The following is a 252,375-nucleotide window of genomic DNA, read 5'->3' as shown; positions in this document are numbered from 1 at the left end:
GATCTTCTCAGTCTATCCTGCACATTCCATATCTTTTTTCATATTTTTTATGTCATATCATTCTTAGTTGATATATCTGACTAATTTCTCCAGAGATGTCTTCCTGATCAGTATACTTGGTTAATCATGACCTGTGAGAATACTGGGAGCTCTCTTATAGAGAGCATCCTTATTTGTGCTTGGAGTGAGGAAATGCTGCTCCCCCAAGGCTGCTCTAAGCATTCGAGGGTCCTGAGAAATGTGGGCTCTCAGGTGCCGCTTCTTCAATTTCGAGCTCAAGTATTAGTCTCCCAGTATTGTTTATGGATCTGCTGTACATATTTGGTCTGGGGACAACCATGTGTTTCACTTTTATTTACTGCTCTCTGCCCCCTACTCTTTAGTGTTTTGAGAAAGGTGCCTCAGAATAACTGGTCTACCATATGCTGAAATACCATTTGAATTTTAAAAGCCTAAAGATGGCACTGCAAAATTTCACCATGTTTTTGGCATATTCCTTATTATTGAAACAATTTTGAACCCTGATTTTCTTTCCTTTGATTTAAAATTAATGACAAGATTGGATTTCTATTTATCTAAATTTAAAAAATATATATATATCTAGGATGGAGAATTGGGGAATTTCCATTAGAAAACTGCTTCCAGTATGAAATTGTCAGATTAAAGAAAGTTGGGCCACTATTGTTTAACCTTCTACGAATCCACTGAGCTGTGATGTTATGCAGCCTTGATTGCTTCATCTTGCCCATAAACAGATGATAAAATGTTTTGTCCAAAGCCTAGCTAAAATGTTTTGTCCAAAGTCTGTAAACAATTCCCACCACAGTCTTCAGATCTACTCATGCTAGTAAGTGTTGAAATATCCTTCCTTTGTGATTATATGAGCTCTTAGTAGTTACCTCTTTTGTTTTAGTTTCATAATCAAGCGCAGAACTTTGCTAGAAATCAGCACCAAGCCTCTCGGTCTCTAGATTTCTGTATCACTCTTTCTATTTGAAGTAGGACCCCTTACTCTAATTAGAGTCTTCTGGCATGACTTACTGAAGATCACTGAATATGCTTCTGAGATCATATCTAAATATCCTTTTGGTTCCCTGGGCAATAATTTCATGACTGGGACTAATTTTTTAGGTTGTTGGGTGTTCTTCCCATGTCTTTTCTTCCTGTCCTGGGCTTGGTTTCCTTCTTTGTGATGTTCTAACCTGACCAAATGGAAGTATTCCGCTGTGATGAGGATTAAGTAAATAGGAACTGGTAGCTTCGCTTTCCCTTTGCCATCTGTTAGTATTACATGTGCTCAGTTCTTTTTTTAAATTCATCTTCTTGATCTAAATCTGCTTTTAAATGAAACTTTTCTTTGGCATTCCAGTCTCAACTATTTTGAGTATTAGTCTCTCTTGCTTTTTGTTAATCTTTTGGAAAATTTCTATCATTTTCTAACTTATACAGAGGTGCTTGGAAAATTTGGGCCAGAAGCTAGTTGTGTAGTGTTGGGGAGGAAGAAAATTTTCTCTACACTTCTAAGTTCTTCTTGCTGGTCTGATAATTAAATTGACATGAAATACATTAACAGAGTAAAATCAAACAAAGTTTAATAACATGTATATATGGGAGAGACTCAGGAGAACTGAATAACTTGCCAACATGGCCAAAACCCTCACCTTGAATATCATCTTTGGCTAAAGACAACAGAGAATATTTGGAGGTAGTGGTTTGGGACTTCAAAGGGGAGAAGGCAAGTCACATGAAGATGGGAAAGCAAGTGTTCAGTCAATAGGTATTTGTTGGGCCAGGCAGAGACAGTGGACACAGAGTGGAGTCTTAAGATATGTCTTATGATAACTCTATCCTGGGAACAGGCCTGTTACCTGAATTCTTTAGGGAGCTAAGGAGGAGGTAAAAAGAAAAATTTCCTGAGTCTTCTGTCTCTTAAAAGTAATCAACCTAAATTAATCCTCATGCCAAAGAGACATATTTTAGGGTGGCAAATTTTGCTCCCCTACAGCAGTCACACTGTTGTCTCAGAGGCTTCCCTTTCCTTCCCATCCAGGATCCTCTCTGACTTAGGGCTGTTCTCAACTGGCATTTTCAACAGATGAATCAATAGTTTAAGAACTGATAACCTCCTGATTACTGAGTCCTTCTTTCCAGGATCATATGTTACATTCTGACATATGTTGACTTGTCTCATGATATAATTTCCTCAACTCTTTCATTGATGTATAATAACTCATCCTGTAATTTATACCAGAGTCAAAATATATCCCCTACAACTTTGGTCCTGTGCATAAACAGATACTTGACCATTACTTAAGTTACAAATAAATGTATAAGTATTTTGAATTGTTTGTAAAGAAGTTTTTTGTTTTTTTTTTTTTGCCTAAAAATTTCATAGGTTTCTAGTTATAAGCTCTTTTAAGGTGAGACTTTGCCATATCTTTCATAACCAGTTCCATTACTAGTTATGGCAGTAGGCATCTTAGTGGTTAGAACATGGACTGCATTCAGACATACACAACTTGGTTTGGATTCTGGCAGTATCACTTATTAGCTGAGTAATTGTGGGTAGATTCACCTCTTTGAGCCTCAACTTCCTCAAATGAGGCTAATTTTCCTTTAAAATGAGGCCAATAATAGTACCCACCTCATAGGATTGTTGGGATGGTTCATTGAGATAATATATGTAGCACCTGAGGACAAAGTGAGACACTCAGGAAGAGCTCAACACATGATCGCTAATTATTATTTGCCTACTCTGTGCCAGTCATCATGCTGGCCCCTGGGGAGATGGAGATGGAAAAGGAATTCACAATCAGTGGAGTCAGGAGTCACTGAAATGAGTAAATGCAGCTTCATTTACAATGTGCTGCAGGGATATGCAGAGAAGGCAATGGCACCCCACTCCAATACTCTTGCCTGGCAAATCCCATGGACGGAGGAAACTGGTAGGCTGCAATCCATAGGGTTGCTAAGAGTCGGACACGACTGAGCGACTTCACTTTCACTTTCATGCATTGGAGAAGGAAATGGCAACCCACTCCAGTGTTCTTGCCTGGAGAATCCCAGGGACGGGGGAGCCTGGTGGGCTGCCGTCTATGGGGCCGCACAGAGTCGGACACGACTGAAGCGACTTAGCAGCAGCAGCAGGGATATGGGTGATGAACTAGTTCTTTTTTGCATAGGTAATCTGGGAAAACTGCTTTGAGGTGGTGACATATGAATAGCATATTGTGCAGGGGACTCAATGGTTGGCTTGCAGATGCCATGTGGTAAACTTTTGGAGACTGGATTGTGCACATTGGCCATAGACCCAGGAATGCTGTCTAGCTGGTATCCATATACATGTGGTATCATGTATTTCATTTTTATCCTATGTATATTTCCATATGATATAGCATGTAAGTCTCAACCATGTTGCATTTGTACTTGGCCCAGATTTGTACCTGTTGTTCCTCATAATTCCACCATGCTGCTGCTAAGTCGCTTCAGTCGTGTCCAACTCTGTGCGGCCCCATAGACGGCAACCCACCAAGCTCCGCTGTCCCTGGGATTCTCCAGGCAAGAACACTGGAGTGGGCTACTATTTCCTTCTCCAATGCATAAAAGTGAAAGTGAAGTCGTTCAGTCGTGCCCGACTCTTAGCGACCCCATGGACTGCAGCCTACCAGGCTCCTCCATCCATGGGATTTTCCAGGCAAGAGTACTGGAGTGGGGTGCCATTGCCTTCTCGGTAATTCCACCATAGCTTGTGTTTAATCCTTGATCGAACTGTTACTAATATTTCATCTTATTAAAAGACTCGTAAGTCCTTGGGGGCAGGAAGTGTTCACCCAGAGAGTACGCAGCATGTAGTAGGTCTTTTGTACTGTTTGATGAATGAATGAACTTCTTTGACTGCTGACCCCACCGCTGGCTATGGTATCTTGAGTGAGTCTGTTAACCCCTCAGAACTCTATCTGTAAAGTGGGTTGGCATATCTCCCAGGGTGATTGTAAGGACTAAGTGAGGTGATGCCCAGTGCCTGATCAGTAATAAGCGTGCATCAAACAGTGGTGACCATCAGTATCACTCCGTTCTGACTGGCATGCCACTGAGTCCAGGAGCTTTCCATAGACTGCATGGCAGGGTGAAGCCTGGGGCTGTTTGCTGCACCTGCTGGCAGAGGAGAGGTTTCTGAACTCTTTCCTAATGCTGGGATGAGACCTGTCAGGTAATAAGGAGTTTATACTGAACATGACTGAAGGCGCCTTTTGGAACCTGGATGGCCCCTTGGACTGCTCCCTGTCCTCCCACCCACCCTTGATTCCTCTGTGAGTGTTCAGGGGTGTTACTGACGCGGGGAGGGACCACACATGAGTCCCCTCCTCTCCTCCTGCCTCCTGAGTGTCACTGTGAAATGGAGCTATTTAAGGCTTCTCTCCTATCAGTCACCAGGTGGAGAGGAGTCACAGAGAAGGTGACTCCCATCTGGGGCTCAGTGTATCTAAATATAAAACTCTGGGGAAAAAAGCCTCTCTGAATATAGAAACTGCAGACCCTAGGAGGCCTCTGGGGCCACAAACTATGAATTATAAGAAAGATAACTTACCCATTTTTAGGTTTTGGAGAGGAAAAAAAAATAAATTTAAGCTATAAGTGTTTTTACGTGTTCAGACCCGCCAAGTGAAGCTTGTCGGTGGTTTTGTGGGAACTTCCAGGAAGTCATCCGTAAATTTTATTCCCTTATTTATTCATTCACCCCGTCAGCAGCTGTTTGGTGAATGCTCCCTGAGCCTGAGATTTGCTAAAAAATGGTAAGTGAGGATTAAAGGTCAGTTTTAGTCCTTGCTGCCTCTCTGGACCTGTTCTGAGGGTGTTGAAGGACTGCTAGCTTGGAAAGACTTTGGCAGTGAGGAGAAATAAGGCCAGAGAAGGTACATGGTCTTTGATGAGTAAATTGTCCCCAGAGCTCTGAGAACAGTTCCATGAAGCCGGTCAGATGTAACTCTTGACGTCTGAGTGATGAGATGTCCAACATGCTCCGGCCCCAGCCAGGGAGATTGCCCCATACTCTGGATGCATTCCAGCAGCCCTGACAGGCAGATTTTACAGGGCTTCCAGTGGCCTTGGAGATTCCTCTTTGCTACATTTCTGGTGCTTCTCATCTGTGTCCCATTCTTAGAACTCAAGACCTGCCCAACTCAGCCAGGTTTTGCCAGGTTGGCAGGCCTGAGGCTGCCTTTGTGGTGGATTTAAACGGCCGAGAAAGTCCTGCTAGGTACTGATTCCACCTAGGTCTGGAGCAAGAAGCAGGCAAGCCAGAGACTCAGTACAGTAGGAAGACACCTCTGCTGCTGCAGCCACCGCTGCCACTGCACATGTGCGCGCGCGCGCGCGCACACACACACACACACACACACACACACACACACACAGAAGCTCAGCACGTAGTAAGTGTTCGGTAAATATTTGTGAAATGAATGAATAAATACTTTGATGGAAGGAGCCCACAGTATAGTGTGGGTCCAAAGGGAATTTAAGGAAGGCTTCCTGGAGGAAGTAGCATTTAAATTGAGGTATGAAAAAGAGGTCCTGATGGGGGGAAAGACTGAGGGCAGAAGAAGAGGGCGTCAGAGGATAGATAGCTGGATGGCATCACAGATGCAATGGACAGGAACTTGGGCAAACTTTGGAAGTTGGTGAGGGACAGAGAGGCCTGGCATGCTACAGTCCATGGGGTCACAAAGAGTCAGGTACAACTTGGCAACTGAACAACAATATGGAAAAGAGGAAGGCGAAGCCAGGCCAAGTGGGAAAGGATGAGAGTTCTTGGCAAAGGCTGAGGTGGTAGAGTTCAGCCCCAGTGCCCCTGGGGTGCTAACACATGCTGCTGAGGGGGTAAACTGAGGCCAGATGTTCAAAAACCTAGGCTTGGTGGCAGATAAACTAGACAGAAACAGTATTTGAGTTTTAATGGGTGATGACTTTTATACACTCCTTCCTTTTTTTTTTTTTTTTTTTTTGCCTAGTGAGGTTTAATTGTCCTTGAAATGAAGAAATGGCCATAGTGGGGATTTAACCCATGGTGCTTGAAAAATTTATAAGATGGTGATTTTTGCACCCAAGAACTTTGGAGGTAGATGATCTAGGGTTGGGATTCCCAGTTCTGTGCTTTACAGGGCAAGTTCCTTGTCTCAGAAGAGCACAGTGCCCACCTGACAGCACCAAATGAGATGCCCCACATAGGGCAGGGGAACCTGTCTGCCCCTCCAAGCCCTTCCAAGGTAGAGATCTAGCCTGAGTCACTGGCGGGTGTGGTGCCCAACAATGCTAGGCACACAATAGGTGCTCAGATAGCATATTCAAAGGCAGAGACATTATTTTGCCAACAAAGGTTCGTCTAGTCAAGGCTATGGTTTTTCCTGTGGTCATGTATGGATGTGAGAGTTGGACTGTGAAAAAGGCTGAGCGCCGAAGAATTGATGCTTTTGAACTGTGGTGCTGGAGAAGACTCGTGAGAGTCCCTTAGACTGCAGGGAGATCCAACCAGTCCATTCTGAAGGAGATCAGCCCTGGGATTTCTTTGGAAGCAATGATGCTAAAGCTGAAACTCCAGTACTTTGGCCACCTCATGCGAAGAGTTGACTCATTGGAAAAGACTGATGCTGGGAGGGATTGGGGGCAGTAGGAGAAGGGGACGACAGAGGATGAGAGGGCTGGATGGCATCACTGACTCGATGGACGTGATTCTGAGTGAACTCCGGGATTTGATGATGGACAGGGAGGCCTGGCGTGCTGCGATTCATGAGGTCGCAAAGAGTCGGACATGACTGAGCGACTGAACTGACTGAACTGAAAACGGCTCGGCGGTAAAGAATCAGCCTACAAGGCAGGAGACAGGGGAGATGTAGGTTCGATCCCTGGGTTGGGAAGATCCTCTGGAGAAGGAAATGGCAACCCACTCCAGTATTCTTGCTTGGGAAGTCCCATGAACAAAGAAGCCTGGTGCGCTACAGTCCATAGAGTCGCAAAGAGTTGGACAAAACTGAGCGACTTACGTACGCAAAATAAACAGTGCCGCAAAGGATTTTGTCGTCGTATTGTGGAAGTGTGTGTGGCCCTTTGGGTTCCAGCCCTCCCCCAGGCCCCAGTCAAAGCTTTGGGGCCGAGGCGGGGGTGATTGGGTTCTGCCACCCCTTCCCCTTCCCCGGCACCTGGGGCTGCACAGGGAACACGGTAGGCGCTCTAGGATGTCTAAAGACAGGTTGGTGGGATCGGGTTGTGTCAAATACCAACTTTATCCTCCGGGCTTTACCCTACGACCTGGGAATGCCGAAGAGCTAGGAGTTCTCGCCCCTGAGCCTCCAAGACGGAACGCGGCAGCCTGGGAGCAGCGCGGGGGCGGAGCCAGCTTTTCTGTCGGGGGACGTAGGCCCGCGCACCGCGCCTTTAAGACGCCCAGCAGAGGCGGGCCTGGAGCTGAGAGCCGGTGTGCTCCCAGGCTTCGCGCAGCAGCCGGGTCCGAGCTGGGGGCCAGGACCAGGGACGGGCGTCTGGATAGCGCAGGGGTTCCAGACGGCTAAGGTCAGGTGAGGTGAGCGCCGGTCGGGGTGGGAGGCGATGGGGTTGGTGGTGCGCATTTAGGAGGGAATATTCCCGGGCTCCCCCAGTGGCCCCATGACCTACCCTACACTTCCGAGTCCGGACTGCCTGACCTCTCTCCAGAGGGCACGATGCGAAGAAGGGTTGGGGACCTGTACCTCCCTTTTTCCTCCGTTTCCCCGCCCCAGCACCAGCCCCTGCGCTCTCCCTTCCAGCGCCTGGATAGGTTTGACATTCCTGAATCCCTGGTCCCTACTTCCCTGGGGCCGGGCTGCCTGCTGCCCTAAGCATCCAGACAAGATGAGGACTGGTCGGGGACCTGCACGCTTCTATTCGGCCTCCCCGCTGCTTGCACCAGCCCGTAGGCGCCCCTCCCCAAGGGCCTCAATGGTTTGGAGGCTCCTGCACCCGCGTTCCTTCCAGTTTCTGGGGAAGGGCTTACAGCTCAGCTGCCCTGCCAGCTGCTGTCATCTGCCTCCATTCTGCCCCAGACATGTGCACCCCTCAAGACCTTTCCCAACCATAACTTACCTCCAGCAGCCTTTCAGCTCTTTCTCAACCCTGCCTCAGTTCCTTTGCATCCTCTCCTCCGCTCAACCTGCCAGTCAGGTTGCTGGTCCAACCACCCCGACTGCACCGCCCGGCAACCCCGGCATCCCCAGGACTTCCTGGCAGTTGGAAATGCGGATTGTGTAACGCTGGCTGCTCATGCGGGTTGTGCACCCCTGAACCCGCAGGGGAGTAGAGGAGGCCAGGCTGAAGGAGGGAGGAAGAGGTTGTAGACTGAAAGGCTGTGCCAGCAGGCCACTGTATGAATCCTTTTCTGTGCCCGCGGGCTGAGTGGTAAAGAAAAGATCTCACCTCTCACCTGCTCAGAAATCCCTAATGGCAGACTCCACCTGGCTGGGGTTAAAAATAGCTTCTTCTTAATAATAGGTGACATACAGTAAGCAAAAACAGGGTGTCAGGCCCTTTCCTAAGCACCTTTGAAAACCTTACCTGCCGAACTCCTGCCAATACCCCCATATGAGGTAGGTGCCTCCATTGTGCCCATTTCTCAGAGAAGAAATGAGAGGGATTCAGAGATGGGTCCCTCCCAGGACACACTGAGTCACCTCAAAGCCCCCATTCTGAACCACTGGGCTTACTTTATTGTAACTAATAAATTTTTATCAACATTTTTTAATATAGAAAGTTAAAAATTACAGAAGTTAATAACCTGTGTCCCTAGCATAAATTTATTTTTCTAAAATTAGGTTTTTGGACCAGCAAGGGATCCTTGGTACCCTTTTTAAGAATATTGAGGCCCAGAGAGGAGAAAGGACTTGCATGAGGCCACACAGCCTGAAAGTGCCAGGACTGGGGTGCAAAACAGGTCCTGGGATGGTTAATTGGTACTTGCTAGGTTCTCTGATGGCTGCCTCAGCCCTTCAGTCTGGGATCTTGGAGACCCTGCCCACCTCCCCTTCTGCATCGTGATGTCCTTCCTTTTCTGCTTCCTTTGCTCTAACCCAAGCTAGTGAACACACAATCTACCCTCTGCTGCCTTTCTTTAGGTTGTCACCTGCTCTGGGAATGCTCTTCATGGAATCTCTAATGTCTAAATTGTCAAAAGTTCAGAAATAAAACAAGTAAAACCAATAAATTACCAGAGTAGTAGTAATTAGTAAAAATTTATTGTGCACACTCCAAAAAGACAAAACCAGGAGCGTTAAAACCAAAACAGTGGAACGAGGCTCAGGGATAAACTGTTTTAAAGCAGCTTCAGTTCAGTTCAGTCGCTCAGTCGTGTCCGACTCTTTGCGACCCCATGAACTGCAGCACGCCAGGCCTCCCTGTCCATCACCAACTCCTGGAGTTTACCCAAACTCATGTCCATTGAGTCGGTGATGCCATCTAACCATCTTATCCCCTGTCGTCCCTTTTTCCTCCTGCCTTCAATCTTCCCCAACATCAGGGTCTTTTCAAATGAGTCAGCTCTTCGCATCAGGTGGTCAAAGTATTGGAGTTTCAGCTTCAACATCAGTCTTTCCAATGAACACCTAGGACTGATCTCCTTTAGGATGGGCTGGTTGAATCTCCTTGCCATCCAAGGGACCCTCAAGAGTTTTCTCCAGCACCACAGTTCAAAAGCATCAATTCTTTGGCGCTCAGCTTTCTTCATATATCCATACATGACTACCAGAAAAACCATAGCCTTGACTAGACAGACCTTTGTTGACAAAGTAATGTCTCTGCTTTTTAATATGGTGTCTAGATTGGTCATAGCTTTCCTTCCAAGGAGTAAGCATCTTTTAAATTTCATGACTGCAATCACCATCTGCAGTAAAGCAGCTTATATAGTGAGAAAGAAGTGGTGGCTTATTCTTTACAGTAGATGGTTGTAATATTAGAATTTTCTTAAATAATAGGGAATTAGTCAGTAGTTACCTCATGTCAACCTTGGGAAACAGTTCAGGTTTTGCGTATGATTTCTAGGGACATGAGCGAGAACTGACATAAGGAGTCTTCTAAAATAAGTTAAATTAAGCTTTGTGTGGCTACACTAGTATCATCTGCTCAGGGAATCTTCAAGGCTGGTCTCCATTTGTTTTTGATTTAACAAAACATTACCTACCCCTTAGAGTCTTAACTTGTCTGTCCCCTTGAAAACACTCCCCTGATTTCTCCCCTACTCCCACCTAAAATCTCTTTCTTTCTCCCTTGGGATGTGTAGCTGGGATCCTACCACCTTCTACTCCCATAATGGTGTTTGGAAAGTTCTGCAGCACATATCTGCCTTATCCTCTTGGGTGCAGTTGTGCTGTTAGGATTACTAGTGTTCCCCAAGACTCCTCTTCCCACCTGCCTGGTGAAGCCCCAGGACAGAGAGAGGCCCATGGGGGATGGGGTGGTTTCTGAAGTAAAGATAAGCTCAGAATTTCTGAAGCCTGCAGCCCCAAACTCCCTTCATTGAGCTGCAGCTGATCACAGGGAGAATGACTCAGTGAGGTACTGAATATTATAACTACATGTTTGTTCATAACGCTGAGGGGTCCCACCAGAAAAATCAGAGAGGCTCAGGTCCAAATCCCACTTCTACCACTGGGTAGCTTTGTGGCTGTGGACCAGTTACCTAACCTCTTTGAGCCTCAGCTTCTGGTAATAATACCTGCTTTAGAAGGCAGTGGTGAGATTTAGATAAAATAAAGCACAGGGCCCAGCACATGATAAGCACTCAGTAAATACCTATTAGTATGAAGAGTGACCACTACTTTGAATTATTGGAGAATTATTAACTCATTACTATATGGCTCATACTAATTTCGCTTAGCGATGGGTCAGGGGAGTTCAAGCCAAGAAGAGGTAAGCATTTTTTGTGCTTGGAAAGGCCTGCCTGTGAGAATGTCTTGAACTGCAACATATCATCCGTTGCCTTTACAATGCGATAAAATTGCCTATTTTTTAAGCTTTAAAAATATATGACCTTCTAGCTCTGTGAGAATCTGTGTTACCTAGAATGAATGCGTCAATGTGGTTTGTGCAGTTGTAAGTGATTATGAAACTTAATGATAGGAGGGAATAAAAAAAAAAACCTTAGAGATGACCTTGGTTTGCAGTGTGCGTGGTTGGTTCAGGCCTATCTTGGGAGTAAGAAGTTCTATTCAAAGGTTAAACTGGGTTTGGAGGAAAAGAAAGCAAACGAATGCTTTATCCTAGTAGGCTAGTAAACTGCTGAGACTGTGGAAATCCACTTTCATGTGCCATATACTTTTCCAACTCCTGGTTATTCTGACGACTAGATCAGTCATTACAGCGGTGAGTGTTCAGAAGAGGCCAGGAATGTCACCTTCAAAGCTAGTGTTTGGAATTTGATGGGAAGCTAGTTCTGCAAATTAAAAAAAATTTTTATTTAAAAATTTCTCCTAAGATTCTTTACTGGAATATGTTAGGATCCCATTTGATAATTTAAGGACTGTCGAGTTTAGATGTTATAAGACATAAAGTCAGCACAATATTGTAGAGCCATTATCCGCCCCCCCAAAAAGAAAAAGTTTTGTAAGTTTCACAGTTGTATGAAATTTAGCAGCTGTACAGCTTTTCTTTATTTCTATGACCCTGCAGGGATGTAAGCACTTTTCATACTGTCCTTTACAGTCAGACAGTAAAGCGTCTGCCTGCCGTACGGGAGACCTGGGTTCGATCCCTGGGTTGGGAAGATACCCTGGAGAAGGAAATGGCAACCCACTCCAGTACTCTTACCTGGAAAATTCCATGGACTGAGGAGCCTGGTAGGCTACAGTCCATGGGGTCCAAAGAGTCAGACATGACTGAGCGAGTTCACTTTCTTTCTAGCCACATATGGCTATTAAAGTTAAATTAATTCAAATTAAATAAAATGTACAATTCTGTTCTTCAGTCACACTAGTCACACGCATTTAGTCACACGCATTTCAAGTGCTCATGTGCCATGTGGCCAGCAGCTACCATATTAGGCAGAGCAAACAGAACATTTCTTTGTTCACAGAAAGTCCTATGGAAGGGACTTCCCTGGTGGTCCAGTGATTAAGACTGCGCTTCCTACGTAGGGGGCCCTAGTTCGATCCCTGATCGGGAAATTAAGATCCCACATGCCTCATGGTGTAGCCAAAAAAAAAAAAATAGTCCTATAGGAGAGCACTCTTTAGATCTATAAGGCTATGGGAAAGTCACGTGGTTATGGAGTTAAATTCCCTTCTTTTCTTGCAAGTCATCTGCAGGCCAAGTAATTGAGTATGCAGAGAATGTTTTATTGTTAAGAATGAAGGTGTTAACAAATTCCCTTAGCCTCATTTTGGCTGAATGGCTTGCTGGCTTTTAACAAAGCCAGATTCAAAGGATGGGGGAGAAGGGAGAATCAAACGAAATGTCTCTGAGCAGTGCTTCTGGCTGCCTTTTAGAACCTTCTCTGACCTCTGCCCCAGTCAGGCTGAATCTGAATCTCTGAAGGTGGGGCCTAGGAATTCCAGGAATCTGTTTTTGTTTCTTTTCGTAAAGCTCCCTGGGGGTATTGTGCAGCCAGGGTTGAAAGCCTGGCAAGGTATGTATATGGAATCTGGAAAGATGGTATGGATGATCCTATTTGCAGGGCAGCAGAGAAGACACTGACAGAAAGAATAGACTTGTGGTCAGGGAGAGGGTTAGATGACTTGAGAGAATAGTATTGCAACATACAGGGCTTCCATAATGGCTCAGACAGTCAAGAATCCACCTGCAATGCAAGAGACCTGGGTTTGATCCCTGGGTCAGGAAGATCCCTGGGTCAGGAAGATCTCCTGGAGAAGGGAACGGCTACCCACTCCAGTGTTCTGGCCTGGAGAATTCCATGGACAGAGGAGCATATACATTCAGTTCAGTTCAGTTCAGTCACTCGGTTGTGTTCGACTCTTTGCGACCCCATGGCAGCACACCAGGCCTCCCTGTCCATCACCAATTCCCGGAGTTCACTCAAACTCACGTCCATCGAGTCGGTGATGCCATCCAGCCATCTCATCCTCTGTCGTCCCCTTCTCCTCCTGCCCCCAATCCCTCCCAGCATCAGAGTCTTTTCCAATGAGTCAACTCTTCTCATGAGGTGGCCACAGTACTGGAGTTTCAGCTTTAGCAACATTACCATATGTACAATAGATAACCAGTGGGGATTTGCTGTATGATTCAGGGAATGCCTGTGCTCTGTGACAGCCTGGAGGGGTGGGATGGAGAGGGAAGTGGGAGGAAGGTTTACGAGGGAGGGGACATATGTATATCTGTGGCTGGTTCATGTTGATGTATGGAAGAAACCAACTCAATATTATAAAGTAATTATCCTCAAGTTAAAAATAAAATGCAGAAAAAAAAGAACAGCTTCAAGACTGTGCCCTTAAAAAAAAAAAAAAAAAAAACTCCTGAGCACTGAAAGAAAATGTTTCAAAGTAGATTTGGTGAGTGACTAAAAATGTTCCTCACTGATTAACTGGGGTAATAAAGATTGGAGTTGAGTGGGTTCACTTCCTGTAGAAATGGGTCTCCACTGAGGGCAGCTTTATGCCTAGGGAGTATTTGGCACCATCTGGAGACATTTTTGCTTATCAAAACTTGGGGGCCTCTCTCTACTGGTTAGAGGCAGGGGATACTGCTAATTACTCTCACAATGCTTAGGAAGTGGATAGGAAAGCCCCTCACAACAAAGAATTAATCTGGCCCCAAATGTCATTTGTGCTATGATTGAGAAACCCTAATTGAGACATAGGGTCCCCTAGGGGCTTCCCAGATGTCGCTAGTGGTGAAGAATTCACCTGCCAATGCGGGCATGCGCAAGAGATGCGGGTTGAAAGATCCCCTGGAGCTTTAAAATAGCTCCTCATTCCAGTATTCTTGCCTGGAAAATCTCATGGGCAGAGGAGCCTGGTGGGCTACAGTCCATGGGGTCACAAAGAGTTGGATACGACTGAGCACACACCATCTAGAAGTAAGTTTTGCAAACCAAAGTCTTCCTTAACCATGAAGATAGTCCCCGCTTCAAGAAAGATCACGATATTCTCCTACACTAGACCTTCGGAAACCCTCTTGATCATATGTTCAGTCCCAGCAGCCATGTAGCACGTTGTTGCCCGTCGTCGGATGCGTTTCCAGCTGTTCCAAGGAAACTGCTGATTCAGGAAAACAGAACTGCCTGCAGAAGGTGTGAGCAGAGGTGCTTACAGGGCTGCACGTTGAGATCCTCTTCTTGTAAAATGTTCACCCAGAGTGACAGCAGCCTTGCTCAGGTGGTTTTCCAGAAACTGTGGCTCTTGGCTGCTGGTGTTGGGTATCTGCCTCGTGATGCACCCGAAGAGGATTCAAGCCTGATATGTGATGAAGTTTGGGAACTGAGCTGTGGGCTAGACTCTGGGAATATAAAGATAGCGACAGAGAGCTGCTTACTGATGAAGCGTCTGAGCAGACCTGGCACAGCAGCAGTGCAGGGTGATGGAGGCGTATTCCTGAACACAAGTTCGTGTGGACGATAAGCAGTGCGGACAGACACCCCGAAATGGCGGAGTCTGGAGCAGAGTACATGTATTGCGGGGCCAAGCAAAGGGTACAGGTTACTCCCCCAGTGGGTTGAGGGGAGACGTTTTTAAAAGGCAAATTAGGGCTGAGGGCTGCAGGGTTTGTGGCTTTCTTCTGCTTGGTTGGTGGTGAGGTCAAAGCTGTGCTCCAGGAATCTTACACTCAGCCTGAAGTTACCATCCTCAATCTGGGTGGGAGCCTTAGTTCCTACAGAAGAGATCGAAGATAGTGTTCTGTGTGTTCCTTGAGGAGGAACCAGGACCCTGCCCCAAGGCTGAACTTTTCTTTCTCAACTACTCCTCTGTTTCTACAGCCCCTCTCTTCCCTGATTAGCAACTGTTTGAATCTGCCCTGTGGAACTCAGGGAAAGTCAAGGTGGCTGAATGAAACCTATTTCCTACAGATAAGGAGGGAGCACAGAAAGGCTTTTGTGCCCAGGAGGGCCCCATAGGGTCCTGCTTGGTTTCAGTGGCATGGCTGTGTAGCTCTTCTCAGGAGAGCAGGCCAGTGCTTCCCAGCTGTGCAGCGAGTGCTCATCACCGTCCACTCCCTGCTTTGAGCAGTCTCCATGCATCATTTGATTTTCTCCCCACACTGAGGCTCCAAGAGGTTCTGTGACTTGCCGAGGTCCCAAAGCTGGTAGTGACAGAGCAGAGATGTGAACGTAGGTTATGGAACTGCACAGCTGACCCTCAGAGAAGCATTTACAGGTGGGGTGGTCCCAGGTGGCCCAGTGGTAAAGAATCCACCTGCCAAGTAGGAAATGCGAGTTCGATCCCTGGGTTGGGAAGATGCCCTGCAGGAGGAAATGGCAGCTCATGCCAGTATTCTTGCCTGAGAAATCCATGGACCGAGGAGCCCGGTGAGCTGCGGTCCATGAGGTCACAAAAGAGTCAGACACGACTGAGCAACTGAACAACAACACAATGTTTTCCTAGCCGAGACTTGAAGGATGTAACCTCAAGTCCCCCAAGCAGGGCTGTGCTGGGGGTAGGGGAGCCACTGTGTGGAAGCCCTGGGGGTGTGAAGGAGTATGCCATGTCAGGATTGTAGATCTTTCAGGAAAATAGGGGGCAGGATACAAGAGGATGACATGTGAAGGGTGGGCAGGCTCCAACTTGTCCATGGCCTTCCATGTCACGCTGTGGGCCACTGTGAGCCGCCAGTGGAGTGGGGCAGAAGAAGAGAAGAGCTGTGTGCCATTGGGCAGCTTACTTAAGCTCTCTGGGTCTCAGCTGCCCCTCTGGAGTCTCTAAAGCTACTCTGGTGAGGAATGCTCATTTTGTTAGTGACCATAATGAACAGAGTGAAGGAATGGCCCGCAGTGGCGCTGGTGGGGCAGCACTGTGATTCATGGCTTGCCTGTTTGTCATTTGGTGTTATACTAAATGCCCACCAAGGGAAGGCGTGGTGATGCTAAAGTGCCATGGCACCTACAGAGATGTAGTCAGACTTGTCTTCACGGAGCTTGCAGCCTAGTGCAGGGTGCTGCCAGTGTTCTCATATTACAGCAGAAGACACAGATCACAAATACTTGTTGGCATGCAGAAGGAAGTCAAGGTTACTGACGGCTGGGGGACTGCGGGAAGGTTCACTGAAGGAGATAACGCCTAGTTCTGCCAGAATGATTTGTTAGAAGATGGGGGTAGATAGAGTGTATAGTTCAGATCAACAGAAAATGGGGAAGTGGAGAAAAATACAAAGCTAGTTCAGGTGCCCCCACCAGAAGGTCAGATTATCAGCCTATCTGGTAACGAATTCCCCGGAGTTTCCAGGTTTTAGGGGGAATGTGGCAGTTATAACAGGAATATATCCATTGATGGACTTGCCACTTACGCACTTGGGTCCCACCCCATCATGCCTCCTCTCTTTTTAACCCTGGTGTCCAGCCAGGCTCCTGGAGCATCCATGTCTTGGTTATCTGTCCCTCCCAAGACATAAGGACATTTTACAAATATGAGACCTACCTTAGAAAGTGAAATTATAACTCTTGACAGAGACAGAATTTCATGAAATCACAGCAAGGGATGTTGGGGGGCTGGTTGACTGACGTGTGGAGATTGTAATGGGTGGGAGTCTGGCAATGTGAGACCTGTTACCTGATGAAGAGAAGGGAGGGACTTGAAGCTCAAAGGATTGGGAGGCCTTTGGGAAAGCTGTAAGTAAAATATTTTTGCAAAAATGTCCCCTGAATGATAGCATTGTGACAACCAGATGTTAAGTGGAAGGATTTAGCATACTCTTAAGGCAATCCACATGAGATTCATTCTTTGTTCTGAGAATTAGCATAGGCGGCAGTTATTTTGTTCATATTTGCTTTTGATCTTAGAACTGACAGCTTTTGATTTTTACTTATTTGGATAGAGTTCCAAACAAAAGTGTGTTTTATTCTTAATTATGAAGTTTTTTTTCTGATGCTGATTTTCCCGAGTTACAGAGATCTCTGGGGAAGAGCTTCTGGTTAAAGAAGGTAGGGACCAGCTCACAAGGGGCTCTGAATGCTGGACCTCGTGCTGGAAGCCAGAAATCTTACCCTGATCAAAGTACTGGCTGTTTATAAGAGAGCTCCTTTTGGTCTCACACTAGCTAGAAAATACTGTAGACCAACTTCCCTTCTTTAGAAACGTCAGAACCCTCTGTAATCTCCTTGCTTTTCCTCTTTTTAAACAATAGTCTTTTCAGCTTGCTTTTTGATTGGAGGATGGTTGTTTTACAGTGTTGTGTTGGTTTCTGACATACAACAACTCAAATCAGTCATAACTTTAGAGCACAGCTTCCAGAGATGGGAGAGTGTTTTGGGGCTCTGAGGTTCTATTTCAGGCCTCTGCCACTGCATGCCCATACAGAGGGCTATTTTAATTTCTTTTAGTCATGTGAAAGATAGTCACTTCTGTGATGCTCTAGCACTTTACCTTTGAGAACTGACCTCAGCCAATGACAGTGCATACACTGGCACTCATTCGTAGAGAAGTGTTCGAATGAAAGCTTGTTCCAGGCTCCCCAAGAGTCTGAAGACTTGGGTCCTTAGAGGTAAAGGATCAAGTGGCCTTTGGCTTCTCTTTTATCCAGTGGGAGACTGGCTTGTATCCCTGTAGGGTTGCCTGGCTTAAAGCATGGTTTCAGGCAGGTGGTTATTTCAGACTGTCGCCACAGCTGCATCTTGACCCCAGAGGCTGATGCTTTGAAGGTGCTGGGCTAGCTCAGGGCACATGGCGCATGTTTCATTGCCGTCTCTTTGCCAGTACGATTTTTTAGAAGATACACCGCAGGGTATATAAGCTACCTGCCTTCCAGCTGAGCCCCTGATTGATCTGCCAGCCTCTCCTCTGGCTGTGCCCCTTCTCCCGAGGATTGAGTAGCAGGATTTTCCAGTTCTCTGATCCTCTGTCCACAGGCCCTGCCCGGCTCGGTCAAGTTTCCTTGGCCACAGTGCTGCCCTAGGTGGTAGAAGCAGGGGAGGGGGCCATGGGCTTGGATGGTTCTTAAAGCAAAAGCCCCCATGGGGAATCAGGTGCTAGTGATTTGGTATAAAGCAAGACAGAGTGAATCCTCTTATCAGTACCTTTCCCAGAACTATAAAGGAGATAGAATTTCTGTGACTGTTGAACATGTGAAATGTGACTAGTGCAGCTGAAGAACTGATTTTTACATTTTACTCACTTTTGATCAGTTTAAATTTAAACAGCTACCACGTGGCTAATTGCTACTGTATAGGATAGACCATTGCATTTGAGGAGTTTATATTTTTTATTTTATTTTTTAAAAGTTAATTATTCTTGGCTGTGCCGGGTCTTTGTTGCTGTGCGGGCTTTTCTCTAGTTGGAGTGAGCACTACTTTTTAGTTGGGGTGTGCAGTCTTATTGTGGTGGCTTCTCTTGTTGCACACAAGCTCTAGGGGAGCAGGCTTCAGTAGTTGCTGCACATGGAATTAGTAGCTGTGGCTCCTGGGTTCTGGAGCACACTCAGTAGTTGTGGTGCATGGGCTTAGTTGATCCATGGCCTGCAGGGATCTTCCCAGACCAGGGATCAAACCTGAGATTCCTGCAGGGATGTCCTGCATTGGCAGGGGGATTCTTTACCACAGAGCCACCACAGAAGCCCTATGTTGTATTTTTTAATTAAAGAGGGAAAACCTTTTACACACACATGGTAGCAACTCAAGAGGTATGGTTCATGTCAGTGAACAGCCTCACTCATCTCTGCCCCTAGCCTCTCAGCTCCCTTCCCAGCCCGACTCTATGGTTCTCAGCTGCTTCTGCATCCATTCAGAAACATTTTACACATACGTAAGCAATAACATGCATATTTTTCTCTCTTTCTCACAATGCAAGAGATGTTATCCTACCCATTCTCTTCTGTTCTTGCTTTTTAAAGTTAGCAATGTACCTTAGGGGTCATTACCCACTGAGACAAATAGAACAGACAGCTTCCCTGGTGCCTCAGGCAGTAAAGCGCCTGCCTGCAATGCAGGAGACCTGGGTTCAATCCCTGGGTTGGGAAGATCCCCTGGAAAAGGAAATGGCAACCCATTCCAGTATTCTTACCTAGAAAATCCCAAGGATGGAGGAGCCCAGTAGGCTATAGTCCATGGGGTCGCAAAGAGTTGGACACGACTGAGCGACTTCACTTTCACTTTTCACTTCCATGCATTGGAGAAGGAAATGGCAACCCACTCCAGTGTTCTTGCCTGGAGAATCCCAGGGACAGGGGAGCCTTGTGGGCTGCCATCTATGGGGTTGCACAGAGTCGGACACGACTGAAGCGACTTAGCAGCAGCATATATAATTATTTTTTGGAAGTGCTCAGCCTATTTATTTCACTTTATGCCCAACCTATAATACGTAATGGCTTATATTAATTTTATTTGCATTTAATGGCTGTACACTATAACTTGTTTATAAAGTTGTACCATCGCTTACTTAACATGTCCCTTATGAGTGGGCATGCAAGTTCCAGGTTTTTTTTGACATGATAAGTAATACTATAACAAATAACCCTGCACAAACTTATTCTCACATATGTTCAGGTTTGAGCATAAATAAATTGCTGGAAATTAGAGACAATTTGATCAAAGGTGTGTGTATTTTACATTGCTGCAGGTTTTGCCAAAATGCCATCTGTAGATTTTGTTAATGGGAATGTAAAATTATGTTGCTGAGGGCAACCCCACAGCCCCAGCTACACTGTCTGTTGTTACACTTTTTGTTGTTCACCAGTATGGTGAACAGAGATCACCATCACCTTGGAGGTTTAATTTGTGTTTCTCTTGTAAATGAGGTTAAGATTGAGCATCTTTTTAGCTAAGACTCATTTGTATTTCCTTCCTGTTCAATTATCTGTTCAAATCTTTTGCCCATTTTTGTATTGGATTTTGTTGTTTTTATTGATTTGTAGGAACCCTTTGTTAGTCTGTTGCCTGATATATATCAACAGATTTTAATCTTGTTCATGCTATCCCTTTCCGTGTGTCATTTAAAAAGATTTTTATGCAGTCAGCTTATTAATCGTTATGTTATGGCCTCTAGGTTTTATATCTTACTGAGGAAGATTTTTTCCAGAGTTCTCATGTTTTCTTCTAGAACTTTCGTACTTTTTCCCCCCTTATGTTTAACTCTTTGATCCCTCTGGAATAATTCAGGGGTTTTGTGGATTTAACCCATCTGCCCATCTCATTTTTCTGCTGTGGTGTCTTGGCCAGCATCTCTGTACTGTCCAGCCCTGCTTATGAGCTTTGTAGTCCCCTCTTGTTAGCCACTCTAGTAGAAATATTGTATTCATTTGCCCATTGGTTTGCCAGCTTCCTCTCTTTTCTTTCTGAGTAGAGCTTTTAGGTAACCGTAACCCCAGATAGTTTTCCGACAAAGGTCTGTCTAGTCAAAGCTATGGTTTTTCCAGTAGTCATGTATGGATATGAGAGTTGGACTGTTAAAGACAGCTGAGCGCCGAAGAAATGATGCTTTTTAACTGTGGTGTTGGAGAAGACTCTTGAGAGTCCCTTGGACTGCAAGGAGATCCAACCAGTCCATCCTAAAGGAAATCAGTCCTGAATATTCACTGGAAGGACTGATGCTGAAGCTGACACTTCAATAGTCTGGCCACCTGATGTGAAGAACTGACTCATTTGAAAAGAGCCTGATGCTGGGAAAGATTGAAGGCAGGAGAAGGGGACGACAGAGGATGAGATAGTTGAATGGCATCACCGACTCGATGGACATGAGTTTGAGCAAGCTCCGGGAGTTGGTGATGAACAGGGAAGCCTAGTGTGCTGCAGTCCATGGGGTTGCAAAGAGCTGGACATGACTGAGCAACTGAACTGAACTGAACTCCCAGACAGAGAAGGGAGTTTTAACCTTTATTTGAAGGTCTTAGTTAAGTTTGAAGCCTCCGGAAGCCCCTCTCACCCAAGCATGCCTGTTTCCCTTATTGCCTCTCTCATTTGTGCAGCATAGTAATCACCAGCTCAGTCCTATACTTCGTTTGCATCACAGAATACTTCTTCAGCTTGCATGCCTTCCTAGTCAGGCTTTTTATCTCACATGCCCTACGTGCCCTTTGTGCACGTTGCTTAACTGGGGAAAGTGACCCGAACCAGAGGCAACTTTAAAACTATAGGATGTTTGCACTTTGCCTTGGCAAAGGAGGAAAGGCTCCGCCTCAAGCGAGGCTGGCATTATTGCCGACTGTTAGCACTTAATTCGTATTCTCTGATATGATTTAATGCTTTGTCATTTTCTTGTGATTCCAGAGTCTCCTTTTCAGCTTCTGCCAGAGCCAGTAGCAGTTGGGAAAGAAGGCTGTGCTCTTTGAAGAGTGAGTATGGATTTTTCACATCATAGATTGCAAAAAAAAAAGGAAAGAAACAGCCCTTAATGTGATGGGAGCTACTCTGTAAGCTCCCTGGCAACCTTCTGTAGGCCAGCCTGTTAGCAGGTCGGGTGTTCGCTGGTTGAGTAGGTCTGGTGGGAGTGGACTGGAACCAAAAATTTTTTGTTTCTCTTTTTCTGGCTGAGCTGTGTCTTCATTGCTGTGTACAGGCTTAGTTGCCTCACAGCATGTGAAATCCTCCCAGACCAGGGATCGAATCTGTGTCCTCTGCATTGGCAGGCAGATTCTTATCCACTGTACCCACAAGGAAGTTCCACCCTGAATATTTTTAAAGCTCAAGATATGTATCCAAACCCCACCCCCAACTCCTTTCTCAGATACTGTGCAGGGAGCAGGGCTCTGAGTCTGAAGGGAGTCAGAAGACCTGGGCCTCTGGGCAGCGGGATGCTTTCCTGGGGAGTGTAACACTTGAATCAGTCCTGAAGGCAGACAGGAGTTCATCAGGTGGGCAGGACAGGAGAGTGCTTGCCCCACACGAAGTGGGCAGCATGAGAAAGACGAGGCCTGAGGCTCTGTGGTTGCAAACAGAGGTGTGAGGCCAGGAAGTTGAGTTGGGATCATAAAGGTGATCAGCGTTTACACTAGACAAGAGGCCCCAGTCCCTGGTGTGGACTACGAAGATTCTTCTGGCAGCTGGTAACAACTGAATGGGGTATGACAGAGCAGCCTTCACAGAAACGGGAGCAAGGAGAGATGACCCAGGCCTGGTCGGGTAGTTGAGGGAGCTGGGATCTGACTCATGAACTCTCATATCTGGTGGGAATATTTCCTCCCTTGAGACATTCCTAGTAAATGTTAAGCCAAGGGAATTGGTTGTAAGGGGCTTTTGGGGCTGTAACCCCCGTAAAACTGTGCTGTGCAACACACTAGCTGTTATTCATACATGACTCTCAAGGATTTAAGGACGTGATGGACGTGACTGAAGGACTGAATTTTGAATTTTGTTTACCTAATTTAAATGTAAATAGCCACATATAAACTGCATTTTGTCTAGACTCAGATGAGTTGGCTTCAGTGCTGACACCTCCTGGCCATCAAGTGACAGGAGTGATGAGCAAGGAGGAAGAGTGAAAGATACATCAGTCTGGGAGGCCAGACTGGTGGGGACACTGTTGGCAGAAATCAGCAAGTCAGGAGAAGGAGAGGAGATGCCCCTGAGACATTGTAGGACTTTTGCATCGTGGAGATAGTCAAGCAGGCTTTTGGAAAAGTCTGGAAGGAGGTCCTGGCCAGAAGTGTTGACTTTTGCATTTCCTGGTAGTAGTAGAGGGTGTAGAAATGTGAGTTCTTCAAGGAAGACAATGAAGAGTGTATCGTGGGACTATTCAGCACGGAGAGTAAGGAGAGCATGGAGAGCATCATGGGAATATCCAGGGGAGAGAGGGAGCAGAGAATTTTAGGAACCAGGCCAGGCGTGCTCATAGCCATGGCTTGTTTATACATCAGGGCTGTCAGGGCTGCAGAGTACAGAGGAAGAGTGGGCTTAGCCAGAGTGAAGGGGAGACGAGGCCAGGAGGAGAAAGGTGAGCATCTCATGGCAATAATCCTAGGGTCATGCCACGCTTTCCGTGATGGACCAGACAAGCTTAACTGCTTCCTTGGAATGTTCGGTGTGGTTTTCCTCCATAATGGAAGGGATAGATGTGACAAGGAGTGTGAACTGTTCGTGTCTCTAATTATTTTCTCTCTTCAATCCTGGGACTTCCACACAAGAGAGTCTTAGTGCCTTTGTGTTTTTTTTTTTTAGCTATTGATCATTACTGATAGTTTTGAGAAACTGGTTTATCTTTACAAGAGTCTAGTTTCAGAAATTAGTGTTGGGTAGATGCAATAATGTTTAACAGCTGGGATTTTATACTCAGATTTCAAGAGTATATTCTTTGGAAAGAATTTTCATATTGCAGAATTAAAAAAAATTATAAGCAGCACTGGTTAGTTTTTAAAAGACACCAGCAAGAATAAGGTGATAACTTGTTAACTTGTAAAGTTAGCATGTTACTTGCTCTCAAAATACTTCTGGAGAAGTACAAAGAATGTTGAAGGGGACAGTGAAGTCTGTGCCTTTTGTGTAACTGATGCTCAATAAATATCTGCTTAGTAAGTGCTGAGAGAAGGCAGAGAACCAGACACACCTACAGGACTGGATTGAAATGCAGCCCATGCCGCATACCAGTCAAGTGACCTTGGGGGCACTCGTTAACTTCTTTAGTCTTTATTCCTCCATCTTTAAGGTGGAAGAAGTGCTTCCTACTCCCAGCATTGTGGGGGATAAAATGAGAGGCTATATATAAACCATCTACGCAGAACCTGGCATGCAAAAGTCACTCAGTACATGGAGGCTGTTGCTCTTCTGTCTTTGGCTACGGTGGTAGTGGCCATGGTCATTATTTTTGCTACTTTGTTGTTGTTCAATCACTCAGTCATGTTCCAACTCTTTGCGACCCTATGGACTGCCGCAAGCCAGGCTTCCGCGTCCATCACCAACTCCCGGAGCTTGCGCAAACTCATGTCCAATGAGTCAGTGATGCCCTCCAACCCTGTCATCCTGTTTCAGGGGACTTCTCTTCCTGCCTTCAATCTTTCCCAGCATCAGGGTCTTTTCCAGTGAGTCAGTGCTTCGCATCTGGTGGCTAAAGTATTTTTGCTATAGTTTTAAAAAAATATTCCTATTTTTGAAGAGACCAGGACGTTAGTGTGTCAAGTCTGATGGACTATGAGTAGATGTCTAGGAGAAGCCAAGATTCCGTGAAAGTGTTTTATATTCTGTTTGGAATTTTGCTTTATATCTTGATTTAACGTGTCAGTCCTCAGAAGGACGGGTTTTAAAGGTCAGAGAGTATGTTAAAAGACAACTGTGACGCATTACACCTAACCTCTCACCCCAGACTAAACTTGGGGACTTGAGTCCACATGTTGATTGGAGCCTGATTAATCTTTGTCCCTGCATTCAGAGATAAAGGCCCAAATGCACAGCTTAGATGATACCCGGGGAAGGCCATGTGGCAGGTCCGGGTCTCTGGGTGAGAGTCTCTGCCATAAAGGCGGGCTCTCCTTCCTGATGTCCCTCATTTCAGACTGTGCTGCAGAGCCGCTAAAGTCACTGTCTTTAAGTGTTGGGAGCCTCACCTGATGCACCAGATATGTAAAACGGGTGCGTTTTTCTTTTTCAATCTATTCAAACATTATCAAACACTCAAACATTACCAAGCACCAAGTATTAATATTTCCCAGATACTGTTTTAGGTCCCAGGGAAAATGTAACAGGCAGGAAGATTCTCCTGCTGGGCAAGCCAGATCCTAGTCTTCAGTTATCTGGCATAATTTCAGAAATGTTTTAAGCCACCAGAGTAGGAAAAGACAGAAAAGGTGTTTTGGATGAATGTTCTCATTACTATGGATAGAATGTTCTCATTATTAGAGGAGGAAACCAAGGTCTCACAGTCAAAGTGTGGAAGGGCCAGCCTGAGCGCCCCGCCCCCAACCTGGGGCCTGTCCATCACGCACATCTACCCTGGCAGCCATTCATGTCACCACCAAGATGTTCACCAGATCCATGGATCACCTAGTTAGCATTTTCTTTAAATTAGTTCCTCCTTTTAAATTAATTTGCATCACTACCATAAATGGAAAATATCCATAACAATCAACACAAAGAAACAGTGCTATTAAATACCTAGGTACTGTTCCCTGCAGGAGGCTCAGGGGTTAGATAGCTATTTAATAACCACCCTCAGAGTTTCTCTTTGACCTAAGCAAGGCAGGAAAAGAACTGAAAAAAAAAAGATGACTTTCTCAGGTTGTATGGGAGTGTCACCTGGTGTCAGATAGCCCGAGTGTTCTGCTGCCTGAAGTCATCTTGAAGACGTCTGCTGTGTGGGCCCTGTGCTTAGGGGCGCCCCGTGTTCTACCCCTTAGTTGATGTTCAGTCATTGGTGATTCCAGGCTCATAAGGCTTCAGTTTTTCTGTGCCCAGCTTCCCCCTTGGGCACATAGAGCTTCCTGTGAACAAACCCCAGCAGGGTAGGCAGCTGCCTTTTTTTTGTTAATTTTTTTTCCTAGGCAGCTGCCTTTTTAAAGACAAGTCCTTTGTCAGAAGAAGGATGTCATAGAGGTAGGAATAATGGCCAGACCTATATAGACACCTCAGAAAACATTAGTGGCTTCACTCAGGGCCTGGCTGTATTTGACCTCATCAGGGAAAGTGCGCAGGAGTCTCTGTAACAAGTCCAAGACTTGCTAAATTGATGCTGCTCTGCAAAATCTCCTTAGCAAAGACTTTATTCTATCATTGAATGCAGAATGGAGCCAGATCGAACCTTCCCCCAAACTGACTGTGACGTCTATAGCAGGCACTGATGAAGCCATGAGGTTTTGTTTTTTTTTTAATGAGGTTTCTTTTTGATGATCATGCCTTCAAGCTGGAGTTCCCATCTCCACTGTCAGAGTCGGTGACATACTATGGCTTTGGGCATAAAATGTTCTAATTCCTAGTCTAAAAGAACATCATGTAATTAACTTCCTGCGGCTCAGGAATCAGAATTCATGGTGACCCTCAGCACTCTTTATGTGATGAAGAAAAGTCCTCTTGAATCTGACAGCCCCCATCTTCATCAACTGTTTTGTGACCCACAGTCTTCAAACAGATCTGTAAAATTCCCTTCACTGTGCCATGAATTTGCTTACCCCTTGACAGTGAGGCCTTTTTAGCATCATAAATTGTACCCAGCATTAAGTAGGTGACTCCTCTTGGGAGTTTTGTAATTATTGAAAGAGAAAATAGTCAACATCATTGGGGATGGCTGTCCCTAAAACAAACAGGATTGAACCCACATTGTAACTTTGACTGTTATTAATTCATTTGTATGTTATTTGTATCCTGTGCTATTCTACTCACTGAGAACACCCATGTAGCATTATTCCTATCCTCAAGGAGCTCTGGTTCTAGGAAGAGAAAGAGGCCAGTGAGTGATATAAGTGGGCTGGAAAAAAGCTGTTTACAGTGGCTGAGAAACGGAGGGAAGAGTTAAGTCAGAAGCACAGACAGTGCTTGTGCCACTGAGAAGGCAGCAGCTTTCATTGCTGTAGACTCAGGGCTGTCCCCAGATAGAGTGTGTATGGAACTGAAAGGACCATCTACAGATGCCTCTGCCTCCCTCTCTGGACGAAGGAGCTTGTTTCACCAAGCCTCTCAAGAGACCAAACATCTAAATGGAGACATCACATCTTCGTGAAGAAATTTGGGGCGATGAATTATTTAACAGCAAAGATGTTATAAAATCTGAGGAAAGGCCATTTGAAAAAAAAAAGGTCAGAGGATGTGGAGTTAGGAGCAAAGAGAGTGGGTCCAAGTCAGTAATCTGTTACTCAGCCTCTCTGTGCTTTTGTTGCCTCAGCCTGTTCAGTTCAGTTCAGGTCAGTCACTCAGTCGTGTCCGGCTCTTTGCGACCCCATGAATTGCAGCACGCCAGGCCTCCCTATCCATCACCAACTCCCGGAGTTTACCCAAACTCATGTCCATTGAGTCGGTGATGCCATCCAGCCATCTCATCCTCTGTCGTCCCCTTCTCCTCCTGCCCCCAATCAGAGGGGCATCAGAGTCTTTTCCAATGAGTCAACTCTTCGCATGAGGTGGCCAAAGTATTGGAGTTTCAGCTTCAACATCAGTCCTTCCAATGAACACCCAGGACCAATTTCCCTTAGGATGGACTGGTTGGATCTCCTTGCAGTCCAAGGGACTCTCAAGAGTCTTCTCCAACATCAGAGTTCAAAAGCATCAATTCTTTGGCGTTTAGCTTTCTTCACAGTCCAACTCTCACATCCATACATGACCACTGGAAAAACCATAGCCTTGACTAGATGGACTTTGGTTGGCAAAGTAATGTCTCTGCTTTTTAATATGCTGTCTAGGTTGGTCATAACTTTCCTTCCAAGGAGTAAGCGTCTTTTAATTTCATGGCTGCAGTCACCATCTGCAGTGATTTTTAATAGTGGATAAAGCTCTTACCATGCCTGTTTGATGAGGTTGGTGTACTGTGTCAAGGGTTAGCAAATTACAACCTGAAGCCTGTTTTTTACAGTAAAGTCTTACTGGGATATGGTCACACCCATTCATTTCATGATGTACAGCTGCTGTCTCACTGCAGAGGCAGCTTGAGTAGTTATGACAGAGACCTATGACCCACAATGCTGAACTATGTATCATCTGCCCTTTGCAGAGGAAGTGGGCTGACCCCCACTCAGTGGTCCTGAGGTCATACTGTGCTATCATGAAATCATTATACAGTTGAAGTACACATCAGTTGATAGAGGTGTATGGGGCAGAGCTCTCTGTTTCACAGGAAATATAAAGAAGACCATGATTTGCTAGATGTGTGCTTTTTCTTGAAGAAGAGTCCTTTTTATGTTAGTGAGATGCACACTTAACACAAGTGACGGAGTCCTCAGATGACAAAGGGCCTCACCTGACCAACAGATCCTAGCAGGCGTTGTCTTCTCTACTGGGGAGGATGATGGAACTTGAAATACTTTTTAAATTCTATGGAAAATAAACCATGTTGTTCATGAGACAGAACTGGGTGGGGGCCTCTAATTGACGGGTGACTTCCAGAGCCCTTGGAAATGGGTCAGGCCCCAGTCTGGGTGCTGGGGATACAGTCCCTGCCCTCCTGGGGCTCCCATTCTAGCCTGCACATGTGTCCTCCAAGTCTTTGGGAGGACATCAGAAAGTGCACTGGAACCTCGGATGTTGACGTGTTCCCTCCTAAATTTTTATTGTGTTACTTATTTTTGAATAGCTCATATATGAATAGGGCTTCCCTGGTGGCTCAGACAATAAAAAATCTGCATGCAGTGCAGGAGACCCAGGTTTGATCCCTGGGTTTTAGGAAGATCCCCTGGAGAAAGTATTGGCACCCCACTCCAGTAATCTTGCCTGAAGAATCCCATGGGCAGAGGAGCTTGGCGGGCACAGTCCATGGGGTCACAAAGAGTCGGACGCAACTGAGCAACTAACACTTCATTTCATGCATGTGCATGATAAATAACCAAAAGATTTTAAAAGGTAGACTGTGAAAAGCAAGTTTCGCTCTGTCCCTGACTCCCAGCTACCTGATTGCCCACCTCAGATGCAACTGCTATTACTGGTTTCATGTCTACCTTCCAGTGATATTCTGTATATATATAGGCACTCATATGCACGTGTGTTATTTTTCTTTCTTTCTCTCTTCCTCTGTCTTTCAGGTCTTCTATCCTTCTCTAACTTTTAATTTTTTAAAAATTGCAAGCCTAATAGGAAAGTTGAAGGTTACAGTTGGGTTCATCAGTACATTTCACCACCTTTACTTTATTTCTCCCTTCTCTACACACACACATATGCACAAACACATATATACAGACATATGCACAAACACATATATACATTTTTTCTTCCTCAACTTTTAAAAGTGAGTAGCAGATATTACTATATTTTATCCCTTAATATTTACTTCAGCAAATGCTATGAACAAGGATGTTTTCTTACGTATAAACATAACCACAACTTCATCACTGCAGTCACTGATCTAATAATATTGTCTAATAACCAGTCCTTACTCAAATTTCCCCAATTGTTCTTAAAATTTCCTTTATAGCTTAAAAAAATATCATCTCAAGGATTCCTCATTACCTACACTTTTTTCTCTTCATTCTGGGTTGTTCACTTCTCACTTCCACTTTGCTTCTTCACCTTGTCTCCTGAGACAGAGTTTCAGTGCTGTCTCTCTTTTCAGCCCCTCTAGGTATAAGCCAGACCTAAAGAGCAGGATGGATCTTGACGTGGTTAACATGTTTGTGATCGCGGGCGGGACGCTGGCCCTTCCGATCCTGGCATTCGTAGCCTCTTTTCTCCTGTGGCCTTCAGCCCTGATAAGAATCTATTACTGGTAAGTTCATTTTACAGTTCAAAATTTTCAAGGGTATCATGATCATACCGCTTTCTTTGCTTTGTGGTTGTGGCTGTTCGACATTTATCATGAAATATTCCGGAGGTGGGGGCTTCCCAGGTGGCGCTAGTGGTAAGGACCCTCCCTGCCAATGCAGGAGACATAAGAGACATGGGTTTGACTCCTGGGTTGGAAAGATCCCCTGGAGGAGAAAATGGCAACCTACTCCAGTATTCTTGCCTGGAAAATCCCATAGACAGAGGAGCCTGATGGGCTACAATCTATGGGGTTGCAGAGTTGGAGATGACCGAGTGACTGAGCACTCATTTCAGACTTACAGAAAAGTTGAAAGGTGTCCTTTTTGTCCTTGGGAATGTTGGGAATGTTCCTGAAGAATTGGTACTGGTAGCTTCTCACCAGGTAAATTCTTCCAGGTTTCCAATGGTGTCTTTGCTCAGGAGACCACTCTCTCTCCCAAAGTCACTGATTCTGTGTGCATTCGTAGGAAGGCATTTGGTTTTTCTTGGTCATTGGATTCTGATCCAGTGATGTTTTGACAGGTATGGTGATAATCACTGAAAAATGAGTTAGAAACACCAGAATCATGGACATGGCATGGATAGGACAGAATGTTTTTTGATTTGTCTAAAAGTGTTCATTAGTAAAGTGACAGGAAAAAAAAGTTTCCAAAACTTCTGTCATTCTTAAATGATTTTCATGCTTCTTTCCTTGTTTGCACACCACCTCTAGTTTTCTTTTGTGTTTTCTTTAGAGTAAATGACTTTAAAACAAAATCTTACATTAATTTCGGAGTGACATAAATATCACTACCTTTAGTGGAAAGCTTGCCATCCTTGCCACAAACAATAAATTAATATAAAAAGTAAAAATGAGCACAATGCTTTACACTCTGTTCATGAATTCTAGCCTAGATACCATTGCCTGCCAAGGATTGACTCCTTTCTCTTTGTTACAAAAGCTGAGAGGTGTGAGAGTTGCAGAGCTTTTCTCCTTTGATGAAAGCAGGTTTATGGTTGAAAAGAGAGAGGATTTCTCATGATGTACTTCAGTAACTTTTCATACCACAGTCCATTTACCAGAGAAAATCACCCCTCACACACCCATGAATTTATCCCATGAAGACGGAAGTACTGAAATCAACCTGGTTCCTTTCTGTGCCATAGGGAAGCGAACTGAGATTTAACCAGGACTTCTGGAACATAGGACTACCTTCTGAGCCCCCCAAGGAAGAATGCAGGGAAACTGTGCTTGTGCCCTTTATCCACCCTCCCTTCTGGCTCCCTTTTGTTTCATTAGAGTGTGGAATTTTCCGCCTGCCAGCCAGGCTCTGATCCTTGAAAAGAAGCTAATTGAACAGAAGGGAGCTTTCATCTTTCACTCTCTTTTGTGGGGAGGTGATGACCCCTTTAGTGGGTCACCCAACACCCACCTCTGTGTTGATGAAGCTAAGACTCTGGCTGCTTAGAGGCCATTGCCTTGCAGCACTCCAGCACAGCAGGAGTGCTGTGGGGCCAAGCTTGCCTATGGGACTCCTGACGTGGAGAGACCAGAGTGGTGTGCCCCCCTCAGTCCTGCAGAGGCACTGTGGACCTGCACACACAAATTCCATGTTTCTTAAGTCAAAGTGAAGCAGAGGGTGCAGCTCCACGATGTGTCCCATAACCGTGGATGTGGCTGCAAACAGAGGTGTGACTGTTCCACCCAAAGGCTGTTTCTACCAACCACACGTGGAAACCAGCCTCTGTGCTGCACAGTCCCCACCCCCAAGTTCCTCGGGCCATCATGGAGAAAGCTTTAGGACTGTTAGAATAATTTTGATGCTTGATTTTTCAAGAGAAGATTAATGTCATTGCAAATAATTGACTTTTTTGAGTTAAAACTAATGTGGTTTGGACTTCACCATTTTAAAGCATACATTTAATTGGTTTTAACATATTCACAGTATTGTGAATTGCCACCATCTAATTGAGAATATTCTCATCTCCCCTCAAAAGAACCCCCATACCTGTTAACAGGTACTCCCTGTTTTCTTTCTTCATCCCCTGGCAACTAGTAATCTGTCTCTTTGGATTTTCCTGTTGGTGACATTTTTGTGTCTGGCTTCTTGCACTTTTCAAGGCTCACCTGTGCTGCAGCATGTATCTGTACTTCATTCATTGTGATGACTGAATAGTGGTCCATGGTATGGTTTATACCACATGTGATTCATCCAAATGGACATTTGTGTTAGTTCCACTTTTTGGCTATTATGAAGAATGCCTCATCGCATAGAATTCACTTTTATTAACAAGTGAAGTTCAGTGAAGTGGAAGTCACTCAGTCGTGTCTGACTCTTTGTGACCCCATGGACTATACAGTCCATGGAACTCTACAGGCCAGAATACTGGAGTGGGTAGCCTTTCCCTTCTCCAGGGGATCTTCCCAACCCAGGGATCAAATCTGGGTTTGATTCTATTAACAAGTAATACCAGCGAAATTCAGAGAGGCCCCACAGAGAACACTCAGCCCTTTATTTTACCCCACAGACGCATGTGACTGTAAAGCCTGCCCCGTCCTGTCACTCCGCTCAGAGCTGTAGCTGGAGGATGAACACAATGCTCTTTATTTCATGAACTCGGCCACACAGGCCAAGAAGCAACCCCAGTTGGCTGTTGGATGAAAATCCTGGAAATCCTTGCGGATTATGCCGGGTAGTGTTGTGGCATGAGGGCTGTGATTATAGTATTAGAACCCGTAATACCACAGCAGAGAGCTGCCCAAAGTCCTGTGAGCAGCTCCCCCCACCCCACCGAGACGCACAGCCTGTTTCCTTCAAATCACCTCAGCGTGAGTGACGCTGACACAGTGGTTGTCATAGGATGAGCAGCTTTACGTCAGTCCCCATGTCCCTTAACCACAGCTACTCCTCCAAAGGCCTTCAGTCACTCAGCTGCCCGTGACGACCGCCTGTAGGTTCCCCCTGCAGACTTGGCTTAGTTTAGTTAATTTTCAGGATCGCGACATGAACAGGAACAGCAGGCGGCACGGGTAACTGCTGTTGCCTCTGCTTAGTCACTCAGTCGTGTCCGAGTCTTTGTGACCCCCTGGACTGTAGCCTGCCAGGCTCCTCTGTGTGTGTGATTCTCCAGGCAAGAATACTGCAGTGGGTTGCCATGCCCTCCTCCAGGGGATCTTCCCCACCCATGGATCGAACACACGTCTCCTGTGGCTCCTTCATTGCAGGTGGACTCTTTACTGCTGAGCCACGAGAGGAGCCCGCAGAGGTAGCTGGGCATCCCAAAGACGCTGAGCCTCCCTGCTGAGCGAGCACGCAGGTGTGCGGAGGGCCTCTCAGGTTCCCTCTGTCCCCGGACTTCCCTGTGGGTCTCCTGAGCTCCTCAGGGCTCAGCAGCAGTGTCCCCATTGGGCCACAGCCAGTCTTGGCAACAGCTCTCTCTGGGTCTAAGTGTCCCTGGAGCATGGCCGGCACAGTCCCACAGTGGTGGGGACCGTGGTTGCTCCTGCAGGAGGCACCATGTGCTTGGCCGAGAGAGTCCACAGAGAGCCATGCTGAGGATGCCGTTGCCACTGTGGGTGACATCAGGGGCCACTCTGGTTTTCATTGTATAAGCTGTCAATACTGTTCACAGGATGAAAAAAACTGACATTTTAAAAGATTTTTGTTTTCCCAAAGAAACTCAGTTGTGCAATCAAGAAATCATATAAGTAAGAAAGAAGCAGATAAGAATTAGAAAAAAAGAAATAAACTGATGTTTCAGATGGTTTGATTGTGTACATAGAAAGTCTGAAATAATAATGATATCTGTCGATTATTTATTAGAATTAAAAAGTGAATTTGGCAAGATTGCTAAATACAAGATAAGTTAGTAGGGACTTCCCTGGCAGTCCAGTGGTTAAAACTCTGTGCTTCCACTGCAGAGGACATGGGCTTGTGGTCTGGGAACTAAAATTCCACATGCTACACAGTGGAATTAAAAATAAATAAATTTAAAAATGAATAAATAAATAAAGATAGTTCAGGAATGTTGGCTTGAGATAAAGAAAGTCCGAAACCTTGCATTAGTCAACATGGCAATGTATTAAAAAAAAAAATCAGTTTTATTCTTATTTCATAGCAACAAACAAATAGAACATTTAAAGTCTTTTACTGATACCATTTACCATAAGGAAAGAAATAGTGCTATCTTTTACAACATGAATGATCCTTACAAACATAATATCAAGTGGAAGTAGTCGAATACAAATAAGAACTTACTGTATGATAAAGTCCTATACATGTAAAACCCTCTTGTTTGAAGGGGAGCCAGTGGTCACCTTTAGGAGGTAAAGCATCTGTGATGCTGCTCATAGTCTAGACCCTGATCTGGGTGGCAGGTGGTGGGCTCATTCACTCTGTGCAGATTCATTGGGCTGTACACTTATAATATGTGTGCCTTTCTATATTCTTTATACTTCCGTGGAAAGTTACTCTAAAAAACAAAAGTGAAGGATGTAGAGCAATTGGGTCCCTCATATTTTGCTAGTGGGAATGTGAAATGATGCGGGCATTTTGGAATACAATCTGGGAATTCCTCAAAAGGTTAAAAAAGGTTAAAAAAAAAAAAAAAAAGCTGCTATATGACCCAGAAATTCTACTCTTAGGTGAAATAAGAACACTCAAGAGAATAGAAAACATATATCCACAGGAAAACTGGTATATGTATGTTCATAGTGGCATTATCCCTAAGAGCTGAGAGGTGGAAACAACTCAAATGTCCATCAACAGATAAGTGGATAAACAAATGTGACCTATCCATACAATGGAATATTATTTAGCCTGAGAAAGGAATGAAATACTTTTGATTTCTCCATCAAATACAAATGAGAGTCTTGGTGGGTAGAATATTCGTGGTTGTATGTTCTTCCCTTTGATCACTTTAAATATATCACACGATTCCCTTCTGGCTTGTAGAGTTTCTGTTGAGAAATCAAAAACTTTCCAGAAAAGCAATAGTTAAGAGAATTCAGCGCCACCAAACCAGCTTTATTAAAAATGCTAAAGGAACTTCTCTAGGCAGGAAACATAAGAGAAGGAAAAGACCTACACAAAATAAACCCAGAACAATTAAGAAAATGGTAATAAGATCATATGCATTGATAATTACCTTATCGGTTCAGTTTAGTTCAGTCGTTCAGTCGTGTCTCACTCTTTGTGACTCCATGAACCACAGCATGCCAGGCCTCCCTGTCCATCACCAACTCCTGGAGCCTACCCAAACTCATGTCCTTTGAGTCGGTGATGCCATCCAACCATCTCATCCTCTGTCGTCCCCTTCTCCTCCTGCCCTCAATCTTTCCCGGCATCAGGGTCTTTTCAAATGAATCAGCTCTTTGCATCAGGTGGCCAAAGTATTGGAGTTTCAGCTTTAGCATCAGTCCTTCCAATGAACACCTAGGACTGATCTCCTATAGGATGGACTGGTTGGATCTCCTTGCAGTCCAAGGGACTCTCAAGAGTATTCTCCAACACCACAGTTCAAAAATATCAATTTTTTGGTGCTCAGCTTTCTTTATAGTCCAACTCTCACATCCATACATGACTACTGGGAAAACCATGGCCTTGACTAGATGGACCTTTTTTGGCAAAGTAATGTCTCTGCTTTTGAATATGCTGTCTAGGTTGGTCATAACTTTCCTTCCAAGAAGTAAGCTTATATGTAAACACATTAAATGTACCAAGTAAAAGATGTAGACTGGCTGGGCAGGTGAAAACCTGTGTACATATGCACTTCTACTTAACACATCACTCTACTTAACCCCCCCAAATTGTATGTATGTATTTTATATAGTTAGGTTAACCATGTTTCCATTATGGCTTGCAACTGTAATTATCTTTTATTTTTTGTCTGGCTATTGACTGTGAAAACTGAGCATCTTTTACTATTGTGGATATATAACTGTTATTTGCTTAATCCTATTGTATCATGATGGGTCAACCGAAAATGATAGAATTCTGTATCACTTAACTACCATTTAATAGAAAATCCTGTAATCATTTTTTAAAATCCAAAAAAAAAAAAAAAAAAGAGGAATGAAGTACTGATACATTCTATAATGAATGAACTTGAAAACATGTTAAGTAAAATATATCAGACACAAAAGGCCACATATTGAATAGACCCACTTATAGAAAATGTGTAGAATCCATAGAGACTTGAAGTGAACTAGTGGATGCCAGGAGGTGCAAGGGGAGGGAGATGGGAAGTGAGTGATAATGGGTATGGATTTCTTTCTCTTTTTTATCAGGTAAAATATACACAATACAAAATTTACCTTTTTAACTGCTTTTTAAGTGGGTAGTTGAGTTTCTTTTTGATGGAAATGTTCCAGGATTAATGGTGATGGTTGTATAACTTTATGAACACTAAAAACTCATCAGTTGTACTATTTAAAAGGGTGAATTTTAGGGTATATAAACTGCATTTCTATAAAAAGAAATGAATATTCAACATCCTTATTATTAGGGAACATGCAAATCAAAACCTCAGTGATATACTATACACACATTAGGATAGGTGTTAGTTTTTAAAAAAAATGAAAAATAGCAAGTTTTGGTGAGTATGTAGAGAAGTTGGAACCCTTGCGCTTTGCTGGTAGAAATGTAAAGTGGTATAACTACCATGCAAAAGTTTAGGGGTTCCTCAGAAAGTTTAACACAGAATTACTCTGTGTGCGTGTGTGTGCACGTGTGTGCACTCAGTCATGTCCAATTGTTTGCGACCTCATGGACTGCAGCCCGCCAGGCTCCTCTGTCCTTGCCTTTCCCAGGCAAGAATACTGGACACGGTTGCCATTTCCTCCTCTAGGAGATGATCCCAACCCAGGGATCGAACCTGCATCTCCTGGCTTGCGGGCAGATTCTCCAACACCGCTGAGCCACTGGGGGAGCACCATCAGGATTACTATATGATCCAACTCTTCTACTTCTGGGTATATACATAAAAGTATTGAAAGCAAGGACTCAAACAGATCCTTATTTACCAATGTACATAGCAGTGTTATTCATAATTGCCAACAGAATGGAAATAATTCAAATGTCCATCAACCCATGAATGATAAACAAAATGTGGTATATACATACAGTGGGATATTATTCAACCTTACAAAGGAAAAAAATTCTGATGTAGTATAGAAAATGGATGAACTTTGAAAGCATTATGCTAAGTGGAATAATCCGATCACCAAAGAACAGATACTGTATGATTCCACTTATATGGCTGTCATATGTGTTACAAAATTTTCCACGTTTCTCCCTTGAATTTTGGCAAATGATATATTTGAAGGACAGAATCTTTTTTATATAATACTGAAACTGCCATTTATTGGCTACTTCCTGTGTGTTGGGCGTTGAACAAAAGTGTAATGGCTCATCTCATTAAAAAAAAATTTTTATTTTTGGATTATCTCTTTTAGTCTTAACTATATCCTCAGTAGAATGCAATAGTTTTCCATATTGTAGATGAGGAAATTGAGTTTCATGATCATATAGCCAAAAAATGAATGCACTGAGATATAAATGAGTGAACAAATTCATGTTACTATGTCATGACTTAGAACTTTGAAATATGCATATTTTGTCATAAATAGAGCTGTTAAGCTAGCCAATTTTATTGTATCTTTAATGTTTTGAATAGGGAATATATTCATTGAAACAGTACTAGAAAGAACACGATAAATCTCCCTCCCACCATTGTTCCTTCTCCATCTACCTTCTTCTCAAAAGTATTTCATACCTCCGCTCCAGATACTCATATTAATAGCATCTTGTATATGATCCCATGCTTTTTGTATGCAAGTACAAGTAAATATAAATATTTATCTTCCTCTCCCTCTCCCCTTTTTTTTTATACAAAGGGTTTAAAGTTGATCCACTTAGGCTATTTGCTATTGCATGTCTTGGCTACCTCTTTGGTACAAAGTATACCACAAAGTCAATCTCTGATTGAATTAATTATCTTCCATCTTGGAGGGATTCTTCATGCAGAGTGTTCAATTTGTTTAGATGGTAATTTCATACTGAAATCATTTTCAGGCCAAACTCCAGCACTGAGTCTTATGTAACCAACAGAAGCTGAGCTTTCAACCAACTGCCATATGTTGTAAGGAGTAAAACCAGAGAACAGATGAGATAATTCTTAAGAAACAAGTTCTTACTCCCAAAGTCTGTAGGAAAAATATATTTGGAGTGGAAGGCAGAGGAGGGCATATGACTTATATTGAGCTTATGTACCATAGTGGAAATAATGTCTCTGCAAAATCAAGTGTGTATTACCATAAATTCTGCATCACAATTAAAATCCACACTATTTTGTGGTTTAATTTTTTGTCAATTAAAATCCAATTCTTGAGAACAATCAGCTTCTTTGAAACCACAGTATCACTAAGTATGAGAAAGATTCTGTTTGGCCAGCCCTGGTCTGTAAGTGATTCCCTGGACCCAGGAAAGGGACCAGGTTTCCAGAGCCCTGAAGACAAGGGATAACACCCCAAAATATGGCCTCATTTCCCCTCCAGTTCATTAGCCAGGCAACCATCAAAAGCAAAGGCCACATCTCCCAATTCCTGGCAAACAAATACTGTATCACCTTATAAACTGATTGCTTCTCTGAGGTACCCTCATCTGTATTTGTGGAGAAACTTGAAGAGCAAGTCGAGGAACAGCTGTCCTTCTATGAGACTGAAAAGGTGCCCTGTAGGAATCTGGATGTTGCGATAGAGATAATTGTTCAGGCAGAGGAAGCCGATGCTGAGACTACTAGGAAGCTGGAGAAACAGGAGAAGAAATGCTTGAAGAAGAAAAAGAAAGGCTGGTTGCAGTTCCCTTCACATCTTTGGAAAACTACAGCAGTGCTCAGGAGGAGTGCCAGGAGACGAGTGCAAAACCGAAAAGAAGAAAGTGGAAGCCTCAGGAGGCCCATCGGGAGGATAGAATGGAAGAGTCATCTGTATCTTTCTCCAAACCCAAGAAAAAGAAATCCTCTTCCAAGGAGGAGCTGGTTAGTAGTGATCTTAAAGAGACAGCTGGCGGTGGAAGTCTTCCCAGAGGAAGAGATCTTTCCCAATACAGGAACCAGTTAGTGACCGTGAAGAGTCAGGAAACAAGAGTGTCCCCAAGAAAAAGGGGGAGATTCTCCCCCAGGGAGGAACTGTAACCAGTGGACCTGAAGAGGTTGCTGCCAGCAAGAGCATCAGCTCCAAGGGATGAGAAAGTTCCTAAAAGCTGTCCCAGGAAGACTAGAATGGATGTTTCACTGACAGATCAGGCCCATGGAGATGTTTCACAACCCATCCCCTGTGTCCCAGTGAAAACAAATTTCCAAGAATAGATAAATAAATAAGGCTAAGACTCAAATGCAGAGATTTTGTTGGTTGAAACCAGCTTGCTCAGATAGAATCACAAACAGGCAAATGTGTTTCTCACAGAGAGGCAGTCACTGGAATCACTCAAGACGACAGCTGTGAGCTGTGTGGAGTCCTGAGACAACAAGGAATTCAGACATCGCCGGTCAGTCTCCGGTTGTCCTCTCTTCCCATGCAGGGATGTGTGTGTGTGGAGTAACCTCTCCACCAGCAATGGCAGCCTTGATGACAGAGTCTGATTCCTCATCTTCACAAATAAACAGCAAGTTGCAGGTGATAGGAGAGAACACACTTTATCTTTAAGTCTTTTGATGCATTTCCTGCCAGTTAAAGTGCCTCTGTGGTAAGGTCTTCCAGGTCAGCTGCACTGCGCCCTGCGGCACTCAGGCCCGCGAGTCCACGGCTGCTCGGCCCAGATTTCAGGCGTCAGTGAACATGGCCCACCAGGAGCTGCCAGCCAGCTCTCCACAAGGGAAGCCACTCTTGTCTTGGCCTCTCCAGAGTCCTTCCCAGCCTTACCACCAGCCGTTTTGAATTCTCCTGAAACTCAACTGAGCAAGGCACATACCCGTGAGGTCCCACAGCCTTCTTTGCCCTGTGATTCAAACTACTAGAAATATGTATTAACAGAGGATTATTGTGTGTCATGCTTCTTTTTTTTTTTTTTTAGTTCTACCAGTTTATTGCTACCAACCCATCACCCTCTACCCTCATGCACACATGCTCAGTCATGTAATCCCATGGACTGCAGCCCGCCAGGCTCCTCTGTCCATGGACTTTTCCAGGCAAGAATACTGGAGTGGGTTGCCATTTCCTTCTCCATGTGTCATGCTTCTTAAGAAAATGTCCCCTTTTCCCTTCCTGATAGCGTGCTTAGGAACATTTATACCAGAATATTCATGTAAGGTACTTTCTGGAATGGCCTGACTTAGTGGTCCTCGAGGGTGACTGTGTAGAGGACGAGGGCTGGGAGAATTGTTGCTCTTGCTTCGAAGTAAAGCTGTACAGAGTCCGCCTCCCGAAGCTGCTTCTCTGGCGCTCGCTGACTTTGATTTTGCCTGTATTTCCGTCCCCAGGTACTGGCGGAGGACGCTGGGCATGCAGGTCCGCTATGTGCGCCACGAGGACTATCAGTTCTGCTACTCCTTCCGCGGCAGGCCTGGCCACAAACCTTCCATCCTCATGCTCCATGGGTTCTCTGCCCACAAGGACATGTGGCTCAGCATGGTCAAGGTGGGGTGCCAGAGCCTTCCCTCCTCAGAGGGTGTCACTCAGCAAAAAAATAGAGGGGGTTCTACTTAAATATGATGTCATCAGCAGTGGTAGAGAGCAGAGGGAACCCGGTATAATGGCTCAAAGCACCCTAAACTAGTGTAGTATATTATTCAGATCCTTTTATCAGACAGAACTTACTGAGCTGAATGTTATTTATAAAATCAGTACCTCACCAATGATTTCACCTTATGACTATTTCTTTGGAAAGTTTCTGATACTCTGCTTCATATTTGGACTGTCATGACTATCAAAGGCCAGGTTTTGAAAAGTCATTTCTGTATATTCCAAGATTCCCCTCTTCTTCCCTTCTCTGCTTCTCCTTCTCTCTCCCCGTCTCCTCCTCCTCTCTTCCTTCCATTTCTGCTTTCTCTTTTCCTTAGCCCTTTGGAGAAGCAGTCTTGATCTGACAGCTTTCTGGGATGGTTTCTCAAATCACTCACTTTCTCTTCTGGTTGATTTGGTTGTGTCAGTTTGCTTTAGTTGGTAAAAGTGAACAGCTAGTGAAGATGGGGGCTGGGAGAGGTCTGGCAGAGAAGGACCCCAGGCTCCCACCTCAAGCAGGACCTGACTAATCCCAAGCATGCTCTACATTAGGACGAAAAGGCTCACACATCCCCTAGTTTCTTATTTCCAAAGTTCAGTATCAGGACAGTCATCGTGCTTTAATGAACCTCTGACTTCCTCTTCATCTTTCATATAACTGGTTAGTTGTTTATTGATAGCTGATCTATCTCAAATTCCTGGTTAAATGTGGCATATATTTAAATGGAAGAAGGTGTTTAGGATAAAAATACCTAGGGAATTAGATCGTAATGTAAAAAAAAAAAAAAAAAGAGAGTTGAGACCAGAACTAGGGCGATCAGACATGGTTCTTAGGAGAAGTGTTGCTCCTGTGGGCTCTGGAACTGGCTGGGGCTCTGGGAGAACAGAATCACCCTGTATTAATAGTGGCAAGTTGGTGGCTGCGAGACTGGGATAAGCATAGAGGGGATGAGGGAAAGGAGAAGGAGGCAGGGCCTGCCAGCTGGTGTCAGGAAGGAGCAAAGGACGCAAGCTGCTCCCCGACCTCTGCTCTCCCCTTTCCAGTCATCCTGAGGCCTCTCCCATTGTGTATTAGACTGTGGGGGCTTCTGCTCTCTGTAAGGCTCCTGGCAGTGTTTATTCATGTCAGATGTTACTAGGGGAAGACACGGGGCGGTTTAGGTTCCTCCCTCCCCAGCGGGGAGGCTGTCCATGTCACTTGGTAAGTGGGGGGAGCCTCCCCAGAAACATGGGCAGACATGCTCCGCACACCACATTCTGACTCTCTGTCATGTGTGTCCCCAGTTCCTCCCGAAGAACCTGCACCTGGTCTGTGTGGACATGCCAGGGCATGAGGGCACCACCCGCTCCTCACTGGATGACCTGTCCATAGATGGGCAAGTCAAGAGGATACACCAGGTAAGCAGGGAGGCTCCACCAAAAAACTGCCCAGGTGGGTCTTGGCCACCGTTGCATCCCCAAGTCTGAAGAACAGTCAACGTGGGTTCCGTTTTGACTCATAATTGCAAACAAAATGGCAGCAGCCCAGGGTATCCTCGGTCAGCTGTAGAGGGCCAGGGCTTATTGCTGACTTCTTTCAACCTATTATAACTGTTTCTGGAGAAATACAATCTCATTTTCTCAACTCTTCAAAAAGGGAGTTTAGAATTCCTCAAGACTGTTTATTTTTTTAGAGTGTATTTTTTTGGTTACCAGCTGCTTGGTGACGGTAACAGCATGTCTGCCTAGTTATGGAGGATGGGGAGGGTGATCTTTTCATTTTGTTCTGATTTAGTATCTTTCTTCAGCCCTGTCTGACTGAGCTTTCAAAGTCATGGGGCTCATGAACCATTTCAAAATTTAATGGTTCATACTCTTCAGGTTGACATTAAATATTTTCTCCATTCAAGGATGTTTATTTAATGTCTGCCCCTCTCCTCTCTTTAAACTGTGTATTATTTGGAAGCAAGGAACCTTGTTTCTTTGACTTTCGCTGTATCCTGAGCAGCTGACCGTGGTTGCTTGTATGTAATAGATATCCAATAAATATTTTTTGGATGAATGGGTAGATGTAGGGGATAGTTGGTTGAATGGTTGGAAAGAGGGAAAGTTGGTTGGATGGTTGGATGAATGGTCAAATGGTTGAATAGATGAATGGATAGATAGTTATATGAATGGATGTTTGGATGGTTGAATAGATGGATGGGTGGATAGCTGTATGAATGGATGGGTGAATGGTTGGTTAGACAGGTGGGTAGATAGTTACATTAATGGATGTTTAGATGGAGGAGAAGCGCTGTAAATTATAGCCAGTCAGCAAACTATGGCCTGTGGGCTTCATTTGATGTGCCACTGAGTTTTGTAAGCTGTTTATTGGAAGACAGCCACAGTCACCCGTTTACATGTTGCCTTTGGAAGACCTCCACATTCACCCATTTACATGTTGTCTTTAGCTGCTTTTGTGCTACGGCAGGAGAGTTGAATAGTTGCAGCAGAGATAATAGGCACGCAGAGCAGAAAATATTTACTCTTGGGATCTTTATTTTTAAAATTTGCTGGCTCATGAATTTGAGGGATCTTTGTTGATTTTACACTTAACAAACGACCCCTCAATAACCCATGTCAGGTAAAGAAGAGTACATGCATGTAACAGGGCTCATCTGGATAATCTAGTAGATTTCAGATCCCCTTTCATCAATAGCCCTTTTCTGCTTGTCCCCATGGGAAGTACAAAAGTTTTCAACTCTGGAATCCCCATTGTCATTGTCCACAGTTGTATAACCAAGCCCCTTTCTCATTTCCCTTCCTAGTTTGTAGAATGCCTCAAGCTGAACAAAAAGCCCTTCCACCTGGTAGGCACCTCCATGGGCGGCCACGTGGCTGGGGTGTATGCTGCTTACCACCCGTCAGATGTCTGCAGCCTGTCCCTTGTGTGTCCTGCTGGTGAGTTGTAAGACTCACATCACCCTGTGAGTGACGTGGACGCAGCGGGAGCTGAATCTCTGAAGAAGTCAATGGTGGTTTCTGCTGTGACTGTCTTTTTAGAATCATCTTTTTGAAAATATTGTAGAGATACTAAAAAAGTTTGCCTTAGTGGTACAATCAAGCAGTAGTTGCATACCCATAATTGTAACTATATTGAGCTTTAAAATACAGAGCCAGCTTTGTCCCACAAAGAATTGGAGGTGGTTATTTTAAAAGTGTATAAAACTTCACAGCATGTAAATACTTTGAAGTATAATGATAATATTAACATCTAACATTTATTGAATTTCTATGAGCTAAACTCTTTATATGGATTTAATCCTTGCCATAACCTTGTGAGGTGAAAGTACTGTTATGCGTCTTTCTTTTTTGGCTGAAAACTCAGAGATCTTTTGTCATTGCGAGCTTTTTTTTTAAATCAACAAACTTTGGTGTCTGATCTTAAATGTGTTCATGTCTACTTGAGCTATAACATGTCCTCAGAAATTATGATCTGAAGTTGGATTTTTTTTTTTAATTTTTAAAATATGGAACACTTCATGAATTTGCATGTCATTCTTGCACAAGAGCTTTGCTGATCTGAATCTGTATTGTTCCAGTTTTAGCATATATGCTACTGAGACGAACACTAAAATTGGATTTAAAATTTATATACATATATATGTATATAAATCTTCATACTTGAATTTATAGTATGTTAGTAAGAAAAATGTTTCTCTCTTTTTCCTTCTCTTGCTTCCCTCTTCATCGCTGGTAATTTACTGGAGTATGGTTTACACATAGTAAATTGTCCAGATTTTCAGTACCTATCTCAGTGGCTTTTTACCTATGTAATTATTACCCAGATAAGGATAGTATGCCCATTTTATAGGCACACATTGTGTTAGTGCTGGAGCCAGGATAGGAACTGGCCCTAAGCTATCTGACTCCAGAACCCATGCTGTGGTTTTTGGAGAAGTCCTTTCGTATTTACTACCTCTTTTATATGACTCATATCCATTACCTTCTTTACCCACTAGAACCCAACCATGAACTGAACTGGTGCACCTTCTACTGAAACATAACTAAATTTATCTTTGAAACCTTTCAACTCATTCAGAAAGTTAAGTTTTCAGGTCTAAGGCAATGGCACCCCACTCCAGTACTCTTGCCTGGAAAATCCCATGGACAGAGGAGCCTGGTAGGCTGCAGTCCATGGGGTCGCCAAGAGTCGGACACGACTGAGCGACTTCACTTTAACCTCTCACTTTCATGCATTGGAGAAGGAAATGGCAACCCACTCCAGTGTTCTTGCCTGGAGAATCCCAGGGACGGGGGAGCCTGGTGAGCTGCTGTCTATGGGGTCGCACAGAGTCGGACACGACTGAAGCGACTTAGCAGCAGCAGCAGCAAGCTCGTTGAAATTGAAGGCAAGTTCCCAAAGGGTTTTCCTTTTCCCAAGCACTGTGTCTGAAGTCGTTTGATCTTATAATGATACAGTCTGAGAATTGGAGGGGACTTACCAGGTGGTCCAGTGATTAAGACTCTGTGCTCCCAAAGCACTGGGCGTGGGTTCAATCCCTGGTTGGGAAACTAAGATCCCGTATGTTGCACAACTCAGGCAAGAAAAAATGAAGAATTGGAGCCCTCTGGAATGTTATTAGATTTTAAATCACTTATGGAAGGTCAACTCTAACTGACTAACTGACTTTTTTGAGTGTATATTGATTTGCCCAGAGAAGAGTTTTATACCTGAGTTTCCATTAGAAAGTTAGAATTGAATTTGTTTGTATGTAAAAATGAAAAGATACACTTTTTTTTTTACTTTGAAATAATTTTAAATTTATAGAAATGTTGCAAAGATAGTACCCTTCACCCAGTTCTCTCCTTTAACAGCTTACATAGCACAGCAAATTTGTCACAACCAGGAAACCAACATGGGTGTATTACTATTAACTAAAATCAGGCTTTATTTAGATTTCATTAGTTTTTCTACAATTGTCCTTTTCTCTTCCAGGATCCAATTCAGGATATACCACATGACATTTAGTTTAGGATTATTTTTAAAGCAAAAAGAAATAGATCATGTAATCTGCCCATGGCATCATGAGAGCTGCACGATACGCATGTTAGATTTAGAGGAGTTGCTGAATATAGATTTATGAAATGTAGATTTCTGTAGCACAGTGTGGCTTCCACTGCCTGTCTTTCTAAGCTCTAGCTCTTCAGCTAAGCTAAACACCTAGAAACTTGTTCAGTGTTTGAAATGAAATTAATTTTACGCCCCTTCATAGACCAGCTTGTGTGAACTCTCATGTCCTGTGTCAGGTGATAGAAAATAATGGTCAGTCTCTAGGCTCTTCCAGCTCAGGATTGCCTAATGGTCCCCTGGAGGAAGAGGGACTGTGTAGAGGCACTCCTGCCCTCCTGCTCCAACATGTGGGACAGCTCCAAAGGGGACTCACTCTCACTGCATTTTATGTGCTGACCCCAAATAAGAGATTATTAAGTGGGTCCAGGCTGAAGGAAGGAGTACTCAGTCAGTCCACTCTAGTCATGCATTTCACCAGGTCTCCTCTCAACCCTTACAGATGTGTGAGAGGGGCTCAGGCAAGTTGTCTTCTAGACTCTCAAACTCTTCTTAATTTCGGTCCTACCGGTGAATCCCCTGGCAACTTAAGTGCAGATTCTGATGTAAGAGACTTAGGGGAGGGGCTGAGGTGCTTATGGGCTCCCAGTTTGCATAGCCAGCCCTTAAGATGTTCTGAAGAAAAAAATTTTTTTCCTATGTTTCTCAAATTGTGGTTTTGACTTTGAGCAAGGATGCCAGTACCAATTAAAAAGAAATCTACCAGTGGAAAGCACCTAAGATACATTAGGTCTGGGCTGATTTTGGAAGTTCTCTATATACAATGGGGTTTGGTAAGAAGGTAGATATATTGCCAAGCTTTTTTGGTTTGAATCCCCCAGGTCTGCAGTACTCAACTGATAATAAATTTGTGCAACGGCTCAAAGAACTGCAGGAGTCGGCCGCCGTAGAGAAGATTCCCTTGATCCCAACCACCCCGAAGGAGATGAGTGAGATGCTGCAGCTCTGCTCCTATGTGCGCTTCAAGGTGCCCCAGCAGGTACCGTGGCCTCCACGGCAGTGTGCCTGCCTCTGCCCAGTGCTCAGGTGGCCAGGGCCAGCATCCCCCCAACGTTCCCTTCTTGTCCTCAGCTTCCATTCATTCAGCAAGTGCCATGTCTGCGATGTATCCAACACTGTGCTTGGGCACCCTGGGGAAGAAATGAGACAGAAAGCCAGGGGGAGAAGCAGTCAATTAACAAGACAGATAATTTCACACTGTAGTAAGTTTTCTAGAGGAAATGAAAATAGTGCTGTGCTTGAAAACAGAGAGGCAGGAGAAACTTTGATAAGCCTCTGTAAGAAAACAGCCTGAGCAGGGATGCATAAAACAGTCAAGTTCAAGATGCTGGAAGGAGAGACCAGGGTGACTGGAGCCCAGAGTGTGAGGGAAAGAATGGGTTGAGGTGAGGTTGGAATAGTACTCAAGGGCTGAATCAAAGATTCTCATTAAAATAAAAAAAAGTTTCAGGGCCCTTTTAACACCCTTAAGAATTATTGAGAACCCCAAAGAGCTTCTTTTTATGAAAGCTGTAACTATTGATGTGTACCATATTAGAAATTAAACCCCAGGAGAACTTAAAATATAAGAATACACAAGTACTCATTTCATTAGTTATCAGAATGGTGACATTATCCATCATTCTATAGACTCTGAAAATCAGCATGCTTTTGAGAGAATCAAAGTGAAAAAGGCAAGCAACATTTAGTGTTATTATGAAAATAGTGTGATGTCTTATAATCCCAAGAACCGCTTTGAGAACCACTAGGCTGGATCATGTAGAACTTTTAAGAGATTATGGAAAGGAGACTGGAGTTCTTCTAAATACAGTAGGAGAAGCACTCAAGAGCTGTAGGGGAACACAGACAGAAACGGAGAAGCCCATTAGCTGCTGTATTACTCCAGGATGAGGGTGTAGACGGCGTAGTAGTAGTGGAGAATGAGACCTGAGAAGCTTTGGAAGGAAGGAGGTAGGACTTACTGGCCAGTGGGAAGTGGAGGATGAGAGAATGTGAGTCACAGGTGACTTCTGATACTTTAGTTGGATAAAGGTAGTGTTTTCTTCCTCTTTTAAAAAATTTTTATTATTTTCCAGCCACGCCACGTGGCACCGGGATTCTCGTTCCCCAGCTAGGGATCGGACTTGTGTTCCGTGCAGTGGAGACATGGAGTCTTAACCACTGGACTGCTAGGGAAGTCCCAAGGTAGTGTTTTCTGAGTAGGGGAAGGGGAGGGAGGGTGGGATGGGGCATCAGCTAAGAGCTCCATTTTGCGTGTGTGAAGTTCAAGTTCCCTGAGACGCCATCCCGTGCAGGTGTCATGTAGACAGTTAGAAATACAAGTGGAGCTGAGGGAAGTCTGGCCTGCGCTGTGGAATGAGAGCCATCAGCCAAGGATGGTATTAAAAGTCATGGGTCTAAATGAGGTTGTGCAGGAGATGGTGTGGGGAACCGAGAGTCCATGAGTGAGACCTCACAACAGCACATTCTCTCACTCTGTCTCAGGAGCTGGATGCTGCCTGGGGTGGGGTGGGTCCTCCTGGGAGCTGAGAGAATGGGCTCTGTGCAGAGGTCGTGAACATGACTCATTAATGGATGTGGCCCATCTCTGAGGAAGCATCACAGAATCAGATTCTGTGGCATGTTCTGTCCATGAAGTTCTCTTTTCAGTCATGACTTGACACTGGTCCTCTCTCAGCACTGATCTCTTTCCAGAATACAGTAACCAAGTAGGGTTTTAGAAAATTCCATGTTTTGAGTTGTCAGAGAAATGAAGACACTGGGAGAAAGGAAATGCAGACCCCAAAGTCTTCCCCTTGTAGGCAGGGAGGAGCCCCTAGGCACTCAGCCTACCGTGTCACGTGGTGTAATGACTGTGTTGACTGGTTTGCGTCTTCCGTTCCAACCTCTGTAAGAGCAAGGACTGTGTCTTTGGTTGTTCTGTTCCCAGCCTGCAGCAAAGTGCTTGCATGAAATAGGTCCTAGGTATAGAGTGGATGGATCAGTGGACGGGAGGAAGCCCGAACAATGCAGGGATGGAGAATGGATGTGTGGGGAGATGCAGGGTACAGGGGTGCATGAACGGATGCGTGTGCATACATCACTGATTTAGGGGTGCAGAGAGATGGATGGCCGAGCACATGGATGGATGGGAGGGTGTCTGGAAATGGCAGAGACGAAGGATGATGGGTTGGTGGATGCAGGACAGATGGATACATGGGTAGATGTATGCATATGTGATTCAGAGGTGCTGTGTGGGTGGGTGATGGATAGGTGAATGTCTGCATGAAGCAGGGATGGAGGATGGATGGATAGCTGCAGGCTAAGTGGACGCACGGATGGACATGTGCATGTCTGAGTCAGTGATGCAGGATGGATGGGTAGGCAGGGGTGTGGAGCAGAGGTGGAGGATGGATGGGTGAATGCAAGATGGAGAAATGCATGGGTACAGGATGGATAGTAGAACAAAGGAAATACCTGATGCTGAGCACCGTGTGTTGGACAGTTTGCCATTGGTCTCACCTCTGGGCTTCCACTTCCAGAATAGTCAGATGCTCCAGCGGGTGGGTTTCATCCAGAGCAGTTATGACTGGGTCTTCCCACTTCAGTCAGTGCGCAGGACTCCTGAGAGTGTATTGAAGGGGTTCAGTCCATTCCTAGGGAAATGAGAGGAGTGACGGCTGCTAATGTGACCCTGGGACCCTGCCTCAAGAACCCTGAGGTGAGGGAAGAGGTGGGCCGTGTTCCCTGGCCCCAGCACCTCTCTGGGTCGGTCTCCCAGGTCCAGGAGCCCTGGCCGTCAGCATGTGCTGCAGCCCCACAGCCCGCCGTGTCACACAGTGAGCTCAGGACATCGAAAGCCTTCCCAGAGCTTCCCCAGTGGTTGATTTCACTGCTTAAGAGGCCCATCATCTCCAATAGTTAATTTTTTTTTAATAGACCTTGTTTTATATTGGGTATCACTGAGTAATTATTTGATATTATTTTCATTCTGATTATGTCTCAGGATAAGCAGAGAATTCCTCATAGGTGAAGCAGCTTACATGCCACCGGGGTCCTTTGGCTTCACAGTTATTCCCAGAGTTCCTTCCTTATGAGAAAGAAAAAGCCCCTTATGAACCTAAGTCCCCATTACATTGCATGGCCATCAAGGGAATTTGGAGACCAGGCCTTACAAACCTTGACAACTCCCGAAACTGCTGGCCTTTGATTTCCCCTCTTTGTCCCAGACCCTTCTGAGGCCTGAGAATACGAATCCTCCCTCACCTTCTGAATTTGGGTTATTTATTCCTAGATCCTGCAGGGCCTTGTCGACGTCCGCATCCCTCACAACACCTTCTACCGAAAGCGTAAGTAGCCCTGTGTTGACCTCTGAGCCTGTGACACATCTTATGGGTGGCCTGCTCGTCTTCCTTACATTTCTGAGACCTTGAGAGTTTTCTGAGACCCCTCAAGAAAGACGCAGTGCCTTAGACTCAAAGACTATATACCCTGTATATATCCTATATATACATACACACTATATATTTCCTGTACTTGGTGGTGTCCACAGCACAGCCCACACTCACTTTATTTTCTTTCCCTACAAAGTGTTTTTGGAAATCGTCAGTGAGAAGTCGAGATACTCCCTCCATCAGAACATGGACAAGATTAAGGTCCCTACGCAGATCATCTGGGGGAAACAAGACCAGGTATGTGGCGTGTCCCTGGGTCTGCCTGTGCCAGTTACACCAGCCTCCAAGGACAAACTCGTGGTCCTTTATGAAGGGAGCCTGGCTGCTCTCTGATACCAGGGAGAGGTGGCGCACACCTGGTGCCAAGTGCCGGTGTTCACAGGGAGTTGAGGGCAGTAACTCTGACCTCTTAAAATGTAAGACAATTTGAAAGCATTTTCGTAAATTATCTTTCTCAAAGCCATGGTCACATGGTACAGAAACGTTAAAAGAGTACAGAAAGATGGATAAGAGTACACAGAGTACACTCGGTCTCTTTGACATTCTAGATCCCAGTTCCCATTTCTTCAAGGCAGCACTTACAGTTCATGTGTGTTTCTTTTAAATTTTCTAAGGCAGCGGTTGGCACACGCTTTCTCTAAAAGGGCCAGATAGTAAATATTTGCAGCTCTGCTGGTGATAAGTTCCTGTTTCATCTATTCAGCTCTTCTGTTGTGATGGTGACATGCAGAGCAAATGGCAGCAGAGCTCCCGGGAGCCCGCAGTCACAAAGCAGGAGGCGCTGTTGTTTGCCTGTTTCTATTCGAAGCATCTATCAGTGTGCATAAAGAAGTGTTATGTATAAGGTTTTCAAACATGCAGTCTATACAGTTTCGCACCTTAATTGCTTCATATATATGAGAAATATGTACCTTGGAAATAATTTAATATCAGCTTGAAGAGATCTACACAGTCTAGTGCTTTAAATATTTTATTTTGAAATAACCTCAAATTTACAGGATAATTGTAGAAGTAGTACAGAGTACTCCTGTATCTACTTTACCTAGTTTCATCAGTTTTAACTGCTTGTTCAAAAATTCACGTGTTATAAAATTTACCTTGCTGCCCACCCCACTGCGGCCCCTGTGTAGAACGCTTCTGTCATCCTGTAAGTTCTCTCTTGCCCATTTGCAGTTCATCTCCATTCCTGCCCCAGCACTGTTCAACCACTGACCTGCTTTCTGTTTCTGAAGTCTTGTCTAGGATTTAGTTATCTAAAATTTTCATAAAATGATATTTTACAGTGGTAGTCTTTTGCATCTGGCTTCTTCCACTCAAGCGTGATGTTTCTGAGGTTCATCCATATCGTCGCCTATGCCAACAGTTTGTTCCTTTCTATTGCTGAGTGTCATTCCATGATATGTATGTGCCACATCTTACTTATTACCAACTTTTTAACATTTACCGCCTCATCTAGGCAGATCTAGAAATACGTGTTTTGGGGCCATTTGGAGTGAGCTGCTTGCGTCATGTCCCTTTACCCCCAGTGCTTCAAGGGGTATTTACTGCAACCCAGAATATTATCTCACATGATCGCAGGACATTGTCACACCTGGGACACGTAACATTGATGACATAGCTTTTAACTAACGTACAGTCCATATTTCAAATGGATTCCTTGTTTCAGTGACGTCCTTCATAGAGTGCTCCTCCTCCTGCCCCTGTAGCCAGGATCACATACTGCTTATCGTGTCTTTTTAGTTTCCTTTTATATAAAATGATGCCCTCTTTCTGCCTTATCTTTTGTAACACTGAGATATTTGAAGAGTGTGGGCAAGTTTTTTTTTTTTGGTGGGGGGCCAGTTATTTTACAAAATGTTCCTCAGTTTGAGTTGGTTGGCTGTTTCCTCATGATTAAATTCGGGATACATATCCCTGGCCAGAATATCTCATGGGTAGTAAGACTTCACATCCTCAGAAGGAGAATGTCTTTCCTTCAGTGGTGGGAATTTTTTAAACTATTATTTATTTTGGGGGCTGCACCGTATGGCATGAGGGATCTTAGTTCCTCAACCAGGGATTGAAACGGTGCCCTAGGCAGTGGAAGCCTCTTAACCTCTGGCCTGCCTGGGACATCGATGGGAATTTTGATTGATCGTGACATCTGATTTCTTCATTATAGACATTATTTCTCCACTTGCAACTAATAAGCAGTCTGCGGGGAGGCACTTTGAGACCATGTGGGTATCCTGGTCCTCATCAAACATTTCCCTCTAGATTTACCATCCGTGAATGGTTGTTGCCCAAAACAAAATTTTGTGTTCTTTTTGGGAGCTGCATAGTACTCCATTACCTGCTGCATTAGTGCCCTGTTGATGGTCACTTTCAGTTTTTTGCTGTTAAACCACACCTTGATGTGCACCGTTATACATGTGTGTTTGCAGTGTGAGAGCGTATCTGAGGGCCAGTTCTTAGATGTGGAATAGCTTGATCAAAGCTTTGTGCATTTTAAAATGCTGACAGGCTTTTTGACAGGCTTTGTCAGATGGCTCTGTTAGTTTGCTAGGCCTGCTGTAACCAAGTACCACAAATTGGGAGGCTTAAACAACAGAGTTACGCTGGCTGCCAGTTCTGGCATGCAGATACACTGGGGGCTTTCCTGGGGGCTCAGATGGTATAGAATCTGCCTGTAATGCAGGAGAGCTGGGTTCAACCCCTGGTTCAACCCCTAGATCCCCTGGAGAAGGAAATGGCAACCTACTCCAGTATTCTTGCCTGGAGAACTCCAGGGACAGAGGAGCCTGGTGGGCTACAGTCCGTGGGGTCGCAAAGAGTTGGACGTGACTGAGCGACTAACACTGTGACACCAGTTCTGGAGACCATGATCCAAGACCCAGGCCGCAGCAGACTGGCTCCTTGTGGGAGCTGGGAAGCAGAGCCTGTTCCCTGGCTTTGCCTGAGCGCCTGGGGGTTTGCTGGTGAGCTTTGGTGTCCCGTGCCTTGTAGACGCCTCACCCTGGCCTCTGCCTCCATCTTCGCATGATGTCGTCCCGGTGCCTGTGCATCTCTGTGTTGAAACCTCTCATTTTTGTAAGACGCCAGTTATGATAGATTAGGGGTCCACATGCTAGATTAGGAGTTCAGCCTGCTCCAGAATGACGTCATCCTAACTAATTATGTCCACAATGACCCTGTTTCCCAGTAAAGTCACATTTTGTTAGAACTTGAACATATGAATTTGGGGAGGGGGCACAATCCATCCATAATAAACCTGCCAATGAAATACTGACTTATACTTCGGAAACTCCCTTTTTGTTTGCAGCCATTCTTTAGAAATCATATCTTACTGAATGTTCTTGAAAAGTTTAAAACAAGAGGTGGTGGTGGGAAATGGAGCCTTTATAAGGCCTGCAGGCAGACAGAATTACAGCGTCTGTCAAAGGGTATCTGGTTGTCTCACGCTGTTGACCGTCGTGAGAAGGGAAATGGGAGCAAAGCTGTCCCTGTTGAGAGAGTGCCCCTGTGGACGCTGAGGTGAAAGCCACCACTGTGAGCCCTGGGCAGACTGCACATGCCCACCGCGTGTGTGGTGTGAGCACAGGCAGGAAGTCAGGCTGCACCTCAACTGCCCTTGACTGTGGGAGGCCCAGGAGAGGAGACCGGGGAGAAGCCAGGTCTGTGCCCCCGGCGCAGGGGGCAGGAGGGGCGGAGGCGCCGGTGTGCAGCCATCTCAACATCAGCCAGGCACCCGAGAATGCCCAGCGCGGGAACCAGGGCATCAGGAGCAGGGAGGACTCATGTGCCCCCTTCACAGCAACCAAGGGACTGAAAGCAGCTCTGGACGCCTGAGCAGAGACGCAGGACCCAGGCGGGGCCAGCAGGCAGTCAGTCAGTCAGAAACCAGAGCTGCGACAGTGACGGCCTTGCTTTATCTCAGATCCCCAAGGTGACCTGGGCTCTCAGGGACCAGCAGGGAGAGGCGAGACCGCGTCATGCTCCCCGTCAGCTGTTCCTTCCTGTGTTTTCTCAGCCCGGGGTGCCCTGCGCTCTGCTCACCCTACTTCCTGGTGGGCAGAAAATCTTGGTATTACCAGTCTGGGTTGAGGAGAATAAACCTCAAAAGCAGACAGTGCTCGAATTTGTTGGGATTTTGCTTTCGGCATTAAGGCCAGAGCGGAGGGGCCGCCTTGTCTGGTCTGGGGGGTGGTGAGGTGAAGGTGAATGCGGTGAAGCGAAGGGGGCAAATATAAATCTGACCCTGAAGGAGGAGAAAGTCAGTTAACTGAGTTGGGGTAATAGCAAGGTGTAACCCAGGTGAAAATGAAAGGGAGTTTGAAAACCTGGGAAAGTGGTGGGCTTCACGTGGGAAAAACACTGGCTGTTATTCACACACTTCAGGGTCTGACGTCACACAGCTCGGGGATCCCCTGAGGGCCTTCAGGACCTAGTCCTCTGGCTTGTGATAATTCGTGTCCGCCTCTTGCATCTCTCCTGTGTGGCCTCCTCACAGCTTGGCCTCCCCTGGACCAGCTGCAGGGTGCATTCTCCTGGCCCAGCCTGATCACGTCCCTGTCCTTAATACAGCCCCAAGGCTCCCCACTGCCCTCAGACTGAGACCCGACTCCCAGCACGGCCAGATGTACTCCACGCTCACACGGCTGTCCCTTGCACGCACCATCCTCCCACCCTTGTGCTGGTCCCTCTTCCACGATCGCCCTCCCTTGTGGCTTCTCAGCTCCCAGGATCCTCCCCCATCAGAGTCTTCACCACCTTGCGCTGCACTTGTCTGCTTTCTGGTCTGGCTTCCCCACCATACCAGGGCATCCTCAGGGCAGGGCCTGTGTTTCCAGCACAGTAACCCTGCAGCAGCATACCTCCTGCCACTGAGCTGCAGAGTAAAACATGAGGCACGTGGTTACTTCCATCAGAGAGCTACAGGCCCCAACACCGGAGTGACTTGGTTCTAAAAATCACCCCTGCCAGGCCTGGACGGGAGTTCTGTCCATGGAGTGCGTTCTGGCACCTGAATCCTTTCCATGTAGTTTCCTCTCTTGTCCCGCAGGTGCTTGATGTGTCCGGGGCAGACATGTTGGCCAAGTCAATCGCCAACTCCCAGGTGGAGCTCCTGGAAAACTGTGGGCACTCAGTGGTGATGGAGAGGCCCAGGAAGACAGCCAAGCTCCTTGTCGACTTCTTAGCTTCTGTACACAGCACAGACAACAGCAAGAAGCTGGACTGAGGCCCTGGCCACAGCCTGAGCTCCACACCCAGCCTCCACTCCTGTCTCTAGAACCTGATGCGGCCACCATTTCTCAGGGACCCTGCCCTAAATGCAGAGGGAGCACCCCAGTCCCTGAGGAAGCCAGCCCCCGCTCCAGCCCTGGTCTCTATAGATCTACAGAGCCTCGGGCCATGAAGAAATCTCCAAGATGTTTTTTCACAAAATGCAAATTCACATGGAACAACAAAAGAAAACCCATCCATGAAATCTACCCAGAAGTCTTCACGTTCCTGCTGCAAAGCGGCCACATTGGACCACTGAGGACATTTCCTTTAAGATGTTCCTCACAGACTGAGATTCCAGGTGTTTCTGTTGCTTCCGACATTCTCCCGTGCATAGTCAGTAGCTGTTTTAGGAGCATTAGCCCCCCTTCACCAAGCCCCTTGTTTATGTCTGATTTAAGTTTTGCGTCCCATGTGTGACTGCCACCTGTCAACTGCAGGACCATGGAGGAGCACGGCAGGCTGGAGGAAATACACGCGCAGAAGACACGGTCTGCCTCAGCCAGCTTGCAGAGCAGCAGGAACACAGGTGGCTGATTTGACCGGCACCCTGTGTCAGGTGATGGCCCCCTGATCCTGGGTGGTGCAGTACAAAGAACCCTGGCAGGGTGGGTTTTCTGGGAATAATTTATTATTAAAAAAAACAAGACTAATAAAGCAATAATATTCTAGACATCTATCTAAATAATCAGACTCGGGTTCCACTCCAAAGCACCTCTTTTCTATCTTGCTGTGCTACTGAAAAACCTTTGGATGTTTGTTAATGAATTCTGTGAATTCTGTGAACAATAATGTAATTGAAAATAAATCTAAACTGCTGTAAAAGTGACCACAATGACATGAAATAAATGTAATAAGTCTAGATCAGCAACATGCAAGTGGTTTCTGTTGCTAAGCTCTTAATGAAGTGTAGTGTTGGCAGATTTTCTGTAAACTTTAAAATGTGTTTCTTGTTTGCTTTCTTAAAATTACTTATTTATCTATTTTCGAAGTGTTTTTACTTTTTGTTTAGCTGCTTCAGGTCTTAGTTTCAGCACGCAGAATCTTTTTGCTTGTGGCATGTGAGCTCCTGGTTGTAGCATGTGGGGCTAGTTCCCTGGCCAGGGACAGAACACAGGCCCCCTGTGTTGGAATCCAGGAGGCTTAGCCACTGGACCACTGGGGGAATCCCCAAAACGGGTTTTTTAAAGTAAGGTTGTTCTACAGGCATTGGAAGACCTTATTTGCATGATTTACTGGTTTCATTTCCAGAAATCATGCTTGCAGTTTTTTTATTCTAATATTTATGTATTTGGCTATGCCAGGTCTCAGTTGTGGCATATCGAATCTTAGTTGCAGCGTGCAAACTCTTAGTTGCGGCCTATGGCATCTAGCTCCCTGACCAGGGAGCCAGCGTAGGCCCCCTACGGTCGGAGCGCGGAGTCTTAGCCACTTGACCACCAGGGAAGTCCCACGTTTGCAGTTTTCATTCAGTTGAAATTATACATCCAAAACAAAAGGTGAGGGTCATCAAACTGTTCTTCTGACTCTTCTGTGGCATTTGGAAACCTAAACTCCTCAGAATATTCACTCTTTCAAATCTTTTTACAGAGTCTGAAACCCAGTAGTTCTGGAAATAGAGTGAGAACTTTCTGTGGTGAACATTGTGGTTTAAATTGAAATTCAGGGCTTGGTCTGATTATTTTAATATATCAAAGAAGAGCAGAATATAGATCTTAAAAATAAGAGATGTGAAAATGTGACATCAAACTTGCAGAATGCAGCTAAGCAGTGCTCACAAGGAAATTTATAGGCTGAAATACAAATACTAGAAAAGAAGAAAGGCTAAACATTAAATAATTTAAGCTTCTATCTTAAGAAGCTAGAAAAAAAGTAAATCAAACCCAGTGGGGAGAAAATAGAAGGAAACAGTACAGTGAGAGCAGAAATCAATGAAGCAGAAAAGAATGTATATATTTGTCATGTTGCTTGTTCCAGTCTCTCATATTCACCAAGAGCTCTGAGCTTAATGAGGTTCCCAGAGGAGTCAGTCACAACAATCACGACAGATACGACTGGGGACAGATGAAGAAGCCCCAGACTTGGGATAAGATTCCCAGATTATTAGCCCTGGGTGAGGACAGATGCTTTCCTCCTGGGATAAGGATCCCAGATTATTAGCCCTATTAGATGGGTTGAACTAAGCATCATGTCCAGAAGCCACTGCACTGCACCCTCAGTAAAGCCATCCAGAAAGGGGCACGTGCTGGCCATCCCCCTGGAAGGAGAGTGGGCAAGATCTTCAGGACAAGGCTCCCGCCTCCTCCTGTCACTGGAAAGCATCACTGGAACCCACTCCCCCTGTAGTAGAATCGAGGAGTCCTGACTACTGGACTGCCAGTAGTCCCTGGAGAGTTCTTTTGTTTGCTTGTTTATTGAATTATTTTTGGCTGTGCTGGGTCTTCGTTGCTGTGAGCGGGCTTTCTCTAGTTGCGGTGCATGGGCTTCTTGCGGTGGCTTCTCTTGTTGCAGAGCACAGGCTCTAAAGCACAGGCTCTAAAGCACAGGCTCGGTGGTTGTGGCACATCAGTTTCGGTGCCCCACAGCATGAGGAATCTTCCTGGACCAGGGATTGAACCCATGTCCCCTGCAGTGGCAGGCAGATTCTTAACCACTTGACCACTAGGGAAGTCCCATGAGAGCTGCTTTTGATAGACCTGCAAAGTGGATTTTCAAGCTTCTCTCTTGACCCTGTAATTGTGGTCCTGTGGTGCTAGGAAAACAAAAAGCAGGAAAGCATGTCTCCCTCTTGAGCCCCACTTCCTGCCTTTGTGATTAGAAAGAGCCTGCAGGTTCCTGTGGAGTGTCTTTATTGATGGGTCCGGTGGAGCGTCTTTAATGACAGTCTTAGAAAGAAGGAAGGGGTCACTTATCACAGCCCTGCCTGAAAGACTTCTGGAAGCTTCTGAAATAGCAGTGGAAAGCCCCAGGAATCACACGTGGGCTCTTGCCTCACTGCCTGGAGCTGGGTTGTTAATACTGCTGAGGATGGACCCTCCAGGCAGACGTTGAAGAGGCTGAGGGACCAGCAATGTTTAGAACTCAGTCCGCCATTAGTCTGGGCTCCTTGTTCTGGGAAGAAGCAACACCAGGAGTGACTGGTGCAAGACACTGGATGGGCTGCCTGCCAGTGTCAGTCTTGTCTTCTCTTTGAGCCCCTGAGATCCTCCTCCTTCCCAGGGAAGCTTACTTGTTGCTTTGTCCAAAGCAAGTTCCTGGAAATTACTGGGAGATCGTAATGTGTGTCAGGCTAGGCTGAATCTTGTAAATTACACGACTGAATCAGGTGAGCGTGCCAGCTGCTACTCTGTGTTTTCCGTGCATCACCTTGTCAGACTCGCACGTAGCCCTATAAGAGACAAGGGGACACTGTGCCCATTTTACAGCCAAGGAGACCAAGGCTTGGAAGGGTAAAGTGCCTTGCCCAAGGTCACACAGATAACAAGTAAAGGGAAGCCTCTTGGTTTGTGACTGAAGGTGACTTGCAAAAGCAGTGCTTTCACCGGTTCAGACAGGAGTGCTACTGCTTGATTTCCAGGGGAGCCTGGAGCCCTGTTGGCTCACCTGGACCAGGCCATTGTGTGGCTGCTTCAGCTGCAGATCGCTGAGGTCACACCTTGGGGCCCCTGCTGAGGAAGGTGACCTGCCTGTTTATTCAGATAAGTTCGGGATCTGCCATTGCTGAGCCGCCTGTGAGGCTGGAAACCAGCTCACCTTGATTCCAGGATCCTGTTGCTAAAGGGCACATCAAGGTGCCTGCCCTCCTCATTCTAGCCTCTTCATAATTGGAACTTGTGTTATTCGGTTCCTGCAAGGCTCATTTACCTTGCTGGTACCCTCATCCCTCCTCCACACTCTGGAGATAATCGGGGTTGTTTGTCCAAAGCAGGTTTCTGGGGTGGGGGAGGGATGTTTCTGGTTGCCGCAGAGGTCAGTCCGCTGCTCTTGACTGGTGATCATCTGAGGAGCCGAGGGACTAGACCCCACACTGGTTGGAACTGGAAGGCTGGTTACTGGGGTTCCCGAAACATCACCTGTCCCCTCAGCACCACACAATCAGAAAATCACCCACCCTGTAGTCTCCACCCCAAATGTTGCCTTTAAAAACTTCCCTGGGAGCCGTGGGAGAGTTTGGGTTTTCTGAGCATGAGCACCCTCCTCCTTGCTTGCCCTTTCCGTAAACCCTTCTCTGTTCCACACTCTGACCTTTCAGTGGGTGTGGCTTCACTGTGCCTCAGGCACACCAACTAGGGTGGACGACAGTACTAAACCAAGACTTTTATTAAAAGCAGTAGTTTATTGGATCTTCAGAAATGTTTGCTAAAATACTCTTTGGCCAGGTTTGGGACCATTTTTAAAGAATCTCTTGGACTCTGTCTGTTTCCCAAGTTTTTCTGTCTCTCTCTCTTCCCCACCCCTTGTCCCATCTCTTTTTCATTGTTTATCTCTTATCTGTCTGCTCCATCACCCACACAAACACTCTCTTAACAGTTGGAAACCTGACTCTTCTGATTCTTCATCTTTCCAATCTTCCAAGGTCACTCCTTGAACCATACAGACTAGGACTTTCTCATCAGCCACTTTTCCCTCCCTGACTCTCATCCCTCCCAAATTGGATGATGTTCATATAGCCTCTCCATTCCCTGAAAGGAGGTTAAAAAAGAGCAGAGGGGGTGGTCACAGATGGGGCAGTGGGAAAGTCCTCAAATTACCTGCCCTGGTCTGGGCCAGAGGGCAGCCCTGCTGGGGCTGCGGTCCTGGTGTCTCCAGCTTCCTCGGGACCCAGCGTTGCTGCTGTCTGGGCTGGAAATCATCATCAGGTTGTGGGCCTGGGGTTGCCAGTGCCTGTGATAGGCTGAGGGTCTCGTGGGACCTTATGCCGGGGGGTGGGGGGAGGGAAGGATGTCCTTTGAGCAACAGGACAGCCCTGTCTGTTGGCTCCTGGAGGAATCTTCCTTTTCCTTGTTTCTGGATCTTTGGTCTCTAAGCCCTCAAGACAACGAACAGGAACCTCAGGGCACACCTAGACGTCTCCCGAGCTCCAGTAAGGACGAGAGGAGAAGAGATTCTTAGCGGCAGAAAGTGGCAGGAGGGACTTCTCTGGCAGTCCAGTGGTTAAGACTCCACTGCAGGGGGTGAGAGTTTGATCCCTGGTTGGGGGACCAAGACCCCACATGCCAAGTGATGCGGCCAAAAAAGAAAAAAAAAAAGTGGCACAAAGATGACAATCCCAGTGACCCAAGTCAAAACTGACTGGGATTAATTAACTAGCTAGAGGGCAACTCTGAGTGTCAGACTACAGTCCCCCACCACACCTCACAGAACCAGATGTGGCACTGAATACAGAAATTTTCAGATTGTACAGAGGTATTACTGCATGTACACCATACATTGTGCAGCACGCCGGGTGAGGTCCGGGGCTGCCTTCTGTGGTCTAATGCATTCGTATTTCTTCTGTATGCTCTGCATATCTGCAGCAAACGGGACAAAAGCTATAAAAAGCTTCATCTCAGTTCAGATTAAGCATTATGCCAAATGAAGAAAGATTTGGTTTCCAGATTTTTCTTGGATTCCAGGGTGGCAGTTAAGGGACAGTGAACCTGCCTTCCCTGTCCCTTCTCTCCTGCTTTGGGGAGTCGGGTGGGAGGTGACATCTTGAGGAAAATCTGTTCTTCCAAGTTGGAAAGAGGGGCATGCAGATGGCTATGGTCCAAGGCTCCCTCTGGTGACTCTAAGGGGCAAGTCCTGAATTTTATTTAACAGGTTTTAACAGTGTTATAAAAACGATGCCTCCTCAGCTTAAAATAAACAAACTGGATGCTAAAACATTGTGAGCATCTCCTCCACCTTCTACACAGCCCCACCCTTCTTCCATCAGTCCACTTGGAACCCTTCTAGACATCACACTTATGTATATATGTATCCATGTGTACACTAGATGCCGAGGCCAGTAGGAACCCAAGTTTGGCTGCTTGCTGCTCAAAAAGTCAATACTCAGAGATGAGTGTTGGTGAAAAAAAGTTGCTTTATTCAGGCGCTATTGCATGGCGCCTGGCACAAAGTAAGCCCTTGATTAATATTAGCTATGATGGACTACGTCTGAGACCATCTCCTAGTTGTGGGTTAGAGGAAAAAGGTTTTAAAGGGGAGTTTCAGGAGTGCACAAGCAAGGGGCTACATGCAGAACAGCACAGTCAGTTCCAGTAATTATCTCCAGACTGACTGTGCAGCGGTGTGGTCAGCATCATCTTGAAGGTTTTATGTGTAATCAATCAGTAACTCTACTCCAAGGTTGGGCTGTTTGCATCTCCTTAAGGCCAGCCCCTGGAATTCTCAAGTGAGCAAGATGAATTCTCTTCTAGTTACACATGGAAGGACTTCTGTACCCAAGAAGGGCTCACAGGGTCCTGCTTGGTTTCACTCTTCCTTTTTTTTTTTTTGGCTGCTTTTCAATCCTGAGGGGAACAGGGGCAGGACAAGAAAGGGAATAAAGTTTTGGATCGAGAGACTAATCATAAACTTGTCAAGGGAACTCATTTTAGGGGTACTTGGTAGGAGTTGAGAGCTGGGCACCGGATGGCAGTGGTGGAGCCAATACTGACAAGGCCCCAACCTCACGGGCTTTACATTCAAGTTTTGGCAGCCCCAGGCCCTCTCCTATAAATACCCCTGACATATCACGTAAGTGGTGGTAATACGGTGTAGTGTGGAAAGAACTGTCTAGAGTCAGATGTACTTATAACTGTGTGCTCTTGATCTTAGCCTGTTGTGCCTCAGTTTCCGTCTCTGTAAAATGGATCATAATAATAGTGTCCTTAGGATTGTGTGAGAGTTCAATGAGATAATGTAGTTTTTTGCATAGTGCCTGGCCACAAAGTAAGCACTTGATTAATATTAGCTATCATTATTGAATACACATGGTATGTTTCATGAGTACAGGGGCCATATCATCTTGTTCCCAGTACCTATCACATAATAGGGGCTCAGCAAGTACTTATTCAGTTCACGAATAGATGATGCTTGGTTTACATTTGGAAAGAGAACCATCTGGGCTTTTTATGTTAACCCAGACAGAATACCTACTATGCGCTGGGAGCCACAAGAGACACCGAGAAAGGGTCTTGCCCTTGGTGAGTGCTTTACATAGGAGATGCTCACCAGAAGAGATGCCAGATACAAATTTTTTTGAACGAATGAAGGCATGAGTGAGTGAATGACTGCGAAACAAGCTCCTGGGCAGAGTCCCTTACCCTGCGCAGACATCTGCACACACAGCTTTCTGCAGAGTGGGCACTAGAGGGCACTAAGCATGGCGAGTCTCAGATTCAGAGTTATTCCTGGGTCCTTAGGAGAACTCCGCGCGGTGGCGTCACATCCGCTCTCCATGTCACGCATCCGGGGGCGGGGCAGAGGAGCCAAACGTAAACACCCCGGAGTTTCCCCAGGCCGCAAGCTGCGCGGTAGCTCCACGTCTTGGTGGATTTTTGCAGTGAGTAAGAGTCCGGGAGGCGTCAGGCTAGTCCGACGGAGAGCGGGTAGGCGGAAGCCCACATCGGGGAGACTGTTTTCCGGGAGTGGGCCCAGTTGGCCGCACTGGTGACGTATGGACGTGCGCGCCAGGGGAGCGTGCGTAAGGCGGAGGGACCGCGGGCAGCGAGGAGGGGCCTCGGGTATCTCCCGCTCCGGCCGCGGACGCCACGGGCTAAGGCGAGGCTGGGCCGCGGACCATCCCGGGCTTCTCTGCAACGCGGTCTCAGCCGCACCGGACGGCTGAGAGGACTGAGCGAGACCACGTGTGCAGAACTCATGCGCCTGGCCAGGCGGGCGCGAAATCAGTGGCGGAAGTTAGAAAAAGTTGAAAACGACTTCACCTGCCCAACAGTAGGGAATCGAGAGCTTTTTTTAAAAAAAATCATTTCGTCTCAAAATTATATATTGAATTCCTGTCGTATGCGATGTATTGCTTTAGGTTTTTGGGAAACAACCGAGAACACAACAGAAAACCCCGTTTCTTTTGGAGCGTATATTCTAGTAGGGCTGGGGAGGGAAATTGAAATAAAGAACAAATGAACTTGACAGTTAATATTGGAAGGTGGTGAATGCCTTGAGGAAAAAGTAGAGCAGGGGCACGGGGCAGTGACATAAGAGAAAAATGCCACTGGAACAGATCGGGGGCTGAAATTGAACAAAGTCATGAAAGAGGCAAGGGAGTGAGCCACGTGGCTCTCTGGAGGAAGATTATTTCTAGCATGTGGAAAAGCTAGGAGAGACGTCCAGAGACCGGAGGGGAAAAGCTGGAGCTGGGGAGGCCGGCGTGGTGGAAGGAGCTGAGCAGGGGAGAGTGGTAAGACACGAGGTCAAGGCGTTGGAAGTAGCGGGTATCGATCAGGTTGGACCTTACAGGGCTGTAAAGACTTTGGCTTTACTCTGAAAGGGGAACCTTTACAAGGCTTCGAGAAGAGGAATGATGTGGCCTGATTAGTTTTTAACAGGGTCACGCAGGCTGCTGTAGAGACGAGACTGGGGGGGGAAGCAGGGACACCTGTTACTAATAAGTCAGGTTATGAGTATCCCTGCAGCTACCAAAAAGGCTGACTTGAGAGATGGTGATGACAGCCACCGTGAAAGTGCTCACATTTTCCCGGTGAGGCTGGTGACTGAGCCAGGCTGCAGGGAGAGCTTCCCAGCCATCGTCTCCTTTACTCTGAGGACAACCTGCAGAGGGCAGTGCTGTTAGTGACGCTGTGGCTCAGGCCTGTCCAAGGCCAGTCCAGAAGTGACTGCTCAATAAACACCTGCTCCTTAAGTGTTTTGTGGGTTGTTTTTTTTTTTTTTTTTGTAAAATAAACATAACATAACATGTGCCATTTTAAAATGTACAGTTTGTTGGCATTAAGTACATTTATATTGTTGTACAGCTATCACCATTATCCATTTCCAGAATACTGTGTGCGCCTTTGTTATTGGTATCCTAAGCCCCATCCCCCATCTCACTCATCTGCCTCAGGCAGCCAACTCTTCTAAAGTACTCAGTAACACTTCAAAAACAGCTGTTGTGTGCTGGGCAATAAGTGGAATGACTGAGAGTCCTGTTCTCCTTGCCCTTTTAGTTAGGGGAGACTGTGGTGGTGGGGAAAGAAGCAGTAGGTACAGTCTGAAATCAGAGATACTCTTGAATATACAGGGCTCACACTACTACCAATTGATCCGTTGTGTATTTTAGTAAGTGTTGGTTAAATATTCTGTGCCAGACTCAGTTAATATTGATGATTGTTGAATGGATGGTTGGATGTAGCTGCTTGACCCTGACTTCTTTTCTCTTGCGGTCATCATCTGGGAGTGTTTGGAACTGGGCCCAGAGATGTGTTTGTAAATGCTGGTTTATAGTTATGTGACTTTGAAAAAGTCCCTTTCCGTGGTTGGGCCTCAGTTTCCTGGTCCCTTTAGTTGGGGGAGCAGATATTAAATAAATAGACAATATTGAAAGACTCCATAACAAGATAACTTAAAACAGGGTGTCAGAGGAGACCTCCTTGAAGACATGATATTCCTGGAAGAGGTGAACTTTAAGTTAAAATGTGAAGGCTGAGTAGGAGAGGTCCAGAGTGAGAGTGAGGTGGGAGTGGAGCCAAGGACAGGGATTCTATACAGGGGGACCAGTGTGTTCTGAGTTCTTGAAAGTCCCATATCTGTTAGAAATGGCTTGAGTGTCCATTCCAGACATTCCTCTGCAGACCTTTGCTGTTGAAGCTCAGTCGTTCAGGAGGCTGCCAAATAACCCTGTGCAGGCCTGGCCTCCAGACAGAGAACAGGCAGGTCCAGCGTTGGGGGAGTCCAGCAGAGGTGCCACCCCTCATTCTCCTCTTCATGTTCTTTGTTGACTGAGAGTAAAGAAGAAGAGGTCCCAGATTGTACTCCTGGATGCTTTTATTATTTGCATTAAGAGGCATCATGCCTGGGTGGTCTTGAGGGGACTCAGCAGCAGTTAGAATCTCTTTGTGCCTTTGGGCAGGTAGTAGCCATCTGTGCCAGCGCTCAATGTTCTCATCTCAAAAATGAGGTTACTAATAGCATTTACCTGCTGGGATCATTTTGAAGATGTGACCTAAAGTATGTGAAGTATTTAGCACAGAGCTGGGTACTCAGTAAGGGAAAATGTTTGCTGGGATTTAAATAAGAATACAGTGGTCTGGCATATGTAAAATATAGAAATTTCCTTTGTGTCTGTACAGGTAACATCAGCTTGACCAGAATTAGATGAGGTATTGTACTAGGAGTTCTTTTAAAAAAATCAGATAGCTCAAATTATCTTTAAAAAAAAAAGTGAAAAATAGCTTATATCTTTCTAATTTTTAGCCTTCTTGACTCAAGGTAGATGTGATCAGCACTGGAAAAAGATGCCAGCCCCAGCTACCACATATGAAAGAATTGTTTACAAAAATCCCTCTGAGTACCACTACATGAAAGTCCGCCTGTAAGTTCCGTCCCTTAAGTTTCTTATTTTTTTTTTTTAATTGATTTACTTAAGTTTTATTTTGATTACTTTTTTATGAATCTGAGTAGTATGAAATTTAACACAGTGCATTTAAAATTTTTTTCTTACAGAGAATTTCAAGATGGTGGTGTTGGACTGAATGCTGCGCAGTTCAAACAGCTGCTTATTTCAGCCCTGAAGGACCTGTTTGGTGAGGTATGGAGTCACTTGGTAGTTTGAACACCACTAAGATTTTGTAGGGGTTTCCCAGGTGACGCTAGTGGTAAAGAACCCGCCTGCCAATGCAGGAGACATAAGAGACGCGGGTTTGATCCCTAGGTTGGGAAGATCCCCTGGAGTAGGGTGTGGCAACCCACTCCAGTCTTCTTGCCTGGAGAATCTCATGGACAGAGGAGCCTGGCAGGCTGCAGTCCATAGGGTTGCACAAAATCGGACCTGACTGTAGCGATTTAGCCTGAAGATTTTGTAAGACATACTGGAAGGAAGGACATTTTTCCAAAAATGAGTTTAAAACCACATTTGAAACTGCAGAAGCAGAGTTTTAGAAGTGATGAGTTTTGAGTAGGTTTTTTCTAATATGGCTTTTGGTTGACAAGAAACTTGTGTAGTGCTACTCAAACTATGGTGCAGACTGGCAACCTGCAAACCGTTTGTTTTCTTTTTCTTTTTCTTGCCCACTGTGAGGATTAGTGGCTTGTACCAGAATGTCAGTCAGCACAGCATTTCCTTTACTGAGAGTCTTCAGTGAGAAAATCGGACCTGAGCTAAGCACTATGTCCACTGATACTGTCAATTTCCACTCTTGTGTGGCTCCTTATCACAGACTAGTGCTTGTGAGTAGTACTGTTTTAGCATTCACTTGAAAACAAGTAGAGTTTTGAAGAGAAAACAAAGACAGATGATTCTCAGGAAATTATTTCCTGGTACATATGTTTTATTAAATTAAAATCTGTCAAGCACTCATCAAAATGAAAACCTTTTACTTTGCAACAGCCTTGGTTCAGAGGCTGAAAAAACAAATTACAGACTGAGGGGAATATATTTGCAAACCACATAAGGACTGATATCTGGAATATATAAAGATCTCTTCAAACTCAATAGTAAAAGAAACACAAACAGTCTGATGAGAAAATTGGCAGAAGTGGGCATTTCCTGGAGGCCTAGTGGTTAGGATTGACACTTTGACTGCAGAGGCTAGGATTCGCTCTCTGGGGAACCATCCCACATGCCATGTGGCTTGGTGCAGCCAGAATACAAAAGCCAATCCCCAAAAGTGGCTTGCTATGTTGAGTGATTCCATTTATATAATGTTCCCCAAATACTGTAATTATCATACATAACTATATAGTCTGGAGACAGATGAGTGTTTGCATGTGAGGGCTGAGGACAAGTTGAAAGAGAGCCTTGTGATGGTATAGCTCTTTATCTTGATTATGGTAATGGTTCCCTTAAACAATCTATATGACAGTGTTGCACAGAACTACACATATGCACATGTAAACAAATGAGTGCATGTATCACTGGCAAAGTCAGAATAAGCTCTGATTTATTAACTTTGGTTTTCCAGTGTTGATGTTATACTGTAGTTATGCAAGATGCTGACGGTGCGGGAGGCTGAGTGAAGGGCACATGGAACCTTCCTTTACATTTCTTTGCAATGTAATATGACTTTAGTTTTTCAAAGTAAAAAGTGTGAGGGAAAAAAAAAATCCATGCACCTTCTATATGTCAAGTATGAAACCTTATTCCTGGGGATGTAGCTGTAAACAAACAGACATAGCTTCTGCCTCATGGGCTGTCGGGGTTGGTTATGTTAGTAGGAAACCATGTTGAACAATTAATGGCAAGAATGCTGAGTATTGTGAAAGGAGTGGTGGGTCCTGTATGGGAAAGAGTGTAGCAAGCTACTGTACTTAATCTTGGGCATCAGGGAAGGAACAATGTAAACAAAGACTTGAGAAAAGTAAAGAGGTCTTAGCAACATGGAAAGGTATAGGAAGAATAATCCAGGCAGAGGGAGCTGTAAAAAAGCGGGCCTCGTGCTCCAGCACCATTAAATAAAATGCAGATTTTTTGGAGGAGAAAAGCAATTAGAGTTCAAGAGTAAGGATGATACTCATCTGCTAACGGCATCATTCTCTACTTAGGTCGATGCTGCCTTACCTCTGGACGTTCTGACCTATGAAGAGAAGACCCTGTCAGCTATCCTGAGGATATGCAGCAGGTATGACTGATGGTGGAACCCTTCTAGTGTAACAGAGCAGAGACGGATGATAAAAAACAGCAGAAGTGCTCCCTTCCGAGAATGAGGAGAGTTTTGCCCTTGTGAACTCCAAGCAGCTTTTGAAAGGTTAAATGGGAGAGAATGTGAACACTTACCCACCAGGAACTTACAGTCCAGAGAGCCAGACTTGGGATTTACTTACCGTTGTAGTGTTTCCCAGTTGATAGTCATGGTTGCAGACTCAGAAGTGGGAATTTTACAAACATGCCTGATTGAGGTTCATTCTGTCCTCTGCCTTGACATGGTATGCTTTTATTTGTAAAGTTTTCTTATTTAAATCAGGTTTCTGGTAGAAACTACTTTCTGGACCATCACAGAAAAAAGTATGAGTGAGATGCTGCAGGAATGAATCTTTACTGATGCTTTCTTGATCTTTCCATAGTGGTCTTGTCAAATTGTGGAGCTCTCTGACCCTGTTAGGATCCTATAAAGGCAAGAACTGTGCTTTCAGAGTGATTCAGGTAAAAACACCTTCACATACTCCAGTTGAAGCTGAGTAGTAGACCAAATTGCTTATTAATACGTGTCCCATTTTTGCTTGCATAAACCTAGTGTGGTTAATGCCATCCAGCTGGGAGGGGGAAACCCAGGGTGTCAGTAGTTATGAAAACGTGAGACAGAATGCTTAGGTTTTAGGTGTATGGGAGAGGTTTGGGGATAAAACTTGGAACACCTGTGGAAAAGTCTTATTGCTTAATGCCTCGTGCCTAATGTATTGAAATGTTCTCTCTGAGCTTGTCATGCCCATTTATTTATCTCAGGCTAGCTCTCAAGATGCTCTTTAAAATGCTACTGCATCGATTTGGCTTATCCTATAAAACAGGGCATATTTCTACACTGTCCTGGATTTCCAGGCAATTTTCTCCTGATACTGCCTTAAAATTTTTTTTCCTCTCTTACAGGTTTCTCCATTTCTCCTTGCATTATCTGGCAATAGTAGGGAACTAGTATTGAATTGAGTAGTCTTCAATTTGAGAAAATATTCCTCACTCTCAAAAGTACTTTTTGGTGCCAGCATAATGTTTGGAGACCAAAGCAGCCCAAAAGCTCCTGTCGATGAGATTTGAGAGTGCTGAAGATGTTCCCAGTAATGTCCAGCCATCGCCTTTGGTGGGGTAGGCTTCACAGGAGAATCTGCCTGAGCCAAACAGTGCTGAACAGGCAGCCCTTAGGGCACATGCACCTCAGAGTTGGAGACCGGGCTGAACTCAGGAGGGCCTTCACACAGAGGGATGTGGCCACCTTCTCAGAATTAACAGGGGATGTCAATCCTTTGCACTTAGACGAAGATTTTGCAAAACACACCAGATTTGGAAAGACAATTGTCCATGGAGTTTTGATCAATGGACTTATTTCAGCTCTCCTCGGTACTAAAATGCCAGGGCCAGGCTGTGTGTTTCTTTCCCAGGAAATTAACTTTCCAGCCCCTTTATATGTTGGGGAAGTTGTTTTAGCTTCTGCAGAAGTGAAAAAGCTGAAGCGGTTCATTGCCATTATTGCAGTATCATGTTCTGTACTAGAAAGTAAAAAGACCGTTATGGAAGGCTGGGTTAAAGTTATGGTCCCAGAAGCTCCCAAATCCTGAAATACGTCTTTAGAGGTACAAGTTCAGGCATCATTGTTGTTATTGAAAGCCTCTGGGGAAAACAGGGATTGCTGTTCTTCAGCAAGTGCAGGCTCATAAACCTGTACTGGGGGAAGGGAGCAGGTAGAGAGATGTTCCAGTGTCCACTTAGGCTTCACTCCAGCTTAAGTATATTCATCATCTATCTAGGTTTTCAACACTGAAAAAAATTGGCAATTCCCTGGTGGTCCAGTGGTTAGGACTCTAGGCTTTCACTGCCAGGGGCATGGATCCAATCCCTAGTCAGGAAAGTAGGATGCCACAAGCCGTGTGGCACAGCATGCCCGTGCGCGCACAGACACACACACACACAAGTGAACAGAGGAGATCAGAGGTGATTCTAAGGTTGCATACTGTTAACCAGGCTCCCATAAGGTGCCATTAAAAAAGAAAAAAAAAAGTGTTAGGAAAGTTATCATTTAGCTTAATGTTCTATTTTTAGGATTTCAAACCTAATTAGATTTGTATTCAGATAACACAAACCTACCTATATCTGTGTAGAATAAGAATTTACTAAAGTCACTGCGTTTATAAGTAGCAAGCATTTAATTATTAAAGGCAATGATGGAAGATAGGTTATCTTTGAACACCTATCTTTTAACAGTAAATATTGTTAGATCTTGTTCTTCAGCAGTTTCTGAATCAGAGTTTATTATAATTTGTTACTGTTTACACCAACATGGTGATTTATTGACCCTTCAGTGTCACTTGCCCTTCAGATGGTTTTCCTGTCACTGGGGGAGGGCTTGTGTGCATCTTTGGACTCGGTTCTGTAAGCTCTCTTGGTTTCCTCTATAAAGCAGTGATAACGACTCCATACAGGAGTGCTGGAGATGACAGATGCAAATAGGTGAGCACAAGGCCCAGCCTCTGAACAGCAGCTGCTGCTGTTGTCATTCTCATCTATGAGCAAGGCTACAGGTTTCCTGAGTTTGGAGCTATCTGGCCAAAAATTAAAGAACAGATGAATCTTTCAGGATGTCAGCCAGTCTCCATTGGTTTTCTAAACCTGGAATTGATCTTGAGTGCAGAGTTTCTGTTTTAGCAATCCAGGTGATTTTTCTCTCTCCCTTGAAAATATTTTGGGGGTCCCCACCCATTATATAAATAATACATGCTTTTATTAAAATAATTATAAGATTAAAAAAATTGAAGGAACACTGTGGTGGCCAAGTTCTTAAGCGTTGAGGGGTGTTAGAGAGGAAACGTGCCTAATGTGTTGTTATTGGTCATCCTGTACACAGCCAGCACTTAGGATAAGACTCGATGGTAGAACATACAGGTAGTCCATCTGTGCTCTGTGGCTTTAGATGGTGGCTCAGACCACAGCTGGTTGCTTTGATCAGGAAGATAAGATCAAATTAATTGGTTGCATCCACCCACATTTCCTGGAAAAAAATTTTCCTGCTGCTGGATGGGTTAACTAGATTTTTGTTGTTGTTTACATCAAGGGGATCCTTAAAACAGACTACTAGAAAGAATTGTTCTCATCACTAGAGGGCAGTGTTGTGTATAAATGAGTAGTTTAATATTGTACCATACTCCAGTTTGTGTTGGTAACGTGGAAAATACCAAAATCAGGGTGCAGAGCAAGGATGCTGTTACCATGAGTCTCAGAAGGGGAAGCTTATACGGCTTCAGGTTCACCTGAAGAAGGTGTATGTGTAGGTGAAACACTATACATGCAGATAATTGGATGTGACACTGGAAAACAAAACGGAGAACTTGAGTCACAAAATAAACACTTGATGCTGAGACCATCTGTTCCTGCAGAACTCATTCTCTGGGACTTAATGGGAATCTTGAAGGATGGGTTTGCAAGTGGAGTGTGGTGTGATCATTGATACTATAGGTTACCATTCTTTCAATGATAAGCCAGGTTTCTACAGTAATTCTAATCCTTTAAACAGTTTTATGAATTTACTGTTCCATTTTATGGGCTCTATGACTTGCCCAGGGTTGTCAGCTAGTATGCAGTGGAGCTGGGATTCACATGGGCCTGCCTGGCTCCAGAGCATTTCTTTTTTCCATTACCCTGTGGGTCTTAAAATGTTCCCATACTGGAACTCTATCAGTTTCTATAATAGTATCTTATGTTGCATTTGTATTTGGAACTACCATCATACGTAATTTTTTTTCTATTTAGAATATTCTAGATCTTATTTCCTGTTACAGTTTTAATGTTTTCCTCGCTGTTACTTGATGGCTTCTACCAATACCTATCACCTGCACTTTTTCTAAGTTGATGTTCAGTGAGTGTCTTCAGAGCAGAATTACTGAAAGAGTTATTCTAAAGATGAAAGTGCAAGTCAGGCGTGGTGGGGACTTGTGTATATGAGATCTGATGGATAGCTGATTAATAGTGTGTAACTTAAAGTAGCTTCTCAGTAGGAATGTTTCCTTTTTTTTTTAATTCTCCATGGATGTCATGGTCTTTGATCTTTATAAACTGAAAAAAGATGGAACAGAGAAGTAGGCAAGGATTTAGGGAGACTCTGTAAATGATGACTTGTTATTTTTACGCTGAGCCAGGATTCTCAGACCACTTACGCTTTATTGAAGCTGACTATAACACATACTAGCTGGCTGGCTTTTTCATTTTGAGCTCTCTACAAGTTGCCAGAAAGAGTGACTCTTCTAACGAAAGCACGAGTAACTCTCATATAGGAAATCCTCTTCCAAGTAATTGAGAGTGGCCTTGACTGTCCAGGGTCACAAAGAGAAGTGAGTACCCAAGTACCGACTGAAAGAGCAGGGCAGATTGTCCCAGTGCTTGCCATGTAGGGGCAAGACTGCAGTTTATAGGATGTTTGATCACCACAGAAATACACACCCATCGTAAGCAATTTCAGCCTAATGTACTGGAAAATTGCTTAACAGATTTTTGTATTTGGTTAGAAACATTTCCATATTGGTGAAATGCCACTCATTTCTTTTTCTGAGCAGTGAGTCTTAAGTAGCAACAGGGAGAAGGCCTCCCCACAGCCACCATTCATCTTGCGTATTCAGCTAGAAAAAAAGAACTGCTAAAGGCCCACTGGTACCTCTTAGGTAACCACAGGTTTTCATTTTGTGCTGAATTATTAGACATTTTTCTTTTTACATTCTTAGAGCATGATTAAGAGACCAATTTACTCCCAAAGAAAATTGCTACTAAATTACATCTATTAAGTTTTTATATTAAAACATACTCAACCAAAGGTTGACAGTCACTGAGCAGCTGTGCCACTCTGAATGCGTCATGTGCTGGCATAATTTATTAACTGACTCTATGCAAGTGCCGTGAAATTACTCTGGGGCTGCATTTGAGTATCTCCAGGGTCCCAGATGTTTCACTCCCTTTGTCCTTGGATTTTCTTCCTATGGATTACACACAGAGACCAGAATCCTCAACATCTTCAGAGAAATTTTGGTTTGCAGAAAAATCATAAGAAAACCCAAGATGAATGTGGACACTACATAAATAGAAAAGAATTAATAGAAGGCTCCACAAACAGTCGATTTCTAGGCCACAGTGAATTTCTTGGGTGGCTCTTAGGCCACAGTTCACATGACCTTATAAACCGTGAGCAAAATTCCTCTGCGATGTGATGAAAAATTCCAGTATGTAAGGGAAGTAAGAATGATCACAAGTGACTTGAATTTTTTTTTTTTTTTTTAATCCAGATCATGAATATTTAAACAAAGAAAATAATTCTGAGTGGGGAGGCGATGCTGCTTAGGAACCACTGAGTTTTTCACTAGGTTCTATGAGGATTTGTAGAACAGTTGCCAGGTCCAGAAGCATCTTCACTAAAAATCATTATTTTCAGTCAGTCTGGCCAAATGTCAAGCTGTTAAACAACCTGTGGACTATCTAAACATTTGGCAGCATACAAGAATATAAATCTTTCTTTATTTTCCCTTGCAGCCCTGAGTAGTTATGTATATGGCAACAGAAGTACTGCATATCTCATTTGCTTTACCCAGTATGAGACTGGAAGCAAAGTAGATTTGATTCACATCAGCTCTGGACTAGGGAGTTTCTTCACATTCACTGTGAGCCACTTCAAAAGCCAAATGGCTTTTCAGACTATCATAGCCTAGTCTCCAGAGGATCCAGGGATCCAGTTAAGTCTAGGCTCTTTAGGGCACTGATTTGGGTAGATGAGATTATAAGGCTGCTATAGTATTTTATTCTCAGAGGCTTCAGGCAAGAAGAACAGGAAAGCCTAGATTGAGAGTTGTTAGTCCCTGGCTTCATTCCATCAAATACCTGATTTCTGACTTTCAGTTTCATTTCCTTAGTAAGGAAGAGGACAGGCTGTCATTTGATGACCTTTGCAACTCAGTTGTATAATATTGTTATGTTTTTTCCTACACGTACAAGTAAAATATTTTTAGAGACATTTTGAAAAGTGCAGAAAAACAAAATAGCATCATGATTCTGTTTACTGAAGACCCTCAGCTAATATTTTGGTGGGCTTCCTTCTGATGTTTTTCCTATGAACATTTTAAAATCTTGAAATCATAAAATGCATATATTGGGTTTTTTTCCTACTTACTGTTGTATCTAGGGCATTCCCCAACATCATTAAATATCCTTTGATCTAATTTTCAATCTTTGTAAAATATTTATGATTGTATCACGATTTGTCCAGTCTTCTGTTGTTAGATATATACCTTTGAGTGCTATGTATTTGCACTGATCTCTGAGTATTTCCTTAGGATAATCTCTTACAGGTAGGATTACTGGGTGAGGACATTTTGATGTGTGTGGTCAAATCCCAGCTGCCAGTGCCAGACCTCTTACATGGTTAAGTACTCAGTAAATAATTGTTGAGTGCATAAATGCCCCAATTTATATTCCCCCAGCAGTATGCAAGAGCCTTGTCTCCGGTCAGCCCACATGATACGAATAATGATTAAAGTCAAATTTTGGTTTCTGTGAATCTGTTAATGAAATAATGCATTTGCCTTAAACAGAAGTAAAAAGTGAACCCTCCCTAAGTGATACATAGTTTTAATAGGCTGCTGCTTTATTATCTCGGTGTTACAGATGGGGAGATGGGACTCAGAGGGGTTGGGTAACTAATTCAAGGTCACACAGCTGTTAATTCCAGCTCTCTCTCTTGTCCTGGGATGCTGCCTTGGGAGACAGCACTGTGGGTGGGTCAGAATCATGGCCTTGGGTTCAGGCAGATTCGGGCAGATTTGGGTCTGAGTTGATCGAAGTTCTCTGGCTCTGGGTTTTGAAGTTGGAGCCAGTACAGTGGGATGGAGCACCCCAGGTCTGAGGTTGAAAGTTTGAAGGCCTTGTGTGCTGAGCTTAGAATTGGGCCAGAGGGTAGAGACTAGGAGTTCTGGACCAATGCCCAGGTTTTAGGGGCTTCGGTTCAAAGAGCTTTGGGTCTGAGTGTACTAGAGTCTTAGGGCTTCAATTCTGAGGGCCCAGCTCTTAGGTTTTTGAGTCTGAAGAGCCAAGTTCGAGAGTTCCTCACAAAATCTGAACCTGATGGGCTTGTAGAAAGTTTGTGGGTCTGCAAGGCACAGCATGAGAGTCCCATCCTGAAGGTCCATTTCTCTGGGTCTTAGGGTTCTTTGGCCTAGGAGGCCTGATGGGAAAGGGTCAGTTGTAAGTCAGGGTGTACAGTTTTGAGGGCCTAATATGAGAAATCCATCAAGGAAATGTTTGGGATTGTTTGGGCCTGAGCGTTCCGGGAGCCTTGAGCCTTGAGCCCAAGACGCCGTCTCTTCGGCTCTGAGGACCTCTGGGGGTGATGGCTTAGGGTGAACTGTCCCGAGATCTGAGGCCGGTGCTGAGGGTACCGAGCTCGCAGTGCGGCTACGTGGAGCTTGGAGGCGCAGATCCAGGACAGCTGTGACTGCGACGGTTTGGCCCTAGGACCCCGCGGGAGGTGGCAGCGCGAAAAGGTTGCCTGTGCCGACAGCCAAGGCGGAGGGGGCGGGTCGGCGCTAGGACCCCGCGGGCTCGGCGGGCGGCGGCGGCGGCGCGTGGGGCGGCGCGTGTTGACAGCGGCGGCGGCAGCAGAGCCCGGCGGGCGGCAGGAGTCGGCGCCCCCGGTTCCTGCCCCTGGTCCCGAGGCGGTGGCGGACCGGAGTCCCGGGATGGCCTTCATGGAGAAGCCGCCGGCCGGCAAGGTGCTGCTGGACGACACGGTGCCGCTGACAGCGGCCATCGAGGCGAGCCAGAGCCTGCAGTCTCACACGGTGCGCGGCCCGCCGGTCGGGGCAGGCGGCGCGGGGCGGCCCCGGGCCTTGAGAGGGCGGCGGGCGGCCGGGCAGGGTCGCCCGGGAGGGCCCGGGGCAGCGGTCGGCGGTCCGGGCCGAGAGGGCTCGGGCGTGGCGTCGCTTCTGAGCCAGGGTCCCCGGGGCCCAGGCGGCAGCCGAAGTCCTGAGGGGACGAGGGTGGTAACCGCAGCCCCTTGGGCCAAGCGAGTGGGAGGGGCTCGGCGGTGCCCTGGGAAGGGACCCCGAGTCGGGGGAGGTGAGAGACCCCCGGGCCCACCTCGGGCCGACTGAGGAAAGGGACCACTCAGGACCCTCTCCATTTCTCCTCTTCGGGGCGGCTGAGTTTCCCTCCTTTCAGCCGGGCATCCGAGTGGTGGGGATGAGGATGTGCCGGGTCAAATGGAAGGATGACTTTATAGAGCCTACTTGTTGGGATGGCAGAGTGGCCGGTGTCTAAAGCTCCCTTTCCAGGTCAGCTGCTTGCCTGAGGCACGGGGAGATGGTGAGGGAGGCAGTTTGGGCTCCTGCTGAGGCAGGTGTTTGAAATTGCTCCTTCTCTCCTCTAACTTGTTCTTCAGCAGGCAGTGGTAGCATTCAATTTAGTTTAAAACCCACTGGAGTAGCATAAAGGAGTAATAGGTCCTCATAGTAAACACAGACAGAGTTCATTTCTGTTACATAGTGTCTTTTATGGGTCTTTAAAACCGTGGTTGTTTTCATGTGCCTGTACCTTTTTTTTCTTCTTGAAAAGCACACTGTGCATTATAATTTACCAGCAATAAACCAGTAAAAAACCCCCAAAAAACCCAGGAGCTGCTAGCCAGTGGGACTTTGTTTGGGAAATAATGAATGAGGAGAGAGAGATTCCTTAGATTGTAATGTTTTGTTGGGTCACCAAATCAGATTCCGGCTCAGAGGCTTGTTTGTTTACCATTGCAGGGTGTTTGGGGTTCATCATCTGGAGCCTAAAGCCCCACAATAGCCTTCTGTTTCTCTTCTTGCTCAAGCTGTTCTGGCGACTTCAAAGACATCTTTTATTCTGTTGTTGAACCTCAGTTTCCTCTTCCGACAGTCATGCTTTGTAGGGCTTGGATCGTTCAAAGTGTTCACTTCCAGTTTAGGAAAATGATCATGTATTTTTTAAAGTGCATTTTATTTCACCGTGCATGTCTTTAATTCTGTTCTACAGACTTGTGAGAACGCACTGTGTGGGACAGAATTTGTTAACCCCTCTGTAATTTGTGCTAAGGGAATAGGGGTTAGGAGTTGAAATTTAGTGCTGGGAATCAAGAATAAATTCTGCTTTTTAAATTAGATTATTATTTTAACTTAGCTGTTGACCAGTACATCTTATAACCTTTCAGGGAGTGGGGTTGGGTCTTAGGCTTATTTTGTACTGAAAGTCCAGAGAGAGTTGGTTATAAATGCTCACAGACTACTTCTTCCAGAAAGCATTTCATGATGGATGGCCATTGCCCCACGCCCTGTGCTCACCTCCACCTTAACCTTGATCAGTTTATTCTGTATTTACTACTTTAGTTTTCCACTCTACTGGGCTGTGAGAGGAGCCCAGTTCATTTTTGGGCCCCATTTCCAGGCATCTGATAGGATTTCATGTGTCTGTTGAATGACTAAATGAATGAATTGTAACCGTCCTTCGTCTTTTTTTCTGTTTGTGTTAAAGTGTAGTGATAAAAAATTGGAACAGCATGACATCTGAGGCTCTACATTGAGGGATCAGTGCTTCAGGAAAGTGGTGAAAGATGTCATGGGATTCTGTTTTTGCAGAGGTTTTCTTTAAGAAATAAAATAATTTAGGGTAGAGAATGGGAGTTCCTATAATGATGACTGAACACCAAAGACAGTGACTCACAGGAGACACATAGAGGCAGATGTGGTGGAGTAAAAAAAAAATGCAGCATTGTCTTGTGTAATTTTTGACTGTTCAGTGTTCTTGTCATTTTAGCTGTAAAATATGAGACTGAAAATTATTGCATCAGCCCTGAACTTTATTGAGAAAATCCTATGCTGATGCAAACTTTTTGGACTAGTAGACTCTTAAGGGTAAGTCTCTTTAAAACAGGACTGTTGGAAATTGTTTTGAAAAGCAGTAGTTGTTAAAAGTGGTATACAGAAGAAAAAGGCATTGTTTTCTGTTGGGAAGTTGGAAGATGGTTTTCTGGCTTGTTAACTGAAGGGAGACGGTATCCCCAAAGTCAGAGGATCATCCTCCCTTTCAAATGCCAAATCTCTGTGAAGTTACTCCTTGACTGTATGTAGGACAGAAAGCTATGGAGAGGGTACATGGTAGACATCCTTTGGGTTGGACGAGGCAGGGCCCTAATATGGGTTTGGGGTGACATGTCATGTGATGACATTGGTTGGGCAAGGCACTTAAGCCTCCCCCCCCTCCTCCCCCCGCTTAAGCTTTTTGATGTTTAGTTTTGTCACCTGTAAATGGGGTAATAAAATGCCTGCCCTGCCTGCTTCCCAAGGTTGTTAAGAAGATCAGATGAAAAAGTCTTTACGAAGTATTTGTAAAGTACATTCCTTCCTCCTTCCACTTATTCATTGTATGGCCACATATATGCAAAGGGTTAAATACATTAACATGTTTTGATTGCAAGTAAGCTAATTTCTGTCCATGGTTGCCTTTTTTTTTTAATCAAGGTTTTATAGCAGAAAATGTTTTGTTCCATATGATTTAGAATTTATGGACTTGGGAAGGGAAAATTGTGTGGATTGGAAAATAGAGATGCCAGAAGGATGAAGGGAACACAAGGTCACCACCAGAAAGGCGTGTTGGGATGAAAAACCGGCAGAAGGTGCAGGTTGGTAGGTGGTTCTCTGCCTGAATGTGGTTTGAATGATTTTATTTTCACATTTATGCAGCACGATGAATTTAGCTTCAGGAAATAGAGCAGGCTTCTGCTGCAAGGAAATGAAACTTCCATAAAATCAGAAAGGACAGTATTTAGAGATGCTTTCAGCAAGGGGAGTAGGGGAGTGGAAAGGGAAGAATTTTCCAGACAAAAGAGATTCTGATAAAAGAAGCCACCCAGGTAAATTGTGGGAAACTTTGGGAGCATTATGAATGAGATATGTAAGTTCTCGACTACATGAAAGGGAAAACTTTGGAAGTCAATAGACTGAAGAAAAATGCTTACCCAGCTGAAATAGAAACCAGAGGAGAACCTCCAGTTTTGGAGAAGGTTGTTGTCAAATGTCTGTATCCAATTTTTGCTGGTCACTATGCTGTAGTTTGATGGGTCTTAATCTCCATTTCCTCCCTTTTTAACTGTTCTTCCTTGAGGTCCATCAGAATTAGGGTCCATTGACTCTGCATTTGGTGCATTTTGTTCTTGAGAAACAAAAGATGATTTAGTGGTATTTGAGGCATAACAGTATTTTACAAGTCGGTGGAAAAGATAATATTTCATGTTAAAATCTTTACTGAAAACGGATCTTACCTTGAACTTTGATTTTGGAAAGTGCATTCCTGCACAGCTTGTTTATTCAACAATACACGTTCCCTTAACAGAGATGTGCTGAGCGCCTAGCATGTGCCAGACACCTGCTGGAGGTGAACTTCACAGCTCCTGCTCACATGGAACTTTGTTCTGTCAGATTCTGAGGTCTTCTGTTTTCTAGGGTGTTTGCAAGTCGACCTGAATCTTTACCTGTCATAACAAAGAGTTTTGAAGTTCCTTTTGTGGCTTGGTTTATTGAGCTTCAACCTCTTCTCATCTTTTGTTTTTTAAATAGTCTTTTAAACTCTATTCCCATATCACCAGAATACCTTTTCAAATGTGATGCCAAAACAGGAGACATGGTTGCTTGAAGGCCTTGGCAGTTTAAATAGTCCAGTGCTCAATATCAGAATCCATCTGTCTGGGCTTCCTTTGGAGATGTTATTTGGAAACTTATTTTGATTACCAAGTTATATTGAATATTAAAAAAAATTTTTTCCAGGGTGTTTGCATAGACAAGTGGAAGCAGAATGATCATTACCTTGCAGCACTTGCACACATTATAATAAGATAATAATAGTGATTTTCTGGGAACTGAATCACTCATCTTCTACTTGGTTATATATTTTTCTGTGCTTGTCCTTGAAACCCCTGATGGATGCAGTCAGAAAACTGAGCTGGATGCTTAGAGATGTGTAATTAGTTAATTCATAGATTCAGTCTCTTCTTCACTCTCTTTCTACTAAAGAATCAATTGTTTTGTACCTTGATATAGGGGCTGAGGACTCATAATTCTCATACATCACCTCTTTTGAGGATTATCCCACTAGAAAGCTTTCTTGTTGTAGGAATACAGATAATAACCTGGCTGGAGTTACTGGGAGGAAACAAGGATTCTGGGGCTGAGGTTTATTTTAAGTGAAAAGATACTTACCTGCTTTGCTCCCCTGGGGGAATAATGAAAACAGCCGCCCACATGTACATAGCTTCCATGTATATTGTGATCTTGAGATTGTTCAAAATACAGGTTGTTGATTGAGCACCTCACTGGGTGCGTCTGGGGCAAGTTAAACAAACCCTCTATTCTCCACGGCAAGCAGGTGGCGTGAGCAGTTTCCAAGCAGCTTCCTATGAAATGAAGCTCCTTTCTGTTCCATCCTGAAAATGGGCAAGCTAGACACAGGCATTGTTTCAGAACTCGTAAGTGATTAAGTGTAGGGGGGGTATTGTGGCAGGAAGAGCAGGAGGCTTTTCCTATTGTTTTTCCCCCTTAAACTGGCATTTGTCCTTGTCAGTGACTTCTTTCACGGATAACGTGCCCACGGTTTCGGGAAATTAAGACATAGCTCCTCTTCAGAGGTGATGAGGGGGGCCCTGTGTTTTCAGCTTGAAACTTTTAACGAAGAGCTAAGAAACAATTACTTGACCTTGGATAAGTACTTGGACCTGAGTCCCTGCAGGTTGGCCACTTAATCTCCGGCTGACTTTCTGACCACCAAATTTGAGGTAAATCTGGCCATTTCTGGCTCAGGATCACGACATCATGCATTTCCCTCAAAAGAGGACAGTTGAAAGCAAAAAAGAATTCCATTGTCATTATTGTCTTCAAATAATCCAGTAGTTATTTTTTTAGTGGCTAACAGGGTATTCATTAACATAATGTTAGCTTGGGAAACGCAGTGCAGAGTAACAGGCGTCTTCCCCGGAAGCTGTTTGCTGTGTCACAGCTTTATGTAATTCACTACCATACAGTTTACCCATTTAAGGTGTATGCTGCTGCTGCTGCTAAGTCACTTCAGTCGTGTCCGACTCTGTGTGACCCCATAGACGGCAGCCCACCAGGCTCCCCCGTCCCTGGGATTCTCCAGGCAAGAACACTGGGGTGGGTTGCCATTTCCTTCTCCAATGGCACTTTTTATTATCTTGAAAATAAGCCCCTGACCCCTTAGTCCTCACCCTGGAAAGTTTTATGACATTGCCAGATGCTAACCCCAGGATGTATTCTGAGTCTTTTATCTCTTTGGGTCCAGCTCCTTCCAGGTATCTGATTCATCAGAGGGACAGATTCTCTGTAAACACGTGTAAATGTGTAAACGTGTTTATATGACTTCTCAGCACCTTACTGACCTGAAACCTGCTCATGGGCTCTGGATCTTCAGGCTGGAATCACTGGAAGAATTTTGAAAACTGTAAACTTGGGGAGTTACTTATTTAAATTGGTGAGAGATGTGCATTTTTAAAAATGCACTGCACTGTCACATATATTACCACTTAAAGAAAATCCTCTAAAAATGACTTTTGACCAACACAGGGGTTTGGGCACTGGCCCTCCTTACACTGGGAAATCTGCATATGACCTTATAACCTGCCCTTTGTATTGGTGGACTCAACCAATCTCACGTGGTGTAGTACCGCAGTACATATTTATTGGGGAAAAAAAAATTCTCGTGTAAGTGGACCCACACAGTTCAAACCCATGCTGTTCAAGAGACAGCTGTGTTGAAAACAGTAGATGAATTATGTCCTGTGAGTGTGAAGAATTGCTCTGGGTCGCAGCCTGCCTGGTGCATGTAGGTGTGAGTGCCAGGTGACTTAGTGATCAGAGTACACAGGGGAAGGGCAAAGGGCTCTGGGCCAAAAAGCCCTGGCCTCAGACCCGCCTCTTACCACAGCACCTCTGTTTATGATATTCAAACAAGGCTGCCCACATTTCTTTGACATGGCTCATCAGAAAGAAGCCATTTCTCCTCCTCTTTCAGCTGAGGCTTTTTCAGGGGGCCGGGGAGAAGTGGGGCTGTGCTTAGACAGCTCACCTCTTCCCCTTCCCACTCCCTAAATGGAGAGGGCCACATGGGCCACTGTTCAGCCACTGTGGGTGTTTTTCTTTCTTTTTTTTTTTTTAACTTGAAATCCAGCCTTTCATGTCTATCTATGTATTACTATTTTGATTCAAACTAGCACAGTCTCTGCCACAGACAGGAAGCATTCAGTAAGTATTGCTGAACCCATGAGTTTGTTGAATGAATGCATTTATTCAGGGCTCAGCTCAGGAAGCCCTGCCTGTAGACGGCTACCTACTGTCTTACCTACCAAACTACATGTCATTTCCTTCCTCTGTCATTCCCACTCGGTTTTATTTGTGTGAAAGTCGCAAGCATTTTACACACAGATTATTTCTTATTCCCTGTTCTCTGTTTATGGCCTCTCTCTCCAACACAGGGGAAACTGTAAATAGCTGGAGGAGTGGGGCAGTGCCTTAGTGATCTTGCTTAATCTCTCCAGCCTCAGTTTCTTCTTTTAAATTTATTTGGCTGCATTGGGTCTTAGTTGCAGCATGAGAGGTCTTAGTTGCAGCATGGTACAGGGATTCTCTAGTCGTGCTCGTGGGCTCAGTAGTAGGGCCTCAAGGGCTTAGTTACCCCTTGGCATGCGGGATCTTAGTTCCCCAGCCAGGGATTGAATCCATGTCCCCAGCATACAGGGTGGATTCTTAACCACTGGATCACCAGGGAAGTCCCAGCCTCAGTTTCTTCATCTGTGAGGTGGGGTTAGTACGAAGATGCTCGGGCTCTGACGATTAACTGAACTCAGACACATGGGTCATTCTGAACAGAACTCAGCACATGATGTCACTGTCTTGGTTGTAGTTTACCCTCTGTATTTGTTAGCACCTAGTAACTTTTTAGGTACTTGTACTTTTTTAGGCACTGAATGGAAAAAGGAAAATTATTTCTTTAAAAGTTCGTCTCACTGTCATCTGTGACTGCTAGAAAATAGCAAAAAAGACCAGTGACATTTCAAAGACCCCCCCCAGCCCCACCCCCTTCCCCGACTCCTTGTTTTTCTCTTTTACCCTGGAGGGACACGTTCTGGCAGCCAGGCTCAGAGATAGAGCACAGGGTCTCCTTACCAGGCCAGCCTGGCAGCAGAGCTGGCTGTTGGTGTTCAGAGACGGCAGGGGAAGTGGAAGAGGCAAGTGGGCAGGCCACGGGCTCAGCCACCAGACCAGCAGAGGAGTTCCCGGAGGCCAGGCCCGCAGGGAGATCCCTGGCCAATGCCCACTTCAGCTCCTCACATCCCAGCTTTTGTTCATCATCAAAGGAATCCCAACATCAGTTCACACACACTTGACCTCTGGTAGCAGGGTGAAAAAATAAAATAGAAAGCCCTCTGCTTTGTTCTTTTTCCTGCTACTTTCCCTGACAAGTGACCATGCTCATCGCCATTCGTAGGGGTGGAGGGGGAACAGGGAGCTGAAAATCTTCTGAATGCTTCCTCCTGAGAAACGCATGAACATTCTGTGGCCTGACCGCCTTCCTTTCCCCTAAGACGAGCACAGTCAGGCTGTGGGCTTGTGTCCCAGGCTTGGACGCAGCCTGCTCGATGAAGCGCACCGTTTCTGCCCTGTCGGAAAGCCTTGAAGATGTTGGGAACATTAGCAAGCACTTAGTTTTCTGTGTGCCAACCACTGTGTTGAGTATTCAGCTAAAAAGATGAATGAAATAGTGAGCTTACAACCCTGGTAGAGGTGGTAGACCCATAAACCAAAGGAGAAGTAGGTATTGAAAGTGCCAGTCTGCCTGGGAGCAGGGAGGGCAGGTGGGTGTGGCCCCACCCAGTTCTCCTGGGGGAACTAGGAAAGGCTTAACAGAGCCTTCCAGAGAGCTTGTTGTAAATCAGCATTCCACAGGCCTTTTTTTCCCCTTGCAGACTCTTTTCATAATAATACTGAACTGTAAAAACCACCTCTGGAAGTGATGTTTAAATTTAAACAATATTCTATTCAGATTAGCATGCTTTCAAAAATTATAATATTTTATCTTTGGGATCTGAATTACACTGGCTTCTGAAATCTTACAGTAAGAACTGTGATAAGGTAAATACACCTGCTGCTTCAGGCAGTTTTCAGAATAACCATTTTTAGAATGATTCCCATTTCTTGTCTTACTAACTCATATTTTGCCATTGGCTTTTCCTTAAATCTGCCTTTAGTCACAGTCCATTATGGGTGTAAATGAAACCCTATATGACTAAGAAGAAAATAATTTTAAAAGCTACATAATGGTCAAAACCATCTTAAACCAACTGGAACTATGAGCACTTGGAGACCCTTTGTTTTGAGTTAAAGGGAAAAAAATACTTCAATAAATATTGACAGATTTTTTTTTTAAATAGAAATAGAAGCCTTATAAGCTTCAACACATAAATTTTGAAACACTTTCCAGAACCCCTAGTTGTTTATCTTGTTCCAAACTATTACTAACCCACCAAAAGGATCTCAGTTAAAAAAAAAAGAATGAGAGAATGAGCAGCTGTGTTCTCTGAGGTCAGGATGCATTTTCAGGGTGCAGAAGGTCTTTAGTTCATTCATCAGATGCTGCTGAGTATACCCCTGTGTTCCTGGCACCATGCTAGGCACTTGGGATGCGGGTCTAAGCAAGGCAGACTCAGTCCCTGCCTTCATTGGTTCATTCATCGCACAAAGATTTATTGTAGAGGATTCTGGTGTAGATGAAAAGATGGAAAAGGAGACTAGAGCCAATTGTGGGGTCCTTCGGATGCCACACTAAAGGATCTGAATAGCAGGGAGGGGCTCAAAGCACACATGTGGCAGAAGGTGGTATTTTAGGAGCTTCATTTGTTAGCAGTGTGCAAGGCTCAGTAAGAAAGTGGAAGGAAGAGGAGAAGAGTCCAGAGTGATCATGAAGCGGTGAAGTCAGAAAAGCCACATCTCAAGTCGGTGGCAGGAGGGAAACAGGGACACTAGAAATGATTACAAAAAGAGTATAAGGTAAGCAGTGGTTAGCTGGTCTTCCCAGAAGGATGGTGAATCTGAATTTGGTTTTAGACAACACTTGTCATGAGAACAGTTAACATTGTTAAAGCACTTTTTATATGCCCTGTGCTAGTTTGGTAAGTTTTAATCCATGCAATTCATGGGGTCGCAAAGGGTCAGACACGACTGAGCGGCTGAACTGAACTGAACCCACGTAAATGTAACCACTGTGTAACATTTTCATTACTTGAAATACTTTCTTGGTCCTCTTTGCAGTCAGTACCTGGCAACTACTGATGTGCTTTCCGGCTACTGTTTCACATTTTCTGGAATGTCACAGATAAATGGAATTTTGTAGGATATAGTCTTTGGCATCTGGCTTTTTTCACTTAGTTCAGAGCTTTGCGCTTCCTCCATACTGTTGCATGCTTGTTGTTTTTAAGGGGAAGCAGGTTTATTAAGAAAGATACTCCACAGGTATAATGCGGCTCTTCTGTTGCCTGTTTTGTTGTTGTTGCGTGTTTTTCATTACTGAGTAATGTTCCACTGTTTGAAGGTTCCACAACTTGTTATCTGTTGACCAGTTGGTAGACTCTGGGGTTGTTTCCAGGTTGGGGCTAATCACGAATAGAGATGCTGTGAACATACAAGTCTTTGTGTAGATGTGTTTCCATTTCTCCTGGGTAAGTACCTAGGGATGGAATTGCTTAGTCACGTGCTAAGTGAATATTTAACTTTATAAAAAATTGCCAGACTTTTCTAGATTCTCATCTGATCCTCATAACCCCTCTGAATTGTGTCTGTTATCATCACCATTTTTTCAGTTGGAAAAAAGTCAAGTGCAGGAAAGTTGGAGGAAAGTAAAGTACGTAACTTGCTCCAGGCCATAAGGCTGCGGGGCAGCAGAATGAAGGTTTGTCTGATGCCTTTGGGCGATGTTGGGAGCCATTCCCAGCCTGATCTGTTGTTAGGGCCACACCTGTTTGGCGGCTCCCCTACCCCTAGGCCTAGCCAAGGACAAACCAGTGGGCCTTCCCCAATCTACAGAACCAGACACTAGCTTGAGTGACTATTTTCTCAGTTCCTCTATTCGAGCTGCTAGGAGTGGAAGTATAAAGAAACAGGTGAAATGAAATAGTATATTCTGCCTAACCCACTCTCTCTGAAATACTGTCATTGGTTATATGCAGTCAATGTAAGGATTGTTAATGTATTTTACATTGTTTGTCATATGAAGCTTTTGAAATCTGGTATGTATTTCCCAGTTACAACATATCTCAGTTAGGACTAGCCTCATTTCAGGTGTTCAACAGCCACACATTTTTTGTGGCTACTGTACAGGACAGCACAAATATAGATATTAAAAATAATATCCAGAGGTACAGTTACTGAAATGGAAAAAAATTCATGTTATATTAAGGGAAAAAAAGCAAGTCGTAACACTGTATTTAGTATGCTTATATTTTTATAAATACATGTTTATATCTGCAAATATGTCATCTATAAGCATATTGGCCAGTACTGTAGCCACTGGACTCCTTAATTTTTTAAAAAATAATTTTTCTTTATTTTTGGCTGTGCTCCTTCTTCGTTGTTGCTTGGGGTTTTCTCTCATCGTGGTGAGCGGAAGCTGTTCTCAGATGCGATGCACGGGCTTCTCAGTGCGGTGGCTTCCCTTGCTGTGGGGCACAGGCTCTAGGTGCGTGGGCCACAGTAGTTGTGGCCCCGGGCTCTAGAGCACAGGCTCAGAAGTTGTGGTGCGCGGGCTTAGTTGCACGTGGGATCTCGGATCAGGGCTAACACGTGCCTCCTGCATCAGCAGGTGGATTCTTTACCACTGAGCCACCAGGGAAGCCCTGGACTACTTAAATTTAATAAAGTTAAATAAAAGTTAAAATTCTGTCCTTAAGTCAAACGTGGGGCATGTGTGCCGGTGGCCGCCACATTCAGCCTCACATCCTTGGGTCATTACTCTCTCCAGTCTGCCAACCCGACTGAGAAAGACTGAGTGAGACAGTGGGGTCTGCCAGCCCTGCCTCCAGCAGGGCGTGGTGACCTTTGAGATCCAGAGCCTCCACAGGCTTTAACAGTGAAACACAAGAAAGAGGTTCACTTATCCTGCAGCCGCTGTTAGCGTTTAATGGGAGCAGCGTGTGGAAACACGGCAGTCCAATCAAAGACCATGTTCTGCTTTGGTACGACTGCCATTCAGATTGCCGAGTATTCAGAGCATCCACTTCAGGCACGTTCACATAAAAGTGTTCCTTTCTGCTTAAGAACATGCCTAGTATTCATGGTGGGCCTTGTTTAAAATCGTTTTCTTATTTATACACACTTTCTATGCAGTGCCCAGATGACATCCATTCTGGAAGTGCATAGACAAGTTTGTGTACATGTAGCAGGAAGTGGGTTGCAAAGTGCGGGGTATTAGTGTCTGGGGGGTGTTGTGAGAGCTCCACAGCCGCGTTAACTCAGATCCCCCAGGCCCCAGGTACCCTCCTCGCTTGGCCCTCACTCTGTCCCAACCTCTTCCCAACTTGATGGACTGGTTCTGCTCATTCAGCCAACCTCAGAATGAGAGGTAGATGGTATGAAAGCATTCTGCCCAAGGCCATAGAACCGGGGAACTCCTGTGCCCGTGGGTCAGACAGGCCTGGGGTAGAGGCCGTTCTCAGCACTTACTAGCTGAGTGCCCTTGTTTAGGGCATCTACCCTCTCTGAGCCCCGGGATTGTTGTAAAAGAGTGACATCTGTCTCCAGGCATTGCTGGGAGATGGACTAAGCTGAGGAACAGAAGGCGTAGAGTAAGCGCTCCATGAACAGCAGTTATTACCTTCAGCTCTGAAGACAGAAGTGGCAGCATGGTGTGCATAGTCACATACGTGGTTGGTTTGAATTGAAAGTAGTGTCTCAGGAGAACACAGTGACATTTTTAGGTCAGGTAGAATGAATTTCTGTGTAGTCAGCTCTCTGTTATCCTTAATAATGGTGACCAGTTCTACTGTAAATTATTGAAAGCAGTAGGGACTCCCCTAGCTTGACTTCTACTTTCAAGCTTTTTTTTTTTTTCCTCCCACCAAATGTTTTACCGCCCCTGATACAAGGAGAAGAGTTCATTTGTTTGACTTTCATCTTCTGTTTTTCCAGTCTTCCCAGCATAGTAAAAGTGCTGATGAATTGTAAATTGACCAAAAGTTCCCTTGCCAAAGGAAAAAAGATGCTAGTTTGCTTTTATCATTGATAACATACTATACTCTTAACCAAGCTTGGATAATTTTGATCCTTATCTTACTACTTGAGATTCTTTACAGTACCATATTTTAAATGATATATATGACAAACCAAGGAACTTAAAAAAATGGTTTTTCCTAATTTGAAATGTAATATATACTCATTGAGGATAAAGTGAAAAACAAAAAACAGAAAATAGCTATGAGAATTTTAATCACAGATAATTTCACCTCCGGAGACAACAGATGTTAACGTTTGGTGTAGTTCCCTCTTTCTATGTCATCCCAGAATTTTTTATCCTTTTTTTAATAATTAACATCAGAGCACATACCTTTTCCCAGGTAATGAAAATCATTTCAGTACATCCTTTTAAAGTCTTGCACGTTCTTCCACTATGTACATAAACCATAAATAACTTGCCCATCCTCTTATTGCTGATATCCAGGTTATCCTGGGCTGCCCTTGTGGCTCAGCTGGTAAAGAATCCGCCTGCAATGCCGGAGACCCGGGTTCAATCCCTGGGTTGGGAAGATCCCCTGGAGAAGGGAAAGGCTCCCCACTCCGGTATCCTGGCCTTGAGAATTCCATGGACTGTATGGTCCATGAAGTTGCAAAGAGTCAGACACGACTGAGTGACTTTCACTTTCAGGTTATCTTAGGGAGGAGGCTTTTTAATTAGCCTGCTTTAAAACTGGGTGTAGAAGCAGGGACGATTGAGGCTGGGGGAATGCTATTCCTTGTTAGCAGTCGGAGACTGATAAAAATTGTTTTCCGTGTTCCTAGGGAATGGCTGTTCCTTCTTCCCTCGGTGTTCTTGGTGCTGCTGCTGCCTCCTGTGCTTGCAGGTTAAAGCCGTGACAGATTCCCCCTTGAACGCCTTGCCTTTGCTATTTTTTCTTTTAACATTTATTTTGCGGAGCTTCCCAGGTGGCTCAGTGCTAAACAATCTGCCTACCAAGCAGGAGACTCAGGTTCGATCCCTGGGTCGGGAAGATCCCCTGGAGTAGGAAATGGCAACCCATTCCAATATTCTTGCCTGGAGAATCCCATGGGCAGAGGATCCCAGCCAGCTACAGTCCAGGGGGTCGCCAAGAGTTGGACACGATTGAGGAACTGAGCCTGCACGCACACCGGGTCTTAGTTGTGAGATGTAAACTCTTGGTTGTGTCATGTGGGATCTAGTTGCCTCACTTGGGATTGAACCGGTGCCCCCTGCATCAGGAGCCTCAGCCACTGAGCCACCCAGGCAAGTCCTTCGCTATTTTTTTAGCAGGAAAGAAAACGAAGTTACAAAGCTGGCCTTTGTGCTGGCTGCTTTTAAGTATGTGATGTCACTGAATATTTGCCACAGCCCTTTTGGAAAGGTATGATCTTGCAGATGAGGAAACAGAGGCTCAGAGGAGTTGGGTCACAAAACTGGTAAGTGGCAGAGAGCCGCTGTGCCTTCCCCTGAGGCCCTGTGGTCGTGGCTGATCACCACACAGTGACTGGCTAGAAGGACTTGGGGTGGCCTGGCTTCCAGGCAGTGGCAAACGAGGATAGAGCAAGAAGCAGCCCGAGGGAGATGAGTGCTTCTGCCTTGGTACTTAGGTTGGTAGCAGCTGAGAGTGTGAGGGGTGAGAAGTTGGCCATCTGAGACACCAGAACCCACATAAAATTCACGATCGCCAGCCAGATCAGAATTTGTGTGTTTGTGTTTTCTAGCCAATTAAATATGTTGTGTGTGATTCTGAGTTCATGTTCTCTGCATCTGTTTCTACCCTTTTAGGGCATTGGCCTAAGAGATGTGAGGGCTATTGAACAAGCAAAGGTCATATTTCATTTTTAATTACTATTTAATTGAGTCTCCAGATTTTCTAGGGTTTATTTTCTTTGCTCTGATGTAAGATGGAATTCATGAGTTTCCATCCTAGCAAATTATGTAATGGTTTTGGTATCATTTAGGGGTCTCTGTACTAGAGAGCAGCTACAGGAACTGCTGATTAAAACACCACATCCATCCTGTAGTCGTGTCTGAGGTCAAAAGCATTTTTGAATGCTGCTTTGCAGTATCTCTCCTGGCTGGAACATGGGCTGTCTTTGAAGTCGGTGTGGAGACCAGCTCCCCCGGCAGAGCAGCAGACCATCTGGAAGGGGAGAGCATGGGCTTCAAAAGGCCTAAGAGAATGATGCATGCGCAGTCGTTCTTTTAAGGATGCTGACTCTTAATTCCGGGATCAAAGCATGTTTGTGACGTGGTCCTTGTCCCTTCTGTGACCGCTGAGTGGAAACTGGAGACTTTGTTTTGCATAAAGTTAAAGCACAAGGTTCTATGATTCAGTCAGTTAGGTGTTTTTTTTTTTTTTTTTTCCAGTTAGGTTTTAAATGAAATTTATTTCATGTGGTTGAAAAGGAGATACACTTGACTTCACTCAGTTGCCAAAACTTAGGTGAACATAGCAGTGATTCTTCAGATGCCTTTTTTTTTTTTTTGGCCTTTATTTATTTTACTATATTTGTTTCTTTAATTGGAGAATAATTGCTTTACAATATTGGGTTGGTTTCTGCCATATCAATATGAATCAGCCACAGGTATACATATGTCCCCCCCATTTTGAACCTCCCTCCCATCTCCCACCCCACCTCACCCCTCTAGGTTGTCTTGAGCACTGGGTTGAGCTCCCTGCCTTATACAGCAAATTCCTACTGGCTCTCTGTTTTACATATGGTAATCTGTGTGTTTCCACGCTGCTCTCTCCTACACTGAGTCCACAAGTCTGTTCACTGCGTCTGCATCTTCACTGCTGCCCTGCAGATGGGTTCATCAGTACTGTCTTTCTGGATTCCATACATATGCACTATTGACAACAGCTAGGACATGGAAGTATCCTACATGCCCATTGACGGATGAAAGGACAAAAAAGCTGTGGTACACAAATACCATGGAATATTAGTCATAAAGAAGAACTCACAGTCAGTCCTAATGAGGTGGGTGAACCTAGAGCCTGTTATACAGAGTGAAGTAAGTCAGAAAGAGAAAAACAAGTATTGTATATTAATGCATGTATATGGAATGTAGGAAGATGGTACTGATGAGCCGATCTGCAGGGCAGCAGTCAGGATGCAGACATAGACAACAGATGCCTTATTAAAACCGTAATGCTTTCATTTGTTTGGGGGCAGGTTTTGTACATTATTGGCTTGCACAGCAGTTAAAGCACAGGCACATTCTAGCTCTGAAATCTGCAAGTGAAACGATGATAATGACTAGTAGAGCAAGGAGTAATCATTTGTTCTCAGTGAAATGTTAAGGATTGTAAACAGCCCGGCAGGTGGCCTGCACGCTGAGCAGAAGTCCTGCAACTGTGAGAGTTTCTACTGGAAGCTTGCTGTCCTGCAGGGTCGTGCCACCCACTGCCCTGCTATCACTGTGTGATGGCACAGGTCTGTGTGTTGATTTCCGTGAAGTCTGAGGGCCTGGGAGATGGTGGGGATTTTCTGGAGAGCGTGTTTAGACTTTACCTGGATGCACACCTCATGTGCACATGAGGGTGGCGATACGCTACCTGTTCCCCGAAGGGGCACGTGATCAGTTAACAGACGCCCTTCACCGAGCACCGCTGGGCTCCTGCCCCTTGGCCTGACCTTGTGTTGAGTGCTGTTTGGAATACAGAGAAATATGTGATTTACAATATTGGGTTGGTTTCTGCCATATCAATATGAATCAATATGTGTGATTTTAGCCTTTGAAGAACTCAGTCCGGTTGGAGAGAGACTCCCTCCCCAAATGTAGACAGACGTGGAACAAAGATAACCCTGATATGGTTAAAATGCTGGACGTCCCAAGTTTTGGCTAGGCAGAACAGCAAAGGGAGAGAAATAAATAATGGATGTTCAGGCTGTGCGGCATCTGATTAGGTAGAGGAGGGATCAAATAAAAAGAAAGGGTTAGGACAGTTTGGGCAGGCGATAGAAGAGCATGGACGCCAGGCTGCGGAGTTTGGGTTTTATCCCGTGGCCAGTGGGAGCCCCTGCAGGCTCCTGCCCAGGGAAGTAGCACAGTGTTGGCTGTCCAGCAGGGTCACTTGTGCTCAGCATTCCCTGGGGGGTCTGGCAGTGAACTGGGAGTGCTGTGGTGCCTGGTCGCTGGAGACCCAGACCTGGCCTCCTACCCCAAATCTCCTGTTTTCTAGTCAAGGTATTGATCATTTCGGAGACTCTGCCCCTGGCTGTAAATGAAGCTTCCTGGTTCTTCCTTGCTCTCCTGAAGGGACACTGGTGAATCCCGTGAGTGGGGCCACCACCGCGGGACTGTGCGGGGAGTGCTAGAGAGCTCAGGTTAGGCACCTCCCATACCCAAGAAGCGGAGAAGGCAATGGCACCCCACTCTAGTACCCTTGCCTGGAAAATCCCATGGACGGAGGAGCCTGGTAGACTGCAGTCCATGGGGTCACTAGGAGTCAGACAAGACTGTGTAACTTTCAAGTAGACAACCTGACTGACTTCACTTTCACTTTTTACTTTCATGCATTAGAGAAGGAAATGGCAAGCCACTCCAGTGTTTTTGCCTGGAGAATCCCAGAGACAGGGGAGCCTGGTGGGCTGCCATCTCTGGGGTCGCACAGAGTTGGACACGACTGAAATGACTTAGCAGCAGCAGCATACCCAAGAAGAAAGGAGAGTCCCTGCGAAGAGGCGGGGAGGGCTGGGGATAGGGGGCAGAGGGCACTGTGGATTGTGGCAGGTGCTTGGTTCACTGGTTCCCTTCCTCTCAGGAGAGGGTTTTTATATTTGTAGCATGAAGCTGCTTCCTATCTACAAGGTTTAGAACAGTGATTCTCGCCTCTGGCAGCACATTGGAATCACTGGGGAACTTTTAAGACCTACTAATGCCTGTGCCTCTGTAATGAAAGGACATCTTTTTTTGGGTGTTAATTCTAGAAGGTCTTGTAGATCTTCATAGAACTGTTCAACTTCAGCTTCTTCAGAGTTACTGGTTGGGGCATAGACTTGGATTACTGTGATATTGAATGGTTTGCCTTGGGAATGAACAGAGATCATTCTGTCATTTTTGAGACTGCATCCAAGTACTGCATTTCGGACTCTTATGTTGACTATGATGGCTACTCCATTTCTTCTAAGGGATTCCTGCCTGCAGTAGTAGATATAATGGTCATCTGAGTTAAATTCACCCATTCCAGTCCATCTTAGTTCACTGATTCCTAGAACGTCAATATTCACTCTTGTCATCTCCTGTTTGACCACTTCCAATTTGCCTTGATTCATGGACCTAACATTCCATGTTCCTATGCAACATTGCTCTTTACAGCATCGAACCCTGCTTCCATCACCAGTCCCATTCACAGCTGGGTGTTGTTTTTGCTTTGGCTCCATCCCTTCATTCTTTCTGGAGTTATTTCTCTGCTGATCTCTAGTAACATATTGGGCACCTACCGACCTGGGGAGTTTATCTTTCAGTGTCCTATCATTTTGCCTTTTCATACTGTTCATGGAGTTCTCAAGGCAAGAATACTGAAGTGGTTTGCCATTCCCTTCTCCAGTAGACCACATTCTGCCAGACCTCTCCACCATGACCCGCCCATCTTGGGTGGCCCCACATGGCATGGCTTAGTTTCATTGAGTTAGACAGGGCTGTGGTCTGTGTGATCATATTGGCTAGTTGTCTGTGATTGTAGTTTCAGTTTGTCTGCCCTCTGATCCCCTCTCTCAGCGCCTACCATCTTACTTGGGTTTCTCTTACCTTGGACGTAGGGGTCTCTCTTCAAGGCTGCTCCAGCAAAGCACAGCAGCTGCTCCTTACCTCGGGATGAGCAGGGTAGCTCCTCTTGGCTGCCGCCCCTGCCCTCGTCGCAGCCACCCTGCTCGAGCACCGTTGCAGCCACCCAAGTAGGAAGTTAAGAAACACCTGGAGTAACAGGCAAATTTGGCCATGGAGTATAGAATGAAGCAGGGCAAAGTCTAATAGAGTTCTGCCAAGAGAACGCACTGGTCATAGCAAACGCCCTCTTTCAACGACACAAGAGAAGACTCTACACATGGACATCACCAGATGGTCGACACCAAAATCAGATTGATTATATTCTTTGCAGCCAAAGATGGAGAGGCTCTATACAGTCAGCAAAAACAAGACCAGGAGCTGACTGTGGCTCGGATCATGAACTTCTTATTGCCAAATACAGACTGAAATTGAAGAAAGTGGAGAAAACCACTAGACCATTTGGGTATGACCTAAATCAAATCCCTTAAGACTATACAGTGGAAGTGACAAATAGATTTAAGAGACTACATCTGATAGACAGAGTGCCTGATGAACTATAGATGGAGGTTTGTGACATTGTACAGGAGACAGGAATCAAGACCATCCCCAAGAAAAAGAAATTCAAAAAAGCAAAATGGCTGTCTGGGGAGGCCTTACAAATAGCTGTGAAAAGAAGAGAAGTGAAAAGCAAAGAAGAAAAGGAAAGATATACCCATTTGAATGCAGAGTTCCAAAGAATAGCAAGGAGAGATAAGAAAGCCTTCCTCAGTGATCAATGCAAAGAAACAGAGGAAAACAACAGAATGGGAAAGACTAGAGAGCTCTTCAAGAAAATCAGAGATACCAAGGGAACATTTCATGCAAAGATGGGCTCAATAAAGGACAGGAATGGAATGGACCTAACAGAAGCAGAAGATATTAAGAAGAGGTGGCAAGAATACACAGAAGAACTGTACAAAAAAGATCTTCACGACCAAGATAATCATGATGGTGTGATCACTCATCTAGAGCCAGACATCCTGGAATGTGAAGTCAAGTGGGCCTTAAAAAGCATCACTACGAACAAAGCTAGTGGAGGTGATGGAATTCCAGTTGAACTGCTATTTCAAATCCTGAAAGATGATGCTGTGAAAGTGCTGCACTCAATATGCCAGCAAATGTGGAAAACTCAGCAGTGGCCACAGGACTGGAAAAGGTCAGTTTTCATTCCAATCCCAAAGAAAGGCAATGCCAAACAATGCTCAAACTACCGCACAATTGCACTCATCTCACACGCTAGTAAAGTAATGCTCAAAATTCTCCAAGCCAGGCTTCAGCAATATGTGAACCGTGAACTTCCTGATGTTTAAGCTGGTTTTAGAAAAGGCAGAGGAACCAGAGATCAAATTGCCAACATCTGCTGGATCATGGGAAAAGCAAGAGAGTTCCAGAAAAACATCTATTTCTGCTTTATTGACTATGCCAAAGCCTTTGACTGTGTGGATCACAATAAACTGTGGACAGTTCTTCAAGAGATGGGAATACCAGACCACCTGACCTGCCTCTTGAGAAACCTATATGCAGGTCAGGAAGCAACAGTTGGAACTGGACATGGAACAACAGACTGGTTCCAAATAGGAAAAGGAGTATGTCAAGGCTGTATATTGTCACTCTGCTTATTTAACTTCTATGCAGGGTACATCATGAGAAACGCTGGACTGGAAGAAACACAAGCTGGAATCAAGATTGCCGGGAGAAATAGCAATAATCTCAGATATGCAGATGACACCACCCTTATGGCAGAAAGTGAAGAGGAACTAAAAAGCCTCTTGATGAAAGTGAAAGAGGAGAGTGGAAAAGTTGGCTTAAAGCTCAACATTCAGAAAACTAAGATCATGGCATCCGGTCCCATCAGTTCATGGCAAGTAGATGGGGAAACAGTGGAAACAGTGTCAGACTTTATTTTGGGGGGCTCCAAAATCACTGCAAATGGTGATTGCAGCCATGAAATTAAAAGACGCTTACTCCTTGGAAAGTAAGAACCAACCTAGACAGCATATTAAAAAGCAGAGACATTACTTTGCCAACAAAGGTCCGTCTAGTCAAGGCTATGGTTTTTAGGTGGTCATGTATGGATATGAGAGTTGGACTATAAAGAAAGCTGAGCGCCGAAGAACTGATGCTTTTGAACTGTGGTGTTGGAGAAGACTCTTGAGTCCCTTGGACTGCAAGGAGATCCAACCAGTCCGTCCTAAAGGAGATCAGTCCTGGGTGTTCATTGGAAAGACTGATGTTGAAGCTGAAACTCCAATACTTTGGCTACCTGATGTGAACAGCTGACTCATTTGAAAAGACCCTGATGCTGGGAAAGATTGAGGGCAAGAAGAGAAGGGGACAACAGAGGATGAGATGGTTGGATGGTGTCACTGACTCGATAGACATGGGTTTGGGTGGACTCCGGGAGTTGGTGATGGACAGGGAGGCCTGGCGTGCTGCGGTTCATGGGGTTGCAAAGAATCAGACACAACTGAGCAGCTGAACTGACTGAAGTGAATGCCTGTGCTTTGGCCCAAACAAGTTAAATCAGAATCTCTGGGAGGTAGGGTCAAAGCATGGGTATCTTTTTTTTTTTTAAGTTCTCTGGGTGATTCTAGAATGTAGCAGGGTTGGGACCCTTTGCATAGATGTGGAGAAGTAGGAACACCGACAAGTGAAATACCTTCAAACAGCTGCCCGTTCTCTCTGTGCTCTGAGTCTCAGTGAATGTGATTGTTGTGCCTAAGGGGAAGAGAAGAATGCTGTCGATTCAGTGGATTTGAAATTTGGCTTTAAGTTTTGACTTTAGCTTCTTTTACACACTTCTTTCAAAGTGGTCTGTGTTTGTAGCCTCACTAAAGTAATTTGGGGCCAAAGTAAGTTTTCCTCCCTAGTTTTTCCTGAAATCTCATCACACCGATGCAACTTTGAATAGCAGCTACAGTGCAGTAAAATCTTGAGTATCTTTTTGGAAACTCAGGAAATACAAAATGTCAGTGAGAATGCTTATTGGGGAAATGCCTACACTGAGGGCATTGATCAACTCTTGTGGAAATGACAGCTTCTACCCCTGCCCCCTCAGAATGAGTCCATCTGAGTTCCCCAGACTGGTGAGGACCCCCGTCATTCAGAACTGCAAAACAGCCAGGCTCAGGGCATCCCCAGGGCCCTGGGGGTTGTCAGCCATGCCTGGTAGGTTGGAAAGTCCAAGGAATCAATGATGTGGGTTCCAGCTCCCAATCAGCTGCTTCCTGGCTGTGCAACCTTGGACAGCTCACTTAATTTTGCCCATCCTGTTTTATCAGAGCTCCTGCCACAAGATCAGTGCTTATCTGTGGCAATTCTATCTTCTGTCCCCTGGCTTAAGTCAGAAGTCATGTGGTCCCAGTGCCTTTCCAGATTGAAAAACTTCAGCCCCCACCACACTGACTTGCTGCGATGCCCACATGCTAGGGCTCTCTGCAGGGCAGCTGCCCCACCCCCGGCCAAGATAAAGGGATGTGGTGTCCTGAAGAGGAGCAGGAAGGAGGCCCTTTGGGGAAGTGGCCGCAGATGGCAGCCCGGGCAGCCGGCATAGATCTGTGTGATGCAGAGCCGCCCCGCGGGGCCCTTAGCTCTCCCTTCTGTGCCAGTGCTCTGCCATCTTTTATAGAGCCTGCAGGTTCTGTTCCACATCAGAGAGGGCGGCAGAGATGGAGGTGATGCACTGAGAGATTCTGGGCTGCTGACTGCGGCTCTGGAGGTGGAAGCCTGCCTTCGAATGTTGGGTTTCTACTGGTCTCCAGGGCTCTCTTCTCTCGGTTTTCATCAGAGCTTCAGCCTGGTAGCAGTAGTAGAACAGCTGTGTTCTGTTTGCTCTACAAATCAGGGATTTGAGGTGAAGGTATTTCCTTTTAGTAAGGCTTGGTGGTGACATTCAGGCGCTCTGAAAAAAAAAATTTTTTTTTTTTAATATTTAGGGATGAACTTGCTCCTTTCAAGTGGAATGAACATATTTCTGAGCAAAATCACCCTACACTATCCCACTGTCTTTCTATATCTGTAACCACATGGCAGATGGGACCTGAGGGCAACACTGGGGCCTTAAGGTGTCTTCACGTGTCTTTACAGGGGAAGCACAGTGAGGTTTCTGAGGCCACCAGTGATTAAGTGAGCCCTCTGGTGGGTGTGCACGTATCACCCACAGTGTTGGTATGGAGCAGGCTGCAGGAGAGGACAGGTGATGACAGGTGATGACTCTTCCACCCGCTGCGTCCCCAGCCTCCATGGACTGGACTGATCTGTTTCACTTGATGACTCTGGACCTGGGGTTCTCTGTCAGCGCTGTCGACATGTAGGGCCAGGGTGTCTTTTGTTGTGAGGCTGTCCCGTGTGCCTTGTACATGTTTAGCAGCATCTCTGGCCTCTAGCTTTCAGGTTCCCATAGCATTTCTTCATCCTATGACAACCAGACATGTCTCCAGGCATTGCCAGATCTCTGGGGCAGATCCACCTTCTTTGGGAAAAAGCACTGATGTCAACATAAAGAGTGTCTTGGCAGAAACATTAATTAGGATGTCCTTTGGGGACATCCCAGTCTGACTATTTGTGACCCCATGGACTATACGGTCCGTGGATTTCTCCAGGCCAGAATCCTGGAGTGAGTAGCCATTCCCCTCTCCAGGGGGTCTTCCCAATCCAGGGATCGAACCCAGGTCTCCTGCATTGCAGGCAGATTCTTTACCAGCTGAGCCACCAGGGAAGCCCAAGAATACTGGAGTGGGTAGCCTATCTCTTCTCTAGGGGATCCTCCTGATCCAGAAATCGAACTGGGGTCTCCTGCATTACAGGTGGATTTTTTTTTTTACCAACTGAGCTACCAGGGAGACCCCTCTGACCTCAGGATCCCAGCCCCATCTTGTAGTTATTGACTTTCCTTTTGCTAAATGCTTCCCTCAACATTATTGCATGCCATTTTATAGCCAAATTACAAAACAAAACTCCCCTAAACTGTGTATCTACAGAGGGAAGATTGGAGTCAAACTGTGGGAGTTATACCCCTAGCATGAACAAAAGTGCAGGAATTGGGACGTGATAACTGTTTAATTGATGTTTATCATTTGCAGCAACATCTTTGTACAACACAGGTCTAAAGTTTAAACTCAAAGTATATCAAGCAGGACAGCAGTGTTTATTTCGCATCTACCAAGTGCTCAGCATTGAACTGCACTTTATTTATTTACTTTTGACTGTGCTGGGTCTTCGCTGCTGCAGGGCTTTGCTCTAGTTGTGGAGAGTGGGCTGCTCTGCGGTCGCGATGCACGGGCTTGTCATTGCAGAGCATTGCTCTTGTGGCAGAGCATGGGCTCTAGGGCGGGAACCAGTAGTCGTGGCACGTGGGCTCAGCAGTTGCGGCTCCTGGGCTCCAGCACGCAGGCTGAATACTTGTGGTGCATGGGCTTAGTTGCTCTGTAGCATGTGGAATCTTCCCCAATCAGGGATAGAATCTGTGTCTCCTGCATTGGCAGGCGAATTTTTTACCACTGAGCCACCAGGGAAGCCCTTGAACCAGAATTTTGAAAGTTAGTATTATTCCTCTGACAGATCATAGTGAAGCAATGGATGCTTGAAGTGATTTTTGAGAAATAACAGTTCCCCCTGATTTGAACATCAAAACTTGTTTGTGTGTAGTTGTTTGGAAGTACTCAATTATATGTACTGATTTTAGCTTTACTATAAGACTATAAAAGCCCAGACAATCTGCCAGTAAGAGAACCCTGAGAAAAAAGAAAATGTCAGAGCTAACAGACTGATCTCCAAATACAAGAAAGCCAGGTATTTTTAGCATTTTATCTTTATGTATTCAGAAATAATTGCATTGGCATATTGCTTAAGGGATTTGCCATACTACACAAGCCAGTTTTGAAATATTCATATTATAACCTGACATGAAACCGGCTAAGCAGGATGCCAGCCACGTAGTTGATTCACTGATAATTGAGTGGATATTGTTGAATGTACCATTCTTAACGTAGTCCAGAGTAGGCAGAAATTTCTGCTTATGTGAACTTTATCAACCTTTGCAAACTAAACAGAGTGGAAATGAATGATAGTGTAATAAGATCTATTTTAAAATTCAGCTGCCAAGTTAACAATGCTTATTTGGCTTTATTTTCTCCATAACCTATTTAATTCAGAATTAATTCAGTAGAAAGGATTTGTTGAATTCTGTGTTGATTAAGCATTTGTTGAGTAGTTACTGTGAGTAATACCTGAATCATACCATCCCAAAATGTTAAAACAATTCTGAGCATTTGAGGAAAAAATCGTTTCTGTTTTTTTTCTGTGCTTCATCCCTGTGTGTGTAAGCAGAAGGCTGAGCAAGGTCTCTTGTTTCCTGCTTATTTGATTACCTGGGGAAGCTATGAAAACTTCTGATTCCTAATTTCTATCTTGTAGATTCTGATTTAGCAAGTCTTGGGAATGGTATTTTTAACTCGCTTGCTTCTCCTCGCTCCCCAGGATCGGGCAGCTTCCAATGATGAGGCAGCTTGGGAGGAGGGGGAGGTGTCACTGAATTTGGTTTCTTTGGAAAATGCTATCACTGCATACCTATTACTACCTTTTTACCTGTTTTCTTAACCATAGCCTTTTCTAACCGAAAAGCTTATATGCAAACTTTGAGCAGGAAAAATCATTGATCTTAGTCCTCTGACTCTATTAAACTAATTTTGAATGCTAAGATTAATTTTTAAATTTGAGATAATTGCAGATTCACATACAGTTGTAAGAAACATTGAAGAGATCCCATATCTCTGTTATCCAGTTTGTGTCATTGGTAGTGTCTTGCTAAACTTGATATGATATCACAACCAAAATATTAACATTGACCAGTCAAGATACAGCACCTTTCCATCGGCCCAGACATGCTCATGTCTTAGTCCATTCAGACTGCTCTAACAAAATACCATAAACTGAGTGGCCTATCCACAATGGATTTGTTTCTCACAGTTCAGGAGGCTGAAAGCCCAAGACTGAGGTGTGAGCATGGTTGCCTTCTGATGCTCCTCTTCCTGGTTCAGAGCTAGCACCTTCTCAAACGAGCCCATGTGGCAGAAGGAGGGAGGGACCCCTCTGGAGCCTCTCTTGTAAGGGTGCTGATCCCATTCTTGAGGGCTTTGCTCTCATGACCTAAGTAACTCCCAAAGGTCCTCCCACTTTCTAATACCATCATTTTGGGGAGTTAGTATTTCAGTATGTGAACCTTGTGGGGACTGAGACATTCAAACCATAGCACATCACCTTGCCCTTCTGTAGTCACACCTGATTCCCTTCCACACACACCCTGCTACCCCAGCCGTAACCGTTGACAACCAACAGACTGTTCTCCATATCTGTGATTCTGTCATTTCATAAATATTGTATAAATGGAGACATGTAGTTTATAATCTTTGGGGATTGTCTTTTTCACTCTGTATAATCCTCCAGAGGGGCTTCCCTGGTGGCTCCAATGGTAAAGAATTTGCCTGCAATGGGCGAGACCTGAGTTTGATCCCTGGGTTGGGAAGATCCCCTGGAGGAGGGCATGGTAACCTACTCCAGTATGCTTGCCTGTATAATCCCCTTGGACAGAAGAGTCTGGTGGGCTACAGTCCATCGGGTCGAAAAGAGTCTGACATGACTGAGCGACTAAGCACTGACACACAGGATCCTCCAGAGATTCATCTAGTTTGTTGCATGTATCAATAGTTTATTCATTTTCGTTGCTGAGTAGCATTCCCTGGTATGGAAGTAGCAAAGTTTAAACATACACCTGTTGAAAGACATTTGGCTTTTCTACTTTGGGGGTATTACCAATAAAATAGCTGTGAACATTCATGTAAAAGTTACTGTATAGACAGAAGTTTTTGTTTCTCTGGAATGAATGTCCAGGAGTGTAGTTTCTGGGTCATAATAATGGCTGCATGTTTTAATTAAAAAAAAAAAAAAAGTTGCCAAACCATATTATAGAGTTTCAGTGCCATTTAAAATTCCCACCATTAATTTATGTGATCCAGTTTCCCTATTTGGCTATTTCCCTAGCCAACATTTGGTGTTATCATTATTTTTTTGTTTGAGCTATTCTGATGGAAATACAGTGATATCTCATTGTAGTCTTACTTTGCATTTGATTGATGACTGGTAATGTTGAATATCTTTTTCTGTGCTTATTTGCCTTCTGTATATCCTCTTGAAAGGAATGTGTATTCTGCTGTTGTCGAATGGCGTGTTCTATAAATGCTGATTATATTTGTTGGTTGATGATGATGACATGAAGTTCATATTTTATGACAGGACAAGAAAAAACTGAGATGTAAAATTTTTTTTGCCCATTTGGGCCTCCCAGAGCACTCTCCTGTAGTATGTATTCTGCTTCTGCATTAACTAGACCTGTTTAGGAAACAACATTCCTTCTTCTTCTTGTAAGAAGTCACCATAATCACGACTTGTTTTGTGTGACTTGTTTCTTACCTGCAGATCTGGGTTGTGTAAACAGTTGATATGTCATTTGGTGAATAACTGTCCACAAAACTTGTGGAACTGTGCCTTGACCTCTAACAGGCCCAACAGTCCTCAAGAGCTTTCTGAAAGAATGTCTCCTGGGTTATAGTCCCCAGGTCTTCAATAAAAATTTTCATGGTTTGCTTAGGTCAACTGTTGATTAATTTTTCATCAGCAGTGGTTTTGTTGACTTCTTCTCTACCCTTATGGGTTTCTGTTGTTCTATCAGTTGCTGCGCGAGGGGTGTTGAAATCTCCGACTCTAATGGTGTATTCGTCTATTTCTTCTTGCAGTCCTTGTCAGTTTTTGTTTCACGTGTTTTACAGCTCTGGTGTTTGAATGTGCATACACATTCAAGATTGCTGTGTCTTGGGGACTTCCCTGGTGGTCCAGTGGTTAAGACTCCATGCTTTTAATGCAGGGGGCACGGGTTCATCTCTGGCTGGGGAACTGGGATCCCACATGCCCCAAGACTGCTGTGTCCTGCTATGACATTACCCTTTTATCTTTATGCCCCTGTCTGTCTCTAGTAATCTTTTCTGAAGTTTACTCTATCTGATGCTTTCACATCATATTTTTGATCCCCTGATTTGGGTTTTATAATAGAGACATTTTTGTCCTTCTTTTTTAGGAATATATCATTCGGGTACAAAGAGGAATTTCCGTAGAAAATAGCTGGCAGGTAAGTTGTTTTTTTTTTTTTTTTTTGGTCATAGGAAAAATATTTAAACAAAATTCTGGCCTGGAATCATCTAAAAATCTGCAAAAACTAAAACACACAAAAATATACATCATATTTCTTTTATAAACTTTAGATCTAAGACATCTCTTACAAAAGGCTTTTCTGTTCTCAGTTGTTTGGTTTAATTCATGTAAGATGTTACCACAGAGAGTAGGAATGTGTTCCCCAGTTGGACACAGAGTAAGCAGAGTAGGCAACTGACTTGTTTTGTTCCTCGTGTTGATTAATTCAGGCCTCCTCCCCTGAAGCCATGGTGTGGGTAGGGCAGGTTAGTAGTCAGTCCACCAGTTTGAAAGATGAGATAGTGCCCTAGTCATTGTGCAGTTCGGATGCTGCATTTCATGGACTCTTAAATCTAGTCATGGGCAGTTTCTAGTTCTAGGTCCCGCACTGACCACAGGTGATGTCTGTTCACAGCTCCAAGGCCTGCTTTCCTGATGGATTGCCTCAGAGAAAGAGAACTTACTATAGATCTAGAGGTCCTTTCCAACCCAGTTGACTTGCAGAGAGTGGCTGAATTCTATACAGGAGCCATTTCTTTCCTGTTGTAGTAATTATAATGACCTTTGTATTCTGTCTTCCAAAAATCTTACCTTGTCCTTCACAGCCCGGCTTGAACCTTACCTCTCATCTTAAGAAGTCTTTGACTTCAAAGGCCCGTACTTAGTCTTGTATTTGCCTGAAAATTCTAACTACTTTTAGTTGGAATAATTATAACATCACAGACTTGATGGACATGAGTTTGAACAAGCTCCTGGAGTTGGTGATGGACAGGGAAGCCTGGTGTGTTGCAGTCCATGGGGTCGCAAAGAGTCAGACATGACTGAGCGACTGAACTGAACTGAGCATTTATTGTTAGGCAGTGGCTCAAGCACATTAATTCACTTAGCCCATTAAAGCCAGTTCTGTGCCATCACATTAGCCTCATTTTGCATTCAAAAGGCAAGTAACTAGTCCAAGATCACACTGAAGTCTGTGACGGAACAAGGTTAGAATTCAAGTATTCTCTGTGCCACCTTTTGCTCCCTTGCACTTATTAGGTATGGCCCCATGTTTAACTTTTTGATATATATGTATGCCAAGCAGGCCCAAGGACAGTGTCCTACGAGAAAAATCAACCTTATATGTAGTCTTGTAAATCCAGTGCTTTAGAGGCCTGGGGAATACTTAATAAAAATGTAGATACTTAACCTCCTGAATTTGTTTCCCTTTGGGTGGGTAGGGTCCTCGATGATCTCCAAGTAATTCTTCTGCACACTAATATTTGAAAATCATCAGTAAACATTAGAAAAGCTATTTGAAAGCCAAATAGCTTCCTTCCCCTCTGACTGAAGAGCTAGTGTAATTTGAGGTGGCATAATCAGTGGCATCAACATAGCTAAGAGAAAACGTGTGGACAGTGGGTGTGGACTGTTAGCCAGGAGGGGAATTGGTGAAGGGTGGTGCCAGCAGGTGCATCCAGTCTCTAAACTGGTGTGGTCTCAAAGAGGGGCAGTTTTATTCAGGGCAAAGATGGAATAGCTTCAAAACTGTCTACATCCATTTACTTTGTTTTCATGTTCAGTTAAACTTTCTTTTTTTTTTTTTGGTAAATTATTAACTCATCTTTCTAGTTAACTAGGTGCCTAGGTAATTGAAAAAAAAAAAAAAAATTAAAGGGCTATTCACCCTCAAAACATCATCCTTCTCTCTTACCTGTTGGTATCTTGCGAGTTTGGCTGTCATTAACCAGTTTCCCACAGCCCAGCCAACTCAGGGACACTGCTTGGTCTGTTTTCTGGGGCTGCCAAGTGAAACAAGTTAGGCTCCAGGTATAAGCCCTGCTACCCTTAATGCAAGTGCCTTGACTCCCTTGATGCAAGTGCCTTGACTCTAGAATGCCAATAAGTATTAAATAAGGAAATGAAAATTGATGGTTTGTGCTGAATCAAAACACCACTGTTTTCTTTCTTACAGATTGTTAGGAGATACAGTGACTTTGATTTGCTGAACAACAGCTTGCAGGTAATTATTCCAAAACACCAATGACACACATTTATTGCTTGGGGTATCTTAGAAATGGGTTGGAAATGGCAACGTCAGGAACAAGAAGTTATTAGATTTCCCTAGCAAAGGAGATAAGCTCATACTTCAAACAGATGATGTGTGACTCTAAAAATAAACTTGGGGAATAAATGTCATTTATAATAGTCGGCTACCTTTGTGCCAGACTGCGTCCTTAACCTCAATCATGGGATGCTGTGTGTTACCACCTCTTCACAGGTTAGAAATGCCTAGATGGATAATAGAATTGTTCACTGAGAGCGGGGACTCGCAGACTCTCTTAAACTCGGCCACATAGTCAGCAGTACAGATCAGCACTCAGCAGTAACTAGAGACGCAGCCTTTTTTAGCATTAACTTTTTTCCCTTAAATATGTATTTCTAGATCTCTTTGGTTAAACGTTTGTAACTTGGTGGCCATAATGGAAAGAGGGGTGAGCTGGAAACACATCTGGCACTGCTAGTGTCCTAGAGAAGTGTGGCCCCGGGGCAGTGCTGGCGGCCCTACCACACCCTCACCTGGCAGACGGGTCTTCAAGCGCCAGGATTATTGAAGCCCACTGGGGCTTCCCTGGTGGCTAAGGCCATGATTCAAGAAAGATCTGCCTGTAATGCAGGAGACCCGGGTTCCATGCCTGGGTCGGGAAGTTCCCCTGGAGAAGGAAGTGGCAACTCACTCCAGTATTCTTGCCTGGAGAATTCCATCGACAGAGGAGCCTGGTGGGCTACAGTCCATGGGGTCGCAAAGAGTCAGACATGACTGAGGGACTAACAGTTCCACTGTCACTTTCATTGGGCCTTTATTGTATCTCAACTTTGAATGGTGGCATAAACCCTTGAACCGGCGTGCTAGCTCATGACTAGCTTACCCGGGAGGTGCACTGTCTCATCACTGATTCTGAGTGATCTCTGATCCTGTCCACAGAGGGCAGGAGGATGGAGGGCTGGGAGGGAGTGTCATGCTGCCTTTCCATCAAAAGGCCGTTTTTTACTGACCAGCCTTTGGAAAAAGAGCATTTGTAGAGTCCAGACTTTCACATTATTTACAACACTGCTGAATGCCATGGTCTCCATCCAGTAGAACTGGCCTGAGTGTCTGCAGACCTCTATGTCATTGACGTATGGTCTTCTTCACACATGTTGTCTGTCTCCATTTTAATTGTAGTGTGACCAGTTTAAATATTCAGATCAAATATCGGCAGAGATCAGATTCTCAGAGATGGCTTTAATTGGTTTCACTTGTGGATTTTAAGAGCATAGTCTTTCCACTCAGACAAAAACTGGGCATCTGATGACTATTGTAGGTAAGCCACTGACTGACATGCTGTTTATTCTAGCAGTGGATCTTCCCCACAAGGCTCTCCAGACATTTCCATGTGCTCAAAGTGGCATGAACATCTGGGAGCTAATGTTGGGCCTACTATGTGCTTTCATCTTTATGCACAAGTGAACACTTGCCTGGTTTTAAAAGAAACGGTTGTGATTTTGTACAGTGCTATTCAGCCAGGGCTGAGTAAGAATCCTGAGAGAGATCCTTCTGAAATGGAAACTGCCTGGGCCTAGACCTCACGAATATGGGGTGGGAAGGAAAGTCTTATCTCCTGTTTGTTCTTACTTTGGGCATATAAAGTTGAATCTCCATGACTATTCAGTTACAGCCTTATTTAATATAATAGAAATTTATTTTTACATCAGTGTAATTTTCCCTTATAAAATGGGCACTTTCAATGTGCATCTTATTTCAAATGCAAATATTCACATGTATTGATGTTGGCTTGTGTTGGGCAGGATATGGCCAGACAGCACTTCAGTGGGAGGTTTTCCTGGATCCAAGTAAACAGACAGAAGAAAGTACATACAACTTTTTGGCAGCAAAATAATTTCAAAACAACCTCCATAAAACAGACCCAAAAGACTCCAAAACCACAAAATAAAACTGTGACTATGAATTTCAGTTTCTGATTACCCTTCTGACAGATAAATGAGTTCCTGCTGAAGGAAGAGAAATATAATACACATATGCAGGGTTGTTTGAATCCAATAGAAAAAATATCTAAGTGAAATAAAGCACCGTGTAAAAGTATACATGCAATATAATAATTACATGAAATGTTTAGGAAAAATGGTTGGGAGGAAGTATGCCAGAATGTTAACAATGAGGACCTCCAGGTGGCAGGATTATGGGTTCTGTTGTTTTTTTTTTTCCCCTGGTCCTTTGTACCATTCTGTACTTTCCAGGTTCAGTACAAATAAGCACGGGCAAGTTATATAAGTGGAAAAACAGAAGAAGAGCTGTATTTTCCCAATTTTTTATAGTGAATATATCTTGTGATAACAGTGAAGAGAAACCACTACCTTATTTTAAAGGCACCATCAAATCAATGACCATACAGGGAGATAGAATGAGACACAGGAAAAGACAGCAGCAGGAGCTACAGTGATGAGAACTGTCAGGCTTGAGACGGGGACCCAGTCTCTGCCTGGGCTCTGGTACTTCCTCTCTGTCCTCACTGTCTCCATATGAAGCTAAGAGGCTGAACCAGATGACTTTTCAGGTCTCTTATAGCACAAATGTTTTGTGATTTGGTTTCACTGCCCATTTTTCACATGGGAGAGACTCTACTGAACACTGGAGGGAAATGGGGACAAATTAGGGTCTGATGAGCACTTAGCACTCCTTGGAATACTTGCTGGAATGGAGTCCAAGGCAATTTGCAGATCATTAACGGAAGTGAGACATTAGCTGATTCAGAGGTAGAAGATTTTTTCCTCCAGACAAAAAAGCTAGTTTTCTTGAAACTGATAGAGTTTGCCATGGAGTTTAGAAGTTTTGGCTAGGCTAGCAAGAGTTAGGTTATGGGCTCGAGACCCCACTTTGCCTGTCAATCCCACTTTGCTTTGTCACTCTGCAGGTGTTGCGAGTAGAGGAACTCTGGGGATGTCTCTGCTGGCTTTACTGTTCTCTTTCCTTTATACAGGGAACTCAAGAATGGAATCCAAAGGGCACTTTAAAAAGGGAACAGTTTTTTAAAAAATGTCATGATGAGGTGCCTTTGCTTGAAGCCGTCCCTGTGGAGGTGTCTAGGAAGTCAGTGGCTGAGGGGCTTCATCATATATGTGCTAGTATTCTCTCACCCTCCTTTCTAACAAGTCACAGGAGTTCTAAACTTTATATTCTGTGATGGGTAAGCATTTGAGAAATTCTGGGAGAAGCTGAAAGAGAAAGTTAACTTCTCTTGAATGCTAGCCTCCTGTCAAAGGCAAGACTTTAAAATCACACTCAGATTGCAAAGTTTCAACACTTGGAGAAAAATTTCTTGTGAGAACCCAAACCAGGGCAGAAAAACACCTGCCATGTGCCTAGCAGACTGACATGGCAGAGACACTCTACTCACAGCTGTTGGCGAAGAAGTCTTTGTTTTACCTGCTGATTTGGAAGAGCTGATGAGGTATCTGGGCAGAGCAGTACATTTCAGTTCAGTTCAGTTCAGTCGCTCAGTCATGTCTGATTCTTTGTGACCCCATGGACTGCAGCATGCCAGGCTTCCCTGTCCATCACCAACTCCTGGAGCTTGCTCAAACTCATGTCCATCGAGTCAGTGTGCCATCCAACTATCTCATCCTCTGTCGTCCCCTTCTCCTCCTGCCTTCAGTCTTTCCCAGCATCAGGGTCTTTTCCAATGAGTCAGTTCTTCACATCAGGTGGCCAGAGTATTGGAGCTTCAGCTTCAGCATCAATCCTTCCAATGAACACCCAGGACTGATCTCCTTTAGGATGGACTGGTTGGATCTCGCAGTTCAAGGGACTCTCAAGAGTCTTCTCCAATACCACAGTTCAAAAGCATCAATTCTTGGGCACTCAGCTTTCTTTATAGTCCAGCTCTCATGTCCATACATGACTACTGGAAAAACCATAGGTTTGACTAGATGGACCTTTGTTGGCAGAGTAATGTCTCTGCTTGTTAATATGCTGTCTAGTTTACCTAAAGAGAAATGATGCTTGACTTAAAAAATAATAATAATTTTTTTTTAAGCTTGTAGGCCACAAAGTTTGAAACAGATAGCTTGTCTAATTCATTCTGACATCCCCACTGTGAGTGAAAAAAATAGCCCTTTTGGGGTTTAAATCTGATCTTGTCAGATGTGACTTTCCATTCTGAGTAACCCGGGCTTCAGCTAGGTCTGCTCTCGAGTGAGTAATGCAGGCAGATGTGCTGATATTGGCTGATGGTACCCACTCTTTAGAGGTAGCTGATCTAAAGCAGGTAGATAAGTCCTTTTAGACATTTTTCGTGTATATGTAACTGTATGCCTGGGCTTACACATAAGTGCACACAGACACGCAAATGAGATTATATCTTGCAACTTATTAAAAGAGTTTTTAAAAGAAATAAATCAATTATATTTTCGGTAACACATTAGCATTGATTCCCTTATATTACGCAGTGCTCCTGAACAAAAATAATAATAAAACAATTGACTTGGATGTGTACCAGAGGAGTGATGTGCTTTCTTCATAACTTTGCTTTTCTATTTAGTTAATAAAGAAACTGCTATTCCATAAAGCGTAATTGTATGAGAGAGGAAAACAGCCTGAAATTGAGTGTCTTATCTGGCAGTGAATTTGGCCATGGTTGAAAATTCACTCTAAGTGTGTTCTGACATATTTTCATAAGTATGTTGTAGAAACAGGCAGTTCAGAATTATCAGCCAACCTTTTCATCTTGCCTAATTCAAGTTCAAGGCCTAATTGAAGTCCAAGATCTTCATTGTTTGAAAAAATGGAGTGAAGCAGGCTCAGTTAGGTTTGCTCACATGGATGATTTAGACGACATGCTTGTCTGAATTCAAGATGCCTTTCTGTTTTAGACCTTTCCCTCGATCCGTACACATGCCACTTGGACCACTCTCAGCACAAGGGTAGACTAGTACCGCTCTTTGAAAGCAGTTTTTTGCTCATTAAATTATGATACCAATCTGATACTTTGTTTTTTACGTTTAAAAAATAGACTTAAAGTTTTAAATGATCTGGAAAATGGTAGTAGATTGCACACCTGCATTTATTTTTCTTTTCTCCCCAAGCCACTCTAAAACAACAGTAAATTTGATCTTGTGTATGTACACACACACACACACACCCCTTCAAGGACAAATAGGAGAGGAGAAAATTATAACAAAAACATTAAAAACTAAAAATCCAGTGGATGAGAGCTAACTAATTAAGCAGATATGGGAAGGCAGAATTACGAGATGGCAGTAAGGGTGGATAAACCCACTGGGTCCCAGTTTTCACCACAGAACCTCCAAAAGGTTGACAGCAACAAGTGCTACCTCCAACGTGGGGTGAGGTCAAGCTAAAATCAGGAGTTAAAAGTATGTTTAAACAGTTGGATTCCCAGAGCTCCCCATCTGAGCAACTTATGCCTGCTCTTCTCCAGTGGAGAAACTGGGTTTTTTTCCTCTGCAGAGGGTTGAGCATTCTTTGGACTGGAGAATGCAGGCACAGTTGGAAATATTTACATAATAAAGAGGAGACCTGTCCAAATAAAGACATTTTTTATTAACGTGCAAGGTTTCAAACAATTCTCCCTTTCTAGGAAGCTGACAGAGGGTATCTCCACCAAAAGTGAGGGGATTACCTAAGATAAAGGCAGGCATGGATATGGAAATGGGGTTTAGCAGGAGAAAGGACAGAGGCTTCTCTAGCATGGTGGTGAAGGGAGGTCCTGGGATGCCAGTCTTGCCGCAGGTCTAGGGACCACCTGTCCTGCGTGGAACAGGTTGCTGGGTTCTGGAAAGTGCTCTTCAAGAAGATGACTGATTCATCTTTATATCTCAGTGTGTTGAAGAAAGGCTTAGATGGAGAGTTTGGAGTTGAAGAGAAAACTAGAAAAAAAGAAGTTGACAGAAAGGAGTAGTAAGCATGCTCTTTGGCTCAGTTGTGAGTATCATTTACCTAATGTAAGCGTGCATGCTGCACTTATTTAAATGATAGCATCATGATGGTGGAAGAATTAGGTCTAGAATGTGTGTGGATGAGATCAGGTTGTGAAAGAGAACTTAACCCTCATCTCCTATAATGAGAAACTTGCAGATAATGCCTAAAAGTGAAAAATCGAGGCATAACAATGTAAACCGTCACTTCTTCCAAAAGATCAGCTGAAAGAGTTAGATGTGGCCACCGTTGGGGAGTGGGGAATTGATATGTCACCTTTCGGTTGGGGTGGTAGGGGGCGAGCATCATGGGACTGCCAGCAGTAATAAACAAAAGTATTTGACTCTCAGAAAATATGTTCATGTGTAAATTTCATTTAAAAAATTAAGTCTTAAAGTGCTACAGTTAGTATTTTATCAGTTCTAAGATGCACAGGTTTTCACATTTTTACAATACAACTGATTAGGATGTATCCTGAAATGTTTTAGACCTAACGAAACCTATTGGCACAGGGATTCTGCTATTCGGTCTTATTTGGGGATGACGTGAGTATAATACTTTTCTTTTTTCTTTTTAATTAAAGATTGCAGGCCTAAGTCTACCTCTTCCTCCCAAAAAATTGATTGGTAACATGGATCGTGAATTCATAGCTGAGAGGCAGAAAGGTCTTCAGAATTATCTCAACGTTATCACCACAAATCATATCTTGTCTAACTGTGAGCTGGTTAAGAAGTTTCTAGATCCAAACAACTATTCTGCAAACTACACTGGTAAGTAGAAAGATCTATCAGCTACATTCCTGGGACAAAAGAGGCACTTTTCTTTGCCGTAGAAAATATATGTGGGACAAACTCTCCTTCCAGGTGGGGAGATGTGTTCTAGGACATTATTCATCTGCTAATACTTACCTGATTGTAATTTACTGTAGATATCTAAGAAGAACATATTTTTAAACTGGAAGATAATTGCTTTACAATGTTGTGTTAATTTCTGCTGTACCATAAAGTGAATTGGCTGTATGTATACGTATATCCCCTCCCTCCTCAGCTGCTGACCACCACCCCAACCCACCCTCTAAGTCACCACGGAGCGCTGAGCTGAGCCTGCTGGATTTTATTGCAGTTTCCTACTACCTCTCTGTTTTCCTTATGGTAGTGCATATATGTCAGTCCTAATCTCCCAACTCATCTCACCCTCTCCTTCCCCCACTGTGTCCACATATCCATTCTCTTTGTCTGCATCTCTGTTCCTGCCTTGGAAATAGGTTCATCTGTACCATTTTTCTAGACACACTTATATGTGTTAACACACGATATTTATTTTTCTCTTTCTGACTTACTTCACTTGGTATGACACACTCTATGTCCATCCATGTCTCTATAAGACAGAAATTATTCTAAAATGTTTTTAATGCCTGTTTAGAAAAATACAGAAGGGAACTTGTCTGTGTACAAAGTCTTGTCATTATTTTATTCCCTGACAAAACTGAGAGTAAATAGTCCACAATGATCTGTACAGTAATGTCAGTTTGATTTATATTTGCCTGTTTTTGTGTTTACAATATATATTATGCCTGGCTCTTCTGGGAATTACTTTAAACACAATAGTGATTCAGAAGGGGCCTTTCTGTGTCTTCCCAGTTGCTTGCTGAAACCTGCTGTGAGCAAAGCCTAGGGAGCAGGTGGTTCCTTTCCAAACCTTCCCTGGACAGAGCAGCAGCCAGAGGCCTGAGTGGGAAAGGGTGCCAGTCACACACACGGCCAGCAGCAGTTCTGTAAGCCCATTGTCAGCAGAATGAGTGATTAAATGTTTAATACACTCTGGCATGGTCTTGAACAGGCCAATAGAAGCTGTTGTAAAACCAAACCAGTGACTAGAATTCAGCCAATTTGTTAAAGCTAAACCATGCTGAGAGTCTAAGTGGAACACTGGGTATCATTAATAAGCTGATTTCCTTGCTAAGAGAATAGACTGTTTAGAGACTACATTTTGGGTCCTTAGAACACTCCTTTTGAAGTAATTAGAAGGAGACACTTTTATTCTTGTGTCAGTTAGAGGGAAACAGAGGACTGCTTATCAGGCACGAAACTTTTCTTTATCTTATTTTTAATTAATTAATTAATTAATTAATTTTTGGCCATGCTGGGTCTTCGTTGTTCTAGTTGTGATGTGTGGGCTTCTCACTGTGGTAACATCTCTTGTTTCCGGGCATGGGTTCTAGGGCATGAGGGCTTCAGTAGTTGTAGTACGTGGACTCAGTAATTGCAGCTCCCAGGCTCTAGAGCACAGGCTTAATAGTTACGGTGCATGGACTTTGTTGCTCCTAGGCATGTGGAATCTTCCCGGATCAGGGATCGAACCGGTGTCTACTGCAGTCTACCAGGGAAGCCTGAAACTTTTCTGCATAATGGAATCACCTGGGGAGCTTTAAAAAAAATTCCAATGCCCAGACTGCATTCATGCCAGTCAAATCAGAATCTCTGTGGATGGGGTTCATAGTTTGTAAGCCCGCCCTCCCCAGAGATTCTAATATGCAGCTGAGTTTGAACACCACAGTTGGAAATTGCTACTCACATCATGGGTCCTCTGACCAGCCGCACTGGCATCATCGGGAGCTTGTTAGGGATGTAGCATTCATGCCCCACCCCAAACCTAGAATCAGGATGTGGTTTTTAACAAGGTCCCCAGGTTATGTGCATGCATATTAAAGTTTGAGAAGCCTTGCAGGAGAACATGCCTGTCATCTTCTAGGGAAAGTGCCTGCAGGGGTAAGAAAGTGCCTTTATAGAAAGCAACCCACTAAGGGGAAGTTTATTTCAAACTCATATTTGCTGTAAGTTATGAAACTGAACAAGGCTTGCATTTTTACCCCACTTGTTTCTTGGAGCTCATTGGAAAAAAAGCATCACCGGCCTGGGGCTCCCAGGACAACTCGTGTTCTTTCAGAGCAGGTCTCCCTTGGCTTTCATTTCACCTTACTTCACCTCACTTGTTCCAGGACTGTCACACCATGGACTCTGGGTTGACTTTTATCGAGTCCCTTGCAGCTCAGCCCTGTTCACTGGTTTGTTTGTCCACGTCGTTTCCTGACAGTGTCTGCTAGTGTCCTCCTGAGGTCACGCGTCACGGTGTGCTGTACATGTGATGATGCTGTCCATTCCGTACGCTTAACTCTCTGCCCTGCCATCCATGTGCTAGGTGTGGGGCTGGGAGTTGGGGTACAGGTGTGAGGAAAATGTGCTCCTTGTTCTCGGGGAGCTTGTACTAGAAATACCTTGAGTTGCCAGGGGATCAGAGCTAGCAGGGACCTTGCAGCAGATGCATTTAGACTAACCCTCTTGTTTTATTTTTTAATGTAAGTTTTTTGTTGTTTTCCTTCCAGTTTTATTGAGATATAATTAACATACAGCACTGGATATGTTTAGGTGTACAGCATAGTGATTTGACTTACATACATTGTGACATGAGGATCACAGTAAGTTTAGTGACCATCCGTCATCTCATAGAGATGCAGATTAAAGTAGGAGAGAAAAATTCTTTCTGTGTGATAAGAACTCTTAGAATTTACTCTCTTAGTAACTTTCATGCATAAGGTACAACAGAGTTAGTTACATTTATCATGCTGTGTATTGCATTCCTAGTACTTATTTATCTTATAGCTGAAGTTTATACCTTTTGGCCACCTTCATTCAATTCCCCATCCTCCTACCTCCAGCCCCCACCTCTGGTAACCACAAATCTGATCTCTTTTTCTGTGCGTTTTTGAAGAATAATTGACCTGCACTACTGTGCTGGTTCCTGTTACACAACATTATGATTTGATGTTTCTATACCTGTCAAAATAGTCATCATGATGAGTCTACTTACATATGTCACCATAAAAAGATATTACATAGTTATCAGCTGTATCCCTCCATGTTGTTGCAAATGGCAAGCTTTCATTCTTTTTTGTGACTGATTAATATGCCACTGTGATACTTAGGTTGCTTCCACATCTCAGCTTCTGTAAATAATGCCACAGTGAACACGGTGGTGCGTATATTTTTTTCTAGGTAGAGTTTTCCTTTCCTTCTGGTAAATACCGCGGAGTGAAATTGAACAACCGCGTGGTAATTCTGCTTCTAAAGGTTTTGAGGGCTCTCGTATGGTTTGCTGTAGTGGCTGTTTCAAGTCACCTTCTCATCAGTAATGCACAAGGGTTCTTTTTCTCCGCATCTTCACCAAAACTTGTTATTTATTCGTGGTCCTTTTGATGATAGCCATCATGATGGGTGTGAGGTGATACTTCATTGTGCTTTTGATTTGCATTTCCCTGATGAGTACTGATGTGGAGCATCTTTTCATGTACCTGTTGGCGATCTGTCTGTCTTCTTTGGAAAAATGTCTATTCAAGTATTCTGCCCATTTTTTAATACTGTTTTTTGATATTTAGTTGTATGAGTTCTTTGTATATTTTGGATATTAACCACTTGTCAGATACATTGTTTGCAAATCTGTTCTCCGATTCAGTAGCTGGTCTTTTTGTTTTGTTGATGGTTTTCTTTGCTGTGCAAAAGCTTTTAAGTTTGATTAGGTTCCATTGGTTGGTTTTTGCTTCTTGTGTTTCCCAAGGGGACATATCCAAAAAAACATTGGTAAGACCAATGTCAAAGAGTTTGCCACCTGTGTTTTCTTCTAGGAATTTTATGGTTTTAGGTCTTCCATTTATGTCTTTAATCCATTTTTAGTTTATTTTTGTATATGATGTGAGAGAGTAGTCCAGTTTGGTTCTATTGCGTTTAGCTGTCTAATTTTCCGGAATTTATTGAAGAGGTTGTCTTTTCTCCATTGTATATTCTTACCTCCTTTGTCGTATTGATAGATTAATTGCTGATGAAAGTGCGGGCTCATTTCTGGGCGCTCTATTCTGTTTCTTCATGCTCTGTGTGTGTGCTTGTGCACGTCCTAGTACCATGCTGTTTCGATTATTGTACCTTTGTAGTGTGCTTTGAAATCAGAAGCATGATACTTTCAGCTTTTCTTTTTCAAGATTGTTTTGACTATTCAAGATCTTTTCTGTTTCCATAAAAATTTAGAATTATTTGTTCTAGCTCTGTGAAAAAAGCTAGTGATAGGGATTGCACCGAATCCGTAGATTGCCTTGGGCTGTACAGTCATTTTAGCCATATTAATTCTTCCAGTCCATGAACACAGTATATCTTTCCATCTGTTTGTGTCCTCTTCAATTTCTTTCATTAGTGTCTTAGAGTTTTTAGAGTACAGATCTTTTACCTTTTTAGTTGGATTTATTCTTCTTGATATGATTGTAAATGGAATTGTTTTCTTACTTTCATTTCTTTCTGATAGTTTCTTATTAGTATACAGAAATGTAACCAGTTTCTGCATATTAATTTTGTATCCTGCAACTGTGCCAAACTCATTGAGTTCCAGGAGAACCCTCTCATTTTATACATGAGCAGTCTCCCAAGAAGGGCCTTACCTAGGGTTGCACATTTGTATGATTGTACAAGTGTCTAGTGTCTGAATGTTTCCCAATTAAAATGCTGCTCAGCCCCTGGAACATTGTCTGATCCCTATATCTCCTCCTCATGTGCCTCTCTACATGCTGCTCTTGTCCTGATCTTTCCCTGCTCTTGTCCTGATCTTTCCCCTCTCTCCCAGGATGCCAGACAATCAGGAATCCAAAGGAGATGAGCATGGGAGTGTGAGAAAACTGTCAGAGACTCCTGCCAGAACCCAAACACTCAAGTAGCTGCCGCTATTTAGAGGGCACAGTGCTGATGAAACAATAAGGGTTGGGTGCTGTTTTCAGAGAAGTGCTGATTAATTTCCCCCTTTGCATGAAATTTAGAACTTTGTCTTTTCTCTGCGCTGACTCACCAAATGTCTCAGGAAAGGGAAGCCCAGGCCACCTCCTCCACATCAGCTTAACTGAGCTGTTCCCCAAAGAGCAGGGCAGTCTTGTCTAGGTTTCCCAAAACTTACAGTGTGGCCCATGGCCCCCAAGGGCGCCCTGTGCAGCTCCAGCTGCCGGCATTTCCCCTGTAATGTGGATACTGTCTGCACCTCTCCTTAGTTTCTGTGGTCACTGTCCAGCTTCCCTTCAGCAGGATCTGAGTTCTGTGTTCAGGTGTGGCTGAAACCACCGAGGCCACATTTCCTGCCTGTTGCTCTGACTGAGCCTGTGGGTGTTTCGTCAGAGGAGACTCGTTGACGCCACCCATTCCCCAGGGGGTGGGTGACCAGCAGCTCTCAGGACATCAGCAGCTCCCTGCTCTCCTCTCTGGGACCCCAGCCTGGGATTGCTGGTCCTTTTCTTCCTTTCCTTCCGTTTTTGTTGTTGTTCAGTCGTTCAGTTGTGTCCGACTCTTTGTGATCCCATGAACTGCAGTACGCCAGGCTTCCCTGTCCTTCACTATCTCCTGGAGTTTGCTCAGACTCATGTCTATTGAATCCATGATGCCATCCAACCATCTCATCCTCTGTCATCCCCTTCTCCTCCTGCCCTCAGTCTTTCCCAGCATCAGGGTCTTTTCCAGTGAGTCAGCTCTTCTCATCAGGTGGCCAAAGTATTGGAGCTCAAGCTTCAGCATCAGTCTTTCTAATGGATATTCAGGATTGATTTAATTTAGGATTGACTGGATTGATCTCCTTGCTGTCCAAGGCACTCTCAAGAGTCTTCTCCAGCACTACATTTTGAAAGCATCAGTTCTTTGGCTTTCAGCCTTCTTTATGGTCCAACTCTCACATCTGTATGTGACTGCTGGAAAAACCATAGCTTTGACTGTGTGAACCTGTGTGGGCAAAGTGGTACCTGTGCTTTTTAATATGCTGTTTGGGTTTGTCATAGCTTTCTTTCCAAGGCACAATCATCTTTTAACTTCATGGCTGCAGTCACCATCTGCAGTGATTTTGGAGCCCAAGAAAATAAAATCTGTCACTGTTTCCATGTTTTCCCCATGTATTTGTCATGAACTTATGGGTCTGGATGTCATGATCTTCGTTTTTTGAATGTTGAGTTTTCAGCCAGCTTTTTCATTCTCGTCTTTCACCATTATCAAGAGGCTTTTCAGCTCCTCTTCACTTTCTGCCGTTAGGGTGGTATCATCTGCAGTTGGTATATCTGAGGTTGATACTTCTGCCAGCAGTCTTGATTCCACCTTGTGATTCATCCAGCCTGGCATTTCACATGATGTACTCTGCATAGAAGTTTAATAAACAGGGTGACAATCTACAGCCTTGATGTACTCCTTTCCTAATTTTGAACCAGTCTGTTGTTCCATGTCTGGTTCTGACTGTTGCTTCTTGACCTGCGTACAGGTTTCTGAGGAGGCAGATAAGATGATCTGGTATTCTAATCTCTTTTTACTACCAAATATCACTGAAAGGAAATATGGGTCCTTGGTGCTTTGTTGAGGGTTGGTTTGGGGTTGTTCATTTGAATTAAAAAGTCTAATTGAGGGCCAGCTGTTGTACAGGGAAATCAGTTGTCTCCTGGCCAGTCATGCGGGGTTTATGTTGAGAAACACATACACACACATCGCCTTATTCATCTTGTTAGCAAGGTATAGCCATCACTGCACTGTAACCATCTTCCCGCCTTAAACCACTCTGTAAATAAGCTTTTTAATGTCCATGCAGAAGTCACTTGGACCAGAAATCAAGAGGCCTGCATCCTGGCCCCAGCTTTCTTATTAGCAGCAGCATCTCCACTCTGTAGGCCTCAGGGTCCTGACTGATAACATAAGAGATGGAGGTGGGGAGAGTGGACCACATAGCATCCAAAGCTCTCTTCTAGCTCTAAAATTCCAAGAGTCCTGTGAACAGGTCAGATAGTAGTGGGCTCCAGGATGGAGTGGAAGAGAGAGGGAGGGTTTGGGTAGGAGGGGAGGGTGGGAGGGAAGGTGAGATTATATTCAGAACAAGAGCAAGGTGCTTCAGAAAGGCTGCAGTTTGCTGTAACATACCAGCTGGTCTGTATTGCCTGCAGTCACTTCACGGGGCTGAGATCTAGGGGGTCAAAGGGTGCACACAGTGGGGGCAGCTGGTACTTTCTGAGCTGAGAAGCCTGAGGTCTGTGGGAAGCATAAGGTAGACTTGAAGGCGTCACTCTGCGTTTCCTGTCTGGGGCTTGTTTGTCAGCGTCTAGAGAGCATGAGCAATAGCACCCCACTCCAGTACTCTTGCCTGGAAAATTCCATGGATGGAGGAGTCTGGTAGGCTGCAGTCCATGGGGTCGCTAAGAGTCAGACATGACTGAGCGACTTCACTTTCACTTTTCACTTTCATGCATTGGAGAAGGCAATGGCAACCCACTCCAGTGTTCTTGCCTGGAGAATCCCAGGGATGGGGGAGCCTGGTGGGCTTCCGTCTATGGGGTCGCACAGAGTCGGACACGACTGAAGTGACTTAGCAGTAGCAGAGAGCATAAGAGTCAGACACGACTGAGTGTCTTCACTTTTACTTTTCACTTTCATGCATTGGAGAAGGAAATGGCAACCCACTCCAGTGTTCTTGCCTGGAGAATCCCAGGGACGGGGGAGCCTGGTGGGCTGCCATCCATGGGGTCGCACAGTCGGACACGAGTAAAGTGACTTAGCAGCAGCAGCAGCACAGAGCATGCAGTTTCCCCCTGGGTCAGTCAGTGCTAATGAAATGGAGGGCAGATGCCTTCCTTTTCATGGATTTCATGTGCTCATGAGTGAGTGTGCACACCCGTTGCGCATGAATTCAACCCTTGCTACTGTGGTGTGGTCGCTTAGTCATGTCTGACTCTTTGCGACCCCATGGACTGTAGCCCGCCAGGCTCCTCTGTCTATGGGATTTCCCAGGCAAGAAAACTGGAGTGGGTTGCCATTTCCTTTTCCAGGGGAATCTTCTCAAGCCAGGATCGAACCCACGTCTCCGGGTTGACAGGCAGATTGTTTACTGCTAAGCTACTTGGGAAGCCCATTGAACCCTTGGTTAGTTCTTACTTCATCAGATATTTATTGAGCACCTGCTGTGTGACGGGTACTGTGACTGCAGCACGAAACAGGGCACAGGCTCCTAACCCAGCTCCTGCCCCAGGGCACTTCTGTAGGGAGATCGACGGGTAAAGACTGTGCCAGCTTAAAGATGTGATAGCACCTCGAGGGTGGGGGTCCAGGTGGGGATGACCCAGCTCTGAAGGTGGAGGAAGGCTTCCCAGAAGAGTTGACACCTGCATGGAGCCCTGAGGTGAGTAGAAGTTAGCTAGGCCAAGAGGCAAGGGCCAGTACTCCAGGAGAGAAAGAAGTAAATATTTCTGTATGGCTGTGGGCTCTGCCATGTCTAAGATATTTCCTTCTAAAGCCAATGATCACAGTCTCGTGGAAGACTAGTAGGACAGATTGCCATAGGAGAGGGCCATGTGGAGCACTGGAGAGTACAGAGGAGGGAAGGAGGAAGCCCTGGCTAGGGGAGCAGCAAGTTTGGGTTGAGCCTCAAAGGTTGGATGGGCAGGAATAGAGAATGCTGAGGATTAGGGTAGGCCAGTCTTCAGGGGCCATGGTAGGTACACTCTCAGTGACAAGAGTGTGAGGCTCACACATTATTGGTCGGTGTGGGTAGGGGGGCTAAAGACAGAAGGTGTGAGGTTTAGAAGCTTGGTCCTAATTGGTAAGGACACAGGGCGCCAACAAAGACTTCTAAACAGAAGACGTTTAGGATTGAAATGTGTTACCTGAATCTGGGGAGGGAAGGGATTAATATTGGGAGCATGGTGGTCGTGTGGCTTACTTGAGAATAAATCATAGTTCAGAGGAGAGAAAATATCCTGTCTATAATTTCCTGATCCCAAAGATAAAAAAGAAGAAAAAAAAAAAAGCTATTTTCTAATCCTTAATTTGTCAGTAACAAATCTAAACATGTTCCATTTGCTCACAGCTGCTTCCCCCACTTCAAAAACAATGTACAATGCACAGTAGCAGACAGTAAACATGGTGGAATAATGAGATTGTAGGGGATTATGAGTCACTGTTAGTTCTGAAGCAACTGTCCTTTAAAGTCTCTGAGAATGACAGTGTATCGCATTTAGAAGATTATTTTTCATAATCCTTCTCAATGTTGTGATTTTCACGTAAAAGAATATCTTTTGAAGTAGATTACATTCAGGTTATTTTGGAAATTCTGAAAGCCTTTTATATCAGCATTACTTACACAGAAAAAGTTCAGAGCTTCCAGTGTTGGTTATGAAAATTCGTCTGCTGCCACCACACCCAAACTCTCCAAATGGTTGTCACAATGGAGTAGTTAAAGCAAATGTAAATGGAGTCTGTTCTGTATCTGTCATCTCATGTTCAAAATTTAGGTGCAGACAGCACTGACACTTTACATATTGAGTCAATAAGATTGTTTTCTTCCCCAAATCTCTTAATTGATAATGTACTCTAAAATATATCAAAATAATATTGTCTGCCAAGCTCTAGGCATAGTAGTTCCAGACTAGGTCATTTCAACACATGGAAAGCGTTTCTGCTGAATCCCTGGTGCCTGGGATGTAACTGATGCTTTGGCAGCAGGGCAGTTCCACAATGGATTTGCAGGATTGCTGTTTGCTTTCAGGGATCCAGTGTGGCTTTCATTCACTCACTACACTGAGGGGGAAAACAGCAAATTACAGATGTTGCTTTTCGCAGGAAATGTAAAAGCACAGTTATTCTGATGATTTTTTTATACTGTAAACTTTAAAGAACTTCCTCTTTTCATTGTCTTCGTAGAAGGGGGAAACATTCTCATGATAAACACAAAGAGAAGGATGGATTTTTTTTTTTCCAGTAAGCAGATGTACAGTGGTTTCCCACAACAGAACCATGTTGTTGCTGTGCATGGATGTTTTTCTAAAACACTGGCTTTTATTTCCAATATATATATTTAAGGCTAATCGCTTCTTTGTTGGTGAAAGCTATAATTTCATGAGGAATGAAGATGGGATAAATACCACTTGAAGCAATGTTTAATGCTATTCCAGGGTGACCTTAGGACACATTTTGAGTTTTGTGCTCCAACTGTTGTCTGGTACATATATTGAATTCTTGGCTTAAGACAACTAGTTTGCATATTTTAGATCTTCCAGTTTAATTATTCTGTTACTAATTACTTTCTTTAATAAACTTTTGATTTTAGAATAATTTTAGATATACAGAAAAAATAACAGCAGTGATAGTATAGAATTTCCGTATATGCCCTCACCCAATTTCCCCTAATGTTAACATTTTATATAAGCATGATACATTTATATCAAAACTAAGACATTAGCATTCACACATTACTATTAATTATAGTTTTATTCAGATTTCATTAGATGTTTCATTAATGTTGTTATTCTGTTCCAGGATCCAATCTAGAGTCCCATGTTTTATTTACTCTGTGTTCATTTTTTTATTATTAAATTTTTAAAGAAGGTCATAGACCATAAGAATTTCACTTGCAAGAATAACATCTTAAGCGTATGGCACTTTCCTGATATGTTTGTCTAATAAATACGTTTCCAAAATATCTTTGCAGAGATTGCCTTACAACATGTTTCCATGTTCTTCCGATCAGAGCCAAAGTGGGAGGTGGTAGAACCATTGAAAGACATAGGTGAGAAACTGGTGTGCCCATTGTGTTAAAAAAGGATCACAGACAGAACTGGGTTTTTTGTCATGCTTTCTTATAAGTATCCCAGAAAAGCTTTTATGCAGGTGAAATGCATAAGGAATGCAGGTGATGTCTTTTTTTTTGTCTGTTTCCATACTATTTGAGGATTCAGTCCTTAACTTTTATTAGTGAATGAATCTTTGTTACAGACGCATCTGGGGATTTGGATGGTGGTAACTAAGTTTCAGAACCATCATTCATTCCTCTTATCTTTTCCATTAAATCTAAACTGAAGTGCTGTTTTCCTTTTTCCATGAGTAATTTCTTTTATTTTTTTATTTATTTTAGTACAGCTTTTACTATTTCAGTATTGCCAAATGGTTGCTTACAAGTTCCTATATACCTATGAATCATATTTCTGAACCTAATTTTTATTAATTATTTGGTCAGTAAAACAGAATCAGTTGGTGTTAGATCATATAGCTATAAACACATCTCCTTTTATGACAGGTTGGAGGATAAGGAAGAAATATTTCTTGATGAAGATTAAAAATCAGCCAAAGGAACGGCTAGTGTTAAGCTGGGTAAGCTCATTTTGTTTTGTTTTGCTTTAGACTAATTTCAGGGACTTCATGTGGGTTTATGAAAAAGCAAGAGAACTGACAAGACAAAATTGTACTGTGCTGCCGAGAGATGTAAAGGGCCCCTTGCTGCTGCTGCTGCTAAGTCGCTTCAGTCGAGTCCAACTCTGTGCGACCCTATAGACGGGCAGCCTACCAGGCTCCTCCGTCCCTGGGATTCTCCAGGCAAGAATACTGGAGTGGCCCCTTAGTCATACATCAAAGAGTAATTTTCAGTCACTTTGTTTATGCATGTGGTAATACCAGTGTGACTACATTTCATCAGCTAGTAAACGTTTGGAAAGAAATACGAACAGCTTAAAATAGTTTTCTTGGACCTCTTTAGGACTGACACTTTTTTTAAATGCTTGAGCATTATTTTTGTTTTATCTATCACTTTGAGAGCTCTAGTGATACACTTGGTTAATAAAATTAGGTAACATTACAGTTAGGTGCTAGTATTTGTATGTTTATGTACTCCAGAAAGGCCATGAGGCAACACAGAGTACTGTGGTTTTCATCTTCGGTTTATAGTCATGTATTTGGACAGATTTTTTTTTAAAAGGAAAGGCTTGTAAGGAATTTTTCTTTTGATGACCAAAACAGCACCCTGATATTTCCTTCCATGTTTGCAGGCTGACCTTGGCCCAGACAAGTATCTCTCAGATAAAGATTTTCAGTGTCTAATCAAACTTCTGCCTTCCTGTTTGGTGAGTACAAGTCCTTCTGTTATTCTTGATGCCGGTGACAGATTCACAATGTTTTCTTGTGGGTGGGTGGAGCTGGAAACACTCTCCAGGCTTGAGAATGGAGAGGTAGAGTGGATTTCTCTTCAGACTGGAAGTGCTCAGGGCTACTCCCACAGACCATTGGCCATTTAAATGACATTCATGACTTCCAGACCACCCACAAAATGTAATTTATTTAATTTTTTTTATTCATTTGGCCACACCAAGTGGTATGCAGGATCCCTACCAGGGATCTAATCCGCACCCCTTGCAGTACAAACATAGAGTCTTAACCACTGGATTGTCAGGGAATCCCAAAATAGTATTTTTGTGTTTTAAGCAAATATCAGAGTAGGAAAGCACCCACTTCTCTGAGCCTCTTGTTCCTGGTGAGGATGTTTATTATCAATGAGTTGAGAGATCTGTTTCCAGCCTGAGAAAGCAGAACTGATGCAGATTTAGATTAACTGGAAAAGGGATTCTAATCCAAGGCTTTCAGTGGTAAGAACCTCATGAATGTCTTTCAAAAGATATGCAGATATTCTTAAGGAAAAGACTAACCTGGCCAGAGAAAATTGAGTTAGTGTTTTTGAAGAGAATGTCTTGTCAAGCTAGCAAGACCAAGTGTTTAATGAGGTGTGCTACCTGGCGGAGAGAAAGACTGTGGTCTTTGAGTGTGATAGGTTGTGTCACACAGGCTGTGAGCGCTCAATCCTAAATTTCTTTTCTTGGATATGCTTTTTTAAAAAAGAAGATAATGCAAGGCTAGTGGTGCATATTAATTGCAGAAAGTCAGAAAGCACAGATAGGGAAAAATAAAATAAAATTTGCCCATAATTCCAAGTAACCTGAAGTATGGGCCAAAGTGTCATGTTCAATTGTTACTTCTCTAGAATTTTATTTTATTTTTGGCTGTGCCTTGTGTCTTGTGGGCTCTTAGTTCCCCAAACAGGAATTGAATCAAGGCCACAGTAATGAAAGCCCAGAATCCTAATGACTAGGCCCACCAAGGAACTCTCTTACATGATTATTTTTGAAAAAAATCATATAGGTACTGTTCTAAAGCTTGATTTTTGTTGTTGTTAGTGGTATACCCATGAACATCTTTTGTTGTTAATAAATTCAGTATAATACATCATTATTACTGACTGCATAAAATTATCATTGGCCATACCTCATTCACTCAGCTAATCCACTAGACATGTGGATCACTTCTAGTTTTTTGCTCTTATTTTTTTAAAAAACGCCATGGTGAACAATTTTAGCTGAACATTTTTACCCATCCTTAGTTATTTTTATAAGATAATTAGAACTAATTAATAAGCAATTGTAGGGAGTTTTTTTTTTTGAGACTATATAAGTAGCATGCTGCTGCTGCTGCTGCTGCTAAGTCACTTCAGTCGTGTCCAACTCTGTGTGACCCCATAGACGGCAGCCCACCAGGCTCCCCCGTCCCTGGGATTCTCCAGGCAAGAACACTGGAGTGGGTTGCCGTTTGCTTCTCCAATGCATGAAAGTGAAAAGTGAAAGAAGTCGCTCAATCGTGTCCTACTCCTAGTGACCCCATGGACTGCAGCCCACCAGGCTCCTCCGTCCATGGGATTTTCCAGGCAAGAGTGCTGGAGTGGGGTGCCGTTGCCTTTTCCGTCTTTATCAAACCCGCTAGCTGTAGCATTCATAGAGATTTTCTTTTATTTTTTTTTTTGAGATTTTCTGACTCCATCATTTCTCTTATATTTACTGGTTGTCATTCTACTATAAGGAAGAGCTTTATGTTCTCTTTTCTTTATCTATTTATATCAGTATGAATTCCAAGGATTTTTATTTTATTCATTGGGTTTTTTTTTGAGGTGATGAAAATGTTCTAAAATTAGACTGTGTGATAGTCACACAGCTCTGAATATATTGAAAACCATTGAGTTGTATACTTTAAACAGGTGAATTATATTGGGATGTGAATTGTATTTCAGTAAAACCATGAAAATATCCACAACAATTGCTTTGTTGTGATGATCAGGAGGAACTTCATGATCAATTTTCTGTATTTCCCTGGGCATCCCCTTCCATCCCATTCCCATCCAATCCTCACACAATCCAGCTCCCAAGGGTTTAAATCTTCCTGGTACTCCTTTGAGCTCAAGGCCATTGTAATACTTGAAGTCAGTTGGTCCATGTATCCACAATTCCAGGTCACATAAGGACTTTTCTTTTAATCATTAAATAATTTGTCTTACTCCCCACCCTGCTTTGTTGACATCCATGTCCGCCTCTCAGGAGGGCAGTGTCACTCATACTGCACACTCCAGCAGGGGGACAGGAAGATGCATGCTCACTGCCCTGGAAAAGGGCCAAGGTGCTGAAAGATGCTGCCATTGCTTGTTTTCTGGCTGTCATGCTCCCTGGCTTATCCCTAGACAGCAGTGTGGAGTGTTAGGCAGCACTGTGAGAGGAGACACATTTGTCCTGGTTCCCACTTGGCTGCTCTAGAATTTGGCTGTTTTTCTTTTTATTTATTTATTTTGTTTACCAATTTACAGAGGGAGAATATTAAAACCACCTTTCCCAAAACTCAGACATTCCCTCTCTTGCACCACACTGTCACCTGAACTGTGAGACCACGTTAAAGCAGATACCTTCCCTTGGAGACCTTAACTTCTAGCCACTTTGCTTAGTCACTGTAGTTTACCTTACTTTTCTCATCTAAAAAATGAGTTAGTAATTGATCATCTGGTAACTTGAAAATATCATGTGTTCAGGGAACATTCTGCGTTTATGTGCAATTAAACTATCAAGCTGGCACTTGATTCTGTATAACCAGATCCTGGATCTAAAAGGAACCTAGATGCTGATGCAGATTAAATGTGAATTTCTTTTTTTGTTGTTTTGGCAGCACCCTTACGTCTATCGTGTTACCTTTGCCACAGCTAACGAATCCTCAGCATTGCTAATTAGAATGTTTAATGAAAAAGGAACCTTGAAGGACCTGATCTACAAGGTACTGCTGGTGCAAGTTCCTGGTCATCAAGAAGTTCTCAGCTCCCCTAAGAGCCTGTTACTGATCCTTGAACCCTAAGCTTCTAGAAGCTAGGCCCCGAGGATTTAATTTTAATTTTATTTGGAATTTATATTTATTTTAGCAAATAAAACTACCCAGTTTGGCTAAAGAGCATTCCTTTACGCACACGAGGAAAGGTTGAGCATTTCATGATTATATTCATTAGATTGTAGGCTGCTCTTAGGTCAGTTTTAAAGTTTAAATTTTTTTTTAAAGGAATAGTGAGAAGCTTTACAAACTCGTAGGAAAAGAGATCAGATTTGTGGTTAATAGAGGCAGGAGAGGATATTTAAGGGAAATTAGATGAAGACAGTTAAAACGGTAAGATGAATAAATACTAGAGGTGTAAAACACAACATAATAAATATCATTAACACTGCATGCTTGCTAAGTCACTTCAGTTGTGTCTGTTTCTGTGCTACCTTGTGGACTGTAGCCCACCAGGCTCTTTTGTGCATGAGATTCTCTAGGCAGGAATACTGGAGTGGGTTGCCATGCCTTCCTCCAGGGGATCTTCCCAACCCAGGGATCAAACCCATGTTTCTTATGTCTCCTGCAATGGCATGCAGGTTCTTTACCACTAGTTCCACCTGGGAAACTCATAATTAACACTGCTATGTGGTTGTTGTTTTTTTTTTTTTTTAAAAAGCAATACTGAAGAATTCTAACAGTATACAAGACTTTGGGGTCTGCTACAGTGAAGACCAGGCACATCTTCACTGGACTAGAAAAAGGCTGGAACCCTGGTCAGCCTCTTTCTATTAACTGTGCTACTGCTGCTGCTAAGTCACTTCAGTCGTGTCCAACTCTGTGCGACCCCATAGACAGCAGCCCACCAGGCCCCACCGTCCCTGGGATTCTCCAGGCAAGAACACTGGAGTGGGTTGCCATTTCCTTCTCCAACGCATGAAAGTGAAAAGTGAAAGGGAAGTCGCTCAGTCGTGTCCAACTCTTAGCGACCCAATGGACTGCAGCCTACGAGGCTCCTCCATCCATGGGATTTTCCAGGCAAGAGTACTGGAGTGGGGTGCCATTGCCTTCAGGCTGCTGTATTTAACAGCCCACGTCCTGCCAGCTGGACTCATCTGATGCCCCCAGCCCCTTAGTGTGTCCTGTCTGTTCAAGGAGGCCATGTGCGTGTAGAGTTCAACGTCTATACTGCCTTCTTATGTGCTCTTTGTTCCTTTCCAAAGGCAAAACCGAAAGACCCATTCCTGAAGAAGTACTGCAACCCTAAGAAGGTTCAAGGCCTTGAACTCCAGCAAATAAAAACATATGGGCGGCAAGTATTAGAGGTAAGAGGTATCTGACTTTTGTTTAAGTTGCATTGGAATTTCACCGAGCATCACAGTATTCTTTTGGGAAAGTTTTCAGGCAATATCTAAAATAGTTGAAATTATCTGGTCACATACAAACTGGTGGCATTGTCATATTTTACCCGCAAAAGCAAATATTTGAGACTAAAGCAGTAATCTAGACCAACACAGTTCCAAAAGCTTAGCTATTGGAAATTCCTAAATTAGTGTGTGATTTTTAAGAACTTTATTGTTTGAATACCAAGTTTTGTGTTATTTCTGGTTGATTTATCTTTGTGCCAAGATTCTTGCTTTTGTTATATCCTATACGTAACCATTGGCTCCCTTATAGAAGTAAAGCTAACGTGAAAAAGCCTTTCCCACATCACTCTCTAGAGCAGCATTCACCAAACTTCTTGGATTATGCAACCGTATCAGTGAAAACAATTTAAGCATAAACACTCCCATGTTATATATGTTTAATTTATATACATATATATTATATATATTCTATTAGTAATGTATTTTGTCCAGTATAAGTTAAGAAAGAATGAGATTAAAATCAAAACAGGGGACTTCTTAGGTGGTTCAGTGGTTAAGACTGTACTTCCAACTCAAAGGGTGGCAGGTTCAATCTCTGGTCCGGGAACTAAGATCCCACATGCTACATGGCATGGTCAAAAAGTTAAAAAATAAATAAATGAAAAACAAAAAACAGAAAAGCTGTAATACTTTTCTTCTGGTTCTCAACAGATCGTCCTGGGCACCTGCTTCCGCAGGGCACTGCTGTGGTTCCCAAGTCTTTTGCAGGGCTGCATCCAGGTGTCTCTGTCACTGGCTGAGCCACTGTTTATGAAATGGCAACTGAAAAGTTTGCTTCTTTTTGTGGGAGGCTGTCATGTGTTTCTATTAATAAACAGCCAAATATATTCTGAGGTGAGACAGGACTAGAGATGTTTTCAGCTCAACCCCTCTTCCTGAATAATTGGCAGAAGCCCTGGCAGGATATCTTGATTCATCTGTGCGGGAGGATCTTTGCCCTGAAGAGAGCTGGGATGTGGTGCTTAGGTAGAGAAAGTGCTTACAGTAGAGGCTTTTGGCATCAGAGCTGTTAACCCGAGCAGATACAGGCTGCTTCTCTGTTCTTTGGAAATGAGGGAGCTTGGTTTGGATTGGCTTGGCGTGTCCACAGCTGGAAAGCACTCAGCGTCCGTCTCTTTTCCAGAGAAATGCACAGACATGTACTCTTTCTTTAGGAATCTCCCCGGTGACTGGTTTGGTCTTGTTTCAAAATATATTGACTGAAAAAGGAAAGTTTAAGCTTGTCTTGTGTCGGATGAGTTGGAGGGGAGTGTAACCACTACGTACTTTTCCATAGGTCCTAAAGTTTCTACATGACAAGGGATTTCCTTATGGGCATCTTCATGCTTCCAACGTGATGCTGGATGGGGATACCTGCCGGCTGCTGGACCTGGAGAATTCTTTGTTGGGCCTTCCTTCCTTCTACCGATCGTATTTCTCACAGTTCAGGAAGATCAATGTAAGTTGATGAAAGTGATGAAACAGCAGGCTTATTTTTAGGTGTAAGTTATCCCTGTGGCAGGATGCATGATCTGTCCCTGTAAGAAATGTGTGCTAAGCAGGGTTGAGTATGGCTGGGGCAGGCAGGCCTGTTGGCCCTGTCTCTCCCACGGCACTGCTGTATCTGAGAGGCTGGCTGGGCAGGGCCAAGGAAGGGTAGAACCTCTGAGTGCACCATCTTGAAGGGTAGGACCAAGACTTTTGCTCAAAACGATGCTTTGTGAGCTTTTACAAAAGGCCTCGAGTGGTCACTACCAGTTGTGGGTGGGGTTGCCCCTGGGCCATGTTTCTTAGTGGAAGCCCAGGGCTAGGGATTCACAAAGCCAAAGCCCTCTGCTGTCTTTTCTTCTGCAGACATTGGAGAGTGTGGACGTCCACTGCTTTGGCCACTTACTATATGAAATGACTTACGGACGACCGCCCGACTCAGTGCCTGTAGACTCCTTCCCTCCTGCACCGTCCATGGCTGTGGGTCAGTATGGGGTTTGTAAGGGTCTCTGGGCCCTGGTCATGCTCGGAGCTTCTCATCCCCTTTTCCAGAGTCCAGGGAAGGTCCAGAGGAAGTTACCGTGCTCCATAGCCAGGAAGTCTTACCAGGAAGTAGAAGTTACGGAAGTAACTTCCTTAAATGTATTTCACTGAAAATTCAGATCGCTCATCTGTTTGTCAGGCTGTCTGAAATCTCAGGAGTCCTTCTGTAACATGCATCAGAATTTTGGAAGCAAGAGGATGTGAAGTATGGCTAGTGAGAGGTCGAAGCAGAAGCTAGGAGCAGACAACTTGCATCCAGTCTTGTGGACTCAGGCAGAGTCGGGAGGTATCCCAAGGCTGGAGGGTGACCTGCGAGGACAACCACAGGCTGGACACCCGGCAGAGGACAGCCCGCCAGGCCCAGATTAGGAAAGGTGGGCAGGAAACCCTGGATCCAGGAGTTCTCCCAGCATCACTGAGGGGCTCCTGTAGGAAGGAGGGATGTCAGGGCTGATGCAGAGTCACCCAGGGACCCTTTCCTCCCCCCGAGAGCCAGCTCACAATCCCCTGGGGCGGGGGTGGCAGGGGGCAGGGCAGCTCTTGGAACATCACACCTTCCACGCGTTCGGGTCAACCTCCACCAGCGTCTTTTTTGTGTCGTGAGATGGTTCTGAGAACAGGCCCCGAGACTACTTTGGGTTGAGTTTGAACAGCTGAAATGGAACAGTGACCTGCAAGTAAAAAAAAAAAAAAAACTGGCTGTTTTTGTAAATAAAGTATATGGGAGGATGTATATAGTTTGTATGCAAATATTATATACCAATTTGTATAAGAGACTTGAGCATCTGCAGATTTGGGTATATTTAGGGATGGAGAGGTTCCTGAACCAGTGTCCCAGGGAGACTGAGGGATGACTGTATGTAATAAACAATAGTTGTGAAAACTTGCTCCGTATGAAATGTCTTTTTCATTTGTGATAATTTTTTTTTCCTGGTATAACCAAGTATTATATTAAGTTTAGAAGTTTGCCTCAGTTTCCTTGAATGTATCTCTTTACATAAAGTAAGAATTCATTTGGATATGTGAAGAATTAAATGTGCGTATTTGTGTGGGTAAAAAGCATAATGTTAATAATAGTTATTTCTGAGTGGTCAAATTATGAATGGAAAAGAAAATCTGGCTGCTTTTGTTTACACCGTCCAAGGTGTTGAATGGTGAGATACCAACAGTTGGCACTTGGTATGTTGGTTTTGACTAAAAGCAGGCAAGCAGAGACGTGTCTTTCAAGTTCAGAATTTTACTCATGTGTGGTGTTTACTTCTCTTTTAAGAGAGCAAACACATTTATGAATGATATCTTGAGTCCTTCCTCCAATTATCTGTGCAATATACTTAGCTTTCTGTCAGCATGTGGTTCCTAAATCTTTTTTTTTTTGCGTCATCGGGAGTTGTCAGCATTGCCAGCAGCCCCCCTTCCCCCTCCGCCCCCTGCCACCACGTATGCCATCTGTCTGTGCGTGAAGAGTTTTGACACTGTCCTGATGAGCCTGCAGACAGTTGTTGAGAAGTGGTGTCAAACTTTTCATCACCAAGTGGGTTTGCCAGCATGTTCTGTGGAACTAAAACGTGTATCTGTTCATTTTAAGTGGCCGTGTTGGAGTCCACGCTGTCTTGTGAAGCCTGTAAAAATGGCATGCCCACCGTCTCCCGGCTCTTGCAGATGCCGTAAGTCAATCCCACGCCTTGGCTGTAACCTTCCTAACCGTGTCGAGCCCAAGTGTCCAGGCCCAGTAGAGACTCATCTGCGGTTCCCACAGAGTCTGTGTGGCCTGCTTGCCAGTGGTCACTTGCCACATGACATCCTGACCTTCCCTCGTGGCCCCTGCGCACCATAGTCTGACTGCTCTGTCTTTACACCCATGTCATCTTCACATGTGTCTTCATGTGTGTCTCTCCCTGTCCACGCAGGCATTGTGTGCGTGGACACATGGCAGCCCCCACTTGGGAAGTACTGAAGAGGGGCAGCCCTGTTTCCGTTCATCGCGTGGCCCACAGCGGTGGCTGCTTCACTCGGCGCTGGTCGGGCAGGGTCTGGCCTCCAGGAGGAGGGCTGCCTGGCTTCGGCCTCGCCTGCACGTGTTTATTCATTTTTCCACTGGGTAGCGTATGTCTGACATGTGCCAGGCCCTGTGCTGGGGCTTAGAGATGAATGGTCAACTGAGGCGGGTCAGATAGTGCTTTGGGGTCTTTTTTAAGGTGCATGTTCCGCTCCTTCACAGAAAGGCAGCAGGATGGTTCAGAAGCATGTGTCTGAGTTTAGACAGAACTGGGTGTGGGCACAGCTTTAGTGCTTTCCCCGGGTGACCTTGGGCAGGTTTCCTAACCTCTGGAAGCTGAGTTTCCTCATCTATAAATGGGGATAATAATGGTCTCCACCTCAGAATGCTGGTGGGAGGATTTATTGAGATGATTCCTTGTACAGGCCCACTTACTTAAGAAGTGCTTATTAAAGGATAGTTACGCAGAGTCTATTTCGTGCTCTGAGATGTACCCAGTGCTCTGTGAGCAGATGTATTCGGGAAACAATTACATGAGGAAATGAGGCAGGACAAAAAAAAAGTACATACCACCCGAGTTCAGGGGAGGCGGTGATAACTTCAGATTCCTGTGTCCCAGTGGGTCTGTTCCAGTCCGAGGCCCTAGGGAGGATGCGCTGTACAGAGCAGCCCAAGCCCCTGCCCTGGAATGTGACTTTTCAATGTTTCACTGACACTGGGGCATGCCTCTGTGAACCAGGCAAAATCAGCAATAGTGCAAACGTGGGAAAATTATTCTTGTCATTTTCACCATTCACTTGTAGAACACATGCCTTTGTAGTTAGGAAACGGCCTCTATCCACGTCAGTTTACTTGGGTTTGTATTTGCACCCCCTGCTCCAAAGCGCTTACATTTTCCTCCCAGCCTTCCAGTTCTAAAGTGAATCCAATTTTTTTTTTTTCTTCACTTAAGTCTTTCTACCCTGTGGGCTTCAGCCTGGGATAGCATTTGGCGAGGTGTGAATTCTGCTCAGTTAAAAATGTGTTGTCTGGGAAGTAAGTGGACCCCTTGGCCTTGAAGGGGAGAGTTTTGTTTCTACCTCTAGGCTGCCCAGGGAGTGCTGTGGGGAAACGTTAACCCTGTCTCTTCTACTTGAGATGTAGTTACCCTTTTGCAAAAGTGGGGGCAGTTCAAGGAAAGACTTACACGCCGAACCATTTGGGCAGTGCCCAAACAACCATTTAGTCAGAACTGTTTAGAATTCCTCACACTATTCTTTTTAATAGCATACTTTCAAGGAGAGAATTGATATTCTCCAAAAGCTGCTATTTCTTCTTAAGAGAGCATAAGAAGCACTACTTATTATTTTCTCTTGTTGGATTCCAATCAAAACAATTCCTTTTTACTTACTCACACATTTTTATTATATTGAGCTCTAGAATAAATTTTATCCTCCTCTGGGACCAAAAAAAAAAAAAAGGAAAATCAATCATTCTGTTTAGAAATATCTGCTGCATATATTAATTGCAGTATAATATAAATAATGGGTTCTGTGGTGGGTGGCTCAGGGGTAAAAAATCTGCCTGCAGTCCTGGGGCCCCAGGTTTGGAAGGAAATGGCAACCCACTCCAGTATTTTTGCCTGGGAAATCTCATGGACAGAGGAGCCTGTTGGGCTACAGTCCATGAGGCCACAGAGTTGGGACAAGTCTGAGTGACTAACACTTTGACTTTTCATAACCATAATAAGTAACTTGCAAATTTCTTTTCAAAATGTGAATTAATTTACATGAGAAGACTGTTGCCACTCAGTGGGGAAGTCACCTTCCCTACAAAACTGACCCAGCCCTCCTGCTGAGCTCGGAAATAATGGGGAGTTGGGGTTTCTGGAGGTCACTGTGGGTGGCCTGGAAACTCCTTTGAGTTTATTGATAAACCTGAGGTGGTAGGTTGGACCGGGGCTGGGGGACAACGTGGGGGTTCAGGGGGACTTGATGGGCTAAAAATGTCTCATTCTGCTGTGGTTCTGTTCTGAAAGTACACCTTGTTTAAGAAAGATATTTCTGTGTCTTTTCTTTACAGATTATTCAGTGATGTTCTGCTTACAACTTCCGAAAAGCCACAGTTTAAGGTAAAACAAATTATATCATTTCTTGGTTTGTGTCATGAATGTTTTCTTAGAAAGTTAGTTTTTTATTCAATAAAGAGAAGATACAATATTTATAATAGATGTAGAGTGGGAAAACACATGCTTAAGAGTGTTTTTATTGATTTTGGGGGACCTAAGTGAGGACAGTAGCTGGGGGACAGCCTCTCTCACAGCTCTAAGGAACGACTGTGAAGAGGCATGGGAGCAGCCAGGATATGTATGAACTTTTTGCTGGAAAAACCACTTGTAGTCAAGCATAAAAAGATTGCTGCTAATCACAAAAGACAAACATCTCCAGTTAATGATTTTAATCGCTTTTTTTTGGTATGAAAGATGCAGGAATCTGGGGTCATTGAAAATTTTCCTTAGGTGTGCATCTTAACTCTCTAGGGTCTGCTTTCCTGTTTTTCTCCACCCTGAGTTCTTATACCCCCAACCCCCAGGGGTGGGCAGTTGCAGTGGGTTGCAGCTTAATCCTTGAGGAAGAGGAATGGCCAGCAACATTTTTCATTTTACATAAAGAAAAATTGAAAATAATCTAAATGTTTTACAATCTTGAAGTAGTTTAATAATTTACAGTTCATGGATTGAGTGTGTTTTATCTAATGAAAGTGAAATTTACGAAGACATTCCAGTAGCATGGAAAGTGATTATTATTTGGGCTAAGGGAGGAAAGCAGAATATAAAATACAGTGTGTAGGGACTTCCCTGACAGTCCATCGGTTATGGGTCTGCACTTCCAATTCAGGGGCACAGGTTCGATCCCTGGCTGGGAAATTAAGATCCCGCATGCTGTGTGGTATGGCCAAAACAAAAATAGTGTGAAAAAATACTTCCGTCTAGAATAAGGGCTGGAAGCAAGTATCCTGGGAAGTAGCCATGCTATGCAGTGTTGTGGAAACAGCAGGAGATTTAGAGCTCCCCAAAACCAAGTTGATGCCTTACTTTGCTTTGGTGATAGCCTCTAATCACCTCCCAAAGGTTCCATGACATTTGACTCTTTGGACCAGGTCGTTTTTTTACTGCTGGGGCTACGCTGTGCATTGTGGGATGTTGAGCAGCACCCTGGCCTGTGACCCCACTAGAGGGGAGTGGTATTCCTTTTCCACCTCCACATTGTGTGGCAATAAAAACTGCCTCCAGACGTTACCAGCTGTCCCCTAGAGAGGGGAGGAGGGCAAGATCACCCCATTTGAAAGCCGCTGATGTATGGGCAAAGACCTGTTCTGTGGGTCTATGTTTACTCGTGTAGAGTTGGTGAGTAAAACCAGACTGCTGTCAGTGGACAACTGAGGTGATCCGGAACACCCAGTACAGGGCTGGGCCCCTCAGCGCTCACTTTTAGCATTGTTTTGGATAGTAGTGTGTTGCGAGTATGCTCAGTCATGTCCGACTCTTTGCAGCCATTTGGACTGGAGCTCTCTAGACCCCTTTGTCCATGGGATTTCCAAGGCAAGAATACTGGAATGGGTTGCCGCTCCCTTCTCCAGGGGATCTTCCTGACCCAGGAATTGAGGCTGCGTCTCCTGCATTTCAGGCAGATTCTTTACCACTGAGCCAAAGGAAAACCTTTGGGTGGTAGAATGAAGGGTAATTCTCTTTCTCCTTTCTACAGTCCCCCCAAACCCATAATCTTACAATGAAATTAAATTTACTGGGAAAAAAGAAAGAAAACACCAAACAAGGTGGTGTCTGAAGATTTTATAGGCAAGGGAGAGGCTTTCTGCTGTCCTGTTTTGCCAGTTAGAAGGGGCTTCCCTGGTGGCTCAGATGGTAAAGAATCCACCTACAGTGCAGGAGACCTGGATTTGATCCCTGAGTTGGGAAGATCCCCTGGAGGAGGGCATGGCTACCCACTCTAGTATTCTTGCCTGAAGAATCCCCATGGACAGAGGAGCCTGGTGGGCTAGTCCATAGGATTGCAGATAGTCAGACATGACTGAGTGACTACGAACAGCACACAGCAGAAAGAATAGCTTCTTTGGATCTGAAGTTGGAGCGAAGGAAAAACTTTGGAATTCATGTCTTTTTTACAGAAGCTCTTTAGGAAATGCATTCAGCCTTGTAAATATACTCTCCTCAAGTCTAGTAGTCCAGCCCAGGGGTTATCATTAGCCCTTCTTCTTCCCCCAAGCCAGCGAGTCTGTGGCAAAGATACTGTGATCTTAAAAACCATGTTAATCTCTTGTGTGTCTGTTTTCTTTCTGGAAATATATACAAGAGACTGGTGATGTTGGTTGTCTCCATGGAGGGGGACTAGGTGGGATGCTTTTTTCTGTGGATATACCCTTTTTATGCCTACTGAGTTTTGAACCATATCACTGCATAGTACCTACTCAAAGCTTTTTTAAAGTTAAATTTTTAGAAGAATTTTTTGTTCTTGTTCAGTAGCTAAGTCATGTCTGACTCTTTTGCAACCCCATGGACTGCAGTATGCCAGGTTCCTCTGTCCTTCACTATCTCCTGGAGTTTGCTCAAATTCATGTTCACTGAGTTGGTGGTGCCAACCAACCATCTTATCCTCTGTTGCCCACTTTTCCTCCTGACCTCAATCTTTCCCAGCGTCAGGGTCTTTTCCAGTAAATCACCTCTTTGCATCAGGTGGCCAAAGTATTGGGAGCTTCAGCTTCAACATCAGTCCTTCCAATGAATATTCAGGTTTGACTTCTTTTAGGATTGACTGGTTTGATCTTGCAGTCCAAACGACTCTCAAGGTCTTCAGCACTGCAATTTGAAAGCATCAGTTCTCTGGCACTCAGCCGTCTGTATGGTCCAACTCTCATATCCGTACATGACTACTGGAAAAACCATGGCTTTGACTATATAGACCTTTGTTGGCAAAGTGATGTCTCTGCTTTTTAATATACTGTCTAGGTTTGTCGTAGCTTTCCTTCCAAAGAGCAGGTGTCTTTTAATTTCCTGGCTGCAGTCACCATCCACAGTGCTTTGGAGCCCAAGAAAAAAAATCTGTCACTGCTTTAAACTTTTCCTCTTGTATTTACCATAAAGTGATGGGACAGGATGCCAAGATATTAGTTTTTTGAATGTTGAATTTTAAGCCAGCTTTTTCATTCTCCTTTTTCACTGTCATCAAGAGGCTCTTTAGTTCCTCTTCATTTTTGCCATTGGAGTGGTATCATCCACATATCTGAGATTGTTGATATTTCTTTTGGCAATCTTGATTCCAGCTTGTGTTTCATCCAGCCTGGCATTTCACATGATGTACTCTGCATGTAAGTTAAAATAAGCAGGGTAACACTGTACAGCTTTGTTGTACTCCTTTCCCAATTTTGAACCAGTCCATTGTTTTGTGTCTGGTTCTAACTCTTGCTCCTTGACCCCCATATAGGTTTCTCAGGATTCAGGTAAGATGGACTGGTATTCTCATCTCTTTAAGAATTTTCCACATTTTTTGTGATCCACACAGTCAAAGGCTTTAATGTAGTCAATGAAGCAGAAGCAGATGTTTTTCTGGCATTCCCTTGCTTTTTCTATAATCTAACAAATGTTGGCAATTTGATCTCTGGTTCCCTTGCCTTTTCTAAATGCAGCTTGTACATCTGGAAGTTCTCGGTTCATGTACTGCTAACACCTAGCTTGAAGGATTTGAGAATAACCTTACTGGCATGTGAAATGAGCACAATTGTGCAGTACTTTGAACATTCTTGGGCATTGCCCTCCTTTGGGATTCGAATGAAAACTGACCTTTTCCAGTCCTGTAGCCAACGCTGAGTTTTCCAAATTTGCTTGCATATTGAGTGCAGCACTTTCACAGCACCACCTTCTAGGTTGTCTCTTCGTTCCATAGGTCTGTGTGTCTTTATGCCAGTATCACACTCTTTTCTGTAGCTTTGCAATAGGTTTTTGATATAAATTTATTTATTTGCAATAGATTTTTGAAATCAGGGAGTGTGAGGCCTTAGGTTCTAACCTTCAAGATCGTTTAGGTAATTTGGGATCCCTTGAGAATTGACACACTTGAAATATCCATCATGTTTATATGTTCATTTAGTAATATACTTCTTGCTGAAAAATGCCAATGAGATGAGTGGGTTGGGATAGCAAGAGTGGGCAGGATAGGAGTGAAGTGGACAGCTTGTAAGTGATTTCCTTCCAGGAATCCTCCTTGATGAGCAGCCATTTCTTCGTTCAAACCACGACTCGAGAGAATCTCCGGCCAGTTTCCTCTGTAGATTATGTACTTTCTCTTTTTTCAGATCCCCACAAAGTTAAAAGAGGCATTGAGAATTGCCAAAGAATGTATAGAAAAGAGACTGATTGAAGAACAGAAACAGGTAAACTGCTAATAGTTCCTCTTTGCCTTTTGGTGTTTTAGCATCCCCATCCTCTGCTGTGGTGATCACAGTGATTTACTTTTAACTGATCGTTCATTCCATAAACATGTCTTGCGTACTTGATCTGGACCGGGCTCTGTGTTCAGTGCTGTGAGACAACTGAACACTTCACAGTCCTACCTGCAGAGAGCTCAGCCTATGGCAGAAACAAACGTGTTCACAAAGGATGGTCGCTCTTTATGACAGGGCAGACTGGGTGGTTGGGGGGGTCATACATGTTTCATACTCTGATGGTTCTGGGGGCCACACTCATTTTCTCTGAGAGGAAAAGGCATGTAAGGACCTGGGGGTGCAGAGGGAACAGTCTTCATCTGCTGGCATACTCTTCTCCCCGGCATCCAGACCCAGTGTGGAGGCAGACAGGCTGAGCACGGAAAGCATTTTCATCCAGATAATTTGATTTGGCGAAACATGGTAGAAATTTTCATTAGCGTAGGATATGCTTACATTTGTGGTGACCTGTGGTCTCTTAAAGATCCACCAGCATCGAAGACTGACGAGAGCTCAGTGTCACCATGGATCTGAAGAAGAAAGGAAAAGGAGGAAGATTTTAGCTCGAAAGGTAAGCCTGATGTCTGTGTGAATTCTTTGTTGTGAATGCTTGACTCCACGTGAAGAAAGTTCTAGGTCAGTGATGTGCATTTAGTTCATGACAGATCTCTGTGCTATATCTTTCTGAAAGCTTAAACTTTACAGATGGCTGGTTAGCTGCTTCTCAACAAAAACCATATAGTAGTGTCAGCAGAGAAATGGACCATAGAATTTCCTGGCTTGCTGGGCTGATGATGGCCTTACTGTAATTGTGGGGAAGGGTTGGCCTGAGATTGTAAACTCAGCATTCTTGGTTTTTATTTCTCTCTTTAGTTTTGGCTTGTGGCTTCTTCACTGTTATGAGGCCCAATATGACCTTGTGTGTAGCTAGTTTATAACTCTGTGCCTAGAAAATGTTTTTATTCTGGTATGTTCATTCTTTGCTTCCTCCCCCCTTTCTTTTATTTTTTTAAAGAAGTCAAAACGATCTGCTGTTGAAAATAATGAAGAGCATTCAGCAAAATACAGCAACTCCAATAATTCAGGTAACTGATTATAGGTTATAGTGGGGCCTGGGTCCCAAAGATTAGGACCAGGAGTCTAGGTTCTTGGGTTCTTCTTACTGTATATAGCACAGGGAACTGTGCTGAATGCTTTGTAGCAGCCTGGATGAGAGGGGAAATTGGGGGAGAATGGTGTATGTATGGCTGAGTCACTTTGCTGTCCACCTGAAGCTTTTATAACATTGTTAATTTGGCTATACCCCAATATAAAATAAAAAGTAAAAAAAAAAATAAAGTTCCTAGGTTCTACTAGGCGGTGTGGTGACAAATGCAGAAAACAAAAGAACTCTGTTCCCAGGGAAGAGTTGCCATAGCATTGAAAGTCTCACAGGACTCATGTACTAGAAGGGACTTCAGAGCTTAACGGGCAACGAGCCTCTTCACCAATCACAGGACTCGATCTATCAAAATGAGCATCAGCCCTGGAATAAAACCCCACCCAGTAATGCAGTGCAAGGCCTCCTGCTTATCAGGAGGGGCTACACTAACTGAAATGGCCCTAACCCTGCCCTCCGCTCTTTCCTCACATGGCAGAAGGGCACGCCCTCCTCCATTAAGGAAAGGTCTCCCCAGTGTGCGGGGATCGCAAAAGGAACATTCCAGAAGGGCGAGCAAGGCACAGAGAGCACTGTCCCTGCCCCACCCAGCTGGCTTTGGGCCTTCATGTCCCCATCTCTGGAGATCAGATCAAGGGACCCCCTGGGACCTTGCAGTTCTTCTGCCTTTTGAGTCTGTGAAGTGGAGTTCCACATAGAGAAGGGAAGGTTTCATCCTCATAGGTGCAGCTTTGGCTCAGCCCTGGAGGCCAAAGGAAGGGGATTTTTTTTTGTTTTTTTTAGGTTGAGGGATAGTTGCACATACTTCCAGTCAGGATAAGGACCCAGTAGAGACAGAGAACCTGAATATGCAAAAGAGAGAATGATTGTTGAGGGAGGCAAGGTGAGAGGGTGCTGGTAGGCCACGGAGTTAGGATCAAGAGCCCAGCTCTCAGTCTCAGCCTTGGAGAAAACCCATGCATCCTTTCCTGGTGTCAGGAGTAAGTGGAGTAGGTGAAGAGGCAGAGGCATTTGAAGTGGAAGGGAAAGAGGAAATTGAGGGTGTTCACAGACCATGCCTTCTCAGACCTTTTCAGGGAAGTCAGTGAGGAAGACATCTGCCAGGGGCAAGAGAAGAAGTGAGGGGTGTGCTAGACCTAAAGGCTGGGCTGGCCACCGCCAGAGGATGCAGGCTGTGTAGGTAGAGCTGGAAGAGTTGGGGTGGGAGAAGATTCTAGGCTCCGGGAGGGTGGAAACTATGCTAGCACCACTGCTTGGAGAGTCAAGCCAGAAAAGGGCTCAGGGGGAGCTAGCAGGGAAGAGAAGGAGCCCCTGGAGGTCTGTGTGAGGACCAGGGCTGGCTTCCTGGGGATGGAGGCTGGGAGAGGAGGAAGGGGCTGGAGGCTATTGTGGCTGGTGCATAATTTCAGAGTTGGAGGTCTGTTTTCTCATGGCTGATGGAATGGACATGGGCCAGTCATTTTCATCATTAGCCTGAGACTTGAGTCTTCAGTCAGCCTGTCACACTGGCAGACACTCTGTCCGATGTCTGCTTCTTTATAAAGTGGAGAAAGCCTGGCTCAGTGTCTCCACCTGCCTGCTTGCAGGGCTCTATGCCAGATGCATAGGGGCTTCCCTCATAGCTCAGTTGGTAAAGAATCCACCTGCAATGCAGGAGACCCCGGTTCGATTCCTGGGTCGGGAAGATCCGCTGGAGAAGGGCTAGGCTACCCACTCCGGTATTCTTGGGCTTCCCTTGTGGCTTAGCTGGTAAAGAATCTGCCTGCAATGTGGGAGACCTGGGTTCGATCCCTGGGTTGGGAAGATCCCCTAGAAAAGGGAAAGGCTACCCAGCCCAGTATTCTGGCCTGGGGAATCCCATGGGCTGTATAGTCCTTGGGGTCACAAAGAGTCGGACACGACTGAGTGACTTTCACTTCACTTCACTTATGCCAGATGCAGCCAGGTGGGAGGCTAAGGACTCCAAGACACCACCTCAAGGAGTTTAGGAAAGCCAGGAAGCTGTTGATAGAAATGTATAGATCATCTCCAGACCCCACTGAGTCACAAATGCAAACCTCCCCTTTAAAACCCATGTTTGCACTATAAGCAGTGTCATATCACAGTGGGCTGGATTTTGCCATCTTTTTCAGTAAAACGCCTCCCATGTTTTATAGGAGGTGAGAGAATATTGCAAATAGTGGAAAGGGATTCAGCCGGGGGGAGGGATGGTTTAATTAGGACGTTTCTCCTTGTGCTCAGTGTCTGTGATGTGGATGACGGGAGAGCTGGTGGTAGGAGGCGCCCCCAGGGCAGGTGGTGGCCTCAAAGGGGCGCGGTCTCAGTTACCTGCAGGGAGCTCTGGTAGTCCTTCGCTAGGACGTCCATGTGAGGGAAGGGGCTTGTGTGGGCTATTCTATTTGTTCACTGGGCTACTTCCAGGTTAAGTCAGAAGGGTGTATTCTGGGGATTTCTGAGCAGTGGAAGTGATGCTGGGGAATTTGGGAATATTTGAAATATAACAATGTTACTAGGTCCAGGAAAAGCATACAACCTATGGGAATATGCACCTTATTTTGTAATAAATGCACCTTATTTTGTAAAAAAAATGTATTTGCTGAACTTCAGGTAAGAAAAAGCCTGGGAAATCCACACACTGAGGAGGCTGATCCTATCCAGTTCCGTGTGCCTGCTGGTAAAACGGCACTCCACAGGGAGCATTGCTGGGTGGGTGCGCTGGAGAACTCTCGCTTCCTTTGAAGAGGCCTCCACCAGAGTGCCCTGTGCCCCTCCGTCACCTGTTCTGCTGTGGCTCTCTCATTTGTCGTTCATTACCCCAGGATAGGGGTTGGGTCCACAAGAGAGGCTGTAGCTAATTGCATAAACTGTTGGATGGCACAAAGCTGATTTCAAACCAGGCAGGCTGTGGGGAGCAGTGGGAGGCAGCGAGGCCTGGGGAAGGAGACGTGCCCTGCACTGCGGTGGACGCCTGCAGTCGTGAGTCCAGTCCCTGCACTCTTTCCCGCCTGCCTTTTCCCACCAGTCCACACGTGAGCCAAGTGCAGAGGCTCAGACAGTGGTGGGTCCCAGCTCAGGCCACATTCCAGATGTCTTTCTTTGGTCCCCATGAGGGTTTTCTCTGTTTTCTCTCTTAGCAGGATCTGGGGCCAGCTCACCTCTCACATCCCCGTCCTCGCCAACTCCACCCTCCACAGCAGGTCAGTGACAAGGCAGAGTGACCTGCCTGCCTCCCTTTCTGCACCAGTGGGGAGAAGAGTGGGGCTCTTGCTCTTCGTGCCTTGGCTCAGACGTTTGAGGTGTTAGAAGGGACCATCCTCCTCCAGAGAAACCAGTGGGGGTGCAGATCAGCAGTGTCACTTGGGAGAAACGAGGGTCTCGATTTCCAAACTCAGATTTCAAGGGAAACGGAATAGTTGGTTTTAGGGCCACTCACCCACCCCCTACCTCCAGCTTGCTCTCTTTGCTGTAAAGCCTCATGCAGGCTCCTTAGATCAGACCCTGTCTTGGTATAGGCTCAGGCTGAACAAAACAACTGCGCTGCTGCCCAGAGGCCCTGTCCTGCCAGGACTCTCTCCTCAGGGAGCCCAGCCACACTGCTGGCTTTGTCACAGAGCGCAACTGGTGAAATGCCCGCCTAGGAGTGAAATACCCATGGAGCTTCTGATTTCCTGATAACCATCTGTGCTCTGTTCTGCTCTGCATTTCATCATCTGACTACTTTTCTGTGGCTAGCCAACCTTTGTTTCACTTTTCTGACTTAAATCAGGTTTCTTGGAGTCTTTTGAAAAAAATTGTAGAGAGTTCCCCCCCCTCCCCCCCCAACCCGGGAATAACCTCTAAATGTGTGCAGTGGCCTCATAACGCTATCTTTTTTCTTTTTTTTGGAACTAATATCTCTCTCCTAACCACTTTGCAAGCCCCATAAAAATGCTTTGGGGTACCAGGATCTCCTTTCACTCCTTAACTGAACCAGATGTTCTAGATGTCAGAGGAACTGGTTCTACCACTCAGAGCTTGCCGGCTGTGTTTGGAGGAGTCTCTGCAGCCATTGGAAGGGAGAGTGGGCTGGGGTTGATTTATGAGTTGACAATACCATACTCATTAAGGCTTAAAGTGGTGCCCACCAGCTACCAAGAGCATTACCCAACCCCTCTCAAATGCTTCTAACAGACCTTCCAAAAAGAAAAAAATAAAAAGATGACCATCAAATGTAAGGGGGCTGGTTTGAAGGGCTTACATCTGGCTGTCAGGTGTCTTGACCATGGAGGCTGGTTACTTGTGGTTTGCTGTGGAGTGTTCTGGGGCCAGGGTTTATTTTAATAAAAGTGCCTGTCTCATGGAGACATAATATCCTATTTCCTATCTGACTTTGTCAGCAGATTTTACAAGAAGGCCCCCACGTATTGATCCATACAGAAAGTAGACTTCTTCTCTGTCTTTTGTAGAGGTGACCTCTATAGGCTGATCAGAAATTTTTGGAGAGCCACTGCCCACGATCATGTTGAGCCATTTTCTAGATGAGAGGATGGATATTGATTTCACACTGCTTAGACATATTAAGGAAATAGGAGAGAACTAATAGTGAGAATCCATGAAGCCTCCTTTGAGAAGTGAGGTGTCTGCTTAGAAGTGCAGACCACCTTGCTGTGTGCATTCGAGGTGGGCAGTTACCTGCCAGTTCTCATTTTTAAATACCTTGGAGAATTCAGTCCGTTTGGATTATTTTCGATGAATCCTCTAATCTGAGTTCTCAGTTCTGATACAGTAGCTGGTTTGCATGAAATGAGGCAACTTTTAGAATGAGAAGAAAAAGAGGAATCTTTTGTAATTAGAATCAATGTTGGAATAAACTTCATCTGAGGTGAGAGGGAACAGTCGGGAATATAGTTCCATGTCCTGAAGGGTAGTCACAAGTATTCAGAGGGAAACACATGTGAGGCCCCAAGCACAATGCCTGGCAGAGATGAGAGGTGCCCAGCAGGTGTTGGCGCTCTCTTTTCCTCTATGTTCTTTAATGTTTTATTGATGAAATGATTGACTCAGCCCCAGAGACTATACTCTGACCTCTGCTGGGCATTTATCGTTAATGCGACTCATAAAAATAATAACTGGCATTTGCCTATCAACCTAGCATTTAAGGCCCCAAGCAAGCCACCCACAGGGAGTTTATTCATTCAGCTACTTTTGATGCATTTATCCAGAGCCTGAAGTATGCTTGGCACTGTGCTAATAAGTCCTGGGTCACAGAGATGAGCACGCAGACAAGGCCCAACTGAGTGGCCTGGCATTGCCAGCACCTCTCAGGAGCTCCAGAATGATAGATACTGATCAAGCAAATGCTTTCCTCAGGTCCCGCCCATGGTAACTTCCTCCCCCAATAGTTCTTCTTAAATAGAGAATCTCCTCCTGAAAAAAACTACCAACAAAGCAGCATCTCGAACTTCTGTACTGCACAAGGCCGCATAGGTGGTACCGTCATGCTACCGTTCCCAAGGGAAATGCTCCACAAATGCTGGGGAAGATGGAGAAACTCTATACGCAAAAACAAGACTGGGAGCTGACTGTGGCTCAGATCGTGAACTCCTTACTGCGAAATTCAGACAGATTGAAGAAAGTAGGGAAACTAGACCATTCAGGTATGACCTAAATCAAGTCCTTTACAATTTTACAGTGGAAGTGAGAAATAGATGCAAGGGATTAGATCTGATAGACAGGGTGCCTGAAAAACTATGGACGGAGGTTCGTGACATTATACAGGCGGCAGTGATCAAGACCATCCCCAACAAAAAGAAATGCAAAAAGGCAAAATGGTTGTCTGAGGAGGCCTTACAAATAGCTGAGAAAAGGAGAAAAGCTAAAGGCAAAGGATAAAAAGGAAAGATATATCCATCTGAATGCAGACTTCCAAAGAATAGCAGAAAAAGATAAGAAAGCCTTCCTAAGTGATCAATGCAAAAAATAGAGGAAAACAATAGAATGGGAAAGACTAGAGATCTCTTCAAGAAAATGAGAGATACCAAGGGAACATTTCAGGCAAAGATGGGCTGTATATTGTCACCCTGCTTATTTAACTTATACGCAGAGTACATCATGCGAAATGCTGGGCTGGATGAAACACACTGGGATCAAGATTCCTGGGAGAAATATCAATAACCTCAGATATGCAGATGATACCACCCTTATGGCAGAAAGTGAAGAGGAACTAAAGAGCCTCTTGATGAAAGTGAAAGAGGAGAGTGAAAAAGCTGGGTTAAAACTCAACATTTAAAAAACTAAAATCATGGCATCTGGTCCCATCACTTCATGACAAATAGATGGGGAAACAGTGGAAACAGTGAACAGACTTTATTTTCTTGGGCTCCAAAATCACTGCAGATGGTGATTGCAGCCATGAAATTAAAAGACACTTGCTCCTTGGAAGAAACGCTATGACCAATGTAGACAGCGTATTAAAAAGCAGGCACTTTGTTACTTTGCTGACAAAGATCTGTCTAGTCAAAGCTATGGTTTTTCCAGTAGTCATGTATGGATGTGAGAGTTGGACCATAAAAAAGCTGATCATCGAAGAATTGATGCTTTTGAACTGTGGTGTTGGAGAAGAGTCTTGAGAGTCCTTTGCAAGGAGATTTAACCTGTCCATCCTAAAGGAAATCAGTCCTGAATATTCATTGGAAGGGCTGATGCTGAAGCTGAAGCTCCAATACTTTGGCCACCTGATGTGAAGAACTGACTCATTGGAAAAGACCCTGATGCTGGGCAAGATTGAAGGTGGGAGGAGAAGGGGACAACAGAAGATGAGATGGTTGGATGGCATCACCGACCCGATGGACATGTGTTTGAGCAAGCTCTGGGAGTTGGTGATGGACAGGGAAGCCTGCAGTCCATGGGGTCACAGAGAGTCGGACATGACTGAGCGAGTGAACTGAACTGGACTGGGTGAGGGCAAGGCTTTCAGCCTACTCGCCGCCTGGGCAGCCCTTACTTAGACTGGTCCTTTCCCTTTCAGGACAGGCGGCCAGGCTTCTCACTGGGCTCATCTCTCTTGCCGCCTCTCTGCACTCCACCTGTCTTATTGCTGGAATCACAATGTACTCCAATTTATGTCTTTACTTCTAGGCCACATTTATGCTGTATCTGGGAACTAAGTCAAGCATATCTTCTGGCTTTATAATATGCGATTTTCTCAAGAAATGAAGGAAGAGTCTTCATTTTCAAGGGCTAGCTTTGAAAAGGAATTCCTGCTGAAGGTAGCATCTCAAACACAGCTCCATCTGGGAGCCCTTGAGATCTACATCTTGGCCTGCAGAACGTAAACTTGAGGGTCACCACTCTGTAGTTCTAGATAGAACCTTGGAGAAGACACTTGACCTCCCTGGGCTTCAGATTTCAAAATCAAGTGAGGCCCCACAGGGCTCCTGGGCATGGAGCCCCTGTTGTCCCTTGTTTCTTGTAGGCAGGACACCAGCCTGCATGAGTTTCAAAGGGTAGAGTTGCTAATCAAGGGAGGAGCATCCAGAAACCTGCTGAGACGAGATTAAGCCCTGCACACACCTAAATCTTGTCAGGGACCCCACCCTTAGACTCTTGTTACAAACCCCCTCACCAAATCCCCCTGGGGGTAGAGATACATAGTTTTTCAAGGCAGGAGCCCTCTGTGTTACCTGTGCCTGGCAAATTAATAAGGCTGTCCTTTTCTGCTTTCACCCAGAGAGGTTTGATTTACTTTGATTTAGCCCGGGCGTACAGAGAGGCAGAGCTTTCACATCAGCTTTCCGTTTGTAAACAAAGATAGCAACAGTGCCTCTCTAGTGGATTTACTCTGAGGATCCAGAGAGTCCCGGGCCTAAGAGGTTAGAACAGCACCTGATACACAGTCCGTCCTCAGGGCACTGTGAGTTACTGGGAGACCTTGAATAAGTCGATTTCTGGGTTTGGGTTGTTGTTTATTTGCTCAGGCACGTCTGACTTTTTTTTGACCCCATGGACTACAGCCCGCCAGGCTTCTCTGTGCGGGGGATTTCTCAGGCAAAAATAATGGAGTTGGTAGCCATTTCCTTCTCCAGGGGATCTTCCCGACCCAGGGATTGAACCCTAGTCTCCTTCTTGACAGGAGGATTCTTTTGGGTTAAAAAGGCAAAAGGGAGAGGGTTAGAGGAGCCCATCTCAGTTCTTTCTAATCAAGTATCCTCTAAACCCACTGTTTGCTGGAAAATAACATCATTTGTACCAGTGGCTCAGCGGGTAAACAATCCTCCTGTAATGAAGGAGATACAGGAGACATGGGTTGGATCCCTGGGTCAGGAAGATCCCCTGAAGACGGAAATGGCAACCCACTCCAGTATTCTTGCCTGGGGAATTCCATGCACAGAGGAGCCTGGCAGGCTACAGTCCGTGGGTTCATAAAGACACAGCTGAGCACACACACACCTACATAAACCCACTGTGGACCCACCCCTGGCAGTTTGCTCAGCAATAGATCAGTTGAGGCAAGATCAGTTTGACAGCATTGACTTTCTTCCTGAAATCATCAGTTTTAAAAGCATTTGTGGTAACTAAGGGTGGTTTTAAGCTCAGTTACTTTCAGGACAGGGCAGGAGAGACAGGTGTTTCTAAGCAAAGGAGTCTTACTCTCCTGAGTCCTTTCCAGCATTTGTGTAAGGACTGGGGCCTCTCCTGTTTCTCTCTGAACCTCCCTGCCCAGGGCCTTTTCTTGAAATCCTTACCAGACTGATGGGAGAAAGAGTAGAAAGATTTCCTTAAGTTTGTTGGTAGTTCTATTGGGTAGGGTGGAATTCTCTAAAGCCTTTTTTTTTTCCTCCCCAGTGAGAACATTCCTGCACTTTCTTTTTTCTAAAGGATAGGTTTCCTGCCTCTGGAAGGCCATTCTTTCAAGAACTTTGAGATGCTTTATTCTGGCTGGTTTCTGGGTCAGTGTCACCAGCTAGTGTTTACACTCTGTTCATGGAGCTGAGTGGTTTAGAAGGTCCTGATTTACATGCAGATATTTGCTCCTACTTTCCCTTTGGGAGGAGACAGGCCTGCTGTCTTGCTCTTGTGTGTGTGTGTTTTTAAAAAGATTTGCCAAAAAAACCCAAAAGATTTGCAATAGAGTATAAAGAGTATTTGGGGAAATCTTAAGTAAGCAGGAAACCCAAATTATTATTGTTGTTAATAATCATATTTCACATGTTTTGAGTGCTTATTTTGTCATAGGCATGTTCTAGGAGATTTATAGTTACTGTTTTATTTAATCCTCATGAATACCTTCCTATCCAAGGAGCAGGGATTATACTTACAGCTCCATTTCACAGACAAAGACATTGAGGCTCTAGTGGACCTTGACTCAAGTCACACAAGTGGGAGATACTGGAGCCAGGATTCAGTCTTGGTTTCTGTCCCTGTTCATCTCCCTGATTTCTCCTGAGCACCTGCTCTCTTGGTGCACTGCAGGGCCTGTGCTGCTAAAAGCTGTGCTTGGCTGGTTTGGTAAGAGCTCTGAAAGTAGCCCCAGGCTTGGGACGTAGCTCCACCACTTGCTGGGTGACCTTGCACAAGTAATTTCCATTCTTTGAAGCTGTCTTTTAAGAGAATTCCTGGTCTTTATGAGGTAGATAATGTACACAGGGCTTGATAAGCAAGAAAGTACTGTGAAGTTAAGCTGTGAATACCTTGCAAGAGAATTTAGCCCTTCTTGCTTGCAGTTTATCATTTTTAAGCAATAATTTTGAAGAGGGAGAGCTGGCAGTTCGTAGAAGGCTGGTCTGTGAGAGTGACTGAAAAGAGGGAAGTTTCATGTGTGCAGGACTGGAGGAGGAGGCAAAGTGGGGCCTTGTGGGCACAGAAAGACTGAGAACTTGAGTAACAGGAAGGAAGGTTTAGGATAAATAAGACACAAGCTATGATGTGTAAAATAAGCTGCCAGGATATACTGTACAACACAGGGCATATAGCCAAAATTTTATAATAACTGTAAGTGGAGTATAGCCTTTAAAAATTCTGAATCACTATATTGTACTCCTGTAACTTATATAATATTGTACATCAACTATACTTCAGTAAAACAAATAAATAAGGTACAAAAAAAGGGAGAAATTCTTTTAGAATGTTGCAGCTCCCAGGATTTATCTAGCCACATCAAAGTCTGAAACCCACTCCAGGCTCAAAATAGACATCTGTGGCCCTAAAAATTGCCTTTTTCTCAAAACCACATAAAGCAGTTTCCATCTGGGGGATGACCAGGTCTGTCTGTGGTGCTTCTCTACACAATGTGTTGGTTCTGCTTTGCTGCCTGCCTGAGCCCTCCTCCCTGCCTCCAAGCCCAGTGTATGAGCTCCTTTCCTGGGACCTCAGTTGCTGGAGTGTGGTGGGCAGGCAGTGGCCCCAGCATCCTCCTGAGCTGCCCCAGGTCAGTGGTCAGCCTGCTGCACTCCACATGGGCCTCTGACCGGCCCCTTCTCAGAGGAAGGGATTCTCCTTCAGGCGGAGGAGCAGGTTGGTTCATTCAGAACTCAGGGATTCACTGTCAGGCAAAAGGCTATCTTTCACAATTAACCTGGAATCTAGTCAGTTAAAAGGAGACAGGAAAAAAAATGTGTCCTGTTTTTTTTTTTTTTGGCATGATATTTGGTCCCCTGGCAGTGAAAGTGTCAAGTCTTAATGCCTGGACTGCCAGGGAATTCTTCCCCAACCCCCTTTATAAAAATAGTTTTCTAGTCTTAAGTAGATGCTGATGCTGAAGCCAAAACTCCGGCCACCTGATGCAAAGAACTGACTTACTGGAAAAGACCCTGATGCTGGGGAAGACTAAGGGCAAGAGGAGAAGGGGGCAGCAGAGGATAAGATGGTTAGATAACGTCACCGACTCAGTGGACATGAATTTGAGCAAACTCAAGAGGATGGTGAAGGACAGGAAAGCCTGGTGTGCTGCAGTCCATGGGGTCACAAAGAGTTGGACATGACTTAGTAACTGAACCACGAGCAAGTCTTAAGTAAGCTACTTCTGCTCACTGCCCTGTTTAGCCTCTGGATCTAAGCACCTTCAGGGAAGGGGCCCCATGTTCCTGCCTAGGTTAGACTTCCCCATGCTTTTGCTCTTTCCAGCTTTAAAAAGACACATCTCTATTTTAGACTGTAGAAGACTTGTGTGGAAAAGTGATCAGTTCTCATTGTTCTCCCTTCTTCATAAACTGGTCTTATTTAGTAATAGAACTAGGTTCACTCCCAGGACCCATTCCACTTTTCAGGGGAGATAAAACCATGATGGGTCTTCTGAATAGCACCTAACTGGTTCAGGAGAAAGAAAAAGAATGAAGAGGAAAGTGACTCATCGGTTACTCTGTTAGTATTAATATGTTTGCCATGTTCTTAAGAGGATCACTGTCGTATTTACAAACCGTGCTTCTTGTGATTCACTTAAATATACCCTAGTTTGCAATGAGAATAATCAGCATGTGATTCAGACTAATATTTTATTGTCTCTATTTGATTAAATGACACTAAATAATGACACTGAATAATGACTTGTGTCCCCCCCCCTCTCTCTCTTTGCTATTTTCAGTAGAGCATGCACCATTTTGAACGTGAATTTTCGGTAAAGTAAGCTATACTGATTTTTCTAACTTTAAAGATGCTCTGTTTCTGTCTGTGAAATGGGACAGTGTGTCTAGATCACTGAAGTGGTGAACAAACAGGAAAGCTGATTGGAGACGATTTCCTTGTCTGGATATTTAAATGAAATACAGCATCTTTAAAAGGCGCCCCAGTGACTTCATTTACATTCATTTCACTTTCATCATGACCTTCAAAATTTTCATTTTCCACTCTGATTTTAGTTTTAAAATACAGCCCTAAAACCTACACATCAACTGCATGGCATTTTGGTATTTTAATTTTGGAAGCCAGCATCTCACAGTCCTGACGAAAGGGAAAGGACGTTGGGCAATTGCATTCCTGGTCACAGGGGAAACCACTTACTGGCTTTATAACTGATATTAGGGAAAACAGTTCTTTTTTAAGCATCCTTAATAATAATTGTGACATGAATACAGCCTCCCCATCTTTCTGAGGCAAAAGCAAAGGCAGTTTCAAACAGCTGGGGGCTGCCTGCCTCGGGGGTCGCTGGCCTCCAATTCCCTCTGAGGGTCGCTGGTAGGTCTGGTGTTGGTCTGAAGGCCAGGTGGTCTCCCCTCCTGAGTGTGGGGACCACGAAGGAACCCAGACCCGCAGGCAGGAGTTGACTGCCCACTGTCAAAGTTGGCCCAGGGAAAGGGACTCTCAGAGCTCCTTTTGACACGGCTGGGGAAGGTGTTTCTACCTGGATCTGACCTATGATCTTGCTGCAACAGTCTGGCCTGTTTCAGGGCCACTGCCGGGCTGCCAGGCTCCCGTTGGGGTACTGGGGAGGGTGGAACAGTTAACTCTCGGGGTTTTTGTCTAAGAGAAGGTGAGATTGGACAGATCATGACTGACCTGGTTATCACTGTAGATAAGCTGTTTTTGAGCGTTCCTCCACCTTGAGTGTTGGAGGCCAACATTTTTGAAAGCTAGATCCAGTTGGCAGTCAGTCTACTTTGGAATATGGTGGTGTCCGCTACCTGGGGATGGGGCTTTAGGGGAAGCCTCTGGAGGGGCACTCACTCACATCTGGGGAGTAGGGGAGCTCAGGCATCAGGCAGTTGTCCCAGATTCGTCACAGGCCCAAGAGTCAACTCTGAATTTGGATGCTGGTAACATTCCCCCCCCGCTCCCACATTATTAGCCGTGTGTTACAGCTTAAGTTCCAGTGAACCTTTAAAGGAATTTTGTGGACCATAGAAGAGGCAAAAAAAGAAAAACTAAAAAAGGACAAAAAAAATCGATGGGACCTGTAATTAGACTGAGAGTCCCTGTGGTGTGTGTTTTTGCCTCCTCCAAGGTCAAGTGTTGACCTTGACCTTCAGACCTGGATCTCCCTGCCCCCCGTCCCCAACCTTCCTGAGGCTTCTGAGCTGCTCCTGGGCCTGATCCTATGTATAGAGATCTGCCCTGGTTGTTGCAGGCCCAGTGAGGAGAGGCGGACCTCATGGGACACAGAGCCCTTTACGATTGGTCTGGCCCTCTGTGAGAGCACCTCTGGTGACCTTATTTTTTTCCCTTTGGATGAGCAGACTCTCCTTGCACAGCCCCCAGCAGCACAGGTTACCCTGTGGCACTTTGGACAGTGGATTTATTTATGCTACCTACATATTCAAAGCAACTCATTTAGACAGTTTTAGCCTTTACTTGGGAGAAGGCAATGGCAACCCACTCCAGTACTCTTGCCTGGAAAATCCCATGGGCGGAGGAGCCTGGTGGGCTGCAGTCCATGGGGTCGCTAAGAGTCGGACACGACTGAGCGACTTCACTTTCACTTTTCACTTTCATGCACTGGAGAAGGGAATGGCAACCCACCCCAGTATTCTTGCCTGGAGAATCCCAGGGACAAGGGAGCCTGGTGGGCTGCCATCTATGGAGTCGCACAGAGTCAGACACGACTGAAGTGACTTAGCAGCAGCAGCAGCAGCAGCAGCCTTTACTTGGACAATGAGGGTCCGTTTCCTGAGCACCACCCTGTCCCCAAACTGTGGTAGTGAATGTGCACTTCTGAGTGCCAGGTAGTATTGAGGCCACAGTCGAGGGTTGGTTCCGCATGAGGGCCGAGCAGGTTAGTTCTGTGCCAAGATGGCAGCCTGTACCAAGTCTAGTCCCTGAGGCCCATCTCTAGCCTCCCAGAGTCCTGGGCTGGAAGGGTAGCTGGTCTCTGGATAGTCAGTTCCATGCCTTTAGTGGGACCAAGTGCTGTTGCAGCCCTGTCTTCTGGTCTGTAACCCATCCTGACTCTTCTGCCGGGGTCAAAGCCCAGAGCTGGGAGGCAGAAATGCTGGCGCTCATTCCGGTACATGTTGGGCCCTCCAGGTCAAGTCCAATTCCACTGCCCTTTTCTGGCCATTGGCTCAGAGTGCTGGGGAGGGGCACTGGGAGGGTATTGTTGGCATCCACTCAGTCCTCTGGGCTCTGCAGTTGAGTTCCAAGAGGCTTCAGAGGCCATCTCCCCTCCTGGTATTTCAACGGTCACTTTCCAGGAACACCCTTCAGAGGAACGCTTATATGACACACCAGTTTTCCCTGCTCTTCTCATCTCCACAGCCATGTCAGGTTGCAAGTCCTTTTTTATCTCTGTAACCCTGTAACACCAGGCGGGGAGCATCTTCCCATAATCCACCCTGGCATACAACATAATAGAACTTCATTAGTTGTCATTGTCTAGAACCAGTGAAAATGATGTTTTGTTCATCTGTCTGTGTTCACTCTTTATTTGTATTGCCATATTATTATTTGAGAATTTCAAGAACTCCAGAGCATGAGTGTGTGTATCTGTGTGATTCTTTAATTTCAGCTGCCTTTAGGTTTGGGTAAAAGATGTAAAGGAAGGTAAGTGGTTTTCTATGAAATACTTTAACCATGGCCTCTCACAGTTGGTAAACAAAGGTTGCTCTTGCTGCAGTATGTTATTGACGGTCCTGAACACCCATCCATATAAAGTCAAGTTGTGGTGGGTATGTTCTCCTGTTGCCACCACAGCTGGGGAGGCGGTGGGGGAGCCATCCAGCAGACTGTCTTGCTGGGGTGGCCCTAGGATAGGGCCGAGGGTGAGGCTAGGAACAGAGAGGTGCGGCCACAGGGAGCTGCCGGTTCACAGGGAATGGGGCAACTCGCTGTAGCACAGGCAAGTTCTTTGAAGCAAGGCCTTTTTTGATCCGAGTGTTTATTTTGTTCGAAGAGGACGAAATTCATTTGTTGATTTAAAAGTATACAATTCAAGTGCACAATGTCTGTGTGCCTGGAAGGAAGCTAAGAGAAGTTTCAGATACCTGTTCAGTTTCCTTTTCCTTGCCCACCAGGGTAGAGCCCGCCATTCCAGTATCCCCCAACACTTCAGCAAAGATGTAGGGTTAGTGCATTTCTGTCTTGTAGGGTTGGCTCCCAGTGGATACAAGGGTGTTTGAGGAAGATGCCTCCTTGAGAGTGCCATTGTGGGAGAAAGTCCTCTCTCCCTTGCTGAGCATTGCTGACAATTATCAGCATTTTATATTTCTTTCAGGCAACCTAGTATATTCAAGACAGATGGGAAAAAAAAAAAAAAAGACCCTGAGGAGCCCATAACCCAGCAGACAGTGGTTCCTTGCTGAGAATCCTCATTTGTCATTTCATGTTAAATCACATCCTTCAAATACTGTGTGTTTTGCAGCAGCTGAAGAACTGTTCATCCCTTTCTAGTAATCGATATTTTAGGTAGCCCAGCTGTGCATACAGATGTCTGTCTTTCATTGCTAGGTCAGGAGTAGGTGGAGCTGCCTGGAACCTGGAAAATGTAGGGAAGGGAACCTTTCTTTTGGGATCCTTTTTAAAATCTGGAAATTCATCTATGCAGAGAATGTTACTGTGTAGTTTTATGTAATCTGTGATATTTGTTTAGTCTTTTCTCACATGAGTGTTAACTTGGGAGAAATGGCAACTTCAAAAAAATCACACAGTACAAAGTATCTCGGCCCCTCCGGGGGAAAATGTTTGCAGTCTTCCCCAAGTCCTTTCTGCCAAGGACTGAGCAGTAGCACGTGTGCAGGGTGCGTGCAGAAATACCGACTGTCCCTTCTCCTCCACAGGGATGTCCGCGTTACCTCCACCTCCTCCACCTCCGCCTCCACCAGCAGCAGCTCCCTCACCTCCTGCGAGCACAGAGGCGCCCTCACAGTTTCCACCCCAGGCTGTGAATGGCGTGAGCCGAGGGGCCTTACTCAGCTCCATCCAGAATTTCCAAAAAGGAACTTTGAGGAAAGCCGAAACCTGTGATCATAGCGCTCCTAAGATTGGCTAAAGCATCGTGTTTACACTCGGAGGGAAAAGTTCTTTTTTTTTTTTTTTTTTCCTTTCACCTCCACCCCCTGAAGTACCCTCCTTCTGGATGAATAATTGCTGAGCCAGTACAGCCACATATGGCTTTGCAGATGCTCACATAAGGGGCTTTTCAAGAGAGAAACACAGTCTTCAAATAGAATGAAGTCAGGCTGGCATTGCTGCCTTAAGAAATATTTTGCTCCTTGGTTACTATTGGAATCTGGTTCACCCTCTTTTGGTGGGCAGCAGCATATCAGAATCAGTTATTTCCACCAACTGAAGGAAATGGACAAAAAACAAAAACGATGACAATATTCAGTCACCAAGGTGAATGGCCTTGGTGTTACAATCCCTCCCATCCCACCAGACAGCTCCTAGAACTGTTCCTCTCATAATTTCTCTATTCTAAAGCATTTTCTGGTTATTTCTTAGATAAAACTGTTTTTTGCTACCTTTAATTACATCTTAGACATTAACACCATAGCCCAAAGCATAGTGATGTCGCTGAGAGTCAGAGAAGCAACCGAGTTCTTCATTTCCCCCTCAAGTAGAAGGTGAAAGTTCGCAACATCCTCTCAAGTTCAATCAGGAACTCCACTGTGGTTACAGAACTCAGGGCTGCTACAGGAACTACTCTAGGCTCTTCATTCCTTTTAGTTAGTACGTGTTGAACAGACAAAAAAATGTTAACATCAGGAAAAGCTCTTGCCAATTCAAGGATCTTCTTAATCCTTAGCATTTAAGTCAAGTTTGGGGTTTGTGGGGGGTCATTATTACAAGTAAATTTGGCATCTATAGAAATCAGTTCTGATTTTTAAAGATTTATCCAAATATACCATCTTTTTAACATTACTCATTTATTAGAAAGATCCTTTATCCTATGATTTGCTTAAACCCTTAAATAAATTGCACTTTAAAGGATTATAAGTAATCCATCTAAAAAAATCAAGTTATACCCATCAGTGTTGGTTACTATGCAGAGAGAATGTCATTGTGTATAGTTTCATGTGATCTGTGATAAATGTTCAGCTGTATTTTTTATTAAAATAAACTGTGTCAAGAAAATGTGTTGTTTTAGCTTGGCTAGATATTTTAATGGGAAGTTTTTGTACCACTTATGTGCTTCTGTAACTAACTTACATCTATCTTTTCCATCTCAACTTCTGAGGAGAGCAGTGTATGGCAGAATATTATGTTTTTCGGCAGTGGGAAAAACACCTGACATGGATCTTGGTTTAACTTTGAAGAGAACCTACTGGAATTAGGCATCTGAAGAGTCGGTGGGCAAGTTCCTGTTGTAAGTAAGTGATGCAGGTTTAGGAGATTAGCATTTAGTTCCCGATGGCACTAATTTCTTAACAGAATTCTAGGACTTCTATGCCACATTTATTATCTCAAGAATATAAAAATACCATTAGTCATAGTTAGGAATTCCTTTATTCCTTATCAAAACAATCTTAACAGTAAATGTAGATTAAATGCTTTTATTTTTTACATATAAGTTATCCTTTTTTGGATATATCTTTCATCAGGACTCTGCCACATTTACACCATGTTCTTCCAGTGAGAGGGTAAAATTGCACATGAATCTTATTCAAAGAACATGGTACTGTAACAGACCACAAAAATATGGAACTTAGGAGAGTGGAAAGTTTTACCACAAACACATTTAAACTTCTTCCCAGTAAAAAAAATCTGTTGTTGCTTCAGAGATAACTTTATGAATTAAAAGGTCTTATGGGATAATCCAGATGAAGAGTCAGCAAGTATCTTAAGTGAATCCCAATGACCTGAACTTCAAGTCCAAACTAGATATTTAGTGTTTTCTTTATTGCAAATATGATGTCCTTAACCTGAGGTACAGAGTTGTCTTCTAGAATCTTTGCATAAGGCATAGGCACATCGGCACCAGTGACACGAACTGCAGGAGCATCCAGGAAATTGAACGCGGGGCCTAAGAAGGAAGGAGGTGCAAGTCAGAGAGGCAAGGAAAACCAGCTGAGCACCACCACCTCAGCACAGAAGGTATGGCTGCCCCCAGAAGGGAAGTCTGAAATCTATGCTAATTACAAAGAATTGTTTATGGTTTTGCTTTTTTTAATTACCCAAAGGAAAAATAGCAAGCTGACAAGTTGAAAATTTCAAGTCATTTGATCATCCCTAGCTTTTGCTTGTTTTGTCCTGTAATAAACAGTGTTTATTACAGCTTAACTCTTCTGGAATCAGTGTCTCTGAAATACCTTCCATGATCCTGGCACAGATTTCAGCTCCTACTCCGAACTGTGGCCAGCCTCCTTCCACGGTTACAAGGTGATTGGTCTTCATGACACTGGCTTCTATTGTTTCAATGTCCATGGGCCTGATGGTTCGCAAATTTATCACCTAGACAGAAAATACAGTAAATAGCTTTATAGAGCCACTGCCTCACAAATACATTTTATCCCCATAAAGCCACTTCCCTTATGTGTGTGTTCTCAGTTGCACAGTTGTGTCTGAGTCTTGACAACCCCGTGTACTGTAGCCTGCCAGGCTCCTCTGTCTGTGGGATTTCCCAGGCAAGAATACTGGAGTGGGTTGCCATTTGCTACTCCAGAGGATCTTCCTGACCCAGGAATGAAACCTGCATTTCCCGTCAATCTTTGAGTCTAGGGAAATCTTACTATGTCAAAAGGGGAACTAATTAAAACTTTATCTCTACTACAAGCAGCTCTGTTCACTTACAGAACTCACTTGTCCTCCCTTGGCTTTAACTTCCTCCTCATCAAAATAGTAACTAACACGTGACTGCTTACCAAGTACCAGACACTACAACAAGTATAATTCCACAACCACCCTGATGGGACAGTAAATGTATTATCCTCATTTTATGGCTGATGACACTGAGATTTATTAAAGTACATATATAACTTGCTCAAGCATAACCAGCAAGTGGTATCTCCTGGATATCAAAGGGTTAGACTCAATGACTACTAAGTTTTCCATTCTCCCAACCTCCAGCTCTAAGTTTGGATCTTAAACTTGATAAAACAGATACCAAAAAGATCCAGACACTAGGGTGGTAAAAAGCTAGGTGTTTAAAAACCAAGTAGGTTCCCACCGTTAAGTTGAGACAGAACTAAATGACAAAGCAAGATTTTATATCTAATTAACCTGTTACAGAATTCAAACTCATCTTTCTGGGTCTCTTTAAATTTAAAGGGATCTTTCTGAGTCTTTAAGAACATGTGCATGTCCACTTACCTCACATTCAATTCCCTCTTTAGACAGCACTGTTGCAGCTTCTAAGCAGTGGCCCACAGGTCTTGAATGAGCAACTATAGTTACGTGTGTTCCTGAAACAAAGTTGTCACAGATCAGAGGTCAGGTTGAAACCAAACACACTGTCCTTCTCTGTAGCCAGCTGTGGTTCTTGTTCATTTGTAAAATCTTAAACTCAACTTCATTCCAGTGAGATGAGGAACGTGACAGCCTTCCTGGAAATGAAGTACAAATCCACTAGGCTCGGATTTAGAAAAGCACAAATATGCAGTGCAGTCAGGGCATAACACAGTTTAAACTCATCCTATAATTTCCTAGTCAAAGTAAAGGCCAGTAACTTCTAGATCGAGTCTGATCAACATAACAGAAGGAGCAGAGTGCTAGTACTGTTCAAGTGTATACTGATTTCACTTACCTTGCCTTTCTATTTTGGCTTTTCCAATAGGGATCAGAAAATCTTTTGACTGAGCTTCTGAAGGAAGTTCAAAAGGTACTCCGTACATCAATTCATTCTCCAGCACCACCACTACAATATATAAATATTTAAACCAGTGTAACCACATGACTAAGAATATCTATAAACACAATCTATTCATTCTGTGAGATGTTTCACTGTGCTGATTAGGAAGCATCATAGTGTCCCGTAGCCTTATGGATGGCTTAGATACAAACATCTATAGTCTGGTCAATCCTGATTTTACCTCTGGGGTTAAATCAGTGTTATAGGTGTGTAGTAAATTTCTCTCATACCTAATTGGCCCCCATATAGTCATAGATAAGAAAAACACTATTTTTTCCCCTATGTTTATGACATCTGAGATCTCTAACATATGTCTATGCCTAACTTTAATGGTCTTTAATGGTTCCTTCCATGCAGATATTTCATTTTAGTACTTTAATGTTCAAAAGAGATGCACGACACACCCCTCTACTGACCTGGGTTGTTATCCCGAATGGCTGATTTAATAAGCCCTTTTGCATCCTCTGAACTCCAGGGGCTGACCACCTTTAAGCCTGGGCAATGCCCATACCAGGCAGCAAAACACTGTGAGTGCTGGGCAGCTACACCTGCTGAGGCGCCATTGGGCCCCCTGAAGACTATGGGCACAGACTGAAGGCCCCCTGACATGTAGTACGTCTTGGCAGCTGAGTTTATGACCTGGTCGATGGCTTGCATAGAGAAATTGAAGGTCATGAATTCACAAATGGGCCGTAACCCAGCCTGTCAAATCAAAAATGTTGAAAAGATGTTGAAAAGACTGGAAAACATCAGTTTAGAGTGGCAAATAACTACTTTGCCCCCCCAACACTCAAGCAATGATTTTAAAAGGTCTTGTTAAAAGAAACTCTTTGGTTGAGATTCACAAAGAAGACTACATACCATAGCGGCACCTACAGCAATTCCAGCAAAGCCCATCTAGAAAGTAAAATGTGAATATAAGTTAAAACCCACAAAAATTAGAGTAGTATCCTTTAACAGACGTGCCCCTCCAAGGTCTGCTTCCTGATGGAAAGCTTACCTCAGATATGGGAGTATCTATGATCCTCTTATCTCCATATTTCTTCCACAGGCCTCGACTAACCTATAATTAAGCAATGACCCATTACTTCTAATTGTACTGGGGGCAAATGACCACCTCAATTCTGTATAGTGGTTTTTTTTTTTTTTTTTCTTACTTACCTTATATGCCCCATCGTACTGGGCAACTTCTTCCCCAAGGAGAAATACCTTCTCATCTCTTTCCAGCTCCTCATCCATGCCTTGATTTATGGCCTCACGAACTGTCACCTGTCACAGACATGGGAAAGCAGTCAATAAACTACAGGATTACTTAGGATACTACTGAGATTCTCTCTTGACCTAGGCTGCCCACAGCACACGATACAAAAACCATCAGTAAAACAGGCTTCTCTTTAAAAGTTCAAAGAATTTAAAAAGTAACATTTCTATTGCTCATTGCCAGTCTATGATTAGATGTATGAATGAAAAGAATACTAAACACTTCTGTTTTTAATATTTACTGGCTGCACTGGGTTTTAGTTGCACATACAGGATCTTCCCGTTGTGTCACGCGGGATCTTTCATCGTGGCTTACCGACTCGGCAGTTGCCATACAAGCTCAGTAGTAGTGGTGCACAGGCTCCATTTCCCATGTGGGATTTTGGTTCCCTCAACAGGGATTGAACCCACGTCCCCTGCATTGCAGGGTGGGTTCTTAACCACTGGACCAGCAGGGAAGTCCCCTTTTTCTTAATGACTACCTGATCTTGAGAAATCTGCTTGCTGGCCAGACCAGTTCACAGGTGCTTTCCTAAGTAGAGAGTATACTGGATAATTTTATTTCCACATTTGGTATACTGTGGGGCAGAGAACAGTCAAGGAAGCCTAAGTAATACTACATATGGAGCACTAACTAAGTGCCAGACACTGCCAAACACTTTGCCTTCAGGATCTAGGAATTACTCAACTATAAAGGTTGGTAGAATCCTCCAGTAACAAAAATGAGAAAAGAGGGAAATTCCTCATAAACTTGAACACAGAATTACCATATAATCCAACAATTCCAACTTCTAGATTTTATACCCCAAAGAACTGAAAGCGGGGACTCAGATAATTGCACATCAATGTTCACAGCACCATTATTCAAAATCCAACAGGTGGAAACAACTTAGGTGTCCATCAATGGTGAGTGGGTAAGAAAAGGTGGTATATGCCTACAACGGAATACTATTCAGCCTTAAAAACGAATGAAATTCTGACACATGCTCCGACATGGATGAACCTTGAAAACTTGGTAAGTGAAAGAAGTCAGACCTATAAGGAAAAATATTAAATGATTCCATTTATAGGCCATCCCTGCTGCTGCTGCTGCTAAGTCGCTTCAGATGTGTCCGACCCTGTGCGACCCCACAGACAGCAGCCCATCAGGCTCCTCTGTCCCTGGGATTCTCCAGGCAAGAATACTGGAGTGGGTGGCCATTTCCTTCTCCAATAGGCCATCCCTAGAATACATGAATTCATCATCACAGAAAGTGCCGAGGGGTTAGAGGTCACCAGGGGCTAAGGGAGAGTTACTGTTCAGTAAGTACAGTTTCTGTTTGGGACGATGATAAAGTTCTGGTGGTGAACGGACGACATGCTAAATGCACTTAGCGCCACTGAATATACAGTTTAAAATAGTAAATTTTGTTATATATTTTACCACAAAAAAAATTTTAAGGGGAGGTGAGGGAAGAAGTGTCAAGTCTTGTTCCCTCAGATCGGCCACTTGATTCCATTAAGCCTCGCGTGGGTGACATGCGACCCCAGCCTCTGCCCTGGGACCAGGGGCCCCTCCCGGCCCGACTAGCGTCCGGGCCAGTTACCTGCAGTGCAGCCGGCGCGGTCCGGTGGAACCGCCTCCTCAGCAGCCCGGAGACCTGGCAGGGAGAGAGAGAAGACGCTCAGAGGGGAACAGAGTGGGCAGGAGTCGCGCAGGGTCATAGCAAGGGAGCCGTTGCCTACCTGCTCAAGGGGTCTCCGCACCAACACAGCAACCACCGCCATCTTGACCGTGTCCTCTAGCCGCTGCCGAATGACAGCACAGCAGGGCCGCGGACGAGTCGGACCCCGCTCCCCCGCCGGCGCGGGCCAATGGCAGGGCACGACGCCTGCGTGCCCCGCCTCCCGCAGCGCGTCATGGGCCGAGGGGGCGGGCCTATGGGCGTGTGGGTTGTCCCAGTCTGCCGCGGCCGGAAAACAACTAGGGAGCGCAGGCGGTTGCTGGCGCTCGGGGTGCAGCCCCGGAGCGCGTCTCTCAGTGTTGGTATTTTGGACGCGGGGACCGAAAGTCAGACGCTGAGGAGCGTAACTCGAGGCCGTGAAAACTGCAGACACAGAAACGCTTTGGTACGAAGCAGCACTTTATACATAATCTGGTGACTGGGTATTTACAGTCTGACAAGTTACCCTGGAAACACTGTGTTTTGGTTCCTTAGAATGTGAACTGGAGCTAGCTTTCATGTGTGCCAGGCATTATGTTAAGTGCTTTATGGCTCACTTTATTCTCATAGGAACCCTTTCAGGTAATTAGTGTTAGTATTATTAGCTCTATTTCTCAGATGGGTTGAGTGAATGAAGTAGGGGTTGGTTAAAGGAGCCAGAATTTGACTTTACGACTCCTGACTGTAAAAGGTAGTCTTTCCCCACTGCTTCGAAAAGCGGAATTTGGGGTCCCTACCTGGGAGGGAGTTACAATAACCTGCATTTAGAGAGGGCCTATCACCTGAGAAGAGGGCATCCGAGAATGAGATGGCTGGATGGTGTCACCCATACAATGGACATGAGCTTGGGCAAAGTTTTGGGAGATGGTAAGGGACAGGGAGGCTTGCTGTGCTGCAGTCCGTGGGGTCACAAAGAGTCGGACACGCCTAGTGACAGAACATAACCTGACTAGGGAAGCCTCTGGAAGCTTTATCTCATTGGTCTCATTTCGACTTGGGGATGAGGGGAACGGGTCAGGTAGGACCTCTGGGGACTCCCCCAGTCCTCACTCTTATCCAGGACATTTCAGAAATTTCTGTGAGGTCTGCTAGCTGCCGATGGTCTGCAACCTGAGAATCTGGGTTTACTCTAAGGGCCCCGAGAAGCCAGTGCAGCAGGGAGAGACTAGGTCACAGGAATCTGGTTGCTGAGTGTTGAGTGAGAGGAGAGGGGAGAGGGCAGAAGCATGGAGACCCCAGGGAGTCTTTGGTAGAGAGAACTGGAATAGAGGACAGCTTCAGCATGAAGAGGAAGTGACAGGTTTAAGATCTGTTTGGGACTGGAATCAATAGGGTTGCCATGAGGGAAGGGGAAGAGTTGAGGAAGATTTGGGTTTTCTTTGTTTTTGTTGTTGGATGGGTAGGGGAAGGGAGGTGACTAGATGTAGGTGAGAGGTAAGACTATTCTGAATAAGCTGTATTTAGACAACTGGATCATACTCAGGTTGACTGTTTGGAGCCTGGAGCTAGAGGCTGGGTAGTGCTGCTGCTGCTGCTGCTAAGTTGCTTCAGTCGTGTCCCACTCTGTGCGACCCCATAGACGGCAGCCCACCAGGCTCCCCGTCCCTGGGATTCTCCAGGCAAGAACACTGGAGTGGGTTGTCATTTCCTTCTCCAATGCATGAAAGTGAAAAGTGAAAGTGAAGTTGCTCAGTCGTATCCGACTCCTAGCGACCCCATGGACTGCAGCCTACCAGGCCCCTCCATCCCTGGGATTTTCCAGGCAAGAGTACTGGAGTGGGGTGCCATTGCCTGAGAGAGAAATTTGGACACAGCTGCTTGGGCATGGCTTTTAGTCTCTGGGCTTTTGCTTCATCATTTTTAAAATGGAAAATTTGTCTCTAAGATGTGAAGTCAAGACGTTCTGTCTTCCTCACCTGACACCATTGCTTAGTCCTTTCAGTCTGTGGACTGAAATAAAAACACACAACGTGAGAGCTGTGAGCTTTGTTTTATTTGGGGACTTAATGAGGACTGTACCCCAGGAGACTGCTCTCAGATAGTGCATAGTGATTTGGAGAAGGGTATGCAGGCTGGCACACATCTGGGTAGAAGGTTACTGCTAGTCATGAGTAGATATTTTAGTTAATGATTTTTAGTGCTTTTCCAGGTATGGTGAGATGCAAGAAATTGGGTTCATAAGCTTTTCTCCTGAAATTATCTGAAGGCCTGTTTTACCAGGTTTTCTCAGAGCTTGGAGTGCCTCATTTTCAGTCTTTGTCCTGAATTCTTTTCAGGGTATGTTGATGGTCAGCAGTGGCAGTGGCTAATAACTCAACTGTTGTAGAGCAGAATGGCAAGCAACGGTTTTTACTTGTCAAGTCCTTGACAGGAAACCAGTACTTCTCTGGCAGCCACACAGCATCCTCGGGAATAGCCTCAAATTTGAGATATCACCCCTCACTGGTTCCTGGGTTCTGCTTAGAACAAAAATGTAAGTCAGTTCTCTTGCCTGTCTCACCTCTCCCACCGTCCAGCACTAAAAGATTTCAGAATTAAAATTACAAAGCAAAAGGAGGTATTAAGGTAAGGGAAGAAAGGCCTAAAGAGAAACCAAAAATATGGACTGTGATGTAGACAGAGGACAGTATTCTTGGACTTTATTTACATAGAGATCCTAAAAAGCCAGGAATCCTGAGACTGTGTAGCTAGCCTGGCCACTTGAGTCAGAATGGCAGTAGCAACTCCAGAGGACTCAGCTGGCCTCAGGTGAGAATTTCCTTTAAAATAATGACTGCAAACAGTTCAGACACATTGAATATCTTTATCTGTATATATACATTCCTTTCAAACTCTATAAATGGCCAGTTTGGGAAAACCCAGCACAATTTTATGTTTTGGAGTAAAAAGCACAAAAGTTGGAAGTGCTAAAGTGTAAATCCATAATCTTTTTAAAGAGAATCTACATTCATAGGTTCACTGAATTTTACAGAAAAGGATTGGAAAGTGTAAGTTGGCTAACCACTTCACTCTTGCAATTAAATCTTTCCAAAGTTCCAGGAACATTTGTCCTCCAGTATCTTTGGGTTGTCACTCATCAGAAAGTCCTTCATCCAAAGTTTCAATCTCCACAGGGTTCCACAATTATTATTATTATTTTGGTCATTGCAATCAGGGTTTATTAAAGATTTTTCCCTCCATCTTTTTAGCTATAACTTAAACACATTAAAATGCACATTTCTACCACCTCAGAAAGTTCGCTCATGTCTCCTTCTAAGTAATTCTCCACTCAGTTCAACAGGCAACCACTGATGTGATTTCCATCATCATATTTCCATTGGCCTGTTTTAGAACTTGAAACAAATGGAGTTATATTTGTTTATATATATAATTATATTTGTTATATACCTTGTGCTCTTGTGTTTGGCTTCTTTAGCTTAGCAAATGTTACTGAAATTGATTCATTCATGTTAAATCTTAGTGCTTTACTCCTCTTTTTATTCTCATAACTTTTTCTTTTGGGAGATCTTAAGACCCACAAGAAGTAGAAAAATACGAAGAGTGTACAAGAGTTTTCCTGTACCTTCCTTCCAGCTTTGCTCAGTGGTAATATTTTATATTGTTTGTTGTTATTGTTCTGTCACTAATTCATGTCTGACTTTTTTGTGACCCCATGGACTATAGTCCTACCAGGCTCATCGGTCCATGGGATTTCCCAGGCAAGAATACTGGAGTGGGTTGCATTTCCTTCTTCAGGGGATCTTCCTGACCCAGGGATTGAACCTAAATCTCCTGCTTTGCAGGCACTTTCTTCACTGCTGAGCCACCGAGCAACCAACTCCAGTCTTGCCTGGGAAATGCCATGGACAAAGGAGCCTGACTGGCTACAGTCCATGGGGGTCACAAAAAAACTGGACATGACTTAGCAACTGAACAACAACAAAAATATTTTATGTACTATAGCTTGTTGTTGAAACCCAGAATGAACATTGGTACAATACTAGTTAGCTAGACACAAACTAACATTGGTACAATACTAGTTAGCTAGACACTAACATTGGTATGATACTAGTTAGGTAGACACTCTATTCTGCTTTCACCTGTTTTTATATGCATTCTTATGTGTGTGCGTGTGTGTGAATAGTACTACAAAACTTTATCATCTGTACAAATTTATGTAGCCACCAGCACAATCAAAGTACAGAATCGTTTCATCACTGTAGAGAAACTCCCTCTGCAGACGCACGTAGACACCTTCTCCCACCCCTAACTCCACTGTTCTCTTCTTAACCACTTTAGTTTATTATTTCAGGAATGTTTTTTACATGTAATCATGCAATATGTAATTCTTTGAGATTGACTATACTTACTCACCCTAATGCCCTGGGGACCCGTGTATCAACATTTCATTCTTTTTTATTGCTGAGTAGCTGTATGGCTTTGTCGGTTTATCCATTCATCCACTGAAGGACTTCTGAGTTGTGATCATTTTTAGTTATTTCCAGTATAGCTGCTGTGAACATTGATTTACAGGTTTTTATGTGAACTTAAATTTTCATTTCTTTGGGTATCCAGAAGTATGATTGCCTGTTAAGTGTATGTTTAACTTTTAAAAAATTGCCAAACTTTTTCCAGAGTGGCTGTACCATTTTAGGTTTCCTCCAGCAATGTATGAGAAATACAGTTGCTCTGGGATCCTTCCCAGCACTTGATATTATCAATAATTTTTATTTAGGCATTCTAATCAATGTGTAATGGTGGCCCTTGTGATTTTAATTTGCATTTCCCTAGTATTTAATGATACCGAACACCTTTTAAAATCCAGCATCTCACATGATATATCCTGCATATAAATTAAATAAGCAGGGTGACAATGTACAGCCTTGACGTACTCCTTTCCTAATTTTGAACCTGTCCATTGTTCCATGTTCAGTTCAAACTGTTGCTTCTTGACCCACATACAAGTTTCTCAAGAGGCAGGAAAGGTAGTCTGGTACTCACATCTCTAAGAATTTTTCAGTTTGTTGTGATCCCCACAGTCAAAGACTTTAGTGTAGTCAGTGAAGCAGAAGTAGATGTTTTTTTGGAACTCCCTTGCTTTTTCCATGATCCAGTGAATGTTGGCAATTTGATCTCTGTTTCCTTTGCCTCTTCAAAACCCAGCTTGTACATCTGGAAGTTCTTCGTTGATGTTCTACTGAAGCCTAGCTTGGAGGATTTTGAGTATTACCTTGCTACCATGTGAAATGAGTGCAGTTGTGCGCTAGTTTGAACATTTTTTGGCATTGCTTTTCTTTGGGATTGGAATGAAAACTGACCTTTTCTGGTCCTGTGGCCATTGATAAGTTTTCCAAATTTGCTGACATATTGAGTGCAGCACTTTAACCGCATCATCTTTTAGGATTTTAAATAGCTCAGTTGGAATTCCATCATCTCCACTAGCTTTGTTCATGCTTCCTAAGGTCCACTTGACTTCACATTCCAGGATGTCTGCGTCTAGGTGAGTGACATCATCATCGTGGTTCAGTCAGTTCAGTTCAGTTCAGTCGCTTAGTCATGTCTGACTCTTTGCGACCCCATGGACTGCAGCACTCCAGGCTTCCCTGTCCATCACCAACTCCTGGAGCTTACTCAAACTCCTGTCCATTGAGTCAGTGATGCCATCCAGCCATCTCATCCTCTCATCCCTCTGTCATCCCCTTCTCCTCCCGTCTTCAGTTTTTCCCAGTATCAGGGTCTTTTCTGGTGAGTCAGTTCTTTGCATCAGGTGGCCAGAGTATTGGAGTTTCAGCATCAGTCCTTCCAATGAATATTCAGGACTGATTTCCTTTAGGATAGACTGGTTGGATCTCCTTGCAGTCCAAGGGACTCTCAAGAGTCTTCTCCAACACCACAGTTCAAAAGCATCAATTCTTTGGCCTTCAGCCTTCTTTATAGTCCAGCTCTCACATCCATACATGACTACTGGAAAAACCACAGCTTTGACTAGACGGACCTTTGTTGGCGAAGTAATGTCTCTGCTTTTTAATATGCTGTCTAGGTTGGTCATAGCTTTTCTTCCAAGGAGCAAGCATCTTTTAATTTCATGGCTGCAGTTACCATCTGCAGTGATTTTGGAACCCAAAAAAATAGTCTCACTGTTTCCATTGTTTCCCCATCTTGGTTATCTAGGTCATTAAGACTTTTTTGTATAGTTCTTCTGTGTATTCTTGCCACCTCTTCTTAATCTCTTTTTCTGCTTCTGTTAGATCCTTACTATTTTTGTCCTTTACTTTACACATCCTTTCATGGAATGTTCCCTTGATATCTCCAATTTTCTTGAAGAGATATCTAGTCTTACCCATTCCGTTGTCTTCTTGTAATTCTTTGCATTGTTCACTTAAGAAGGCTTTCTTATCTCTTCTTGCTAATCTCTGGAACTCTGCATTCAGTTGGATATATTTTTACCTTTCTCCCTTGCTTTTTGTTTCTCTTCTTTCTTCAGCTATTTGTAAAGTCTCCTCAGACAATCACTTTGTTTTCTTGCATTTCTTTTTATTTGGGTTGGTTTTGGCCACTGCCTCGGGTACAATATTACAAACCTCTTTCCATGGTTCTTCAGGCACTCTGTCTACCATATCTAATCTCTTGAATCCATTTGTTACCTCCCCACTATATAATGTTAAAGGATTTGATTTAGGTCATACCTGAATAGCCTAGTGGTTTTCTCTACTTTCTTCAATTTAAGCCTAAATTCTGCAATAAGGAACTCATGATCTGAGCTACAGTCAGCTCTAGGTCTTATTTTTACTGACCTTATAGAGCTTCTTCATCTTTGGCTGCAAAGAATATAATCAGTCTGATTTTAGTATTGACCATCTGGTGATGTCCATGTGTAGAGTCGTCTCTTGTTTTGTTGGAAGAGGGTGTTTGCTATGACCAGCGTGTTCTCTTGACAAAACTCTCTGTTAGCCTTTGTCATGCTTCATTTTGTACTCCAAGGCCAAACTTGCCTGTTACTCCAGGTATCTCTTGACTTTTTACTTTGCATTCCAATCCCCTATAATGAAAAGGACATCTTTCTTTGGTGTTAGTTCTAGAAGGCCTTGTAGATCTTCACAGAACCATTTGACTTCAGCTTCTTTGGCATCAGTGTTTGGGGCATAGACTTTTGTTTACTGTGACATTGAATGGTTTGCCTTGTAAATGAGCTGAGATCATTCTGTCATTTTTGAAATTGCACCCAAATACTGCCTTTCAGACTCTCTTGTTGACTGTGAGGGCTACTCCATTTCTTTAAGGGATTCTTGCCCACGGTAGTAGATTATAATGGTCATCTTGAATTAAATTTAAACATTCTTGTCCATATTAGTTCACTGATTCCTAAGATGTCACTGTTCACTCTTGCCATCTCCTGTTTGACCACATCCAATTTACCTTGATTCATGGACGTAACATTGCAGGGTCCTATGCAATATTGTTCTTTACAGCATCAGATTTTACTTTCACCACCAGAAAGTAGAAGTGTTAGTCGTTTAGTCGTGTCCTTCTCTTTGTGATCCTATGAACTGTAGCCTGCCAGACTCCTCTGTCCATGGTATTCTCCCGGCAAGAATACTGGAGTGGATTGCCTTCTCAGTGGCTCTTCCTGACCTAGGGATTGAACCCGGGTCTCCTGCGTTGCAGGCAGATTCTTCATTGTCTTAGCCACCAGGAAAGCCAGACACATCTACAATTGAGCATCATTTCCACTTTGGCCAAGCTGTTGTATTCTTTCTAGAGCTATTAATATTTGCCTCTGCTCTTCCTCAATAGCATATTGGACACCTTCCGATCTGGGAGGGCTCATCTTCCAATGTCATATCTTTTCCCTTTCATGGGTCACAGCCTTGTCGTAGTGAAGGCCACTGTGCTACTCAGTGAAACTATGAGTTATGCTGTGCAGGGCCACCTAAGATGGACGGGGCATAGTGAAAAGTTGAGAAAAGGTGCTCCACTGGACGAGGAAACGGCAACCCACTCAAGTATTCCTGCCTAGAGAACCCCATGGGCAATATGAAAAGAAATTACAACCAACTAAAAGTAACTGCATGCGTGTGCAGCTGGGGCAAAATATGAACAGTAAGATACAAAAAGACCAAAACACAACCCGTTTCTGTATTCTTAACTGGAAAATCCCATGGCCAGAGGAGCCTGGCGGGCTATTGTGCATGGGGTTGCTAAAGAGTCAGATACAACTTGGCAGCTAAAGACAACTGCCACTTCTGCGGTGCCGGGAACGAAAGCAGGGTACCATGCGTGATCCCTGCACACAGTACCTCCAAGGGTGTGGGCAGAATCCCTTAACCACCCCCCTCTATCTTTGCGCCATTTAAGGAGCCACCTCACAATTCTCCCTTGGGGAGGGGGGACGAGCAAGAGCACCAGTCACTTGTTGTCAGTCCCTTGTGCTGTGGCCCGAGTCCCCATAAAGCTTTACCCAAATTCCTTGTCTGGCCTCTTATCTATTTCTGTTGATTAAAGAGTCCAAGGATCCTGACCGTTGTTTTGAGTGGTGAAGTGGGACTCTTCTGTCCCATTGGTCTCTGTGTTTATCCCCCTTTCAGTCTTACACTGTCTTAGTTACTCCTGCTGTGAGGTAATTTTTAAAATCAAGTAATGTGAGTGTTCCAACATTTCTTTTTCAAAGTTGTTTTTTTAACAATCAGCTTATCTGAAGCTACCAAAAAAAATGTTGATAGAATTTTTATTGGAATAGTGCTGAATCTGTAGAACATTTTAAAAAGAGCTAGTATCCTATTTATTTCAGTCTTTGATTTTTTTTATCAGCCTTTTGTAGTTTTCAGCATGCACATCTTACACATACTTTATTTCTGTCCTTTTTAGGCCATTGTAAATGTTATTTTTAATAATTTTGGTTCCTAGGAACTTTCCTGGTGGCTCAGTGGTTGAGAATCTGCCTGCCAATGCAGGGGATGCGGGTTCAGTCCCCTATCTGGAAAAATGCCGCATGCTTCTGGGTAACTGAGCCCGAGCGCCACAGCTGTGAGCCCAGGCACTGCAACTTCTGAAGGCTGTGCGCCCTGGAGCCCATGCTCTGCACAAGAGAACCCACCACGATGCAGTTCGAGACTAGAGTAGCCCCTGCTTGCCACAACTAGAGAAATCCTGCATGCAGCAATCAAGGCCCAGCACAGCTAAAAATGAACAAATTTTAAAAACTTTATATTTTTAGGTTTTTGGTAGTTTACTCCTAGTATGTAGAAATGCGGTTGATTTTCAGGTGTGGACGTGATATTCTGCAACTTGGCTAAACTCATTTGTTGTTTCCAGAAGAAGCTTGTTTTGTATGTTGCATGGGATTGTCTGCTTAGACAATTACGTTTGTGAAAGAGACAATTTTTTTCTATCTTTCTAAATTTTGCCTTTTGTTTCTTTTTCTTCCCTTTTTTGCTGCCATTCTAGTACCCATGTTGAATAGGAGTGGTGAGAATGGACATCTTCACCTTGTTCCCCATATTAGAGGAAAAGCATTCACTCTTTGACCAGTAAGTGTGACGTTTGTTTAACGTTTTTGTATGGATGCTTATTCAGGCCAAGGAAGTTCCCTCTGTTTCTCAGTTGCTGAGTCCTTTAATCATGAATGGCCATTGCATTTTTGTCAAATATTTTCTCTGCATCAATTTACTAATATATAATCATTTGATTTTTCTTCCTTAGTTTGTTAACATTGTGGATTATGTTGATTACAGCAATGTTGCATTACTGGTATACACCGTACTGGGTCATGGTGAGATATACGTAAAGACACACATGCGCACGCATATATATTGCTGGCTTTTGATTTGCTAGTCTTTTGTGGAATTTTATGTGTATGTTTATGGAAGATTTCTTGTGTTGTCTGATTTTGGTATCAGTGTCATGGTGGCCTGCCTCACATGGAGTTGGGAAGTGTTCCCTCCTCTTCTGCTTTCTGAAGGAGGTTGTATAGAATTGGTTTTATTTCTTCCTTAAATGTTTGGTAGAATTTATATTTGAAACTGTCCAGAGATTTCTTTCTCATGGAGCTTTTGACTACAAAATCTGTTTCTCTAATGATACAGAGTTATTCAGGCTATCTATTTATTCTTGGGTAAATGTTAGATGCTGTTATTTTTCAAGGACCAAGTCCAGTTGATGAAGGTTGCCGAATTTATATATGTTAATGTGTTCACAAAATTCACTTTTATGTTCTGTAGGGTTTGTAGTGATATCCTCCTTTTCATTCCTGAAATTGGTAACCTGTGTCTCTCTTCCTTATTTGTTTGTCAGTCTGGCTAGAGAATATTCATATTTTACATTTTTGCAGGTAATCAGATGATTTGGATTTCCACCTGCCTGCTGTGGGCTGTGGTTCCAAAGTCAGCTCAGTTTTTAAAGTTCCAAATTTTTAAAAACATTTTTATTATTTCCTTCTTTTTGGCTGCACTGGGTCTTTGTTGCTACACGCGGGCTTCTCGTCGCATTGGCTTGTCTTGCTGCAGAGCATGAGTGCAGGCTCAGTGGTTGTGGCTCAAGGGCTTACTTCAGTTCAGTTCAGTCGCTCAGTTGTGTCCGACTCTTTGCGACCCCATGAATCGCAGCACGCCAGGCCTCCCTGTCCATCACCAACTCCCGGAGTTCACTCAGACTCACGTCCAGCGAGTCAGTGATGCCATCCAGCCATCTCATCCTCTGTCGTCCCCTTCTCCTCCTGACCCCAATCCCTCCCAGCATCAGAGTCTTTTCCAGTGAGTCAACTCTTCGCATGAGGTGGCCAAAGTACTGGAGTTTCAGCTTTAGCATCATTCCTTCCAAAGAAATCCCAGGGCTGATCTCCTTCAGAATGGACTGGTTGGATCTCCTTGCAGTCCAAGGGACTCTCAAGAGTCTTCTCCAACACCACAGTTCAAAAGCATCAATTCTTTGGCGCTCAGCTTTCTTCACAGTCCAACTCTCACATCCATACATGACCACTGGAAAAACCATAGCCTTGACTAGACGAACCTTTGTTGGCAAAGTAATGTCTCTGCTTTTCAACATGCTATCTGGGTTGTTCATAACTTTTCTTCCAAGGAGTAAGCGTCTTTTAATTTCATGGCTGCAGTCACCATCTGCAGTGATTTTAGAGCCCCCCAAAATAAAGTCTGACACTGTTTCCACTCTTTCCCCATCTATTTGCCATGAAGTGATGGGACCAGATGCCATGATCTTTGTTTTCTGAATGTTGAGCTTTAAGCCAACTTTTTCACTCTCCACTTTCACTTTCATCAAGAGGCTTTTTAGTTCCTCTTCACTTTCTGCCATAAGGGTGGTGTCATCTGCATATCTGAGGTGATTGATATTTCTCCCGGCAATCTTGATTCCAGCTTGTGCTTCTTCCAGCCCAGCGTTTCTCATGATGTACTCTGCATAGAAATTAAATAAGCAGGGTGACAATATACAGCCTTGATGTACTCCTTTTCCTATTTGGAACCAGTCTGTTGTTCCATGTTCAGTTCTAACTTTTGCTTCCTGACCTGCATACAGGTTTCTCAAGAGGCAGGTCAGGTGGTCTGGTATTCCCATCTCTTTCAGAATTTTCCACAGTTTATTGTGATCCACACAGTCAAAGGCTTTGGCATAGTCAATAAAGCGGAAATAGATGATTTTCTGGAACTCTCTTGCTTTTTTTGACGATCGAGTGGATGTTGGCAATTTGATCTCTGGTTCCTCTGCCTTTTCTAAAACCAGCTTGAACATGTGGAAGTTCACAGTTCATGTACTGCTGAAGCCTGGCTTGGAGAATTTTGAGCATTACTTTACTAGCGTGTGAGATGAGTGCAATTGTGCGGTAGTTTGAGCATTCTTTGGCATTGCCTTTCTTTGGGATTGGAATGAAAACTGACCTTTTCCAGTCCTGTGGCCACTGCTGAGTTTTCCAAATTTGCTGGCATATTGAGTGCAGCACTTTCACAGCATCATCTTTCAGGATTTGAAAGAGCTCAACTGGAATTCCATCACCTCCACTAGCTTTGTTTGTAGTGATGCTTCCTAAGGCCCACTTGACTTCACATTCCAGGATGTCTGGCTCTAGGTGAGTGATCACACCATCGTGATTATCTGGGTCGTGAAGATCTTTTTTGTATGGTTCTTCTGTGTATTCTTGCCACCTCTTCTTAATATCTTCTGCTTCTGTTAGGTCCATCCCATTTCTGTCCTTTATTGAGCCCATCTTTGCATGAAATGTTCCCTTGGTATCTGTAATTTCTTGAAGAGACCTCTAGTCTTTCCCATTCTGTTGTTTTCCTCTATTTCTTTGCACTGATCACTGAGGAAGGCTTTCTTATCTCTCCTTGCTATTGTTTGGAACTCTGCATTCAGATGTTTATATCTTTCCTTTTCTCCTTTGCTTTTTGCTTCTCTTCTTTTCAAGGCTATTTGTAAGGCCTCCCCAGACAGCCATTTTGCTTTTTTGCATTTCTTTTCCATGGGGATGGTTTTGATCCCTGTCTCCTGTACAATGTCACGAACCTCTGTCCATAGTTCATGTTGGATTAGGCCATGAACCATGTTGGATTAGGCCCTCCCCTAATGACTTCATTGTACCTTCATTACCTCTTTAAAGGCCATCTCCAACTGCTGTGACATTCTGTGATACTGAGGGTTATGACTTCAGTATAGGAACTTGATGGGGATACAAGTCCGCCAATAACAGTGCGGCTTTAGTTCGTCTGCTCTGTTGTTCACTGCTTACTGCTGTTTCTGCATCTGGACCAAGGAGGACAGAAGAGAAACAGCAATGGTATTCTCTCCCTGCTCTTGGAATCCCAGCTCCTCTGCTTAGAGACAGATTTCCCGCCCTCCCCCCACCCTTAGAGTGTTAAGCTGGAGAAGGCAATGGCACCCCACTCCAGTACTTTTGCCTAGAAAATCCCATGGACGGAGGAGCCTAGTAGGCTGCAGTCCATGGGGTCGCTAGAGTCAGACGCAACTGAGCGATTTCACTTTCACTTTTCACTTTCATGCATTGGAGAAGGAAATGGCAACCCGCTCCAGTGTTCTTGCCTGGAGAATCCCAGGGACGGGAAGCCTGGTGGGCTGCCGTCTATGGGGTCACACAGAGTCGGACACGACTAAAGTGACGCAGCAGCAGCAGAGTGTTAAGCATCTGACCACCCACTGCTGCCACCAGCACTAAGGTATTGCATGCAGGCTAGGGCAGGAAACAGAGAAAAGAAAACCAAAATTGAATGGAATAGTCTCCCGATGCCCCCACCCCCCCAGATCAGAAAGAAAGGGCTTCTCTTGGAACTCTTTCTGTCTGCACCCGATGAAAACTTCAGAGTTTTGAGCAAGTGCCTTTGAATTTAGGCCAGGCAATGCTGAAGGGAGAAAACCGAACTCCCCACCATGGACTTTTATGGACTTTTGAATTCTGGTCTTTTTTCTGGTTCACCTGCTACCATTTGCTTTCCACCATCCCTGGGTCATTGCTCTCCACGTTGAAAGGGTCTGTAGTTGCAGTTAGTATGATAGCTAGGGCAGAGTGTGTTTATCTTTCCTTGAATCCTCACCATGTACTTTGGCATATGTGTTAAGTTTTCTTAAAAAAAAGATATATGTATATATATTTATTTATTTTATTTACTTACTTGGCTGCACCAGATCTTGTTGCGGCACATGGGATCCAGTTCCCTGACCAGGAGTTGAACCCAGGCTCCCTGCATTGTGAGCAAGGAGCCTTAGCTACCGAAACTGTGCATTGTAAATTGTGTTCAGTATTGTTGTGTTGATTTCCAGATGTAAATTCCAATAAAGAGTATCTGAAAGTGGCTTTTCCCCTACAGCTTTGCTGATACTCATAAGTACACGTTTCTACATTGACATCGGTATTAAAGGTCCACAGGCAGGAGCAGGCATCCCAGCGCTGCCACTCACCTTGAGCTCATTGCTTGTGGCATCTGTACATCATCTCTCATCTGTAAAATGAGTGTCTTGAGTCTACTTGGGCCACTATAACAAAATATGGTAGACATGGTAACTTAAAAAACAACAGAAATTTTTTTTTCAAATTTCTGAAGACTGGCAAGTCCTAGATCAGGGTGTCAGCAGATGTGGTATCTGGTGAGACGCTGCATCCGGGTTCATAGCTGTCCATTTTATCAGTGTCTTCGATAGCAGAAGGCATGAGGCAGCTCTCCAGGGTCTTCTTTTATTTAAAATAAGGGCACTGATCCCATTTATGAGGGCTTTGCTTTGGGAGCTAATCACCTCCCAAAGATTTCATCTCTAAATATATCACATTGGGGATTAGATTTCAATGTATGTATTTTCTTGGGGGGGTGCAATACGTTCAGTTTATTGCAGTGGAGATAGTAGTGCCTACCGTTTAAGACTGAGGGGCAGGCGAGTTCCCCAGTTCTCTCTCTACAGCACTGGAGGACGTCTCTGGGTTCGTGGGCAGCTGGCAGGCCCACGAATATCTGTAGGCCTGAGGCCTCAGAGAGATATTGGTCATGTCCAGCAGAGCAAGTAGTGACTCAGCTGGTTTATCTACAGCTTGTTTCCCTTAGTGGGGAAAAGGGTTAGTCTGACCAAATATAGTTCAGTATGTGGTAAAAACCCACATAGTCAGAGATGCTCAGTAGGTCTATAAATTGATCAATCAGTATATAATGTAAATAAAGGAACATAATGTGTCATATATTGCATTTAAGTGTGTAGAGAAAAAGAGAGGCCTAGCTAGCATTGAATCTCTACTTCGTTTTTACCACATACTGAATTGTATTTTCCCTGGAGAATTTCATGCATGGAGGAGGCTGGCGGGTTACAGTTCATGGGGTCTAAAGAGTCAGACACAACTGCCGGGGTCCAGCCCCGGCTGATCCAGGGTATTCGAAGCGGGGACGGCGTCGGCGAGGGTAAGGATACGATAGCTTCAATTAGATATTAATTAAAGATATAAAGAGTAATAGAATGAAGATAGCTCAGTAGGAAAATTCAGTGGAGAAGAGAGGCTGAGTAGCTTGGTTTACGCGGGAGACCAATAAAACTTCAAGACAAGAAGTTTGCACCACTTACGTAGGCCGCAGGCGTCCTTCCGTTCTCCCAAAGGAGAGGAGACACTGAGGCCTCCCCGGTCGGATCTTAGAAGGCCAGGCATAATTAGCAAGCATGGTGGGTTCCGCGCTCCAGATGGAGACTCAGCCAGAATTTGAAAGAGAGAGCGACATGGGGACACCAAGTTTCAGTGAACAAGGCCCGCACTTTATTTTCCAAAGTAGTTTTTATACCTTAAGTTGTGCATAGAGGATAATGGGGGAAGGGGTGGAGTCATGCAAGGACAGCAGTTCCTGGTCCTAATCGAAGCCAGGCTTTCAAACTTATCATATGCAAAAGTTCAGGTGAATTACATCATCTTCTGGCCCGGAGGCCTGTTAACATTTTAAGAAACTTATTTTTCTCTAAAGGTGATTATTCCAAAGTCAGGCACCAGCCTCCAAAAAAGCATTGGACAAAGCTTCATTTTACATTTCTATACACCCATTATATCAATCAATACACTGCCAAGGACACAGTAGGTAAGGAGTATGGAGACTTAGCAGCAAACATTGGCCCAACAAGTGAAAAACCCTTCACCAATACAATTTCTAATCAATCTTTTAACTACTCAAAGGAATCTGTGTTTAGACAGTTTAGAACATCTCCTGCCTCTCACAGTTGGGAGGCTCTGAACAATCACATGTGGCTGGAAAAACCTATTCAGGCAGGCTAGAGGATTTCCAAAGGAGTTTGTAGGTTAAACACTGTCACACCCAGGAATTATTAACTGGAGCTGTAAGCTAACTCTCTTTTCAGAGAGAGGTAGTGGGGGACAGCCCCCCGTAAAGTCAGAGGTACAGGTGAGAGCACAAAGCAGAAAGTAGGCAGACTCTGGTTTTGGGGGTAGATGCTCGAGAATTTCCAGGGGGACTCCTGAGGCTCGATCCCACCTTTGCATATGCCGAGCCTCCTTCCTCATGACCTTTGCCACGGGCGGAGTGCCTCACGCTGGCTCCCAGCAGTGATAGAATTCTAGTTGAGCTATTCCAGATCCTGAAAGATGATGCTGTGGAAAGTGCTGCACTCACTATGCAATATGCACTCAATATGCAATATGCCGGCTCCCGGCACACAACTGAGTGACTTTCATTTATGTATATATATTATCTGATAGCCTCTTGATGAAAGTGAAAGTGGAGAGTGAAAAAGTTGGCTTAAAGCTCAACATTCAGAAAACGAAGATCATGGCATCCAGTCCCACCACTTCATGGGAAATAGATGGGGAAACAGTGGAAACAGTGTCAGACTTTATTTTTCTGGGCTCCAAAATCACTATAGATGGTGACTGCAGCCATGAAATTAAAAGACACTTACTCCTTGGAAGGAAAGTTATGACCAACCTAGATAGCATATTCTGGAGAAGGCAATAGCACCCCACTCCAGTACTCTTGCCTGGAAAATCCCATGGATGGAGGAGCCTGGTGGGCCGCAGTCCATGGGGTCGCTAAGAGTCCGACAAGACTCAGCGACTTCACTTTCACTTTTCACTTTCCTGCATTGGTGAAGGCAATGGCAACCCACTCCAGTGTTCTTGCCTGGAGAATCCCAGGGATGGGGGAGCCTCGTGGGCTGCTGTCTGTGGGGTCGCACAGAGTCGGACACGACTGAAGCGACTTAGCAGCAGCAGCAGCAGATAGCATATTCAAAAGCAGAGACGTTACTTTGCCAACAAAGGTTCGTCTAGTCAAGGCTATGGTTTTTCCAGTGGTCATGTATGGATGTGAGAGTTGGACTGTGAAGAAAGCTGAGCGCCGAAGAATTGATGCTTTTGAACTGTGGTGTTGGAGAAGACTCTTGAGAGTCCCTTGGACTGCAAGGAGATCCAACCAGTCCATTCTGAAGGAGATAAGCCCTGGGATTTCTTTGGAAGGAATGATGCTAAAGCTGAAACTCCAGTACTTTGGCCACCTCATGCGAAGAGTTGATTCATTGGAAAAGACTCTGATGCTGGGAGGGATTGGGGGCAAGAGGAGAAGGGGACGACAGAGGATGAGATGGCTGGATGGCATCACTGACTTGATAGACATGAGTCTCAGTGAACTCCAGAAGTTGGTGAGGGAGAGGGAGGCCTGGCGTACTGCGATTCATGGGGTCGCAAAGAGTCAGACACGACTGAGCAACTGATCTGATCTGAACGTGTATATTATTATACATATTAATATATATTAATATGTATATTGTATATATGCATATTATGAATTACATGTTATTTGACATATTTAGAAATCTAGATTGGAGAAGGCAATGGCACCCCACTCCAGTACTCTTGCCTGGAAAATCCCATGGACGGAGGCGCCTGGTAGGCTGCAGCCCATGGGGTCTCTAAGGGTCGGACATGACTGAGCGACTTCCCTTTCACTTTTCACTTTCATGCATTGGAGAAGGAAATGGCAACCCACTCCAGTGTTCTTGCCCGGAGAATCCCAGGGAGGGGGAGCCTGGTGGGCCACCGTCTGTGGGGTCGCACAGAGTCGGACACGACTGAAGCGACTTAGCAGCAGCAGCAGCAGAAATCTAGATAGCATGTTTGTTTTTTTTTACTACATACTGAGTTGTATTTTATATTTACTGCACTTTTTTTGAGATCAGAAAACAGTGAAAACTCATTACAAGATGGTCTGTGGGAAGAGGTGAATATCTATAGTCATGGAGAGATTTTCCCAGAGCAGCCCAGAGGGTCTAGTGTCATGGCCAACCCTTGCCTCCTCCCTGCTCTGCGGCCTGCCTCTAACAGGGTGGTCTGTAGGCTTTGTCACTTTCCTACAAAGTACGATGACCCTTCTGCTCTGCACCTGTCAAGAGCCTTTCAGGAGCTGAGAGTTTGGAAAAGTGGGGAAAAGGCTACACTGGGAAAAGGCCCAGATGCCAGGCCCTTCTGGGGGCTCTTGATGCCTGGACAGGTTGGAGTCACTGAGCTTTTTAGAGCCCTGTCGTTTGCTCCATGACAGCCGTGTCCTGTCTGTGCTGCTCGCTTCGGGCTGAGCAAAGGCGATGAGTTGACTATGGAATCTAAGAGTAACAGAAGGGCAATATAAGAATGATTATGCTGTTGCTGCTGTTTACTCCCTAAGTCATGTCTGACTCTTTGCAACCCCACAAACAGTAGCCTGCCAGGCTCCTCTGTCCATGGGATTTCCCAGGTGAAAATCCTGGAGTTGGTTGCCATTCTCTTCTCCAGGGGATCTTCCCGACACAGGGATTGAGCTCGCGTCTCCTGCTTGGCAGGCAGAGTCTTCACCACTGAGCAACCAGGGAAGCCCAAGAATGACTGTAATTAGCATTTATTTATTGAGCGGGTGCTCTGTGCTTGGCACTATGGCAGGTATTTACATACTGTATATCTTATTTAATGTAGTGTTCCCTCACAACTTCTCTCAAAGGTGGTTGTTATTACTAATATATTTATTTCTATCGATGATATACTCTATACAGAATTCAAAGGGCATAAAGATTTTTGCTGTGAGTCTCTAATTGAATAATTCTGGTAAATTAATAGTAGAGATAAAACAAATACGGTAAATGGTAACAGTTGTGGAATCTAAGTGGTCAGGATGGTCGTTATACTATTATACTATTCTTTCAACTTTTCTGTATGTTTGAAACTTTTTCACCCCAAATGTGGGGATAAGGAAAGTGAATTTCCCCCCATCCCCATCTCTCTTATGACATTTCCCTTGCAGGAGACAAGCACTGCTACTAATTTCCTGCTTCTCCTTGGAGAGATAATGCGAATTTTATGAGTGTGTTCACACACACTTAGATTATGTCTGGTATTGCGTTGATAGACATTAGGTCTTGGAAGCTTATAAGGGTGCTGCCTAGAAAAGGCCATGCAGGTGAATTCCCACAGACCCTTTCCCGGGGGTCGGAGACGGTTTTGTTCCCCAGTTTCACCTGTAGAGGGCACCCTCTCCTCTTGACTGGCAGCAGCAAGCTGCAGCAGGTTCAGAAAGGACCTTCTCAGGGCTGCTGCCACGTGACTCACGAAGAAGGGGTCCTCTAAAAGTGTAAATACTTCTGTTCTCTGGCCTTAGCCACATTTGTTGTGGGAAGCAAAGCTCAGACTCTGAGCCCACATTTTGGTTTTGCAGCAGCAAAGGGAAAGGTTGCTCAGAAAGCCTCACCCACATGCTTGCTGTACCATGAACTTTCACAGGATGGATAAAACTCTCCATTTCCAGGCCCAAGAAGCACTTCATAGCATCCTGGACATTTTGATGTCGATTACTTGACTAGAGTTAAAAAATTCTTTTTTGACCAAAGGAAAGCCATTGTGTTTAATACGTTGAAGTGAAGTGAAAGTCGCTCAGTCGTGTCCCACTCTTTGGGACCACATGGACTATACAGTCCGTGGAATTCTCCAGGCCAGAACACTGGGGTGGGTAGCCTTTCCCTTCTCCAGGGGATCTTCATTAGACCTCCTTTATGAAACTCTGGGGTTGGAAGGTGTCTGTGAATTAATACTAGCCTTATTCTATGTCTGGTTGTTATGTAACTTAGGGAGACAAGATTGCATCACATTATCTCCGAATCTGTATAAAAATGAACAGTAGTATAATAGTGAGTACATAGCTTAAAATTTTTATTTATTTATAAAAATGTTCATTTATTTGGCTGTGCTGGATCTTCGTTGTGGCATGTGGGAACTTTTTACCTGTGGGACGTGGGATCGAGTTCCCTAACCAGGGACCGAACCTGGGCCCCCTGCACTAGGAGCACAGAGTCTTGCCTCTGGACCACCAGGGAAGTCCCAAGAGTTTTGTCAGTTTGAGAATGTTATATAAGTGGAATCATGCAGCATGAAATTTTGTTTTTTTCCCACTTAGCATAAAGCCCTTGAAATCCATCCAAGTTATTGCCTGTATCACTAGCTTGTTCATTTTTATTGTTGAATATAATTCCATGGTCAGGATGTACCACATGTGGTTTGTTTAATCATTCACCTATTGTAGGACATTTTTTGGTTGTTTCCAGTTTGGGACTATTGCAGAGCAAGCTACTCTGAACAATCCTGCACAGGTTTTTGTGTGAACATAAGTTTTCATTTCGTTGGGATAGATGCCCAGGATTGCAATCGCTGGGTTGTAGGATAAGTGTATGCCTAGCTTTTTAGAAGCTGCCAAATTATTTTCCAGAGTGCTGTACCATTTCACATTCCCATCCACAGTTTTCTTTTCATACAAAATGCTATTGACTAGTGTTAGCACAACGGCACGAGGCCAAAGCCACGTGAGACTCTGAGATATTTTTAATTTCTAGAGAAAATTAATATACATTAGATGGAGAAGAAAAGAGAGCTCAGGACTAATCTCTTTGTTAGTCCACAAGGCCTCGTGTTTATCATCCTGGGTTTTCAGAATGATTCTTCCCTCACCATCAAGCTAACCTTTGGTTGGAAAGCCACAGCACATTGCACAGGCCACTGGGGTGTGCCCCTGACCTCTGACCCCTGCTTGTATTCTGTCCCAAGGCTCCCTAGGAAGCTTGGTCTCATTGTGGAATCTTCTACCTCCGAGAATAGTCATTCAGACACCTTTCATTTCAGGAGTCATTTCAGAACCACCTCCTCCCAGGGGCTTCTGTACTTAACCTGCTCACCAGGTCCCCAGCACTAAACAGCATGAATGTGTCTGTCCACCCTGACCCCTACCCTCCAGGCTTTAGTTGTTAGGGCCCAGATGTCAGGTCACGCACTTCCTCGTGTCAAGAATGCAGGCTCCAGGTCATGCTGCCCTTCCTGATATCCTTGGACAAGTAGTAACAGCTGAACCTGAATTTGCTCCCCCGTACAGTTGAGGTGATAGATTATAACAGTACCTACTAGCAGGGCCATTTGGTTGTCCTGCAGGTAGTAACAGGGCACCTACCATGGGCTGGCTGAGGACACAGTGGTGAACAAAGATGGGCCCTTGTCCTCAGGGAGCAGAACTAAAAGAGAACAAAACTACAGTGTTCAGCCCAGCCTTTGACATGTAGTTGACAAACGTTAGTTGTTTCATTATTGTAGTTAAACTCAATACTTGTGTATGGATCTGAATGGAATATGAACCCAGTATTACACATCAGGTCTAGTATAGACTCGTTCATTGTAGTCAGCCATTAATTACCATTAATTGTTAGGAGGTATGCTGGTTTCATCCCATTGCTAAAGTCAGATCAATTGCTGACCAAGGTCACTCCATTTTGTGCTTAACACTTAGAATTATTCTGAATTTAATATCTTATGTCAAGTTCAGTAAAAGTCTCTTACTGTAAACATATAGCTTAGAAAAAAGTGTTGTTATTCACACTTGCAAAAAAGTCCCTAACAGTGTGTTCAAAGGTTCATATATTATCAAAAGCCTCCTACAACAGTAAAGAACAGTTTCATTGTTCATAAAAAGCAACACATTCATAAATAATTAATCAGAATACAAAATTTAACAGGGGGAAAAAATCCTTAGAGGAAATTAATTTTTTTAATTTGTAAAGATGTCCAAAAGTTGCCAGGAAAAAAAAAAAAGCAGCAGCAGCAGATGACAGCTGAATGAATACTGACAAGAGTATTTGACTTTGAGGCAAACTGTTCATTATGCACTTGGTTACTGAGCAAGCTGGTCACTAGGACATGTAGCTCTGGCCAGAGTACTCTGTTCCTAGGCCGGAACCAACATAATGGCCATAGGCGGGCTGGCTACTGTTGGTAGGGCTGCATGGAAGTGTCCTCTTGGATGAGTCTTAAGCTACACCTCTGCTTCCAGGAAGTGGGGAGAGGGATAGGGGGCCTCTCTGACTTCCATATGGTAAACTGGGGCCTTGTTCCTGTCTGTGACCCACACAACCACAGATCAGATCAGATCAGATCAGTCACTCAGTCGTGTCCGACTCTTTGCGACCCCATGAATCGCAGCACGCCAGGCCTCCCTGTCCATCACCAACTCCCGGAGTTCACTCAGACTCATGTCCATCGAGTCAGTGATGCCATCCAGCCATCTCATCCTCTGTCGTCCCCTTCTCCTCTTGCCCCCAATCCCTCCCAGCATTAGGGTCTTTTCCAATGAATCAACTCTTGGCATGAGGTGGCCAAAGTACTGGAGTTTCAGCTTTAGCATCATTCCTTCCAAAGAAATCCCAGGGCTGGTCTCCTTCAGAATGGACTGGTTAGATCTCTTTGCAGTCCAAGGGACTCTCAAGAGTCTTCTCCAACACCACAGTTCAAAAGCATCAATTCTTCTGCGCTCAGCCTTCTTCACAGTCCAACTCTCACATCCATACATGACCACTGGAAAAACCATAGTCTTGACTAGACGAACCTTTGTTGGCAAAATAATGTCTCTGCTTTTCAATATGTTATCTAGGTTGGTCATAGCTTTCCTTCCAAGGAGTAAGCGTCTTTTAATTTCATGGCTGCAGTCACCATCTGTAGTGATTTTGGAGCCCAGAAAAATAAAGTCTGACACTGTTTCCACTGTTTCCCCATCTATTTCCCATGAAGTGGTGGGACCGGATGCCATGATCTTCATTTTCTGAATGTTGAGCTTAAGCCAACTTTTTCACTCTCCACTTTCACTTTCATCAAGAGGCTTTTGAATTCCTCTTCACTTTCTGCCATAAGGGTGGTGTCATCTGCATATCTGAGGTTATTGATATTTCTCCCGGCAATCTTGATTCCAGCTTGTGTTTCTTCCAGTCCAGCGTTTCTCATGATGTACTCTGCATAGAAGTTAAATAAACAGGGTGGCAATATACAGCCTTGACGAAATCCTTTTCCTATTTGGAACCAGTCTGTTGTTCCATGTCCAGTTCTAACTGTGGCTTCCTGACCTGCATACAGGTTTCTCAAGAGGCAGGTCAGGTGGTCTGGTATTCCCATCTCTTTCAGAATTTTCCACAGTTTATTGTGATCCACACAGTCAAAGGCTTTGGCATAGTCAATAAAACAGAAATAGATGTTTTTCTGGAACTCTCTTGCTTTTTCCATGATCCAGCGAATGTTGGCAATTTGATCTCTGGTTCCTCTGCCTTTTCTAAAACCAGCTTGAACATCAGGAAGTTCACGGTTCACATATTGCTGAAGCCTGGCTTGGAGAGTTTTGAGCATTACTTTACTAGCGTGTGAGATGAGTGCAATTGTGCGGTAGTTTGAGCATTCTTTGGCATTGCCTTTCTTTGGGATTGGAATGAAAACTGGCTTTTCCAGTCCTGTGGCCACTGCTGAGTTTTCCAAATTTGCTGGTGTATTGAGTACAGCACTTTCACAGCATCATCTTTCAGGATTTGGAATAGCTCAACTGGAATTCCATCACCTCCACTAGCTTTGTTTGTAGTGATGCTTTCTAAGGCCCACTTGACTTCACATTCCAGGATGTCTGGCTCTAGGTGAGTGATCACACCATCGTGATTATCTGGGTCGTGAAGATCTTTTTTGTACGGTTCTTCTGTGTATTCTTGCCATCTCTTCTTAATATCTCCTGCTTCTGTTAGGTCCATACCATTTCTGTCCTTTATTGAGCTCATTTTTGCATGAAATATTCCTTTGGTATCTCTGATTTTCTTGAAGAGATCCCTAGTCTTTCCCATTCTGTTGTTTTCCTCTATTTCTTTGCATTGATCGCTGAAGAAGGCTTTCTTATCTCTTCTTGCTATTGTTTGGAACTCTGCATTCAGATGTTTATATCTTTCCTTTTCTCCTTTGCTTTTTGCTTCTCTTCTTTTCACAGCTATTTGTAAGGCCTCCCCAGACAGCCATTTTGCTTTTTTGCATTTCTTTTCTATGGGAGTGGTCTTGATCCCTGTCTCCTGTACAATGTCACGAACCTCATTCCATAGCTCATCAGGCACTCTATCTATCAGATCTAGGCCCTTAAATCTATTTCTCACTTCCATTGTATAATCACAGAGGCCCCCAAATAGTAACCAAAAGATGTTCATTATGGTAAATGAAGAGACAGAGTAAGGTAACATTGACTCCAGTCACTGTTCCTCAGCCATCCAGCAATGTGACTTTGCAAAAGTATTCTAAGCTCTCCTCAGCCTGAGTTTACTCATGCATAAAATGTCAGTGGACTTAGATGGTCGCTGCCGTCCCTGTAAGCCCAAGATTTCCTGAGATTTCACTGCTGTCAGGACTCCTCCCATGCTCTGACCTTTCCAGAAGGCTGGAGGCTAGAATGGAGATAAGGAGTACCATTTTTTTTTTTTTTTTGAGGCGTGTGAAGACGGGCATGACTTTGCTATAGCAAAGGTTAATGTTCCGTGTCTCTAAGATCCATTTCCCTAGGCTCTCAGAATGTAAATGTTAAAGCGATGAAAACAGCGAAATCTAGCTCTGGTTCATTTGAATCAGGGCTCCTCACCCCTCATGGTGCAGTCCTGGAACAGAAGGCCTCCTCTGTGGCCTGCAGCTTCATAAACTTGGGTTTGGGTTGTCAGCACTGATTTAAACAGATTTGGTAGTTCAGTTTGCTTCTGGGAAAGAACTGACATTCACAGTGGGGTTTGGGGGCTAACAGTGAAACCTGAGCTGGCTTCTTCCCTCCCTGGAGGGGCAGAGTGAGTCAGATGTTTGCACAGAAGGCTGTGGTGTCAAGTCCTCAAATTCACAGGCCTTATGCTTTCTCCACTTCAAACCAGAAAGGTGTTGCAACACGGTTTTAATTGCTAAACCCTAGCTGCAAACCCAAATCTCGGGATTTATTAAGAGTTGGGTGTGAAAGGCTATGAATACTGGCTCTTTTCTGCCCGGTGTGTTTCTTTGTTCCTCCTTCACTCATTTGCTTCTGTGTTTGTGCCTAAAATCCCAGACTAAAGGGCTGCTGTCCTCCAGGCGCTAGGCCTGTAGTGGTGGCTACTTTTTGCCCTCATTTCGCTTCCTTGCTGGAGTCTGTAGACCTTGTATTCATTCACCTCAGTCTGTTGAGAACAAGCAACTCTTGAAATCTTCTTGCCGTAGCTGGTATGCATCTCAGCCTGCAACTCAGGTGGGCAAGAAATAAGGCTTGCTTTCCTAGAACTGCACTCTGAGTGCAGGTCTCTGTCCTGCTAAGCTGGTGTCAAGCCTCTAACGGCAGTCTGTCCTGGTCACATCCACCCTCTCCTCGGCAGTACATACATGCTGAGTGTCTCTCGGTCCTGGGGGTTTAACCAAGGGGGAGAGGGAGAACTCTGGCTCTGGGTCCTTAGTCACATGGTTGTCATTAGTCACAGGACTTGTTGGCTTCACCCATGTTGACTTAAAAATATGAGTAGTCACGATCTGAAAGTTGAGAGTTATGTTTTATCCAGTAGGAATTTTTAGTACTTCAAGCCTGGGAGACAGCATGTCAAATAACCCAGAGGGCACTGGCTGGGAGGGGTGGGGCTGTCGGATTATATAGAAATTTGCAACAAAGGGCAGGTAGTCTAAATATCAAAAATATTTTTGTGAATTAAAGAAAACCAGATACCTCAAATTAAGGAATTTAGTGCTTCTCTGTGTGTGGAAAGATGCAAGTGTCTGGGCTCACTGAAATCATCCCTTTCAGCTGCACCTCAGCTATCTGGGGCCAGTATCCTGTGGTTTTCCTCAGTGTTCACCATAGAGAGTGGCTGCAGCCTGGTGGCTGCTGGATCGCAGGTATCCGTCTTCCTGGTTGCTCTTAGGGCTCAGAAATTCACATTTGGAGGGCCTAAATTGCAGATGACTGTGACATCCTTGTTTATGGATATGACAAGAAATACTCCATTTCTCACCTGTGTGGCCCCTATGGCTCCAGGGTTCTCTGCTGCTTTCCTGACATTGTGGGGCCCCAGGAATATTTGAGGTTGTCCCTCGGGCTGTTTGCACCACCTTTCATAGGCTTGCAGACTCCAGGCAGCATTCCCAGAATCATTTCCCTTTTCAAGTAAGAGGAAGGGAGAAAGGAAAACACAGGAAGAACTGACGGTGTGGATTAACAGTCTTGGCATAATCCAGGCTGGTAGTCAGTTCACCCTTTACTCCAGCTCTGTGTTTCTACATGGGAGATTATAGGCATCTACTTTTTAAAAAGGGATAATTAAATGTTAAAAAGTAGTCTCCTTTTAACATCCATTGAATATATTCTGAACCCTGGCATTATCTAATTTAATTAGCACACCTGCCTTTTGAACTAAGAACTATGGTTATATCCATTTTTTACAGATCTGCACACTGAGGTTCTAGAAGATAAGAAACTTGCCAAAGGTCACACAGTCAGTAGTGAGTGAGTTGGGATTTGAATTTCAGTCATCTGGACTCTAAAATCCAAATCCTTATTTGTAGGCAGTGCTCAGCTGCATCCTAAATGCTCAGCAGTAATGCCAGACCTGTAAGCCTAGGGTAGAGTTTAAAAACTTCTATTTCTATGAAATTTGTAGTATAGTTTAGCCCTTCTCTCAGTGGGCTATAAAACAGCAGCCAGCAGTTACTCCAGCTGCCAGGCCCATGTTATGAGCTCCATAAATGCTTGTTACCCGATTGATTGTGCATCTCACAAGCAATTTTGCACTTGAAATACTTTTGTGACTGGTTCAGAAGTGGCCAAAAAAGTGAGAAGTTGCTGGTGGCATTGTGTTCTCTAAAAAAGTAAGAAATACCCTTCTAGATCTGTTAATTTTTTTTTTTTTTTTCGCCTGTTGAGGTTCCTTCAATTCTTCTTTCATTTGGATTTCCTAGTCCCGCCAGATTCACTCAGAATGGGATGCCCTGCAGGGTTTTGGCAAGACAGTAAGAACTGGCCTTTATATCCTGGCTCAGACACTTGCTGTTTGTGTGATCTGGGCTCATCATACACCTGTCTGAGTCTCCACAAAATTTCTATAAAACGGGCAATAATAATAACCTATGTCAAGGATATTATGAGTGTATATAATAGTTACTCGATTCCTAGTTCTTATCTTTATTAATTAAACCTGTCAATTTAGACATTAAGGTCCCTCTGAAAACTCTTTACAAATGCCATGAGTGAGAAAAAAGAAGAAGAATGTCATGGATGGATAGATTAAGGAATTCACGTTAACCAATACAGCTTAAAGATGACATGCCAAAAGGATGTTTTCAGCTGCAAGGAAGAGAAAATGCCAACCCAGACTGGCATAAATAGTAAGAAAATATGTCATCCAAAGGTGTGGCTGTTGAATCAGTGGCTCACTGGTGTTGGTAAGGACCCAGGTTTCCCTGCTCTCTCTCATCCTTCTCTAGAGTAGGCTGTATCTACTGGTGGTCACAGGTTAACTGGAGCAGCAGGTAAAGGCATCCTACCTGGATACAGCAATATCCAGAGGTAGAGCAGGGGGGCTTTTATTCCAGTTTCTTCTTCTTAGGAGGGCTTCCCTGATAGCTCATTTGGTAAAGAATTTGCCTGCAATGCAGGAGACCCCAGTTGGATCCCTGAGTTGGGAAGATCTGCTGGAGAAGGGATAGGCTACCCACTCCAGTATTCTTGGGCTTCCCTTGTGGCTCAGTTGGTAAAGAATCCGTCTGCAATGGGGGAGACCTGCGTTTGATCCCTGGGTTGGGAGGATACCCTGGAGAAGGGAAAGGCTCCCCACTCCCGTATTCTGGCCTGGAGAATTCCATGGACTGTATGGTCCATGGGTTGCAAACAGTGGACATGACTTTCACTCACTCGCTCACTTTTTAGAAACTGGGAAACCTTTCCCACAATCATCCCATCAAATATACTTTACATTGCAGTTGGCAGAACTGAATTACATGCTAGAGTCTAATGAGACCCCTAAAGTGGGATTAAACCAGTTAGGATTTAACTCTGAGCTAGGGATAAGTCACGTTAGGGAGGATGGCTCCTTGAATGAAACGCAGGTTCCATTAGCAAAGGAAAATGGGGGGGGGGATTGTTTTGATCCCCTCCTCTTCTCCCCATTAGTGAGGAGGTATTCCTACCCTATGGTTGTGGGGATGGCCAGACACACGACACTTGCGCTGGGCAGATGAGACTGACAGCAGTTGTTAGTCCCTGGTTCTCTCAGCCTTGGGAGGAGGACGCCACACACCCACGCAGGACCACATGAGAATACACTTGGGGACCAAGAATGCGTCGTCACAAGAGGCGAGGTGTCGCTTAGCTGCTGCAGGAGGATCTGATTGGCTTTTTGGAATAATTCCATGGGCTGGCAGGAACTGAAGCCCACTTCTCAGGGTTAAGCAGGAACTGTGCCTGATGCCCTCAACAAGAAGGCTAGGGGACCTTATGGGTGCAGAAAAATGGATAAGGAGACTTGTGGTTAGACCATTTAAGGTCCTCCCAATTTTATCAGATGTCAAGGCAGCACATAATACAGAGCTTTAATTTTAGGACTTAACAACACAGGTATGGATGTGGAATATCTTACATGTGGCAGATGACCATCCATCTGAGCAGCCATCCTTTCCTGCCTTTGTCATCCATCCAGCCGTCCAGTATCCATCTGTCCATCCAGCCATCCTGCCGGCCTCTATATCTTCCACAATGGATTGACATTATGACTGCTTCTCTGGTTAGTTTCCATGGCGTCCAGCGCATAGTTGATTGAGAGTAGTCAACATTTGGATCAGCCCTTCTAGTCCTGTTGCTAACTCTTCACCTTTCTCAACTCTGCATTTGCCAGTAGAATCAACTCTTTTGACCCTGGAATATGTTTGTTTTCTGCTCTACTTCTGCTTTTGCTATAACCATCCTCCTTTCTTTTAAACTACTGTCCAAATTTCCCCTCCCTTGAGCCAACTCCCTCATCACTCAAACACACTTTCTCTCCCTTCTCTGTATTCTGGTTCTTTCTCGTGTCAGCCCAGAACTGGCTGGGCAACTGCTTTGTGAGAATGCATAACCACACACTCCTGTTGTCACTGCATTTACCATCAGAGTGAAAGTCAGAGTGTTAGTCACTCAGCTGTGTCCAATTATTTGTGACCCCATGGACTGTAGCCTCCCAGGCTCCTCTGTCCATGGAATTCTCCAGGCATGAATGCTGGAGTGGGTTGCCCATTCCCTTCTCCAGGGGATTTTCCAAACTCAGGAATTGAACCCACGTCTCCTGAACTGCAGACAGATTCTATACTGCCTGAGCCACCAGGAAAGCCCATTTAGCATCAAAGTCCTGTAAAAAATATTTATGATGTAGATACAAAAGTGGTGTGACTAAAATCTCTAAGTGAGCATTTATCTAGCATCTGGCATGTAGAAGGCACTCAATAAAAAAGTGTAGAAATGGTCAATAAAACACCTGAATAGCCCTAAAATTCTAAACATTATTTTTAAAAGCCTGCATATTGATTGATCTGTAGAGAATTTCAGAGCTCAGAGAAATGATTTCTGTCAATCTAGGTCACTATTTGACTGGCTTCAACATTTGCTGCACACACCCTTAGAATTTTCACGTTATCTATGGACTATCTATGTTATTATCAACATGTTTTTTTTTTTAATTGATTCATTTTAAAACCTATTCTAGCTCAAAGCAACAATATCTGTGATACTGAGGGTTTTATGTCCTAGTTATTTTCCGGTATCTTAGAAAAAAACACAATTCAGGTATCAACTAATTGTCTAGGTGACACCTGAACATCTTTCATGTGCCACAGTTAGGAAACTGTAATCTTGCTATATTCATATTTATATCTTTTATGATAAAAAGCCAGTCAGACACAAACATACCATTGGATGTTGGCTTCCGTATGCTTCTCTATGAACATTTTATTAGAGGCAAGAGACAGCGCATCAGTGGTTGCCTGGGGCTTGAGATGGAAGTGAGGTTGACCTTGAACAGGCACCAGAGGACTTTCTGGGGATGATGGAAGTATTCTAACACTGGATGGTGGTGATGTTGTACACTATATACGCTCAGTCATGTCTAACTCTCTGTGATGCCATGGACTGTAGCCCACCAGGCTCCTCTGTCCATGGGACTCTCCAGGCAAGAATACTGGAGTGGGTTGCCATTTCGTCCTCCAGAAGATCTTCCCGACCCAGGGATCGAATCCACGTCTCCTGTGTCTCCTGCGTTGGCAGGCAGATTCTTTACCTAAACTAGCGCCACCTGGGAAGCCCCCCCCCCCCACACTGTATGAATTTAGAAGAATTCATCAAACTGTATATTTTAAATGGATACATTGAATGGTTTGTAAATTGTATCTCAAAGAAGAGGAAGGAGGAGGAGAAGTAAGAAAAATGGTGTATGAGGGAATTTCTGGCGTCCTGGTGGTAGCCTGTTTCTTGATCTGGGTGTTGGTTACAAGGTGTATTCACTTTGTGAAAAATTCATCAAACCATTCATTTATGTTTTATGCACATTTGATATATGAATGTTATATCTCAGTAACAAAATTTACTAAAAACAAACAAAATCAGCCAAGGTTGGGGAGGGGGACACAATTCCTCTCCAAATGATACAAATTTATTACTTCCCTATGTATTATTTTGTATAATCACATTACCCTGCCAATTTAGTCTCGTGACATTACAGGATCAGATTTAGTCTATCTTTATAACAGAAAGGGTTATAAAAAGATAATATTTAGCTTGTTACACAAATGCTATAAGAATGTTAGCGGAAGCCATCATTTCTTAATTATCCACTGCTGTTATCAAGATGGACAATATTCAACTTGCAACCAAAATAAATAGATGTGCTAAGAGACCTTGGTGGAACAATCAAATCACCAAGTCTCAAAAAGTAACCCCCTCTCTTAGCCCAGTTCTCCTGCTGCCTGCCAGAGTTTCGATTCTATATTTATCTTTCCAGATCAGCAGTAGAGCAATTAGTTATTATAATAAGAGCTACCAATTTATTGTGTGCCGACTTTATGCCAGGCTCTGCATTAGCAGAGTTTTTCATACTTTAATTGCCTCACTTCACTGTCATAACAACCCTGCCCCAGAGTTGCTTTATTCGACGTTATGATGGAAGAAACTGTGGCTGAGGGTCCAGACCCATACTGCTGGTGACAGGGCCAAGTGAGTCAGCTGGAGTCCCGCCCTGCATGCTCCACTCTGTCTCGGAACCTGACGTCAGGCACAGGAAATCAGTGACACGTGTAGGATTCTGAATCCTGAAACATGGCACTTTACATGGTTACTATAGTTACTTCTCTACATGATGCTCTCATTTTTTTTTTTTTTTTTGGCCAGGATAACAATGGATCCAGTATTAGCCAGTGAGGTTTGAACCCCCACCATCATCATGAAACCCAAGGACATTTCAGTAGGTTTAAAATAATGTTCCTGCCTTTTAAATAGACCTTATATTTCAGAAGCCCCTGGGACATGAACAGATCCTTTCCTGTGGCAGCTTGACAAATATTGTTATTTGCTCCTTGTGTAAAACATAGGGGCTTTCGAAAGGTAATACAGCTATAGTTCAGGCAGAGTCCAACAGGACTCCTTGATAAAAGCAATGCATTTGGGTGTTGGGGGAGGGGTACACGGGTGTTCCCATAGTACATGGGGTTAGGGGGAGAGCATCCAGGCAGGAGGGCATGTGGAAAGAGAGGCCTTGGATGTGTTAAGAAGAAGAGACTCAGCCTGAGAGGGACTGGACAGAGAGCGGTGTGCTCTGCTAAGTGAATAAGGCTCTTGCTAAACTAGGACACCCATGCCGAGGAAATGGTTTGGATTAGCAACAGGCAGGAGGGCAGCAGAGGCCTGAAATATGTTACTGACAAGCATTTAGAGCACTGAGCTGTCAGGGAGGGTGAGAACTCAGAATCGGGAGTTGTCTTGCCTCCTGCGTGCCAGCTGGCCATGCCATGGTCAGGCAGTTTTCTTCCCTTTTGGCACAGAAGGACTCTCAAGGCCCGTGAACTTCTCACATGTGGCCCACTAAAACACTCGGGGGACTAAAGACAGAAGCTGACCTCCTGATCCCTTTAATTACAGAGTCAGAATGGTGAAGAGGCTGGTGACATCCAAGGACGACCACAGGGCCTCTCTCTCAACACTGGTGAGAACCAGATTCCTTCCTCTGGTTCTGTAGCTCCAAGCTGAGTTTTGGAAGCTGATTAAAGAGAAGATTAGACGTAATAGGTGATTAGAAACCTTATAAAAAGGAAAAACGCTCTTGTCAAATTTACCAAAGCGTCTCCATGGCTGGAAGTGGGGGAGGCGTTGGAAACCTTGCCGGCTGCAAGAGGGTGGCCCAGAGGCTGGGGCAAGCGTGCGGAGGGACTGGAGCCAGGCCCCAGGGTGGAGCCAGGAGACTGTTTAGAAATGGATTTCCCAGTCAGGGCAGCCAGTGGGCAAAAGGCTAAGGAAGCCTTTACCAGTCCCAGGAGAAGCTGAGACAGTGAAACCAGTGGCCCAAGGACTGAGCGGGGAGAAAGGGAGAGACGCACACACAGAAGAGACGAGACCGAGCACCGAGAAAGGCAGAGTGGAGTGGGTTTCTCCACAGGCCATCCCCTCGGCTGTTTAGCAAACCTCAGGAAGGGTGGTTGGGAGGAGTTCAGCCAAATCTTGAAAAGTGAAGCATAAAAGTCGCTCAGTCATGTGACTCCTTGCGACCCCATGGACTGTAGCCCACCAGGCTCCTCCCATCCACAGAATTCTCTAGGCAAGAATACTGGAGTGGGTTGCCATTCCCTTCTTCAGGGGATCTTCCCAACCCAGGGACTGAACCCAGGGCTCCTGCATTGCAGGCAGGTTCTTTACCATCTGAACCACCAGGGAAGCCCTCAGCCAAGTCTTGGGTCCAGATAATTCACACAGCTGCTTTAGGGTCCCTTACCTCCTGGGGTCCCGAAAGACTATCTCCATCCTGGGAGGGGTTGTGGGGGGGTAATTGAATCACCCCAAGTGGCCGAATGTAGGTTTAGCCCCCAGATGACTTGCTTGGACTCTCCAAGCAGTTGGTCAGGATCCCCTAGCTTTTGGGGGGCACCTTCCAACCCAAGGGATTTTCTCAGCCTCTCTCGGATCTTTGAGACATACACTCCCTCTCTGGTTCCCACAGGACCTCCCATTTGAACGCTCCGCAGTCTGTTTGGGGGAACCTCCTGAAGGCGCACAGACTTTCTTTTTGCATATGCCTGGCCCACCCATCCTAGGGCCCCAGGAGGCTGGGGGGACTCTGGTGCCACAGTTGAGGTAAGGTGGCAGGGGTGCTCCCCGCTGTGGTAATCATCCAAGAGACTCATGCTGCTCTGGGGGCCACATTTCATTTGCTGGTTCCATTTCCCATCTTGTTTGAGCTTTTCTCTTTGGTGCTTTTTCATTTCTCCGCTCAGTAAACCTCACCACCCGGGCTTGGGGCTGGGGCTGTCCCAGGTGAAGCCAGACTCCCTGAATGAAGGCTGAGCCACGGCCTGCTCTGTCAGCAGTCACATTCCACTGGGTATCCGACAGTCATAAACAGACTGAGTGTTTATGCTCAGTGGGGGCAAGCAGAGGGGATGGTCTTGAAGCCCAGGAATGGGGAGGGGGTGAGGCCAGGGAGGTCTCCCAAAGGAAGGGGGAGCCGGTGCTCATTCCTGCTAGAGTTCCCAGATAAAATACAGGACCGCTTGTTATTTAGTGCAATATTTGTGACATACTTAAACAATTATTCGTTGTTTATCTGAAATTCAGATTTAACCGAGCATCCTGTGTTTTCCTTTGATGAACCTGGCAGCCCTAGTTCCTGATGAATTATACAGGAGTTAGCTGAGTAAACAGAGCGACCAGAGGGAGGGGCACCGCTGTGGCGGGAACAGCACGTGCAAAGACGCGGTGGTGACTGTGCTCCACTTAAGGAGCTAAGCATCGTCCAGGGCAGAGAGGCATGGGGTTTGGGTTGGGGGGAAGCGAGGGCGTGGAGGGAATGCACTGAACTGTCACATGGGTGTCGAGCAGGTGCTCAGTGCCAGGCACGTGGTGAAGACCTCGGGTGCTGTTGTGAACCAAATGGACAAAACAGCTCCTGCTCTCAGGGAGCTCACGGTTCAGCTGAGAAGCAGTGGTGGACAGGAAAGGACTGACGCTGTGGAAGTTGCTGCTGGGGGATGTCAGCTGGGCTGGGAGGTCAGGGAAGGCCTCTTTGGGGAGATGACAACACGCTGAAGGAGGAGGAGACGGGCTTGCCCCGGGGGCTGGGGGAAGAGTGTTTTAGGTAAGGGAACAGCATGATAGCAGCCCTGAAGTGAAAATGTTTGCTGTGGATTCCCGATACCAGAGGGGTCAGGAAGGTGAAGAGCATGAAGAGGTGCCGAGGGGAGAGGCTGGGCCAGTGGGCAGGGGCCGGATCACATGGGAGGGAGGGGATGGGGACCGGCTCCCCGAGGCAGTGGGAGCCAGGGACAGTGAAGTTGAAAGGAGACAGGGTGACACAGCCAGCCCTGTGTTCTTGAAGGTGACTCACGCTGGAGAGAGGAGGACAGAGGGATAGCGTGGGGGCGGAGAGCACAAGGGAGGCCTGGGTGGGGCTACGGCAGATGCCCAGGACGGACAGTTGGGTGGCTCGGCCCCGCGCAGTGGTAGTGGAGACAGAAAGAAAGGGAAGGCGAGATGGATCCCAGCTGCACTGAGGAGGAAGACTTGGCAGTGCTGGGTGATCTGGTGCTGGGAAGTGAGGGGGTGGGAGAAGCAGGCGTGACTCAAAGCTGCTGGTTTGGACAGATGGGAGGACGGTGGCGCCACTTGCCCAGCTGAGCTGGGGACTTGGGAGGCTTGGGGGTGGTGAGGCGAGAGCATTCAGGTTTGTACATATCGAAGGTGAAAGAGCCAGTGGTGGACTGCGGAAGGGGAGCCAGGCAAAGCGGTGTTCAAACCTCTTTTCTCGGACTTGGCCGTGTGGCCTTGATCACCAACTTGACCTCTCCTTGCCTTCGTTTTCTCATCTGCATTCATGGGATGAGGTGGGTCGTCCTTCTGGTTGTGAGGGTGTAGCGGCCTCCAGGGTTACCTCTAATGATGCTGTCTCCCGGGATTCGCTCCCATGCTGCGATAGTGTTGGTCTGTGAGACCAAGAGACTGTGGGCGTGTCACTTTCAAGGCTAGGCTATGAAAGATGCAGGACTTTCCTGGTGCTCCAGTGGCTAAGACCCTGCGCTCCCAGTGCAGGGAACTGGGTTCCAACCCTGGTCAGGGAACGAGATCCCACATGAAAATTACATGAGTTAGCTAGAAGCACATGTCTGTGCCCCAGCCAACAGCAGTCCTGCAAGATCTTCTACCTACCTAATCCGCTTTCAAATTCTTGACCTTCAGAAACTGTAAGATAAAAAAGGATTTGTTGGGAATTCCCTGGCAGTCCAGTGGTTAGGACTTGGCACTTTCACTGCCCTGGCCTGGGTTCAGACCCTGGTCTGGAAACTAAGATTCCACAGGCTGAGTGGTGTAACCAAAAAAAAAAAAAAAAAAAAAAGGAGAGTTTGTTGTTTTAAGGCCCTAAATTAAATTTTGGGACAATTTATCATGCAGCCACCCTGAAAATTCATTGGAAGGAATGAAGCTGAAGCTCCAATACTTTGGCCACCTGATGCGAAGAGCCGACTCATTGGAAAGGACCTTTGCTGGGAAAGATTGAAGGCAAGAGAAGAAGGGGATGACAGAATGAGATAGTTGGATGGCATTGCTGAATCAACAGACATGAGTTTGAGTAGACTCCAGGACATAGTGAAGGACAGGGAAGCCTAGCATGCTGCAGTTCACGGGGTTGCAAAGAGTCAGACACGACTGAGGAACTGAACAGTAAGAAGTAGATAACTGATACAGAGGATAAAAGCATTTTGCATAGGTCCTTGGCATATAGCAGGGGCTTTAGCATACGCAGCATTTGTAGGTCCGGAGTTCAGGAAAGAGGCCTGGGCTGGAGGTATGGATTTGGGAGAGCTTTGGCTTTAGAGACAATAATGGCATTCATGGAGGTGACTGAGTTAGTCCACAGGGAGGGTAGATGGAGAAGAGGGTACAGCCTCGGCCAGAAACCGGAGCATAGGAGTGGGTAAACCAAGAGGACGAGCATCTTCATGAGTCTGAGATGGAGGAGGAAACTAGAACAGGGCTGGGGAAGAGGTTGTCCCCAGGAGAGTGTGGTCAGTGATGTCACTTCAGGGAGATCTGAGGGGCATCTTTCAGATTCAGCAACAAGGAGATTCCTGGTGGCCCCACAAGAGCTCTGCAGGTGGAGAAGTGGGCCCTGAGGTCAGGTTGAATGCTGTGAGTCAGGATACAAGGGTAAACTCTCTACCCCCAGGCCCCAAATCAGGATGACCTATAGGAGAATCCTCTGGAAAACCCAAACAACAGAAAAATCTCAGTCTTACAGAGCCTGTTCTAATGAGTAGACACCCACTCCTTAATTTATTTTATGAGGCTCATGTCACTTTGATAATGAAACCAGACAGAGAGAGAATATGAAAGGAAAAATCGTAGGCATATCTTGTTCATAGCAATGGATAACAAAAACTCCAAGTAAAATATTAGCAAATGAAATCCAGTACTATACGAAGAAGAAAAAAGCACACATCATCAAGGTGTGTTTATTCCAGGAATGCAGGGATGGTTTAATACAGTAAAAGCCATGATTATAATTAACGACATTGGTGGGGAAATCTCACATTTGATAAAATTCACCAGGGCTTCCCTGGTGGCTCAGACGGTAAAGAATCTGCCTACAATACGGGAGACCCAGGTTCAATCCCTAGGTCAGAAAGATACAACACCCATTCATAATAAAGCAGAATAGTACTCCCTTACTCTGATAAAGGGAATCCACCAAAAATCTGCAACAAACACCATATTTAATGGTGCCATATTAGAAACAGTCAAGAACAAGATAGAAATGGCCACTATCATCATTATTCAAATTTGTGCTGGAGGTTTTGGTGCAGTAAAATAAGGAAAAGAAAATAAAGACTGGACAAGAAGATTCCAAATGTTATTACCTGCAGACTCTATAACTGCTTACATAGAAAATTCAAGAGCGCATATAAACTTATTAGAACTCAATTAGAACTAAAAGAGTTGCTGAAAATAAAATTATAGAAAATGAACCACATTTCAGTAACTATCAATATCTTATAAAATATAAATTTGATAAGTTACAATAGCAATAAAACTTTTAGATATGTAGGAATTGTAGTGACACAACCACTGAAAAATTAATTCCTCTGAGTTTTTAGATGAGGAAACAGATGTCCTGAGAGGGGAAATGACTCCTTCAGGGATACCAGTAAGAAAAGGGCAGTTTGGGATTTTCATTGGCACCAAATCCTGGAGGTCTGAGTGTTGGGTAATATCAGAATTATCTTTCTTAAAAAATAAAACTTTTTTTCTAATTATAAATTCAGCATCCACGCACTCTAGAAAAGATAGAAAATTCAGAAGAACATTTGAAAGTAATGTCACTAATATTCCCATCCTACTGCCTAGACTATGATCAATCATTTGATATATTTCCTTCAAAATGTTTGTCTATGGATATTTACATTTTTGAAAATAAAATCAGGATTGTACCATATATACCATTGTGTGCACTGCTTATTTTTACACACATTCCCCTGTATCCTCACCTAGTCTTTTTGAATATAATGGTGCACTCAGGTATATTAATGAAGCGTATGCCATTTATGGAACCTATTCAGCCAGCCAGGCTCCTCTGTCCATGGGATTCTCCAGGCAAGAATACTGGAGTGGGTTGTCATTTCTTTCTCCAGGGGGTCTTCCTGACCCAGGGATGGAACCTGCGTCTCCTGCTTGGCAGTCACATTCTTTACCACTGAGCCACCTGGGAAGCCCACTGAGTTTTTCAGAGAAAACCAAATATCAGATATAACTGCGATGATCGTGCAGATAAACACCAGAGGCAGTCACATACTCGAAATGGTGACGCGCAGGTGAGTTTCCAAGGCAAGTGGTTATACTGGTAAAGTTCAGTACAGTTCAGTTCAGTTGCTCAGTCATGTCCAACTCTTTATGACCCTATGGACTGCAGCACACCAGGCCTCCCTGTCCATCACCAACTCCCCGGAGTCTACCCAAACTCATGTCCATTGAGTCAGTGATGCCATCCAACCATCTCATCCCGTCATCCCCTTCTCCTCCTGCCTTCAATCTTTCCCAGCATCAGGGTCTTTACCAGTGAGATAGTTCTTCACATCAGGTGGCCAGCGTATTGGAGTTTCAGCTTCAACATCAGTACTTCCAATGAACTCTCAGGACTGATCTTTAGGATGCACGGGTTGGATCTTTTAGTCCAAGGGACTCTCAAGAGTTTTCTCCACCACCACAGTTCAAAAGCATCAATTCTTTGGCACTCAGCTTTCCTCATAGTCCAACTCTCACATCCATGCATGACTACTGGAAAAACCATAGCCTTGACTCAACGGACCTTTGTTGGCAAAGTAATGTCTCTGCTTTTTAATACGCTGTCTAGGTTGGTAATAACTTTTCTTCCAAGGAGTAGGCGTCTTTTAATTTCATGGCTGCAGTCACCATCTGCAGTAATTTTGGAGCCCCCCCAAAATAAAGTCTGTCACTGTTTCCACTGTTTCCCTATCTATTTGCCATGAAGTGATGGGATGGGATGCCAGGATCTTAGTTTTCTGAATGTTGAGCTTTAAGCCAACTTTTTCACTCTCCTCTTTCACTTTCATCAACAGTCTCTTTAGTTCTTCACTTTCTGCCAAAGGGTGGTGTCATCTGCATATTTGAGTTTATTGATATTTCTCCCAGCAATCTTGATTCTAGCTTGTGCTTCATCCAGCCCAGCGTTTCTCATGATGTACTCTGCTGCAGCTGCTAGGTCGCTCCAGTTGTGTCCGATTCTGTGCGACCCCATAGATGGCAGCCCACCAGGCTCCTCCGTCCCTGGGATTCTCCAGGCAAGAATACTGGAGTGGGTTGCCATTTCCTTCTCTGGGATGATGTACTCTGCATATAAGTTAAATAAGCAGGGTGACAATATACAGCCTTGCTGTACTCCTTTTCCTATTTGGAACCAGTCTGTTGTTCCATGTACAGTTCTAACTGTTGCTTCCTGACCTGCATACAGATTTCTCAAGAGGCAGGTCAGGTGGTCTGGTATTCCCATCTCTTTCAGAATTTTCCACAGTTTATTGTGATCCACACAGTCAAAGGCTTTGGCATAGTCAATAAAGCAGAAATAGATGTTTCTCTGGAACTCTCTTGCTTATTGTGAAGGAAAAATGGCAAAAACCCTATACCTGATCTCACCTGGAAAGGGATGGGGATTTGGTTAGCCGGAAGTGAGTTCCGTTTGGAAGGAATCTATGTTTGGAAACCAATTAGCTCAGAGACTTGAGGTAATTCCCCACTCTTGCAGCCTTGGCTTCCTTCGTGGTGAAATGAGGACAGTATTGGTGCCAGCTTCCTCTCGGGCTGGCTCCTTCAGTCCTCAGAGCCTTTGCGCTGGTCGTTTTCTCTGCTGCCTTTCTCTCCAGCTGGCTGTATTTCCCTACTCCGCCCACAAGACTGGAGAGGTGACCTTATCAGTCCCACAGAGGGCAAGGCCAGGAGTCCTGGGACCACAGTCCCAGAGTCCAAATCTTGTATAGTCACCGTATCTGCAGCAGAGGCCCCCTCCGCTTATTCTCCATCGAATTCATGTACCTCCCAACATTTTATAATCATGACTTTTTTTGTGTGGTCATTGTTTTGTCGGCTGTTTACTTGGGTCTTTAATGTTTCTCCTTTCATTAGGAAGCCCCTCCTTCTTGGTGACCGCTTTACTCGCCAGGCCTGGCACTTGGTCGGGGTCCCTTAAGTATTCGTAAAATGACAGGAGAAACTAGGCTTGAGTCCTAGCGAAAAGTTCCGGGGGCTGGGCAGATCCCCCAGTGCGGGCGGAGGCGGGACGTCGGGCGAATTCTGGGCGGAGCACGTGGGTCTTGGGCCCGAGCCTCGGGGGCGGGATCGGGCGTCGGGGCGGGGCTTCAGGACCGCCGCGGAGCCAGGATGAAGGAGCCGCCCAGGCTACGCCTGGTTTGAGTTTCTCCAGCCGCTCGGCCCTTCGGTCACTAGCCCGCGCCGCCGTTAGGGGGCGCCCGCGCCTGTGGCGCCGCGTCTCCGCTGGAAAGGCGCCGCCCGCGCCGGGCGGCAGCAGCCGCAACTCCGGGCGCGGGCTCAGTCGTCCCTTCTGCCGCCGCCGCCGCCGCCGCAGCCGCCGCCGGGCGCGGGCTTGCTCGTCCTCGCGCTCGCGCTCTCCGGCCGCCGGCGTCTCCCGGCCCGGCAGCCACCGCCGCCGCAGCGCAGTGAGTAGGGGCGGGCCCACGGCGTGGAGGCCCGGGGCTCGGGAGGGCCGGGCTCTAGCAGAAGACCGCGCGGAGCGTCCGGGCAGCGGGGTTGAGGGGAACCCGGGCGGTGGCGGGGCCGCGCTCAGGGGACCTCGGGGAGTCCAGGCGGCGCGCTCCGGGGCTGGCACGAGCCCGCCGCGGGCTGCCCGCGACCAGAGGCCGGCCTTGGGCGAAGGATCCGGGGCCTGCCGCGCTGGGACTTGCGGGTTCGGCGGACCCGGGTTCAGGGCTCGGGTGCGCGCCCCATACCCGGGCCCCAAGTGTCTCCCATCCCACGCCCGGGGCCCGGGTCGGGGTGGGGGACTCTGCCCGTGGGCAGCAGTGAAGCCGGGACAGGAGCACCTCGAGGTTTGCTGGAAAATGATTGATTGTGGGTGGTGCTTATTGGCTACAGTTTACCTTTTTTTAAAGCCTCCGGCAGGACTTCTGAACCCTGCCTTAGGGGATTTTTCTGCCCCAAAGAGAGATTGACCGCACCTGAGTTCTTAATGCCCAGATTTGTGTGTGCCAGGGCATTTTTTAATGCTGGACGTCAGAGGTGATAAATGGCCATGGTAATGAGGAGCCCCTGAAGCACCTGCCGAGCTGTCAGTGGTGGAGGCTGTGTCTGAGGGGTGGGACTCAAGCGAAGCAGAGATCCTTTTTGGATATTGTGCTGAAGTTATCATGTTTCTGCAACTGTACTAGTTCTAGAACAAGTTAGATACTTCCAGTTTTAGGGCTTTGTGATGGAAGAGGTTTGAGTGCCAAGAGACCCGAGGTAACTTGGTTTGACTAAGAGCGTTTGGGGTAGCCTGAGCGTGTCTTACCGTTTCCCCTTGGCATGTTCCTTTTCTTTGCTGTCACAAACGCCCGAGTATATGAACGATTCCAAGATAGGAAAGAAGGGAGGGGACAGCGTTTAGCACAGGGCTGAGCCCAGGACTGAGATGTTTTCAAATAAACAGATGTGTAGCTAGGAAAAGGAAAATCTCTTTTTTAACTTGCATGGTTGGTAGGTTGAGACAACTTGCTCTTTGGTCAGACCATACTAGTACTTCATTTTGCATAACATCATAAATATTAAGAGCTGAGTGGTGAGGACTACCATAGATGCTGTTTCTAAGGTTCATGTCATTTAAATTTTAATTTGTCACAGCTTAAAGCATTATTTCATAAAGAAATTCGAGGGTGAATCTGTGAATCACTGAACGTGTCTTGGATTCTGATATTTGGAGTCTATTTAAAATGGAATCCAAATATTTATTTGGATTTGGCTTTACCTTGGACATAATCCTGAGTCATGTTTTAGAGTTCCTTCCTTCTGTGATGAAGAGTTCAGGCATCTGGTGGTCTCTGTGAAAGCCAGATGCTCTCTTTACCTGTGGTTCTCCCTTGTGGCGCTCCAGGAAAAGGAGGACTGATGAGGGAGACTGGAAGCACATTAAGTGCGCTTCTCTTCCATTTTTGCCGGGTCTCCATGCCCAGGCTCAGAATTGCTTGTGTTCACTTGCAGGTTTCTCAATTAACCACAGAAATGGTATGTATGGTACTGCCACTAGCATTTTCACACTTGCCAGTTTACCCGTAACTGTGGCTAAGTGATCTCACTTATTTTTTCTCCAAGCAGCAGCTGGGCAATACAGAGTGATTTACTCTGGGTCTTATAATTAGTAATGAAGCCAAGCTGGCTTAAGGATCCTCACCTGTGGCCTCTTCTCTCTCTCCTGCTCTGGCCTGCCCATGACCTCAGACCCCAAGCCCCCATCTGTCACCCTGTAGGCCAGGTGTTGCCTCTGTGCTGTGCTTAAGTGGTACTGTTCTTTCGGGAATGTGGTATTATTCTGTTTTATCTTACAGAAATTAAGGTAAGAGGAATGGTATGGTTTTATGACTATTTGTGGTAGCTCTTCAGTAGGAAAAGTCACTTTTCAACTTACAGCACCTTTTTTGTAGACCACATGGAGAGAGCAGAGAGAAAAAAGGATTAGTTTTTGGATGAAATGATCTATTTGTGTAGTGGTTATGGTCAAGCATAACCTAACACCATAATCACATTCTCCTTCTGTGCTTGGCTACTTAAACCAGCCTGTATGTGAATGTTAACCCCAAAGACTCCTTTAGATGTTGCTGAACTAGTTACTATAAAAAGTATTTCACTTTCAAAAACTCCTACATTTCAAGAACAGAGAAATTCAGCACAAAGGTGATTTTGAAGGTATGTATAGATGGAATTTGTTGAGTTGTCTCTTCTGAATGCCAGCCACAAAGATGTCAGTAGAAAGTAGAAAGGCATTTTAAAGGGGCTACCTGGAAACTTAGGGAAGGAAATAGTGATGTGTTTATTATTTATTCAAGTTTGGAGGTGTGTATTGCAATGTATAAGTTATTATGTAGGATAGGAGCAGGAGTTTTATTCCAGAGAATTCTTAGTCTGTAGCAGAAATGATAAGCCCTGAATATGTGTGCTAAATTAGTTCATCATAACCACGAAGCCTGTAATTGAGTTCTGCTGTGGTGAGGAAAATGAGTTTCAGGGGTTCTTACGTTATTCTTTAAGTCATTCACTTGTTGAATTGTGTGTTTTTCACATTTGCTAATGTAGAAAATTGTTAACAGTTTTTTTTTAAGGCTTTCATAAATTCTTGAGTTTGTGTTTTCCTTAACATAATTATCTGCTTAACACTCCACTGTCAGAATTTATATATTAGTCATAATTAACCTTTGAAGCTGCATCTGGGTGAATTTTCAGAACTGCTTTACTTTGGGAATAGTCTGCTGGTTGTTACCACATGTATTTTATTTGCACCAAGGGTCAGATCTTTTCAGGTGAACTTGATTTTACAGGGTCAGAAGTCTTTGAATTTTTGTGTTTGGTTGCATTCATTGTTTTTTAAAACAAGTTTTAGTAAGGCAAGTCACTATAAAGGAAAGATGTTTTTCATTGGTACCTTCATGATCTCCATTCCTGTCTGTTTTTCTGAAATATTAGGTGTGTGTTCCTCAAATAAGACAGGCACATTTGATGCCCATTTCAAGAGCTTCCTTCTGCTGTCTGTCTTGTGGTCCTTCAATTTCTCATTAAGTCCTCCACTGCTGAGTGCCAGAAGGGAGAGAAGATGAAAAGCAAATGAATCATTTCTAATTGTTAACGGCTCTGGAAAATGACTTAGTAGAAGAGATTGAAGCCATTCTGGAAATTCTTTTGCACTGTGTTTTATTTCATTCATCTGCATTGTCTCTAAGATGGTCCTAACAGTCATCAGTTCAGAGGTTGATTATCCAGCTATTGGTTGACCAGGAATGTCCTTGCTTTTTTTGTTTGTGCTGTTATCTGAGCATCTCTACAGAGGATGTTTAGAAGTAAGGCATAGAGAGAAAATGTAAATTAATCATTACTATTTTTCCTGCTCTAGAGCTCTTAAGTGAACATTTTCATTTTGAGGGTACAGTTTAGTAGTTGTTGAAAGTGACTGATAGTAACTTCATCTTATTTTGATGTGTCTTATACAGAAATGAAGGGAGGCTTTTGGGTACTTTTTAAAGAAACATGGACTTATATAGATCTCCATAATTGCTTTCCTGAATTATTAAGCTTTGAGGTTTTATTACATCTTTGTACAGGAATAGAACCTTGCCTTTTGCTGTAGAACAGATTCAGGAGCATCATCTAACTCTGTGTGTGTGTGATTGCCCAAAAAGCTATCTTGTTTTGATTTAGCAGTAAAAAAAGAAAGGATTAATAGTGGACAGTCCTTGCATAACAGCCGTGACTTTGATGATACGTGTTTCTTCATTTGTTTTTTATTGATGATACTTGTTTCTTCGTTTTTTACTTGTCTTTGGTCTCCTTTTTTTCTTTTTTGGCATCTCCGATGTCTCATTCAACTGTTTGGATATTCACAGAGTGGAGTTGTGTAAGATCGAAGATAGCAGTCTCGAATCACACTGGACAGTAGGTCCTTGCTATTTTGCTTCAAGGGAATTTTACAAATCCATGATAACTGCTCACTTTGGCTGAGTTACTGTTATATTTGTAAATAAACCCTTACTAGGTGGATAGCATTAATAGATGGCTGTTAGGGGTTTTTAAGTTAATCCTTTGGATTTCTTGTTTCTTGGATATTATTCTTTCAGTTTCTGTTGGAGGAAGGGGTTTGTGGAAAGATTTGGACTAAGAATCAGAAAACCCAAACTCCTGTTCAGTTACTTTCTAGCCATGGGCCCTTGAGCAAGTCTCTTAAAGTGCCTTTTCTCTGTTACATCTCCGAAAGTGGAAAGTGAAATTCACTTAGTCGTGTCTGACTCTTTATGATCCCATGGACTATAAGGTCTGTGGAGTTCTCCAGACCAGAACACTGGCGTAGGTAGTCTTTCCCTTCTCCAGAGGATCTTCCCAACCCAGGGATTGAACCCACGTTTCCTGCATTGCAGGCAGATTCTTTACCAGCTGAGCCACAAGAGAACCCCAAGAATACTGGAGTGGGTAGCCTATCCCTTCTCCAGGGCATCTTCCCAGCCCAGGAATCGAACCGGGGTCCCTTGCATCGCAGGCGGATTCTTTATCAGCCGAGCCACCAGGGAAGCATCTCCACTGCTACTGCTAAGTCACTTCAGTCGTGTCCGACTCTGTGCGACCCCATAGATGGCAGCCCACCAAGCTCCCCCGGCCCTGGGATTCTCCAGGCAAGAACACTGGAGTGGGTTGCCATTTCCTTCTCCAATGCTTGAAAGTGAAAAGTGAAAGTGAAATCGCTCAGTCGTGTCCGACCCTCAGCGACCCCTTGGACTGCAGCCTACCAGGCTCCTCCATCCATGGGATTTTCCAGGCAAGAGTCCTGGAGTGGGGTGCCATTGCCTTCTCCGAATTATTCACATTCTGCTTACTATATCAGGGATGTTGTAGAGGAGCCCTCAGCCCTTTACTTAAATTGTTTCTTTATTCTAGAATCCCTTTTCAGGTTGTCCAAACATTCCTGCTGAGTTCCACTGAGACGAGCCCTTCCCCAAAGTCCTCCGTTTTCATGTTTGGCGTTCTCGCTCGCTCCTGCAGCTCTCTGCCAGTCCATCTTTTATATGGGACCTTTGAATTCTGTACTTGAGTTGTTGCGTGTGGCCCTTCTTCATAGACTGAAAGCCCCACCAGGGCAAGGACCATACTTTCCTGTTTCTGTGTATCTGGATTGCACATAGGCCCCCCACCTCCCCTTCTACCCTCCAGTGAATGTTGGTCGACTGAATTATTTTTGAGGCTGCCAGTAATGAACTCTTTGGGTGATGGGAAAAGGCCAGAGGTGGGCATCTTAGCAGAACTTTTGGGTGACTGACCTTTTAAATCGCTTAGTTGTTCCATCTACTGATCTGTCTGTTGCATCAGTAACTGAATTAGGTGCACGTAATACAAATTGGTAAAAACCTGTTTCTTGGTTCTGTTACTTCAAAATCTGTTGTTGAAGTCAGTCAGAGGAAAGAGAGATTGTCATCACAGCCCTGAATTTGACGTTTGTTCCATTTCTCACCTTATAGCATGTGGAGCCCTACCTATTCCCAGCTGCTGAGTGTGGAGAATAAAAACTGACCCCACAGTTGTCTGGTTTACGTTTTAGCTTGTTTGCTTTGAAGAATTTGCAAGGTAGAGAAATGGATGCTTGAGGCTCTGATTTCAGCCCCTGCTGTGCTATGCAAATGTTCTCTACATGCCTGAGTGACCTTTTGAGAAAGAGCCTTTGTGATCTTCTGTAGCCAGGGCCTGTTCTGGGAATTAGTGTGCCAGATTCCTCTAAAAGTGGGAAAAATGAATCCGTTAAAAAAACAAGACCAAACAAACAAACAAACAGTGCTTTTCCTGGTTAAATACCCTTAAGTCCATGTTTCTTATTGTCTCTTGCCAAAGCTTTTGAAATTTGCCCTGGAGTTTGCATTGCCGGGAGGTTTGGGGATTAATGTGTGTGAAGGAGAACGGACTGAAGCAGTTCAGGAGCTGAGAAACTGTTTAAGTGCTTTTAAGTTGTAGATAAAAATAAAATAAAAATGGCATCATGAATATCTGGGTGTTTATCAATGTCTTCAGGCTGTCCCTTCCTAAGTGCCAGCCTAGTGACTCTCATGATAGATTGGTAAGGTTCTTTTCTGCCCCAAATTGTGCTTTAATGGTTCAGCATTTAACTTGTTTTGTATTTGTTTTGATTATTGTAGAAAATGAAATGTAATTAGGTTTTCTGTGTTACAGCAGAGATATGTTTCTGGTGTATTTCTCTTGGAAGGAGATGCTAGTGTCTTGGAGGTTTATGGCTTTTAATGCTTTTACTAAGATGTTTAGTTTATGTAGCTGAAATGCTTATGAAAAAGAGTTTACTGTTTCCCTCTGTTAACCTTTTTGATAAGGATCGTCATAGTTTTGTACCAGATAAGGTTGTAGGGTTAATCATAATGTTCTCCTGCAGGAATTCTAAAAATTGAATTTTCAGAGAAGACAGGTAGAATTTTAATAACTGGTTTACTCCCTAGACTCTCTACCTTCTTCTCAAAGTTTAGGATAATTCTTTCCTCTGTATAAACATTTGCCAGTCTCTTGGGTACCCATTGTGGTAAGGATGTCGGGGGACCCCTAGAAGACCTTTGGGAAATTGTTTCTCCCCTAGATCTTTGCCTTAGAACAAAGATGAGTGTTTCTCTGGTGTTTGGCCTGCTGCTGGGTGAGAAACCTGTCTTCTGTTTTCATAGTGATATGCACTGTCACATGTCTTTTTCTCTTCCCCAAGTTTCCCTGGAACCTGGGCTCCCCGAGACGCAGCACTGGAGCAGATGGATAATGGAGACTGGGGCTATATGGTGAGAGGCTTTTGAGGATGCGTGTTGAAGGCTGGCAAATTATTCCTGTGTGTCTTTTCTCGCTTCATATGTATTCTTAGGTATAATGCATCTCAATGAGAATGGAACTTACGAATGGTACAACCCTTCCCTCCCCCCCAATTAGTTCCTGTGTATTTTTGGGTGTTTTAACTTTGGTGTTTTTAAGTAAGCGAGCTCAGCGTGGACTCTCCATGTAACTTGTAATAATCACTGTGTTTTTGGTCTTAAAGTATCTTTCTCTTAAGACGCTTGCTTCGTAGAGTACTGACTGGTAAATGAATGTGCGGTGGGTGACAGTCGGCAGGGCGTTTTCCTGTGGTGGGGAGGTTAATGGTTGAGATCCACTTGCCCGCTGGTACTTTTTTTTCTGCATGTGCATGTGTCTTCCTATGTTTTTTTTTCCTTTGGTAAGAAATGTTTTATTTGCATATTACCTGTCTTTACCTGTCTTGCTTTATTTCTTACGTATGGTTTTAAAAGCCAAAGGTATGTATTATTTAGAGAAGCTTGCTTTTCAAAGTTAAAGGTCAGATTGTGACATTAATGTTACAAAAGTGATTATACTATCAGATTATGAAATTTGAAAGCTGCTATTAGCCTTTGGGTATGTGAGAACCCACTCCAGTCTTCTTGCCTTGAAAATCCAATGGACAGGAGCCTGGCGGGCTGCAGTCAGTGGAGTTGCAAGGAGTTGGACATGACTTAGAGACTGAACAACAACAAAATATATGAGATTGTTTTGACCAAACTGTGTATTTTAAGTTAGTATTTGGCACTATTTCTTCCATGAAAAGTTGAGATTAAGTCCACACACATTTTTATTGTTAAAATTTCATCATTTCCCTCCTTGAGGGGGAAAAGACAAAAATACTGAAAGTAGGTATCTTTATGTTATTCAATCATTTATATTGTTTTGTGTTAAATTGAATTAAGAAACAGAAGTTTTTTTTTTTTTAAACTGGGGAGAAAATGAGTATATTTTAAGTTTCTCTTCCTCTTCCCATAATATACTCTAACCTGAAAACCTCTAGACCCTGGGCCTGAAATTAAATGGCTTCGGAAGTCATGCCCTCCTTTTTCAGTGTAAGGCTCTGAAGCGGTGGACATAGCTCTTTTTTCTGTTGAAAGTGAATGTTCGATCCCTTCATCTGGGTGGGTTTCTCACTGAAACTAAAGCTGTTTTGCATCAGTGGCTTGCTGGATGTGCTGTAGCCTGAAACTTTCGCTTTGCTTGTTGCCACTAATTTTCTTAATTGGTCAAAGTTAGGATTTAAGAAAAAAAATTTATTTTCAGATGACTGATCGTGTTTTAAACAATTTCAGATGACTGACCCAGTCACGTTAAATGTAGGTGGACACTTGTACACGACGTCGCTCACCACATTGACGCGTTACCCGGATTCCATGCTTGGAGCCATGTTTGGGGGGGACTTCCCCACAGCTCGAGACCCTCAAGGCAATTACTTCATTGATCGAGATGGACCTCTTTTCCGATATGTCCTCAACTTCTTAAGAACTTCAGAGCTGACCTTACCCCTGGATTTTAAGGAATTTGATCTGCTTCGGAAAGAAGCAGACTTTTATCAGATTGAGCCCTTGATTCAATGTCTCAATGACCCCAAGCCTTTGTATCCCGTGGATACTTTTGAAGAAGTCGTGGAGTTATCTAGTACCCGGAAGCTTTCTAAGTACTCCAATCCGGTAGCTGTCATCATAACCCAGTTAACCATTACCACCAAGGTCCATTCCTTACTAGAAGGCATATCAAACTATTTTACGAAGTGGAACAAGCACATGATGGACACCAGAGATTGCCAGGTGTCCTTTACTTTCGGACCCTGTGATTATCACCAGGAAGTCTCTCTCCGAGTCCACCTGATGGAGTACATTACAAAACAGGGTTTCACGATCCGCAACACCCGAGTGCACCACATGAGTGAGCGGGCCAACGAGAACACGGTGGAGCACAACTGGACTTTCTGCAGGCTGGCCCGGAAGACAGACGACTGACCTCCAGCCCTGGGGGAGGTTCCTGGAAGTGGACTTCCCAGGACATCCAAGAGGCTGACCTTTTTTTTTTTTTTTTTAAATCACAGTGTGAGATTTTTTTTTTTTAATATTTGTATTTATTTGAAGGCATTGGGGACCAGAAGGAAGTACTCCTCTATATTTTGTTCCCTTCACCCCAAGTGTGCATGTGCCTGTTCCGAGCCTCCAAATACCGTTTTTTTTTTTTTTTTTATACAAAGAAGTCTGAAAATCATTATGGTCTATAATGATTTAACAAAGCTTTTTTTTTTTTTTTTTTGCAGTGCTAAAATGATTTCTGATTAAATAGCCCCTAAATCAACTAGAAGGCTAAAAATGCAGGAGTGAAAGAATAAACAGAGTACTCATGATGCCTTGGGGAAAAATCAGAACATCATGTAGGGTGACCTACTTTTCAGACCAATAAACAGTATTGTAATATTAAAGGAAAACTATTCCAATCATGTAAAAGTACTTGTTAAGTACTGCTTTTTACAGTTATGACAACTGTTTCTTTCTATGCATATAAATCAAGCAACCAAATATCTGTAGCCATGGAGATGTCTGACTAGAAATATTTATATTGGATTCTGAATACAAAACGTCCCTGTGGTAGAAATCTTAACATCTTATGCCTGGTGCAGTATAATTGTCAAGTGGTACTGTCTACCAGAAAAAAACAAACAAACAAACAAAAAAACAATAAAAATTGAAATATGAGAATTAGGTGTGTATTGGTTGATTATTGTTAAGGGGGGAAATCTTAATCCTTGTCTAAAAGGTGCATTGTTTTATGTTATGTCCTAATAAATACTGCCTATAGCACGTTTGTATTTGATTCAGAAGGACCCAGTGGGAGCTTCAGGGTGCAGTTTATGGAATTCTACTGTGCTGTCGAGTCAGGAATTGATGAAATTACTAGTTTTGTTTAAAACAGCGCATAGCTGGACAGCGAACATACAGCTTGACAATTTTTTTTCCAATAGGACTTATTTTGAAGATCATAGATTTTTCTCTGGTTGTCATTGTTCTGTGACCCTTGTTCTAGCTTTGTATTGAGCACAGGGACAAGCCGACTCGAACCATTTTATTCTCACATATTAATGGTGACCCATGAATGCAATTTATTATTAAGATTAACTTTCTGAGGAGAAGGAGACTGGAGTGAACAAAGGATCTAGAACAGTTGGAGATACGGTGTACTTTTATTTATTTCACTGTAGTTTTATTTTGCATAGTTCATTTGATTCTGTTTCTTGGAAGTTGCTCACAGGAAGGATTATGTTAACTATAGTGAAACTTCCTAGTTTACTAGAACACCTTTTAAAAGAAAGTTCAGAAATTTCCCTGTTGTCTAAGGGAGGAGTAGGGTTCTGAGGCTGTGCACCCCAGACTCCCTTTTCTTCTCTGAGAAGATTCTGAAATTCTCTTCTTTAAAAGGAGGATGAGAACACTGTCTTACATCCGTGTTTACCCACTTCGTTCTGAAAATTTAAGGTTTGACAAATGACCAATATCTAGAAACTTGTAATTACCCCCATTTTCACCGTTTTCAAACTAAAATCCCTTAACGTTAACTATTGGTAGGTGGCTGTGGTTTCAGTACAGGTACCAAGTATGAGGTTATCATTGTAGAAAATTGTCTCCTACTTCAAATTGATTAGGGGTTACCTAAAAAAGAAACAACAAGAAAAGGAACAGCTTAGCCAGTCAACGCATTGTTGAGTTAACAAAGGTGAATGAAAGATAAAATTAATTTGGACTGAAAACTGGTATGAAGTGTGACTATTAGTTGTTCCAGGGTTTTAAGAGTTAAACGTTGATGAGGCCTCTCCCTTGTCCAGATTACTGGAGATAAGTTTGCTTTTGGTAAATTTTCTAAGATTTATGTTATTAACGATTAAATGATTATTTAAATGAGTATATTAGGAAAAGTAGCCTGCTGAGGTTTTTTGCAATTTGTTTGATAATATTTAATTTTGAGTGTGTTTTTTTTTTTTTAACTTGGGCAGTTGAAAATGATGTGAAAAATGTAGCATGGTTATACTTGGATAATTTGAGACAGTTATGTCTTTTATGAAATTTTAAATGATTTTTATTGTGGAAGAGTTGATTTTTAAACATTTATGTTGTATCCCTAGGGCTCTATTTTTTTCTTTTTCTGTTTTTAAATTGAAGTATAGTTGACATACAATATTGTGTTGATTTCAGGTGTACTGCATGGTGATTGGACATTCATATTCATTATGAATCGATCGCCACGGTAAATCTGGGGACCACGTGTCACCAGTCTCCACAGTGTTGCTGACTGTACTCCCTGTGGTATCCGTTACATCCTGTGACTTATTTTATAACTGAAAGTTTGTGCCTTCTAATCTTTCACCTGTGTCCTACCTCCCCAACAACCACTGCTGTATCTTTGAGTCTCTCTCTGTTTTGTTTGCTCATTTGTCTTTTTTTTTTTTTAGATAGAATTTAATAGAATTGAAATTATATGGCCTTTGTCTGTCTTTTGTCTGATTTATTTTACGTGGCCTAGTACTCTCTAGGTCCGTTCATGCTCCTATAGATGGTACAATCTCATTCTCTTTTATGGCTGAGTAATATCGCTGTTTATATACACCACAATTTCTTTGGCCGTTCATGTGTTGGGCTCTTAGATTGTTGCCATATCTTTGCTGTCGTAAATAATGCTGCAGTGACTGTAGGGTACACATGTATCGTTCAAGTTAGTGTTTTTGTTTTCTTTGGACACCTACTCAGAAGTGGAACTGCTGGGCTGCATCATAGCTCTATTGTTACCTTTTTGAGGAACCTCCATACTGTTTTCCACTGTGGTTGCACCAACTTACACTCCCCTCCAACGGTGCACAAGTGTTTTCCTTTCTCCGTATCCTTGCCAGTACTTGTTATTTATTACCTTAAAATTTTTTTTTTAATTTATTTTGAAAGTATTTATTTATTTGGCTGTGCTGGGTCTTACTTGTGGCATGTGGGATCTAGTTCCCTGACCAGAGATTGAACCCCTGCCCCCTTGCGCTGGAAGCAGTCTTGGCCACTGGACCATGAGGGAAGTCCCTATTTCTTATTCTTTTAGTGACAACCATTCTGATTGGCATGAGGTGATCGACATTTTATTTAGACTATAGCAAGTATATACACTTTTAGAAGAGGATTGTTTATGTGCGTGTGTGTGTGTATTGGAGAAGGCAATGGCACCCCCCTCCAGTACTCTTGCCTGGAAAATCCCATGGATGGAGGAGCCTGGTGGGCTGCAGTCCATGGGGTTTCGAAGAGTCGGACACAACTGAGCGACTTCACTTTCACTTTTTGCTTTCACACAATGGAGAAGGAAATGGCAACCTGCTCCAGTGTTCTTGCCTGGAGAATCCCAGGGACAGGGGAGCCTGGTGGGCTGCCGTCTATGGGGTTGCACAGAGTCGGACACGACTGAAGCGACTTAGCAGCAGTGTGTGTGTGTGTTTTCTTTTAAGCCCTGGGATGAATAAATGTGCGCTGTGACAACACAAGTGATAACTAATAGATCTGTTGGCTTTTGCTAGATCTAAAGCAAAACCCTGGGATTTCACAAAACAGATGCTACAAATGGATAGTGCTTTGTTTTTAATTGTGGGAAATTTCAAACATTCGGAAGTAGAGAGAATAGTGTAAACACCCACGTACCCATTGAACAGCTTTAACAATGATTCACTCCTCCTATTTCTTCCCCTGGATTATTTTGGAATAAATCAGATATTTCACGTGCTTCAGACTCTCTCTGAAGGATAATGATTCTTTTAAACAATACGTGCATGTGTAGTTGTAGATTTTAAAGACACCTGCGCCGTAGCATGACGAGCACACGGTGGTGCCTCTCCAGTGCTGTGGGTCGTCTCAGAGCCTGGCTCTCCGGCCTTGTAATAGTGGTCTTATATATTTCTCATAGGCAGGGTTCCCCTGTGAATAGAAAGAAGTGCATTGTTAAAACAGACTTTTTCTGCCAGGATTAATGACTTTCACTTTCACATTAAGTTTGTAATTTCAAAACAGTAATGTTACATAAGATTCTTAATTTTTAAATGTATTTTTAAAATCCATTTTGTGATGAACATATGGGGAAACATTTTTTCCCAAAGGGCATCCTTCCTTTTCTCATGCAGATTTCAAATTGTGGATGCAGGTGGCCAATTAAAAAACCACAGCTTATCATTTTGCTTTGGGGATTTAATACAAATAAGAGGCTTGACTCTTTGAAATTGAGCACATTAACCAAAAAACAAGAAACCAGAAGGTGGAATGAAATAAGCAGCATTCTGTGTCAGAATTGGGTGTTCTTAATATACCTTGTTTGCTCTCTTTAAAAATATTCATTTATTTATTTATTTTTTGGCCCCATCGCACAACACGTGGGATCTTAGTGCCCGACCAGGGATTGAACCTGTGCTCCCTGCGTTGGGAGTGTGGAGTAGTCTTAACCACTGGACCACAGGGAAGTGCCTACTTTATTCTCTAATGTGATGTCTTCATTTCACTGCTCTACCCTCATCTTTTACGATATCGTTTCACTTTTTTGCCTGTCTGAGCTGAAACTGTAAGCTCCCTGATAACAGGGGTTCTCCACCGTGTCCCCAGCACCTATAGCTTCTGGTATACATCATATGCTCAACAACTATTTGTTAAACGATTGAATGAGCGAATGAATCGGTAGGTGTGTTGAACATCTGGCAACCATTTTAACAAATTTCTACAGTAGAATAATTGGGGGGAGATAGGATTCTTGTTTAGAAATTATCCCCAGTGGTGTCTCTACTGCTTGCATCTATAGGGAACCTCTTAGAGGAGTTCTAGTGGGGAAGGGTTAGGGTCACTGCAGATGGTGACTGCAGCCATGAAATTAAAAGAGGCTTACTCCTTGGAAGGAAAGCTATGACCAAGCTAGACAGCATATTAAAAAGCAGAGACATTACTTTGTCCACAAAGGTCTGTCTAGTCAAGGCTATGGTTTTTCCAGTGGTCATGTATGGATGTGAGAGTTGGACTGTAAAGAAAGCTGAGCGCTGAAGAATTGATGCTTTTGAACTGTGATGTTAGAGAAGACTCGTGAGAGTCCCTTGGACTGCAAGGAGATCAGTCCTGGGTATTCACTGGAAGGACTGATGTTAAAGCTGAAACTCCAGTATTTTGGCCACCTCATGCGAAGAGCTGACTCACTTGAAAAGACCCTGATGTTGGGAAAGATTGAAGGCAGAAGGAGAAGGGGACGACAGAGGATGAGATGGCTGGATGGCATCACCAATTCAATGGACATGGGTTTGGGTGAACTCCGGGAGTTGGTGATGGACAGGGAGGCCTGGCGTGCTGCAGTTTATGGGGTCACAAAGAGTCAGACATGAATGAGCGACTGCACTGAACTGAGTGGGGAAGGGGAACAGCCTTTTGCAGTTCATTACAAAGAAACGGGCTTGAGATAGCATCCAAATCGGGGGGAAAGACAGGAGACACCCAGGAGAGAGTAAACCATGGGAGTGCATCCTGCTGTCTGGGTTAGAGCTCAACACTTAACCTCCCCCAGACAGAAGAGATGCTTACAGTTCTAACACGTTTCACTCAGCATAGCATTTTCCTTTTGGTAGAAATGTCAGGGAAATAAATTCCTGTTTGTACTTTTGTGTCTGACAAGGCATATTTCAGAGTAGCTTTCATTTTAATTGATTTGAAATACCTGTAGTGTTCCTTTTTCTGCTAGGGCAAACAGGGGCAAATGTCTCTTTCTGCAGTTTCAAAATTACCTACAGCAGATTAGAAAATAACTCTTTAAAAGTGCTATTTTGGTAGTCCGTAGAGGAGCCGGGAATGTAAGATGAGGGGGCTGAATATCGGTAGTCAAACAAGTGTCATTTCAACTAGCTGGAAACAGTCCTTCAAGGTCAGGTGTGAACTCACGTTCCTAAAGTGTGCATGCAAGAGCCACGTTGCTCTCCCTTTCCCTTTTTAGCGAGGTGAGATGCACTGGGAAGGCGGGAGTTGGCGTTACTGTGTGTGCAGCAGGGTCCTTGTCCCCCTGTGCAGGTCGCAGAACCATGTTCATTTACTCCGTAATGCAAAGCATCTACTCTGGTAGACCCTGGAGTTGGGACGATGAATTCCATCCTTGTTCACAGTCAAGTGGCGGCAGATTGGGGAGGGTGCCTGGGATGTCGAGCATCCACATTCCCTACCCAGTGTGCTGATGCCCTGGGTCAGTGACGCCGCTCATTTAGACAAGCCTGCAGTCATACAGTGTCCAGAGTAAATTCTTTCAAGAAGAAGGGTAGAAACAAGTAAAAGACAGAGAGCCCCCTCTGTTCTTTGGTGAAGATGAGGAACAGGAGAACTGGCATGCTTCCTCGCATTGCTGCTAAAGCAGCTTTGAGCTGGATATGGCAGTGCTCCCTGACAGGTGTTAAGGCAGGGGAGGTTTTTCTCTCGAGCATCAAAGGGCATGTGTGTCTCTTTAGACCACAGGGGCTAATCTAGAGGGATAGGATCGCTGTAGCTCTTTGCCAGGGTTTAAACGTTAGAAAGTAGAGATCTAATCATTAGAAAAGGTAACATAATGTAAGTAGCTTGACTGTGCTAACCAATAAATGTACAGTCTTTAGGTAAGCTCTTGATATTTCCTTGCTGAGTTAGAAGGGTGCCTTCCTGGAGACAGGGAAGGACCGAAACGGATTGGCCTTCTATCTGATAAGCTTCTGGGGGGTAACTGGTTGTGGTGCAACTTAAGATAACCATGTTAAATTAAGCTGTGAGGTATGACAGGATGCAGAACGTTAAGAGCAAGTCTAACACCATGCTAAGTGTGAATGGACGCCTGAGAGGTGCCAATTTGATGAGGTGTTAAGACACTTTTTCTGAAATTTGACAGAAGAGGTAAAAAAGTAGGCTTCATCATCTGAATAACACATTTGCAGTATAGAATTCAAAATAGCCTGTTGTGTAGCTATAGAGAGCCTTTGTTTTGATCATCTGTATCAAGTCAGCTATTAAATGTTGGTTTCCCAAATTCTAAATGCAGGAGCCATTTCTCTCCTCCAGTTAATGTACCCATTGATATTCGTCAAGTTTCCCTCGAGGCTCACAGCAGAGAGTCTGGGACCCTGGCCCTAGGCTGTTAGGATTTATTGGGTCCTCCCCCTTCTGTTAATGAGTTCTGGTGGTCTCTCTTAGGACAGCTGGGCATCTTTTCACCGTCACCTTTGTACTTGTCATTCACTCGGCTTCCCTGGGATACTGATGCATTGCCGCAGCCCCCTCTGTCCCTGGGGTGTTGTTCCTTAAAGAGGAAGGCGGCATCTCTCCCAGGTGGTGAGATCTGAGAGAGACACCCCCCCCACCACCCCAAGCTTCCTGTCCTCTCAACACCTGCTGTATCAACACTAAACTGAGAGTTAAAAGGCTGAAAATAAGGTGGTTAAATCAGTGCAGCCGTTTGTCTTCTTATTTCTGTTACTTAAACGCCAGCCTGCCTCTCCGTGTGTATGCCCTTGGGTATGTCAAGCTGTGATTTAGAGCTTGGTCCTTCCTCCTAATTCCCTTCACCAAATTCTGAGCAGTGCATTTTGCTGATTACAGTTCAAACTCAGAGACGCTGCCAGGCCACATCCCTGCTCCTGTTTTTTTTTTTTTTGTATTCTTAAAATATTGTAAATAGATATACTATGCCAAGCAATTTCTAACCTAATGGACATCGATTGCCATGGGAAAGCATGGAGGTACAGTTACTGCTTGTTCCCTGCTCTCTTAGGTAATTTATCAAGTGTTCTAGTCAGCTACCTCAGTATTGGTGGGTGACTTCTGAGCCCACTGGAACAGACGTTCATAGGCATGTCCATCATAACAGCCAAGCGCTGAATTTAAACACTGATCCGTGAAGTCAAAAGCATCAGTTAACAAGATAGCATCCTTCCTGAGAGGAAAAAAGAGAGTTTGTGAGTATATTAGATTGCTTGATTCATCTGGAATGGTGAATAACAACATCTAATTAGAAGTTGCATCATTATCCACTTTTTGAACAGCTCAGTTTTAATTTTTTTTGGAAGTTTTAATTTTTGATCAGTTATATAGGCACAGTAGAAAGAGTCAAATAGGTTTTCAAGGCTTGTTATTTAAACTCAGCGTATCCCTGCTTCTCACCTCCATTTCTTCCCCCCCAGCCCCTAGAGGCAGTCGAAGTTTTACTCTCTTAGCGGGTATTTAGGGAACTGACCTGAATGCCTCTCAGTGTCTTGTTTGTATTACTACTTTCTGTTCAGTGTTGCTAGATATCATCTGTTGTCTGTTACAGAAGATTGGATCTGTTTTAGCACGCCTCTCCTTGCTTGTGCCACCGTGCCCTCCCCACCCCTAGCCTCTGCCTCCTCTCCTTGGTCGTCCTGCCTCCTAGTATAGTTAGTTTCGGCCAGACTAACATTCAGTGCTTACCTTGTAACGGCTGTGTATTCTATATGTTATTATGACTTTAGATGTTCTCTGTTCACAGCTCGGCCATGTTCCACCAACGCTCTCCTGGCCCTTCTGTTATAATTCTTAGTGATTTCACTGTCTGTGTGGACGTTCCTCTAGAACTTGATGTCTCAGTTCCTTGACTTTCCTGCACTGATCTTCTGCAGCCTCCCTCTGTCTGCCAGGGTCACACATCGGGGCTTGTCATCCATGTCTTCATTTCACCGTAAGCCCAGCCATTTTCTTTTTCACCGTTTCTTGTCTTTCTAGCTTACTCCCTCTACTTCTCTGACTTCTGTAATTCTCATTTTACCTTTCAGGCAGCAAAATTATTTTCTTTTAACCTATGGAATGAAGTTATTTAAAAACTTGTTTACATGCTTCTCTTCCTTTTTTAGCAGAGGATATGAAATAAAATACATGACTGTTTACACTCGTCCCTAACCCTTGTTTCACACGGCATTTGAGGTGCGTGGGATACTGTCCTTACTTTAATCCTGGATGGCCTTTCCTCATCATTATGACATGGTTTTCCTACAGGGCTGTTCATAATTCTTTGACTCTACTCGCACCTGCTGCCTCAAGTCCCTTTTCTGTGTGGGCTCACTTTCTTCATCCATCTGAAATTCCATGGTCTGTTATATTCACTCACTGCAAGATACATTCAACAGGTTTTCTTGCTTGTCATACTTGTTCAGCAAAACACCATCCCTTGTTATATCCCGTTTTCCACCAGCTTTGTCCCGCACCTTTGTAACAATACATGCCTGAAAAAACCAATACTGACTGCCCTGAAGACTCGAGCGGGCCCTGATGGCTGCTTGGCAGTCATTCTTGGCTCGAATTCATTCACTTGTTCATTCTCTTACCTTCTCTCCCACCTGCTCTTTGATCCTCAGATCTGTGGTGCCCACTTCCCCATCTCTCTTAACCTAGGTGACTTTGAGTCCCTTTTCACTGGTGTGAAAATAGAAGTGGTAAGAGGAGTCCACAAGTTCCCAAGTATGCATGTAAACATACGGGGTTTTCTCTCTCTGAACAGCTACACTGTCCTAGTTACCAGCTCAGGCCAGTCCCCCCTTGTCCACTGATACCTTCCCCACTTGCCCAGTAGAGCCATGTTCCAGAAGTCCTCCTGTATTTCCACCGCAATGTCGAAATTCCCGTCTGTACTGGATCATGTCCATCAGTGTACAAACAGGCTGCCATTTCTCCCATCTGTATCAAAACACTCATTTGACTCTGTTTCCCTCCCCATCGTTTCACCTGTACCTTGCCTCCCCTTTGTGACAAAACTCCTTGAAAGTGTCCAGCTTCTTTATGCTTGCTCTTTGCAGTTCTTCTTGTCTGGCTGTTCTCCTCAGCTAGATTCAGGTTTTCTTCCCTCCACTCCGCTTAAGCAGCTTTTGTCAAGGTCGTCTCCTCCTTGTCTTTGAAGGGTCCTGAGACTCAGTGCCTGGGCCTCTCCTCTTCATACACTCACCCCTCGTGATACTGTCCTGGTGGCTTTAAATACCAACCGCACGCCAGTGGCTTCTGCATTTCTCTCTCCAGCCTCACCTGCTTACTAACGGTTTACATGATTTCTAGCGGGCTCTTCAAATTTGAGGTATTCAAAAGCAGCCTCCTGATCTTCGAGAAATTCTGTCCACCCTACCCAAACCTGGCTCTCCTGTAGCCTTCCCCGTTTACAGTAAATGGTGACTCGGTCCTGGCCCCAAACCTGAGCTCCTCTCAGTCTCTTACTTTCCACGTCAGATCTGTTAGCAAATCTTGTTCTGTCTCAAGAATAAACCCAAACTTGGACCGCTTCCCCCCACCTCCAGTGCTGTCACGCTGGTCCAGTCCGCCAGCATCTCTCACCGGGCTTATTGCGGCCTCCTAACTGGTCTCTCTGGAGAAGGCAATGGCACCCCACTCCAGTACTCTTGCCTGGAAAATCCCATGGACGGAGGAGCCTGGTAGGCTGCAGTCCATGGGGTCGCTAAGAGTCGGACACGACTAAGCGACTTCACTTTCACTTTTCACTTTCATGCATTGGAAAAGGAAATGGCAACCCACTCCAGTGTTCTTGCCTGGAGAATCCCAGGGACGCGGGAGCCTGCTGGGCTGCCGTCTAGGGGGTCGCACAGAGTTGGACACGACTGAAGCGACGCAGCAGCAGCAGCAGCAACCACCGGTCTCTCTGCTTTTCACCCCTCCCCAGTCGGTTCCTAACATGGCAACTGGAGTGATCCTTTACATACACACCTCAGATTCCCTCAGATTGCGTGTGTGATGCTCAGAACCACTCACAGCGAAGGGCAGAGTCTTGTCTTGGCCGTGCCCTCCAGCCCCTCCGCTGCCCTTCCCAGCACACCCGCAGCTCGCCGGCTTCTGCTCTCATTCTCCACCTCAGTCATGCGACTCCAGCTGCTGCGGCCTTGTCTCTTTCCCTGGGTGGACGTGCCGAGCGTGCTCTGCCTGCCAGCGTTCGTGCTTCTCCCTTGCATGGAGTGCGCTTTTCCCAGCCAGCCACACGGCTCCTTCTACCTCCCCACCTTCACATCTTTCTTCAGATCATCACCGTCCCTGGGAGGCCCTCTCTGACCTCCTGAAACTCCGGTCCTCCGTCCCCAGCCGCAGCGTTCCCGATCCCCGGCCCTGCTGTCCTGCCTTTGTAGTGTTTGTGACCGCTGCCTAAATGTTTGGCCTGTTCATGGGTGTGTGTTGCCTCTCCTCTGGCCTTTTCAGCCTGAAACTCGTAGCTTCATTTGAGGAATGTTTTCTTGCACTGTTTTATTAATGATTTGCTCCCTTCGGTATTTTCTGTCTTCTCTTTCTAGTCCTGCTCTTCAGATGGACAGTGAGGATCAGTCCTCTCACTATTTTTTATCTTCTGTCCTTTTTCTGTCGTCTTCGGTTTGCTTGCTTTCTACGAGATTTCTGCAGCTTTGTCCTCCGGTCCTTCAGCTGAGCTTCTCATTTTCGCTGTCATTGATTTCACAGAACTCTTTCTGTTGCTCTTCTCTGAATATTACTTCTTAAGAAATGACGTTCTTTTCTGCTTGCCATATGTCCTGTGAACTCTTTGAGGATGTTACTGATCTTTCAAAAAAGTTTTCACCCAGAAGATTCTCTTGTGTCTTTGGAGTTGCCTTGTTCTTGCTTGGTCTCTGTCTTTTATGACGGGTTTTCCTCGAGTGCTGGCAATCCCTGAGTGTCTGGTCATAGCTAAGAGTAGGACAGTCTAGCTGATGACAAGTCTGGTGTACTTGTCAGTGTGGAATTCCCTGTGGGCTGAACTGGGTGGACCACTGGGGAACCCCGGTGTCAGTATCTTCACATCTCTCTTCTTTGGACTGGTCAGATTCTCCAGAGAAGGACCATGATGTCATTTTCCTACAGGACACTGACCTGGCCGCCTGTTTGCTGGGAACCTGTGGGAAAAGGGAGCTTGCCAGGTGGTGCTAGAGGTCCAGAACTGCCAGGGGACATAAGAGAGGCAGGTTTGATCCCTGGATCGGGAGGATCCCCTGGAGGTGGGCATGGCAACCCACTCAAGTATTCTTGCCTGGAGAATCCCAGGGACAGAGGAACCTGGTGGGCTACAGTCCACGGGGTCACAGAGAGTCGGACACGACTGAAGCGACTTGGCACGCATGCACATGTGGGTAAAGAGGGCTGGGGGAGATGGCTGTCAGCCTTAGCCTATAAACATGTCTTCAGGCCCCTGGTTTCTGTAGGGTGGCCCAGTGGTCCTCACCCTCAACTAAGCCTGAGGTCTTCTAGTCTGCAGACCCTCTGCTCAGCCTTCAGCCAGGGTTCGGTCAGGGAAGGTCTTACACCTGCTCAGAGAGGAGGAGGGAAGCGGGGATCCGGCTCCTTCTGAAGTAGACTCCAGCCCACCTTGTCGGTCCTCCCTTCACCCCCGTTGCCAGAGGGACCTGGTGCTGCAGCTCTTGGGTCCTGTGGTGGCCCTTGATGGCTTCTCAGCTTTTGCTACTTTTGATTTGTGATTCAGTGTAATCAGGTCTGCCGAGTCACTGTTTGTCCATCTCCTCTCCAGAGTTCCTGTTTCCCTCTCCTGCGCTCTCTCTCTGTGGGTTTATGCCTTTTAACATTTTAAAATTAATTTATTGATGTTTTTAGTAGGGTTTTAGGAGGGAACAAAAGTAAATGCACATGTTCAGTCTGCCATCTTTGCCTAAAAGTGTCACCCCTGGGATTTTAGGACTGTTTAAACCACTAAAAACTGTTTTAGTTGCTAATTACCATGACGCAGAGAGCTGGTTCTTAGTGTCACTTAGAATAGTGTGCCATCCTTCATTTGTCATCTCAGAAATCTGAGGGTGATGCTGAATAATCAAAGCGTGGAGTGTGGCACAGGACTGTTAAAAGCCTGGAGTCGCTTAGGCTCCTAATTACCCGGCTGCAGTAGGAAGGCTACTTTAGAAACCGTAATGTGAATAAATCCGTGTGTGGGTTTGATGTGCGCACGTTGTCTTTTTTGTCAGTGCTGTCTGTCTTGTCTGAATTGTAAGTCTCTGGGCCCAAGGGAAGCACTCAGCATGCTGTTGCAAATTTAAAAAAAAATCATGCTTATCGGTGATCTTTTGTGTTTCATTATTACCAACAGTCAGGGCTAGAACATTATCATCTTCATGTGCTTTAAATGCCAAGCGTTTCAGAAAGTTAGACACACTTGGGCTTGAAGTGTGCAGTACTCAATTATGCTATTAATGGTTCTAACCACTGGATTCTCTCTATTAGGGAAAGTTTAATCCCTGGGACATAATTTTACATCTGATACAGTTTTGATAATTTTTAAGTTTCAATTCACTGAGCATCAACTTGGAGTCACAAGTAACATGTTGGATATTGTTCAAAATGAAAAGAAGTTCGTTTAGCTTTTTTTTTTTTTAAATCTCCTTCATGAATATCTCTTTTTTTTAAAAGTTCAACTCTTTATTGGCTGTGCCTTGCGGGATTTGGGATCTCATTTCCCTGACCAGGAGGGATTGAACCTGTGGCTGCTTCCTGCAGTGGAAGCGTGGAGTCCTAACTGCAGGACCATCAGGGAAGTCCCCTTTTCTTTTGTTCTCCTATTGTTGATGGTGTGAACTACTGGAGGTTTTAGGGGAAGAGTCGTACACTTACGTGTCATGCCCTGCGTGGCTCCCAACAAACACAGCAGGCATCGTCTTTTCTCAGAAAAGCAATGTCTCAGGTTGTCTCCTTTTCCATCTTATGGACAATGGTTACTAATTAGTAATAATTTCTATTTCTTCCAGTATCCTGGTCATTTGGGGCTTTGGTCTTCTTAAAGTGATCATTTTGATTATATATAAAGTGACGGGATGAATGTATTCCATTAGCATGTCATGGCGGTCAACTGCACTGCTTATGTGGTCTGTAAAAACTATATTATTGTTGAGCAAACTCCAGGAGATCGTTAAGAACAGCGAAGCCTAGCATGCTGCAGTCCATGCAGTTGCAAAGAGTCAAACACGACTGAGTGACTGGACAACAACAAATTGTTTTACAAGTCAGGACACGAATTACTAGATTTTAAAAATGTCATCTTGAAGCTGAGGAAGTATTAAAGTGAGTTTAGTCAACTAAGCACAGTCAACAAAAATAAGGATATATTTGAAATAAACAATAGCCCAGCCTTCATTTTCACATGCAATTTAAGAGCACGTACTCTGGAGGTAGATGGGTCCTAGACTGTGCCCTGCCCCTCTTCTGGCTGATTGTGTGACCTTCAACCCTAAGTCCCAGTTTTCTCCCCTTTATAAAGTAGGGAAATTAATAGCATCCACTTCGGAAGCCTATCAGGATTAAATGAGATGATGAATATAGAAGCTTTTGGCATACTGTCTGGTAAACATAAGTGTTCCTTAAGTACTGCTGCTGCTGCTAAGTCGCTTCAGTCATGTCCAACTCTGTGTGACCCCATAGACGGCAGCCCACCAGGCTCCCCCGTCCCTGGGATTCTCCAGGCAAGAACACTGGAGTGGGTTGCTATTTCCTTCTCCAATGCATGAAAGTGAAAAGTGAAAGTGAAGTCGCTCAGTCGTGTCCGACTCTTCTCGACCTCATGGACTGCAGCCCACCAGGCTCCTCTGACTGGAGTGGGCTGCCATTTCCTTCTCCAATGCGTGAAAGTGAAGTTGCTCAGTAGTGTCCAACTCTTCGTGACCCCATGGACTGCAGCCTACCAGGCTCCTCTGTCCATGGGATTTTCCAGGCAAGAATACTGGAGTAGGGTGCCATCACCTTCTCCATCCTTAAGTGCAGTGTCAGACTTTATTTTTTTGGGCTCCAAAATCACCGCAGATGGTGACTGCAGCCATGAAATTAAAAGACGCTTACTCCTTGGAAGGAAACTTATGACCAACCTAGGTAGCATATTCAAAAGCAGAGACATGACTTTGCCAACAAAGGTCTGTCTAGTCAAGACTAGGGTTTTTCCAGTGGTCATGTATGGATGTGAGAGTTGGACTGTGAAGAAAGCTGAGCGCCAAAGAATTGATGCTTTTGAACTGTGGTGTTGGAGAAGACTCTTGAGAGTCCCTTGGACTGCAAGGAGATCCAACCAGTCCATTCTGAAGGAGATCAGCCCTGGGATTTCTTTGGAGAGAATGATGCTGAAGCTGAAACTCCAGTACTTTGGTCACCTCATGCGAAGAGTTGACTCATTGGAAAAGACTCTGATGCTGGGAGGGATTGGGGGCAGGAGGAGAAGGGGATGACAGAGGATGAGATGGCTGGATAGCATCACTGACTCGATGGATATGAGTCTGAGTGAACTCCAGGAGTTGGTGATGGACTGGGAGGCCTGGTGTGCTGCGATTCATGGGGTCGCAAAGAGTCAGACACGACTGAGCGACTGAACTGAAGACTAATTAAGACTCATTAATACTATTCTTGATACACAGTATTAATATGTAGTATGCTTTATTTTATTCATATTCTATAGATTCTATCATTGCCAGATCATGTTAGAGTTTGAGGTAGCTAGATGATTTACTCTGAAACATTTTGGTTGTGATTTTTTCCCCCTTATTTTTTCCCCTTTCTTAATCCATAGTGTGTCCAGGACTGTTGCTGCTTTTGCCAGACCCCCATTTAGCAAGAATTTTGGAGCTGAAGGTTTGAAATGAACAGAGGGTTGAGGGTGAAGGGCAGCCACTCACCGGATGAAGGGGAGCAGGTCCAGGTAGGCTTTTCTCGCCATGTCTATTTGGGCACCAGACAGGAAGCCATCATGGAGGAAGTCGCCCGCGTTAGTCAGGATGCCATGTAGGGCATAGAGGTCAGAGAGGCGTTTGAGCACCTGCTGAATCGCTGGCTGGCTTTCCAGTTTCTGCAGAGATTCTGTGAAAATCTTCACAGTGACATAGTAGAGGTGCGCCTACAAAGATGCAGAGATGCGTTAACCTCTGATTTCTGCCTCCACAAATCATCCCGGAAGCTTGGCAAGACTGCTGGAAGAAGGTTGCTGTGGCCGTGTGTTTCCCAGCAGTCTGACAAGCAGCCGCCTCTCTCCTAGCTCACTGCATCTGGCTAAGCCTTTTCGATGGTGTGCGTGTGTGTGCTAGCGGCTGGTGGGCTCTGGAACTTGGCCCTTCGCTTCTCATTGTGCTTGGGGCAGTTTCAAGTTGGTTTGAAAGAAGGAATACAGGAGTGTTGGAGGCTGACCTGGGCCGGGGGGACAGCACCGCTTTTCTTGAGAAAATAGGTATTTATTGTCTGCCATGTTCACCGCTTTGCCACCTGTACCTGGGCTGCTGACCCCGTGCCGGGTTTGCAGCATTTGGATGTGGTTAAGGAGCGGATGTGCTCTGCCGCCCTCCTGGGTCAGATGCCTTGGTGCTCAGGCTGCACCCAGTGTGGCAAAGTTAGAGACCCTCACTTTCCCACTTACACCCTGGGTCCCTTTTCTCACCTTAGAGCCGCATCCCTGAATTCTCAGGGCTCTGGATTGAAGAGTGGAGTGATGAAGAGCTGCCCGAGGGTGCCCGCCTCTGCCTTACGGAGCAGGAGGGGGGCCAGAGAGAGGAGGGGCTCCTTGGGGCAAGGCTGAGCTGCACCCCGGGACCGTGCTCTGAACACAGTCAGCCTTAGTTTGTGACTGTATTGGTTTCAAGCTTCTCTCCTGTCCAGGTTGGGGTGGGAGTGGGATTTATACTCTGTAGCATTTATACTCTGTGATCGGTCATGTCTGACTCCTTGCCACCATTGGACTATAGCCCACCAGGCTCCTCTGTCCATGGGATTTCCCAGGCAAGAAGACTGGAGTGGGTTGCCACTTCCTCCTTCAGGACATCTTCCCAACCCAGGGATCGAACCCACGTCTCCTTTGTCACCTGCATCGCAGGGGGATGGATTCTTTACTGCTGAGCCACCTGGGGAGCCCTGTTTATATACTCAGGGTGGCTCTCTAAGTTTTACATCTATTAACTCATATAACCTTCACAATAATCCTAAAGGTAGATCCTATTATTAGCTCCATTTTGTGGAGGAAGCGTGTGAGGCATCTAGAGAGTAAGTTCCTCACCTAGGCACTGGCTAATGAGTGGTAGCCAGGGCAGTCAGTCTCTCGATTAAGAATTTGTAGCATTACTTGCTACCCTGCATTGCCAAAGCCACCAGAGACTGAGGCTGGATGTTACTGGGCCAGGACCAGAACTTGGGCCAGGGTTCGCTCCTGCTTGCCCACCCCTCTGCCCCTTGTGTTGCTCTGCTGCACACGTCTGGTTTCCAGATGAGACCCAGTTGGGTCCTTGAGGTTTCTGTAGAGGACAAGGCCTCCCAGGGCCCAGAGCCCAGGAAGTGCAGGTTTCCCTGCCCATTATGACTTTAGAGGGTCGGCATCAGCACCGCCTTCCCAAGAAGCTGCTCATCCTTAAAACTGAGATTACGCTCCTCTCCCCCTCAGGGTCATGAGTAGTAAGTGAGGTAACCCCGGCAGGTCGTGCCTGGTGCCTTTGAAGGCAGGGCATGGGTTTGGAAAGCAGGTGAACAGTGGGCAGGTGCGGTTCCTTTCTAGGTGTCTGGTGAGACTGCAGCCTTTGCTTACCCTCTCCTGTGCTGATGGTGCATTGAACACAGCAGGCAGCACCTCTATGGTGGACAGAGTGGAATGGAGGGTGGCAGAATCACACCCACCCCGCCCATGCGATGGAGGTGGCGGGCCACCAGGTGGCGCTCCTGTCTGCCTGCCGCCGGGAGCTGCTGCAGAACCCTGGTGGGCTCTCCCGTTCTAAGGCGGCTGTTTTCTGGGCCTGCTGCCTGAGGATTGAAGTGACCACCTTGGTTCTCCAGCCCTAGGTAGGCCCAGAGTCCCAGCGGCCTGAGCTAGAGCTCAGGAGCCATTCTTAGCTCCATGCCACTCCACTGCTGTCTGAAGCCTGTCCCTTCTTTCTTCCACACCCTGAATATTTCATCCACCCATAATGCATCCACCCACTTCTCTCCTTGCCCTCTGGCAGGTTCATGGTCTGGGGCACCCTCAGCCCTTTCCAGACTGCTGCCAGCTCTGTACTGGCCTCTAGCCTCCAGTCCTCTCCTCCCCCTGCAGCCTGTATGATCTTTGTAGCATGAAACTCATCGCTACACTCCTCTGATGGAAACCCTGCAAAGGCTTCCCACTGGAGTGAACACAAAACCCAGACTTCTCACAGTGCTGTCGGAGGGGCCAGGCCATGCCTATCTTTCCTTCTCGCCTCCCTCCTTCCTCTCCAGATTCGTCGTCTTCCTTTAGGTTCTCCTTGGAAGGACGTGCATTTCCTCCCGAACACTGTGCCTTTCCTTGCCTCCACGTCTTGCATCTCCTGACCCCTTTGCTGGAAATCCTTCCTCTCCAAAGCCACAGCCTCCACCCACTGCCTGGCTGATTGCAGCTCGCCCTTGCAGTCTTGGCCTGTATGGTTTTTCTGAGAAGGCTTTCTGACTCCTTGAGGGGGGTGGACTTGGACCTGCTGTGGGACCTTGGGGCAGCCTGTATTTCCCCATGACAGTGCTTTCTTGATCGTAGCCATGCATGGCCTCTCTTGAGCCCCCCAGAACCCAGTCTGACGGCGGGTGTTGGAGTGCTCGAGTATTTGCTGGCAGACAGTGAATTATGCACAAACACAAAATACAGTGGAAACGGAATCAGACATCTATGGATTGTCTGTGGGGCTAAGGGGAGACTTGACCTGCTTTTCTCTCTGGGAGGAAATATTTGAACAACCTGAAGCAAATCCAATAACACCGCCTCATTACGTTTTTTCTCTAAGAGCTGCCAGCAAGACTGCTTAGGAGTTAAGTCCTTTAATTAAAATACCCGGGGCTAAAGGCTTGAAAGTGAAATGAGGGCAGCCACTGAGCAGGGCTGAGGCATGATGGCAGGTTTTCTCGGCCTGGCAGCTTGCTGGGGAAACAGAACGGGGCCCTTTCAGCTCTGGCTGACTGGCAGCTCACCTTGGTGGCCTGGACATGGATGACAGTGGTCTGGTTCCACGCATCGTGCTCATCGGCCCCGGCTTGCCTCAGCGTCTGTAAGTGATGCACTGAGTCCTTTATGAGCCTAAAGGCCAGAGGAAAAAAAGGTTCTGTTTCTTGACTGAGTGGAGAAGGGATTAATGGCATTTGATCCCAGGATGCCTGGGGTCCCACAGAAGTAGAACAGTTCTATTTATTGACTGTTTGTTGGTGTTGGAAGCCTAAACAATGTCCTTGTTGTATATAATCTCCTTAACCCTTTTAAGGGTAAGACATTCCCAGTTTGCAGTGGGAAACATGGAGTCCTAGAGAGGTTAATTAAGTGGGTCACGCAGTGAGGAAGGAGTTCGTAACCCCCTAGCTGCGCCAGGCGCTCTCCCCTCTTTCTGATGCAGTCTCCACCCTGATCCCAGTGTTTTCAGGCCACTCAGTTGACTGGCTTCTGTGCCCAAGCAAGGAGAGTGATTTTCCTCTAAGGCTAGTTGAAGCCTGCCAGTCACCCACTGTGCTCCAAGTTCCACCTAAGGGACTTTAGAAAGGAGGAAAGAAAACCATCCTTTGTTCTCCAGACTACAAAATTGGTCATTTGTTTAGTTAACCTTTATTCTCTTATCTTCTGTTCCCTGCCCATCCGCTCCTGACCCTTGGAATTTGTATGCAAAACAAGCTATTTATTAGGCAATACTTACTTTGCTTTGTCACGGGATAGATAAGCACATGACACATCTGAGTTCTGAGCAAAAAGCAATACACAGCCATCCCTTGCTATCTCTAGGGGGTGGGTGGGGGCAGGGAGAATGGTCCCAGGACCCCCACAGATACCAAAACTGAGATGCTCAAGTCCCTGTATGAAACAGTGTGGTATGGTCACAGGCTCTGCGTCCACGGATATGGAGGCCAACCGGAATGGCATTTTAATTACCCCGAGCAGCCTTCTTTTGCCTACCCCTCCACTCCAGCTGAAATGTTACTTCTGTGAAGCCTGAACTTTGGTTTCTATCAGACTGGTTTACTGATGGATCCTCAGAGCCTGGTGGATTATTAAGTACTTGCTAGATATTTGTGGAGAAAATAGATGAACGTTCCAAGTTGCTTTTGATCTTGAAATAACTATTAACCATCCCTGGGATCACCTGTTGGGATATAAGACCTCTTATTATGTACTGAAGCTGTTTTTTCCGGGTTGTTTTTGGTGTGCTGGTTGGGGAGGGCTCAGAAGGTGTCCCTCCTAGGTAGTTAAGTCTCTTCTCCATGGGACTGTCTGTGTTTGGCCACGCCCAGTCTTTATTCCCAGCCCCTGGCACATGTGGATGTTCCTGGAACACAGTCAGTGTCTGACAGTATTTACTGAATGACAGAGTGGAGGAGTCTTTGGTCTTGTCTATGTGCCCTGAAGCCTACTAGACCCTGGAAATAAACAAAATCTATCCTTTGTTATACTCATATTTTAAGCGTTATTTTTAGATTGTGGGATGTTTTGACCATGTAAGTACCATTATCCCTCTGTATCCAGTTTTCACATCTTCAGATTCAACCAAGGATCAAAAATACTTGGGAAAAACAAACTCCTGAAAGTTAGTTCCAAAAAGCAAAAGTAGAATTTGGTGCACACTGGTAACTATTAACATATCAGTAACGTATTTATTCCTGTTCACATAATATTTACATTTTATTAGGTATTATAAGTAATCTGGAGATGATTTAAAGTATATGGGAGGGTATGCATAGGTTTTATGCAAATACCCATAATATTGCAAATTTGCAAATATTCCATTTTATGGAAGGGATTTGTGTGTGTATCCTGAGAGTTTGATATCTACAGAGGTCCTGGAACCAATCCCGTGCCGATACAGAGGGATGACCGCAATGCTTTATTTATTAGTATTAATATTAGTACTGATAGCAGTACTAGTATTATCAGTATTACATTATATAATTATATATAACTATTGCATATATAATTGTATTACATTGTCATATAATTACATTATTATGCTATAATATTGTCAGCATTAGTACTGATAGTTTTTGGTATTTGCATTGTATGGGTACATTCTCTATTTCAAACCATAATAAGAGCCTAAAGATTTAAAAAATTCCTTGCACTGGTTTGAGAGCTAATGTCTTCCTGTTATCTTGAGCAGGATGGGGAAGTGACAGGTGTGAATTTGCCTTCTCTCTGCCCCTCATGGCAGAAACTGAGAGGAGTGAGGAGGTTGGAAAAGGGGGCTGGTTTTTGGAAGAGTATCCAAGACTGCCCCCCTCCCCCAGCCAACCCCAAAGGCCCTAAGTGTAAAGGAGCCTGCCTCCAGGTGGGATAGTTGGTTTCTCCGCGTGGCTCACCTGACTGCCACGTGTGCCCAGGCCGTGGTGTAGAGCTCGGGGTGGAGGAAGTCGGCTGCCGTTTGGGCTGGACACCTGGCCAGGTCAGGTGCGGTCAGGTATGCGACAGACTGAGGGAGAGACCCCTTCGATGCGGAGCCTGGGGACTTCTGAGTGTTCAGGTAGCTCTTTATCAGAAATCTGGGGGGCAGAGGTACCAAAAGGTGAGAGGGTTGGGGGGCCCCATGGGACAGCCCAGCACCCCTCTCCCAGCATCGTGCACCCTTAGGCTCCCCATGGGAGAACCAGGCCCACCCACGCTCTTTCCTGGGTCCCTGCTGGTGGCTGCTCCTCACTCAAAGCCACAGTGCATCTGAGGCTGTAATTTCTTTCACAGTGAAATGGGCCTGGAGCCGCAGACCTCGGCAGACATCTTCAGATCCTGAACGTAAAGCCTTTTGATAATGGAACAGAATCTTCTGTCTTGGCTAGGATCTTGTGATTTGGGGATTTATGACAATTATACTGTGACTGCGGAAATTAAATTTTCTTAGCTGATAAAGGGATAGAGGCAAGATTGCGAACGTGAATGGGAGAATTACAGGTGGCTCTTAGCTGCTGCTTTATGATAATCCAGTGGTTGGAGGCTCTGGGCCAGAGAAGCCTGGATTCCCATGCCACTCCACTGCGACCTCTGTGACCCTGTAGAAGTCACTTCACTTCCCTCAGCCTCCATGCTTCCAGCTCTAGATGATGATGATAGTCGTCTGATAGGGGGTCTGTGAAAACTGGATAAGGTAGTATTTTCTGAGCGCTCGGCACAGTGTGGGGCATAGCGTATCTAATACATGATTTTGTATTCCTTTTGTAATTTGAAAAAAAAAAGTAATGTTGTATAGTTACAAGTTTTTAAATAAATGTTATATAGCAAATTTTCCAGTCCTTTCTCCCTGCCTGGAGAAGTATTTGCCCTGTCTAGTCCCCTGAGATGGAGGCACATGAAAGGCCCCATCAGCCACAGACGCACGAGGGAAGAAACTGCCTGTTGAGGGGATGAGGAATGAGTCATTCCTCCCTGCTTTTCAGGGTGGGGCCTCCGGCGCAGACCGCGCGCTAAACCTGGGCATGCTAAACCTGGGCATGCCGCAGGGAGCTCCCCAGCACAGAGAGAGAGACGCTCAGATCGTGTAACTGCTCCAAGGAAACAGCAGTTGCTGCCCTAGACAGAGTGGTCGGGGGAGCGTCTGGAGGAGATATCATTTTCGCTGAGACCCGAAGGGTGAGGAGGAGCCAGCTGGAGGGGAGTGAGGCCCCGCAGAAGTGAGCAGAGGAGGAGGTGGGGAGAGGATGGAGGGAGGCAGGGCCAGATCGAAAGGTCCTTTTAGGCTGCAGTGTGGGTGGGGTGTGGCCTTTTCCTGGGAGCTGAGGGAAGTGATTGAAGAATTGGGAGCCAGGGAAAGAGGTGATCTTCTTTAGGCTTTGAGAAGGTCCCTTGGCTGCCTGTGGAGAAAGGACTGAAGTGAGGCAGGTGGGAAGCCGCAGAGCAATGAGGAGACTGATGCTGTGGTCCAGGGGGCGGGGCTGGCGGCCTGGCTGAGGCTGCAGGGTCTGGGGAGAGGGGATGGATTGGAGACATGGTGTGAGAGCTGGGCATCCCCCACATGGCTTTCCCAAAGTCTGCTCCCTCCGTGGGCGTGAGATGATGCTTCAACCCAGGCAGCAGCTCGGTGGGGTCCCTGGGGGCCAGGCAGAGGCCTGGGCCTTACCTGGCCGTCTGCAGGTAGAGCACCGTGTTCTCGCCCTCGTAAGTGCAGGAGGCCGTCACTCTGGTGAGCAGGGAGGGCAGGCCGCTCAGCTTCGAGTAGCCGTGTCCACCGCAGGCCCTGCGGCACTGCTCGACCCCCTGGGTGCAGAAGTCCGACAGCATGGCCTTCAGACCTGCGCTCAGCGCGTGAAGCTGCGAGAATAAGAAGGGGGTCAGGTGGCGTCAGGAACGACGTGCCTGCCACTCACAGAGCGCCCACGGGTGCTGAGCACCGCTCTGTGCGGTGAGAACCGTCTCCTCAGCCCATGACTTGATGAATGAGAAGACAAAGACTCAGGCCACAGAGAGGGGCAGTGTCACTGGAGGGCTGATGAGAACAAAGGGTGAGTGTCCAGGCCAGTGTCTCCGGGGTCTTGGGAAGAGAGTGCTTCCCAGGTCAGTCTCGCCATTATCCAGGAGCTACAGATTGTCCCCACAAGCAGAGATTTTGGACAGCTTGTCTGTGAGCGTGTGGGTCCACTGTCAGCCCACTGTTTTGGGTTGTAGGAGTGGCCGCCAGGCAGTAGACCTGGTTTGAGTTTTTGGTTCTTGGAGGCCCTTAGCCGTCTGTCAGACTTTTCAGGTCCTTGGGAGGAAGGGGCATGTCCCTTAACCTCTCTGTGCTTCACTTTCCTCATCTGTAAAATGGGTATGGTGCCTGCTGTAGCGTGGACAGATTACTGAAGCAATGCTCATAAAACACAGGGCCTGGACGGACAAAATCTTAAGTGTGTGTGTGTCCACAGTCCTTTATCTGAGAGGGCCTTGGAGCCAGATGTGTTTTTGGAATCACAATATTTTTTGAATTTTAGAAAGGTAAAACAGGGCGTTTAAGGTGGATTAAATATAACACACCTATAGGAGCCAGGGGCATCTTAGTGAGCTGATTGATGTACTGGTATTTCTGCTGCAAAATGTATTCACAGTGAGTGGGTTAAATCTGGGCAGTTGTGGTCAAACCGTGCCACCCGGTGAGTTCTACGTGACTTTTGGTTTTCAGAACTTTCTGGGTTTCAGAGAGACACCAGGAATTGTCCTCTGTGTTCTGTACACCGTCTGTGATTACTTCATCTAACATATTTAGAGCTTCCTGGGGGCCAGACCTGGGAGGATTTCTATGTCAGAATACGGTTCACCTGGGGCGGGGGGTGGGCTGGGATGTTGGAAATCTTCTGTGGGCGGGGAGGCAGGAAGAGCCCAGGGCGGGCAGAACTGGGGCTGTGTCCCGGGGGAGGACAGTTTCAGCCACGGTCCCAGCTTCTGCCCCCCAGGAAGCAGGTACCTCAGGCAGGAGTGCGAAGTCTCCGTCCAAAATGAAGCTGTAGGAATGGCGGAAGAACTCCAGGAGGTTGTTGGCCACAAAGTGGAACGCATAGGCCATGGCCAGCGGAGGAAAGAGTTTCTGCTGCTGCGTCTGGTAATCTAGGACCTTTGCCTCTGGGTCGCTGAGGGAAAGGAAAGCAGATATAGAAGGTTGCTACCTGTCCCACCCACCTTCCCCGAGGCCATAAAAGCCTTAAAAATGACAGTTGATAACTCACTGCCAGACTTCACCTAGAGGGACATGGTACCACTAATAACCTTAAAATGCCATCTCACATGAACATCCACACGTTTCACTGTAGAAATGCTGGCATGTTTGCTGATGGGTGCTGCCCCTTGTGGAGGTTTACAAAATTAGAGCATATGTACCTGCGAAAATCTGGCAAGTTCTGAATACCAACATACCTGGTCTCAAGGATTTGAGGTGAGGGCTTGTGGCCCTGAAGCCTGGGGTATTTGACCCTTGACCTTTCACTGTCCAGCTTCATGTGCTGTGTGCTGGGGAACACCGTGAAGCCTAGTCAGTACCTCTTAGGCTGTGAACGTGGGTTTGATGCAGTTCCGAGGTTGGGATTTCTCCTGCCTCGTCCATTACTGTGTCCTCAGCACTTGAGACTCTGGTCAGCATTTGGGGCCTGCAGTAGGTAACTACTTGTGGGTTGAGAAAAAGTGTGACCATGACAGGCCTCCCGTGGGGGATGGGGCGAAACCTGGTGTCTCTTCCTCGGGCCAGCAGCCCTTCACCTGGACATGCACTGTTATAACCATCCTCAGGGCGTTTCTGCAGCCCATAAACCTGGGCCCCAGCAGGACGCCACTGGCGATACCGTCTTCCCAGCTTGCCTGTCACCAGAGACGACTCCTTCAGCCCAGGATTCTGGAACCAGGCTGGCCAAGGTGCCTTGGGCTTGCCAGCGAAGGACCCTGGACTGAGCGCCTGGCGTGCCTCACCGCCCTGGAAGAGCGTTGTCGTCAGGCCCGTTAGTAGATGGAGAAGCTGAGGGACGGAAGGGCTGGGCGGCTGGTCTGAGGTCCCGCAGCTAGCGAGCATCCGAGTTGAGGGTGGCCCCAGGCCTGCCTGGTTTCGCCCTCAGTCCACTTTGCATTAGTCACCTGTGGATCCTTGAGCGCATGGTGTGAAACTCCACCAGATTCTTAGACCAGATGTTCGCAAGTTCCGGTCCTGGTGGTCTCGCTCTTCCCTTTAGAAGTGAGGAAGTAGGCCCAGAGAGGGCAGAGGACTTGCCCAGGGTCACTTACTGGAGTTGGGGCAAGAACCGCCCTGACCCCCGCCTGTCTCTGCCCCACGAGTTCAGTCAGCTGTGCCGTGTCCAGCCCATCCTCTCTCCCTGAGCTCACACTGCAGCCCCGTAGGCCCAGACTCCAGTTTGCTGCATCCTGGGTGTGTGCCTGTGTGGTTTATTCTAGAAGATTCTTTGTCTACCGAAAATTGAAATGTAACGGGAAGTTCTATATTTTTTTTCTGGTGAATCTGATAACTGCATGTGTGTGTGTGTGCCTGCATGCTTGAGGGAACATGGCTTTGTACACATACACACATTAAAGCAGAAAAACTTGTTTTTCTCCTGTGGATTACCTGCTGCTTTTAAAATGAGAAAAATAAGCGCAAATCATTAAAAAAAAAAAAAAAGCAGAGGGTGTAGTCAGCCCCTCAATGCCGTGGAGTAGACAGAGTATTGGCCAGACACAAGCGCAGACAACAGAAGGACCTGGATGTGGACATACCACAGCCAGAAGCTGACAGCCACAACCAGACAGAACTGTCTCCAGCCACATACAGTCAGATGTGACAGCTAGCTTTTCTAGACACAAGCATTCACAGCTGACAGAACAATCTCCGGGGCCATGTTCACCCACAGCGTGGCGCCCAGTCCATCAGATGGCACTCAGCCTGGCACAGCCATACGGGACCCGCGTGGACAGACTGAGTCCACCCTGGCGGTGCGGGGCAGACCCTGACCCGTGTGGACAGACCGAGTCCACTGCAGGGCAGACAATGACCGACAGATACAGGTCGGGCTGGCTGGTCAGCCAGGGTTCCAGGGAGCCAGAGAGACCCCACAGACTGGATGGGCCAGGCCCAGGTGACTGTGTATGCATGAGGGGGCTCACGTGTGCTCCTGGCACCCCACTCTGGCAGAGGGCTGGGATCGGGGCAGACACTGTGGGACCGAGGGGGCCCCGGCTGCCGTGGCTCCTCTGGGCGCCCCTTGCCTGGGCCGGAGGCGGGATTGGCGGCGGATGACGGCGTAGCGGACGGCAATGGTGCAGGCCTTCTGCAGCAGCGGGAGGACCTCGCCCAGCAGAACGTCCACACGCACCACCACCATGCTGAGGTAGTTACTCTTCGGCACTCCGAGCTTGACATAGGTGCCATCTGGTAGGACCTAGTAGACCGGGGCCAGGCAGTGGGTCTGAGCTGGGGCTCCCCAGCCTTCCCGTGCCCAGAACCGTGGACCTCCCTGCACTGTAGACACTGGCGTCCTCCGGCTGCTCACCCGGAGTAGACCCAGCCAGCACCAGCCGTGTGCTGGTATGGTCATTATTAAAACTGACACTCGCCTGTACTTGCGGACACATACCCACTGCCCACACGCCTCAGCTCACAGCTCCTCCCCGGGACACCCCAGACCCCCCACAAGCCACAGCTTCCTTCATATCCATGGTCATGCCTGGAAAAGTGGGACCCCCCCCCAGAACTTCCTCCAGCACTCAGCTGATGTCTGTTCGGAGATTGGTTGTGTGCAGGCTGTACTGGAGGTGCATACGCACACCATCCTCAACCTGTTCCTCTTTTCCTCACATGGCCTTGCCACCCTACCCCATGACTGCTCTGCCACCTAATGCGGTGAGCAGTTACTCTGAGGTTCAGCGAGGCCAAGTGACTTGCCCAAGATCACACAGCTCCAAAACTGGGACCTGACTCAGGTCTGTGGGACACTAGAGCCCCTCTGGGAGGGATGCCCCAAACCCAACTCTCTAGAGAAGGACCCAGGGGCAGCAGCAGCATTCTGTGGGGTGTCTCTGCCCCCTCTCAGGCAGTGCAGGCTTGCAGCCTCCAGAGGACCCACCTGTGCGAAGCGATTCAGCATGTTCTCCCTGGGGATGCGCACGTGGTCCAGTTTGAGGAAGCCATTATCCGTGTGTTCAAAGTCCATCTTGGGCCCAATGTCCCCAATGGTGATCCCTAGGAGGATACGGAGGAAGGGGTGGCCGTCAGTTGAGGGGTCGTATGTCAGCACACAGCCACATGCTGGCTCCTCCGAGCCTCACAGCGGCCCATGGCGTTGGGGTTATCACGGCTGTTGCAGGTGAGCAGGCTGAGGTCAGGTGCTGAATCTTCCTCGTATCCACCCAGCCTGTTAGAGCCAGGTCTGTGCAACTGGACCGGTCCCTGCCCAAGGGAGACAGGCCCCAGTTTCCCCCATGGACCTCTGGGGCCCAGGACAGGGAGGCCTGGTGGGGTCTTCTGGCAGGGGTCCTAGAGGAAGGAGCAGGAGCTTACCTGGCAGTGGGCTGTGGTCGTTGAGGCTCCGGATGGGGACAATAAAGGCATGCATGCCCTGCCGGGCTCCAGAGCAAATCAGCTGGGCCTGGACCAGGGCATGGGTGGCTGACCGTCCCACTGCAGGCAGAGAGGGGAGAAACCCAGTGTGACCCCTCATGTTACAGAGGAGCAGGCCAAACCTCCCCATCGGGACCCTGGAGGAGGGCCCAGTCTGTGAGGAGGACCAGTGTGGTGGCTTGGGGGTGGGGGATGCTCTGTGAGGCTGGAGTGGGGCTTTGTTTGGTCTGCCTAGGAGGGTGGGGGTTGGGGAGGCTGGAGGGCAAAGAGTATTTTCCAGGGGAGCCACACAGGCCAGAGTGCAAAGCAGAGGGAGCAGCATGTTCAGAAGCTTGGGGACCAGGTCAGCCTGGTGGGTCCCAGGTCGTGGAGTTGGTGGAGCCAGGGAAGCTGAGGGATGCTTAGTCAGGATACCCCTCAATTGATACAGCCTCCATTTATCCTTGGAAATGACTGGAACCACCCCAAGAACTTTGGTGTGAGTGTCTCGCTCTAGAATGGACGGGGTTGGAGGGATTTAAGTTGGTGGCTGGGGCTACAGAGAGTTCCATCTAAATGTTTGGTTTTGTATAGCAGCCACCCTGCGATACACAGGCAGAGTCCCCATGGGCTCGGGAAAGGAGGAAGGCTGATGGAGATCTTAAGAGGGCCCATTGCCCTCCATCCCTTCTGGCTGCTCTTCTAAAGGCAAAGCTTGACAAAGGCTATGGATTTTAATGAAAATGCCCAGAATGGAGCAATCTGGGAAAGCTTGGCATCTTTTAAAACTTGATCCTGCCACAGTCTTCTGACTGAAGTACATGCTCTTGATTATTTTCTTTGGAATCAGGGGGACAGGATTTTTACATCATGGCTGCAGGGGAACGTATGTAAGGATCTGTGGTTGGAACACAGGTCCCAAATCACAGGGAGATGTGTGCCTTGCTGCCCCCACCCCAGCAGGTGGGCACCTTTGAGTCCTCAAAGAGTCACTGATTGCAAAGAGAGGGAGCTACCCACAAAGAACCAAACAAATCTAGCAGTGACTTGCAAAAGACACTGTGAAAAAGCAAGCTATTTTTTTTGCCCCCTGTCCTCAAAAACCTATCAATGACCCTCTGTGCCATCAACCTAATAGTAGTGAACACAGATAACCAGCATTTCCAGTCTTTGCGGGCAGGTGTGCCCAAGTCCCATTTTCCAGAAAAGGAAACTGAGGCTGAGAGAATAGAGGGCTGTGCCCAAGGGCACTGACCTAAAGGGGGCAGAGCTTGGACTTGAACCCTGCCTGATCTCAGGGTTCCTTCTTCCCTGCAGTTTTGTCAGTGGTCACTGCTCTCTTATTTCTCTGGCCTCTCTCTCTCCACTGGTCTCTCCTCTCAGTCTTCATCCCTCTCTGCTTGCCTCACCTTTCTCTCTCACCTGCCCCCCCCCGCTTTAGTTGGACTGCTCACATGTGTTATATCTTTTTTTTTCCAAAGACAAGTGAAACTCGCTCAGTTGTGTCCGACTCTTTGCGACCCCGTGGACTATACACTCCATGGAATTCTCCAGGCCAGAATACTGGCATGGGTAACCTTTCCCTTCTAGAGGGGATCTTCCCAACCCAGGGATCGAACCCAGGTCTCCCGCATTGCAGGCAGATTCTCTATCAACTGAGCTATGAGGGAAGCCTCTTTCCAAAGAAGTATTCTCAAATCAGAGGAAGAGGGCCCTGGTGGAACCCGGCTCCTCGGGATTCGGCAAACCGCCCACACTCTGGGAGGCATCGGGTGGGAGCGCAGCCTCCACCCGCTGCCCGCGGGGGTGATGTGGCGCCAGTGGCCTGATGGACACTGGGGTGTCTGAAGCAGAAGAAGGGAGGCTCGTTTTTCTCACTGGTGTGTACCCTGTGCGCTGGCTGCTGGCAAGCTTAATCATTAACTTGGAAAAGAAGAAGAATGGTGAGTGCCTGGGGCCAGGCCAAGTGTGTGTAGGGTGGCAGCGTGCACGTGAGAGAGGCCTTGACCTTCATCCCCAAGGTTGGGGTCAGTTTCCTCAACTGTTTCAAAGTGCCTCCGGTGGCTTCTTAGCCACTCAGTGATGAAATTTTTCATATCCCAACTGTTCTACCACGTAAGAACCCGGGGCTCTGGGAAGGGACTTGCCCAACGTCATCAGCCTAGAACAGTGCCTCCATCTGAGGTCTGCTGGACATCACCGTCAGCGCTATTCTGCGGTCCAGCTTCGCTGTCCTTGGGGAATGAGGGGGGATACTCACGGTCCCCAGGCCACCATTTGATGGCCGTCATTGTGGGGCTGTGCACCACAAACTCCTGGGTGGCTGCATCGTAGGTGGCTTCGGTCTCCAGGCCCTGAAGATATGTCCCTGGGAATCAAGGCGGGTAGTTAGATGTTGGGCCAGGGCGGGAGTCCACTGGGCCAGCAGCGTCTGGGTGTCCCTGGAGCTCCCAGCCAGTGTGGAGTGGGGGTACACTCCCACTCCAGTGTGTTCACCGGCCTGTCTCTCCCTTCACTGGTGGGCTCTGCGGGGACACATGACCAGCCCACGATAGCGGGCGGCGCCTGACATTTCCAGTAGGAAGGACTTGTGCCACCACCAGTTCATACGATATGTTCGTGTAAATTAGAAAAACATCACCCCCTCCTTAAGACCTTTACACTGCCACCTGCTGTGGCAGCTTGGTAGTGTATCAGCCTGTGACCACTGAGATGGAAATGGGCCCTCCGGAGCTGAGCAGGGCACCGCCTGTACGCTGCACGCAGCAGCCCCTGCTCACCGTGCCCCATTTCCGTCTGGGCATATGTCCCCAGGATCTGGAACTTGCTGCAGAGTGGGTCCCACTTTGCAATCTGCTCCTCTGAGCCCAGGCTCCTGATGGCTTTCTGGAAGATGTAGTGTATCATGAAGCCCAGATCTCCAGAAACACTTCTGTAGGGGAGAGACACAGTAGTTGAACAGCCCAGTGGAGACAAGGGCCCCAGTACCCTCAGGCTGCCAGGGGGCAGGAGAGAAGGGGCCCCTGGCCCTGGCTTCCCAGGAAGCGGTACCCTTGGCACAGAGCTGACTCACTCCCAGACCCTGATGCTGGCAAAGTGTGAGAGCAGGAGGAGAAAGGGGCGACAGAGGATGAGATGGTCAGTTAGCATCACTGACTCAGTGGACAGGAGTTTGAGCAACTCCGGGAGATGGTGAAGGACAGGGAAGCCTGGCGTGCTGCAGTCCATGGGGTTGCAAAGAGTCAGACACGACTTAGTGACGGAACAACATCAACAACCAGTATCTTTGCTGGGGAACATAGCTCATGGGCTGGGTTTTCTGGGGGCTCCCAGGTGGACTCGTCTCTGTTGGGGGCGCCCTGGGAGTAAGCACCTGGAGGCGTACTGTAATTCACGGCTGCCTTCGGACCAGCCCAGGCGCTCTGCTAGCATGAGGATGTGGAATTTCTTCTTAACGGCGGCTTCGTAACGTTCATTCTGGGTCATGAAGTAATTATCCTTCAGGCTAAGCTCTGGTTCACTGTGGATGATGCTTTCTGTGAGGGACAGAGAACAGAGGGCGTAGCATCCTGGGTGAGGCTCCGGGTGCCTTCACAGCCCCCCATCCACTTGCCTCGTGAGTGTGGAAAGGCAGTCCGACGCCACAGTCAGTGTACAGAGGCAGGCAGAGGTCCTGAGGTGGGGAAGCGGCTCGCCCAAGGCTGCGAAGCTATGCCGTGAAGAATAAGGACCTCAGGGAATACTGACATGTTAAAGCCTCCTTCACAGTCCAAAGGGACAAATCTCTGATAGTGGAATTTTAAGAGCAGAATTTGTTATTTGAAGATGTATACTGTGTGCTAAGTCGCTTCAGAGAGTGTCCAACTCTCAGCGACCCCATGGACTGTATGTAGCCCGCCAGGCTCCTCTGTCCACGGGGATTCCCCAGGCAAGAATCCTGAAGTGGATTGCCATGCCCTCCTCCAGGGGATCTTCCCAACCCAGGGATCGAACCTGCGTCTCCCACGTCTCCCGCACTGGCAGGCGGGTTCTTTACCACTCAGGCCACCTGGGAAGCCCATCTGAAGGTGGGACTGCTATGAAGGGACTCTCCTTCCAAGAAATGCACGTGGGGAGAAAGCCGGGGCTCCGTTCCCCAGCCTGTTCTTACCCACTTTCCTCCGGAGTGCGGTCTTCTGGGCGCCTCCGTCAAGGATGTTGGTGAGTTCCTCCACGTTGAAGGACTGCGAGTGCCTCTCGCTCTCTATGTCAGGATGCATGCTCCTGCTCCAGGCGTCCCCTGCTGACACTCGGTGCACTGGACTGCCCGCCATCGCCCAGCTCTGCCTGGCGTCCGAGAAGAGATACTTCCAGCCCAGGTCCTCTGAGCCTTGGACTGTGCTGAGAACCTTTGTGCAGCACGAACTGCTCAGGGCCGAATGTCAGCTCAGCCTGCTTGGGAGGAAAGCAAGTTCCTTTAAAGGCTCGCGGGCCCTTCCTCCTGCACACGCTCCCCTGGGGCCCTCGGTGGTGTGCTGGGTGCTGTCCAGCGGGCCTGCAGTGACTGCTCAGTGCCCGGTGCCGCAGTCAGCTGCGTTCCAGCCGAGGTTTCGACAGAGTCTGAGGACACAGCTAGTGTTCTGCCATTGCAGCTGGTGTTCTAAGCATTGTGGGCAGGGCGGGGGAGTCTCAGAAAACATCAGTGAAGGTCATGTATGAAGAAATTTCACCTTAGGGAGGTGAGGTGTGTGGCTTCTAGCCACAGTGCTGGAGCTGCCCAGGAACTGGGTAGTGTCTGGCCACAGAGCACACAGCCGCACCTGGGGAGGGCAGAGGTCTCACTGGGGGGACCGGTGACCCCATTTACCAGTCCCAGGCTCAGCTGGCCCATTCCTGTGAGCCTGGAGGGGTACTGTGGAGCTGAGGGAGGAAGCTTGCCTTTTGTCTGTGATGTGTTGCCCCCAAACCCAGGTGTCCCCCACAGCCACAGTGGACCCTGCATCCTTCACAGCACCCCCTCGGCCTCCTAGAGCCCCTGTCCCCCCACAGCAGGACAGCCCCCAGGTTGAGTCTCTCAGCCCCCCTTGTCCAGCCACCCGTCCCCTCTGCTAACCGCCTGTGCCACCCTCGCCTTGCGCCCGCTGCCTCGGTGCCCCGCCCGCTCTCCCCGCGGCCAGGGTCAGCTCTGACACTGCAGCCTCTCCTGCTGGCAGTCTGGTTCCGGGTGCTCACTGTTCATGGGCTGGAGTCCGTGCCCTCTGCCATTTCACCACCTCTCACCCACATGCCCCTTGCCCTGTATCCACGCCTCCCCACTCCCCTCCTGCCCTTTGCTCCCTGCTCTTTGCCCCACTTTTCCGAGTGAGCCCCAGCCTCCAGGGCCACCCCTTCGCCTCCCTGATGGCTGGGCCCCCTGGGAGAACCATGCCCCCTTTTGGTTACCGCCCCACCCCGGCTGCTATTAGAGTGAACAATAAGGAAGGATTCCTTATTCATTCAAATGTCCCTCTCCCAGAAAGTGTGAGTGCCTGGGTGGCCAGCGCTGCTTTTCTGGGGTCCCCAGAGCCTAGCTCACAGGACGCCTGCTGTAAAGCTTTCCCGCAGGTGGCCTCTGTTGATTCCCACTCTTCACAACCCTGCAGATGCAATGTTATTATCACTGTTTATTAGAGAGGGCAGGCGCCTTGGGAAGAGAGGAGACTTTGTAAGGTCACACAGCCACCTGTGGCACATGGGATTCATGCACGGACTGAGTGGGGGCGATGGAGTGCCACGGGCTGCAGACAGACGGCCCAAAACCTTCGAAGAACCCTGTCATCTGCCGCCTGGATCCCCGCAAGCCCTCATGGCCTGGCCTTGTCCCCTCTGCCACTTCCTCCCTGTGCTCCAACTGCTGCTCGCTGTGCTCAGATACACTCGGCCTCACCCCCTCCAGAGGCCAGGGCTGTGTCCTCCGCCCAGAACATTCTTTCCCGATGTTCTCACTGCTCCCTGCCTCCCTGTGCAAGTCCTTGGTCTGTGCCACCTTGTCAGTGAGGCCCACCTGACCGCCATCTTTAAAACCCCACACCCCTTCCTCCAGCCTCCCCAGCCCCCTTCACCCTGCTCTGGGTTTCCTCTGCATCCCTTATCGTAACATACAAGATAATTTGCTCATTTACTGTTTTGTCGTTTGTTTATTGCTGTGTCTACCTGAGGGCCAGGATCTCGGTCACATTTGAGCCGTGGCGCTCATACTTGGCTCCCAGGGAGTGTCTAGGAGCAGGCGGCCGGGAAAGGACGGACTCTGAGAGTCCGTAGGGGTGGCGGCAAGTGCGCAGTGAGTCCCACTCCCTCCGTGCCCTGACTCACCTCTGTCCCATGCCTGCACGGTAGGCCTGGCCTGACCTCCGCAGCCGTGGCCCAGGCCTCTCAGCGCGGCTCGGCCGGCCCCTGTCTCCTCCCCGGGAGGGGCTGGACCACAGAAGACAGAAGGCGCTGCCTGGCAGGCTCCCAGCTGTCCGCTGCCTGCCCGGCTCCCTCTGCTGGGTGTGGCCGGGCTCTGCCTGGCTCGGGTCTGCCCTGGGAGGATGGCTCAGAGGATGTGAAGTGGGACAGATAGCTTAGCACCAGGCTGGCCCAGCACCTCAGTGCCAGCCTCCAAGCCTCTGTCTTCCCCTTCCTCTCACTGCCCATCCTGCAGCCTCCCAGAACCTGGTCCTGGTCAGACGCACACGGTTTCACTCTGTGTAAAAAAAAAAAAAAAAACCACCACAGGTCCCACCTGGAGTCAGAGACCAGGGTTCAAATCCTGGAGGCGTGCCTCTTGGGGGACCATTTGTCTTAACTCCTTTCCCTTAACTGTAACTCACAGGATGAAGGAAAGCGCTTTTTTTTTTTTTCTTTTTTAAAAAATAAATTTAAAAAGCTCTTCATTTTTGGCCGTGCTGGGACTTTGTTGCTTCATGGGCCTTCTCGAGTTGTGGGGAGTGGGGGCCACTCTCCAGCTGTGGCATCTGGGCCTCTCACTGCGGAGGTGTCTCTTGTTTCCGAGAATAGGCTCTAGGGCGCTTGGGCTTCAGTAGTTGTGGCTCGGGGACTCGAAAGCACAATAGTTGCGGCACCCAGGCTTAGGTGCTCTGCGTGTGCCATATTGGGCTTCCCAGGTGGCACTAGTGGTAAGGAACCTGCCTGCCAATGCAGAAGTTGTAAGGACATGGGTTTGATCCCTGGGTCAGGAAGATCCCCTGGAGGAGAGCATGGCAATCCACTCCAATATTCTTGCCTGGAGAATCGCATAGAATGAGGAGCCTGGCAGGCTACAGTTCATGGGGGTCGCAAAGAGTCGAACACGACTGAAGCGACTTAGCACGCGTGCACGTGTGAAGGTTCGGCTTGTGTAGGCTGCGCAGATTCGGTTATTTGTCAGTATTTATTTTTAGAATCCATGATGATCTGAGTGCTGGGCATAGCAGGAAGCCCAAACCAGAAAAACAAAACTATACTAGGGCCCTGCCCTTGGGAATCTTCCAGGCTGGGTCAGGGAGCTGCTGCGGGAACAGAGGATCCCGTTAGGTATGGGCAGGCACGCCTAGCTGGATACTCACAGCCGCTTCTAATGAACTTATAACTTTTTTGAACTTAAGGTCTCCTTGCTCTCTCTTGCTGCAGCTGCTGTTCCCAGGGCGTTCCTGCTTTGCCCGTCTAGTTTTTGTCTTTTCGCTCACCACAGTGTCACACTCTTTGGGAAGTCACGCTAGTCTGGATTAGAAGCTCCGGGACTTGCTTTCTTAGCTCCAAGCTTTGGCTCCTCGTGGTATAATAAAAGTTATAGATTCAGTCTTTGCCCTCGGTTCCTGGCAAAGAGCTCCTAAAAATCCTTGTCATCTCCTGAGTGATAGAATTCTCTTTTGTATCCTGGCTGGGGGCCTGCACACAGCTTCAGGTTGGGGGGGGGGGTGCTGCCAGACAGACCAAGCCTTAATAATGCTAGGGCTGGACTAGCAGTCCTTCCTGCCTCCCCCACCGCTAACCGCCTGACTGGGAGAGTTGCTGGACACTGAACAAGTCACCAGTGGTCCATGATATAACCATTTATACCTGCATTGTGAAGCCTCGGTAAAAATCCCTAAAACAGTGGGCTTTAGGGCGCTTCTGAGCTGGTGTACACATGGAGACACTGGGAGGGTGGCCTCCCAGCCGTATCTTGTCCTACCCGCCGCCTCTTGCTCTGCCCCCCCCCCACCCCCACAGTGGCTGTTCCTGAATTGGGTCCCTTATAGTAAACCCGCAAATGCAATTCAAGTGGTTTCTGAATTCTGTGAGTCATTCTGGCAGGTTATTGAACCCCTGGGAGGGGGTCATGGGAACCCCTGAATTTATATGTAGCTGGTAGGTCAGAAGTCCTGGTGCCCCCGGGCGTTTGCAGTTGTTGTTGGAAGCAGGGGCAGTCTCACTGAGCCCCGTTCCCGTAGGGTCTGCACTAACGCCCAGAGGCAATTCGAATGGAAATGTGTGGACGTCCAGTGTTGGGGAATCAGAGAACTGGTTGCTGCTGGGATGGGAAACCTCAGGCTTGGTGTCACAAGTGGAGGTGGAAACAGACACCACACCCTCGGTATGAGTGGTGGCTGTTTTCTTTAATTACTGGTTTTTGTCTGAAGTATCATTGAAAACAAGGACTGTGTCTGCTCTGCTCTTGGTCCTGAATGCAGTCCCAGCCCCACCTCAGCAAGTAGTTCAGTTCAGTTCAGTAGCTCAGTCGTGTCCGACTCTGTGACCCCGTGGACTGCAGCACGCCAGGCTTCCCTGTCCATCACCAACTCCTGGAGCTTGCTCAGACTCATGTCCATCGAGTCGGCGATGCCATCCAAGCAACTCATCCTCTCTCGTCCCCTTCTCCTCCTGTCTTCAGTCTTTCCCGGCATCAAGGTCTTTTCCAGTGAGTCAGTTCTTCGCATCAGGTGGCCAAAATATTGGAGCTTCAGCTTCAGCATCAGTCCTTCCAATGAATATTTAGTACTGATTTCCTTTAGGATGGACTGGTTGGATCTCCTTGTAGTCCAAGGGGCTCTCAAGAGTCTTCTCCAACACCACAGTTCAAAACCATCAATTCCTCGGTGCTCAGCTTTCTTTATAGTCCAACTCTCACATTCATTCATGACTACTGGAAAAACGATCTTGGACTAGATGGGCTTTTGTTGGCAAAGTAATGTCTCTGCTTTTTAACATGCTGTCTAGATTAGAAATAGCTTTTTTCCCAAGGAGCAAGCGTCTTTTGATTTCATGGCTGCAATGACTTTGGAGCCCCCAAAAATAAAGTCTGTCACTGTTTCCCCATCTATTTGCGATGAAGTGATAGGACCGGATGCCATCATCTTAGTTTTCTGAATGTTGAGCTTTAAGCCAACTTTTTCACTCCCCTCTTTCACTTTCATCAAGAGGCTCTTTAGTTCCTCTTTGGTTTCTGCCATAAGGGTGGTGTCCTCTGCATATCTGAGGTTATTGATATTTCTCCCGGCAATCTTGATTCCAGCTTGTGTTTCTTCCAGTCCAGCGTTTCTCATGATGTACGCTGCATATAAGTTAAATAAACAGGGTGACAATATACAGCCTTGACGTACTCCTTTTCCTATTTGGAACCAGTCCGTTGTTCCATGTCTGGTTCTAACTGTTGCTTCTTGAGCTGCATACAGATTTCTCAGGAGGCAGGTCAGGTGGTCTGGTATTCCCATCTCTTTAAGAATTTTCCACAGTCTGTTGTGATCCACACAGTCAAAGGCTTCGGCCTAGTCAATAAAGCAGAAATAGTTGTTTTTCTGGAACTCTCTTGCTCTTTTGATGATCCAGTGGATGTTGGCAATTTGATCTCTGGTTCCTCTGCCTTTTCTAAAACCAGCTTGAACATCTGGAAGTTCATGGTTCATGTGTTGTTGAAGCCTGGCTTGGAGAATTTTGAGCATTACTTTGCTAGCGTGTGAGATGAGTGCAATTGTGCGGTAGTTTGAACATTCCTTGACATTAGTAAGTACTTGGTGGATGAGTAAATAAACAAAAGTTGGCTGGATGCACCAGTATTCTCTACCCCAAGGGCACGGCCCGTGCTTGAAAGGACTCTGGAGTTTGGACCCTCTTTTTTTTATTTGGTAAAGTTTATTGAGTCTTCTCTGCTTTGTTTTTTTTCCGCCTTGATGTAATGTTTTAATTGAAGTATAGTTGATTTTCAATGTTGTGTTTCAGGTTATAACAAAGTGATTCCGTTTATTTATATATATGTATATCTTTCTCTGTATAGATAGATATAGATATTCTTTTTCAGATTCTTTTCCATTGTTGGTTACTAAAAGATACTGAGTATAGTCCTTTGTGGTATACAGCAAGCCCTTATTGGTTATATATTTCATTCATAATAATGTGTTGATGTTAATCCCATACTCCTAATTTATCCCTCTCCCTCTTTCCTTTTTGGTAACTCTTAAGTCTGTCTTCTATGTCTGAGAGTCTGTTTTCCAAGTAAGTTCATTTGTAACATTTTTTTTGTCTCCCCATATAAGTGATGTCATATGATATTTGTCTTTGATTTACTTAACATGATCATTTCTAGGTCCATCCATGTTGCTGCAAATGACATGACTTCATTCTTTTTCACGGTTGAGTAATATTCCATTGTACATATGTATCCATCCTCTTCATCCATTCATTTGTTAAAGGACATTTAGGTTGCTTATGTGTCTTGGTTATTGTAAATAGTGCTACTGTAGACATTGGGGTACATGTGTCTTTTCAAATTACAGTTTTCTCTGGGTATATGCCCCAAAGTGGGATTTCTGAGTCATATGGTGATTCTGTTTTTAGTATTTAAAGGAATCGCCATACTGTTCTGCATACTGCCTGCGCGAGTTTGCATTACCGCCAACAGTGGAGAAAGATCGCTTTTTCTCTACACCCTCCCCATAGACTCTATACAGTCAACTCCATATACTGTACAGTCCATGGAATTCTCCAGGGCATAATACTGGAGTGGGTTGCCATTTCCTTCTCCAGGGGATCTTCCCAACCCCGGGACCAAACCCAGGTCTCCCACACCATAGGCAAATTCTTTACCAGTTGAGCCACCAGGGAAGCCCACACCCTCTCCAGCATTTCTTATTTTAGAATTTTTGATAATGGCCATTCTGACCAGTGTGAGATGGTACCTCATTGTAGTTTTGATTTGCATTTCTCTAAGTGTGTTAGCCATCTGTATGTCATCTTTCAAAAAAGCATCTATTTAGGTCTTCTGCCCACTTTTTGATGGGGTTGTTTCTTTTTTGGATACTAAGCTGCGTGAGCTGTTTGTACATTTTGGAAATTAAGCCCTTGTCAGTCGCATTGTTTGCAAATATGTTCACCCATTCCATAGACTGTCTTTTAACTTTGTTTATATCAATTTAATTGGATCCCATTTGTTTGTGGAACTTGAAAACAAATGACTTCTTTATGGCTGTGCTAGCTCTTCCTTGCTGCATGTGGACTTCCTCTAGTTGAGGCTGCTTCCTCTAGCAGGGGCTGCTTCTTGTCGCAGTGGGAGGCTTCTCACCGTGGTGGCTTCTCTTGTCGTGGAGCATGGGCTCTAGGCACGTGGGCTTCAGTAGTTGTGGTGTAGGGGCTTAGTTGTTCCTCAGCCTGGGGGATCTCCCTAGACCAGGCATCGAAACTACGTCCCCTGCATTGGTAAGTGGATTCCTATCCACTGCGCCACCGGGGTTGCTGTTGTTGGACATGCTCTCAAATGGTGCCGCAGGAAAAAGACAGACAGTTGAAAACAGCTCAGCAAGGCAGTCTTGACTTCTGTAGAAGGGTGCACTCCAGACAGAAGTCTGGGAAGCAAGCGCACTGAGTGGGGAGCCCCCTAGATTTTTATCCCGGAGACGCAGGTTCCCTTCTCTGGCTCCTCATAGGTTGAGGACCACAGGATTACAATCTCTCCCGGACATTACCTAATTGCCTAATTGTGTTTTTGTTTTTAACAATTGGTCTCCATGAGGGCTTGTAAATTCCTGATTGGAGGATTTATGTTAACTGTTTTCCTCACCCTTTTAGTTCTTTGTGTCTGTCCAGGATAAAGCCTGAGAAATTAGCCTGCCAAAATGTTCTTCTGAGGAAGGAGAATCAGGAAGTGAAAAGAACAAAGGCTTGGAAACTAGCCATCGTTTTAGGCAAAAATCTTATTCAAACATTTTAGGCATCTTAAACCTTTCTGTTCAACTCTTCTAAGAATGAATCGCTTCTTCATTTATGACTTCTGCTTTGATAGAAAAGACCGCACCTTTCTTACAGCGTGTCTGTGCGTGCGCACACATGTGTCCACCCTGTTTATACTTACCCAGTCCTCTAATCTCAAAGCTGATGCCTCTGGGACTAAAAAGGCTGTGTACCGAGCTGTGTCTCCAAAGGGGTCTTGGCCTTTCTGCTGCCTCTCCTGAAGGCTTCTGTCCCCTTCAGGAGCTCAAGTTGTTAATATTCCAGGACCT

At 45.3% G+C, this 252,375-nt stretch overlaps 7 protein-coding genes and 1 non-coding gene across 45 annotated transcripts; 5 read left to right on the top strand and 3 right to left on the bottom strand.

Annotated features, from left to right (window-relative positions):
* The first annotated feature begins 7,423 nt into the window (after window positions 1-7,423).
* On the top strand, window positions 7,424-55,817 carry ABHD6 (abhydrolase domain containing 6, acylglycerol lipase). Of its 4 annotated transcripts, none has more exons than XM_055557747.1 (10): window positions 7,424-7,568; window positions 21,377-21,441; window positions 29,283-29,435; window positions 39,932-40,088; window positions 41,457-41,570; window positions 42,962-43,094; window positions 46,086-46,243; window positions 49,538-49,592; window positions 49,834-49,934; window positions 54,739-55,817. In XM_055557747.1, exons 3-10 carry the CDS (start codon window positions 29,317-29,319, stop codon window positions 54,913-54,915), a joined length of 1,014 nt encoding a protein of 337 aa, XP_055413722.1. In that variant the 5' UTR covers window positions 7,424-7,568; window positions 21,377-21,441; window positions 29,283-29,316; the 3' UTR covers window positions 54,916-55,817. The 4 variants fall into 4 exon arrangements, with proteins under 4 accessions (XP_055413722.1, XP_055413725.1, XP_055413723.1 ...); XM_055557750.1 differs by lacking the exon at window positions 54,739-55,817 and adding an exon at window positions 50,401-50,981; XM_055557748.1 differs by having other exon boundaries at window positions 7,434-7,573.
* On the bottom strand, window positions 43,658-43,765 carry LOC129635663 (U6 spliceosomal RNA). The gene has a single exon (XR_008706418.1). It is a non-coding gene; the product is annotated as a U6 spliceosomal RNA (small nuclear RNA).
* Window positions 55,818-62,359: 6,542 nt separating the features above from the next.
* RPP14 (ribonuclease P/MRP subunit p14) lies at window positions 62,360-68,816 on the top strand. 8 transcript variants are annotated; one of them, XM_055557553.1, is made up of 7 exons: window positions 62,566-62,879; window positions 65,231-65,260; window positions 65,370-65,472; window positions 65,604-65,688; window positions 67,641-67,717; window positions 68,160-68,238; window positions 68,680-68,816. In XM_055557553.1, the coding sequence occupies exons 3-7, from the start codon at window positions 65,396-65,398 to the stop codon at window positions 68,734-68,736; spliced, it is 375 nt and encodes a 124-aa protein (XP_055413528.1). In that variant the 5' UTR covers window positions 62,566-62,879; window positions 65,231-65,260; window positions 65,370-65,395; the 3' UTR covers window positions 68,737-68,816. The 8 variants fall into 8 exon arrangements, with proteins under 8 accessions (XP_055413525.1, XP_055413529.1, XP_055413522.1 ...); XM_055557549.1 differs by having other exon boundaries at window positions 62,567-62,879; window positions 65,355-65,472; XM_055557550.1 differs by lacking the exons at window positions 62,566-62,879; window positions 65,231-65,260 and adding an exon at window positions 62,360-62,487 and having other exon boundaries at window positions 65,355-65,472.
* Window positions 68,817-68,855: 39 nt separating this feature from the next.
* HTD2 (hydroxyacyl-thioester dehydratase type 2) lies at window positions 68,856-74,393 on the top strand. Its single transcript, XM_055557555.1, has one exon. It carries the CDS (start codon window positions 68,856-68,858, stop codon window positions 69,360-69,362), a length of 507 nt encoding a protein of 168 aa, XP_055413530.1. The 3' UTR covers window positions 69,363-74,393.
* Window positions 74,394-75,357: 964 nt separating this feature from the next.
* Window positions 75,358-157,138, top strand: PXK (PX domain containing serine/threonine kinase like). 11 transcript variants are annotated; one of them, XM_055557526.1, is made up of 20 exons: window positions 75,358-75,611; window positions 103,034-103,084; window positions 105,101-105,148; window positions 111,705-111,891; window positions 122,648-122,725; window positions 123,233-123,306; window positions 123,978-124,052; window positions 126,961-127,065; window positions 128,319-128,420; window positions 129,799-129,960; window positions 130,356-130,473; window positions 132,118-132,196; window positions 134,590-134,638; window positions 138,874-138,951; window positions 139,487-139,573; window positions 140,018-140,087; window positions 143,299-143,358; window positions 150,558-150,566; window positions 154,585-154,609; window positions 155,842-156,028. In XM_055557526.1, the coding sequence occupies exons 1-20, from the start codon at window positions 75,510-75,512 to the stop codon at window positions 156,026-156,028; spliced, it is 1,746 nt and encodes a 581-aa protein (XP_055413501.1). In that variant the 5' UTR covers window positions 75,358-75,509. The 11 variants fall into 11 exon arrangements, with proteins under 11 accessions (XP_055413501.1, XP_055413500.1, XP_055413498.1 ...); XM_055557525.1 differs by having other exon boundaries at window positions 75,359-75,611; window positions 143,296-143,358; XM_055557523.1 differs by lacking the exons at window positions 150,558-150,566; window positions 154,585-154,609 and adding exons at window positions 102,196-102,261; window positions 151,719-151,756 and having other exon boundaries at window positions 75,359-75,611; window positions 155,842-155,948.
* A 353-nt stretch (window positions 157,139-157,491) lies between these two features.
* PDHB (pyruvate dehydrogenase E1 subunit beta) lies at window positions 157,492-162,940 on the bottom strand. Its single transcript, XM_055557527.1, has 10 exons — window positions 162,837-162,940; window positions 162,698-162,751; window positions 161,013-161,120; window positions 160,852-160,914; window positions 160,713-160,748; window positions 160,268-160,553; window positions 159,747-159,857; window positions 159,314-159,405; window positions 158,314-158,455; window positions 157,492-158,027 (listed from the first exon to the last, which is right to left on the bottom strand). The coding sequence occupies exons 1-10, from the start codon at window positions 162,876-162,878 to the stop codon at window positions 157,882-157,884; spliced, it is 1,080 nt and encodes a 359-aa protein (XP_055413502.1). The 5' UTR covers window positions 162,879-162,940; the 3' UTR covers window positions 157,492-157,881.
* Window positions 162,941-163,037: 97 nt separating this feature from the next.
* On the top strand, window positions 163,038-212,657 carry KCTD6 (potassium channel tetramerization domain containing 6). Of its 16 annotated transcripts, XM_055557529.1 has the most exons (8): window positions 163,038-163,220; window positions 165,091-165,287; window positions 172,238-172,320; window positions 193,978-194,050; window positions 194,725-194,788; window positions 195,797-195,930; window positions 209,816-209,885; window positions 211,230-212,657. In XM_055557529.1, the coding sequence occupies exons 5-8, from the start codon at window positions 194,732-194,734 to the stop codon at window positions 211,914-211,916; spliced, it is 948 nt and encodes a 315-aa protein (XP_055413504.1). In that variant the 5' UTR covers window positions 163,038-163,220; window positions 165,091-165,287; window positions 172,238-172,320; window positions 193,978-194,050; window positions 194,725-194,731; the 3' UTR covers window positions 211,917-212,657. The 16 variants fall into 16 exon arrangements, with proteins under 16 accessions (XP_055413504.1, XP_055413505.1, XP_055413503.1 ...); XM_055557530.1 differs by lacking the exon at window positions 172,238-172,320; XM_055557528.1 differs by lacking the exon at window positions 193,978-194,050.
* Window positions 212,658-215,174: 2,517 nt separating this feature from the next.
* On the bottom strand, window positions 215,175-246,604 carry ACOX2 (acyl-CoA oxidase 2). 3 transcript variants are annotated; one of them, XM_055557512.1, is made up of 15 exons: window positions 246,236-246,604; window positions 244,056-244,339; window positions 243,279-243,441; window positions 242,686-242,837; window positions 242,166-242,273; window positions 239,867-239,986; window positions 239,433-239,548; window positions 238,474-238,748; window positions 236,300-236,462; window positions 234,980-235,170; window positions 233,235-233,414; window positions 230,871-230,976; window positions 227,600-227,817; window positions 219,750-219,882; window positions 215,175-215,891 (listed from the first exon to the last, which is right to left on the bottom strand). In XM_055557512.1, the coding sequence occupies exons 2-15, from the start codon at window positions 244,216-244,218 to the stop codon at window positions 215,829-215,831; spliced, it is 2,151 nt and encodes a 716-aa protein (XP_055413487.1). In that variant the 5' UTR covers window positions 244,219-244,339; window positions 246,236-246,604; the 3' UTR covers window positions 215,175-215,828. The 3 variants fall into 3 exon arrangements, with proteins under 3 accessions (XP_055413487.1, XP_055413486.1, XP_055413488.1); XM_055557511.1 differs by having other exon boundaries at window positions 244,056-244,336; XM_055557513.1 differs by having other exon boundaries at window positions 215,178-215,891; window positions 238,576-238,748; window positions 244,056-244,336; window positions 246,236-246,601.
* Window positions 246,605-252,375: the final 5,771 nt, after the last annotated feature.

This window comes from Bubalus kerabau, chromosome 20 (genome assembly GCF_029407905.1).
Source record: "Bubalus kerabau isolate K-KA32 ecotype Philippines breed swamp buffalo chromosome 20, PCC_UOA_SB_1v2, whole genome shotgun sequence".
NCBI classification, from domain to species: Eukaryota; Metazoa; Chordata; class Mammalia; order Artiodactyla; family Bovidae; genus Bubalus; species Bubalus kerabau.
The sequence above is the reverse complement of the archived record's forward strand: the minus strand, read 5'-3'. Positions and strand labels throughout refer to the sequence as shown.

Excerpts from the sequence above, each read along its gene's own strand:
- ACOX2 (XM_055557512.1), bottom strand. The coding sequence starts at position 244,218 with ATGGCGGGCAGTCCAGTGCACCGAGTGTCAGCAGGGGACGCCTGGAGC. Across the intron at positions 242,838-243,278 it reads GAATTACAGTACGCCTCCAG|AAGTGTTTCTGGAGATCTGG; the intron begins GTGCTTACTCCC and ends TCTCCCCTACAG. Across the intron at positions 230,977-233,234 it reads TGGGCACACGTGGCAGTCAG|GCTCATAAAGGACTCAGTGC; the intron begins GTGAGCCACGCG and ends TCTGGCCTTTAG.
- PDHB (XM_055557527.1), bottom strand. The coding sequence starts at position 162,878 with ATGGCGGTGGTTGCTGTGTTGGTGCGGAGACCCCTTGAGCAG. Across the intron at positions 160,749-160,851 it reads TAGATACTCCCATATCTGAG|ATGGGCTTTGCTGGAATTGC; the intron begins GTAAGCTTTCCA and ends TTTACTTTCTAG. Across the intron at positions 159,858-160,267 it reads CATTCGGGATAACAACCCAG|TGGTGGTGCTGGAGAATGAA; the intron begins GTCAGTAGAGGG and ends TATATATTGTAG.
- HTD2 (XM_055557555.1), top strand. The coding sequence starts at position 68,856 with ATGTTCCCAGTAATGTCCAGCCATCGCCTTTGGTGGGGTAGGCTTCAC.
- PXK (XM_055557514.1), top strand. The coding sequence starts at position 75,510 with ATGGCCTTCATGGAGAAGCCGCCGGCCGGCAAGGTGCTGCTGGACGAC. Across the intron at positions 111,892-122,647 it reads CTATTCTGCAAACTACACTG|AGATTGCCTTACAACATGTT; the intron begins GTAAGTAGAAAG and ends ATATCTTTGCAG. Across the intron at positions 123,307-123,977 it reads AACGGCTAGTGTTAAGCTGG|GCTGACCTTGGCCCAGACAA; the intron begins GTAAGCTCATTT and ends CCATGTTTGCAG.
- ABHD6 (XM_055557747.1), top strand. The coding sequence starts at position 29,317 with ATGGATCTTGACGTGGTTAACATGTTTGTGATCGCGGGCGGGACGCTG. Across the intron at positions 29,436-39,931 it reads CTGATAAGAATCTATTACTG|GTACTGGCGGAGGACGCTGG; the intron begins GTAAGTTCATTT and ends TTCCGTCCCCAG. Across the intron at positions 41,571-42,961 it reads AAGTCAAGAGGATACACCAG|TTTGTAGAATGCCTCAAGCT; the intron begins GTAAGCAGGGAG and ends TTCCCTTCCTAG.
- KCTD6 (XM_055557528.1), top strand. The coding sequence starts at position 172,265 with ATGGACATCTTCACCTTGTTCCCCATATTAGAGGAAAAGCATTCACTC. Across the intron at positions 172,321-194,724 it reads AAGCATTCACTCTTTGACCA|AGTCAGAATGGTGAAGAGGC; the intron begins GTAAGTGTGACG and ends CTTTAATTACAG. Across the intron at positions 209,886-211,229 it reads ATGGAGACTGGGGCTATATG|ATGACTGACCCAGTCACGTT; the intron begins GTGAGAGGCTTT and ends AAACAATTTCAG.
- RPP14 (XM_055557547.1), top strand. The coding sequence starts at position 62,383 with ATGTCACGCATCCGGGGGCGGGGCAGAGGAGCCAAACGTAAACACCCC. Across the intron at positions 62,534-65,369 it reads GCTAGTCCGACGGAGAGCGG|GTAGATGTGATCAGCACTGG; the intron begins GTAGGCGGAAGC and ends TCTTGACTCAAG. Across the intron at positions 65,689-67,640 it reads TGAAGGACCTGTTTGGTGAG|GTCGATGCTGCCTTACCTCT; the intron begins GTATGGAGTCAC and ends TTCTCTACTTAG.